Source organism: Bos taurus, chromosome 1 (assembly GCF_002263795.3).
Source record: "Bos taurus isolate L1 Dominette 01449 registration number 42190680 breed Hereford chromosome 1, ARS-UCD2.0, whole genome shotgun sequence".
Taxonomy (NCBI): domain Eukaryota; kingdom Metazoa; phylum Chordata; class Mammalia; order Artiodactyla; family Bovidae; genus Bos; species Bos taurus.
Window position 1 is genome coordinate 137,050,222 of NC_037328.1, and position 288,358 is coordinate 137,338,579.

A 288,358-nucleotide genomic window follows, 5' to 3' on the forward strand; every position below is an offset into this window, starting at 1 on the left:
GGCAAAGTTCTTCACCTGGCTGGGAGGTCAAAGGTGATTTGCCTTATAATAATTCATTAAACTAATTTTTTCAGTAAGACTTTCTGTACCTGTTTAAGTTTACAATAAAAATGTTTAAAAATGGGGACTTCCCTGGTGGTTTTCACACTCCCAATATAAGGGGCCTGGGTTTGATTCCGGGATGGGGAACTAAGATCCCACACACCTCACAGTACAGCCAAAAAAACCCAAAACAAAACAGTTTAAAAATGAAAAACAAGCAACTTACTCTTCCTAGTCACATATACCTATTTGATATTATGGTTACCTCCAGACAGTGGCTCAGAATAGTGTCAAGTAAAAGTAAGTTTTGATTTCCTACTCTGTTACTTACTAATAATGTGACTTTCAGTAAGTTTGCCTCTGAGCAGTGTTGCCTCTCTGAGCTTCTTGTTCTTCACCTGGAAAATGGGAATTATATCAGCAATATAGCTAATATCAAATGAGACTTGCTCTGAGGATTAAATGAAATTATGCATGTACAACACTTTATAAAATGTTTGGTATAATGCTTAATAAAGATGAGCTGTTATTGATATTCAAACATCAACAACTACATATTTATTTAAATTGACTTTTAAATATTATAATTATCCCACAATATCCATGTTCCTTTAGTATTTAAAGGAAATATATTGTGTTCAATTATGCTCTCTTAAAACACCTACTCAAAACCAGCTGTTAGAATATCTCTCAATGAACATATTTTTATGACAAACTATTGCCTTTTAGAAACAAATCCTAATTATACGTTAAAATATTTACATGGGTGCATTACTCCATAATCTTTAAATCAAGAAATAATAAATCTGATGTACAATTTTCAATCAGTAAGTTATGATAGGAATTAAGTGTCTACTCCAGCTCTTCTTGCACACCAACTCTGTAATAAACTTGGTTCTTATATGTATTTTACATGTTTATATTTTCTTTGTAGTTTGTGATCACCTAAGATGACCTGAATGCTGAAATCTTTATTTGAAACCTCCTCTCCCTCTTTAAATCTCTCCTCTTAAAAATATTGTAATTAATGTGTCACACACATTAAACTATTTATTAACAGCTTGACCCCTCCTTGAATACTGTGTGAAAAATAAATGAGATGCTGTGCCTGGAAATATAGATGTGCTGAAATATTAATGAAGGGATTTAGGAATGATCAGGTATGTCAATGTAGCTATCTGTATGATATATTGGAAATGTGAGGCAAAGTTTGTGTTTACTACCACTACTAAATCTATCTTAGAAATAAAAATGTAAGGTCTTTAAAGGGAAAAATTAAACTAGAATGGATATCATTAACAAAGCAGTCAATTCCCTTTATTTTTAAAATTTTATGTACACATATGAATGATCTGTATAATGTACATTCAATATAGAAAGCTTTATATATTTGATATTGTATAGAACATTTCACAATTACACTAATCTCTTACATAACATCTTGACATCTGTTTTTAAATTTTTTTGCACAAGCTCCTTTTTCATTCAATTTGGTAAAGCCAGTTATATATATCAACGAGTACTGTGAGCTCTGAGGAGGTTAAATGATTGAGGAGAGGGTACCAGTGAACAGGTGCAAGGACAGAACCTAAAAGTGTTCAACGATGGGCGAACAGCCAGGCAGACTTGAGGCAGGAGAGGGGGATGCCCTTCTGGGGGCTCAGTGACTTTGATTTCCCAACCTCTGTAGACTGCAGTTCAACCCACAGTCACACTAATTCGAAAAAACATTATAAAAACTAGGAAGAAAGCTTTGTCTTTTTGATTCACAGTCTTGTAAACAGATATAAAGGAACAAAATGTGCTTACATACATCAAGAAAAAAAATTCTTGTGTACCCACTTAGGTTGATCCACAGAGTGCTTTCTTACAACGTGATACAATTAGAATCACTGACTTTTTTCCTAAATAAAAATATATTTATAGAAAAAGGAATAACACTGTCATGAATCCAGGAGAAAGGCAGTTAAGAGTTTTCTTCAATGGATCAGCTGGAGGAATGTGGACAGGGCACTGGCCTTTCAGCGTTTATTGTCTCTCATGAAAGTTTCACGTCTGATAGCCAAGGTCACCTGCCTCATGGTCTACAGGAGGCGGCAAGTTGGACATGACTGATGAGGATGTCCCTGCAGTAAGGTAGCCAGCAACTCCAGGTCCTGCAAGAGAAAAAAAGGAAAACCTTCTAAAGAGCAGTCATGTGAGAACACCGACCTTTATGAAAATGTGAGAACCAGGTCAAGCATCCCATCACAAGGACCTGATGCAGTCTTTTAGGATTATCTAAGCATACAACAAAACCTTAACAAACACCTGCAACACCATTTTCATGGTTTGCCTTTACTATATGACAAAGGTAAAAATCATTTCAAAATTTATGCTAGACAGTAACACTGGTGAGGAAACATGGAAAAATTTTCCCTTCTCACATCTGGAAAGTTCATTTAAAAAAAAATCCTGGGCACTGAAAGATATAGCTAATGTCAAATGAGGAAAAAAAAAATGGGAAAGAAACTCTGTACTCGAGTTAGCCCATTCAAAAGTCAGACTTGATGAAATTCACAACAAAAACACTTCCATCTATACTTAAGTTAAACATATTTTCATTTGGTGCACAAAAATGCTACTGTAACAAATAACACCAAATGAACAAGGGTCTCTGAGAAAGATAAGGCAAACTCTGGACACCTAGTCATAGGTCAAAACATGAATGCTATGGAAAAGGTATTAGTATTTTCGTTTTATATGTCTTGACTCTTAAGTCTCTAGTGCACAAAAATGCCATTATCCCAGCATTTATTAAGATGTGTCCTATGAGCATATAGCCTTCTAGTTTAACTTAAAACACTGCAGGGACATTTAATTACACCTCAGAATCATTGCACAACTGTACAAAGTATTTGTAAAAGACTCTGTACTATAGCATAATACTACATATTGAGCAATATTTTTAGCTGAAATCATAGGAAACAAAGCAAACGGCTAGGGAACATTGAAGGGTTAGGACTAGAAAGGCAGAGGAAGTGGCATGCATTTAGCAAAATGGTTCTCTACCTGCTTCAGAGAGCTACACAGAAGTTAGCAAGCTGCCTGGTGGAGCGGATCTAAAGTCCGCTCCTGAGGTGAAGGGGGCTGCTGCCAGTGAGAAGGGAAGGAGAGACACCTGAGGGGAAAAAAGAAATATAAGCAGCAAGGGAAGTTGTAAGGAAGTGCAAACAGCAGAGCAGGCTGAAAGGCTAAGGTCTAATAGGGACTGAAGTAGGACAAAAGGGAACAATATAGATTTATCTTTTTTTTTTTTTAACCTCTTGAGCATTTGTACTGAGGATTTGAAGAAAGCAGACACTGTAGCATGTGGTTACACGCAGCCAGAGACAACTCAGCCTGCATGAACTGCCACATGCCACCTGGAATGCCCAGGCACCTGGAACTTTGAACTTAGAAAACTTAAGGATTTTCTGTTTTTTAAGGAATGGTGGGCTTACATCTATCAACCCCTGCTGTCAATTAATCAGGACACCAGGCCTTACATAGACTGCTCAGGAGAGACAGTAGGGAGGACAGGAGACACACCCCCTTGACAGGCAGAGACACATCCCACTGACAGGCAGTTCAGAGCTACAGTGCCACACCATTATATTACTTCCTGCCAACGTTCCACTCTGGACCCTAGGCAGCAGCAAGATTGCTAGGGAATAAACCCTTAAGAATAATCCCCTGAACACTCCAGATTGGTATAGTCCCTGAGCACTTCTGATTGTGGGCTCAACTTTGTTCACATCAAACGAATTGATTTTGAGACCAAATCATGAGTGCTAAATATAGAAAACGGACTAAGGATATAGTTCTCAGACTACATGCTGAGGCACTCTGGGGCAAATTCCGGGACACCACTGAATATTTTAAATCTGGAGACACAGTGACATCTGTTGGATACCATATGACTACTCTCAAGTTGTTTGAATGTAACTACTTAATAAAATTAATTACTATTTCTTTTGGTCTAGGGATAAAGAAAAAAAATCACTAAGCTATGAAGGCACTGTGAACTGAGAAAGTTTGGGAACCTCTGGGCTAAAATATAAACTGTGAACGATGGACCCTGAAGGATTATCCAGGGGAGATCAAATTCTAGTGCCACCATTTGCCTCTTTAGGAAAGACAGGTCAATTCCTGATATTTTTTTAAATGAAGTCTGAGATGCTCTCTCCCTCACATCTCTGGCCTCTTCCAGACATGTCTGGTTTCTAGGGGCAGGAAGCTACAGGCTGCTAGGATGGGGCAGTGTTTTCTCCAGAGACTTGTGGGAGCAAAGAGTAGGGTCTAGTAGGGTCTGCCAGAAATGGGGTGCATGGCACACGTGTAAGGCTGCTGGAGTTAAGAGGGAAGAGAAAAGATAAAAATCAACAAAGAATCCCACAGACGGAATTGGCTACCACAATGGAGTAGTGAAAGGAGTGTGGGCTTTGGTGAAAATGAACATGGGATTTTCAGTGGGGAAAATTAAAAAAAAAAGAAAAAGGAAGCCCTGCCTCAGCAGCAGTGCCCTACTATAAACTGACACTGACCTTAGGAAATCTTTCCTAACATGGCTCCCACTGTGTAGTCTTGGACACATATAAAGACAAAAACAAAAGGTAATAAAAAACCCAACTGTGCAAAGATCTAATGAACTAGTCTGATGAGAGGCCCAAGAAACACTCCCTCTCTCCCTTTGACGACCTTAGGAAGCCAAGTTAACTATTCTACCTGCCTCTAATTAAGTAGAATAATTAAGCGTACAGTACAAAGTTCTTCATCTCCAATCCCAGCTCCTAAATCATCTTCGCCTTGGCCTGTTTCTCTTCCTTTCCCTGTTTTTTCTTTCTCTATTGATTTTCTAGGTGAGGAAATTTGAGGATTTTCACTGCTGAAATGCTTGTCAGCACCAAGCTCTTCTAGAACCTAAGAAATGGTTAAGTAACACAGGGCCCTGGACAGTGAGCAGATACAGCTAATCCACACCACAGGAAAAGTTCCACTGAGGCACTTTTGATGAACATTTATCACAAGACATAACAATATGCCAAGCTAGGGAGTTAGTCTCATCTCAATTTATTAACACTGAGTAATCTGGCCTAGAATATTTTAATTTTCATTCCAAACTCTGAGCATGTGACTGAATGACATTTTCTCAGCAGCCACGAAGAAAATCATAAATGTATTTTTGGTCATTCCAATCTTATTTTGAAATAGTAATTAACTTTATCTCCATCTCCTAAATAAGTCCACATATCAGAAGAAAGGGCTGGCGATGACTTCTGTTCTCATGGTACCTTATTTTATTTGCAAACTGATTAGAGAGGGGCTTGGTACAATCTGAATCTTCTCAAGACTGAAGGCAGGATGGAATAAATTTAAAATTCCAATTCAATACAACATTGTGTACACTCCATGGAGTTTCACATAATGAGATCTGATCATTATTAGAAGTACTTGCCCCTTTTATCAAACAGTGACATGCAACACATCAACAGAAAAGTTCAAACACAAAAAAGAATCGGTAACCCGAGCAATAAATACACATCAGTTCAACCGGCAGTACTTTCACAACAAAAGAACATACCAACTTGATGATGCACTATGAAATGGACAGTTTGGGGGCCAACACAGCTCAGGACTAGTCCAGATTGTCCTATGTTGACTGATGTGACTGCAGGCTTCAGCAATGACCTTCACAATCGACACAGTAACCTGAGGCCCTTTCCAGGGTGGGATTTATACCACCCTCCACTTTGATGGCTTTATTAGAATTTCTGCCCCTTGAGCTGGACCAAGGATGTGAAAAAATTCACAAACCCAAGCCTTTCTCTTCTGCTAAACTTCACTCTCTACAGCTCATCAAAGGTGCTTCTCACAACTCAATCAGAAGCCACCACAAGGATCCCAGTAAAAAGAAAGACAAGACAGAAATCTATTTAATCCCTGAACTTTTTCTATAATATTAGGAAATGAGGGTGGGGCTGAGGACCCAAATCATTTTGAAAGAAACTCTAGGTCTCTAAAGATAAATCCCTCTCTCTTGTGTATTTTAACCACAGACCACTTGACCCACAGCTGTTAGTACATCAAGGACCACCTGCAGTCTTTTATTCCATCCAGTAAGGTCAATGGATGTGAAGGTCACTCAAGGACAAAAGAATTAGATGATGCCTTCCTAGGGACGCTTATAACCTACATATCTCCCTATTCTTCAAGGTCATATTTTAAGTAAGCTTACTCTGAGCTAGAAAAAAATAAGGCAGATTTCTTAATCATACAATTCTTACATACAAAAAAGGTGGTATTGTGTAAACTTTCTGGGCAGAATTTAAAGAGGTAAAGTTCTTGGGGTGTCTATGAGAACATACTCCTACTTAGAAGCTACAGCTTGAAAGATCTGGAAGAGACTAAGACTGTATTCTAGGTATCTCTCTCCATAGCCAACATAGGGCAGGTGATGGGAAAGTGAGAAGGGAGACCTATGGCCTCTACTCTTATGTACACACATGCACAGCACCACATGTTTGTAAACTCTACAGCTCTGATTATAAATTTTAGTGGATTAATATTGAAGAGGTCACAGTGAGAAAAAAGCAGTAATGTCACAATCAATCCTAAAATTAAAACCATGCAAACTTTCTCCAAAGTCCCTATTTTGGATTAGTCAAGATTTAGTCTTCAGGATTTATAAATTTCTATACTAGCGATAAGGATAATTAAAATAGTCACACTGGTATGAGAAATATTGGGTAGTAATTTTTTCTCTTAATTTACCTACATCATCTCTGGTTAGAGGAGGTTGTAGGGCTGACATTTTAAAAAATACACTATAATTTCAGGCAATGGCAAGAACCACTTAATATTCCTAAGGTTAATTTCAAACTAAAAACTTTAATACCAAAGACTATATTTCATTTTTCAGCATTTAGTAGTTTAATGCTATGACCTTCTTTTTAAACAGAAGCCAATATGAAAATGAGTATTTCAGAATTATTATGTTAAAATAAGTGTGCCAAATGGACAAATATCTGGAGTTTCTTTTGACGCCCAGGCAGCAAAATATCCTTTCCTTTATGGCACCCATATATTTCCTCCCATGAGAATACAAGCCTTAAATATTTAATAAAATTACAGATTAGTCACTGGTAACTTAGAAGAAAAAATATTTGACATGTGAGTGTGCATAGTTGGAACTTCAATCTATTAATCTGACAGAATGGAATAATGCTATCATGTTTCTGATACTGATAATTCTGAGTAAATACTTCTCCACTCTTTATGTACATGTTCAAGATAAACATTTTAATACAGCCATACCCAAAATATAAAGTATGACATCCTGGATTAACTGGGTTAAAAACTGATCAGAGTCCGCTTTGTACTCAGCATACATTCAACACCACAATAGTCCGTATGTTGTCTGGGCTAGAATCAGGGGTCCACTGCACGTCCATGACATCTCCAAGATGGGTAGTTATAATAGGAATCTAGGAAAACTCTCTAAATGCTGTTTTCAGTCTAGACAGGGCAAAAGGAAGGTCCATATGGCTACTGCCATATGTCTTAGGAAAGAGAATTGGGTGTGCTTTGGTTTACCTGTGAGGTATCCTGCTGTTTGTGACTCAGAAATAAACAAATCATGTTTCTGATCTTTGAAGGCACTCCAGACTGAAGAACGAGACAGGATTTCATTCACCTAGGGAAGTAAAACAAACTCTTTGAACATAAACCAACTGGATGTTGGTAGATTAGATTAAAAAGAAAAAGCAAACTTCCAAGACAAACCAAAGAGGCCAACTCAGGAAAGGTTCAAAGATGAACCGAGACATTCATCACACACTCTACACCAGGCACATCTCATTAAACCAGACCCAAAGAAATGCCTAAATCAGTCCTCCCTCTAGACTTGAACTCAACTATTCAGACTTATTGGTTTGCATGTAATTTGGGCAGTAAGATATTCATGTGATAGTAACAACTGGCTGACTGTGGTGTGGGCTCATGAAGTATTTCTGAGGAAGCGATTTGGGGACAAAATATTGCAAAATTCAAGCTAAAACTTAAAGCACTCTTTCAAACTATGGATGTGATCTGTTAGAAGGAATCAGTGAACTAAAATAGCCAGGACTGGGTGAATTTAATTCATATGACCATTATATCTACTACTGTGGGCAAGAATCCCCTAGAAGAAATCCTCAGAGTCAACAAAGAGTCTGAAATGCAGTACTTGGGTGAAATTTCAACAACAGAATCTGATCCTGGTTCGTTTCCAAGGCAAAAATATTTAACATCACAGTAATCTAAGTCTATGTTCCAACTGCTGATGCCACAGAAGCTGAAACTTAGTGGTTCTACGAAGACCCAGAATACTTCCTAGAACTACTAACAACACCCCCAAAAAACGTCGTTTTCATCATAAGGGATTGGAATGCAAAAGTAGGAAGTCAAGAGATACCTGGAATAACAGGCAAGTTTGGCCTTGGGGTACAAAATGAAGTAGGGCAAAGGCTAACAGTTTTGTCAAGAGAACATGCTGGCACACCAAACATGCCTTTCCAATAACCCAAGAGATGACTCTACACATGGACATCACTAGATGGTCAATACCAAAATCAGGATGATTATGTTCTTTGCAACCAAGGATGGAGATACTCTATACAGTCAGTCAAAACAAGACCTAGAAGCCACTGTGGTTCAAAGTATCAGTTACTTATTGCAAAATTCAGGCTGAAATTGAGGAAAACCACTAGGCATTCAGGATGCCTAAAGAACTATGAATGGAAGTTCATAACATTGTACAGGAGGCAGTGACCAAAACCATCCCAAAGAAAAAGAAATCCAAGAAGGCAAAATGGTTTTTGGATGAAGCTTCACAAGTCGCTGAAGAAAGGAGAGAAGTGAAAGGCAAAGGAGGAAGGGAAAGATATGCAAACTGAATGCAGAGTTCCAGAGAACAGCAACAAGAGATAAGAAGGCCTTCTTCAATGAACAGTGCAAAGAAATAGAGGGGAAAAAATAGAATGGGAAAGACTAGAGATCTCTTCAAGAAAACTGGAGATATCAAGGGAATATTTCATGCAAGGACGGGCACAATAAAGGACAAAAACAGTAAGGATTTAACAGAAGCAGAAGAGATTAAGAAGAGGTGGCAAGAATACATAGGAGAACTATACAAAAAAAGGTTTTGATGACCCGTATAACCACGATGGTGTGGTCACTCACCTAGAGCCAGACATCCAGGAGCATGAAGTCAAGTGGGCCTTAGGAAGCATTACTATGAACAAAGCTAATGGAGGTGACTGAACTCCAGCTGAGTTATTTAAAATCCTAAAGGTTGATGCTGTTTTAAAGTGTTTTAAAGTGCTGAACTCAGTATGTCTGCAAATTTGGAAAACTCAGCCATGGCCACAGGGATGGAAAAGATCAGTTTTCATTCTAATCCCAAAGAAGGGCAATGCCAAAGAATGTTCACACTACTGTACAACTGTGCTCATTTCACATGCTAGCAAGGTAATGCTCAAAATCCTTCACGCTAGAATTCAGCAGTATGTGAACCAAGAATTTCCAGATATACAAGCTGGGTTTAGAAAAGGCAGAGGTATCAGAGATCAATTTGCCAACATCCATTGGATCATAGAAAAAGCAAGAGAATTCCAAAAAATTCACTTCTGCTTCACTGACTACATGAAAGTCTTTTGACTATGTAGATCAAACTGTATAGATCAAACAAACTGGGAAATGCTTAGATGGGAGTACCAGATCACCATTCCTGCCTCCTGAGAAACCTGTACAGGGGTCAAGAAGCAAGAGTTAGAACCAGACATGGAACAACTGACTGGTTCCAAACTGGGAAAGGAGTATGTCAAGTCTGGATATTGTCACCCTGCTTATTTAACTTATATGGAAAGTACATCATGTGAAATGCCAGGCTGGATGAATCACAAGCTGGAATCAAGATTGTTGGGAGAAATATCAACAACCTCAGATATGCAGATGATACCACTCTAATGGCAGAAAACAAAGAGGAACTAAAGAGCCTCTCACTGCAGATGGTGATTACAGATATGAAATTAAAAGACACTTGCTCCTTGAAAGAAAAACTATGATAAACCTAGACAGCATATTAAAAAGTGGGGACATTACTTTGCTGATAAAGGTCCATCCAGTCAAAGGTATGGTTTTTCCAGTAGTCACATATGGATGTTAGAGTTGGATCATGAAGAAGGCAGAGCGCTAAAAAATTGATGCTTTTGAACTGTGGTGCCAGAGAAGATTCTGGAGAGTTGCTTGGACACAGGGAGATCAAACTAGTCAATCTTAAAGGAAATTAACCCTGAATATTCATTAGAAGGACTGATACTGAAGCTCCAATACTTTCGCCACCTGATGTAAAGAGCCAACTTACTGGAAAAGACTCTGATGCTGGGAAAGACTGAGGGCAGGAGAAGAAGGGGTGGGGGGGAACAAAGGATGAGACGGTTGGATAGCATCACTGACTCAATGGACATGAGTTTGAGCAAACGCCAGGAAATAGTGCAGGACAGAGAAACACGGTGTGCTGCAGCCCATGCGCCTGCAGAGTCGGACACGACTTAGTGACTGAACAAAAATGAACAATCTAGAAAGTAACAGTATATCACATATAAAATGCGCAGTATAAATGACTTGTGTGTAAATGCATACTAAGAGGCAAGACGTTTCTTTCTGGGCAAAAGATTTAAGAAAAAAAAAACAACTTAAGAAATTTCAATGTAGAAGGTATCTTTAAACACATATCAAGGTTCAGATCAAATATTTATGGAGCACTCAAATCATGGGTTCCACAGTGGACACAAAGATGAGAAAGACATTCTCTGTCCCTGAAGTGCCTACAGTCTAGGAAAGGAGATAGATGGTGCCAGATAATACAATGGGAAGCATTAAAGTAGAGATACACATGGGGACCATGAGAGTCCAAAAGACTCTTTCTCCCAACCATGGAGCGAAGCAGTGGTGAAAGTGATTTGTTGTGAATGTGCTGGAGTTTCTACTTTGGAAATTATTGTAATTCTTTCCTTCCCTTGTGAGTGGAAGGTGGTTATCAAGAGTTGCTCCGTTAACTCTCATCAACAGAAATCCAGTGGCAAGTTGAGGGGAGCATGATTGGGGGCACGTGGTACACAGGAATGCCTTTGCTTGGCATTCAGAACACCCACAGGCAAGTTTAATAAACATATAGTTAATGACTGCAATAGCACATGCCATCTCTCTTCTTTATTTTCACCCCAAACAGCTCAAATGATAAGTCTGCTAGAAGAGAAAATGGCATAAAAAATGCTTCTTTAGTTGGAACATACAAACACAGTGGATTCACTAAAGGAAAGCTTTAAGTCAGTTTAAATCTACAGAAGACCATTAGTAAATAGAAATAGTCCAAATACCTATGAACAGATAAATGGGTAAACATGGCATATACATACAATGGAACATTATTCAGCCTTAAAAAGGAAGCAAGTGTTGAAACACACTGTAACACAGTTGTACCCTGAAAACATGCTAAGAGACAGAAGCCAGACACAGGTCACATACTGCATGATTCCACTTATGTGAAATGTCCAGAATTCCTAGAAAATAAGAGTGGTGACTGCCAGAAGCTGAGGGAAAGAAGAAATGGGAAATAACTACTTAATAACTATTTTTGGGAACTAGGCAGGTGGTGGTTATAAAATTTTTTTTTATTTTTGGCTGTGCTCATATTCACTGCTGCACGTGGGCTTTCTCTAGTTGTAGAACAGTGGCTGCTCTCTAGTTGTGGTGTGCAGGCTTCTCACTGCAGTGGCTTCCCCGGTGTACAGGTTTCACCTTGTGCTCTAGGGTGCGGGGGTCTCAGTAGTTGTGGCACACGGGGTTAGTTGTCCCAAGCCATGTGGGATTCTCCACATGTGGCATCAGGGATCAAAGCTGCAACCCCCGCATTGGCAGGTGGATTTTTAACCATTGGACCACCAAGGAAGCCCCACAACATTGTTAATGTACTGAGTATCAGTGAATTTTTCAGTTTAAAAGGGTTAATTTTACGTTATATGAATTTCGCTTCATTTAAAAAAAAAAAAAAGAGCATTACTAAATGGACTATATAATAATATTGAATGAGGAACTCCTCAGAAACAATATTAAGAATAAAACCAATGAGGAAAATGAAATTACTGAACTGGTTTGAACTAGGCGTGCTCATGCAGCTGAAACAATTGTAGAGTGGAGTGTTACTCTCTCAGCTATGTCTGACTCTTTGCCACGCCATGGACTGTAGTCCCCCAGGCTCATAAGTTCATGGAATTCTCCAGGCAAGAATACTAGAGTGGGTAGCCATTCCCTTCTCCAGGGGATCTTCCTGACCCAGGAACTGAAACTGGGTCTCCTGAATTGCAGGTGGATTCTTCACTGTCTGAGCCACCAGGGAAGCCCAGCTGATACACCTTAATACACACCTAATTGATGCTTTTGAACTGTGGTGTTAGAGAAGACTCTTGAAAGTCCCTTGGACTGCAAGGAGATCCAACCAGTCCATTCTGAAGGAGATTAGCCCTGGGATTTCTTTGGAAGGAATGATGCTAAAGCTGAAACTCCAGTACTTTGGCCACCTCATGCAAAGAGTTGACTCATTGGAAAAGACTCTGATGCTGGGAGGGATTGGGGGCAGGAGGAGAAGGGGACGCCAGAGGATGAGATGGCTGGATGGCATCACTGACTCGATGGACGCGAGTCTGAGTGAACTCCGGGAGTTGGTGATGGACAGGGAGGCCTGGCGTGCTGTGATTCATGCGGTCGCAAAGAGTTGGACACGACTGAGCGACTGAACTGAACTGAAGTTACAACAAAAGAGACTTTGCTGGGCTAATAGCCAACACTTTGTAAGTGCTAATGAAGGAGATGAAACTAAAATGATATTCTGTATCTTTTTAAAGATATTAGGGTAGAGTCAGTGAAACTGGTTATCACTATTTCACAAGAACTTCTAGAATTGAAAGTTAATCTTAATCAGCACTAAATGCTCAACATTCTTCTATGCTTAAGAATGTGCAACACGCTATCACTATCCAGAGAAAGAATCCCCCTGGTGACTATCTGTTGTTGTTTAGTTGCTAAGTTGTGTCAGACTCTTTTGCAACCCCATGGACTGTAGCCTGCCAGGATCCTCTGTCCAAGGGATTTCCCAAATAGGAATATTGAAGTGGGGTGCCATTTCGTTCTCCAGGGGATCTTCCTGACCCAGGGAGCAAACCCACATCTCCTGCACCGGCAGAAGGATTCTTTACCACTGAGCTACCAGGGAAGCCCCATTTGAGTATATGGTTTGTGTTTATGAGGCAGGTATGCTAGTCCATTTGTGATCTTGGGATCTGCTCCAGTTATGGTCAACAAACACACCTTTAAGTAGAACCTGAGCTGAAGCGCATGGATCACCAATGGTCAAGACCCCTGGTTTTGAAAATGTCTTGTAGTAATTAACAGATCAAGTTACCTCTGTGCAGACTCACCTGTTCTCCATGCTGCAGGCTTCGAGTCATTGCCTTGAGAGCTTTAACAATCTGAGCCTTTGTGGCTGCTGGGCTGTCCAGATTTTCAAGGCCAATGCCTTCAAGTAATTTTAAAAGGTATGGGACCAAATCTACTTTCAGGGCCTAGAAGAAAATATTAAGTATATATGTGTGTGTATGTATGTGTGCATATACACACACATATGCTTTAGAAAAAAATGTAAGCCATCCACTGAGGAAATAATTTCACTCCCAGGACCCTACCTGGAAGAGGACACTCCACTTTATTTTAATTCCAGAGACAGAATTTGGGGGTAGACGTGGGCATCTAATGATAGGGACATTTTTATTTAATGAGATCTTATTCTCTTTCATCAACTATTCAAATGTTATATGCTGATTATTTTACTTAATCCTCCCCAAATCAAATGATGAAGGCACAATTATTATCGATGGAAAAATCAACACATGAAGGCCTTGGCAGTCAGAGCTAGGTGGCAATGGACTCTGTATCTAGACCTATGAAGCACAGAACCTGAGCTTATAGCCAGTATATTGGTCTGCCTCTTCTAATGACATATATTGATGTGAAACAAAAAAACAATATTAATTTTTTTCACATTCTCTTAAAACATCAACCTTTACAGTCCCCATACATTTTCTATCGGCCTAATAAAAGCTAAGTAATACTCTGGTACCACACAATTTTCAATGCCCACTCTGAAATTCAAAAAGAAGAGGTGACAAAGCAACTAACATTTAGTAAGTGTTCCTCTTTTTATAGATATTGTTCTCAGAACAACATTGTGAGAAGCCATAGCTTTATTTTACAGACAAGGAATCTGAGTACTGCTAAGGCTAAATAACATGCCTGAGCTCACAGAGCCATCAAGTGGCAGAACTAGCTCATGTTCTTTCTAATACAACAACCCACCTAGTCAGTTTTAAGTCTGAACCTCAGAGCATCTAATTATCTCCTTGAAATGTACCCAGTACTTCTAACTTGCGTGAATGAGGAACAGGGATGGAAGTAGGGGTGGGTGGAGAGAGATGCTCTGAGAGGAAAAAGGGCTGGAAAATAGGAGAGCCAGATAATAAAGATGTAGGGCCTTGTATTTGGGTTAAGGATGTCAGATGTAACTTTGTCATCTGGCAGATAATGGGAAACCACTGAAGAATTTTTAAGTGCAAAATAACTTATAAAGAGTTCTATTTTAGAAGGATCGCTTTTTCAATGATTTTTAAATTGACTGTATGGTTTTTGTTCCCTTGATGTCTGCTACTACTTTACATTGGAATCCACCAAGTCTTCTTTTCATTAGTTTTCTTTTATATTCTCCTCGAAAAGGACTATAAAAGTCTTGGCGTGCTTTTCAAATGTGACTTAAGAAACAAAGGAATATAAACAAAAATGAATCTTTCAAAAAGGATAAACCAAATTTTACAAAGCTAAGGATAAATGTTTAGTAAACAATCAAAATTTAAAATTCAAACATCACAAAAGTACTTTGACACTGTTAAGATTTTTGGTAGCTGGCCTACCTTTTCTGTGTGTATATATACATGTTTCATCCGGTATGTGTGTGTGTATATAAAATATAAAATTGTACATGCACCAGCTCACAAGTTACCTCTCTGCCAAGTCAGGGAAGCCAAAATCAGTGCTAAATAAGTGAAAATCTATTTGTTTGGTATGTTGCCGTCCCTAAAATAGGAATCTAGAAAGTTACTTACCTGTGCTACTAATTCACTCTGCTCCTTCTGAAACATTCTATTAATTGCCTCACAGGCTAGGCCAATGGTATCCGGTCGTTTTTTCATTCCATTGATCAGTGGGCCAATGGTCTCCAAAGATGCCATGGTTCGAACACAGAGCTAAGAAAAGAGAAGGTTACTTGTAGAAAGCAATAATTTAAGTAACACAGTAAATACCACAATAATATATGAAAAACCTACATTCAGTTCAAGTTTTGTTTGGCCATGCTGTGAGGCATGTGGGATCTTAGTTTCCCAACCAGGGATCAAACCCACACATCCTGCAGTGGAAGTGTGGAGCTTTAACCACTGGACTGCCAGGGAAGTCCCATCAGTTCAAGTTTAACAATGAACTGAGTCAAATTCAGTCTCCTATTAATCATATCATTTAAACCAGTTTAAGAACCGTTATAATAGCATGCAGTTCATATGGATGAAGGTACGTGGTAGGAAAGGGATTTATTCTGCAATGTTCATTAGTCAGGAAGAGGGAGCACAGATAAATTCTACAGCTTTAAGCTACCAAATGGATTTATCATCAATACCTCGTTTTCAGACAGGGCATGAATAACTCGAATGGCACTCTTAGGAATGGCGTTGTTCCTATGATTCATCGCCTGGATAATTTTGGGAAGATGGCCCAATGGTGGGACCTGATCAGCCAGCTGAGGCTGTGCACTGAAGAGACATACCGTTGCCATTGTCAAAGTTTCCAGAGTCTCTCCCTGGAGGGCATAAAACACATGAACAAGCAAACTGTAAAAAACTGATACAGTCTTAAATTGGTAATTATTTGGTGTTCAAAACAGATTCTAAGTGCTGGAGCTTGAAAACTGATCCACAAATCCTAAAAGAACAACAAACATCTCCATCTTGATAAAAGCATGAATTTAAAGGACTCTAAGAATGTGATATCTGAATCTACACAGATTTTCTCTGGGCATTTCTATTTTACATCTCATTTCTACTGCAGACAGATATTTCTATTTAGAGATCATCTCTCAAAAAATATTACTAGATATTTTTAGGTAATGTTACAGAATTGTCAGTATTGGAGAACATCAATAATTCAGGAAAATGCAACAACTAGTGGAATGTTTTCCCTGGTTCTGTAAAGATCAGAGTAAAGAGAAATCGTGACTATAGAAAGAGATATATATATATAAATATCTGACATACTATTTATATTTTTTTAAAAGTCTTGAAAAGCTAATGATACCAACTAATGATTTCTAAGTACTTTACATTATATTAAGTGCTTCACATTTATCAAAACTCATGAAAACTTCAGCCTTAGAGGCAGATGCTGTGATCTTTCTATGAGGCAACTGAGGCAGAATTGGGAGGTATTACTCCAGGCCACAGGCTTATCACAGAGCCTGTGTTGTTTGATGGATGCCAGGACCATCAAACAACACAGGCTCTTAGCCACCTCGAAAGCCAGCTTTTTTAATTAATTCAACAACAATCACATACCTCAGTTATTTTAATATATAGATTCAAATAACAAAACTTTCTATTTCAGGGTTTATGACTGGCCAAACCAAGACCAAATCTACTTTCTTACTTACTCTTGCTTTCCTGCTAGCTTTTGAACATAGGTACAGGGTTCATTCATTTATCAATAGTTAAGACTTTCCTATCAATTTCTTTAGCTGAGTGAAGATATATGCCCTAGCAGGACTCACTTCCATTTAGATTTCTACATTAAACCTTTAGGTTTCTCCTTAAAAACCACACAATCACTGGAAATGGGATGGCAGAAACCTTTCTGAACCTCTGCAATTGTTCTTCAGACTAAGAAGTTTCACTTTTGATCACGCATATACGAAGTTAAGTGTGGGGGCTACACTAAAAGAGGTATCCAATTCTTAATGTGTGGTCAATGAGAATGGTGTTTTAACAGAAACACTATCAACATATTTAGCAAAATATGTGAAATATCTCACTGATGACAAAAGCTTACATGAGGACTGTTCTTCTCCAGAAGCTCAGTTAACTTTTCTAGCAGTGCAGTAAGAAATTCTCTAGGCTTTCTTAGAACCCAAGCTGGTTGTGCAATAAAGATTCTCAAGAAAACTCCTCCAACAGCAAGTTCACCTTCTGCTTCTCCAAACACCACAGCAAAATCTTCAGGCAACTTTAAATAGATAAAGAATAGTCAAGTTATTTACTAATCATTAGTTGTATTGGATTGGGCAAAAAAGTCGGTTTGGGCACCAAACTTTTTTTGCCTAGCCCAATACATTAACAAGAAAGAAATAAAAAACCCTATTAAAGAAATCTTCATGCAATGAAAGTGAAAGTGAAGTCGCTCAGTCGTGCCCGACTCTTTGCGACCCCATGGATAGTAGGCTGCACCGAGCTCCTCTGTCCATGGGATTTTCAAGCAAGAGTACTGGAGTGGGTTGCCATTTCCTTCTCTAGGGAATCTTCCCAACCCAGGGATCAAACCCAAGTCTCTCACACTGTAGACAGATGCTTTACCATCTGAGCCAGCTTTAAAAGGTCATTAATACAATCAAGTCAAAATTATTTGTTTTATTTTCACTTAATATATTTCAATAAAAGTTCCTTTGATTAAGTTACTCTTTTCAGAAAAAGTCCTTTGATTAAGATACTCCAAAAGTGAAAATTCCTACTTTTTTTTTTAATGTTTAAAACCTTGTTTTCCAGGGGAAGATTTAAGTATCTTAGTAACAAAGCAAAGGATGGCTTTATACTCACTCAGCAGGAACTTAAAACAATAAATTTACAGTAAAATGTAAAATTCCTTCCTCTGAATAAAAGTATACTTTACCTTCCAGTTTACGTCAGGGTTGTCTTGCTGATTTTTAAAGTGCCTTGGGGAAAAAAAGAAGGACAGGACATCAAACTTTAGTCACAAGACACACGTTCATTAACCCTTATAGAGTAAGTCTTGGAGCGGTGACAGACGACGTGGAAAACGTCTGCCTCCCTGGTGCCTCCACCTGCAGGTCCCAAGTTGTTCAGGTGTGTCTTTACTTACTCGAGCATCATTTCTCTAACTGTCGTGGACACTTTATCTCTGGAACTATCGTTCCAAATTAACTCAGGATTTTCATGCGTTCCTTCAAAAATATGGACAGCAGCTTCAGGGTTGTCCCTCATGGCATCCATAAAAACGCTTGGGAGAAATTTCATCAATGTAATTCGAACCTGGATGAGGAAATTTGAGAAAGAAAAAAGACCTATTGAAAACATCTCAATATTTGGTTTGCTTTACATTTCTCTAAGAATGATGCTATAATGTGTGTTAAGGCTGATACGGGCCATAACTAACATCCAAAAGTCCTGGATAACAGATAAACCCTGGTTTATGGTGGCTCAGTCGTAAAGAATCCATCTGCCAATGCAGGAGATGTAGAAGACTCAGGTTCGATCTCTGGGTTGGGAAGATCCGATTTCCTGGAGAAGAGGATGGCAACCCACTCCAGTGTTCTTGCCTGGAAAATCCCGTGGACAGAGGAGCCTGACGGGCTATAGTTCATGGGACAGCAAAGAGTCAGACACAGCTGAGTACGCACACACATGCAAAGGTAACAAGACTCACTACGACCTCCTACTTACCTACCTGGGTTAATTTCCTCTCTCCACCTCAGATTTAAGTAACGTTAAGAAATTCAGCAGCACTGGTGTGTGAAGTTCCCAGAGCACACCAACCTACCAGACCCTGCCCTACAGATGCTGTCCCCTCTTCCCAGAAAGCCCTCAGCTGATCTGTCCCTCCACCTCTCCCCAACCCCACCCCACACCCTCACAAATTCTTCTCATGCTTTGTGTTACACAAGTAGTTTTTAGTACCATGTTTTACATTTTACTGTGCCTTTCCCCAAAAAGGATTTAAAAAGCACCTTAAAAAAATAACATCCGACACACACATAGAAACTGAAAATTAGTTTTATAGCTTGTGCTTTTATGTCACAAACTGAGACATAAGGGCAAAGGGAAAATGAAGGTTGGGAAGACAAGTTTTTCCCTCAGATCTCCACATAGTTTTATCTCCTTTGTGTGATTCAAGTCTGTGTTAAATCTCATTTTATAGAAACCTTTCCTGGCCCAGTCTGTCTTGTCAGTGTCTGTATTTTCTATTCCCTGGCACAAGCTGATATTCAAAAAACTTATTTGAACGAATGAGACTAACAGGAATTAGTACATAAAGAAAATATCAAAAGCTCTTTATAAATGCAAGCAATATATAATAAACTTAGCCCTGAACTTCCTGGCAGTCAATGAATCAATGTCAGTTACATGATAGAGAGCATCCACAAAATAGGATGTATGTCACTTCTCTTGGTCAAATTGATCTAAAATGTAAACACAAGAGTGAAAACTATAAAACACCTAGGAAAAAACATAGGCATAGATTTTTGTAACTCTGGATTAGATAATGGCTTTTTATATAATAAAAGCACAAGCTATAAATAGGACTTCATCAAAATTAAAAAAAACAAGAAAGTGGAAAAACATCCACACAATTGGGAGAAAATATTTATAAATCATATATCTGATAAGGGACTGGTATCCAAAATACATAAAGGACAATTATAACTCAACAGTAAAAAGACAACTGAATTAAAAAATGAGCAAAGGATGAGAATAGACATTTCTCTAAAAAAGATGTACAAATGGCCAATAAGCACATGAAAAGATATTCAACATCATTAGGCACGAGGGAAATGCAAAGCAAACCCTGATACAGCACACTTCACACCCACTGCTGCTGCTGCTGCTTCTAAGTCGCTTCAGTCGTGTCCGACTCTGTGCGACCCCATAGATGGCAGCCCACGAGGCTCCCCCATCCCTGGGATTCTGCAGGCAAGAACACCGGAGTGGGTTGCCATTTCCTTCTCTAATGCAAGAAAGTGAAAAATGAAAGGGAAGTCACTCAGTCGTGTCCAACCATCAGCGATCCCATGGACTGCAGCCTACCAGGCTCCTCCGTCCATGGGATTTGCCAGGCAAGAGTACTGGAATGGGGTGCCACTGCCTTCTCCCCTAGGATGACCATATTCAATAAAGTTCTATATAGTAAGTGTTAAAGAAGAGGTGGATATCACCATCAGTGGTGGTATGTAAAAAGGTGCCGCCACTGGGGAAAATAAAAATAGTCTGATAATTCCTTGAAAGGTTAAAAATAGTGTTACCATATTACCCAGATATTCTACTCTCAGAGAAATAAAATACATAGCCACACAAAAACTTGTACACATGTGTTCACAGCAGCATCATACAGAATAGCCAAAAACTAGAAATAATCTGTATGTCCATTTTCAATCAATACATGGAAAAACAAAATGTGGTGTAAGTATAGGGAAGTGACTGCTAAATTAGGATTTTTCCTGGTTTGATGAAAATGTTCTAAAACTGACTGTTGTTGCCCAAAACATTGAATGGTATACTTTATGTGTATGAATTGTATGGCATGTCAATTATATCTGAATAAAGTTATAAAAATGGAAAAGAAGTTTACTGACCCCAGTTCTAGAATCTCTTGTTGTAAATCATTCAATTAAGGAGCTGACACTTTATATTTTTTCCTATATAGAAAATTTAAGTAAAAATATATTCACCTTGGTAAAATTTGTCCCTCATGTATTTCAAAGGTTAAAAAATTACTAAAAAGCTCAAAAATTAATTCTAGTACATATTTTAAACATCTAAAACATTATTTAAATTATAACAGTAGACATTATAGTTATGTGCTACCCAACTCTAGCTTTAAGAAAACTCAGTATTAAATATCAATATTCATGATTTTACGGGCCCTTGCTACAGGCACCCAAATGTAATGTTCCTTATCCATTAACTCTACTGACGACAGATTATTAGCCATATTCCCCAAGTAAAACTATTCCAGGTCTTATGACATATTCTCAGTATCTAAATCAGGAGATCAGGTAAGAAAAAAACACAACTGAATCTAGCTTGTTTTCTGTAAGGGGGTGCTCAGGAGCCTTTATTTCATATTTGGGCTGGCACAGACAGTGCTTCAGTGAGCATTACTTCATGTGAAACTGATTCAGTAACAGAAGAAAGAAACTTTGATTACAACTGTGTCTGGATGCAATTCTACTTAGAAGTATTATTCTAATGGGTTTCTGCTCTACGAACTGAACCACAGTTCCAGAGATCATTTTGTCTTCTCCAGATTTTTAATGAGAGATCTCCCTGCAGAGAGGAGAAGCAAAGGCACTGTAATGCTCACCTTCACAAGCCAATTCTCAAAGTGTGAAATCTAACCTAACCTAATCTATCTTCTGTCACAACTTAAAACATACTTTTAAAATATGTTTTGGCTCCTTCAAGGGAGATGAACAGTTTCATCACCATAATTCAAACACACTCTTAAGACTTCTCAAATCTAGCGCAGGCTTCCCTGATTATAATTTTTCTCTAACTAGTAATGCTATGCTAAGTCACTTCAGTCGTGCCCAACTCTGTGCGACCCCATAGACGGCATCCCACCAGACTCCCCCGTCTCTGAGATTCTCCAGGCAAGAACACTGGAGTGGGTTGCCATTTCCTTCTCCACTAGTAATATATAGGAATAATTCAGGTATGTCAATCTTTCAACTTTCATATCAAGTCACTTTACTATTTCAGACTTTGGTAATCCTCATGAAATTAGTTACCAAAGTAATAGAGCTTTAAAAATTAATTTCTTTCTAAGAACCCATTTCGTGCTCACCTTTGGACCTATTAGTTTATCTGCTGTCATTTTAGCAAAAAGTTCTGCTGTCTGGGCTCGAACCTGTGGATGTGTTGAATTGCAGAACATATCTAGTAAATAAATCAAAGCTCCTGTGAAGGAAAAAAAGCATTAGCGTTTATATGCTAAATAAAAAAATAGGACTTTTCTAGTCAGTAGAATTTACTTTCAACCTTATTTCAACTCAATGCAGTTGCTTTTTTTAAAAAATTGTAAGCCTTCCAAAGCATTCTTCTAGTTTATCAGACTATACAAAGTAGCTCAAAATAAGCTCTACCATTACGAAGTATGACTAGATGAGAAAGCACTTTATACACTACCTCTTGCCATTGCTTCTTTGATAATTTTTGTACTTGATGTCAAAGCATAGAGAGTCTCCAGAACAAGCTGACGACCTGCAGAACAAAAGACATTAAAAGAATCGAATCATCACACTACCTTACATTTACTAGGCATCAGTGCCAGGCACTGAACAAGGTGCTTTACAAAGGGCATCATACTTTTAACTTCACAACAACCAGCTAGACAGGTATTGTGGTCTTGCTATGAGGAATCTGAGATCCAGTTTGAGTAGCCCATGAATTCACAATTAGTGAGTGGTATAACTCACTATACCACTGAGGTATATAGAGGTTTACAGAGGTCTGACTCCAAAATCCACTCATAAGCACTATGCCATACTGTCCTCCTACCTCACTGCTCATTCTGCAAACAAAATCTCACCTCCTGACAGCCTGAGGATACTATATTCAGGGATCTATTATTTTTATATGGTGCTAGTATCTTAGAGAAATGAGTAGGAAGTAGCAGTTGCAAGACACTGTTCCCGAGTAAAACAACAGCATCCTTCTGCACAAAGTCTGTGCGCTTCTCACCCCTTCCTTGTCATTGAAGTAGACTGGACAACTGGACTTTACTCTTCCAAAGTCAAGGGCCAACAAGAGACAGGTGACCAGAGGAGTGAAGAGCTGGCAAAGAGGGTGAAGGCTGCCAGGTATTAGGCCAAGACGAAAACCAAGGATGGTAGCCAGACTGAGCTAAGTTAATAGGCAGGAGAATAAACACTCAAAATGAGACTTTTGTTAAAATGAGACTTCTTTTAAGACAGGAAACAATATTTCACTGAAAACCAGTCACTGTTCTAACCATAAGTTCAAAGGAAAACAAGACTTTGGAGGGGACAGAAGAAGTCAATTATTTTATGTTTTTAATGTTCCTGAGCAAACAGTTAAAGATAATTTAGTCTAAAATGTAAATGAGAACAGAGTAGGCTAAGATATCTAAATATCAGCTGTTTTACCAGTAAGATTAAAACCATGACTGCACTATATAAATTCACTATGAATATACTTTTAAACCATGACTTCTGTAACATTCAGTCAGTTTAATTTTGCATTGTTTGTAGCTGTTAAAAACTAATAAAAAAGAAAAACCAACTAAGGCTGTAGGAATGACCCAAAAAAAATAATAACCTGCTAATAACTTTTAAATGCTGCCATTTAAAAGCTAACAAGAATATTCAATAATAACTGAAGTCCACTCAATTCACTGAACATAATACATAACATGTGCAAGGTACTGGGGCAGAAGTTGAGTGAGACTGGTTGCTGCTCTCAAGGAGGGGGACAGGTGTGAAGTCAAGATTAATGTGACTTCTGAAGGGCTGGCAAAGCTGACTGAGAAATGAATGTTGATGGGGAAGTGACAAAGTTGGAGTTATATCACAAGTGTCTTTGAAAAGCAATCTCAAGGTTGATCTAACACAACTACACACTTATGTGAGACATAACTAGTGTGTAAGGAGTCTATATTATTGCAGGCTGTACTCAAGAAATCAGGTTGCTATATTTTTAAAAACTGATCTCATCTGGTGCTAACAGTTACTATTAGCATCAAATCAATAAAGGACAAATAATGCAGGACTGAACTTTAAGTAAAACATAAGGTGATTTTTATATTAAGCATTTTTTCTACCACACAAGTTTAATTGAGTGTTTTTTTTTTACTAAAACATGGAGCATCCGTTAATTCTCAATCATTCATATGTAGCTTATACTTAGCAAATTGAAAATCCTAGATTATTTTCATTTGCTTTTGGATCTCTATCATCTCTTCCAAGTTTGGATATGGAAATACAAAATAGTTAACTTCTGTAAATATAAACTAGGAAGACAAATTAATACAAAGAATACCACTTAAAATATTTTAAAACACTATGTTGGAGGTTTTGCATCATCTATGTAACTGCTCCTCTCTATGCTGACTGTGCTGTGGTTCTGAAAATTCCAGTGAATATACATACTTGATGGTAAAGAATGCAGAAGAGCCAATAAATTGGACAAAACCATTGATTCAGCAATATTGTTGACACAATCTTGGTTAGATGTCACTATATTCACAACCTGAAAATCAATCAATAGGACATTAAGAGTTCTGGAAATAACTTCAAACCTAGACAAATTAAGGCAAATTAGTCAGACCTAAATAAACTTAAAGTTTATTACCAAAATGAGAAAAATGCTTGGAGGACAAAATATTTAACTTTTAGGCAAGAATTTAATTCTTAAAAATTGGCTTTATTACTTTGCTCTTTTGTGAATAAAAAATGTTAATGCTAGTATGTGTGTGTGTTTGTATATATCAGTTTTCTACTAACTTAAAGGTAACAATCAAATATAACAATCTAAACAAATATTTTAGCACCAATTCACAATCCTTAGGCTTATAAGAAGCCTTCAATCCTACACCAGTTCATGCTCCAGAATTATGGTGTTGTACACTATCGTATTTTCCAATTAGAGATTTGGGGTGGGAAGTGATTAGCAAGATAATCATCTTCACTACTTGGACTTTTTCTTTTAGAGGGAGAAGGTAAATGTCTCTGGTGCCCAGTACAATATATTAGGTCTATCTTTCTATTATAAAGAAATAGGCATGTTTTCTTCAAAAGAAGATGACCGCTCAAGTCTAACTTATACATCTAAAGATTAATGCCACAACTTGAACCATATGGTCAACATCTCCAAGAAAAATATCACAGATACAATAATGCTTATTTTAAAAATTACAAGGTACTTGAAGGAATTAAGTGGAGAAGAATGCTTTTCAAAGAAAAGACTATGCTTGTTAAGCTGTTAACCAATTTAACCTTTATTATTTTAGTAAACATTTTTTAAACCAAAATGCAATTTAAGAACACTTAATCATTCATAAAGTTCACTGTTACCGAAAGGTTGAATTTGGTGTTCTTTATAATAAATCGTGTGTGTTACAATAAGCAGGATCACATGAAAAAAGATCCTGGGTGTTTACTCTGGGTTGCCTAGATAAAGAGTACCCTGTGACCAAGGTCTTCCTGCTTCTTCCAGAGGAAAAGGCTCCACACAAACAGCTTCCTACAGGACCAATGATTTCATTCTCCTAAAGGAGGGCCCTCCAACCACTCTTGGACCTCTAAGACCCACAGGTTCTGGGTAGCTGGAAAGGATGCTTTTGTACCAGACCCATAAGAAGGGAGAGCAACTGAGGGAGATGGAACCAAACTCACAGTGTGTAGCTTGGTCTCAACATGTCTCTCTGTGGCAAAACAGAGATCCTGGAAATTTCTGCTCCCTTTTTTTTTTTGTCATCTGTGGCTTCCAAGCATCCCGAGTAAAGTCCATTCCTTAATTCATCTCATATGACACTATAGAAATGCATCCCAAGTTCTAATGCATGACAGATGATGACCACAGAGGGAAGCACTTTGAACACTGTACAATATTTGCTCTTCAAAATGGGCATATAATTCAAGTTTTAAAGACATTCATTTGCCTTAATAGGCAAATTGAAAAAAAAAAAAAAAAACTACACACAAATTTCCACTCAACTTTAGATGATGATTAATGAAGGTTCAAACCATGTACAGTATGTTGCAGGAAAGAGCATGCTTTAGAACAAAGTTCTTTTACCTCTAAAGCCAACTGCTGCACTTGACCAGCTCCATGGACTCGAAGAAGAGAAAATATTAACTTAAAATGACCAATGCATTCACTTTCAGAGCCTAGAAAGAAAAATAAAATGCTTGTCTTTTATTTCCAAGCAATGTTCTATCAATCTTCAGGAAACAGATATATTTTGTTTACTGTCGAGTCTGTGGTAAACTTTTCTCAGCAATTGTGACATTAAGTGAGTACAGTATCACTAAGGAGTAGTAAATCTTAAGAAGTTAAACAGTATTAAAGTTTATCTGGTTTGTTTTCTCTTCATTTCCATCCCAACGCCTAACTAACCAACAGGCTAAAAACAAGAAATTTATCAAATACAATTCAAAAATTAAAAGTGTTATGGTGGTACTTTTAAGCTTTACCTGTAGACCTCAAGAGCTAACCTTGTCAGCCTAATTACATCTGGAGACAGTGTGACATCATTTGGCTTTTAAGTAGGACTGAGTTAGAACTCTGTCACTTGAAAACTACATTACAGACAAGTTCCAAATCAATTCCCAGATTTGCAGCAATTTCTTTGTACCTAATATGCCAAAATCAAAAAATGAAGTTTTCTTCAGATTTTATAATACTGCCTTTAAAAACATGTATACCATGGGAATGAAATTTTCTTAGACAGCATTTAATTATTGTTGGTTATTTTATTTGAATAATTTGTTGGCAATACAACTGTAAATTATAATAGTACTGTAATACATACTGGCAAGAGCAAAGAAGTACAAGAAAGATAATATTAAGTGTTAATAAAAAGTTTTGAGGTCTTCAGGTAAGAAACTGAATATTGAATGTAATTTTATATTCCATATTTATATTTTATATTCTATATAATACTCTATTTTATATTCTATAGTTTATACATATGTGTCATATTTTATACTCAGGTTTTATGTTTGGTATTTTATCAATATATTCTATCAATTCAGTTCAGTTGCTCAGTTGTGTCCACCTCTTTGTGACATCATGGACTGCAGCACACCAGGCTTCCCTGTCCATCACCAACTCCTGGAGCTTGCTCAAACTCCTGTCCATTGAGTCAGTGATGCCATCAAACCGTCTCATCCTCTGTTGTCCCCTTTTCCTCCTAACTTCAATCTTTCCCAGCATCAGGGTCTTTTCTAATGAGTCAGTTCTTCATATCAAGTGGCCAAAATAGTGGAGCTTCAGTTTCAGCATCAGTGCTTTCAATGAATATACAATATTGATTTCCCTCAGGATTGACCGGTTTGATCTCCTTGCAGTTCAAGGGACTGTCAAGAATTTATCCAACACCACAGTTCAAAACATCAATTCTCTGGCGACCAGCTTTCTTTTGGTCTAACTCTCATATCCATACATGACTACTGGAAAAACCATAGCTTTGACTAGATGGACCTTAGTCAGCAAAGTAATGTCTCTGCTTTTTAATATGCTGTCTAGGTTGGTCATAGCTTTTCTTCCAAGAAGCAAGCATCTTTTAATTTCATGGCTGCAGACACCATCTGCAGTGATTGTGGAGCCCAAGAAAATAGTCTGTCACTGTTTCCATCGTTTCCCCACCTATTTGCCATGAAGTGATGGAACTGCAAGCCATGACCTTTGTTTTTTTAATGTTAAGCCAGTTTTTTTCACTCTCCTCTTCAAGCCTACTCTTTCATCAAGAGGCTCTTTAGTTCATTTTTGCTTTCTGCCATAATGGTGGTGTCATCTGCATATCTGATGTTATTCATATTTCTCCCTGCAATCTTGATTCCAGTTTCTGCTTTATCCAGCCTGGCATTTCATATGATGTACTCTGCATATAAATTTAAAAAAGCAGGGTGACAATATATATACAGCCTTGATGTACTTCTTTCCCAATTTGGAACCAATCTATTGTTTCATGTCCAGTTCTAACTGTTGCTTCTTGACTTGAATACAGGTTCCTCAGGAGGCAGGTAAGTTGGTATGGTATTCCCATCTCTTTCAGAATTTTCCACAGTTTGTTGTGATCCACACAGTCAAAGGCTTTGGCATAGTCAATAGCAGAAGTGGATGTTGTTTTGGAATTCCCTTGCTTTTTCTATGATCCAATGGATGTTGGCAATTTGATTTCTGGTTCCTCTGCTTTTTCTAAATCCAGCTTGAACATCTGGAAATTCTCAGTTCATGTACTGTCAAGCCTCACTTGGAGAATTTTGAGTGTAACTTTACTAGCGTGTGAGATGAGTGCAATTGTGTGGTAGTTTGAACGTTCTTTGGCATTGCCTTCTTTTATACTGGAATGAAATCTGACCTCTTCCACTTCTGTGGCCACTGCTGAGTTTTCCAAATTCGTTAACATATTGAGTGCATGCAGCACTTTAACAGCATCATCATTTAGGATTTGAAATAGCTGGAATTCCATCACCTCCACTAGCTGTGTAGTGATGCTTCCTAACACCCACTTGACCTTGCACTCCAGGATGTCTGGCTCTAAGTGAGTGATCACATCATTATGGTTATCTGGGCCATTAAGATCTTTTTTTTGTATAGTTCTTCTGTGTATTCTTGCCACCTCTTCTTAATATCTTCTGTTTCTGTCCTTACTGTGCCCATCTTTGCATGAAATGTTCCCTTGGTATCTCTAATTTTCTTGAAGAGAGCTCTAGTCTTTCCCATTCTATTGTTTTCCTCTATTTCTTTGCATTGATTGCTGAGGAAGGCTTTCTTATCTCTCCCTGATATTCTATGGAACTCTGCATTCAGATGCTTATATCTTTCCTTTTCTCCTTTGCCTTTAGTGTCTCTTCTTTTCTCAGCTATTTGTAAGGCCTCCTCAGACAACCATTTTGCCTTCTTGCTTTTCTTTTCCTTGAGGATGGTTTTCATCACCACCTCCTGTACAATGTCACAAACCTCCATCCATAGTTCTTCAAGCACTCTATCAGATCTAATCCCATGAATGGATTTGTGACCACTGTATATAATTGTAAGGGATTTGATTTAGGTCATACTGAATGGCCTAGCGGTTTTCCTTACTTTCTTCAATTTAAGTCTAAATTTGGCAATAAAGAGTTCAAGATCTGAGCAACAGTCAGCTCCTGGTCATGTTTTTGCTGACTGCATAGAGCTTCACCATCTTTGGCTGCAAAGAATATACTCAATCTGATTTTGGTATTGACCATCTGGTGACGTCCATGAGTAGAGTTATCTCTTGGGTTGTTGGAAGTGTGTTGGCTACAAACGGTGTGTACTCTTCACAAAACTCTGTTAGAATTTGCCCTGCTTCGTTTTCTCCTCCAAAGCCAAACAAACTTGCCTGTTACTCCAGGTAACCCTTGACTTCCAACTTTTGCATTCCATTGCCCTATGATGAAAAGGACATCTTTTTTGGGTGTTCTAGAAGGTCTTGGAGGTCTTCAGAGAAACGTTCAAGTTCAGCTTTTTCAGCATTAGTGATTGGGGCACAGACTTGAATTACTATGATACTGAACGGTTTGCCTTGGAAATGAACAGAGATCTTTCTGTTGTTTTTGAGACTGTACCCCCGTACTGCATTTTGGACTCTCTTGTTGACTATGAGGGCAACTCCATTTCTTCTAAGGGATTCTTGCCCACAGTAGTAGATATAATCATCATCTAAATTACATTCACCCATTCTGCTCCATTTTAGTTCACTGATTCTTAAAATGTTGATGTTCACTCTTGCCATTCCCTGTTTGACCACTTCCAATTTACCTTGATTCATGGACCTAACATTCCAGGTTTCTACGTAATATTGTTATTTACTGCATTGGACTTTACTTTCATCACCAGACATATCCAAAACTGGGTGCTGTTTTCACTTTGGCTCATCCTTTTCATTCTTTCTGGATCTATTTCTCTGCTCTTCTCCAGTAGCATACTGGGCACCTACTATCCTGGGGAGTTCATCTTTAAGTGTCACATCTTTTTACCTTTTCATAGCGTTCATGGAATTCTCCAGCCAGGAATACTGAAGTGGTTTGCCATTCCCTTCTCCAGTGGACCATGTTTTGTCAGAACTCAATTTTCAAGCACAAAAACTTTCATCGTAAGGACCAGTGGTGGAAAAATTAGATAACCTCATCAATAACTCTAACATAAGCACTTACACCTTGTATGTCAATTTATGTCATCAATGTGATGTTTTATACTATCAAGTTATTCTGCCTTTTCAACTTATTGAAACTCATTTGCTCTTAGAGATATGAATTCTAAGCATGATGACTGACCTCTCTTTCCAGCCTATTATTTAGAGGTAAAAATATTATGGGGTCAATAACCAAGCATAATTTTCCTAGAGTTTTCCTGGTAAAATTGAGAACTGGTATTTTTAGGGCTCTTCTATTTTAAGGATCTTATTTGTCAAGGGTACAATCACATACCTGGATTATATTTTATAACATTTCTCAGAGCCTCCAAAGCCATTTCAACTCTTGGCAAGCGGTCTCCATGTTGCTCTGACTCCACTTTTGCAGCATGAGTGATGGCCATAAAGGTGTGGAGGTACTGGGCCTGGGAGCCTATATAATCCAGGAGACTTGCAGCAAATGCTTTTGGAACCTAAATCAAATAGAAAAATATTTAAAAACATGCGTGTCCTTATAAATAACCTATAACAAAGACTTCACAGTAAAAGCAACAACAAAACATTTCAAGTCATGGAAGTGATTAAATTACACAGACACAAGAAAATACCTACGCATTAAATGAGAACTGAGGAGAAAAGGGATAAAACTTAACAGCATTAGAAAGTGTTTATCACTGTTGGCCCAAATCCATCAGAAATCTGATTTACTCCCATCGGTAATATAGTATAACAACTCTGAGATAAGAATATGCCCCTGCTTTACCGAGATAATTGATAGTATGATATGTAACTTCTATAAATTGGTTGCATTTTTACATTTAAAAATTATATATGTTAGATTATAAATTCAAAAAGAAGTTTTCAAAGAGACTTCACAAATCACTAAACTCATTCTTCTTAGCAGCTATTTTTATATATTATTCTGTGATAAATAACATACATCACAGGTTAGTAAATTCCTTTTTCCAAGAGCAAACTCTAAAACAGAGCCTCACTTCTTTCTTCCTTACAAACCAATCAACCACCAAATCTTTATCACCCCCTCCAAAAAAAACTATAACAAAACTTCCCTATGTGATCCCCAAGAACTAAGGAAAGAAAAGATTATTTGCTTCTGGAAGTGATTAGGGGTCATCACAAGAAATGACCTGATGTGACCCAGTCATCTTCTAAAAATTCTCTTTGCTCTCCCCTTCTATTTTCTTAATTTTAAAAACTGGCCAGAGATAGACTACTGTCTTGTGGTCTGATATTTAACATGATAGAGTGAGTATGTAAAAGGCCTTACAGTTCCACAAGAGACTGCAGAGCTGCAGGCATATATACAGGATACAGTGGAGAAGCATTATGCATGAAATATAAGAAATAGCTGGGAAAGGAATAAATTCTTATTCATGAATCCATTAAATTCCCCAACATTCAAAACAAAAAGTCTCGTAAGTTATCCATGGTCACCCTATCACATACCCAAGTTAGTATAAAATATTTGGCAAAAAACAGGTATTATTTCCATATATATAGTGTGAATAAACCAGTAGCTTTTAATAACAAATGATCAAAAGTTACAGACAAAATCAAAAGTAGAGAGCTTACCTCAAGTGGGAAAGTAGGGACTTCATTATAGACCCTAACAAAAATCTCCCCTACAATAAGTTCTTTGGCATGATCACTGTAGACAAATTCTGATCCATAAGTTTTGTCACAGTCACCCTTTAAAAAAAAGAAAACTAATTGTTAGATATAAATCAGAATCATTAGTGTGTAGTTTATAAATCTATCCATATTCAGTTTAATAACTTATCAGAAAAATAACTTCAAAGATCCATTCATTTTTCCATGGGAGAAAAATGTGGTGGGATACACATCACAGCACTTAATGCAATTTTAACATTTATAATTAGTAATATGGCCTCTGGAAAAGGCATGCGTGCGTGAACGTGTGTTAGTCACTTAGTCATGTCCGACTCTTTGTGACCCTTTGTAGTGTAACCCGCCAGGCTCTTCTGTCCATGGGATTTTTCAGGCAAAAATACTGGAATGGGCTGTCATTTCCTCCTCCAGGGGATTATTCTAACCCAGGGATCAAACCTGTATCTCCTGTATTGCAGGCAGATTCTTTACCTGCTAAGCCATCAGGGAAGCCTCTAAAAGAGTTATGTTATTTATAGGCAGAGAGTTATTTTATTTTTTAGACCAAAATTGAAACTCATTTTAAAATTTCAAAAGATGACTGAAGTCAGCCAATAAAGTATCTTAGACCTAGTGTTTATGCAAGTATGACACGTGGCTCTCCTCTCAGCAGACATTTGGCCTGGTCAGATATAGGGTGATAGAATTAAGAGATGAACATGTCTGAACTGGCTTTAAAAAGTAATACATTAAATGATAAAGTGCAGGAAAACAGGGTCTCTGAATTAAAAAAGCAAGGTAATATATCAGTTGATTTCTATTTAAGGACAAAGAAAAAGATAGGAAAACAGGTAAGGAACTGGGAAAAAAATAGCCCCAAGAAGATTGAAATTACATAAAATTTAGGTTGGACTGAAATAATATATAAAAGTGTATAATAAATTGCAAAGAAAAGTGAATGCTCCTCTGTCCATGGGATTCTCCAGGCAAGAATACTGGAGTGGATCACCATTTCCCTCTCCAGGGGATCTTCCCGACACAGGACTCAAACCTGGGTCTCCTATACTGCAGGCAGATTCTTTACCAACTGAGCTAGGAGGGAAGCAGGAATAAACTGTAAAGGGCTAAACGAAGAAAGAATGATATTCTCTCTCTTCTGGTAAAAAAACAGATGATATGTAGAAATCTGAGACTGGTTCTTCCTAGCTCTGCAATTCTCAAAACTTCTATCAATGAAGAGCTCTGAGTGACTATCATGAAATGAGTGGTAAGCCAAATTTTGCACAATCCAGGACTCTCAGTGATGGTTACTCCTTAATGAAGTCCAAACTCACAAACATAAATGTCTTCTAAACCATCAAGATTCAACCGTCTAGTTATGTATTATTCAGGCCAACTCCTTATCTCCCATTCTACTCTCTGTCTTGATTTTTTCATGACTTACTACCTTCTCCACCGGAAGGTGGGAGGATGCAAGAAATTATTAACTTACTTTTTTAATCATGCTTTCCTGTTGAGATTCAAGAAATTCAAGTAGTTCTGCTCTTGTAGAATTGTTCCATATCAAATAGGGGCTCTCTGTGTTACTGTTAAGCATCTTCAAAATCTAGAAGACAGAATATTACTGTTTTATAATATTTAGAAAAAATATTGAAGTTATCATTCATTTAAATTGTCTATGACTCACCAAGCTCTGTAACAGGAACCTTAAGTACAATGGGCTTGAATAATTTTAACAAGTTTGAAAATATAATGTTTACCATACTGCAGCTGAGAAAAATCAAGACTTCTCTGAGAAAGATCAAATTATTTGTTCCAGGTCTCACTTTTAAGTGGTGAAACTGCAATTCAAATTTGAGTCTGTTTTTATATCTCATTCTTAACATTTGCTTTGCTTTGGTGAAAATCACACACAATATTTTATTAAAGTAAATATAAACAGTAAATATAAGCTTAAAAAGAATACCACATGACTTTTTATTTGAAAACAAAATCTAAGTCTTTATGAAGCATACTCCTAAAAAGGGAAGTAGAATTTATGGGCAGAGATTCAGTTCCAGTTTTCTCAGCCAAACCCTGATTCAAGGCTGCATTAAGTAGTTCTGCAGACATAAGCTTATGCTTGCTTAGCCATCTAGAGTGTTTTCCCTTTGTGTCGCTCTACTCAATTTAAGTATACACATACACACTTAACTCTCCTTTAAATGTTTTTTTGTGGGGACAGAGAGTGGGGGTGCGTGTCTCACGGCTTGCAGGATTTTATTTCCTCAACCAGGGACTGAATCCAGGCCCTTGACTTGAATCCAAATCCTAACAACTGGACCATCAGGGAATTCCCAAAATGTTTTAATTAGAAGTTTTTACACTTTACATTTTCTGAGCTTTGTGCTTGAGGATAAAAGGGAGTTATTAACCCCAGATGTATAGAGCCGCTATCCTCAGCACCAAGACACAATAACCAAATTTCTCAGTTGAGAGAACAAGCGTGTGAGCATTTTCAATTTTTAGGTTTCTGAGAGCAATCAACATTGTTATATTCCTCTATTATGTAAAGGATCTTGCAATATTTATCAAAACCCAGGCTAGCTCTGAAGCACATACCTCAGTAGCACTAATCACAGCAAGTTTTCTAGCAACATAGGGGGTCAGCATGCCAGCTAAACTTTTCCTTATGGTTGGATTTTCTGGTGTTGTTTGTTCTTCAGGCAGATAACCTCCAAGGCGACTTAGAGCTCGGACACTCAGTTTGGCAAGGCTGTTGGCTACTTCCTGTTGCAAAAAAATTAACACATTTATTAAAATAGATCTCTTACCAGGCAATAGTACATTTATGGAATCAAAACAGCATGGAACATATTAAGGAAGAGAAAGCAAAGAAAGAGAAACAAAAAAGGTACTGAAGTCCCCAATACTAATGTCAAGAGTTTATGAAAAGTAAAAGTCAAGAGAATTGAGTACCACCAAACCAGCTTGAAAACAAATGTTAAAGGGACTTATATAGTTAGGAAATACAAAAGAAGAAAAAGATCTAAAACAAACAAACAAACAAACAAAAAACCCAAACAATTAAGAAAATGGCTGCTGCTTCTAAGTCGCTTCAGTCATGTCCGACTCTGTGCGACCCCATAGACGGCAGCCCACCAGGCTCTGCCGTCCCTGGGATTCTCCAGGCAAGAACACTGGAGTGGGTTGCCATTTCCTTCTCCAATGCATGAAGTGAAAAGTGAAAGGGAAGTCACTCAATTGTGTCCAACTCTTAGCGACCCCATGGACTGCAGCCTACCAGGCTCCTCTGTCTGTGGGATTTTCCAGGCAAGAGTACTGGAGTGGGATGCCATTGCCTTCTCCAAGAAAATGGCTATAGGATCATATATATCAATAATTACCTTAAAAATAAATGCATTAAATGCTGCAACCAAAAGACACAGACAGCTGAATGGATACAAAAACAAGACTCATATATATGCTGTCTAGAAGAAATCCACTTCAGATCTAAAGATACATATAATGACTGAAACTGAGAGGGTGGAAAAATATATTCCATGCCAATGTAAACCAAAAGAAAGCTGGAGTAGCAATCCTCATATTAGACTAAGTAGACCTTAAAATAAAGAATATTACAAGAGATAAGGAAGAACACTACCTAATGATCAAGCAATCAGTACAAGAGGAAGACATAACAACTGCAAACATCTATACAACCAACACAGGAGCACCTCAGCACATAAAACAAACACTAACAGACATAAAAGGAGAAATTGACAGTAACACAATAATAGGAGGCAACTTTAACACCCCACTTACACCAGTGGACAGATCATGAAAACAGAAAATGAGTAAGGAAATACAAGTCTTAAATGACACATTAGACAAGATGGATCTCATTGATATCTTCAGGACACTCCATCCAAATACAGAAGAATACACCTCCTTCTCAAGTGCACATGGAACATTCCATTCTCCAGGATACACCACATCTTGGGTCATAAATCTAACCTCAGTAAATTTAAGAAAATTGACATTGTGTCAAGCATCTTCTCTGACCACAATGCTATGAGACGAGACATCAATTATAAGAAAAAAAATGTAAAAAACACAAACATATGGAGATTAAACAGTACATTTCTAAGTAACAAACTGGTTACTGAAGAAATCAAAAGGCAAATCAAAAAATTCCTAAAAACAAATGACAAGGAAAACACAACTCAAAATCTATGGGATGCAGCAAAAGCAGCTCTAAGAGGGACGTTTATAGCAATAAAATCCTACCTCAAGGAACAAGAGAAAATCAGACAACCTAACTTTACACCTAAAACAACTGGAAAAAGAATTAAAAAAAACCCAAAATTAGCAGAAGGAAAGAAATCATAAAGATCAGAGCAGAAATAAATGAAAAAGAAATGAAAGAAACAATAGTAAAGATTAATAAAACTAAAAGATGGTTCTTTGAGAAGATAAACAAAATTGACAAACCTTTAGCCAGACTCAAGAAAAAAAGAGAAGAGTCAAATCAACAAAATTAGAAATGAAAAAGGAGAGGTTACAACAGACAGTGCAGACATATAAAGGATTATAAGACTATTATGAACAACTATATGGCAATAAAATGGATAAACTGCAAGAAATGGACAGATTCTTAGAAAAGTTCAATCTTCCAAGACTGAACCAGGAAGAAATAGAAATTATGAAAAACCCAATTACAAGCACTGAAATAAAAACTGTGATCAATAATCTCCCAAAAAACAAAAGCCCAGGATCAGATGGCTTCACAAATGAATTCTATCAAACATTTAGAGAAGAGCTAATGCCTATCCTTCTAAAAGTTCTTCAAAAAGTTGCAGAGAAAGAAACACTTCCAAACCCATTCTATGAGGCCACCAACACCCTGATAACAAAACCAGACAAAGACAACACACAAAAAAGAAAGCTACAGGCCAATATCACTGATAAACATAGATGTTAAAATCCTCAACAAAATTCTAGCAAACAGATTTCAACAAAACATTAAAAAGCTAACACACCATGATAAAGTTGAGTTTATTCCAGGGATGGAAGGAATCTTCAATATAGGCAAATCAATCAATGTGATACACCATATAAACCAATTGAAAGATAAACATATGATAATTTCAAGATGTGGGAAAAGCCTTTGACAAAATTCAGCACGCTTTTATGATTGAAACTCTTCAAAAAATGGGCACAAAAGGAACCTACCTCAACATAGTAAAGGCCATATATGATAAGCCCACAACGAATATTATTCGCAATGGTGAAAAACTGCAACCATTTCCCCTAAGATGAGGAATAAGACAGGGGTGTCCACTCTCACCCCTAGGATTCAACATAGCTTTGGAAGTCCTAGCTACAGAAATCAGAGAAGAAAAAGAAATAAAAGGAATCCAGATTGGAAAAGAAAAGCAAAGCTCTCACTGTTTGCAGATGACATGATACTGTACACAGAAAACCTTAAAGATACTATCAGAAAATTACTAGAGCTAATCAGTGAATTTAGCAAAGTCACAGGACAGAAAATCAATACACAGAAATCACTTGCATTCCTATATACTAACAATGAAAAATCAGAAAGAGAAATTAAGAAATCAACCCCATTCATGATTGCAACTGAAAGAACAAAATATTTAGGAATACAACTAGCTAAGGAGACAAAAAAAACTGCATACAGAAAACTATAAGACACTGATGAAAGAAATCAAAGATGACATAAACAGATGGAGAGATATTCTATGTTACTAGGGTGGAGGAATCAACATTGTGAAAATGACTATACTACCAAACACAATCTACAGATTCAATGTGATCCCTATCAAATTACCAATGGCATTTTTCATAGAACTAGAACAAAAAAGATCTCACAATTCATATGGAAATGCAAAAGACGCCGAACAGCCAAAGCAGTCTTGAGAAAGAAGAACGGAGCTGAAGGAATCAACCTTCCTGACTTCAGACTATTCTACAAAGCCAGAGTCATCAAAAAAGTATGATACTGGCACAAAAACAGAAATATAGACCAATGGAACAAGATAGAAAGCCCAGAAATAAACCCACATACATATGGGTACCTTATTTTTGACAAAGGAGTCAAGAATATACACAGGGGAAAGATAGCCTCTTCTATAATTGGTTCTGGGAAAACTGGACAGCTGCATGTAAAAAAATGAAATTAGAACACTTTCCTAATACCGTACACAAAGATAAACTCAAATGGATTAAAGACCTAAATGTAAGACCAGAAACTATAAAACTCTTAGAGGAAAACACAGCCACAACACTCGATGATACAAATCAAAGCAAAATCCTCTGTAAGCCCTGTCTTAGAGAAATAAAAACAAAAATAAACAAGTGGGACCTGATTAAACTTAAAAGCTTTTGCACAGCAAAGGAAACTATAAATAAGGTGAAAAGACAACCCTCAGAATGGGAGAAAACAACAGCAAATTAAACAATGGACAAAGGATTAATTTCCAAAATATAGAAGCAGCTCGTATAACTCAAGGCCTGAAAAAAAAACAACCCAATCAAAATGCAGGAGAAAAGACCTAAACAGAAATTTCTCCAAAGAAGACATACAGATGGCTAACAAATACATGAAAAGATGCTCAACACTGCTCATCATTAGAGAAGTGCAAATCAAAACTACAATGAGATATCACCTCACATTGGTGAGAAAGGCCATCATCAGCTAGAGAAGGTGTAGAGAAAAGGGAACACTCTTGTGCTGTTGAAGGAATGTAAATTGATACAGCCACTATGGAAGATGGTATGGAGATTCCTTAAAAAACCAGGAATAAAATCACCATATGACTCAGCAATCCCACTCCTAGGCATATACCCTGAGAAAACCAAAACTGCAAAAGACACATGTACCCCCATGTTCACCGCAGCACTATTTACAATAGCTAGAGCATGGAAGCAACCTAGATGTCCATTGACAGATAAATGGATAAAGAAGTTATGTACATATACACAATGGAATATTACTCAGCCATAAAAAGGAACACATTTGAGTCAGTTCTAATGTGGTGGATGAACCTATAGCCTATTATACAGAGTGAAGTAAGTCAGAAAGAGAAAGATAAATACCATATACTAATGCAAATATAAGGAATTTTAAAAGATTGTACCAAAGAATTTATTTGCAGGGCAGTAGTGAAGAAACAGACATAAAGAACAGACTTACAGACATAAAGAACAGACTTACAGACACAGAAAGAGGGCAGGAGAGGGTGAGATGTATGGAGAGAATAACATGGAAACTTACATTACCATATGTAATATAGATAGCTAATGGGAATTTGCTGTATGTCTCAGGCAACTCAAACAAGAGCTCTATACCAACCTAGGGGGTAGGGTGGGGAGGGACATGGGAGAGAGGTTCAAGAGGGAGGGGGCATATGTATACCTATGGCTGATTCATGCTGATGTTTGACAGAAAATAACAAAATTCTGTAAAGCAATTATCCTTCAATTAAAAAATAAAGAATTTAAAATAAAAAAATGATTAAAAAATGTTCATGCATTACAGCTTATTCTTCTATTTATATGAAAGACAATCAGGATCTATGTAGTCATTTGTATCCAATATAGTAACTTGCTGATAACTGGAAGCAGCACCCTGGGGGATAGGATGGGGAACAAGAGATGATTAAGTAGATCTGATCACTAGAGGCACATATTCACAATATGAATAATGAATAAGAAAGGAGTGATGGAGAAAATACCTGTAAGATAAAAAAAAAATCTGTAAAAAAAACCATCAGGTAAGTTCTCAAGTGTTTAGGCAAATAAGCTTCAACAGCACTGTTATCACTTCCCTGTGATATACAACCATAATTCTGCAATCATAAAGGTGATTGTGAGTAATCAAGAAAAAATTAAGTTATGCCCAGTATACCTATTGCAAATTCCATGGTCTTGAAAACTTCTGGGATAAGTGGTTACGATAAATAGATTTGGGGCTTAAAGAACAATAAGCTTAATAATCTTGAAAAATGGTTTATGCCTTGAGGGCTCTGGATAGCTAGGACTTTGCTTTTGCAGTAATCTACATTTTGGGCTCAAATTCAGTGTTAATGTTCACATTACCTGCTGGTTTGTTTCTTCACTTTTCTGAATACCACTCTCTTCCAGGGTGTAGTCATAATTAAAGAGATAACCAAGCAGATGCCACAAAATTCCAGCTTGTAATAGGTGTGTCTGTAGCCAGAAATCCACAGCAAAAGAGCTAACACATTCTACCCCAAGGGCAGCCACTCTCGGAATACCCTGAGAATAAAAATAATGGAATTAAAAAAAAAAATAATGGATTTTTTAAAAAAGCTCCCAAGAGAAACAGACTGTGAATGTAGGAGAAGTTACTTAACTATCTTATTGTATGTGTGTTTACCTCCTCTTACATTTTCTATTCTGATTTATATCTGAGTCCTGTATCATTTAAAGCCTAAAATTAAAGTAACCATGTGACAAGACACAGAATTACTATTTTAAAAAATTAATTTGAAAACTGAAGCATGGTTGTTTACAATATTGTGTTAGTTTCAGGTATACAACACAGAGATTCATTTTTTTTGGAGATCATATTCCATGATAGGTTAATACAAGATACAAGATATTGGGTATAAGTCTTTGTGTTATACAATTGGATAACAAATCCTTCCTATTTTATGAATGAAAGTGAAAGTCACTCAGTCATGTCTGACTCTTTGCGACCCATGGACTATACAGTCCATGGAATTCTCCAGGCCAGAACACTGGAGTAGGTAGCGTTTCCCTTCTCCAGGGGATCTTCCCAACCCAGGGATAGAACCCAAGTCTCTTACATTGTAGGTGAGTTCTTTACCAGCTGAGCCATAAGGGAGGCCCAAGAATAATGGAGTGGGTAGCCTAAGCCTTCTCCAGAGGATCTTCCCGACCTAGGAATCAAACCAGGGTCTCCTGCACTGTAGGCAGATTCTTTACCAACTGAGCTATCAGGGAAGCCCATTTTATATATAGCAGTTTGTATTTGTTAATCCCATTTTTCTTCCTTTCATTCACTCCCATTGTCCTTCCTCGCCTCCCTCTTCCTTTTCTTTTTGGTAACCATAAGTTTGTTTTCTATGTCTGTGAGACTGTTTCTATTTTGTATATATGTTCATTTGTATGGTTTTTTAGATTCCACATGTAAGTGATATCACACAGTGCTTGTCTTTGTCTGACTTGTTACATTAAGCATAATATTCTCTAGGTCATTCACACTGCTGCAAATGGCAATATTTCATTCTTTTTTTATGGCTCAATAACATCCCATTGTGTGTGTGTATTTGTGTGTGTATATACAGTGTGTGTGTATACACATCAACTTAAGCCAACCATTTGTTGATGAGCACCTGGGTTGTTTTCATGCCTTGGCTATTATGAATAGTGCTATGAACACTGGGTGCATGTATCTTTTCAAATAATGTGTTCAGTTTTCCAGATATGTACCTAGGAGTGGAATCGCTTCATCATATGGTAGCTCTCGGGCTTCCCAGGTGGTTCAGGCAGTCAAGAATCTGCCTGCAATGCAGGAAACCCAGATTTGATCCCTGGGTCAAGAAGATCCCATGGAGAAGGGAATGGTTACCCACTTCAGTATTCTTTCTCTATTTTTAGTTTTTTTAGGGAACCTAAGGCAATGGCACCCCACTCCAGTACTCTTGCCTGGAAAATCCCATGGATGGAGGATCCTGGTGGGCTGCAGTGCATGGGGTCGCGAAGAGTCGGACACGACTGAGCGACTTCACTTTCACTTTTCACTTTCATGCATTGGAGAAGGAAATGGCACCCCACTCCAGTGTTCTTGCCTGGAGAATCCCAGGGACGGGGGAGCCTGGTGGGCTGCCGTCTATGGGGTCGCACAGTCGGACATGACTGAAGCGACTTAGCAGCAGCAGCAGCAGCATGCTGTTTTCCATAGTGGCTGTACTACACCAACTTACATTCCCAACAACAGTATACAAGGGATCTCTTTCTCCACATCCTCTCTAGCATTTATTATTTGTAGACTTTTTGTTGATAGACATTCTGACCAAAGTGAGGTGATACCTCAATGTGGATTTGATTTGTACCAGAATTACTATCTTTGAAGCCAATTAGTGTTAAAGACTTGAGAATACTGTTTTGTTTCACTTCTTGTATTTTTAAAAACAGTGATAAGGCATTAGTAGCAATACATGTGCCAGTGATCATAAGTATATCAATGAAGCCTTTAGTGTAGGTGTACAGATTGACTTCTTTATACCAGCATTTCTTTCTTACTAGACACATCTAAGTATGTCAAGTAAATATAGTTGGGGACATGTTTTCATCAGATTCCTTATTTCTAGGTACCTTAGCCCAGGATCAGCAACCTAGTCCTATTCTATTCCAACACAACTGTCACTCTGCTCAGTCACCAGAGAATCTCTTTCCTTTCCAGTCACTTATCACATTACCCATAGTCAACTTCCCTCAGCAGTGTTGGACTGGGAAGAAACAGCAAGCTCTCAGATCCCTATGACCTTTTCACCATGCGGTGACTTGACTCTTGGCTCAGAGGTTGAAGTGTCTGCCTACAATGTGGGAGACTCGGGTTCGATCACTGGGTTGGGAAGATGCCTTGGAAAAGGAAATGGTAACCCACTCCACTATTCTTGCCTGGAGAATCCCATGGAGAGAGGAGCCTGGTAGGCTACAGTCCACGGGGTCGCAAAGAGTTGGACACGACTGAGCGACTTCACTTTCACTTTCTTTCACTTTACTTTCATTAGACTGATTTAGTTTAGTCTTCTCTCTTGCTTCCCTGCCTCTGTTCAACTGTTCAGAGGAAACCAACTTCCATCTAAATATGTCATTCTTGTCTTATTCTTTGTGGGCCAACCCAGGAACAAAGTCATCATTTATGGCAAGGATTCAGTGAAAAATGTTTTTAGAGATCCATGTCATTTACTTGAAAATAATTTTAGGAAAAGAACTTAATTTATAAATTGAGGACTGGCTATTCGATGAGAAAACTCATTGCTGATTGAATCCAGAAAGCAGTAAACGTAACGTCTACCTTGCCGAAGTAGAGCACCCGACAGAGATCCCTGATGATGCCAGGCATTTCTGTAATCTTCTCTCGGCATTCTTCAAACTGAGCAGCCACACTATAGCATCTGCTTATGTGTCCACACACCTGCAGATAACACAACAGAGTAAAAAAAGGTCACATGTGCATTCATGTTTAAGACAGTGGAAATCAAATCAGCAGAGATTCGTAATAATGTTTAATGATATATATGACGCTCCAAAATTAAACAGAATATTTCTACTGAATTATCAGTATTTCTGGTTAAGATACCCTATAGATGCAGGGTTGGCAAACCATGGCCACTATACAGCCATAGGCCAAGTCAACCATGATCTGTTTTTGTATGGCCAGGAAGCCTTAGCTTTTACATTTGGAAAGAGTTGTAAAAGTCACAAATAAAAACATGCAATAAGATTTCCCTGGTGGTAGCAGACAAGAATCCATCTGCCAATGCAGGGAACACAGGTTTGATCCCTGGTCCAGAAAGAGTCCACATGCCATGGGGCAATAAAGTCCATGTGCCACAACTACTAAGCCTGCGCTCTAGAGCCCTCCAGCAGCAACTACTAAAGCCCGTGCACCCTAGCACTGGTGCTCAGCAATGAGAGAAATCACTGCAATTAAAAACCTGTGCACCATGATAAAGAGAAGCCCCCACTCTCCGCAAGGAGAAAGCCCGTGCTCTGCAACAAAGACCCAGTCCAACCAAAAATAAATAAATAATTTAAAAAATATGCAACAGACTACACGTAACCTGAATGTCTCAAATAACCACCCTCTAGCCCTTTATTAAAAAAATTTGCCAACTTCTAGATTAAAGTATTTTTGCCCTGAATTCTAATAATGTACTATACTTATTAATAAAAATGAAACTCAAAAGCCTATACTGAATTGTTTAATATTCTAAATTTTGCTGGCATATACAAAAGGTCAAAAAGATGCATTTTACAGTGATCTTAATGTTCCTGATGGTTCTTCTACCAAAGAATTCAACAGAAAAGAAGAAAATGAAAACACTAGGTATGGGAGTGGGAAGTAAAGAAGGAATTAAGGAAGGGGATGGAAGATAAGTGAAACAAAAATGGAAAAATTACAGATGTTTGAAACTGGGTAAAGGGGACATGGGATTCATTATATCACTCTCTATTATAAGGAACAAAATTAAACCAACAGATTACATATGATTTAGCACAGTACTTATTAAAGTGTGATACACAGAATAACAGCATCAGTATCATCTGGGAATTCTGTTAGAAAAGCGTATTCTCAGGCCCCTACTCTAGACTTTATGAATCAGAAACTCTGGGCAGAGGACCTGGGAGGCAGACCTCAGCAACCCAGGTTTTAATGAGCCCTCAAAGTGATTCTAAAACAGACCTAACGTCTGAACTACTAGTCTAGCGTAATAGTGTGTTTCAGCCTTACCTGTACTGACATGTCACTTGGTTTACTAGAACGATTCAAGACAGCCACACAGCGACTAAATGCCTCTTGTAACACCTGCAGAGAAAGAAGTCTGCCGTTAACTCTCGAAGTTTGAAAAGCCTCTTCTGCTAGGAATAAAACATTAATTAACCTTCCAGTATTAGAAACTTGGCAAATAAGTGTTGGCTCAATTAACATTTGTTAAATAAATAAGTAAACAAAGAACCCTGCAGTTTTTTAAAAGCATCCTACTACACTATTTTGCAAGTAATATTAAGTTCACCAATTTTGAATCCAATATTCTCAAATTCATGTTATGCAATAAGGCTCCATTTATTTTAATTTTGGTATTAGAATATAAAGAACATGCTTATCTGTTGCAATAAATTAAAGAAACTGTATCAACTGTATTTGTACTTGGTGAATTTTTTATTGCTAAGAGACAGTTTGCCTAAACTAGCTTTAAGACAAGGACAAAGATCATTCCATATTACCTCAATTCCATTCTCCCGTCTAAGCTCTTCAGCATTGAGGGCTGAGCAGTTAACCGTATGGAAAGCCAGCTCTGCAGCAGCAGGCAACAATGGTGATTCTTTTGAGAAAAGGAGGTCATCTGAAGTTTCCATTGTTATAGTCCTAATTAGCATAGGGTATCCTGCATATTTATAAGGCTGTAAATCTGAAATAATCATGGTTTTAAGTTAATTTTTAATTACATTGTCAAAAAAAAGATTAAAACAGTCAACATCTTAAATGTTTCCTAATTCTAGTTTATATAAAGAAATTAAACTGAGTACAAATCCCTTGGATCTTTTCTACTAGCAAACTTGTTTGGTTGACCTCTCTAAAATGTTTCTACTAGAAAAAGAGTATTTCCTGGTAGATTAAAACTAAACTTTGTGTATAGTGGTTTTGATCCTTCGCAGAGTATCTACTTTCTGTACGGTCCATGTGATCTTTATAACTTTTACCTTTTGAGATGACCAATAATCTACTTTAAATTAATGCATTTTTAAGATAGCTTAAAAAAAAAAAAGCCCCTTGGAACTGGTCCTGGTAGTCCTAACACATACATACATAAGAAAGAGAGTGAATGAATTAATGTTAAGTTTTATCAGAGGACCCCCTACCCCAGAACTTACTGAGTATAAACTCCATTTGTGAAAAGTAGAAGACTGCGTAAAAAAAAATTCTCATATTGATAATACATAAAATGAGCTACAGCTGCACTATGGTGGCTAAAATAGTTATCAGCCAAAAAACAAACCAATGGTTTGAAAAAGACTTCTTTAGATTCATTCTCTTTAGTGATGTCATGTAACTAAATGTTTTACAAATGCTTTCTGTTGAGTTTATATGCAAAACTGAATCAATTTAATCACTGCTCTAATGTCCAAGCTGCTCAATCCCCATGATGTCCCCTCCAATAAACTGGAATCCTACTGCTGCTGCTGCTAGGTCGCTTCAGTCGTGTCCGACTCTGTGCGACCCCAGAGACGGCAGCCCACCAGGCTCCCCAATCCCTGGGATTCTCCAGGCAAGAACACTGGAATGGGTTGCCATTTCCTTCTCCAATGCATGCAAGTGAAAAGCAAAAGTGAAGTCACTCAGTTGTGTCCAACTCTCAGGGACCCCATGGACTGCAGCCTATCAGGCTCCTCCTTCCATGGATTGTCCAGGCAAGAGTACTGGAGTGGGTTGCCATTGCCGTCTCCAAAACTGGAATCCTACTTATCTTAAATTAAGCAACACTCCTATTTATTTCACATCTCTCATTATTCTCTCTTTTCTCCCATCATCCTACAGAGCAAATAGGTTTCCCATTTAGTGTGTAAGCCAAGTTTAGTTCCAAGCCAATGGACACCTGTTATACTGAACCTAAATCCAACTTCTCCAACAAAGTCTAAAAAATTTTCAATGTGCTCTGAGCTTTCTGGCTGCTATTGTTTAGCTACCACAAATCACCCTGAAAACAACACTGGAAATTCCCAATAACCTGTACCCTAAAATCACACCTATTTCATTTATAAAATTTTCAAAGTGTTTCATAAGATCAGAGGATTTTGACAGCTACCACAGAAAATGAAGTGTGAGGGGATATATATGATCATTTGAAAAGTCCCCCCTTGCCTTTATTTTTTTAAGATTTATTTATTTATTTTTTTGGCTGTGGTGGGTATTCTCTGTTGCACACGGGCTTTCTCCAGTTGCAAAAAGCAGTGTGCGGCTTCTCATTGTGGTGGCTTTTCCTGTTCGGAAGCATGGCTCTAGGTGCAAGGACTTCAGTAGCTGCAGCTTGCAGGCTCTAGAGCACGGGCTCAGCAGCTGTGGTGCACAGGCTCAGTCGCTCCAAGGCATGTGAAACATTCCCAGACAAAGGATCGGACCAGTGTCCCTTGCATTGGAAGGCGGATTCTTAACCACTGGACCACCAAGGAAGCTCTGTTGCTTTTTAAAAAACAGGGCACCCTAGATGTTTTCAGCCTTTAGAGGTTTACGGATAGGTGCAGTCTTACCAAAGACGTGATCCTTAACTTCCAGGTCCATTTTAGATCTCATTTAATATGTTTATTATTAAATGGCTAAAGACAAAACTAATCAAGTACCTCCACAGAACAGAAATGTCCTTTAAGAAGGAACAATGAAATCTTATTGAGAATGTAAACTACTAAAAACATAGGCAAGAATTGGAAGGTATGAAACAAACATTTTGGGTCTAACTACAGAAAACTACTCTTTTACTGTATTTAAAATGGAATTCCAAGAGTCTTCTGCATAATTAGAAATACGTAGGAGGAAGGTTCAAGAGGGAGGGGACATACGTATACTTATGGCTGATTCACAGTGTTGTACAGCAGAAACCAACACAACATTGTAAAGCAATTATGCTCCAATTAAAAATAAATTTAAAAATATAATAATAAAAAAAATATTAACCTCCCCCCTCAAAAGAAAGAAGAGGCAGAAACGAGGAACATGGTAGAATGAACTGGAGGAAAAATCGTAACATATGTCTTACCTTCTTTATGACGATTGAAGAGAATGCTCTGAGTTTTCAGAATTAAAATTATATTCTCTGGATCTGGTCCATCCATAATTTTTGCGGATTTGGTACATAAAAATTCATAGGCTTTATTTACCTTTTCAAACATATCCTGTATGTAACCAAAGACAATCAACCTTTAATTCAGAACATCTAAAATCACAACTTAGAACACAGCTAGTTTGTATTTTACTAGTAACTTTAGTTATTATTTTTTCTGTTTTTTATATTACGGAATTCATTCCAACTGGAATTTAGGTGGCATACTTTTCAGATGAAACAACTTTTTTTTTTCCCCAAAAAAGGTATTCAATGATCTCAATACCATTTATTGAAAATTATTTCTTCACTGGCTTATACCCTATGTTATATTAAATTCATACACACCAGATATAGTTTCTGAATTATTATAAAAATAGTTATAAGAGGTACTATTTTTTGAGCACTGTGGCAGGCACCCTGCTAAATGCTTTACATACATTATTTCACGTAATTCTCAAAACACTATATAAGGTAGGTACCCTTATTAACCTCATTTTTAAGAAGATGTTACATAACTTGCCTAAGGTCACAAAGCCCATTGCTGACAGAGCTAAGACTCACATTCATGTCTGACTCCTACATCCATGCTCTTAATTACTATTTTATAATGTTCCCTGATCTATATGTTGATCTTTGTGCCAGCAGAATACTGTTATTACTATCGTCGTTTTACAGAGTACTTAGTATCTGGTAGTTTAAGTCTAGAAATTTAATACTGATTTCAAAATTTCTTCCTATATTGATTGTTTTCTTTCCTAGAAATCTGAACTGCTTTAAATTTCTCAAAAAACGTCCCAGGTTTTTTGATTAAAACCACCTTAAGTACATAAAAGTGATGTTTTTTCCAATGCTATCTTCCTGCTCAGGAATACTGCCTATCTCTAATAAAAAACGCTAGGCTTGAATCAGGGGAAACTACCTGAAGTTTCTAGCAACAGACTATGAGCACTGGTTTTAGTGGTCCTTATGTGATTTTATGAGTGTCCACTGGCATTTTAGTAGGAAGCTGCAAAAGACAAGATCAGGGAATACTGGCAGCAGATGACTTTAACTCTGAACCAAATTTTCTGTTTTTTCATTAACAGTCATAAGAAGTTGGATGTTATTAGAAAGAAATAAATTATGCAAAGCAATCTGAGTGGCAATGGTTCACCAACAGATGAATTAAGTTCACCCATCTCTTGGCTGTCTTCAATTACTCATGTGACAGCTCATTAATTTTCAAACAAACATGGGTAAGGAAAGAGAAGAAAAACCTTAAGTTACTAGTCGTGCTTCCCCAGTGGCGCAGCTGATAAAGAACCCGCCTGCCAATGCAGGAGAAGCCAAGAAATGTGGGTTTGATCCCTAGGTCAGGAAGACCCACTGGAGAAGGAAATGGCAACCTGCTAGGGTATTACTTAGGAGAAGGCAATGGCACCCCATTCCAGTACTCTTGCCTGGAAAATCCCATGGACGGAGGAGCCTGGTAGGCTGCAGTCCATGAGGTCGCTAAGAGTCGGATACGACTGAGCGATTTCACTTTTACTTTTCACTTTCATGCACTGGAGAAGGAAATGGCAACCCACTCCAGTGTCTTTGCCTGGAGAATCCCAGGGACGGGGGAGCCTGGTGGGCTGCCGTCTATGGGGTCACACAGAGTCAGACACGACTGAAGTGATTTAGCAGTAGCAGTAGCAGCAGAGTATTACTTATTCTTGTCTGTAAAATTCCATGGACAGAGGACCCTGGTGGGCTATAGTCCATGGGATCACAAAGAGTGAGACATGAGTGAGCACAGACACACTAGTCAAAGAGCAATCCTTTTGATAAAATGAGAGATGACCATTTATGCAAAAAACCAGCACGTCGATCAGAAGTTAATTTAACATATACTAGACATATATTATGAGGCAGACACTGGTGCATAAGTATATCTTTTCTCTACCTGACATGGCAGTAGAACAAAAGCAAGTCAACCCCAAGGCCCTAACTCCAAAGGCAGTACATACCCTCCCTTCTGGATTCTTATCAGGATGATATTTCTGGGCAAGTCTGAAGTAAGCTTTTCTAATTTTGCTCTCATCATGCCTGCAAAATAGGAAAACTGTTTCATGAATTGAGTAACATGCAAGAAAAATGTTTACACAATCATCTAAAATGATTATTTTAAGAACCTTACTTTTATTGTGTATGATCATATATTAGGCACCTAATTAAACCAGTAAGACTAAGTAAGGTTATTCTTTTTTAAAAAATATCTTTTAAATTTATCTATTTTAATTGAAGGATAATTACAATATTGTGATAGTTTCTGTTATGAATCAGCTATTGGTATACATGTGTCCCCTCCATCCTGAAACTCCCTCACAATTCCTCCTCACCCTATCTCCCCAGGTCTACACAGAGCACCAGCTTTGGATGCCCTGCTTCACGCATCAAACTCTCACTGGTTATCTATTTTACATATGGTAATGTATATGTTTCAATGCTATTCTCTCAAATTATCCCACCCTCTTCTTCTGCTGAGTCCAAAAGTCTGTTCTTTACATCTGTGTAGTTTGTTGCCCTATATGTAGGGTCATCGATAAAGATTATTCTTATGTATTATCTTTACCATTAAAAAATAAAAAATTATTTATACAAGGTTACCATATTCACTTCAAATTACAAAACCATATTTGGGGTTCAAATAACTAAGAATTATTTTTAAACCAACTTTTCAAAATGTCACTTCAAACTATAATTCTAAGTTATTTTAACTTTCAGTTCAGTTCAGTCACTCAGTCGTGTCTGACTCTGCATTCCCATGGACTGCAGCACACCAGGCTTCCCTGTCCATCACCAACTCTCAGAGCTTGCTCAAACTCATGCCCATTGAGTCCATGATGCCACCCAACCATCTCATCCTCTGTCATCCCCTTTTCCTCCTGCCTTAATCTTTCCCAACATCGGGGTCTTTTCTAATCAATCAGTTCTTTGTATCAGGTGGCCAAAGTATTGGAGCTTTGGCATCAGTCCTTCAAAAGAATATTCAGGACTGATTTCCTCTAGGATGGACTGGTTGGATCTCCTTGCTGTCCAAGGGACTCTCAAGAGTCTTTTCCAACACCACAGTTCAAAAGCATCAATTTTTCGACACTCAGCTTTCTTTATGGTCCAACTCTCACATCTATACATGACTACTGGAAAAACCATAGCTTCAACTATCAGAACCTTTGTCGGTAAAATTTTAACTTTCAGCCTACACTTAAAATGTTTTTTTTTTCTATCATATGTATTCTACTATAAAACTTCACTGATTAATTAATAAATCTGCATTCTTTCCTATACGTCATTTACTATCCTAGACACACTGCTATCAAATGTCTTCCTCAGGTATAAGACAAATTGCAAGAAGAGGGGAAAGATGATAATGAAAATAACTCACGGTCCCTGTCCTTGAGGGAGATTAAGCAGTTCATAAGCATCATCTATTGACATTGTAGGTGGCTTCTTTTCTACTTCCTTCTTCCAGGCATCAAGGGTATCTTTTAGAAGCTTGACCTTAAAGACAGAATTAAAATTTATGTTTAGCAGCAGCAGCAAAGTAAAACTATTTTAGAATATAATTTGTAAGTTACGAAATTGCTGTGTTATATTTACTTAAATTGACATTTTAGGCTAAACAACGAACAGCCCTCTAAATACAAATAACCAAAATTCCCTTCTAGTATTGTTAAATGTTAAGTAGCAAAGTATTTGTTATGGGGCTATTATTTTTTTAAAGTGGTATCTTAATTCTCTGCCAATTTTTGCCTCTCCTTTTAATTGTTAAATAAAGTATGGAAAATGTAGGAATTAGTAATGAACGGGCAAAAATAAGAGTGTCCCAGGAATTAATGCTATGTTTTTTATGTGAACTCTCAGTTGAACTCTCAGTTAATCTTACCAACCACCACAGGAATAGCTGCTATTAGTAGTAACAGCACTATTATCATACCTGAGATTTAGAGAAGCCAAGCAATACGCTCAATAATATGTTGTTGTTGTTTAGTTGCTAAGTCATGTCCAACTTTCTACAACCCCATGGATTGTATAGCCCATCAGGTTCCTCTGTCCACGAGATTTCCCAGGCACGAATACTGGAGTGGATTGCCATTTCCTTCTTTAAAGGATTTTCCCAACCCAGGGATCAAACCCATGTCTCCTGTACAGCAGGCGGATTCTTTACCTCTGAGTCACCTAGTAAGTAAGTGAAGTCGCTCAGTCGTGTCTGACTCTTTGCGACCCCATGGACTGTAGCCTACCAGGCTCCTCTGTCCATGGGATTTTCCAGGCAATAGTACTGGGTGGATTGCCATTTCCTTCTCCAGCAGATCTTCCCAACCCAGGGATCGAACCAGAGTCTCCTGCATTGTAGACAGATGCTTTACCATCTGAGCCACCAGAGAAGCCCATAAATAGGTGACCCACAAAGAGCTTGTCCAGGATTAGAAACCGGAACCTTACACACCCAAACAGATAATCATACCCTAGACCGATGAGCTATTAATCACCAAACAAACTCAACCCCAGACTGCCTAACTTCAGCATCTGTGAGTTTAATCAATCTCTTATAAAGACAAGCTCCCACCAAGCTATTATAATATGTAATTATATTATATAATTACATAATCTCTTAGTATATTATATAATTATATAATCTCTTAATAGATTGAGAAGATTAAGAAGAGGTGGCAAGAACACACAGAACTATGCAACAAAAGGTCTTAATGACCGAGATAAGTATGATGGTGTGATCACTCACCTAGAGCCAGGCATCCTGGAGCATGAAGTCAAGTTGGCCTTAGGAAACACTACTATAAATGAAGCTAGTGGAAGAGATGGAATTCCAGCTGAGCTATTTTAAATCCTAAAAGATGATGCTGTTAAAGTGCTGAATTCAATATGTCAGCAAACTTAGAAAACTAAGCGTGGCCACAGGACTGGAAAAAGGTCAGTTTTCATTCCAATCCCAAAGAAGGGCAATGTCAAAGAATGTTCAAACTACCATACAACTGCACTCCTTTCACCTGCTAATAAGGTTATGCTCAAAATTCTTCAAGTGAGGCTTCAGGCAGTATGTGAACTGAGACTTTCCAAATATACAAACTGGGTTTAGGAAAGGCAGAGGAATTTGTTCGATCATGGAGAAACCAAGGGAGTTCCAGAAACACACCTACTTCTGCTTCATTGACTACACTAAAGCCTCTAACTATGTGGATCACAAGAAACTGTGGAAAATTCCTAAGAAATGGGACTACCAGACCACCTTGTCTCCTGAGAAAACTGTACGCAGGTAGAGAAGCAACAGTTAGAACTGGACATGAAACAATAGACTGGTTTAAAATTGGCAAAGGAGTACGTCAAGGCTGTATACTGTCATCCTGCTTACTTGACTTCTATGCAGTGTACATCATGCAAAATGCCAGGCTGGATGAAGCACAAGATAGAATCAAGACTGCTGGGAGAAGTACCAACAACCTCAAATATGCGGATAATACCACTCTAAAGGCAGAAAGCAAAGAGGGAACTAAAGAGCCTTCTGATGAGGGTGAAAGGGGAGAGTGAAAAAGCTAGCTTGAAACCCAACATTCAAAAAACAAAGACCATGGCATCCAGACCCATCCCTTCATGGCAAAAGAAGGGGAAAGAGCAAAAGCAGTGACAGATTTTATTTTCCTGGGCTCCAAAATCACTGTGGACAGTGACCACAGGCATGAGATTAAAAGATGCTTGCTCCTTGGAAGGAAAGCTATGACACATCTAAACAGCATATTTAAAAGCAGAGACATAACTTAGCTGACAAAGGTCCGGACAGTCAAAAATATGGTTTTCCCAACAGTTATGTACAATGTGAGAATTGGACCATGAAGAAGGCTGAGCACCAAAAAACTGATGCTTCTGAATTGTGGTGTTGGAGAAGACTCTTGAGAGCCCTTTGGAGAGCAAGGAGATCAAGCCAGTCAATCCTAAAGGAAATCAACCTTAAATATCCATTGGAAGGACTGATGCTGAAGCTGAAGCTCCAATATAACCTGATGGCAAACAGCTGATGCAATGAAAAAGGACCCGATGCTGGGAACAACTCAGGGCATGAGGAAGTGGGGGCAACAGAGGATGAGATGGTTGGATAGCATTACCAACTCAGTGGATGTGAGTTTTAGCAAACTCCAGGAGGGTGAAGGGAGGGAAGCCTGGTGTGCTGCAAGGCGCCATGGAGTTGAAAAGAGTCAGACACAACTTAGCGATGAAACTTCAACAAATTTTGTTATATGTATGAAATTGAGTTTGTTTTTGTCAGAAAAGATCAAGATTGTAAAGTCCTTTTATGCTCCCTGAAAAAACTGTCTTTCAGCTTAGGATTTACCCAAATACACTCAAATTACAGAGTGCTTAAGTAAAAAGAACTATTTAAGAAATCTATTATCCTTCTTAGAAAGAAGAAATACCCAGAAGCGATTAGAGGTTATTTTTATGATTTAAGAAGGCACAAATTAATCTGCTGACTTACCGGGTCTTTAATTGGCCAATCTGGAAACCGGAGTGTATCACAAAGTTGTTTGAGATAATAAATATTACAAAATAGTTCATTTTCTAGTTGTGGGTAGTTGATAACTGGGATGGGACAATATTGATAAAGTGCTCTTGTGTTACTCTGAAGACGAGGTGTGAAATCAGCAAGATGGGCAGCAATCTTCTCTATCATGAGCCGCCTACAATTAGAAAAGTCTCCAAGCATTATGATGGAATTATTTATTTTAAAAAATATTTACTTACTTGGTTGTACCAGATCTTAATAGAGACATGTGAGACCTAGTTCCCTGACCAGGGATTGAAACTGGGCCCTCTGGATTCGGAGCATGGAGCCTTAACCACAGGAACAACAGGGAAGTCCCTATTTTATTTTGTATTTTAAAGAAAAGTTTACGACAGGAAATCATGCAAGATAATTACATGGATCTTCTTCAGAGTAATTCAGTTATTGACCTAAAATGAGAGCTTAAGAATGTTACTCAGAGTGTTCTAAATTTATTGTGTACAAACACTCTATGGATATAAATTTGTTTGTAGTACTACCTATAGAGAAGACCAAAGAGAAAAAGACTGAGAATACCAACCCTTCTTACTGAAAATTCAGTCATTAGACGGTCAAAAGGTATGGAATCTGCATGCATGAGGGCACAGACATGGAATCAAGTCAGCTCTCTCCCCAAAGAAGCTCACTCTGTGGGCTTTATTTTAGTTAAATTAGCACAACCTAGGATCTGGCCCTCAGCTAAGCAGAAACCGGATTGGCTCAGGATACACAAAGCTATATCCTTTAGATGAGGGACTCATACCAACCAATCTCAGAAGAAAAATATTACACAGAATAATTATAATAAACTTATTCATATTGCTATACATTTGTTCCCAGTGAAAAATATGACAGTCATACAGAATATATTCAAATTGGTGACTAGTACATGTCAAGCCTATAGGTCAAACTATTAGAGAAGCCAAATGATGACCAGCAGGTAGCACTGTGAGTGTGGGCCAGCCAAAAAAAGAGTGGGTAACTGACTCAGAAAATCAACTGCCATCCAGCTAGGAAGACTGAGGGGTTGTCCAGAGAGGCAAACTTGACACTGGAATCATGAACTGCCAAGTCTTTACCAGACACAGCCTGTATGGATACTGATATCTGCTTCTGGGCCTCTCCTTTTTCTTGGTGGAAAATGGACTTTACTATGGCATTCCTCTGGCAACTTCCAGATTACGGTCAATGTGTGCTGGCTAGCACACATTGAAATTAAATTAAATTTCAATTTAATTAAAATGACTCTAGGTATCTCTAGTCCGATCTACTTTTGTGGGCATAGTTTTTAAATGGGACACAGTTCTATTTCCAAATACTCAGAAGAAGTGTCTTAATTTAAGCCCCATATGTCCCTTACATATACATTAATTCATTGCCTGAAAGTCCAGTGGCAATAGGCTCCATACCCTTATGTAAAACTCTACTAAGGTAACAGTAATTTTGTCACATCACGTTAGAACAAGAAAAAAGCTGAGGGCCTTGTGAACAAGTCACTTGATTTGGCACCAATGACTACTGTAGCTTGAGATTAAGCAACTACTAAAAGTAAATCTTTTCACAGAAGTCAAATCAGAAGGCAAAAGGTTGAGAGTCTGTATAAAATACAATCGACTGGCTATTTACCTCATTTCACTGCTCCAGATTGCTTCTGGAGTATCAAATTCTCCTAGAAAGATCTCAGAAAACTTTTCAGGCTCGTAATTTTCTAAGTAACAAACCATTGCTTCTGGTAGAATGTGCCCAAGTATACTTCTCTGAAAAATATCCTGTCCTTTTGTCTTTAAAACAAAACAAAACATAGTTAGAAACACTTTAAAACTTTAGTTATCTTCCAGTTTTCTACTAAATGAATTGGGATTAGAGAACATTTTAAGAAGCTAATTGGAACATACTGCTTTTATGCTTTGGAAATTTGATGGAAAAAAATGGCAAAATGAGAAGAGTAAGGTTCCTGGTATGAACTGCCTTGGAATGAGCTCCAAGATGGAACTTGTATCTAGCCCTGCAGCAGCCTTAATTCTCCTCAGGGGTCAGGTACTGCCAACATTATTTAGGGCATTTGGCCTCTGACCATGTGTAATGGTAGTGACCAACAAAAGGAAAACCCAGCAAAGATTTACATCAATTATTCTGTTACACTGTTGGCAGTAGTTCCCAACCTACACTTGCTTCTGTTTTCAAAAATAAGTCTAGAAAAATCAAGATCTTAAAGCCTATCCTCATGATGTGTGGATAAAACTTAGATGGAGAATTTCTATTAAAAGTAATTATAATTAATGGTATTAAGAACTTCATATTCTCTGGTTGGCCAAATGGAGTCAGGGTAATGTTCATACTTTTATCACGGTAAATTTTTAAACTCATTTCTTTACCTAACTTGGGGGGGAACCCCTAAGTACTATAAATACTTTTCTTATTTCCTTCTAGGCAAACTGAGGACATTTTATTCCTCTAGGATCTGACAAAGAAGTGAAAAAAGCCCACATATGATTTTACTACTTAGTGCACAGACAAATTAGATGATGAATATTTTCAGGCTTTTTACTAATAAAAGCCATAAATTCACTGTTAAACTTTTAGGCGAAGAACTGCTGTTCTGTCCTTTAGAATACTATTATTTGTTTCTACATCTAGAGTTCTGTTATAAACAAACAGTGTTTTGCTGTAATTATTCAAAATAGTTAGGTGAAATGATTTTATAATATAAAATTTGAAAAAGATTACATATACATAACTGCACAGAGAAAAGGGGAAAAAAAGAATGACAAAAGTGCTTTATGTTGCATTAATGTGGTAGCATTAGACCCAACTTTTTAAGAAACTTGTTATTCTCATTTTCTATTTGTATAGAGCTATGGAAACCATACTTCCATGGGCATCACTTTAATATTGTTAGATTGTAGATAGATTACTTTCTAGGGTTTTACTGGCTTCTCTATAAAACATGCAGTTTTGGTCTTGTGTCTGTTGTCAAAGTAATGTAACACTCCTTGGTTAGTCTCTTAAACAGAGGTCCAGTTTCGATTTATACCACTCTCAATAAAATCTGAAAATCAATGTTTCATGAAAAGTCTAACAAAATTTCAAACAAGATTCAGTTATTTATTTGCAGTAAACATTTCTGCAAAATGTAGGTCAAAGTTACATTTGTCAAAGCTACCGGGATAAAGTCTCATTTTTTATATTCCTATTATTCCTCCCCAAGTAAAATGGCAAGAATACTTGAGAGCACCTGAAAAAGTAAGTAGCCTCAAAATAAAAACTTAGCACTTCTCCCACACTGGGATCTGAACAAAAAGAATGTGAAAGTCTTACTGAATCTGAGCTGACTATATGAGACTCAGGCATATAATGAATTATTTACTACCACTACTAATTAAATTTTACACAAAGGGAACAAGTTATACTCATAGATAGCAAATGTCAGGTTATACTCATATCTGTAATTTATATATTAAGTCTAATAGGCAATATTTATTTGAAAACATTAGCTTAGACTTTCTTTGTGCAAGGTACCACAAGGAAAGCAAAATTTGAATAAAAGAATATCTGCCTTCAAGTGCTTATAAGCCAATAAACATATACAACTTAGGAAACGTTAGTACCAGGACAGGTTCCCCAGTATTAAGTCCCATATTCAGAGGATTAATCTGGCTTACCTCTTCTGACTTGAAGGCCTGTTTGGTATGTGTGTACTTCAAAAATCTAGGGGGAAAAAAAACTACTTATCAGGTACAGGAACTGATTTAGATTTAATAACCTTAATTTTCTAAGACTGGGTTTTTTTTTGAAGTATAGTTGATTTACTATGTTGTGCCAGTCTCTACTGTATGGTGAAATGACTCAGTTATACACATATATTCTTTTTTTATATTATTTTCTATTACAGTTTATCACAGGATATTGAATATAGTTCCCTGTGCTATACAGTAGGACCCTGCTGACTAAGACCAGATCTTTTTTATAAATAAAAGCCATAAAAAAAGGCTCTTAAACTTGTAAATCCATATTCTCAAACTGCTGAATTTTTATTTAAGGCAAGATTTATATGAATTAGAAAAAATTTTTAATGATGGTCATATAATAATTATATAATAAAAAAATTACTCAATTTTAAGAAAAAAGCAAAATGTAAAACAATATAAATACATTAAATCTGTATGATTAAAATACTAGATGATGATACAATTTTTATGTTAGATGTGGTAAAATGGTGTGATTCTGAAAAACTTTTCCCCAATCTTCTAATTTTCAAATTTTCAGATATATAAACACCTCTTAAAATGAAAAATATAATAAAGGCAATGGTATGCTCACAAAACATAAATTCAATAAATCTGTCCATGTACAATTCAAATAATTTCAAATAAATTTTACCGAGCAACAGGAAGCACATTGGAACCTGTATACATCATGATGAAGAAAAATACTCCACTTAGATAAAGTCGAGGTAACTGTGGGTTATCTTGCATAATATGGTATAACAAAATAGCAACCTTCTCAACAAGGATAGGGTCAAAGGTCAACAGTAGCTAAAAAAAAGAAATAAAATGTTTTTGTTACTGGGCTATTAAAACTTGCAACATCATCATTCATCTTAGGTTTTATGCATTTCATGTGCTTAAGTTACAGTTTCTCCTAAGTAGAAAGTGGTGGTGATGGTTTAGTCGCTAAACCAGATCTTGAGATCTGTGGACTGTAGCCTGCCAGACTCCTCTGTCCATGGGATTCTCCAGGCAAGAATACTGGAGTGGGTTGCCATTTCCTTCTCCAGGGGATCTTCCCAACACAGGACTTGAACCTGGGTCTCCTGCATTGCAGGCAGATGATTTACCAACTGAGCTAAGAGGGAAGCCAAGCAGTAAGTAGTAAAATAAAAATCAGATTGACTCAGTATGTTTGTCTACCAGCTTCTAAGCAGATTTGAAAAATATTTTATAGATTTAATGCAGAGACAGTAAAATATTAATAGAGAAGTAATCAAGACTTATTCATTAAAAGCCCAACCATGCCTGAAGCTGTTTTGTTTGATTAGAGGGAAAATTGTTTTCTGGGCAGGACTCTTCCTGAATGGACTTCTCTGTTAATGACAAAAGGAAAAAGAAGAGTAGCTACACTTTGGGTTAGTTTCAGGTCAGTTTATTTGAAATGAAGCATCCTGTGAAGACTATTTGGGAACTCAAAGAACTGAGCAGAGCACAGCTTTCAGGGGAACAGCACTAAAAACAATAGTGCAAGTGCAGGTACCAGGCAAGAGGGTAACCAAATACCAGTAGGGCTGCTACTATCAGACGGTACCAAGAGATGCCATCTCCAGAAATCTGAGCTAGCAATACTGAAGGAACTATCTGGAATCTCTGGAATGCATCTGGACTAATTAAAAAAAAAAAGTGTCAAGTACTGCTATGACTAAACATGTGATAAATTTAGTAAGTTTTATCTTAACAAAAGTAACATTTCAATTTGCTATGAACACTTACTTTCGAGGAATCCCCAATTTGGAGTCAAACGCTACCAGTAAAAAAATTACAATAATGAAAATAAGTATTAGCTCAGACTAGGGGTCAAAGTTCTAGATTCAGTATATGAGACTGCATAGCCATATGTCTTCAAGTAATTTACTTTTTTCTGTTTTTGGTGTCTTATCTATTCAACAAGGTATTTAGATTATACATAGTAAAATAGTACTAGGACGTATTTTACAAAAGAAAAACTGAGACATAATAACATAGGATTTTTCCTAGAGTTAATGGTGTTAAGATTAGACATCACTCTAACAAAAATATGGCAATTAACAAGCAACAACCTAGAATATCTGAAATAGTGACTATACCATAAAACTTAGGATATTCATTTGCTACATCCTAGACCATTCCAAAAATCCTGAAGCTGTATTAGATGGTTAAACTGGTTATTGCTCTTATAGTCAAATGATGTACAGAAACCTGTATCGAGCAATGTAGATAGATAATGTTCCTGAAAAACACTACAGCTTCCTAACTATGCTTTGCAAGAATAAGGCCTCCCAGAATATAGAAAATTAAGTGAAAACAAAAACAGCTTCTAAGAAACTTTTTTATTTTAAGGGTATAAAAAAATACAGGAGGCACAAACTGCTTAAAAGCAGCTAGGTTTATCAATAAATTTCTTCTATCATTCTATTGATACTTGTTCAGATATTACCAAGAACTTTTGGTTAATTAAAATATATCTTCCCCTCAAAACTTCATGGTACGCTGACCACATCTCTTAAAATTTGTTTTTCAGTCAATCCTTCCTGGCCCGAAATTCAACCTTGTTTACATCTACTTCTTTTCTCTCAGTTTGTAAGTATTGGAAAATGTTTGGCAGAGGCAGATGTTTTAGGCACAGTCCTTTATCTACATGAGGAGAGAGGCCAGGATGGAAAACAAACCCTTCTCCTGTACCATGTCACATGTGCAGCTACAGAGACATCTAGGCTAGGGTGGTAGTAGCTGCAAGAAGTAACTGCAGTGCTCTTCAGAAGAGTACACGAACACTGAAAAGCTGGCAAGCTTAAACAACAGAAGTTGGGGAAGATTTTTTTTAAAGTTGATAGGGCCCTGTCACTGTCATATTCCAAGTTTTTTTTCATTACCAGTGACTTTCACAGGCACCTATTATGTATCTGTGAACATAAAATGATACTGAGTAACTCTCCTCTCCCTTCTCACACCAAAGTACAACTGAAAGATACAAACTGCACAAGTTACTGACATATTTTAAAGTCACAAAATGTGTGGTTAATATAAAAAATTAGATCTGACAACAGAATAATCAATAGATAGGGAAAACAATGACCTGAAATCTCAAGGAACTGACTTAGTTGGGGCTCATCTTGAGTTTAGGCAGCTTACTTCCCACAGAGTAGAATAACAATAAGGAATAAATAAAAGATACTTTAGTACATCCAATATAATTTCAACTCAATACTCTGGATCAGCTGAGATCCATGGAAACATATAACTAAGAAGACTCAAAATGCTGACAAGACTGCTGCATCCATGTCTTGAGATATAATCCAGCACGTCTACATATGTGGCCTGCTGTATGCTTCCCTACAACAGTACCCCTAAAAACACCATCATGCACCATAAAATTGAGCATGTCACCTTTCTGTTATTATGTTGTTGTGATTTTTAAGAACAGATAATCAAAAAAACATCTTGAGAAAATTCTGGAGCCTGGAGGCTTCCCAATTCTAGGCTCTTGGATGTACACCCTTCCACAGTAATTCATGTTTTTTGAAAATGGAACAGACTACAATAAAACAAAGACCGGTGCTCACAATACAGTTAAATAAGGGAAAACGATTCTGAAAATATTATTCCTAGTTTATTACATAAAAGTAACTTACCTGAATAATATGGGGAAGGCAAGCATTGTCTGACAATAATCTTTTCACTCTGGGTAAAGGCCGAATGATGGCATTATCTTGATCCCTAGAAAAATATTTTCTACGGTTAATATTTAATTTAATACCTTTATTAAAATTTGTATGTTCAGAGAATGTGGCATTCTACTAGGCATGAAGCATGTTACCTTATGTTTTTGTTAATGAAGACTAAGCTCTCATACAGCTGGGAACATGATTAGGTATTTTAGTTTAAATCTATTTGACTGCTTAATAGGATTTCATTTCCTTCCATAAGATTTCCTCGAAAAACAGTACCCTAAAACAGCCAGAGGTTCTTATTTACTATTTAACTGATTAAACTTGATGTTGTCCAAAACACTGTCAGTGGATATTACCCCCAAAGGGCATATCAAACCTTTTCACATAAATTTAAACTTTAACTACTCAGTATTTTCCAGATAAGGCCTTAATTTTTATGCTACATTACTTCTGAATACTAACTATGTTTTTAAGCTTGACCTGAATTCATATTTTAGAGAACTGGAATTATCAAAGTCTCAAGTACTATAAGATCAACAACTAATCAGTAAATTCCATGACAAAATATCTTTATTATAGTAACAAAACAAGATGATATATATTCAAGTTTGATAAAAATTGAAAAGTTCTATGCAAGGGTTACAATTATGACTATCACTGGATACCTTCACTAGTCAAGTGCGGCAAGATATGGGCCTAGACTCAGGTTCTTAAACCAGGAGAGACTAACCTGACAGATCAGGAGCAGGCACTAGGCACTCACTATTATGAACTACAGTGTTTATTTCAAAATGTTCCTACCCCAATCACATGAATATGACAACTTGTACTGTTGATAGAGAACAGCTAGTAAACCTCAATTTTTAAAGATTATTTGAAGCTTCCCAGACGAAGTTGCTTTTTAGCTACCCTATCAATAAAATTTGCAGATTATTTCATTATATCATTTCAAGAAGCTCCAAAATTCAAAACAGCATTCCCTCAAAAAGTCACAAATGGAAAACCTTTGCTCTAAGTCACTAGAAAAATACAATGCCTTAGAAAACATCTATAAAAATGAGGAAAACAACATGTTTTAGAGTCCCTGTTAACCATGGAAATATTCAGTTACATTTTACCTGCTTGGAAAATAACCACACATTGTGATCAACATGTTCAATATAAGGGTGGCAAGGTCAGTTTCATTTAGTACAGCCTGTCCACTGGCTAAGAGACACCACTTAAGCTGGGGTATTGCCTGAAGTGGTCGCCATCCATCCATGCCTTGAGCCCAGCATCTGGTTTTTGCATTTAACATTCCTTTGGTCCACAATTCTTGCATCTAAATGAATCAAAGGCATCATTATTACAAGCGGACCAAACAAAATGAAGTTTGCTAATGTTTTCTATTTCACAGAAAATATAAAGCTATGAAATGTATGTGCAAATTCACTATTAGAAAACAACAGATTTTGTTGGCAGGCCTTCAGGCACTCAAATTTGTTTAATATTAGAAAATAACCATTTAGTTGGTTAAACTGCAGAGCATTAGAAACATACGAAATAATAAAAACCATAGGCAGAGTATAAACAACCAAATTACATATAAGCAGAAGGCCTGGTCTTCTATAAAACTATCTTTGACTAAATGCCAACTTAGCCTGGAAGTCAAGACTGGGAGGGCAGGACTTCCCTGCAGGGCAGGTGGCCCAGTGGTAAAGAATCCTCCTGCCAATCCAGGGAACATGGGTTCGATCCCTAGTCCAGGAAAGTTACAAGCCACAGGGTAACTAAGTCCATGTGCCAAAACTACTGAAGCCCACGTGCACTAAAAGCCTGCATATCACAACTATTGAGCCCACGTACTGCAATTACTGGAGCCCACGCACCCGAGAGCCCATGCTCCACAAGAGAAGCCACTACACTGAGAAGCCCATGCACCACAACTAGAGAGTGGCCTGCGCTTGCCGCAATGAGAGAAAGCCTGGCATAGAAACAAAGACGCGGTGCAGCAGCAAGAAACAAAAAAAGAGAGAGAGAGGGAAGGACCAAACATCACCAGATGTTCAGATGGAAGTTGCTATTGAACTGGATATGCAATTTTCAATGACTTTAAGACTGCATATTAAAACCTACCTGTTCATACCATAAAGAAGCATTACTGTTTAACATAATTATTAAGATAGCTATTGTTATATAAAACTCATGAAAAATCTGAGCACTACCTCAAAACTTTATAATTTTTATTTTAATAATTTTTTATTGAGGTATACTTGATTTAAAATGTTAATTTCTGCTATACAGCAAAGTACATTCTATTGCACACATATACTTTTCCATTATGGTTCGTCACAGGATCTTGAACATAGTTCCCTGTGCTATACAGTAAGACCTTGCTGTTTATTCATTCTATTATATATATACTAGCTTGCATCTGCTAACTCCAAACTCCCAATCCATCCCTCCCCGACTTTTTTCCCTCCTTGGCAACCACAAGTCTCTGAGTCTGTTTAGGTTTCATGTATAAGTTCATTCGTGTCGTATTTGAGATTCCACATATAAGTGATATACAGTATCTCTTTCTGACGTACTTCACTTAGTGTGATAATCTCTGGTTGCACCCATGTTCCTACAGATGGCACTATTTCATTCTCTGTTGTGGTTGAGTAGTATTCCACTGTATTTAGGTACCATGTGTTGCATGTGTTGTTCTTTATCCACCCATCTGTCAACAGACATTTAGGTTATTTGCACGTCTTGGTTACTGTCAATAGTGATGCTATGAACATACAGGTGCACGTACCTTCTGAATTACAGTTTTGTTTGGACATATGCCCAGGAGTGAGACTGCTAGATCATATGGCAACTCTATTTTTAGTTTTTTGAGGAACCTCCATACTGTTTTCTACAGTGGCTGGACCAGTTTACAGTCCCATCAACAGTGTAGGAGGGGTTCCCTTTTCTCCACACCCTCTCCAGCATCTGTTATTTGTAGAGTTTTTAATGATGGTCATTCTGACTGATGTGAGGTGGTATCTCATTGAGTTTTGTTTCTATTTCCCTAATAATTATTAGGGATGCCATGACAACGGCTTTTAAAGTGTTTAATTGCATTCTGAGGATGCATTCCTCTTGAAATAGTTTTATTTATTGATTCATTGATCATGCCATAGCACAGGGGAACTTAAGTTCCCACACCAAGGATCAAACCTGGGCCCCCTACAGTGGAAGCGTGGAATCCTAATCACTGAACCACTATGGAAGTCCCAACAGCTTTTAAAACTAAGAATTAAAGACATGGTTGTGTGTGTGTGTGTGTCTAGATATGTGAGTCTTTCAAATTGAAATGAAGTCCTTGGAACTGATGATAGCAAATTAAATCACAGATTTAAAATACTAAACATCTCTATATGTGCTAAACAGGAGGACATTAAAAAGGCTAAGACTTCCATGAAAAGTTTCTCTGAAACACATACCTCATGAAATCCATATGGCCCACTCCTTTCTTTGTCTGCATTGCCAAAGTACCATTCCTTTTCACTCTCTCTCTTCATATCTGGAGCAGCTTCAATCACATTGCTCTAAGTTTTAAAAGGATTTAGTTATTTTTCAAGGCAGAAGTCTAAGGGGACAGATATCATAAAAAGTTAAACAGCACTAATTTCTTGAGTTTATATGTCCTTAGAAATCCACCTAAAATTTAAATTACCTGATTTTAACAGTTGAGAATTAGACACCTAACAGTACTAAAATGCTACTTGTTATTATGCATATGAAGTAAACAGTTTCCTAAATTCACTTGGCTAGCTAAGCTAAGTCACTTCAGTCGTGTCCGACTCTGTGCGATCCCACAGATGGCAGCCCACCAGGCTCCCCCGTCCCTGGAATTCTCCAGGCAAGAACACTGGAGTGGGTTGCCATTTCCTTCTCCAGTGCATGAAAGTGAAAAGTGAAGTCGCTCAGTCATGTCCAACTCCTAGCAACCCCATGGACTGCAGCCTGCCAGGCTCCTCTGTCCACGGGATTTTCCAGGCAAGAGTACTGGAGTGGAGTGCCATTGCCTTCTCCGATTCACTTGGCAATCTAAGCTAAATTCAAAGACATCTATATGCCTGATTAGTAAGTGTTAGTCGCTCCGTAGTGTCTGACGGTTTGCGAACCCATGGACTGTAGCCCACTAGGCTTCTCTGTCCTTGGAATTCTCCAGACAAGAATACTGAAGTGGGTAGCAATTCCCTTCTCCAGAGGATCTTCCTGATCCAGGGATCAAACCTAGGTCTCCTGCTTTGCAGGAAGCTTCTCACCCATCTGAGCCACCAAGGAAGCCCAGTAATAAATTATCAGACACTAAAATTTTAGCAGCAAATACTGCAAATAGCTATATAATCAAACACAGGCCATTAACCAAAAATACAATGCTTAAAATATTAAAGTTTTTTTGAGGGAAAAATTTACAACAACTGAAAATTTCAATAAACACCTGAGGTCAAATAGTTACACAGGAAGATATTCAGCTTTTTTAAATAGTTACTTTCAACCTACTACCCTCATGACAGATAATTCTTTCAATTTCATATACCACTGTTTATGACAATCTAGGACAAAATTTTTATGTACTTAGTATAAAACATGATTTAAATACCCTGATTACTATCAGCTTTCAGTTAGATTTACATAGAGGTATAGGAAAGTAGTTAAGAACATAGATTCTGGCTTCTAACTCTGGCTCTGTCCATAATTAGGTGATCTTGGACAATATACTTAGCCTCTCTGTAGTTCCTTTATCTCATCTGTAAACTGGGAGGGCTGTTATGGGATTTAGAGATTTATTATATTGTGTATAGTAACAGTACCTTAGTTCAGTCCAGTCACTCAGTACTGTCCTACTCTTTGCGACCCCATGAATCGCAGCACGCCAGGCTTCCCTGTATATCACCAACTCATGGAGTTTACCCAAATTCATGTCCATCGAGTCAGTGATACCATCCAACCATCTCATCCTCTGTCATCCCCTTCTCCTCCTGCCCTCAATCTTGCCCAGCATCAGGGTCTTTTCCAATGAGTCAACTCTTCGCATGAGGTGGCCAAAGTATTGGAGTTTGAGCTTCAGCATCAGTCCTTCCAATGAACACCCAGGACTGATCTCCTTTAGGATGCACTAGTTGGATCTCCTTGCAGTCCAAGGGACTCTCAAGAGTCTTCTCCAACACCACAGTTCAAAAGCATCAATTCTTTGGTGCTCAGCCTTCTTCACAGTCCAACTCTCACATCCATACATGACCACTGGAAAAACCATAGCCTTGACTAGACAGACCTTTGTTGGCAAAGTAATGTCTCTGCTTTTGAATATGCTATCTAGGTTGGTCATAACTTTCCTTCCAAGGAGTTAGTGTCTTTTAATTTCATGGCTGCAGTCACCATCTGCAGTGATTTTGGAGCCCCCAAAATAAAGTCAGCCACTGTTTCCACTGTTTCCCCATCTGTTTGCCATGAAGTGATAGGACCGGGTGCCATGATCTTAGTTTTCTGAATGTTGAGCTTTAAGCCAACTTTTTCACTCTCCTCTTTCACTTTCATCAAGAGGATTTTGAGTTCCTGTTCACTTTCTGCCATAAGGGTGGTGTCATCTGCATATCTGAGGTTATTGATATTTCTCCGGGAAATCTTGATTCCAGCTTGTGCTTCTTCCAGCCCAGCGGTTCTCATGATGTATTCTGCGTAGAAGTTAAATAAGCAGGGTGACAATATACAGCCTTGACGTACTCCTTTTCCTATTTGGAACCAGTCTGTTGTTCCATGTCCAGCTCTAACTGTTGCTTCCTGACCTGCATATAGGTTTCTCAAGAGGCAGGTCAGGTGGTCTGGTATTTCCGTACATTTGTAATCCAAGTGTTATAATTACTATTACTTGTACCCAATAATAAAAAATGCTATTTCTGCTTTATTGACCATGCCCAAGCCTTTGACTGTGTAGATCACAATAAACTGGAAAATTCTGAAAGAGACAGGAATACTAGACCACCTGACCTGCCTCTTGAGAAACCTGAATGCAGGTCAGGAAGCAACAGTTAGAACTGGACATGGAACAACAGACTGGTTCCAAATTGGGAAAGGAGTACGTCAAGGCTGTATATTGTCACCCTCCTTATTTAACTTCTACGCAGAGTACATCATGAGAAACGCTGGGCTGAAAGAAGCACAAGCAGGAATCAAGATTTCCCGGAGAAATATCAATAACCTCAGATACGCAGATGACACCACCCTTATGGCAGAAAGTGAACAGGAACTCAAAATCCTCTTGATGAAAGTGAAAGAGGAGAGTGAAAAAGTTGGCTTAAAGCTCAACATTCAGAAAACTAAGATCATGGCACCCAGTCCTATCACTTCATGGCAAACAGATGGGGAAACAGTGGAAACAGTGGCTGACTTTATTTTGGGGGCTCCAAAATCACTGCAGATGGTGACTGCAGCCATGAAATTAAAAGACACTAACTCCTTGGAAGGAAAGTTATGACCAACCTAGATAGCATATTCAAAAGCAGAGACATTACTTTGCCAACAAAGGTCTGTCTAGTCAAGGCTATGGTTTTTCCAGTGGTCACGTATGGATGTGAGAGTTGGACTGTGAAGAAGGCTGAGCACCGAAGAATTGATGCTTTTGAACTGTGGTGTTGGAGAAGACTCTTGAGAGTCCCTTGGACTGCAAGGAGATCCAACTAGTGCATCCTAAAGGAGATCAGTCCTGGATGTTCTTTGGAAGGACTGATGTTGAAGCGAAACTCCAGTCCTTTGGCCACCTGATGCGAAGAGCTGACTCCCTGGAAAAGACCCTGATGCTGGGCAAGATTGAGGGCAGGAGGAGAAGGGGATGACAGAGGATGAGATGATTGGATGGCATCATCGACTCGATGGACATGGGTTTGGGTGGGTGGACTCTGGGAGTTGGTGATGGACAGGGAGGCCTGGCATGCTGCGGTTCATGGGGTCCCAAAGGGTCAGACACGACTGAGCAACTGAACTGAACTGAATACTGAAATAGCACTTTGTACACAATTCTACTCACCTCCTCAAAGATTAAACAAAAATTTAACATTAACACTAAAAATATCACCAATGAGATAAGTATAGATCCTTTCTCTTAAGTTAGGTATTAGAAGAAGTCTTTCAGTTAAATTGTAGTTTTGATGATACAGAGTTCTATTATTTTTCTGCTGACTAATCATCAGACAATGGTACTGAGTAATAGTTACATAATCATAGGTAATTACAACTGCAAGCCATAATGAAAACATGATTAACCTAACAATATAAAATAATTGCATACAATTTGGGGGGGATTCACGCAGAGTGATATGTAAGTGGCAGTGCATATATGCACATGTTTTCATCTGCTCAGCCAGTCTATGTCTTTTGCTTGGTGCATTTAATCCATTTACATTGAAGGTTAATCATCAATATGTATGATCCTGTTATTTTCTTAGTTGTTTTGGGTTTACTTTCTGTAAGTAGGTTTTTTCCTTCTCTCGTTCCTGCCTAGAGAAGTTTCTTTAGCATTTGTTGTAAAGCTGAATTCTCTTAACTTTTGGCTTGTCTAGAAATTTTCTGATTCATCAAATCTGAAGGAGAGTCTTGCTGGGTAAATATTCCACCCAGCAATGTTGCAGGTTCTTCCTTTTCATCACTTTAAATATATCATGCCATTCCCTTCTGGCCTGAAGAGTTTCTGCTGAGAAATGAGCTGATAGCCTGATGGGAGTTCTCTTGCATGTTCTCATTTTTCCCTTGTTGCTTTTAATATTTTACCTTTATCTTTAGTTTTTGTCAGTTTGGTTACTATGTGTTTTGTATGTTCCTCCTTGGGTTTATCCTGCCTGGGACTCTCTGTGCCTCCTGGACTTGGTTAACTACTTCCCTTCCCACGTTAGGGTAAGCATAAGTTGCTCAGTCATATTTGACTCTTCGTGACCCCATGGACTGTAGCCCAGCAGGCGACTCTGTCCACGGAATTCTCATGGCAAGAATACTTGAGTTGCTTGCCATTCCCTTCTCCATGGACTGAACCTAGGTCTCCCATATTGCAAGTGGATTCTTTACCCTCTGAGTCACCAGGGAAGCCCTCATGTTAGGGAAGCTCTCAGCTATTATCTTTTCAAATATTTTCTCGGGTCCTTTTACTCACTCTCTTCTTCTGGGACCCCTATAATGTGAATGCAGGTAGTGGTTTAATGTTGTCCCAGATTCTTTTGATCTGAGGTCATGATTCTTTTGATGCTAAATTCATATTCAAAGAAGGTTAAACTTATGAAATCTAGATAAGCATGCGTACCTGCAGTGGTACTGTAGCTCGGCTTACATGGAGGTGTGCAAGGGTAAGCAAATCCACAAGGATTCTAATTCCATTTGAATCCATCAGGTCCTTAACATTTTTCTGAAACACAGAAACATGTTTACACAATTCAAAATCTTTCTCTCCAACAGATATGACTACCTAAAAGGTTCTCAAAGAAGAGACCCTTTTATGTGGAATATATGGAATATATATGTGGAATATGTGGATTCACTTTGGAAAAACTAACATATAAATGGTATTACTCAGTATTTTCAGAATTTTGTGTTCAAGGAGTATCAATTTAGATAAAAGTTAAAAAGGCAAAACAATATTACAGAGAGTTCACATAAAGAATTTTTACTTAAATATGTTCTGAGCAAAACAAAAATAAATTAAAGACTGGATGGAATAAACTCTGGTTCTGTAGTTATCCTCCATCTTTCCAATATCTTTTTGTTAATAAATAGATTATTCTATAATTAGAAGTAGAATCTAGTATATTAAAAAAATTTAATTCCTGTTTGTTTTTGTAAGCAAGATAAAACTGATAATTTCTTAGAAGTTAGGAAGAGATTATAATTGAAATTAAATTTTCATAGAACTTATTTTATTTCATTGAAAAACATCTGCATTATTTACTAAAAATGAGAATGAAATTAAGCAAATCAGTGTCAACTAAAAAAAAAAAATGAACATCTGGCAAGAACTTTTCCCTTCAAGAGTTGAGTGCACACAGAGTTTCCTGATCTAAAAAGAGAAAATTAGACAAGAACCATGTCTTGATAATTAATCCACACGGTAATCATTTCTCTTCTTTACATATGTGTGACTTAACTTGGAAACAGCAGCATATTATGCAAAATACTGTACCTTATTAAGGATCAACTTGTTAAGGAAGAGGATCAACCTATCCCGTTCAAGTTTATCTGTACACTATTGAAATAAACAAGAATTTAGTCAGAAGTGAATAAATACAAACACAGATTAAGACATTATCATCACTGGACAAAGCCAACCAACAGCCAAAAAGAAATAACGTCATCCTGCAAACAAAGAATATCAGAGAAGACTGTCAATAACTGCAATTTCTCAATGTCTTACATTTTTTGTAACTTTATAAAACATGTCTAATTTCTCTAGAAAGGCAGATACTTTAAGTCATAAACAGATTAATATATAGCCTTTAAGAATGCACATTAAAAACTGAAATAAATGAAAAAATTGGCCCAATGATACTCTCAAGTAAAAATTATAAAGAACTGATTAATGATATTTCACATAATTCACATAATCATGAACACAATAAGAAAAAATTTATCTGCCTAAAACACAAATGCTATGTCACAAGTACTCAGGTTCACTCGAATAAGAGTGAATTAGAATTCAATTGTGAAATCTGGTGTAACAGTGAAATAAAGAATTTTCATCTGGTTATTTCCTGGGTCTGTTCTCTGAACTTACTCAGAACCAGTTTTCTATCCCACAAAGTATGGCTGAGAGTTAAGGCAATTATAGCAAGCACCAACGACCATTTTAAAAACTGGTGAAATGATTCTAAGGCTGAAACACTGAAATTTAAATTGTTAAAAGGAATGCAAACACAAAACGAAAGAATAAGATGTATAAACTGTAAGAGGTAAGTAATGCTCAAATTTGAGCTGTATAATGGATGAATACGTCAGTTTGTTCTTGTCTCACCTTGCTCAAATGTTAAACAAACTTTATTAAATTAAAAAAAAAAAAAAAAAACACTCCTAAACTATGCTAACTCAAGGTTCCCTTTCTAAAAGTTTTACTATTTTTACACTTTGAAGCTTAGTATGCTAGCATCATTTAAGATTCTTCCAAAATGTCCATTTCAAAAGAATATTCAACTCTGAAAGTCACTATTTCTTTTATACACCTGTCTAATTCATCCATACTTAAAGATTGGCAAATAGGTCACTAAAGTTCACAAGTAGCAACTAAAAAAATAAACTGACATGGACAAATGCTAACCCATTAGTTATTTCCCTGTTTTCCTAACTTATATTTAAATAAGTATAATATAAACAACAGAAAAACTCAGGTAGAAAGTTCTGGCAGCAATGTGATCAAATAGTACTTTAGTTCTGAAAATTTAACATATACTCCAGTGACATTATCAAATAGCAGTTTCTTTTACTGACATCCTTACCCTTTCTAACATTCCAATGATATATCTTGTATCTGTAAAAGGTCCTATTTCTTCATGACATCTGCCATAAACAATAGCAAGGGCTTGTAAACATAAACACTTCATGTTTACTTTTGGGGTGAGTAGGAAACGATGATAAAGTTCATTGAAAAATTCATACCTAGATTAAAAAAAAAAATTCATAATAGAATTAACCATGAGACTAACAGTGAAAACAAATATAACGATATGAAGAGTAGCTTACGATCGCTTAATTGATCCACTGTCTTCATTCTCATCTTCCTCCAATAGTAATCTCAGGTAATAATCTCCTATTTTGATCTCCTCTGCCAAGCACTCATATTTAACCTTTATTAATAAAAGCAAATTACATTATTATAGTTTACAATACAGTTTTGGAAATTTTCACACAATCATTTCTTAAAATTCTTCCTGTTCAGAGCTTTCTTCTTTTCTTGATGAGATAGTCTTTAACAACAAAAAATCATCATTTCTTAAAACGTCTGGTAATTATTATTAATATAACTTAGTTCAGTTAAATGCTGAGAGTCAGAATTCCACACTAGTTTTATGAATATAAAACTTTCAAAAGGCTTTCAAATAAAAACTGTCAGAGGACTATATATTGTCCATGAAGATTTAAGGGAAGAAAACACCAAAATACCATAAAGAGATAATCTGGCTACAACTAAGCAAAAAGTAAATGATTACACACCACACACAGTTTGCCAAACTCATACATGGTACTTGTATGAGTTAGGGCCTTCTTTGATCTCCCAACACATCAACTATATTTTATGACATTTTTTATAGTATTAATTTTTATATAGTATTCATTCTATTCTCCATATATCCAGGTTACACATTGGAATTAACATGTGAGGGAGTAGCCTATGATCTGGAACTGGGGTTTGTCTCAAGCGAAGATTTGCGAACAACTATAAAAAGGAATTTCTTGACCAGATAATCAAACTTCTTTTACCAAAGCCTACAACGACTGTTTTCTAAAATTATAAACTATACAGTATAAAATGTATATGTATATCTATTTCATTTTTTCCCATAAATTCCGATTTTCAATTTGTTCAACCCCATTTATTAAGAACATAAGGTATGCATTATGCACTGTTCTAGTTATTAGGGATGTAGCATTAAACTAACAAACAATTCTGTCCTTACAGGAGTAGCAGATAAAAAAGAAATATATATATGATAGTTGGGTGATAGTATGTACTATGGAATAAAATAAAGCAAGGAGGGAGTGGGAAGACAGAATATGTGTGCCTATGTGTGTGTGTGTTCACATGTTTATGAAGGCTGTAATTTTAAACACAGTGGCCAGAGAAGGCCCACTCAGATGATGACATCTAGCAAATGACTTGAAGGAAATGAAGCTCTCTGCAGAAAATAAAATTTTAAGCAAAGGGAACTGCAAGTAGAAAGACCTTGATTCAAGAATATGAATTTCATGTTTTTGGGGAAGCCAGAGTGGCCAGTCAACAGTGACAGCATACCAGGAGATGAGATCACAGAAACACTGCTTCGATTTAGGGGATACATATTTTGTTTTGTAAGTCATTTTAAAGACCCAGGCTTTTACTAAGTGAGTTGGGAAGCTATAGAAGTACCAGAGTGCTTTGAGCAGAGAAGTGACAAGATTGACTTACACTATAACAAGATCATACTGCTAACCAAGTAGATAACAGATTGCAGAGAGGCAATGGTGGAAGCGCAGAAATTGCTACAATCCCATAAAGAGAAGAGGGCTGGATTCTGGGTACATTTTGAAGGTGCACTGAATAGAATTTGCTGACAAATTCTATGAATTGGGGCATAAGAAAAAAGATGATTTCAAGGGTGTTGACTAGAAAATAAGGAGTAGTCATTATCTAAGATTAGAAAGACTATATGTGAACTAGATTTGAGGGAAGAAGCAGAGCACAGTTTTAGAGCTAAGTTCTGGAAGTTTATCAGATATCCAATTCATAAAGCAAAAGCATGAAATCTAGAAAAGAAAGTCTAAGCAGACGATAAATGTCTTAAAGCCATCATTGTGTGTATGTGCTAGTTGCTCAGTCATGTCTGACACTTTGCAACCCTATGGACTCTAGCCCACCATGCTCCTCTGTCCATGGGATTCTCCATCAGTTCAGTTCAGTTCAGTCACTCAGTCGTGTCTGACTCTTTGCGACCCATGGACTGCAGCACGCCAGGCTCCCTTGTCCATCACCATCTCCAGAAGTTTACTCAAACTCAAGTCCATTCAGTTGGTGATGGCATCCAACCACCTCATCCTCTGTCATCCCCTTCTTCTCCTGCCTTCAATCTTTCCCAGCATCAGGGTCTTTTCCAGTGAGTCAGTTCTTCACATCAGGTGCTCAAAATATTGGAGCGTCAACTTCAGCATCAGTCATTCCAAAGAATATTCAGGATTGATTTCCTTTAGGACTGACTGGTTTGATCTCCTTGCAGTCCAAGCGACTCTCAAGAGTCTTCTCCAACACCACAGTTCAAAAGCATCAATTCTTCACTGCTCAGCTTTCTTTATAGTCCAACTCTCACATCGACACATAAATACTGGAAAAACCACAGCTTTGACTAGACGGACCTACATCGGCAAAGTCTGCTTTTTTAATATGCTGTCTAGGTTTGTCATAGCTTTTCTTTCAAGGAGCAAGCATCTTTTAATTTCATGGCTGCTGTCACCATCTGCAGTGATTTTGGAGCCCCAAAAAATAAAGTCTCTGTTTCCATTGTTTCAGAATCTGTTTGCCATGAAGTGATGGGACCAGATGCCATGATCTTAGATTTCTGAATGTTGAGTTTTAAGCCAACTTTTTCACTCTCCTCTTTCACTTTCATCAAGAGGCTCTTCAGTTCTTCACTTTCTGCCATATGAGTGGTGTCATCTGCATATCTGAGGTTATTGATATTTCTCCCGGCAATCTTGATTCCAGCTTGTGCTTCATCCAGCCCAGCATATTTTGTACGATGTACTCTGCATGTACGTTAAATAAGCAGGGCGACAATATACAGCCTTGACGTACTCCTTTCCCGATTTGGAAACAGTCTGTTTTTCCATGTCCAGTTCTAACTGATGCTTCTTGACCTGCATACAGATTTCTCAGGAGGCAGGTAAAAAGTGTTAAGTCGCTCAATCATGTCCGACTCTTTGTGGCCCTACAGACTATATAGCCCACCAAGCTCCTCCGTCCGTGGGATTTTCCAAGCAAGAATACTGGAGTGGGTTGCCATTTCCTTCTCCAGGGGATCTTCCTGACCCAGAGATTGAACCCAGGTCTCCCACATTGCAGGCGGTCTCTTTACCATCTGAGCTACCAAGGAAGCCTCAGGCAGGTAAGGTGGTCTGCTATTCCCATATCTCTTAAGAATTTTCCACAGTTTTTTGTGATCCACAGAGTCAAAGGCTTTGGTGCAGTCAATAAAGCAAAAGTAGATGTTTTTCTGGTACTCTCTTGCTTTTTCGATGAGCCAACAGATGTTGGCAATTTGATCTCTGGTTCCTCTGCCTTTTCTTAGCCCAGCTTGAACATCTGGAATTTCACGGTTCACGTACTGTTGAAGACTGGCTTGGAGAATTTTGAGCATTACTTTGCTAAAGTAATTACTTTCTCCATCAGTAAATAACAACAACAACAAAAAAACCCCCATGAGAATGGATAAGAGCACCGAGTCAATATAAATGAAAAAGAAGACCAAGAGCTGATCCTTCAGGGCCAAGCAACATTTAGCAGTTGAACAGTAAGGAAAAATGAGCAAAGGAGGCAGAATGGACAGTGAAGGAGAAAATCCTCAAGAATACAGATTCCCAAAACCACAGTAAAGACAGGTTTTTCAAAGGGGAGGCGATGAGCAATAACAAATTATCAGTAAGTTTAAGAAATGCGGTTGGGTTAAAGAGCAAAGTCAGCAGAGTCATGAACATGATCAAATTTACAGCTAAAATAAAAATTTAGACACACAAGAGACAGCATTCCACCACCATGTTTCTTGTTCTTATTTTGTCATTATTCACATCACTATTTCAATAGAGCAGCAAAAAAAAGGCCACATTCAGAATTAAAATAACACAAAAAGTCTATTGAACAAGGTACAAGAAATAAGAGGAACAAGTATGTTTCAACAAAGAATCTAAAGGGAAAGAAAACAAGCACAGAACAGATCTAGAATGCATAGGATCAAATCTATTAAAACTCCTACATGATTTTCAGGTACAAAACTCAGGTACTTAACAAATTTAATTTTTCATTTGTCTCAGGCAAAGTAAAAGTTTTCCAATATTTCCTGTATAAAATTATAAGTGAAAGGGAGAGATATACATTAAGCAATTACAAATTAAAAAAAAGCATAACTCCAAACTAACACTTTTAAAAAATAAATACACTACAAAAATTAAAATTTACCTCAAATTCATGATGGTTCCAGGAGATAACATTAGCACTACCAAGCTCTCTATCAATATTAAATGCTCTCATTTCAGATTCAAGACTATCTCTCAATTCTTCTCGTGTTTTGAAATTCCAAATTAAGTTTGACCTGGCATGGTCCTGACCAAACCTAGATATACATGTAATCAGAAAATAGTGGGAAGCAATAAATAATTTTAAAAATCTACAAATCTGCCTAACAATAACTTATAATAAGCAACAGGAGAATAAATAAACTTTAGCAAACATAAATAAAGAAAATAAAATCTCTGTAAAGTTAGTATAGTAAAATATTAATAGTAAAATTTCAATCACAGGTATACAAGTGCTCATTGTAAAATTCTTTTACCTTTTCGGTACATTTGAAAGTTTTCATTATAAAATGGTGAGGGGGAAAAATGAAGCCAAACCATAAAACAAATCTGTATGGATTTCAAAACAAGGAACTGATACTTTAATTTTAATATTTATTGTTAATATAAATTAAGAAAAGAATTATAAATAGATGACATTACAGGTTGGGGATAAGAATTTCTGGATAATTGAGTGTGGAAGTGTGTGGGATGAGCAACATTCCAGATTAGAACCTTACTAACTATCCAAGAAAAAATACTACTAAACTGCCAACCTCTGATAGATATTTTCAAAATACCTTTCTTTTATTCCTGGAATTATTTAACTATCATAATAAATTTGAACTCAAGTCTGAACTAAGGGTGGGTGGGCTTCCTACCATTCACTTTTAACCTGCAATCCTCCTAAAAAGTCTGATACCAGAATTTCAAGGAAATTTTAGGGAGGGCAACACAACTGAGAAATTCCAGAAGAAGAAAACCAAGGAATATTCTTAAGGCCATATTATAAACACACTACACTCATAAGGTACTGTGGGAAGATTCTAAAGCACTTATTTTCCCCTATATAATCAATAGCAGCTTCCAGACTGAGTAGTGTGAATTATCTCAAAAAAGTTTTTGCAAACTCCACCAAATGTTTCAAAGTCCTTCAATGTGTGTATAACTGTGAGTGTGTGGGAAGGGTGTTAAGATGGAGGATGCTGAGATGAAACAGTAGATGGGGAAGAGAGGCTACCATGGAGAAGGCAATGGCACCCCACTCATGGATGGAGGAGCCTGGTAGGCTGCAGTCCATGGGGTCGCTAAGAGTTGGACATGACTGAGCGACTTCACTTTCACTTTTATGCATCGGAGAAGAAAATGGCAACCCACTCCAGTGTTCTTGCCTGGAGAAGCCCAGGGACGTGGGAGCCTGGTGGGCTGCTGTCTATGGGGTCGCACAGAGTCAGACACGACTGAAGTGACTTAGCAGCAGCAGCAGAGTCTACCATATTAGAAAGGCTGGAAAAGTATATGAGGTCAGCTCCCTGGATGTCCATTTCCCACAAGTCTCCTTATGTTTTCATCATCCAGCTCTTTTAAGACTGTATTTCCAACAAGGCTTAAAGAAGTTACAGTTATATCTAAGCCACAATAAAGTGTTTTAAAGTAACCATCTCTAAGCCTTAATAATTCTAAAAGTTCTTTTGGGTCATCAGACTACCAACACTCTACAGAAAGTCTTAATTTTATGAAAGCATCACTAATCATACCAATCTTTCTTTTTTAATCATACCAAACTTAACAGCTATAATTCTTCACCCTGATAGCATAAAAAATACCTATAGCATAAAGCACTGCATTCAGGCAAAAACAAAGAAACAAAGAAAAAATTGTCATGATTTTTCTAAGACCAATGCTAAATTTAATTAACTGGAAAAGAGGCCTAAAGTTTACCTATAATAGAAGAGATCCCAGTTTGCTTCTATTTTTATTCTTTGTCTTCTCTTTCGAAGAACTACTGGCTTTTGATTTATATTCTGGAAAAGAAAAAAATGTCATAGTGCTCAATCAGGAACTATTTAAATAAGCTCAGTGAGAATCTCATTATTTTGTAAGTGATGAGAAACATTTCCATTATCAAATTTTGGCAGAGACAAAATTAATGAGACAGAATCTATAAAATATAGAATATGAGATTATATCACAATGTATTTATAATACTTTGTCAGCATGTATTACTATAGTGTTGCTGAAATAGTTTCCATGTAGCCTGAAATTATTTTTTCAAATCCAAACTTTGTTAATAACAGTGAAAAACAGGTGACTTATTTTAAACATTTACATGCAGTTAATATACAAATCATATCATAGCAAAAAAATAAACACAAAAGATTAGAGGTTACTAAATTGCTACCAAAGACAAGAGGAACAAGTATAAATTGAAATAGCTGATGGACAAAAACTAAGTAGCTATATTCATATACATGTGAAATACAACTTGAATTCAATTTACTAAACAAAGAATATCAAAGACAACTTCACATACCAGGCAGTTTAGTGTATTTCATACATGTAGCAGGGACTTAAACTCATCATGTTGTTTCTGTCCTGAATTTAATTGTTAAAAGGGGGGAAAATTTTTTTAAATAAAAATGAGTGAGCCTATATATCTACACTATCTCTATTACACAAATTCTGCAAGGATGCCATCAGTAAAAATTATCTTTAAGACTAAAGGCCCACCTACTTCTCTAAAGACTATGAACCAAATTTTAGGCAGTCATAAACGTATCTGAGAATTCAAAGAAAGTTATGGTCATATTTCACAGAAAGGCACATACATAAGGTTTATAACTGGAGGGGAAGATTTCAAAGATTTCTTGGAAGTCTGAAGGTTAAGAACCTTTGTTCTAAGTAAAATATGTAGATATCAATCATGAAATACTAATCGTCAATATGACTTTCTAAAAGTAGAAAGCAGCATAGATTAAAACATGAAAGTCAGTAACTTCATTAAGGAAGTGGCAAACTATATAAAATAAACCAATAAAACAGAGTAGATATCACAGAAAGAATAAAGGCAAAGTAGTAAATTTTAAAAAGTAAATGCTGTTTGAAATATAAAACATATTGACTGAAGAAATACTCCCTACAAATTTTAATTCTATGCATTATCATGAAAACTAATGTTAGGTGACTTGAATACAGTATATAAATAGCTCAAAATTTTAGTTTTAAGGACAAACCTTTCCTTAAAACCTCTAATTAAGTAATACTATCTTCAATTTCCCCTGCCCTCAGGACAAAAAGCTGGGAGTCTAGAATTATAAAAATGTAAACACTATGCAGAAAAAGGACAACCAGCTTGTCATAAACTAAGCTAATTTAGAGATGTAGGTTAAAAGCTCTAAGTGGCTAAACAAACCCCTAAACTGTAAAAAAAATTTACATAACATAAATAAGAAAAAACCAATTCTATACATTAGCCAAAGGTTATTATTAACACAACACAGAACATCAGAAATGGAACTGACTTTCTAAACATTCTGATTACATAAGAAATGCAGGTCATTTTAAGACTAAATAGTTAATCTGGACAATGATTAATTTTCAGACTTTAGTTGAAGCTCATTAATTACATATTTTGATATTAATGTTTCCATGAATAAAGTAGTCACAAAGATTATTCACTGTTTTATAAAGAAATTAATGTTGAAAACAGTACTCTGGCAGAAATAATTAGTTTACTACCACAATAATTTACTGACTAGCATATTAATATTTGGTGTCATTATTTGCTTAGCACTTTAGGTAATATCTCATGTAAATGAAACCAACTAACTGATAAAACATTATTGAAAATAAAAATATTTCTTTTCCATCTTAATTCTTACCTTTAAATAATAGATGCCATTCACATTTCTAGCTAAAATAGCTTTGTGTTCAATTTTATACTGGATAAATGTTATATATGAAATCTGATGCAAAAACTTATTTTCTGTATAATTACACCCAACAGCTTGAAACAAGTATTACTTCAGCAATGGGTTTAACTACTTGAACCCAGAAGCTTGCTATTTTTAATAACTATGAAAATCGTTCATATCTAAAGCCTTTCAATTTTCAAATGCTATAGCAATATTATCATGACATGTATTGCCTTTTATTATACGTACTTTTAATACTAACTTCCTTGTGCATCAAAGCAACCTCAAAGGACAGAGATAAGAGGTACTGCTATTCTGATTTTATGAAAAAGGAAAATAAAATTCTGAAAACCCTTAACTTACCATATGGGTTAGTAAGTGACAGAACCAGGCTCAGATGTAGGTTAACCAATTCAAAGTTCAGTCTTTTTACTATCCTAGACATTTGAAAGCCTATCTATTGATTCTTTATAGTGATATGTCACTCATTCAAATTAACATTAACTCATTATGCTCAAGTTCTAAAGAACTGAATTTTGGTCTCAATTTCAGATAGACACATAAGATAATAATATTTCTGTTCTGGTGCACCTGATGCCTTAAGTTTAGACATTCTGGAAATTCGTTAAGAAACCTATTTATTTTTAGAGACATATTATTTTCCTTGAATAAGAAAACAGCTACCTTAAATAAAGAGATGGTTCAAGAGAAAGAATATAAACATGGTCAACAAAATCTGAGATCAAGTCAACTTTTACATGAAACCTTAAACCATTTTCAACCACGGTACATTCCATCTTAGATAGAAGGATGAACATTACTGGATGAGGTTCTCTAGCACATACTACATGCTGAAGAATGAAACAAACTGTTTCAGATCTGACCTTGATTTGAAGAAGTAATAATGAAATTTAAGTACATACAGTAAATTTAACAATGTTAATCTTATTTTCAAAATACTTGTCTCAAAAAAGCTAAACAAGAAGGGCAGTTTTATTTCAATAGATAACAAAACAAAGTTCAGACAAGGAAGGAAAAAGATACATATGAAATTAAAAGTGTGGACACTGTTCAGTTATGGAAGAAAAATTAAGAGTGAAAAGAGAAAGTGGCAGTTGCTCAGTTATGTTCGACTTTTCGTGACCCCGTGGACTAGAGCCTGCAAGGCTCCACTGTCAAGGACCGGCGCCCACCAGACTCCTCTGTCCATGAATTCTTCAAGAAAGAATACTGAAGTGGGTTCCCATGCTCTTCTCCAGGGGATCTTCCCAACCAGGGATTGAATCCAGGTCTCTCACACTGCAGGCAGATTCTTTACCATCTGAGCCACCAGGGAAACCCAAGAGTGGAATTTTATATTAAATGATTAAAATCCTAACCACTGATTCATGAAACTATGAATTAAGAAGAATTTATATAAAACATAATCAGAACTAGGTGACGTATCTTTTCAGGTGTTCCGTCAAAAGTATCTGACTACCATTTCTATGAACAGTGACAACTGAAGTAACCTAGGATACATGGAAGTCTTAGAAGTTCAGAAGAAGACTTTATTTTTACCTCTTTTTGTGCAATGCCCATTCTATCCCTCCAGTGCATTAAGACAAGATCCACTTTTTCTTTGGCAAATTTTTCAACTTCTTTAGCAGCTTTTCCAGCTAGTCTTTGCCACTCTGGAACTTTATTAAATTTTCCATACTGATCCTATTAAATAATGTTGAATTCGATTACAGTCCTATATTTGTGAATTTATTTTAAAAATATAATTAGAGTGAGTCACACTATTTTACATGATTAAACAAATACTCAGAAAAAAAAAAAAAAACAGTGGAAAAACAAAGTGAACATTTCCACAACATATTATATATTTTGTCCAAGAAATCTTAAATTTTCTATTTTACAAAATGAATATTTTAGAGGGATAGCAAGATATTAAGTGGGAGATGGGTGCAGACAGAGAAATGAGGTGAAGAAAGGAAACAAACACATTCTAATTGTTATTATATGACATCATTACAACAGCATATCTTGAAAGTCATTAAGTAATTTTCTCAAAGATAGCCACCAGTAATAATTAAGACTGCTTTGTAAAGGAAAAAAAGCCCTACTTAGATTAATTTTTTCAGTGTTAGCCTCTTTCACCATTTATCAATTATATATTATGTGTTAATATCACTTTATAAATTTGAAACAAATTTTTAAAAAATCCATTATTTAATGTGCCTATATGCTGTTAGAGAAAAAAATACAAGATAATTACTATTCATAAAATTAGATTCTGGTGATAACTTAATTCTAAAGAACTGTACACTAAAAATAGGTTAAATTTTGGGGATGTAAATTTTACTTCACTAAAGCTGTTAATAGTAATAACTTAAAGGAATACTACTAATTAAGTGTTTCACAAAAAAGTACTCTTTCATACTGAAAAAACACTTATGACAAGGATATTTACCATTGCTATTTTCACATTATCTCTAACGTGCATCCTATCAGTATCCTTCTCAGGAACTGGATCGGAGCTGTCCAAGTATGCCAGCAAGCCTGGGGGCTAAAAACAACAATAAAAAACAAGATATACAATCCATTTTCAAAACAACTGCACACACAAAATCTAGCCTTCAAACACCAAATAAATTAATATGATGACTTAGCTTGAATGGGCGAATTTAATTCAGACAATCACTGTACCTACTACTGTGGGCAAGAATCCCTTAGAAGCAATGGAGTAGCCCTAACAGTCAACAAAAGAGTCCGAAATGCAGTAAGTACTTCGGTGCAATCTCAAAAACAAAACAATGATCTCTGTTCGTTTCCAAGGCAAATCCATTCAATATCACAGTTACCCAAGTATATGCCCCAAACACTAATGCCGAAAAAGCTGAACGGTTCTATGAAGACCTACAAGACCTTCTAGACTTAAGACCAAAAAAGAGATGCTCTTTTCATCACAGAGGACTGGTATGCAAAAGTAGGAAGTCAAGAGATACCTGGAGTAACAGGCAAATTTGGCCTTGGAGTACACAAAGAAGCAGGGCAAAGGCTAACAAGAGTTTTGCCAAGAGAATCCATGGGTCACAGCAAACACCCTCTTCCAACAACACAGAGACGACTCTACACATGGACATCACCAGATGGTCAATACCAAAATCAGATTGATTATATTCTTTGCAGCCAAAGATGGAGAAGCTCTATACAGTCAGCAAAAACAAGACCAGGAGCTAACTGTGGCTCAGGTGAATTCCCTATTGCAAAATTCAGACTTAAATTGAAGAAAGTAGGGAAAACTACTAGACCACTCAGATTTGACCTAAATCAAATACCTTATGATTATACAGTGGAAGTGACAAATAGATTCAAGGGATTAGATCTGATAGACAGAGTGCCTGAAGAACTATGGATGGAGGTTCGTGACACTGTACAGAAGGCAAAGATCAAAACCATCCCCAAGAAGAAGAAACGCAAAAAGGCAAAATGGCTGTCTGAGGAGACCTCACAAATAGCTGAGAAAAGAAGAGAAGGTAAAGGCAAAGGAGAAAAGGAAAGATACACCCATCTGAATGCAGAGTTCCAAAGAATAGCAAGAAGAGATAAGAAAGCCTTCCTCAGTGATCACTGCAAAGAAATAGAGGAAAACAACAGAATGGGTAGGACTAGAGATCTCTTCAGGAAAATTATAGAGATACCAAGGGAACATTTCATGCAAAGATGGGCTCAATAAAGGACAGAAATGGTATGGACCTAATAGAAAAAGAAGATACTAAAAAGAGGTGGCAAGAATACACAAAAGAACTATATAAAAAATGTCTTCATGACCCAGATAACCACGATGGTGTGACACTCACCTAGAGCCAGACATCCTGGAGTGTGAAGTCAAGTGGGCCTCAGGAAGTATTACTACAAACAAAGCTAGTGGAGGTGATGGAATTCCAGTTGAGCTATTTCAGATCCTAAAAGATGATGCTGTGAAAATGCTGCACTCAATATGCCAGCAAATTTGGAAAACTCAGCAGTGGCCACAGGACTGGAAAAGGTCAGTTTTCATTCCAATCCCAAACGAAGGTAATGCCAAACAAAGTTAAAACTACCACACAATTACATTCATCTTATACGCTAGCAAAGTAATGCTCAAAATTCTCCAAGCCAGGCTTCAATAGTACATAAACTGTGAACTTCCAGATGTTCAAGCTGGATTTAGAAAAGGAAGAGGAACCAGAGATCAAATTGTTAACATCCGCTGGATCATCAGAAAAGTAAGGGAGTTCCAGAAAAACATCTACTTCTGCTTTACTGACTATGCCAAAGTCTTTGACTGTGTGGATCACAACAAACTGCGCAAAATTCCTCAAGAGATGGAAATACCGGACCACCTCATCTGCCTTCTGAGAAATCTGTATGCAGGTCAAGAAGCAATAGCTAGAACCGGACATGGAACAACAGACTGGTTCCAAATTGGGAAAGCAGTATGTCAAGGCTATATATTGTCACCCTGCTTATTAAACTTATATGCAGAGTACATCATATAAAATATGTTAGGCTGGATGAAGCAAAAGCTGGAATCAAGATTGCCAGGAGAAATATCAATAACCTCAGATATGCAGATGACACCACCCTTATGGCAGAAAGGGAAGAAGAACTAAAGAGTCCCTCAATGAAAGTGAAAAAGGAAAGTGAAAAAGTTGGCTTAAAACTCAACTTTCAGAAAACTAAGATCATGGCATCAGTCCCATCACTTCATGGCAAATAGATGGAGAAACAATGGAAACAGTGAGAGACTTTATTTTCTTGGGCTTCAAAATTACTGCAGATGATCTGCAGCCATGAAATTAAAAGACGCTTGCTCCTTGGAAGAAAAGTTATGACCAACCTAGACAGCATATTAATAAAGCAGAGACATTACTTTGCCAGCAAAGGTCCATCTAGTCAGAGCTATGGTTTTTCCAGTAGTCGTGTATGGATGTGAGAGTTGGACTATAAAGAAAGATGAGTACCAAAGAATTGATGCTTTTGAACTGTGGTGTTGGAGAAGACTCTTGAGAGTCCCTTGGACTGCAAGGAGATCTAACCAGTGAATCCTAAAGGAAATCAGTCCTGAATATTCATTGGAAGGACTGATGCTGAAGCTGAAATTCCAATACTTTGGCCACCTTATGCAAAGAACTGACTCACTGGAAAAGACCCTGATGCTGGGAAAGTTTGAAGGCAGGAGAAGGGGACGACAGAGGATGAGATGGTTGGAAGGCATCACCTTCTGGATGTACATGAGTTTAAGCAAGCTTTGGGAGTTGGTGATGGAGAGGGAAGCCTGGCATGTCTCAGTCTATGGGGTCGCAAAGAGTTGGACACAACTGATTGACTGAACTGAACTGATGATTTAGCTACTGAGGATAACATTTATTATATGATAACTCCTTTGATTAGTATCTTTTATATTAAAAACAAACAGGTAAACTAAAAAAAAAAACAACAACAACAACCCTTAACCATATAAATAACTTATCAATGAAATTTTATTGGGTAAGAATATATATTCAACCAACTTACCAAAATGCGTTTCAACAAGTTTGTTGCAGTTGCATTATCAGCTGTCCAGAGTCCGACTAAATGTCTACTTAGCTGTCTGAAAAAAGCAGACGTTGAGAAAGGTTTGCTGCTTTATCTCAGCTAGAACAAAAAGGAATTTTTAAGAACAACATATCATGTAAGAAATAAGACTACAGTTAAAAAAAAAAATTCTACCTACTCAATACTCTGTAATAACGTATATGTGAAAATAATCTAAAAAAGAGGTGATATATATATATAACTGAGTCATACTGCTGTACATGTGGATCTAACACAACACCCTAAATCAACTATACTCCAATAAAAATTAAGGAAAAAATCATTCCGATGTTAAATACTAAAAATTAATATTTTAACTTGAGATATATGAGTTAGTATTTCTTCAAATTAAAATGCTTCCTTCTTGAACTCATCAATTTTCAACAGATCTAAATATGAAGAGGTAGGTTCTTACCACATATTTTTAAAGACAGGGAAACAATTAGACTTGATAATATAATTAGTTTGTATTACAAGTCCTGCTATAGTGATCATATCATTCTGGAATTCTTTGGAATTCTGAACATGAGCAAATGTCAACTATGTTCTAATACATACTTCCTGGCAAGGTCAGAGATAGAAAATATTTTCAGTTTTGAAGTCCGAACAAAGACTTAAAAAGCACTTTTGAGCTAAAAGAATATTTTGATTCAAAGTGAGTATCTAAGATTCACATTGAATCTAGGACTCAGTCATTTATTAATCTTAATCCCCACGATGATATCTGTTACCCAGACTGGAAGCTTCTCGTAAACAGGGAATACATTTTATTCACCAGAGACCCTTCTATGCTTTGGTAGGGATTCAACCGCCATTTGCAATAAGAATGAGGATGAATCCTGTGAGGGGAATGACCAAATAACCACTTAAGGGCATATATGTTTCACTACCAGAAGAAAGCAGTTTAATAAGAAAACCCAAACTGTGATTTGTTCTGACACCAAAAAAACAAAAATCACTACTAAAACTGTTTACTCTATGTCTCTCTGGAAGCCTATTAACATACTGAAGTAATAACACATAATTTCCTTCACTGGCATTTGCTAAGTGTCGTATTAATGATTCCTAAAAAGATTTTAATTAGAGATAAGAGATAACATTTTATAGCAGCAATTTATAAAAGATAAAGCAATGTAAATGATAAATAGTATTTCTATTATAATTTGACAGTTTTTCAATATTGTTACTGATCACAGTAGGGAATGCAACTGATTGATTAAACTGATTAATAAAAAGTAAGACAAATAGCAAAGGGCTAGCATAGGGGTTTAATGGAATAAGATATTAAATAGTCTCTACTATGTAATATCTTAGCAAATATATAAGGCAGTACATCAAGGAAATAACCTTTTAATATCTTTTTGTTTTCACAAGCAACACTGAAGACTACTTTTATGCCTAGTATTTTCAAGTAAGGGATGCAGATAGCTTCTCATAATAGTAAAAACAGAAAACTGCTGGCAGAGCAGCATACTACAGTAGCTAATAACCAAACATAGGTGATAAATACATGAAATTTTATTTCTACAATAAAGTAAGCATAAGTCAGCTATTTACACTATTATTTTAAAAAGCCAAAAAGAACATGATTAAAGTATTACGTCAAGAATTATAAAGAAGAATTAAAAGAGCCGGAATTCATACAGCAGGGAGTAAACAGATTTGTGTGTTTCCTCATATTTGAAGGATTTTTTTAAAAGAGATGATTTACGTAAGGGAAACCCTTTAACTGCAAGAGACTTAGGATAGGCTTGATTAGGTAAGGCTGGCTAGATAATTAAGTTTTCTTTTTTCTTAGAGTACCTAACAGACCAAAGTTATTTAAAAATCACTAGGTGGGTCATCTACATACAAGATAACCAGGAGGAAATGTAAGGAGAAAAGCCTTGGGGACATGTGGTTCTAGTTCCGTCAGCTACAAAGCACTCTTTTCCATGTTCCAGTCCCATGACTATGCGGTGTAGAGCTGGATGAGCAGAGAGTGGGGGGAAAAAAGCAGTTTTATTTTTTTCCTCCCCAGTTATGCAGGGACATGGACAATGATCTTTTGGGTACAATCTTTCCATAAGGAAAGGACAAGAACTAGGTGAATCAAAAGAAAATGAAACATCTGTGTAATCCAAACACTCTGTTTTATGTAATATCTGAACCCCTCCTCTAAACAAGTTAACTGATAGCAAATTAAATTTAACCTACCTATTTGTAAGCATCCTTTGATCTGAGCTTATTGTAAACATCGCAGTATGCAAGTGTCGAGGTAAGGCACCTTCACTTAGGGCAAGCTCCTGCATTTTTGTGGCAATTTCTTTGTCACCTTCCTTTGGAAAAAGGGTAAGATGATCCCTAAAGCAACAATCTAAAGCAAGCTATTTTAATTTTGTTAATTTTACATCTCTAGATAAAATAATTATTCAGTATACAATGTAATAAAAAATTAAATATGCAACTCCAATTATCTGAAAATAACATAGGTGAATAAAATTATAAGTTATTTAAAAACATTATTTGCCTTTGGAATAAGGTTTTAATGTTCCAAGATATAGTTATCTCATGAATTATACATTGCTTAACTTTAAAATTAGGTTCATTCCTTGAGTATATATCAGCCAATGAAGGGGAGAGGTGACTTACAGAAATCAGTAACTCCTACCAAAGGCATCTGCAAACCTGCTTGCTCTTGTTGGCAAAGATATATTCACTTTTATGGTGAATACAATTCTTTATTTTTTTTTTAAAAGAATGATGTGATGTTGAGGTAGTTCTTTGTATTCTTATTTCACTCTGCTTATTTAGACTTACTTTCACAAAAGGGTAGGATAGATAGGACTACTAATCAAAGATAAACAGAGCTATGAATTAAGCAAGCACTGTGATATTTAAGATGTGTGAAAAAGTAAAAATACAATGTTACTGAAAAAAAGTACAAGTATATAGTATAACTGAAGATTCAGAAGTATACAAATGTACATGCAGTATGAATATGTACATATACCATTTGATACAAATGAATGTAGTATGTATATAAATATACATAGTATGTATATGTACATATATAATTTTGAACATGGTCTGAGAGGAAATTCACCAGAAAACTAACAGCTGTTGTCTCTGGATGGTAAAAATACAGGTGATTTATTTCTTCCTTGTGTTTTTTCTGAAAAACCCAATACTTCTTAAAAAGATCATACACTGCTTTTACAATCAGAAAATAGCAACTTAAGATATTTGCCAGGATTTCAGTGTAAATTAAAAAAGCCTCCCTATACAGACACTGCTCTAGTAACTGGCTAGGAATCTGACACCTGTGGCTTGTACTGAAGTCAAAATGGCCTTTTGGTCATATCTGCCACTCATTAAATATTTCTGAATGAATGGCAATATATTAATGGATCAAATCCAGGAAGACTCATTGGTATGGTCTCATGGTCCTAACTGTCCTTGGCGACTTCAAACTATGTAAGTGAGAGATGTGGCATTTACTTTGGAAGCTAATATTAAGCATAGAACCTATTAGCTGAAGGGGGACAATTCACTTTTATTTCATGAATACACTAAAAATGCAAATAAACTTTGATGTTCCAACCAATCTAAGTCTATATATAATTTTCAATAGCTGTTTAACAGTATACTAATACTGTGCTTATTATTTAGCTACTTGTTATATTTATGAACTATAATGGCAGAGTTTTTTGACAAAGAGAGCATTCTTACATTTTATCCAATTATGACAACAAAAGTATATAAAAGCCATTAAACTTATATTGTAAACATCCAGTATGTAAGTTCATATTAATAGCCATGATCTCATCTTCTAAAAAATATCTATCTATACAAAGTCGCTCAATTGTATTTTACTCTTTGTGACCCCAAGGACTGTAGCCTGCCAGGCTCCTCTGTCCATGGAATTCTCCAGGTCTGAATACTGGAGTGGGTAGTCATTCCCTTCTCCAGGGGATCTTCCCAATTGAGGGATCGAACCCAGATCACCCACAGGGCAGGCGGCTTCTTCACAATCTGAGCCACCAGGGAAGCCCAAGTAAACTGGAGTGGGTAGCCTGTCCCTTCTCCAGGGGATCTTCCCAACCCAGGAATTGAACTGGGGTCTCCTACATTGCAAGTGGATTCCTTCTTTCCCACCTGAGCTACCAGCTGAGCCCCAGAAAAAACACATAAGGCTAAAGCAACTATCCTGCAGAAGCAAGAGTTCATGTCCAACAATATCATGTCCTGATCTCTGGGGCTTAAATATATATGCAGGTTAGCATGAGAAACTTTGTGTTTCAATATTTATTTAATACTACTTGGCTATAACTAACTCCATTAATAGATTACCATATAGACTTAGTACCTGAATGAAGTTTCAATACCATCACCACTACCATCCATAAAAGAGAGGAAGAGAGAAACAATGCTAACTATTCTTTTAAAATAAAACAAATAATGGAGGACCACAAAAATTCATTTGCTCTAAATCTACTTACTTAAGAACTTTAAATTCTTAGTTTATTATTGAAGGATTGTTGTTGCAAGTAGTTTAAAAGTAATATAAACATTTAAAATTACTTTTCTTACCCAGAAATACTGCATATTTCCCATAAAAGACTGAAAGTAACTTTGTCAACCCAAGTTAAAAGAGCCAATCAACATTCAAGTAAGTTGAACTTTCAAAATTGTTTTCTCACCTCTATTATTGCCTTCATAACCAATCCAGCTCCCTTTATAATTGCCATGGAAGGATGCTTTAAAATAGGAAGAAAAAAGTATCACAGAATAAAAGAGTTTTATTCCAACATATTTAGGGGTTGCTCTTAAGAGGGATACACAGTTTTATGCAAGGTATTAAGTCATAAAATTGAAAGTGAAACCCTTTCACCCTTTCAAGCCATAAAATTAGTACAAAGCTACATCTCAAAGTCAGTTCACAGTATGGTTTAAAAATTTTAGGTATTCTTACAATATACCTTTACAGATACTACAGAGAGTTTACAGAAGTAGAAACAGCTAGTACTAATGTGAATAATTATATATATTCTACTTATTGGAATGATAAATATAAAATAATTATGATATTAACATAACAGAAATAGACATTTATAAATATAAATATCATATATACACATGTGCATAATAAACATGATGGCATTATATGAAATAAATGTTTTCAATTGCTCATGAAAGGCCCTGCTAAAGCTCACCTTAATATTTGGAAATTTATAAAGAAAAGAGAACTTTGAGTTGATCACAGGAAAAAAATCAGTTTTCCACTACTTTTAAGATGGAAAAGATGGGCAACAGAGTCAAATATTGATCAAAAGCCATCAATAGAGCTCTACATGAAACATTAAGAAATCAGTGAAATATTCTAATACTATAACATACTAGGCTGTATTTATTTAGATTACCACAGAAGCACACATACATTATTTTATAAACAAACTGACCAAAAAGTGGTTCTCTCGGATTAGTTGTTACCTGATAAAAGTGTAAGCTCTCACCTGAAAGAGTTTAAAGAGTGTTCTTCCATTGGATGCTACCATCTCCAAGAGCATATCGAACTGCTGCCCTTCTGTTGTCTCACTATATGGAGCACACAGGGCAAAAGTAAGGAAGTCCAAGAGTGAACTAATAACTAGGGCACCAGTCCCATGATCCTGAAACAAAGTAACATATTACCTTGGCTTAGTGCAGAGAGCTTCACAGCTAATAATGGGTTTTTTTCTGTTATCCTATTATGTGAGAAGTAAACATTTAATTTACCAAAATGAATTTTAGAGTGCTCTCAACATGAGTACTACTGGAAGCAGTACTTGTTTTACTAATGTAGTATATCCAGTGCTTACCTTATCTCAGGAAGAAAACAGTTAAAATTCAGTCAAATTTCAAGAGAATAACCAAGACTCCTCAAACATGTATAACTAATGTTAATGCATATTTGTATAAAAGGCAATCTTGGACAAAACCTGCAAAGCTCTAGCAATCTGTTCATATTCCTTCTAGATGTTACAGACTGCCCATCTCCAAAACTGTTAACCAATGATTGAGGAATAAAAAAATTTTTTTAAGCAAATTATTTCATAATGACATTTTTAAAGCGAGCAGAAAAGTAAAAATCTGGTATATAACTAAAAAGTTAAAGGCTTTGTAATTTATCCTTTCCTAAATAATTAAATAGCCTTAAGACACTATTTTATAGTAATAAAATAAGTAAGTGAGCAAGCTGAACTGTAACCAATACTGAAATGAGGGCCACAATTTAAAACAAAACAGAACAAAAACTGTCCATGTTGTATTTTCAGAACATCCTCAATCTCTATGGTATCACTCATTACAAATTTAATTTTAACTCACCACATGGGAATTAAATTTCTCCAGTAAGTTTTCCAGAAACTTCTTTGAAGAGAGAAGAGAAGCTTTGTTTAGCTGTTCTTGTCTTAAGTCATAGTCATCATGCATGGGCTATTGATTAAAAACAGTGATAAATTCATAAGCAGTTGTATCACATAAATGCTATTTATGAAGAGTACTCAGTGAACACTGAAAGAACTAAAAACTACATCCTTTAAATTTAAGGCAGAAAGGAAACTTGTGATAAGAAAAGCAAGCAGAAATGATGATTTCTACTGGGTCTGATGAGACTGTGGATAATTTGCCTAAGCGTAAATAGTACTGCAAGGGTACTTTTGAGAGAATAAGTCACAGATCTCCCTCTTAAAAAGCAAATAACACCCATTCTGCCTCCCACAATTTTATACTATAAATTTGAAACTATAAACTTAGCATTTTAAAGTAAGTACATTTTAAAGTAAGTACTAAAATTAACACCAAATACTTCCTTGTCTCAAGATGATCCACTTTTGACAGTTGGAATAAACTAAGAGCATAAAAAGGATTCCAGCATGATAGTTAGGAGTAAAGATCAAATTCTAATTCTGGTAATGACTTTAGCCAACCTTCAGTTCAGTTTAGTCGCTCAGTTGTGTCCGACTTTTTGCGACCCCATGAATAGCAGGATGCCAGGCCTCCCTGTCCATCACCAACTCCCAGAGTTCACTCAAATCCATGTCCATTGAGTAGGTGATGCCATCCACCCATCTCATCCTCTGCCGTCCCCTTCTCCTTCTGCCTCCAATCCCTCTCAGAATTAGAGTCTTTTCCAATAAGTCAATGCTTCACATGAGGTGGCCAAAGGATTGGAGTTTCAGCTTCAGCATCACTGCTTCCAATGAATACCCAGGACTGAACTCCTTTAGAATGGACTGGTTGGATCTCCTTGCAGTCCAAGAGATGCTCAAGAGTCTTCTCCAACACCACAGTTCAAAAGCATCAATTCTTCAGCGCTCAGCTTTCTTCACAGTCCAACTCTCATGTCCATACATGACTACTGGAAAAACCATAGCCTTGACTAGACGTACGTTTATTGACAAATACCTCTGCTTTTTAATATGCTATCTAGGTTGGGCATAACTTTCCTTCCAAGGAATAAGCATCTTTTAATTTCATATCTGAAATCACCATCTGCAGTGATTTTGGAGCCCCCAAAAATAAACTCTGGCACTGTTTCCCCTGTTTCCCCATCTATTTCCCATGAAGTGATGGGACCAGATGCCATGATCTTTGTTTTTGGAATGCTGAGCTTTAAGCCAACTTTTTCACTCTCCACTTTCATTTTCATCAAGAAGCTTTTGAGTTCCTCTTCACTTTCTGCCATAAGGGTGGTGTCATCTGCATATCTGAGGTTATTGATATTTCTCCCAGCAATCTTGATTCCAGCTTGTGCTTTCTCCAGCCCAGCGTTTCTCATGATGTACTCTGCATATAAGTTAAAAACCAGGATGATAATATACAGCCTTGACGTACTCCTTTTCCTATCTGGAACCAGTCTGTTGTTCCATGTCCAGTTCTAACTGTTGCTTCCTGACCTTCATACAGGTTTCTCAGGAGGCAGGTCAGGCGGTCTGGTATTCCCATCTCTTTCAGAATTTTCCACAGTTTATTGTGATCCACACAGTCAAAGGCTTTGGCATAATCAATAAAGCAGAAATAGATGTTTTTTTGGAACTCTCTTGCTTTTTGGATGATCCAGCGGATGTTGGCAATTTGATCTCTGGTTCCTCTGCCTTTTCTAAAACCAGCTGGAACACCTGGAAGTTCAGGGTTCACGTATTGCTGAAGCCTGGCTTGGAGAATTTTGAGTATGACTTTACTAGCATGTGAGATGAGTGCAACTGTGTGGTAGTTTGAGCATTCTTTGGCATTGCCTGTCTTTGGGATTGGAATGAAAACTGACCTTTTCCAGTCCTGTGGCCACTGCTGAGTTTTCCAAATTTGCTGGCATATTGAGTACAGCACTTTCATAGCATCATCTTCCAGGATTTGAAATAGCTCAACTGGAATTCCATCACTCCACTAGCTTTGTTTGTAGCCAACCTTAGACACAGTTAAATTACTTTAACTCTCTCAGTTTCATTTTCCTCAGTTATAAAGAGGGAATAAAAATACTTCCCTTATTGGATTATTATGAAGCTCAAATGAGATAATTCATCCAAAATTATTCAACACTACTATTACTTTTTGTTCTAGTGTTTCCACGAATTCTTTTTAAAATTAATTTATGCACTTTTGTCTGTTCTGGGTTTTCATTGTTCTGCACAGTCTTTCTCTAGTTGTAGCGAATTGGGGGGGCTACTCTCTAGTTGTACACAGGCTTCTCGTCAGGGCGGCTTCTCTTGTTGTGGAGCACTGGCTCTAGGGACCATGGACTTCAGTAGTTGCGGCTTGCGGAATCCAGAGAGTGTGGGGTTCAGTAACTGTTGAGCAGGGACTTAGCTGCCCTGTGGCAGCTAAGTGGAATCTTCCTTACCAAGAATCGAATCAGGTCCACTGCATTGGCAGGTGAATTCTTAACCACTAGATCACCAGGGAAGTCCTTCACCAATTCTTTAATGGAATTACTTTTAATAAAGATAATAAAATCCACTTTGGGAATAAATGCAAGGTTTTGTACAAGTGATATTATACAAGGTTTTATACAAGGGCTTCCCTGCTGGCTCAGACAGTAAAGAATCTGTCTGAGATGCAGGAGGCCTGGGTTCATTCTCTGGGTTGGGAAGATCCCCTGAAGAAGGAAATGGCTACCCACTCCAGTATTCTTGCCTGGAGAATCCCATGGACAGTGGAGCCTGACGGACTACAGTCCATGGGGTTGCAGAGAGTAAGACACAACAGAGCAACTAACACATTCAAGTGATTACTTATACTTAATGTATACCATTAAGTCTGCCTAAAATACTTACTATAAGGAACATATACTCTACACAAAATTGAAATAAACCAAAAATTTCAGTTTTACAGCTTTCTCCCCACAATAAGCTGTCTGCAAGTTAGAGTTTTACCTCGCAAACCGGTTTCAAATGTGCCTTCTTTAGTCCATCCTACTTCAGCATTTCGTTTCTTACATGATAATTTGCTCTCCATGCCTCTAACTTGACCTCTAATCTATACTTCCCATACCATCCATGAATTTCCTAAAATTCCACAACTGACATGTTACCATTCCTCTGTTGAAAAAATCAGTTGTTCTTTAGCATGCAAAACTAGCTTCCTTGATACAAAAGACTTTTAATGGTCTCTGCACACATCTCTAGCTCTAACTCCTAAACCTGTGTGCCTACATTCATGTTATGATCCACTCATATTCAATTATTTTTCGTTTCCCAAATAAACTTTTGCATATGCTAATTATTCTTCCTGCCTCTTGAGAAACCTGTATACAGGTCAGGAAGCAACAATTAGAACTAGACGTGGAACAACAGACTGGTTCCAAATAGGAAAAGGAGTAAGTCAAGGCTGTATATTGTCACCCTGCTTATTTAACTTATATGCAGAGTACATCATGCAAAATGCTGGGCTGGAGGAAACACAAGCTGGAATCAAGATTGCTAGGAGAAATATCAATAACCTCAGATATGCAGATGACACCACCCTTATGGCAGAAAGGGAAGAACTAAAGAGCCTCTTAATGAAAGTGAAAGAAGAAAGTGAAAAAGTTGGCCTAAAGCTCAACATTCAGAAAACTAAGATCATGGCATCCGGACCCATCACTTCATGGCAAACAGATGGGGAAACAGTGGAAACAGTGACTAACTTTATTTCTCTGGGCTCCAAAATCACTGTGGATAGTGACTGCAGCCATGAAATTAAAACACACTTACTCCTTGGAAGGAAAGTTATGACCAACCTAGACAGCATATTAAAAACCAGGGACATACTTTACCAAAAATGGTCCGTCTAGTCAAGGCTATGGTTTTTCCAGTAGTCATGTATGGATATGAGAGTTGGACTGTGAAGAAAGCTGAGTGCCGAAGAATTGATGCTTTTGAACTGAGGTGTTGGAGAAGACTCTTGAGAGTCCCTTGGACTGCAAGGAGATCCAACCAGTCCATTCTAAAGGAGTTTAGTCCTGGGTGAACTCAAGCTGAACTCCAGTACTTTGGCCACCTGATGCAGAGAGCTGACTCACTGGAAAAGACCCTGATGCTGGGAAAACTTGAGGGCAGGAGGAGAAGGGGACGACAGAGGATGAGATGGTTGGATGGCATCACCGACACAATGGACATGGGTTTGGGTGAACTCTGGGAGTTGGTGATGGACAGAGAGGCCTGGAGTGCTGTGGTTCATGAGGTCGCAAAGAGTCGGACACGACTGAGCAACTGAAAACACTGAATTATTCTTCCTTAGGAAAGTCTTCTCACAACTAGAAATATCTACCTGACCTTTAAGATTCAGATCAAGTGTAACATATTCCATAAAGACTAACCTAGAACCTTTTGTCTTCTCATCACAAAATCATAATCAAGTCCTGCTTTTTAGGGATCCCATGGCTCCTACTATGTATACAGTTACATACACATGTGTAGCTCAACATTCAGAAAACTAAGATCATGGCATCTGGACCCATCACTTCATAGCAAATAGATGGGGACAGTGTCAGACTTTATTTTTTTGGGCTCCAAAATCACTGCAGGTGGTGACTGCAGCCATGAAATTAAGACGCTTACTCCTTGGAATGAAAGTTAGGATAAACCTAAATAGCATATTCAAAAGCAGAGACATTACTTTGCCAACAAAGGTTCGTCTAGTCAAGGCTATGGTTTTTCCAGTGGTCATGTATGGATGTGAGAGTTGGACTGGGAAGAAAGCTGAGCACCGAAGAATTGATGCTTTTGAACTGTGGTGTTGGAGAAGACTCTTGAGAGTCCCTTGGACTGCAAGGAGATCCAACCAGTCCATTCTAAAGGAGATCAGTCCTGGGTGTTCTTTGGAAGGAATGATGCTAAAGCTGAAACTCCAGTACTGTGGCCACCTCATGCGAAAAGTTGACTCACTGGAAAAGACTCTGATGCTGGGAGGGATTGGGGGCAGGAGGAGAAGGGGACAACAGAGGATGAGATGGCTGGACGGCATCACTGACTCGATGCAGATGAGTTTGAGTAAACTCCGGGAGTTGGTGATGGACAGGGAGGCCTGGCATGCTGCGATTCGTGGGGTCGAAAACAGTCGGACACGACTGAGCAACTGAAGTGAAGTGAAGTGAACCTTACTAGACTGTTAGCAAATTCAGGGAGGAATTTTTTTTTTCTTTTTTGCTTGAGTCTTTCTCTTTATTTAGCAGGGTACCTCCTTCAAAAGAAACCAAAGAGTTTTTTAAAATTTCCATCAATATGAACTTATGGATTTCTTTTTTTTTTTTTTAATTTTTTTTTTAAACTTTACAATATTGTATTAGTTTTGCCAAATATCGAAATGAATCCGCCACAGGTATACCTGTGTTCCCCATCCTGAACCCTCCTCCCTCCTCCCTCCCCATACCCTCCCTCTGGGTTGTCCCAGTGCACCAGCCCCAAGCATCCAGTATCGTGCATCAAACCTGGACTGGCGACTCGTTTCATACATGATATTATACACATTTCAATGCCATTTTCCCAAATCTCCCCACCTTCTCCCTCTCCCACAGAGTCCATAAGACTGATCTATACATCACAGCAGGATCCTCTATGACCCACCTCCCAGAATATTGGAAGTAAAAGCAAAAGTAAACAAATGGGACCTAATTAAACTTAAAAGCTTCTGCACAACAAAGGAAACTATTAGCAAGGTGAAAAGGCAGCCTTCAGAATGGGAGAAAATAATAGCAAATGAAGCAACTGACAAACAACTAATCTCAAAAATATACAAGCAACTCAGGGAGGAATTTTGTCTTGACATCTTAGTATTTCTTTTTGAAAACAGCACAGTGCCTAGTTTATAGGCTATGCTTAGCTCAGTGGGTAAACAATCTGCCTGCAATGCAGGAGACCTGGGTTTGATCCCTGGATTGGGAAGATCCCCTGGAGAAGGAAATTGCAACCCACTCCAGTATTCTTGCCTGGAGAATCCCATGGACAGAGGAGCCCGGCAGGCTACAGTCCATGGGGTCCCAAGAGTCGGACATGACTTAGTGACTCAACTAACTACTACTACTAAACAAATGTTTACCTGAATAAGTAAATGGCTGTAAGAGCAAGTTAGGAATTATAAAAACACTGAATTTAATTGAAACAATAAAATCTAGGTTTGTGAAAATTGAAACCATCAGTCACATAGATTCAGCTTCCTTGAGAAAAACACCAGTACTTACACACATGAGGGCACAGAGCATATCAACAGCTGCATGGATGACTCCATTGTTGCTCCTCTTGAGTGCTTTTACTACCTTCACTCCAAGACGCTCCCGAAACCTCATGGGACAAAACAATAGCATATAGTAGCAACACCAGAGCATCATACTATTATTTTACTATAAAACTATTACACAGTAAGTTATTTTAAGTTTCTACTACATTACTACAGCAATTACATATTCTGAATCCCATATCTAGAACATAACAGTTTTCATAATTTTTTTCCTTTGGAGGGGCTGGGGTGGGCGGGGGAGCAGTTGAAGGTTGATTAAAGCTAAAAGGCTTGAACTTCCCATTCAAATTCACTAAAACAAGAGTCAGTAATATCATGGGTGAATGTATAAATAAGAGTCAGCAATATCATTTCCATTCATTCATCTTGCTTTTTTATATCTCATGAATAGAAACTACTATACCACCATATTAAAAAGTAACAAGTTTAATCAGATATAAGGAGGTAAATTTGTTGATTATTTGCTATTTTGAGTTTTTCAAATTCTTACTAAAAAAAAAAAAGTTAAGGCAACTTACTTTGGAAGCTGAGTAAAAGCTAGAAAACCAGCTTTGGAAGCCACAAGCCTCCTCACAGCCTGGAACTGACTCTCAAGTTCTGCATTTGAAGCAACAACATCCCCTTCCTGGGACAATAATGCCGTTATGGCATTATTGATCAGTTTTTCTTTGTTTTCTGAGAAGAGACCCTAGGTGAGGAAGAGTATTTCAAAAAAGTTTCTATACCAAAAATTAATGACAATGAACAAATTATGACACAATTTATCTTACATCCTGCGTCACTGCATGCAGAACTCCACTATATGAAATGTTAGCGTTGAACCTGAACACAGCATCTGCAAAGTTGCCATCTGTAAGGAAATGAATGATTCAAAACGATTTAGAGGTCTGCACTGTATTTATTTATTGTTAAGTAGATGGATAGAAATGAAATTATACTTAAATCAATACTTACTTGGAGGTGTAGCCAAGAATCTGAGATGAAGGCTCTCTACCTCCTCATCGACAGGCATGCTGAGTAACCCCCATCGCTGACCTTTATGAGTTGATGTCATTTTTACACAAACATCTCTGTTACCAGAGGCTCTTACTCCATCCAGCAAACTTGCTAATAAGGAATCTCTAAGCAAAGTTAAAAATAAAAAGGTTTTAGGATTGATAATCTAGGGAGATTTTCATTTAGAAAGCAACATAGGGCCTTTAGAAGGTAACCAGCTCAGGGGGGCACCCTGGGTACCAGGGAAGTACTAAGGAGAAGTGGCAGGAGAGAACCTGACCTCCAATACTAGTTCTTCACTTTCCTGTTTCACATCATGTACAAGTTACTAAAGAAATGGATTGTTAATATTTTCCTCTTGTTTTCTAATTTTAAGATTATCTTTTTAACAGTTTTACTGAGAGATAACTTACAAATCACAAAAGTCATTCAATTAAAATGTAGAGTCTGATACTTTTTCATAAATTTATACAGTTGTACAATCATTACCACAATCCAGTTTTTATACATTTCCAGCACCCAAAAAAGTTTCCTTGTGCCCATCTGCAAAAAACTCCCTAGCCTCAGGCAACCATTTATCTGCTTCTTTCTCTACAGTTTTACTTATTCAAGAAACTTCATCAAGAGAATAAAAAGACAAGCCACAAGTTGGGAGTAAATATTTACAAAAGACATATCTGATAAAGGATCATTACTCAAAATATACTAAAAACTCTTAAAATTCAACAATAAAAGGAATAACCCTATAAAAAAACGATCCTACATCCTGGGTGGGAGGAGGGTTTGGAGGAGAATGGATACATGTATATATATGGCTGAATCCCTTTGCTGTTCACCTGAAACAATCACAACTTTGTTAACTGGCTATACCCCAATACAAAATTAAAGTGGGAAAAAAAAGGAAAAAAAAAATGATCCAAAGTACTATATGATGCTTTACATCATATAACATCAGGAAGATGCTAATTAAAACAAGATACCACAACATTAGCGTTAGAATGGCCAAATCTGAAATACTGACACCACCAAATGCTGATAAGGATGTGGAGAAACAGGAACTCTCATTACTGCTGGGTGGAATGCACAATGGTAGAGCCACTTTAGGAATACAGTTTGGCAGTTTCTTATAAAACTCAACAAACTCTTACCATCTGCTCCAGTGACTACATTCCTTTGTATTCACTTAAAGGAGTTTAAAACATACCCACACAAAACCTGCACATAGGTTTAGTTGTTTTACCATGTGGTGTTAGTTGCACTGAGTGTATTTTTATCAAAGTAACTGGCTCAGTTCAGTTCAGTTCAGTCAGTCGTGTCCGACTCTTTGCGACCCCATGAATCGCAGCACGCCAGGCCTCCCTGTCCATCACCAACTCCCAGAGTTCACTCAGACTCACATCCATCGAGTCAGTGATGCCATCCAGCCATCTCACCCTCTGTCGTCCCCTTCTCCTCTTGCCCCCAACCCCTCCCAGCATCAGAGGCTACATCAGGTAGCCAGAGTAACTGGCTACCATTATCCAAACAATTTAAGAATGAAAGTGAAAGGTATTATTTTTAAATACTTAAAAAGTGTAAGTTTCAGAAACATACTTTATTTTCCATCCTTTGATTTAATATCAAGTAATCATTTTTATGGTTTTTCCAGAGGTCACGTATGGATGTGAGGACTATAAAGAAAGCTGAGCACCAAAGAATTGATGCTTTTGAACTGTGTTGGAGAAGACTCTTGGACTGCAGGGAGATCCAACCAGTCCATCCTAAAGGAGATCAGTCCTGGGTGTTCACTGAAAGGACCTATGTTGAAGCTAAAACTCCAATACTTTGGCCATCTGATGCAAAGAGCTGACTCATTGGAAAAGACCCTGATGCTGGGAAAGATTGAGGGCAAGAGGAGAAGGGGACGACAGAGGATAAGATGGTTGGATGGCATTACCGACTCAATGCACATGTGTTTGGGTAAACTCAGGGAATTGGTGATGGACAGGGAGGCCTGGCGTGCTGCGGTTCATGGGGTCACAAAGAGTCGGATACGACTGAGCGACTGAACTGAACTGAACCATTTTTATACTCTTTCAAAACTTGAAGACTAAATGAAAGATATTTTAAACATGCAACAAAATAAAGTTGTCTTTTCCTTCATTACATAATTTTAAAGTTCTAGATAAAATTTATCTTTTTTTTTCCTCTTTGATGAAGCACTTTGCCTTGCACATACTAAGATCTCAAAAACTAGATGAATTTAAAAAAAATACCTCTCTGTTGAAGAGTATTTCCGTATTTGGCCTTTTATAAATTCAATGGTAAAAAGCTGTGGATTTTCTGAGTCACAAACCAATGCAAACACCTAGGGAACACAAGAAATAAGTTCCATGAAAGATGTTAGTTTTATGGTATTCCATTAGAAAAACTACATATCATTTAGTTGACAAAAGTCAATATTTAAAAATGTAACTTGGTTATAATATCAGAATTTAAGAGCTGCTTAAAAGTCTCATTCAAATTTTCATATAATACTTAATAAAAAGTTTTCATTATGTACTTGAAAAACAAATTTTACAATATTCATTGTTCTAAGATCAATAAATACAATGAAAAATTAAATGCAGATCGTTTCCTGTTCTTTAGGCATAAAAAAATATTAAAACAGAAAGAAAATTATTCTAATATACAAACAGGAAGAAATCTCATTTAAACTATTACTGAAACTTACTTCTCCTAAGGGCTTCAATGTTGCAATATTATAGGTTGCTGGATCACGTTCTACTAAACATGTTTCTGTAAGCGCTAGAATTCTTTTTACAGGTTCCTTCAAACAAAATTGACATATATTAAAAAACTATTGAAGAAAAATGTCAAAATCAGATGAACTAATTTTCACTTTTAACATATGAGCTTACCGAATGTCTAGGTGATATTTTCTGGACTATAAACTCTGCTAAAGATGTGATGGATTCATCAGTGCTGTATTTGCCAAATCGGAGGTTCAAATATTGCTCAAATTCTAAAGGTTCTTTTCTGATCCGCAGTGAAATACCTATATAGTTGCCAGCATGATCTATTGCACTTTTGATAATTTCTTCTCTTTGCTCTGATGCAAATAAATGCTGCATAAATTTTGAAATTTAAAATGTTAGGGTTGAAATCATTAAAATGTGACCATAGTGAATCAACTTATAGGAAAGTGCCTGAAGGAGCAATTCTAGGAGGAAAAAAGGTAGATCTTATCAGAAGTAAATAAGCAGTATGTTGTGGCTGATTATAAATTAAAATCAAAGTCTGAAATATAAAACCTTGCAAATAATCACTGAAAGGAAATTATCTCATAAATTCTCAGAGTCTGGTTCTCATCCCTGTGTGGAAAACAGCACTCTAGGGCTCCAAAAAAGGCCCCAGCCAAGTCCAATGGAGGTGCTGGATACTACGGTGGACAGAATTCCAGTTTCAACTAAGGTAGCTCTGACTTCATCTGTTTTTATACAATGGGCTTTCTCACAAGATTACCTTGAAAAATGCTTAAATGCTCACCACGTCACTGGCCTATGAATATTACAAACCAACCTTCAGAGTGTATTAAGGATAAGGTATTGCTACTTGCATGTGGTACCTGGAGGCCAAAAATGCTGTGAAGGGCAGGATAGGAGAATCCCACAAGAAAGACCTGTCCTGCCCGGAATGCCATGAACTACCCTGCTGAGAAACACTGGATCAGATGTTTTAAAACCTGATTTCATTTCCAACAGCTTATTTCAGTCACTATGGATGCAGAAGATATCAGTTTCTTGAATGAATCCGTCATGGTCTCATATCTGTAGTGAACTGACTCATTTTAGCTAGTGTTTTTTAAAAGGCAGACAGTATGCTTAGCTTCCTGCAACTCAAATGGTCATCCAAGGACCAGGAAAGTCAGCATCACCTGTGAGCCTTAGATGTATAGCATCTCAGTTCCAACCTCAATCCTACGGAATCAAAATCTGAGAGTGAACAAGATGCCCCAGCTGATTTGTATGCACCTTCAAGTTTGAGGCACACTGCCACATACAATACTATGAATAAACGTGTTCCCAAACTTGCCTGAATGTTCAGCTCAATTCCAGAGTTTTAAAAATTGCAATTGCTAGGCCTCCCATTATATTAATTGAATCAGTATCTTCAGAAAATGAGCCGAGGGCATACTGGGCTTAAAAAAAAACTCTCCAGGTGATTACAATGTGAAGACAAGTTAAACCCATGGACCTACATATTAAGGCTACCAAGTTTGACGTCACCTATCATTTAATAAAAGTAACATATCTGAAAAAAATTAAAACTGCTTGATGCCAATAAGCAATAAAACATGTTGGCAATTGAGGAGTGTCACAATTCTTATCCTTAATGTTTACTTTATGCATTGGAAGGCTTGATGAATTGTCACTCTGTTAAGATCTGTGAAGCCATATTACTGTAATCAAGTATGTTTTCCACCAAGAGGTTAATCATTATAAACTTCTACCATCCAGGGAAGAGACAAACCTTTGGGCAGCACTATGACAGGAGGTTTTAGGCTGCTTTAGGGTGGGAAAGGGAACTGATTTTCTCATGGATCATTCATTTTTTGGGTCTAGACTCAGCAGTAACAAAATGTCTACATGCACATTCCTAGATGAGTAGCACTAGGCTGGTACCCATCATCTGGGTGGAGTGAGGACGGGACAAGGCCTGTAACTCTGAAGAAGCTAACATATTTTGTAAATCAGATCGCTCACCCCATCCATCATTCTCTTTTCTTTTTGCTATACTTAGCCTCTTGTATGGAGAAGGCAATGGCATCCCACTCCAGTACTCTTGCCTGGAAAATCGCATCGACGGAGGAGCCTGGTGGGCTGCAGTCCATGGGGTCGCTAAGAGGTGGACTCGACTGAGCGACTTCACTTTCACTTTTCCCTTTCATGCATTGGAGAAGGAAATGGCAACCCACTCCGGTGTTCTTGCCTGGAGAATCCCAGGGACGGTGGAGCCTGGTGGGCTGCCGTCTATGGGGTTGCACAGAGTCGGACATGACTGAAGACACTTAGCAGCAGCAGCAGCCTCTTGTATTTCCAAAAGACTTGCCCTGGTTCTGCTATCCAAGGATGGATAATTTATCTACAGAACACTAATCTTGGGAGTAGTGTTCCCAAGATATTAAGGTAGCTACAGGATTTAAAATCTCAAGAGAAAGGACTCTGAGAGTAAGTTCACCTGAGCCTCTCCATCTGGACACTCTAATGCTCATCTCTGAGGTATGGGGTTTAATAAAGAAAGGCAGGATGTTTCTTATAAAAAAAAAATGATCATAATCTATAGCTGTTTCTACTGCCAATTAACAAACAGGATCTCAGCACCTTAAGAGGTTTCTGTTGTGTCCCAAAATTTACATGTAACTCAGAATTTCAGAATAAAACATGCAATGAACTCCAAATTTGAATTTTCAAAGTATATTCAGATTTCAGATTACAAATATCTGGGCAAAGGAAAGAAGACTATAAAAAAAGATAGTTTAACATAACTTTTCAAAGAAAGTTTAGAAACTTTCAAGTAACACATTAATACTAATGAAAATAAAACTGTGATCACTGTTTATTAAATATTAAGTGACATACTGTGCTAAGAATTTTATATAAAGTATCTCATTTGATCAAAAAACCTAAGACATACACAAATTTTCCTCCACATTTTAGAGAGCTGCAAACTGGAATTCAAGCTGATGTCTACCTGATACCAAAGCCTGCACTCAAAATAACATACTTCCTTCCAGAGGACTCAAAGGAAATTTCAAAATTAACTGTAAAAACTCTGCTTTCCTTCAAATGGTCATGTCTCTTTTAAAATAACTTTTTAAAAACACTACTTACCAATCTACTAAATCCTCCATAAAGTATACAAAACCCTCCTTGATAATCAGAGAGATCTACAAAGCCTTCAATATTTCTGTAGTCATAGGAACAGAGGACTCTGTTTGTTGCAGGGTTAATTTGGTCAAAGCCTCCTGGTGTTACTTCCAAAACAACGGGTTTTCTTGTATCACTCCAGTGATGCTTATAGCAGTTATATCTCTGCAGAGAAAAATAATAATACTTTAAATTCATATTTAAGGTTACCATAAAACACCATTACATTTAGTGTATCACTCATTGCAGAAAAAAAAAAAAAAACAACCCTGAAAATCTAAATATTATAAAATTTTAGAGCTACTAATCAAATTCTTAAAGACATTTTTACTTTGGCCATTTGGAGGTTTATGTTTATTCAATTCAGAATGTTTAGGCTAACTAAAGACAGTACCAGTATCACTTGAGGCGCTCAGTTGTGTCCAATTCTACGACCCCATGAAGAGCAGCATGCCAGGCCTCCCTGTCCAACACCAACTGCCGGAGCCTACCCAAACCCATGCCCATTGAGTCAGTGATGTCATCCAACTATCTCATCCGCTGTCGTCCTGCTGGCCTCAATCCTTCCCAGCATCAGAGTCTTTATCAGGTGGCCAAAGTACTGGAGTTTCAGCTTTAACATTAGTCCTTCCAATGAACACCAAGGACTGATCTCCTTTAGGATGGACTGGTTGGCTCTCCTTGCAGTCCGAGTCTTCTCCAACACCACAGTTCAAAAGCATCAATTCTTGGGTGCTCAGCTTTCATTATAGTACAACTCTCACATCCATACATGACCACTGGAAAAACCATAGCCTTGACTAGACGGACCTTGGTTGACAAAGTAATGTCTCTGCCTTTTTTTTTTTTTTTTTTTGTCTCTGCTTTTTAATATGCTATCTAGGTTGGTCATAACTTTCCTTCCAAGGAGTAAGCGTCTTTTAATTTAATGGCTGCAATCACCATCTGCAGTGATTTTGCAGCCCCCAAAAATAAAGTCTGACACTGTTTCCCCATCTATTTCCCATGAAGTGATGGGACCAGATGCCATGATCTTAAGTTTTCTGAATGTTGAGCTTTAAGCCAACTTTTTCACGCTCTTTTTTCACTTTCATCAAGAGGCTCTTCAGTTCTTCACTTTCTGCCATAAGGGTGGTGTCATCTGCATATCTGAGGTTATTGATATTTCTCCCAGCAATCTTGATTCCAACTTGTGCTTCTTCCAGCCCAGCATTTCTCATGATGTACTCATGGTAAATAACCAGGGTGACAATACACAGCCTTGACATACTCCTTTTCCTATTTGGAACCAGTCTGTTGTTCCATGTCCAGTTCTAACTGTTGCTTCCTGACCTGCATACAGGTTTCTCAAGAGGCAGGTCAGGTGGCCTGGTATTCCCATCTCCTTCAGAATTTTCCACAGTTTATTATGATTCACACAGTCAAAGGCTTTGGCATAGTCAATAAAGCAGAAGTAGATGTTTTTCTGGAACTATCTTACATCTTCGATGATTCAGCGGATGTTGGCAATTTGGTCTCTGGTTCCTCTGCCTTTTCTAAAACCAGCTTGAACATCTGGAAGTTCACAGTTCACGTATTGCTGAAGCCTGGCTTGGAGAATTTTGAGCATTACTTTACTAGCATGTGAGATGAGTGCAATTGTGTGGTAGTTTGAGCATTCTTTGGCATTGCCTTTCTTTGGGATTGGCATGAAAACTGATCTTTCCCAGTCCTGTGGCCACTGCTGAGTTTTCCAAATTTGCTGGCATATTGAGTGCATCAGTTTCACAGCGTCATCTTTTAGGATCTGAAATAGCTCAACTGGAATTCCATCACCTCCACTAGCTTTGTTCATAGTGAGGCTTCCTAAGGCCCACTTGACTTCACATTCCAGGATGTCTGGTTCTAGGTGAGTGTGAGTGATCACACCACCGTGATTACCAAGGTCGTGAAGATCTTTTTTATACAGTTCTTCTGTGTATTCTTGCCACCTCTTCTTAATATCTTTTGCTTCTGTTAGGTCAATACCATTTCTGTCCTTTATTGAGCCCATCTTGGCATGAAATGTTCCCTTGGTATCTCTAATTTTCTTGAAGAGATCTCTAGTCTATCCCATTCTATTTTTTTCCTCTGTTTCTTTGCATTGATCACTGAGGAAGGATTTCTTATGTCTCCTTGCTATTCTTTGGAACTTTGCATTCAGATGGGTATATCTTTCCTTTTCTCCTTTGCTTTTCACTTCTCTTCTTTTCACAGCTATTTGTAAGGCCTCTTCAGACAGCCATTTTGCTTTTTTGCATTTCTTTTCCATGGGGATGGTCTTGATTCCTGTCTCCTGTACAATGTCACAAACCTCTGTCCATAGTTTATCAGGCACTCTGTTTGTCAGATATAATCCCTTAAATCTATTTCTCACTTCCACTGTATAGGCATAAGGGATTTGATTTAGGTCATACCTGAATGGTCTAGTGGTTTTCCCCACTTTCTTCAATTTAAGTCTGAATTTGGCTATAAGGAGTTCATGATCAGATCCAGTAAGCTCCTGGTCTTGTTTTTGCTGACTGTATAGAGCTTCTCCATCCTTGGCTGCAAAGAGTATAATCAATCTGATTTCAGTGTTGGCCATCTGGTGATATCCATGTATAGAGTCTTCTCTTGTGTTGTTGGAAGAGGGTGTTTGTTATGACCAGTGCATTCTCTTGGTAAAACTGTATTAGTCTTTGCCCTGCTTCATTCTGTACTCCAAGGCCAAATCTGCCTGTTACTCCAGATGTTTCTTGACTTCCTACTTTTGCATTCCAGTCCCCTATAATGAAAAGGACATCTTTTTTGGGTGTTAGTTCTAAAAGGTCTTCTAGGTCTTCATAAAACCATTCAGCTTCAGCTTCTTCAGCATTACTGGTCAGGGCATAGGACTTGGATTACCTTGATATTGAATGGTTTGCTGTGGAAACGAACAGAGATCATTCTGTCTTTTTTCAGATTGCATCCAAGTACTGCATTTCAGACTCTTTTGTTGACTATGATGGCTACTCCATTTCTTCTAAGAGATTTCTGCCCGCAGTAGTAGATATAATGGTCATCTGAGTTAAATTCACCCATTCTAGTCCATTTTAGTTTGCTGATTCCTAGAATGTCGATGTTCACTCTTGCCATCTCCTGTTTGACTACTTCCAATTTGCCTTGATTCATGGACCTGACATTCCAGGTTCCTATGCAATATTGCTCTTTACAGCATCAGACCTTGCTTCTATCACCAGTCACATCCACAACTGGGTGTTATTTTTGCTTTAACTCTATCCCTTCATTCTTTATGGAGTTATTTCTCCACTGATCTCTAGTAGCATATTGGGCAACTCCCTACCAACCTAGGGAGGTGAACTACCAACCTAGGGAGATGAACTCCCTACCAACCTAGGGAGATGAACTACCAACCTAGGGAGTTCATCTTTCAGTGTCCTATCTTTTCCTTTTCATACTGTTCATTCTGGCAGAATGTGGTCCACTGGAGAAGGGACTGGCAAACCACTTCACTATTCTTGCCTTGAGAACCCCATGAACAGTATGAACACTATGAAAAGACAGTATATCTTTTGAAAATTAACAAAGGTTTTAGTTGTGAAACAATTTTAAGTCACCCTCATGCAAATCTTAAGGGCAATCTTAAACAGAAGTTACTCTGAAGGAATCCACTGGAGAAAAGATTTCAACTTTTGTCGATGGATTCTTTTAATCAAGTTAGACATGGAAAAGAGCTAAGTCACATTTCAGGGCTTTTAGGGTATTTAAATTAAACAACCCAAGCTAATTCAATATATCAATGTAGATACTTTTCTTGTTGTTGTTCAGTCGCTCAGTCGTTTCTGACTCTGCGACCCCATGGACTGCAGCAAGTCAGGCTTCTCGGTCCTCCATTATCTCCTGGAATTTGCTCAAATTCATGTCCACTGAGTTGGTGATGCTATCTAACCATCTCAGGCTCTGCTGCTCCCTTCTCCTCTTGCCTTCAATCTTTCCCAGCATCAAGGTCTTTTCCAATATGTCCACTTTTCACATCAGGTGGCCGAGGTATTTCAGATTCAGCATCAGTCTTTCCAGTATTCCAATATTCAGGGTTGATTTCCTTTAGGATTGATTGATTTGATCTCCTTGCTGCCCGAGGGACTCTCAAGAGTTTTCTCCAGCATCACAATACAAAAGCATCAGTTCTTCAGTGCTCAGCATTTGCTATGGTCAAACTCTCACATCCCTACATGACTACTGGAAAAATCATAGCTTTGGCTATATGGACCTTTGTTGACAAAGTGATGTCTCTGGTTTACAGTACGTGGTCTAGGTTTGTTATAGATTTCCTTACAAGGAACAAGCATCTTTTAATTTCACTGCAGCAGGCATCGCCTACAGTGATTTTGGAGCCCAAGAAAATAAAATCTGTCACCACTTCCATTTTTTCACCTTCTATTTGTCATGAAGTGATGTAGATTTTTTTTCTATACACACAAAAAAGCTGAAGCCTCAGTTTGACTGTAGGCTTTTCTAAATACACACCACTGGGAAGTCATCTTTAGAAGTTTGATCACATTAGCAAGTAAAATTTGATTTAGATAACCGGTGCTAATTGTGTTTGATTGACTCTTTGCAACCTCATCAACTGGAGCCTGCCAGGCTCCTTTGTCAGTGGGATTCTCAAGGCTAGAATACTCGAGTAGGTTGCCATTTCCTTCTCCAGTGGTCTTCCCAATCCAGGGATCTAACCCACATCTCCTATGTCACCTACATTGGCAAGCAGTTTTTTACCACTAGTGCCATCTGGGAAGCTCTATTTAGATAACATTCCTTTATAAATTAAAGAACTTAGTATCAGAAATAATTACAAGGGTGAACATCCATTTACTCCCCAGTTTTATTCTTAGAAAAAACATTTAGTTGAGGCTGATAACCAAAATGATATGTACAGAATAAAGGCAAAATGAGACCAAGAGAAAATAGGATAACAAAATGTCAGATGTGAAATGAACATTCCCTTGTTGACCCAAAAACTCCATAAAGTTTTCTACCCACCAATATGAAGTGGAATGCATGGTCAGTTACATGATTCTTAAGGTAAAAATAAACTGGTTGCTGCTCAAAAATACAACTACTTCTAACACTAAAATGGCAGAGAAATTTTCTTGCAGGTGTTCGGAAAGGAGAGTAAGACATTAGATAATAAATATCTCCACCTCCCAACATTAAACCCAGCAATGAGGTTCACAGAATCATATCCATCAATTCCCTCAGCATTTCTGAGCTACGGCATCATGAACATGACAGTTTCATAAAAGGAATTCTGCAGAAAGACCAAAGGGCCTGCATTAACCCAAGAATATATTTAAAGCCTTGATTCTGCACTAAAGGATGGAGCAGTACCACACCTTTCCAGCAGAAGTGGGTCACAAAATTTGGTGGGAAGGGAGGTCACAAAAGTTGGTGCTTTTCCCACTATGCTGGTTTACATGCCTCAGCCCAGTCTGCAGGATATTCTCCATTCTTTCAGAAGGTAATCAACTGTAAAGCAGTGAGATTTGCCAAGGGAACAAATCATTGTCCTTCAGGATTATGGTGGCCAAGACAGTCTTAAGAGAATCTGATTTAGAGTATATCTAGGAGTGATGGGAAGCCGAAGACCAAATTCAACTTTTATAAAACTGCTGCTCTTCAGGCTATCTTCTAGGGATACTGTTTCCACCAAAAAGTTTGAAAAATATTAACTTGCTGAAATTAACATATATAAAGGGGAACTTATAACAAAATCTATAAATATGCTTTAGGAAGCAGTTGTTTTCCAAATAGATGAGCTATACAGAAAACTCACCTACTAACATAATTAAAATAAGTGTACTAAATTATGATTTATAGAAATGTGATAAGCAGCAAGGAGCTCACCAAAAACCATTAAGCTATTTTAAATGGCTCCTTGGCAACCAACCATTTGCTTGAGTTGAAATCAGGAGGCTTCTCAGATACTAAAACACAGAACAGAATACCCATAGAAAGGATGAGGGCTTTTAAAAAACAAGGGAACGGTACTGCCAGCATATTAGAATTCAGGTCCTGCCTTTTGCCAGAAGCTAGAGTTCTGGACAGTGCTCCGAATTTACACATCACTCTGGATCCCCCAGCCCTATTATATAAGCAATACCTTCTCATGGAAAGAAATTCCGTATTTGAAGGGAGTGAAAGAAAAGCATCAGTGCCCATTTCCTCTCCCCAGAAGACTCAGATTTACTTTAAATGCTGCTATAACATGTCTAGAGAAGGCCTGGAAAAGTTAAGATTCTAATAAGCAATAATTACTTCCTGAAAGCTGTCATTGCACCATGCAAATCCTCATTATCGGCAAGACCCAGTGAGTGTGAGCATGATCAGTCTCTCAGTCATGTAGGACTTTTTGTGATTCCATGGACTGTAGCCTAGTAGGCTCCTCTGTCCATGGGATTTTCCAGGCAACAGTACTGGAGTGGGTTGCCATTTTCTCCTCCCAGGGATCTTCCTGACTCAGGCATTGAACCCACGTCTCCTGCACTGGTAGGTGACTGAGCCACCTGGGAAACCCCCGGATTCAGGGCGAGGGCATACAATGAGACAGTTTCAATACATATATTTTCTTACAAGTTTAATACTTCCAAAATAAGAATCTTGTACAACAAACAACAATTGCATGTTCTAAGAAGTATTATGAGCAGTGTGAAGCTTCTGTTGCTGTTAAGAAACAGAATAAAGACTTGCTGAATGAAGCCTTGTTTTTAATATTTAGTTCTGCCTGAAAATTGTTATCTAACTATTCGCATTAACAATCATAAATCTAATTTCTCATATTTGAGTTTCCTGTTAAACTACATTTATCTATCACATGATATCAGGAGACATTAAAATTATGTTTCAGTTTCTTCAGCTTTGCCACAAAGGGAATACACAATTTATGCAAGGATTTCTAAAGTGCAACACTGATAAGCCAAAAAAGATATTAATAAATGTTAGAAATACTTGCCCTTCCTGTGATTTTTCCTTCTGAAAAATCAGTTCTAAATCTCTGAAAGAGAAGACATACAAAACATAGTTTATAACAACAGACTTATTAACAGAGACTCTCAGTTCAGTACTTTCTATCCAAAGTAAGTAAAATTCCAACTTGGTAATCCTGATATTAAAAAATGTTATTAAAGTTATAGTTGAAGGATATTTAATAAAAAGTGTGTGAAATTTTATTGAAAAACAGGGTAGATTAAACATACAACTGCTTTGTTCTATATAATGCATTTAAAAAGACCTAAAAGAACTATCAAACCTAAAGGATTATCCAGCCTCTTAGTAAGAAAAAAGTAAAAGTTTCACAGAGTCAATTAAGGGTCAATAAGTGGGAAAGGGGCTCAGAACACCAGTATCTGTACTTTAATGTAACTCATTAAAAAAGAGAAGAGAGAAATTTAGTGTATTAACATGAAACAGTTCTCACCAATGCTTCTGTAAGAAGTTCTGTTCTGTGCTCTGTAGAAAATTTTAATGTTTCTGACTTTTTTCCACTGCCTTTACGAAATGTGAGGTTGAACTCTGTTCCTTGTCCTTTTCCTACAGGGCTGATGCTGCAAATGTCTCCATAAGGCCACTAACAAAAAAAAGGAAATCATTCAACTGGTGCTACACTGTGGTGAAATGCAACACTTATTTTTACGATTTTAATTTCAAATCACTGATTAAATGAAAAAATTTTATAACACAGTACTGAGATCTAGAAAATGTTTTGTTTTACAGTAACTCTACAAAACAAACTAAAAAGTTTTCAGTTATCAGAGACAATAATAAAAAAGTTACGTTTTCCAATTTCAATCCCTGATTGATTATTAATGATTGATCAATCCAAAGCAACTAAAATACACAGATATGAAAAGAGCTGGGGAATAACATTTTATGATTATCTACAAAACATTTAAAAACAGCAACAAAAAGAGGAATCTGTAAAACATGCCTAATTTGGACTTAAATTAGAATATTTTAAGTGTTTATTTACCCATATTCAGTTTAGTCTTGCCTTTATAAATATCAACCTTATTTTTATGACATACATTTTCTAACCACTGCACTTATGTATGTCTGTATCAGAGTAACAATATTGCCCTTAAAGTTATAAAAAATTTACAAATTTTACATTAAAATGATGTTTATAATCAAAGTAACCGTAAAAAGCTATACTCCTTAGAGCCTAGAAATATGCACACATATGCTCCCTTTATTTATTTATGTTTGGTCCTGAGTATTGAGCATTATATAAGCATATTAATCTTTTTCAAATTTGACATTTCTATCCTTCCTGGCCTGATTTCAGGCTAGGAACCACTGGCTTTTAAAATTCAAGTGGAGTTCAAACACCTAATAGCTTCTAAAATTATTACCTGATTTGTTACTTCTAAGGTATTGGGATTATATGTAGTTATCGCATGGGTTCCAACTGAAAAGACACGCTTATACCTACAAAGGAAATCAAGTACTTAAATTCAGTCTTAAAGGAAACATTTTATAAGAAAATACATATAACACAAAAGAAACATCTCAATAAATAAATAGAAATGTATTAGTTGATTTAATGTGACTAAATATAGCTTTGTTTTATATTCTCACATTTTTAATGTTCTGAAATGCCACTGATATATAAATCTACCCATCACTCAATCTACTGTGAAACAACAAGATCCTTAAGTAGAAAAGTAAAACCTATGGAAGCAATCTTTGTTGTTAGTATACATGAAGTTAAGCAAAAAAACTGCCAGATGATGCCAAAATATTCTAAATGGGAAAATTAAAAAAAAAAAAAGACACTATACACTAGTAATTCTTTCAAAATATACTTTCAACAAGATCATGACACAAATAAAGGAAAAGCTACAGCCTACAACTGATGTATCACAGTCCTTTTTCTGGAATCTTAATGATTTCCATTTAACCAACTACCTTTATTACAATTAAGTGTTGCAATTTTATAGAAGTAGGAAGCCTATATCACAGACAAGCAATTTTCACTTGTTAAATCACTTCCTTCACTTAAAGCAACATATTTGAAGGAGAATAACCATTTGGGTATCAGTAATTTTTTAGAAGAGAGAGAAATTCATAATGATAAAAGTGGAAAGTGAATTACAAAAACTTATTTAAAACTGACATATTAGCTCTTTGAAAATAAAATGATAAACTAGGACTGTGCTGTGAGGTCAGTTGCTCAGTCATGTCTAACTCTTTGCAACCCCATGGACTGTAGCCTGCCAGGCTCCTCTGTTCATGGGATTCCCAAGGCAAGAATACTGGAGTGGGTTGCCATCTCCTTCTCCAGAAAATAAGCCTAAAAAAAATACAAAAACAAAATTAAGAATATGATAATTTATAACCATAGACACAGAAGAAAAAAATGACTAAGTCTATGTTGATAAATATGAAAATTAAGAATAAATCAACATCTATTACAAGAATTTAAAAAAGCTGCAAACAATTACATTCTACAAAAGTACCAGGATCAAATAAGGAGATGAAACCCTAACTGCTGCTGCTGCTAAGTCGCTTCCGTCGTGTCCAACTCTGTGGGACCCCATAGACGGTGGCCCACCAGGCTCCCCGGTCCCTGGGATTCTCCAGGCAAGAACACTGGAGTGGGTTGCCATTTCCTTCTCCAATGCATGAAAGGGAAAAGTGAAAGTGAAGTCGCTCAGTCGTGTCTGACTCTTCGCGACCCCATGGTCTGCAGCCTACCAGGCTCCTCCGTCCATGGGATTTTCCAGGCAAGAGTACTGGAGTGGGGTGCCATTGCCTTCTCCATGAAACCCTAAAGGAACAGGTAAATTCTATGCTTCTTCGATTGTTCCAGGAAACAAACTAAAGCTTCTCAGTTCTTCCAGGGATAATAAAATCAGGGGGAAAAAAACCAAATCTACTTTTAAATAAATACTATCAATAAGAATCAAATGACAGATTAAAATAGTAATACAGTTTTCATTCCAATCCCAAAGAAAGGCAATGCTAAAGAATGCTCAAACTACTGCACAATTGCACTCATCTCACATGCTAGTAAAGTAATGCTCAAAATTCTCCAAGCCAGGCTTCAGCAATATGTGAACCGTGAAGTTCCTAATGTTCAAGCTGGTTTTAGAAAAGGCAGAGGAACCAGAGATCAAATTGCCAACATCCGCTGGATCATCGAAAAAGCAAGAGAGTTCCAGAAAAACATCTATTTCTGCTTTATTGACTATGCCAAAGCCTTTGAATGTGTGAATCACAATAAACTGTGGAAAATTCTGAAAGAGATGGGAATACCAGATCACCTGATCTGCCTCTTGAGAAACCTGTATGCAGGTCAGGAAGCAACAGTTAGAACTGGACATGGAACAACAGACTGGTTCCAAATAGGAAAAGGAGTACGTCAAGGCTGTATATTGTCACCCTGCTTATTTAACTTATATGCAGAGTACATCATGAGAAACGCTGGACTGGAAGAAGTACAAGCTGGAATCAAGGTTGCCAGGAAAAATATCAATAACCTCAGATATGCAGATGATACCACCCTTATGGCAGAAAGTGAAGAGGAACTCAAAAGCCTCTTGATGAAGATGAAAGTGGAGAGTGAAAAAGTTGGCTTAAAGCTCAACATTCAGAAAATGAAGATCATGGCATCCGGTCCCATCACTTCATGGGAAATAGATGGGGAAACAGTGGAAACAGTGTCAGACTTTATTTTTGGGGCCTCCAAAATCACTGCAGATGGTGACTGCAGCCATGAAATTAAAAGATGCTTTCTCCTTGGAAGAAAAGTTATGACCAACCTAGATAGCATATTCAAAAGCAGAGAGATTACTTTGCCAACAAAGGTTCGTCTAGTCAAGGCTATGGTTTTTCCTGTGGTCATGTATGCATGTGAGAGTTGGACTGGGAAGAAGGCTAAGCGCCAAAGAACTGATGCTTTTGAACTGTGGTGTTGGAGAAGACTCTTAAGAGTCCCTTGGACTGCAAGGAGATCCAACCAGTCCATTCTGAAGGAGATCAGCCCTGGGATTTCTTTGGAAGGAATGATGCTAAAGCTGAAACTCCAGTACTGTGGCCACCTCATGGGAAGAGTTGACTCATTGGAAAAGACTCTGATGCTGGGAGGGATTGGGGGCAGGAGGAGAAGGGGACGACAGAGGATGAGATGGCTGGATGGCATCACTGACTCGATGGACATGAGTCTGGGTGAACTCCGGGAGTTGGTGATGGACAGGGAAGCCTGGCATGCTACGATTCATGGGGTTGCCAAGAGTTGGACACGACTGAGTGACTGAACTGAACTGAACATCATGACCAAAGGCAGTTCATTTTAGGAAAACAGTTGAATATTAGAAAAATGTATAATTAGCATATTTATTGAAATATCTTTCAGTATTTTAGTAAAAGATTTTTAAATTACCAAAATGGATGTTAAATATCACCAGGTGCCTTTTTTATATGTATGGAAAAGACTGTGCTTTTCTGCTTTAAACTACCAATACAGTAAAAAGGTATACATTACCATAAACCAAGTCACTATCTGACTCAAAGGTCACACACTAAGAGTATTCTCATTAAAATCAAGAGAGCTCTTTCAAATTTTAATTTCCTATTATATTTTCTAATCAGTACATTATATAATAAAAATGACAAAGTTTCCATTTTGGGGAAAAATGATAGATTTTATTAATTTCTACCATTTTGCTGTATTACAAATTTCCCCCCTAATTTCTTATGCTGAAGGTGGCATGGGAAACTAAACAACAAGCACACTTCCTTCTAATATAAAAACATTCATTTGCTGCTTTGTAAGTGGCATCACCAATGCAATGGACATGAGTTTGAGTAGGCTCCAGGAGTTGGTAATGGGACAGGGAAGCCCATGGCATGCTGCAGTCCATGGGGTCGCAAAGAGTTGGTCGCGACTGAACTGAACTGAACTGAAAGTGGGGAGAGGGTTGAGGGACAGATGAAGTAGATGAGGATTTATCTAAATAGCTCAAAAGTCTCAAAGTTTCAGAGGCTTAATCAATGGGAACAAAGAAAACCAAAGAAATAAAATCTTATTAAACCAGTATTTGCCTCAGAAGATAGCATAATGAAATCAAATGTATGGCAGAAATATGAATTCACAAATTCTAACTTTCAAAATCATCTTGACAAACATGCCAATATTTTTATCTTTAAGAATTTTTATTGCAGTATAGTTGACTTACAGTGTTGTGCTAGTTTCAGCCGTATAGCAAAGTGAATCAATTATACATATAAATATATCTACTTTTTAAAGATTCTTTTCCCATATAGGTCATTACAAAATACTGCGTAGAATCCCCTGTGCTATACAGTAGGTTTTGCTAGTTCAGTTCAGTTCAGTTCAGTCACTCAGTCGCGTCCAACTGTTTGCGACCCCATAAATCGCAGCACGCCAGGCCTCCCTGTCCATCACCAGCTCCCGGAGTTCACTCAAACTCACGTCCATCAAGTCGGTGATGCCATCCAGCCATCTCATCCTCTGCCATCCCCTTCTCCTCCTGCCCCCAATCCCTCCCAGCATCAGGGTCTTTTCCAAGGAGTCAACTCTTTGCATGAGGTGGCTAAAGTACTGGAGTTTCAGCTTTAGCATCATTCCTTCCAAAGAACACCCAGGACTGATCTCCTTTAGAATGGACTCATTAAATATCTATTATATGCAGTGGTATCTAGGTCAATCTCAATCTCCCAATTTATCCCTCCCTCCCTTCCCCATCCACCCCAACCATAAGTTTGTTTTTCACATCTTTTACTCTCTGTTCTATAAATGAATTCATTTCAAACATATCAATTTGTATAATCCTGAAATAAAACTATAGAATTTACTTTACTCTGGAAGCAAAAGTGTAAGAATTAAATCCCTGAAATGTTCCAAATATCAACTGATATGGTGATATTCATAATCTTAAGAGAATCTAAGTCAAGAAAACATCCTTTTCAATTCTATACTAATCTCTACCCAACATACTTCTTCCTAATATTTTTCTTGTGTAACTTTTTCATCTTGATTAGTGCTGTGCAAAAGAACTTTCCAAAATGATGAAAATATTCTGTAGCTACACTGTCCAATTAGGTAGCTCTTTTGAGCACCTGAAATGTGGCTAATGAGCAACTGTAAACAGCCACGCTTGGTTAGTAGCTACCATACTGAAGAGAGTGCATTCTAGATTATGCAGCACAAGTATGCTGGAGTGAGATGTCCATTAGCCCCAAAATACTGTCATAACTGGTAAACTCAGAGCTCTAAAGCTTCCTAAGAAGAAAGCTGTGAGAAAATTCTTAGGAGAATGTCCTTCCATTCCTCTCTCTTTCTCTTCTCTTTTTTTAAGAGTTCCACAGACCTCTCTCATCTAGGATGGCCGCTGCACTTGCCTTTAAGGTTAGGGTAAATACTGTACTCCTAGGTCATTTAAAACTTTTACAGAGGTTCTTTTGTGGTCCAGTGGTTAAGAATCTGCCTTCCAGCCAGTGCAGGGGATACAGGTTTGATCCTTGGTCCCGCAAGATTCACACACTACTGAGGCCACGTGCTGCAACTATCCAGGACCAGAGGCCATGCTCCGCAACAAAGAGAAGCCACCACCATGAGTAGCCCCTGCTCACCGCAACTAGAGAAAGCCCACACACCGCAATGAAGACCCAATGCAGCCCAAAATTAATTAATTAATTAAAAAAACTTTTTAAAGCACCCTTAAACCTTCCAAGTACCTAAAAAGCCCCTTTGGATACCAGATTTAGATTAAAATCAGAATGAGCTCACATGTATGGTATGTTAGTGAAACTTGCAATTTAAGATTATTTTTTAAGTGAAACAAAGATGAGTATTTTTAATGATAAAAGATACAATTCACAAAGATAGACATCATAAGCTATAATAAGACATTTAACAAAAAATCAAAGATACGTAAAACAAAAATGAAAAAATATAAGGGAAAAGAAAAAAATATATAATCATAGTGAGATATAGTAACATTTCTCTGAGAATATTTTATCAAGTGCAGAAAAAATAAGAATAGGAGCATCTTGAATGATGTCATTAATAATTTAAATATGCTAGATTTACATTAATGTTAACCTTATATCCTACACAAATATATTTAAAATTTTGTTATCTCATACGTTGTTATGTCCATAGGACATTTAGAAAAACTGGCAAAAAGGTAAACATTACTAAATTTCAAAAAGTAGACTTCTTTTTCTTGTGATCCAAATACATATATATTTACATACACATACATATTATTTTTGAAATTATGTTCCATTATAGTATATAACAAGATATTCACTATAGTTTCCTTTGCTGTGGAGTAAACCTTTGTTGCTTGCTGCATATATATTTTTTTAATTACAAGTCTAGTTTTCTATTTTCACTAAGTCAAACAAGTAGAATCAAAATGTCACCAATTTTTTAGTTAGGCAAAAATTCATAAGTTTTCTAAAATATATATTATTTATGTATATGTATACAAAAGTTTTTCTACTACACTTGATAAAGGCTTGAGAAAGAACATTAAAAAAAAAGAAACAGAGAAATTGGAAAACATTAAATAAATGAAATAGGAGCACTGAATATGAAATAGAAAAAGTGAAACAAACTCAATAAAAGTAAAAGATCTTCATACAGTCCAGTTGTTTTTAAACATGGCTGCTCATTAGAAATGTATCTGGAGTTCTGGCAAAAAAAAAAAGAAAAAGAAATACCTGGGCATCTGTGGTGGTGGTGGTTTAGTCGCTAAGTCGTGTCCAACTTAGTGCCCATGGACTGTAGCCTGCCTGCCTTCTCTGCCCATGGGATTCTCCTGGTAAGTATACTGGAGTGGGTTACCATTTCCTCTTCCAGAGGATCTTCCCAACCCAGAAATCGAACTCGGGTCTCCTACATTACAGGCAGATTCCAAGATAATTCTGATATGCATCTGGATTTGATCACAGGTTTTTTATTTAATGGTACTCTTCGTAATATAGAATTCCATTATTTTTCTATTAACCAATTGTGATACGATGGTACTGAGTAATAATAATTTTTCTTGTTGTTCAGTCACTAAGTTGTGTCCGACTCTTTGCGACCCCATGGACTGCAGCATGCCAGGCTTTCCTATCCTGCACCATCTCCTGGAGTTTGCTCAAGCTCACGTCCATTGAGTCAGTAATGCCATCTAACCATCTGATCCTCTGTCTCTCTCTTCTCCTTCTGCCCTCAATCTTTTCTTGCTTTCTTCTTTTTCAGAAATTTTATTTTTGGCAGCAGTGGGTCTTCGTTGCTTTGCACGGGCACATGGGCTCAGTACCTGAAGACCGCGGGCTCTAGAGCCATGGGCTCAGTGGTTGTTGTAATGGGATTAGATGCTCCACGGTATGTTGAATTTTCCTGCACCAGGGATTGAACCTATGTCCTCTGCAATGGCAGGCAGATTCTTATCCACTGCACCACAGGGAAATCCTGCTTTCACCTTCATGATTTTTTTTCATACAGAAACTTTTTTTAGGGAAGAAGAAACTAATAATGTTAGGTCAGCTATTCCATATTATCATGGACTGCCTCAATATTAAATGGGTACCTAATGGTGTGCTGGGTTCAATGATATGGCAGTGAGTAAGAGTTCCTTAAAGACCTAGTTTCCTCTGGGCAGATATTTTATTTATTATTTAGTTAACCAATTTAGATATCTTAAATAAAACTTCAAAGTAGAGCTAAGACAACTGTCAGTCGTTTTAAGAAAGTTTATTTCAGACCTGAATACTCTTAACTAGCTTCTATCAATTAGACATGTAAAATATTATCAAGACAAAAAATATTATAAAAATACTGGGCACCATCACAAGGTCATATACTTCTGTCCCGAAATTCGTACTATTCATTTATCTCAAGAGAAAACTCAACATCACTTTTTTTTGTTAAGTACAGAAAAAGCTTGTGTTTATTATAAAATAATGGTTCTCAGGTGGTGCAGTAATAAAGAATTGGCCTGCCAATGCAAGCAGAGAAGGCAATGGCACCGCACTCCACTACTCTTGCCTAGAAAATCCCTTGGACGGAGGAGCCTGGTAGGCTGTAGTCCATGGGGTCCATAAGAGTCGGACACGTCTGAGCAACTTCCCTTTCACTTTTCACTTTCATGCACTGGAGAAGGAAATGGCAACCCACTCCAGTGTTCTTGCCTGGAGAATCCCAGGGACGGGGGAGCCTGGTGGGCTGCCGTCTATGGGGTCGCACAGAGTGGGACACGACTGAAGCAACTTAGCAGCAGCAGGCAACACAAGACATGCAGGTTCGACCCCTGGGTCAAGAAGATGCTCTGGAGTAGGAAATGGTAAACCACTCCAGTATTCTTGCCTGGAGATTTCTACAGACAGAGGAGCCTGGTGGGCTACAGTCCATGAGGTTGCAAAGAGTCAAATATTAATGAGCTGCTGAACACACACAATGGTTCTCTATTTTCCTGTGAAAATAAAAACCTTTGTGTATTTATTTTAAAGTTAACATCTTCAATCCTTTCAATGGATAGTCTATGCAACAGGTTTCAAATAACCCAAAAAGATCTAAACAGAGCTTAAAGAGATGGCTTTTGCTACCTCATCTAGTCCTCATAATATACAGCTTGAACTCCTATAGTACCCTGGGTAAAGCTGGCTACTTTTAATTGTTCACTAGCTGTGGACACTGCTGAACACTCTGCTGTGTTCACAGCAGTGGTGCTGTGGAGAAGGCAATGGCACCCCACTCCAGTATTCTTGCCTGGAAAATCCCATGGATTGGAGGAGCCTGGTGGGCTGCAGTCCATGGAGTCGCTAATAGTCGGACACAACTGAGCAACTTCATTTTCACTTTTCACTTTCATGCATTGGAGAAGGAAATGGCAACCCACTCCAGTGTTCTTCCCTGGAGAATCCCAGGGACAGGGGAGCCTGGTGGGCTGCCATCTTATGGGGTCGCATAGAGTCGGACACAACTGAAGCAACTTAGCAGCAGCAGCAGCAGTGTGGTGCTGGAGTGACTGTGAGGAGATACTCCACAACCAAGGGCAGAGAAGCCCCAGCAAGACAGTAGGCACTGGAGCAGTGACTGCACAGCCCTAGAGCCACTTTGAGGAGATACCCCACTCCCAAGGGCAAAGGAGAAGCCCCAGCAAGATGGTAGGAGGGACGAAATCAAGTTTAGAAACAGACCTCATACCCGCCAGAGAGGCTCAGAGGACTCAAACAAACCTTTTGCACACCAGAACCCAAAGACCCCACAGAGACTGAAAGAGAACTGTCTCTGAGTGTCTCCTGTGGAGGGAAGGGTCAAAAGTGGTCAAAAGGGGCAGGGGTTCTGGGTGCAGCAGACTAGGGTATGGCATAAGTCTCTTGGAAGAGGTCGCCATTAACCACACCATAGAGCTGCCAGAACTTACATAGGACTGGGGAAACAGACTCCTGGAGGGCAGAAACAGAACTCTGTGCACACCATGACCCAGGAGAAAGGAGAAGTGACCGAGACACAAGAGACTGGCCTAGACTTACCCATGAACATCTAGGAGTCTCCGGCAGAGGCCTGGGTCAGTGTTGGGGGCCAGAGTGAGGTACTCTGCCCGTGACAAAGGTCATGAGGAAGGAGGCTCGACATACGCAAAGGCGGGATCGAGCCTCAGGAGTCCCCCTGGAACTCCTCGAGCATCTACCCCCATAACCAGAGCCTGCCTACTTTACTACTTTGTGCTCACCTACACCTCTGACTTTACGGGGGGCTGTCCCCCACCACCTCTTTTGGAGAAGGAGTTAACTTAGAGCTCCAGTTTATAATAATTCCTGGGCGTGATAAGAGTGTTTTAACCTACAAACTCCTCTGAAGGTTCTCTGGCCTGCCTGACAGGCTTGTCCGGCCACATGTGATCGCTCACAGCCTCCCAACCGTGAGAGGCACAAGATGCTTTAAACCTTCTAAAAACAGGTTCCTTAGAAAAGTTATACTATTAGTATAAGTATAATGGGCTAATGAGAAATTGTGTTGGTGAAGGGTTTTTCATTTGTTGAGCCAATGTTTGTTGCTAAGTCTCCATATCCCCTGCCCTTACACACATTAATGAATATATAGAATTAACCTTTGATATTAATCACGTTAGACCTTAGGCTAAGTAAATTCTTTCCTTAACTAAAACCCACTACACCCTCACCCTATAGGAATGTAACTTTATTTGGGTGGCGTCTGTTTTGAGAATAATCAGCCCTGGAGAAATAAGTGTCCTGATTGACTGACCGCTGTCACAAGGAGAGGGTCGTAAATTGTCAGCAGGCCCCCCTGGCCAGAAGATGATGTAACACCCCTAAGACCTCTGTATACATTTGTATGAAGCACCTGACTTTGATAAAAGTCAGGACTGCTGACCCCGCGTGACTTTTGCATAACATCTCAGTGTATAAAAGTAGACCATGGAAAATAAAGAATTGGGATCAGTTTCTCGAAATACTGGTCTCCCCATGTCGCTCTCTCTCTCACTCTGGTTGAGTCTCCATCTGGAGCGCGGAACCCACCATGCTTACTGATTATGCCTGGGCTTCTAAGATCCGACCGGGGAGGCCTCAGTGTCTCCTCTCCTTCGGGAGAACGGAAGGACGCCTGTGGCCTACGTAAGTGGTGCAAACTTCTTGTCTTGAAGTTTTATTGGTCTCCCGCGTAAACCAAGCTATTCAGCCTCTTTTCTCCACTGAATTTTCCTACTGAGCTATCCTCATCCTATTACTCTTTATATCTTTGATAAAATATTTAAATAAATAGGTCGCCGACGCCGTCCCCGCTTCGAATACCCTGGATCAGCCGGGGCACGACTCCGGCAGGTCAGCAGTGGCCTTCTGTAGGTTTGGAGGAACTGAGTATAGTAGTGCATGCATGGGAACTTTTGAAGGAGGTCACCATTATCTTCATTACCTCCACCATGGTTTCAGTTCAGTTCACTCTGTTGTGTCCGACTCTTTGTGATCCCATGCATTGCAGCACACCAGGCCTCCCTGTCCATCAGCAACTCCCAGAGTTCACTCAAACTCATGTCCAGTGAGTTGGTGATGCCATCCAACTATCTCAACCTCTGTGGTCCTCTTCTCCTCCCGCCTTCAATCTTTACCATCATCAGGGTCTTTTCCAATAAGTCAGTTCTTCACAGCAGGTGGCCAAAGGATTGGAGTCTCGGCTTCAGCCTCAGTCCTTCCAATGAATACTCAGGACTGATCTCCTTTAAGATGGACTAGTTGGATCTCCTTGCAGTCCAAGGGACTCTCAAGAGTGTTCTATAGCACCACAGTTCAAAAGCATCAATTCTTTGGTGCTCAGATTTCTTCATATTTCAACTCTCACATCCATACATCACTACTGGAAAAACCACAGCCTTGACTAGACAGACCTTTGTTGGCAAAGTAATGTCTATGCTTTTGAATATGCTATCTAGATTGGTCATAACTAAGTGTCTTTTAATTTCATGGCTGCAATCACCATCTGCAGTGATTTTGGAGCCCCAAAAAATAAAGTCTGACACTGTTTCCCCATCTATTTCCCATGAAGTGATGGGACCAGATGCCATGATCTTTGTTTTCTGAATGTTGAGCTTTAAGCCAACTTTTTCACTCTCCTCTTTCACTTTCATCAAGAGGCTCTTTAGTTCTTCTTCACTTTCTGCCATAAGGGTGGTGTCATCTGCATAACTGAGGTTACTGATATTTCTCCCAGCAATCTTGATTCCAGCCTGGCATTTCTCATGATGTACTCTGCATATAAGTTAAACAAGCAGAATGACAATATACAGCCATGATGTACCCCGTGCTCTATATGAAACTGGTCTGTTGTTCCATGTCCAGTTCTAATTGTTGCTTCCTGACCTGCATACAGATTTCTCAAGAGGGAGGTCAGATGGTCTGGTATTCCCATCTCTTTCAGAATTTTCCACAATTGTGGTTATCCACATAGTCAAAGGCTTTGGCATAGTCAATAAAGCAGAAATAGATGATTTTCTGGAACTCTTGTCAGTTTTTCGATAATCCAACGGATGTTGACAATTTGATCTCTGGTTCCTCTGCCTTTTCTAAAACCAACCTGAACAGCTAGAATTTCACGATTCACATACTGTTGAAGCCTGGCTTGGAGAATTTTGAGCATTAATTTACTAGCATGTGAGATGAATATGATTGTGCAGTAGTTTGAGCATTCTCTGGAATTGCCTTTCTTTGGGATTGGAATGAAAACTGACATTTTCCAGTCCTGTTGGAACTAGTCCTGTTGGAACCAGGAAAAACACTGCTGAGTTTTCCAAATGTGCAGGCTCATTGAGTGCACCACTTTCACAGCATCACCTTTTACGACTGAAATAGCTCAACTGGAATTCCATCACCTCCACTAGCTTTGTTCATAGTGATGCTTTCTAAGGGCCACTTGACTTCGCATTCCAGGATGTCTGGCTCTAGATGAGTGATCACAGCATTGTGATTATCTGGGTGGTGAAGATGTTTTTTGTAGAGTTCTTCTGGGTATTCTTGCCACCTCTTCTTAATATCTTCTGCTTCTGTTAGGTCCATACCATTTCTGTCCTTTATAGGGCCCATCTTTGCTTTTGAACTGTGGTGTAGAAGACTCTTGAGAGTCCCTTGGACTGCAAGGAGATCCAACCAGTCCATTCTAAAGGAGACCAGTCCTGGGTGTTCATTGGAAGGATTGAAGCTAAAGCTGAAATTCCAATACTTTGGCCACCTCATGCAAAGAGTTGACTCATTGGAAAAGACTCTGATGCTGGGAGGGACTGGGGGCAGGAGGAGAAGGGGACGACAGAGGATGAGACGGCTGGATGGCATCACCGACTCAATGGACATGAGTCTGAGTAAACTCTGGGAGTTGGTGATGGACAGGGAGGCCTGGCGTGCTGTGATTCATGGGGTCGCAAAGAGCTGAACACGACAACTGAACTGAACTGAACTGAACTTGCATGAACTGTTTTCTTGGTATATCTAATTTTCTTGAGGAGATCTCCAGTCTTTCCCATTCTATTGCTTTCCTCTATTTCTTTGCAGTGATCACTGAGGAAGGCTTTCTTATCTCTCCTTGCTATTCTTTGGAACTCTGCATTCAAATGGGTATATCTTTCCTTTTCTCCTTTGCTTTTTACTTCTCTTCTTTTCACAACTATTTGTAAGGCTTCCTCAGACAACCATTTTGCCTGTTTGCCTTTCTTTTTCTTTGGGATGGTCTTGATCACTGCCTCCTGTACAGTGTCACCAACCTCCATCCATAGTTCTTCAGGCACTCTGTCTATCTGATCTAATCCCTTTAATCTATTTCTCACTTCCATTGGGTATAATCATAAGGGATTAGATTTAGCTCATACCTGAATAGTCTGGCCTGACGAATTCCTGGACTGTACAACCCATGGGTTTGCAAAGAATCAGACACAACTGAGCAACTTTCACTTTCACTAACTGAGCTATGCTCAGTTAAGTGACTTTCACTTTCACTAACTTCGTCTATGTCACTGTAGAGTGACACTAGCAAATCTGTACTCGTCACATAACTGATCATTTTAACCAAACCTTTGCAAGCAGTAAAACGTCTCAGAATCTGCAAAAAAGGCAGTAGAACAGCATTTTAGCTGGCTTCTAAGATTGCATTCCAGGGTGTAACAGGGACACAGAAACCCTAAGAAAATTATCTGTTTTGGGCAGAAAGAAGGAAGAAGATATACTAGGTCCCTGGGGCACATTAGCTAATCAATTAAATTTAAAAGGGATCTGATAATCTGGCCACTGCCTGAGGGAGCAGCCCAAGTCCAAGCTCAGGGCTGCCAAGAGGAGCTACCCCAGGTCCAAGGGGTTGCCAGGAGGAGCTACCCCACGTCCAAGGTAAGAAGCAGAGGCTGCGCTTTGCTGGAGCAGCCATGAAGAGATACCCCACATCCAAGGTAAGAGAAACCCAAGTTAAGATGGTAGGCGCTGAGAGAGGGCATCAGAAGGCAGACAGACTAAAACCACAGTCACAGACAACTAGCCAACCTGATCACAAGGACCACAGCTTGTCTGACTCAATAAAACTAAGCCATGCAGTATGAGGACATCCAAGACGGAGGGGTCATGGTGGAGAGGTCTGACAGAATGTGGTCCACTGGAGAAGGGAATGGCAAACCACTTCAGTATTCTTGCCTTGAGAACCCCAAGAACAGTATGAAAAGGCAAAAAGTTAGGACACTGCATGATGAACTCCCCAGGTCGGTAGATGCCCAATATGCTACGGGAGATCAGTGGAGAAGTAACTCCAGAAAGAACGAAGAGAAGAAGCCAAAGAAAAAACAACACCCAGTTGTGGATGTGACGGGTGATAGAAATAAGGTCTGATGCTCTAAACAGCAATATGGCATAGAAACATGGAATGTCAGGTCCATGAATCAAGGCAAATTGGAAGTGGTCAAACAGGAGATGGCAAGAGTGAACGTCAACATTCTAGGAATCAGCGAACTAAGATGGACTAGAATGGGTGAATTTAATTCAAGATGACCATGATATCTACTACTGTGGGCAGGAATCCCTTAGAAGAAATGGAGAAGCCATCATAATCAACAAAAGAGTCTGAAATACAGTACTTGGATGCAATCTCAAAAACGACAGAATGATCTCTGTTCGTTTCCACAGCAAACCATTCAATATTACAGTCATATCCAAGCCTATGCCCCAAGCAGTAACACTGAAGAAACTGAAGTTGAACGGTTCTATGAATACCTACAAGACCTTTTAGAACTAACACCCAAAAAAGATGTCCTTTTCATTATAGGGAACTGGAATGCAAAAGTAGGACGTCAAGAAATACCTGCAGTAACGGGCAAATCTGGCTTTACAGTACAAAATGAAGCAGGGCAAAGGCTAAGAGAACGCACTGGTCATAGCAAACACCCTCTTCCAACAACACAAGAGAAGACTCTATACATGGACATCACCAGACAGTCAACACCAAAATCAGGTAGATTATAGATTATATTATTTGGAGCCAAAGATGGAGAAGCTCTATACAGTCAGGAAAAACAAGACCGGGAGCTGACTGTGGCTCAGGTCATGAACTCCTTATTGCCAAATTCAGACTTAAATTAAAGAAAGTGGGGAAAACCACTAGACCATTCACGTATGACCTAAACCACATCCCTTTTGATTATACAGAGCAAGTGAGAAATAGATTTAAGGGACTAGATCTGATACACAGAGTGCCTGATGAACTATGGACGGAGGTTGATGACACTGTACAGAAGACAGGAATCAAGACCATCCCTGAGAAAAAAGAAATGCAAAAGGCAAAATGGCTGTTTGAGGAGGCCTTAAAAATAGCTGTGAAAAAAAGAGAAACGAAAAGCAAAAGAGAAAAGGAAAGATACACCCATTTGCATGCAGAGTTCCAAAGAACAGCAAGGAGAGATAAGAAAGCCTTCCTCAGTGATCAATGCAAAGAAATAGAGGAAAAACAACAGAATAGGAAAGACTAGAGATCTCTTCAAGAAAATTAGGGGAACAATTCATGCAAAGATGGGCTTGATAAAGGACAGAAATGGTATGGACCTAACAGAAGCAGAAGATATTAAGAAGTGGTGGCAAGACTACACAGAAGAACTGTACAAAAAAGATCTTCATGACCCAGATAATCACAATGGTGTGTCACTCACCTAGATCCAGACATCCTGGAATGTGAAGTCAAGAGGGCCTTAAGAAGCATCTCTACGAAGAAAGCTAGTGGAGGTGATGGAATTCCAGTTGAGCTATTTCAAATCCTTAAAGATGATGCTGTGAAAGTGCTGCACTCAATATGTCAGCAAATTTGGAAAACTCAGCAGTGGCCACAGGACTGGAAAAGGTCAGTATTCATTCCAAACCCAAAGAAAGGCAATGCCAAAGAATGCTCAAACTACCACACAATCACATTTATCTCACACGCTCGTAAAGTAATGCTCAAAATTCTCCAAGCCAGGCTTCAGCAATACATGAACTGTGAACTTCAATATGTTCAAGCTGGTTTTGAAAAAGCAGAGGAACCAGAGATCAAATTGCCAACATCTGCTGGATCATCAAAAAAGCAAAAGAGTTCCAGAAAAACATCTATTTCTGCTTTATTGACTATTCCAAAGCCTTTGACTGTGTGGATCACAATAAACTGTAGAAAATTCTGAAAGAGATGGGAATACCAGACCACCTGACCTGCCTCTTGTGGAACCTATATGCAGGTTAGGAAGCAACATTTAGAACTGGACATGGAACAACAGCCTGGTTCCAAATAGGGAAAGGAGTACGTCAAGGCTGTATATTGTCACCCTGCTTATTTACCTTATATGCAGAGTACATCATGAGAAACACTGGGCTGAGGAAGCACAAGCTGGAAACAAGATTGCTGGGAGAAATATCAATAACCTCAGATATGCAGATGACACCACCCTTATGGCAGAAAGTGAAGAAGAGCTAAAGAGCCTCTTGATGAAAGTGAAAGCGGAGAGTGAAAAAGTTGGCTTAAAGCTCAACATTCAGAAAACGAAGATCATGGCATCTGGTCCCATCACTTCATGGCAAATAGATGGGGAAACAGTGGAAATAGTGACAGACTTTTCTATTTGGGGAGGCTCCAAAATCACTGCAGATGGTGATTGCAGCCATGAAATTAAAGATGCTTGCTCCGTGTAAGAAAAGCTATGACCAATCTAGACAGCATATTAAAAAGCAGAGACATTACTTTGCCAACAAAGTTATATCTAGTCAAAGCTATGGTTTTTCCATAGTCATGTATGGATGTGAGAGTTGGACCATAAAGAAAACCAATGCTTTTGAACTGTGGTTTTGGAGAAGACTCTTGAGGGTCCCTCGGACTGCAAGGAGATCCAGCCAGTCAATCCTCAAGGAAATCAGTCCGGAATATTCATTGGAAGAACTGATGCTGAAGCTGAAACTTCAATACTTTGGCCACCTGATGCAAAGACCTGACTCATTGGAAAAGACCTTGTTTCTAGTGAAGACTGAAGGCAGGAGAAGGGGATGACCGAGGTTGATATGGCTGGATGGCATCACCGACTTGATGGACAGGACTTTGAGTAAGCTCTGGGAGTTGATAATGGACAGGGAAACCTGGTGTGCTGCAGTGCATGGGGCTGCAAAGAGTGGGACATGACTGAGTGCCTGAACTGATCTGAACTGGGTCCCCAGTAATATTAAACAGGAGGTACAAAGACTTGCCCCATGCTCCCAGTCCTCCCCCTCCACATCCTTCCCCTTTACCAAGAACCCCCACCAGAGAGATTTGTTACATCTGTATCTGATCAGTGTACATTGATACATCAGTATCCAACAAAATCCCAGCTGATACTCGAGTTCACTCTTGGGTGTCTCACATTCTATGCTTTGGACAAGGGATCCAAGTGTATCTACCAATACAGTATCATGGAGTAGTTTCACATTCCTAAAAATCTTCTGAACTCTATTTATCCTTTCTTCCCTGCTACAAACCTTGGATGCCACTGATCTTTTTACTTTCTATAAAGTATCCCTTTTCTACAATGCTATATAGTTGGAATTATACAGCACATAGCCTTCACAGATTAGCTTCTTTCACTTAGTATTTAAGTTTTAAGTTAAATTTAAGTTTCTTCCATCTCTTTTCATGACTTGATGGTTCATTTCTTTTTAGCACTGATTAATATTCATTGTCTGCATATATTAATTTACTCATTCACCTACTGAAAGACCTTTTGGTTGCTTTCAAGTTTGGTAATTATGAATAAAGATGCTATAAACATCTGTGTGCAGGCTTCTGTGCAATGTAAGAATGTAAATTCTCAGCTTCCCTGGGTAAATTTAGTGTAACTGCTGGATCATATGGTAAGAGACCTGGAGGAGGGCATGGCAACCCACTCCAGTATTCTTGCTTAGAGAATCCCCCTGACAAAGCCTGATAAACTATGGTACACAGGATTGCAAATAGCTGGATAGGACTCAAGCAATTTAGCACCCACATGCATGGTAAGAGAACGTTGAGTGTTGTAAGAAACCACGAACTATCTTCCCAAGAAGCTGTACCATTTCACATTTCCACCAGCAATAAAGGAGAGTTCCTGTTGCTTCACATCCTCACCAGCATTTGGAGTTGTCAAGTGTTCTGGATTTTGGCCATTTATCTCTACATTCGCATTTTCCCGAATTACTTGTAAACTGCGTATTTTCTTGTTTTCTCTTTTATGGCCATGCCGCATGGCATGTGGGATTGTAGTTCCCAGGCCAGTGGAAGCACAGAACTCTAACCACCAGACCACCAAGAAATTCCCGGCATATTTTCTTTGGTGAGGTCTCTTGTAAGATTTTTGGCTCACTTTTTAATCAAGTTGTTTGTTTTTTCACTTGTTAAGTTTTAAGGGTTCTTTGCACAGTAGAACAGTTATCTTTTGCAGTTATTTTCTCCCAAATTGTCTTCACACTCTCTTGATAGTGTCTTTCAGGAAGCATAAGTTTTCAACTTTAATGTAGTCCACTCATCAATTCATTTTTTCACGACTATTACCTTTGGTGTTGTATCTAAAACATCATCACCAAACCTAAGGTAATCTGGATGTTCTCCCATGTTTTCTAGGAGTTTTATAATTTTGCATTTCACATTTTGGTCTGTGATCTGAAATTTGAGTTAATCTGAGTTAATCTTGTGAAGGATGTAGAATCCAGGCCTAGATTCATTTTTTTGCAAGTGGATATCCAGGTGTCAAGTATTATTTGCTGAAAAGATTCTGTACTTTTCAGTTGGTGGGATGGCAGGGGGAGGAGGGTGGAAGGTATGGAGAGAGTAGCAAGGAAACATTAAAAAAAAAAAAGAAGACTGTGCTTTTAATAGAACATTGTGCATAAAATATAAAATTCCTATAAGGAGATGTGGTCCTATTTGCACTTCTGAAAGATATTCAAATATCAAGATTGCCTGATAAGCACTAAGAGATGTACAAAGAAAACACAAAGACAATTCAGGATGGACTCATATCTCTGGTTTAGAGGCTGGCAGGGGCAAGGGCTAAAATCAACAAAGCAGGGGAAAAAAACCTCAGGATTCCTAGACTTATTAGAGTTGGTGAGGTGTGTTAGTAACAGGCAGCTAAAGAGAAGAGTCTCTCTTCCTTGTCTAACTCTATTCCTACTTATAAGAAAGGAATCAGAAATTCACCAGCTTCCCTTACCCTTAACTCTTATCTCAAATTTCCTGTATCAAGTCATTCCAGGGGGCTATAAATATAGTGGGTACCTGCCAATGACTTATCACAGACATATCCCAATGTAGTGAAGCTAAAATCCTGTTCAGATACTAAAATCCTACTTTTAAATTCAGAGCATTTGCTGCAATTAATGTATGCAAATATTAAAGTGATCCACAGGCAGATTTTCCATGTAATTTCCATTCAGGAAAAAATTAAGTACCTAATTTTCAACATTACTCTGAAGTTTTTCGTAGAGAATCTTCACTTCTGTTTAACTGAAATGTATGAATCTTCCTTTTATCAGAAATGACTTGCCAGGTCAAAAAGGAAACTTTGCTCTTTAATGAAAGAAAGCGTTTTTTATTAATGAAATCTCCTATTTCTCGCTGTTTCTAGAACAAAGATAAAATTTAATTGTGTACAAGTGGGAAAATGACAAGCACAGCAGAAAAGCTACTTTGCCAGCTGAAGGGTCTACAATGATGGTGAACAGACCCAAATCATTAAAAAATAAGTAGTGTCTGCAAAGTGAAACATGAAAACTATTATAAAGGTAACATGAAATAAGTGACATGAATATCCCCAAGGGAAATACCTGGAGAGGTTATCTTTAATTTAGGTATACTAAGAGAAAGAAAAATTAGGTATACTAAGAGAAAGAAAAATATTTGACCATCTTTACTGTCACTACCAATAACATTTTTCTGAAATGTTGGGGTTGAGATGGGATCTCTTAAAACCAAGGCCCTAAAGCCCCCATATCACACACAAAATTTGTTGTATGCAGATATATGTTCTAAAGAGAAGGTTCATATAACAACTCTAAAACAAAAGAAAAATTTCAATGTGGGGACATTTATTATTTCATAAGACCGATGAGAAATACTTTAAACTTAGATTAGAATTGACTACATAAAACTGTTGTTGTTAGTCACTCAGTTGTGTCCAATTCTTTGCAACCCCATGAACTATAGCCCACCAGGATCCTCTGTCCATGGAATTTTCCAGGCAAGAATATTGGAGTAGGTTGCCATTCTGTTTTCCAGGGGATCTTTCCGACCCACGGACTTAACCTGGGTCATCTGCATTGCAGACAGATTCTTTACCAGCTGAGCTACCAGGGAAGGGCTACATAAAATAGGTGATATAGTATAAGATTCAGTGCCACATAATAATATATATAACATAATGAAATAACTATCACTATCTGGGAAATGTAGGACTTTTGAAAGGAAAAGTAAAAGTGTAGTTGCTCAGTCATGTCCAACTCTTTGCAACCCCATGGACTGTAGCCCACTAGGCTCCACTGTCTGTGGAATTTTCCCAGCAAGAATATTGGAGTAAGTTGCCATTTCCTTCTCCAAGAGATCTTGCTGACCCAGGGATCAAACTCACATCTCCTGCATCTCCTGCATTGGCAGGACGATTGGATTGCTTAACACTGAGCTACTTGGGAAGCCCTAGATATCCACATACAAAAGAATAAAGATGGATCCCTACTACCCACTATACACAAAAGTTACCCAAAATCAAAACTATAAAACTCTTAGAAGAAAACAAAGGAATAAATCTTTGAGACCTTGAATTAGGTAATGGATAACAACACAAAAAGCTCAAGTGGCAATAGAAAGAAACAGATAAACTCGATTTCATCAAAATTAAAAACTTCATACTTCAAAGCACACCATCAAGAAAATGAAAAGACAAGCCACCAAACAGGAGAAAATATCTGCAAATCATATCTCTATGAGAGACTTGTGTTCACAATACATACGGAACTCATGTAACTCAACAAATAACCCAGTTAAAAAATGGGTAAATTATTTGAATAGACATTTCATGATATATATACACAAATGGCAAATACGCATGAAAAGATACTCAACAGCTTAGTCATCAGAGAAATGCAAATCAAAACCACAATGAGATACCACTTCATACCCACTAGGATGCCTAAAATAAAAAGACAGACAATAACAAGTGTCGGTTAAGATGTAGAGAAATTGGAATCCTCATACACTGATGGCAGGATTATAAAATGCTGCAGCCACTTGGAAAACAATTTGCCTGTTCCTCAAAAAGTTAAACACAGAGTTATCATATACTTCCATATAACTCCACAGACCATCAATTCCACTCCTAGGTACATACTCAAGAGAACTGGAAATATAGATTCACCAGTAAACGTGTATGTAAACATTTATAGTAGTGCTATTCTATTCATAACAGTAAAAAAAAGTAGGAACAATATAAACGTCCATCAACACAAAATGTGGCATACCCATACAATACATTTAACAATAAAAAAAAATGAAGTAATGACATGTACTTGGATATACATGGATAAACCTTGATAACATGTTAAGTGAAAGAAGACAGTCATGAAAGATTACATATTGGATGAATCCATTTATATGAGATGTCCTAACTAAGAAAATACAGAAACAGAAAATAGATTAGAGGCTGACAGATGCAGGGAATAAGAGAAGGGAGGGAAGGAACTGCTAATATTTTTAAAGGAGTACTCTTGAGAGGTGAGGAAAGTGTTCTAAAAAGAGTTGTGATGGTTCACAACTCTATGAAATATACTAAAAACCACTGAATTGTACACTTTTAAAAGTTTTATGTTATATAAATTTTATCAATAAAGGTGTCGTAAAAACAAAACAAATTTCAAGGTGTGAATTAGAGGGAAGGAATTGTGCTTACAGCACAGAGATAGTTCTGCTCCTAATAATTACAAAGAAGGAAAGGAAAAAAAAAAGGACTGTCTTAAGGCATAGTCACCACTAAGAACATTAAAAAAATTTTTTCCAGATGATCACAATTACAACAAGCTCGCAAAGCAAAAAGTATTATAGTTATTTTGTTCTTTAGAATTCAACATAATGCTATAATTGCATTTAAAAAACAAAAGTTATATTACGATGATTAGAGCAATCTAAAATTTGAGGAAAAGATAAAGATCATTTAAATATACAACACTTTTTAAGGTTTACTGAAAGAATTAAAGAGTCATACTACTCTGGATATGCCAATATTCTAACTTTGCTTAATGAAATTAACTGAAGAAAAAAATTTCAAGACAAGTATTCTACAAGGATAACAATTAAGTAGCTCATAGAGAGCTTCTAAAAGGAAACAAAATTAAACACTCAAATCTTTCAAAATTAGTCAGTTCATTAATGCAAACCAGAAACACTACAGAATTCAGATGTTGCACCATTCTAAGAAGTAACAACACTATTACCTAAAAAATGGAAAGTTAAGAATAAGAACTATGCCACTCTCTCTCCTCATCTTCCGGCTGGGGGGCGGGGATTAAGAACTAAAGTTATGGTTTTGTGCACATGTCACGTTTTTATCTTAGTCTGAGGCCTGATTTGGAATAATGTGGTCACCTATTTGTCAAACTGTGGCATACTCATTTTACTTATTACTACTCAAAATGACAACAAACTAAACTTCTTTGTAATGATCAGAAAGTGCCATTCACTGAATACTGAATGTATTTAAGGTATAATTTTAAAACCTTCACACACTCCATATCAATTCATTTAATCCTTATATCAATCAGACGGCTAGGAATTACTATCCATTTTACAGCAGGAAACAGGAACCATTTACACCTCAGTCTGGCCAGGCAAGCTACTGAGAAATGTCATCAACCCCTCCCAAGGAAAAGATCAAAACCAATTTTTAAATTTCATTACAGGTTAAAGGAAAAAATACAAAATGCACTAATTGGCATATTTTCTTTGACTGTCAAATGGATGTGAAAATGTATTGATAACATGTAGGCTCATCTCTAGGTGATAAAGTTGTGAAGTAACACTCCGCTACTACAAAAACTCATCCTTAAGTGACAGCATTCAAGACTATGGATAATCGGTTTATTTTCCTTTTAATTCTTATCCAAATTCCTTCCGAAAACAGAGAAAACCAGACATATCAAAAGAAAAAGTAGTTTTCAAAATACTCTATAGAAGAACAGAAAAGTAAAACCAACAAATACTTACTTCCCCCTCCATGAATGTTTTGTTGTGTAGAAACATGCTAAATCCTTATTTTCCTTAATAATGTTCATTTTGTGCTGAATCCTGAAAGATAAAAATATGGGTAAATTTTGTAATAGTGCTAACCTTAAGAATTTTTCCTGAATCTCCCACACCATATTTTCATAGACTGCCATATGGTACTGATTTTAAGACAGCCACTTTTTCTACAAGACCATAAGGATGGTCTGTTCACCTCTCTATCAGAGAGCCTTTAGCACACTATATTGTCACAGCTCTTTTCCACTATGCTCAGTTTGAGGACAACAATTGCCCTCGTATCAACATCCCAAGAATAGAGAATCTAGTAAAAAGTGTTAAAGTAAATGAATCTTTAAATCTCACACTGCCAAACAATATTTTAACACATGACTGTCAAGTGTCAAACCAATTCTAAAAGGTTTTTGTCTAGCTGCTAAGTGCTGGCCATCTTGCTGTTACTGTCACTTTAAAGGGAACTTACTATAAATAAGGTTTAACTTGAACAATATTCTCATTATAAAAGTAATTTAGTAAAAGTTAAAATGTTAGTCACTCAGTCATGTCCAGCTCTTTCAGAACCCATGGACTTGCAGCCCACCAGGCTCCTCTGCCCACGGAATTCTCCAGGCAAGAATACTGGAGTGGGTTGCCATTCCCTTCTCCAGGGGATCTTCCCAACCCAGGGAGTGAACCTAGATCTCCTGCATTGCAGGCAGATTCTTGACTGTCTGAGCCACAAGGAAGCCCAAAAGTAATTTAAGTACATAGTAAAAACATTTTTAATGTTCATAAAGTAACTCATCTTTCATCCTAGCATCCAAAGATACTAACTTTCCTTCTTCCAGCTAGGAAAAAAAATGTCTTTTTAAACAAAATTGAGGCTGTCATTTATACCACTTAGCTTGTTTTCACAGAATATTAACCTTTTTCCAAGGAATTAAACATTCTTTGAGAAAAAGATTTTTAAGTCACAAGAACAATGTTACTCAAAGTGTACCTGTAAACATCAAGTGCAGAAATTAAGTGTTCAGAAATGCTTGTTACAGTTTGGTTAGTGAACTCTCTGATTAAACAGGATATAGAACAGTTGAGGATTGCCGACTTGTATGATAAATCACACATGGTATGAGCTTCCTAACAGCCACAGGAAGAGGGACAATGCTATGTGCAATATTTCAAGATTAGTTTGTTGACTGTAACCCTGAAGTGTATAAAATCCAGAATCCATTTAGCTCACGAAAAAATTTCAGTTTATCTAACTTTACACAACTAATTGTACAAACTGGCTACTAATGAAAGACTAATGATAAATTCTGAAAATATTACATCATTTGCTTCATACTGAATATGATCATTTTACTTCTTTTGTTACTTGGGTACTACTTCCTATCCTTAATAATTAGAAATACACTCTAAAAAATATTGTAGAATACATAAAGTGTCAATAATGCAAACTGAATGGTTATAATTATGGCTTACTTAGCTTTCTAAACATCTTTATACATCTAAACTTTTTTAATCAACAAGTATTCTTTTCATAAATAGAATAAAACTATTTTTCATTCAAAAACATTTTTATCACAGCTTTTTGAGACAATTCACACACCTTAAAATTCACCTCTTTAGAAGTATACAATTCAGAGTTTTGGTATGTTCACAGAGTTCTACAACGAATACACTATTTTTATCATTCCAACAAGAAACCCTGCTGGCAGCCACTCCCCAGTCCCCCTCACACCCACTACCTGGCAACCATCTACTTTCTGTCACTATGGACCTATTATGGAATCCCATACAAACAGAATCATAAAATGTGTTGTCTTTGTGACTGGCTTCTTTCACTTAGCATAACAAGCGAAACATTTTCAGTTTATCCATATTGTGGCATGCATCCGTTTCCTATTGTATAGAAACACCACATTTTGTATAACCATTCATCAGCTGATGGACATGTGTGTTGTTTCCATGCATGCATGCTAAGTCGCTGCTAACAGGTACTTCCAAATAAGGTTTTGTCAAACCTTCCGGAAAAACATCAATTCATGCTCTGAGGAATAATAAGAGAACCACAAGGAACAGCAAATTTAGAGAAACCTTTATTGTCACCAGAGAGAAATTTCTCTTAACAGTCAATGACATCTTCCTACTAGTATGTATAGACAGCTAAATATAGGCCTGTCAGCTGGTGTGCTGTTCTGTTTTTTTCTAGATCGTGTATCTGAAATGACACAGGCAGCCAACCAAGAATTATTAAACCAGCAAACATTATTCCTGCCTTCTGAGTCATCTGTAGTAAATGATATTGCTGGAAAGAAACTTAGAGAAGATCTCTGAAAATGTGCCAAACAAGTTAAAAATTATAGGTCTACAGAGGTATATTCCCCTCATATACAGTAATTGAAGATTGGGGAAAAAAAGAAAAAACGGAGGACAGAAAAGGTAAATGGCTGACATTGAAGAGTGGAGTTTGGATTCAGAGTTCACAATTTAAGATGGGAATGACTGACTGAACTCTGGCCTATCTAGGAGAAACTGACAAGAAAGAAAATGCGTTTGAGTGAAGACTGGCTGATATCATCAAGGGACTGTAAAAGGAAAGTGAGAGAAAAATATAAAATTTTAAAATGACAATCACAAAGAACTTAGGACATGATCTAATAAATCTGTAGGGAGTCTGGGGGGAAATAATCTAGTAACAACAAAAACAACAAAGCATACTGAAGAATCAAAAAAATAAACCTAAAGAATGATCTCATCACTGATTTGGGGGAACAAGTAACTCAAACGAATCTTTTAGGAGGGGAATTAAGAAAGCTTATCTACAACTTTTTGGAGACTTATGAATTCAGGGGTGATAAAATCACTAGATGCCCCAAAGTTCCTAGGTTAGGATAGATAAAGGGACAAAGGAAGAGCAGATACAACACATTAATATAAAATTAATATAAAACTGAAGACACATAAATGGTACACAGGTATATGAAAAGATGTTCTATGTCATTATCAGGGAGATGCAACTCAAACTCAAAACTACAAGAAGATACTGCCTCACACCTGTTAGGATGGTTATTATCAAAAAAAAATAAATAAAGTTCTGGCAAGCATGTAAAGAAACTTGATCCTTTGTACATTGTTGATGAGAATGTAAAATGGTGTGTTATGGAAAACAGTACGAAGTTGCTCAAAAAATTAAAAAATAGAATTATTAGGGAATTCCATGGTTGCCTAGTGGTTAGGAAGTGAAGTGAAGTCGCTCAGTCGTGTCCAACCCTTAGCGACCCCATGGACTGCAGCCTACCAGGCTCCTCTGTCCATGGGATTTTCCAGGCAAGAGTACTGGAGTGGGGTGCCATTGCCTTCTCCATAGGGTATATAATGTTTTCACAAAAACTGGTCCAGGTCCTCGGCTAAGAGGAGACTCTGCCTTGGGCCCGCCGGTGCAATAAACTGCACTCCACCATCTGCATTGTCCTTCTGAGTGAGTTTGTTTCCCAGAAGGCAAGCTACAACACTAAGAGATGACACAACCATATTCACTGCAGTATTATTTATAAAACTGTAGATGTCTAAACACCCTAAAGGCCCACCAACAGATGAAGAAAATGGATTAAGAAAATGTGGTATACACAATATTATTCAGTCTTAAAAAAGGATATCCTACAGTCTTCAATAATATCAGTTGAACTTAAAAACATTATGCTAAGTGAAATAAGCCAGTCACAGAAGGACTAATGCCACTTACATGAATTATCTACAACAGTTCAACTCAGAGAAGAAGGTAGAATGGTAGTCGCCAGTGACTGGGCTGGAGGGAAAATGGGGAGTTGCTAATTAATGGGTACAAAGTTTCAGTTATGCAAGATGAGTAAGTTCTAGAGTCTGTTGTATAGCACTGTGCCTAAATAGTGAACAATAATGTATACTTAAAATCTGTTAAGAGGGGAGATCTTATGTTAAGTGTTTTTACCTCCCCAAAATTAAATTTTAAAAATTCAAAAAGTAAACCACTACCTTGGCTTGTCAGAAAAAATACTGTATTCCTGATACAGATTACAATGCTAACAAAAAAATATAACGTAGAGTTAAAGGCTTCTCTGGACATCAGGAGACGTGTCCGAGGCCAAAATCAGCACACCCAACAATTTATGTCTCATGTTTTAGGAAGCAACAAGTGATACTGCTATTCTGCATCCAATCCTGAACAACAGTCCAAAAAAGGCGAAGGCTAGTAAAACGGAAGTATGCTTTACAGGAGAAAACCACTCCTCAATCTGAAAAGCTCACCTTCAGTCATGTTATATTTAGATAAGGATACACTGGAGAGATGAGGAAGGGAAGAAATACTTACCTAAGTAGCTAAGTCAACCCCAGAAATGACAGGTTAATTCAAAGCTCTTATTAGTGCCTACACACCTGAATTAAGATAATGCTTTTCTATTTTAAACCCTGAAATTGGAGAGGGGAGGTGCCCCTGATCAAAAAATGTATGACATGCCTTGAAATTATGCAACAAGTAGGTTTTATTAGGGCTTCCCAGATGGCCTAGTGGTAAAGAACCCACTTGCCAATGCAGGAGACATTAGAGACGTGGGTTCAATCCCTGGGTCAGGAAGATCCCCTGGAGGAGGGCATGGCAACCCACTCCAGTAGTCTTGCCTGTAGAATCCCATGGACAGAGGAGCCTGGCAGACCACAGTCCACGGGGTCGCAAAGAGTCAGACAAGACTGAAACGACTAAGCACCCAGCACAGGTTTTACTAAGTACTTATCATGTGTTAACGATGACACATAGCATTTACAACTTCCTTACTATCTCACTGTCTCCATAACAACTAAGATACAGGTATGATGATCCTCATTTTATTGACAAGAAAACTGAGAATTAGAAAAATGAAATCACTTCTCTAATGTAACAACTATTAAATGGCTGGGCCAAGCTTTTGAACTCAAACTGTTTAACCCCACACTTAAACTAAACTATAATAGTATTACCTTCCCTCAGATTTAGAAAATCAATGGGGAACTCCCTGATGGTCCAGGGTTAGGACTTCCTGCTTGCACTGCAGGGGGCCATCCCACATGCGATGCAGCTAAAAACAAACAAAATTCTCTTTTAAATTTAGAAAATAAATTTATTCTGACCATATAATTACAGACTTATTGACAGCACATTCCTAAATTAATTTTGAACTAATTCCAATTATTATCTTCATTTGGAAATATGATTAAGCACCTGCTGCATGGACGGAGGAGCGTGGTGGGCTGCAGTCCACGGGTCGCTGAGTCAGACACGATTGAGCAACTTCACTTTCACTTTTCACTTTCATGCCTTGGAGAAGGAAATGGCAACCCACTCCAGTGTTCTTGCCTGGAGAATCCCAGGGACGGGGGAGCCTGGTGGGCTGCCATCTCTGGAGTCGCACAAAGTCAGACACGACTGAAGCGACTTAGCAGCAGCAGCAGCAAACAACTTTGAAACTCACAATTTTAAGCAGTGAAACAAATTACCATAATCAACACAAGGCAAAAGAAATACAACAAAGAGGATGTCTCCAGGGTTGAAATAATCTACCATGTAGAGATAAATATTTTAAATATTTCCATCCATAGATAAGCTTGGGCTTCCCAGGTGGCACAGCAGTGATGAATGCCTGCCAAGGCAGGAAATGTGGGATCCATCCTGGGTCAGTAAGATCCCCTGAGCAGGAAATGGCAACCCACTCTAGTATTCTTGCCTGAAAAATTCCACGGACAGAGAAGTCTGGTAGGCTACAGTCCATGGAGTCACAAAAAGTCAAACACAACTGAGCAGGCATCCATTATAGATAAGCTTAATTAAAAAAAAAAAAAAGTGTTCAAAACAAATACATGACTACAGAAATTTGCTACCAAATGGAGAAAAGAGTCTCTTCAATAAGTAGTGATGGGAAAACTGGACAGCTACGTGTAAAAGAATGAAACTCAAATACTTCCTAAACACCACACACAAAGATAAAGTCAAAATGGATTAGAGACTTGTATGTGAGACCAGAAACTATAAAATCCTTAAAGCAAAACATAGGCATTACACTCTTTGACATAAATCACAGCAAGATCCTCTATGATCCAATCTCTAGAGTAATGGAAATAAAACCAAAAATAAACAAGCAGGACCTAATAAAACTTAAAAGCTTTTGCACAGCAAAGGAAACTATAAACAAAGTCAAAAGACAACTCTCAGGATGGGAGAAAATAAAAGCAACTGAAACAACTGACAAAGGATTAATCTGCAAAATATACAAGCAGCTCATGCAGCTCAATACCAGAATAACAAACAATCCAATCAAAAAGTGAGCAAAGAAGTAAGAAAAAATGGGCAGAAGACTTAAACAGTCACTTCTCCAAAGAAGGCATACAGATGGCTAATAAACTCATGAAAAGATGCTCAACATCACTCAGTATTAAGAAAAATGCAAATCAAAACTACAATGAGCTATCACCTCACACCAGTCAGAATGGCCATCATCAAAAAGTCTACAAACAATAAACGCTGGAAAGGGTGTGGAGAAAAGGGAACCCTTTTGCACTGTTGATAGGAATATAAATAGATACAGCCACTATGGTAAACAGTATGAAGACTCCTCAAAAAACAGAGAATAAAACTACCATATGACCCAGCAATCCCACTACTGAGCATGCAAGCATGCTCAGTCACTAACTCATGTCTGACTCTCTGCAACCCCATGGATTGTAACCTGCCAGGCTCCTGTCTGTAGGATTCTGCAGGCAAGAATACTGAGTGAGCTGCCACTTCCTTCTCCCAACTATTGGGCATACACCTGAAAAAACTATAATTGAAAAAGACACATGTACCCCAATATACATTGCAGCACTATTTACAAAAGCTAGAACATGGAAGCAATCTAGAGGTCCATCGACAGATGAATGGGTAAAAGAGTTGTGGTACATACATATAAAGGAGTATTAGCCATAAAAAGGAACACATTTGAGTCAGTTCTAATGAGGTGGATGAACCCACAACCTATTACACAGAGTGAAGTAAGTCAGGAAGAGAAAGACAAATATCCTGTATTAATGCATATATATGGAATCTAGAAAGATAGTACTGATAAACCTATTTGCAGGGCAGCAAGAGACACAGACATAAAGAACAGACCTGCGGACATAGTGGGGGAAGGAGAGGGTGAGACAAATTCAAAGAGTATCATCTTGCCCAGAGAATCCCAGGGACGGAGGAGCCTGGTGGGCTGCCGTCTATGGGGTCGCACAGAGTTGGACACGACTAAAGCGACTTAGCAGCAGCATGGAAACATGTACATTACCATATGTAAAACAAATAACCAGTGGGAATTTGTTGTATGATGCAGGGAGCTCAAATTGATGCTCTGTGACAACCTAGAGGGGTGGAATGGTAAGGGAGGTGGGAGGGAGGTTCAAGAGGGAGGGGACATGTGTATACCTATAGCTGATTCATGTTAAATGTATGGCAGAAACCAACACAATATTGTAAAGCATTATTCTCTTTTAATCAGATCAGATCAGATCAGATGAGTCGCTCAGTCACGTCTGACTCTTTGTGACCCCATGAATCACAGCACACCAGGTCTCCCGGTCCATCGCCAACTCCAGGAGTTCACTCAGACTCATGTCCATCGAGTCAGTGATGCCATCCAGCCATCTCATCCTCTGTCGTCCCCTTCTCCTCCTGCCCCCAATCCCTCCCAGCATCAGAGTCTTTTCCAATGAGTCAGCTCTTCACATGAGGTGGCCAAAGTACTGGAGTTTCAGCTTTAGCATCATTCCTTCCAAAGAAATCCCAGGGCTGATCTCCTTCACAATGGACTGGTTGGATCTCCTTGCAGTCCAAGGGACTCTCAAGAGTCTTCTCCAACACCACAGTTCAAAAGCATCAATTCTTCGTCCCTCAGCCTTCTTCACAGTCCAACTCTCACATCCATACATGACCACAGGAAAAACCATAGCCTTGACTAGACGAACCTTTGTTGGCAAAATAATGTCTCTGCTTTTGAATATGCTATCTAGGTTGGTCATAACTTTCCTTCCAAGGAGTAAGCATCTTTTAATTAAAAAAAAAAAAAGGGAAATATGCTACCAATCAGTGATTTCAGGATCTTTATAAGTTCAACAGAAAAATACTAGTCTAACAATGAATTTTTAAAACAACCAGATTAATGAGATCTGAGTTGGGACCTAATTCCCAACAGTGTACTATTAACCTTTTTAATTTCAAGTAAATCTATTTTATATACTCAAAACCTCAATCATTTGTAATAAAGTCATTTCAACTAATAAAGACAACGAGTGTGGAAACCACATTAACACTTTCAGACCCTGAGAGTATTTCTAAAGGAGCAAGTATTAATATCTAACAAACCGTGCTCCACTAGAGAAAGGAATGGTAAAACACTTCAGTACTCTTGCTTTGAGAACCCCATGAACAGTACGAAAAGGCAAAGACATATGACACTGAAAGATGAACTCCCCAGGTCGGTAGGTGCCCAATATGCTACTGAATATAAGCAGAGAAAATAACTCCAGAAGGAAAGCTGCTAAGTCGCTTCAGTCGTGTCTGACTCTGTGCAGCCCCATAGACGGCAGCCCACCAGGCTCCCCCATCCCTGGGATTCTCCAGGCAAGAACACTGGAGTGGGTTGCCATTTCCTTCTCGAATGCAGGAAAGTGAAAAGTGAAAGTGAAGTCACTCAGTCGTGTCTGACTTTTAGCGACCCCATGGACTACAGCCTACCAGGCTACTCCGTCCATGGGATTTTCCAGGCAAGAGTACTGGAGTGGGGTGCCATTGCCTTCTCTGCTCCAGAAGGAAAGAGGCTAAGCCAAAGCCAGAACAACGCTCAGCTGTGGCTGTGCCTGGTGGTGAAAGTAAAGTCCCATGCTGTAAAGAACAAAACAGCAAGAAACTTGGAATGTCAGGTACATGAATAAAGGTAAATTGTGAAAGTGAAAGTCGCTCAGTCATGTCCAACTCTTTGCAACCCTGTGGACTATACAGTCCATGGAATTCTCCAGGCCAGATACTGGAATGGGTAGCCTTTCCCTTCTCCAGGGGATCTTCCCAACCCAGGGACTGAACCCAGGTCTCCCGCACTGCAGGCGGATTCTTTACCAGCTGAGCCACAAGGGAAGCTGGAAATGGTCAAACAGGAGATGGCAAGAGTGAACCTTGACATTTTAGGTATCAGTGAACTAAAATGTACCAGAATGGGTGAATTTAATTCTCATGACCATTATATCTACTACTGTAGCCAAGAATTCCTCAGAAGAAATGGGAGTAGCCCTCATAGTCAACAAGAGAGTCCAAAATGCAGTACTTGGGTGCAATCCCAAAAACAACAAAATGACCTCTGTTCAAGGATAACCATTCAATATGACCATAATCCAAGTTTATGCCCCAACCACTACTTCTAAAGAAGCTGATGCTGAATGGTTCTATGAAGACCTCCAAGACCTTCTAGAACCAACAAAAGATGTCCTTTCATCATAAGGGACTGGAATGCAAAAGTAGGAAGTCAAGAGATACCTGGAGTAAGAGGCAAGTTTGGCCTTGGAGTACAAAATGAAGCAGACAAAGGGTAACAGTTTTTCCAAGAGAACTCACTGGTCATAGAAAACACCCTTTTTCAAGAATACAACGAAAAGAATAATATCTACCCAAACAGGAAAAGGAGCACGTCAAGGCTGTATATTGTCACCCTGCTTATTTAACTTATATGCACAGTACATCATGAGAAATGCTGAGCTGGAAGAAGCACAAGCTGGAATCAAGATTGCTGGGAGAAATATCAATAATCTCAGATATGCAGATGACACCACCCTTATGGCAGAAAGTGAAGAGGAACTCAAAAGCCTCTTGATGGAAGTGAAAGAGGAGAGTGAAAAAGTTGGCTTATAGCTCAATATTCAGAAAACGAAGATCATGGCATCCGGTCCCATCACTTCAGGGGAAATAGATGGGGAAACAGTGGAAACAGTGGCAGACTTTATTGTTTTGGGCTCCAAAATCACTGCAGATGGTGACTGCAGCCATGAGATTAAAAGACGCTTACTCCTTGGAAGAAAAGTTACGACCAACCTAGATAGCATATTGAAAAGCAGAGACATTACTTTGCCAACAAAGGTCCATCTAGTCAAGGCCATGGTTTTTCCAGTGGTCGTATATGGAAGTGAGAGTTGGACTGCGAAGAAAGCTGAGTACCAAAAAATAGATGCTTTTAAACTGTGGTGTTGGAGAAGACTCTTGAGAGTCCCTTGACTGCAAGGAGATCCAACCAGTCCATTCTAAAGGAGATCAGCCCTGGGTGTTCTTTGGAAGGAATGATGCTAAAGCTGAAACTCCAGTACTCTGGCCACCTCATGAGAAGAGTTGACTCACTGGAAAAGACTCTTGATGCTGGGAGGGATTGGGGGCAGGAGGAAAAGGGGACGACAGAGAATGAGATGGCTGGATGGCATTACCAACTCGATGGACTGAGTCTGAGTGAACTCCGGGAGTTGGTGATGGACAAGGAGGCCTGGCGTGCTGCGATTCATGGGGTCGCAAAGAGTCAGACACAACTGAGCGCTGAACTGAACTGAACTGACTGAAAGAAATAGACCTATCTATAGAAAACTATAAAACACTGATGAAAGAAATTAAAGATGACACAAACAGATGGAGAAATATACCATGTTCATGGATCGGAGGAATCAGTATAGTGAAAATGAGTATACTACTACCCAAAGCAATCTATAGATTCAATACAATCCCTATCAAGCTACCAAAGGTATTTTTCAGAGAACTAGAACAAATAATTTCACAATTTGTATATGGAAATACAAAAAACCTCGAATAGCCAAAGCAATCTTGAGAAAGAAGAATGGAACTGGAGGAATCAGCCTGCCTGACTTCAGGCTATACTACAAAGCTACAGTCATCAAGACAGTATGGTCCTAGCACAAAGACAAAAATATAGATCAATGGAACAAAATAGAAAGCCAAGAGATAAATCCATGCACCTATGGATACCTTATCTTTGACAAAGGAGGCAAAAATATACAATGGAGAAAAGACAATCTCTTTAACAAGTGGTTCTGGGAAAACTGGTCAACAATTGTAATACAATGAAACTAGATCACTTTCTAACACCGTATACAAAAATAAACTCATAATGGATTAAAGATCTAAACATAAGACCAGAAACTATAAAACTCCTAGAGGAAAACATAGGCAAAACACTCTCCGACATAAATCACAGCAGGATCCTCTATGATCCACCTCCCAGAGTAACAGAAATAAAAGCAGAAATAAACACATGGGACCTAATTAAACTTAAAAGCTTTTGCACAACGAAGGAAACTTTAAGCAAGGTGAAAAAACAGCTGTCAGAATGGGAGAAAATAACAGCAAGCAAAGCAACTGACAAAGAATTAATCTCAAAAATATACAAGCAGCTTATGCAGCCCAATTCCAGAAAAATAAACAACCCAGTCAAAAAATGGGCAAAAGAACTAAACAGACATTTCTCCAAAGAAGACATGCAGATGGCTAACAAACACATGAAAAGATGCTCAACATCACTCATTATCCGAGAAATGTAAATCAAAACCACAATGAGGTACCATCTCATGCCAGTCAGAAAGGCTGCTATCAAAAAGTCTACAAACAATAAATGCTGGAGAGGGTGTGGAGAAAAGGGAACCCTCTTACACTATTGGTGGGAATGCAAACTAGTACAGCCACTATGGAGAACAGTGTGGAGATTCCTTAAAAAACTGGAAATAGAACTGCCATACAACACAGCAATCCCACTACTGGGCATACACACCAAGGAAACCACAATTGAAAGAGACACATGTACCCCAATGTTCATCGCAGCACTGTTTACAATAGCCAGGACATGGAAGCAACCTAGATGTCCATCGGCAGACGGATGGATAAGAAATCTGTGATACATATACACAATGGACTATTACTCAGCCATTAAAAAGAATGCATTCGAATCACTCCTACTGAGGTGGATGAAACTTGACCCTATTATACAGAGTGAAGTAAGTCAGAAAGAAAAACAGCAATACAGTATACTAATGCATATATATGGAATTTAGAAAGATGATGATGATGATGACCCTATGTGTGAGGCAGCAAAAGAGATACAGATGAAAAGAAGAGTCTTTTGGACGCTGTGGGAGAAGGCAAGGGTGGGATGATTTGAGAGAATAGCATTGAAACATGTATATTATCATATGTGAAACAGATTGCCAGTCCAGGTTCGATGCATGAGACAGGGTGCTCAGGGATGGTGCACCGAGATGACCCTGAGGGATGGGATGGAGAGGGCTCAGGATGGGGAACACATGTACACCCATGGCTGATTCACATCAATGTATGGCAAAAAACACTACAATACTGTAAAGTAATTAGCCTCCAACTAAAATAAATAAATTAATAAAAGAAAAAAAAAAGAAAACAAGAGACAACTCTACACATGGACATCACCAGATGGTCAATATCAAATTCAGACTGACTATATTCTCTGCAGATGTAGATGTTGAGAGATCTATACAGTCAGCAAAAACAACACCGGGAGCTGACTGTGGCTCAGATCATGAACTCCTTATTGCCAAATTCAAACTTATATTCAAGAAAGTTGGGAAAACCACTAGGCCATTCAGGTATGATCTAAATCAAATCCCTTATGATTATACAGTGGAAGTGAGAAATAGATTCAAGGGATTAGACCAAATAGACAGAATGCCTGAAGAACTATGGACAGAAATTCATAACACTGTATAGGAAGTGGTGATCAAAACCATCCCCAAGAAAAAGAAATCCAAAAAGGCAAAATGGTTGTCTGAGGAGGCCTTACAAATAGCTGAGAAGAGAAGAGAAGCAAAAGGCAAAGGAGAAAAGGAAAGATACGCCCATCTAAATGCAGAGTCCCAAAGAATAGCACGAAGAAGGCACTGGTACCCCATTCTAATACTCTTGCCTGGAAAATCCCATGGACGGAGGAGTCTAGTAGGCTGCAGTCCATGGGGTCCCTAAGAGTCGTGTCACTTTCCCTTTTCCCTTTCATGCATTGGAGAAGGAAATGGCAACCCACTCCAGTATTCTTGTCTGGAGAATCCCAGGGACGGAGGAACCTGGTGGGCTGCCGTCTGTGGGGTCGCACAGAGTCGGACATGACTGAAGCGACTTAGCAGCAGCAGCAGCAGCAGCAAAGAATAGCGAGGAGAGATAAGAAAGCCTTCCTCAGTGATCAACACAAAGAAATATAGGAAAACAATAGAAGGCAAAAGACTTAGAGATCTCCTCAAGAAAATCAGGGATGCCAAGGGAATATTTCATGCAAAGATAAGCACAATAAAGGACAGAAACGATATGGATCTAACAAAAGCAAAGATATTATGAAAAGGTGACAAGAATACACAGAAGAACTATATAAAAAAGATCTTAATGATTCAGATAACAACAATGGCGTGATCAATCACCTAGAGCCAGACCACTTGAAGGGTGAAGTCAAGTGGGCCTTAGGAAGCAACACTACAAGCAAAGCTAGTGGAGGTGATGGAATTCCAGATGATCTATTTCAAATCCTAAAAGATGATGCTGTTAAAGTGCTTCACTCAATATGCCAGCAAATTTGGAAAACTTAGCAGTGTCCACAGGACTGGAAAAGGTCAGTTTTCATTCCAATCCCTAAGAAAGGTAGTGCCAAAGAATGTTCAAACTACTGCACAACTACACCCATTTCACATGCTAGCAAAGTAATGCTCAAAATTTTCCAATCTAGGCTTCAACAGTATGTGAACTGAGAACTTCCAGATGTTCAAGCTCAATTTAGAAAAGGCTTTAAAGAGAGCAAATTGTCAACATCTGTTGGATCATAGAAAAAGCAAGAGAAATGCAGAAAAACATCTACCTCTGTTTCAATGACTATACTAAAGCTTTTGGGACCACAACAAACTGGAAAATTCTTAGAGATGGGAATACCAGACCACCTTACCTGACTCCTGAGAAACCTTTATGCAGGTCAAGAAGCAACAGTTAGAACCGGAAATGGAACAATGGACTGGTTCCAAATTGGAAAAGGAGTACATCAAGGCTGTATATTGTCACCCTGCTTATTTAACTTGTATGTAAAGTAGCTGATCATGTAAACCGGACTAAATGAAGCACAAGCTGGAATCAAGAGTGCCAGAAATATCAATAACCTCAGATATACAGATGACACCACCCTTACGGCAGAAAGCAAAGAGGAACTAAAGAACCTCTTGATTAAAGTGAAAGAGGAGAGTGAGTGAAAAAGCTGGCTTAAAGCTCAACATTCAAAAAACTAAGATCACGGCATTTGGTTCCATCACTTCATGGCAAATACACAGGCAAACAATGGAAACAGTGAGAGACTTTATTTTCTTGGGCTCCAAAATCACTGCAGATGGTGACTATAGCCATGAAATTAAAAGATGCTTACTCCTTGGCAGAAAAGCTATGAGAAACTTAGACTGCATCTTAGAAAGCAGAGATATTACTTTGTCAACAAAGGTCCATCTAGTCAGAGCTATAGTTTTTCCAACAGTCATGTATGGATGTGATAGTGAGTGCTGAAGAACTGATGCTTTTGAACTGTGGTGCTGGAGAAGACTCTTGAGAGTCCCTTGGACTGCAAGGAGATCCAACCAGTCCATTCTAAAGGAGATCAGTCCTGAATATTAATTGGAAGGACTGATGCTGAAGCTGAAGTTCCAATACTTTGGCCTCCTGATGCAAAGAACTGATTCCTTAGAAAAGACCCTGATGCTGGGAAAGATTGAAGGCAGGAGGAGAAGAGGATGAGATGGTTGGTTGGCATCACTGATTCAATGGACACTGGCAGACGGTGAAAGGCACATGCTGCAGTCCATGGGGTCGGCAAAGAGTCAGACACAACTGAGCTACTGAACAAAACAAAAAGTATTAATAACTGACTAGTGGATGATGGTAATGCACAAATACATGAAAAGGCAAAAAAAAAAAAAAAAGAATATTCTGTGCTTGACTACACATCACTTAAAGTGAGAGTTGGAATAATTGCAAGAGAACCATTGGAAAATGAGTAATAGCAAGTCTAGGGTTCCTCCAAGTGCAATGGTAGGTGATGATTCTATCTGAGAAGACTCACTTGGAATATCTCCCTGTAGCACAGATATTAGAGTGGCTATCCCACACACTAAACATTAACTAATGATTAGTCCAAGAAGCTAGTATTAGTAAGATATACAATAAAGTTGTTTTAATAATCTATCACCAAGATAAAAGTGGTGAATTTTTAAAATTTTACTATGGTCAAAGACACACTAGTGGTAACCATCATTTATTGGCTGTATGACTTTGAACAAAAGTTTCTTCACTTCTCAGAATCCCAGTTCATCTACAGAGATGACAGTACTTGTCTCAAAGGGCCATGGTGAGGACCAAGTGAGATAAACTGAATAAAGGTGTTAGTGTGATATCTGGCTCAGAACAAGCACTCAAAAATGTAGTTAGTATTTTTGTTAGCAATCATAATAATTACTGCTGTACTTTAAATATACTACCCCAGATACACAACAGTTCTTTTGAATGTTATTACTACAGCTTTCGTTTTCACGATTACTTGTAGGCCAAGCATTTTTTAAGATATTTAGCAGGGAAAGTTATTAAGTTACTTGATCCTTTCTAAGTCTTTTATCTACTAACTTTAGTCCTTGTGTATTATTCAATGTGTATCACAAATATGTGTCACTTAGAATTTCTACCTTCAAACATATATTATGTTAATTTAAACAGTATTCTAAAGCTTTTACCCGCTCATTTAAAAATAACTATACCAATATACCAACAAAGGTCCGTCTAGTCAAGGCTATGGTTTTTCCAGTGGTCATGTATGGATGTGAGAGTTGGACTGTGAAGAAGGTGGAGCACCGAAGAATTGATGCTTTTGAACTGTGGTGTTGGAGAAGACTCTTGAGAGTCCCTTGGACTGCAAGGAGATCCAACCAGTCCACTCTGAAGGAGATCAGCCCTGGGATTTCTTTAAAAGGAATGATGCTAAAGCTGAAACTCCAGTACTTTGGCCACCTCATGCGAAGAGTTGACTCACCGGAAAAGACCCTGATGCTGGGAGGGATTGGGGGCAGGAGGAGAAGAGGACAACAGAGGATGAGATGGCTGGATGGCATCACTGACTCGATGGACGTGAGTCTCAGTGAACTCTGGGAGTTGGTGATGGACAGGGAGACCTGGCGTGCTGCGATTCATGGGGCTGCAAAGAGTCGGATACGACTGAGCGACTGAACTGAACTGATACCAATATATCATATTTCTTAAAGTAGGTGGAATACATCAGGTTATTATTATTTAATTCCTTGCGGTTTTCCTAAAATGCTTTCAAAAAGAACATAAAAGATAAGCCAAGATAATCATGATAAGATTATTTTAAAAGACATTTAAATTTTAAAAATTAAGTCAACTATAAGCATCAATTTTATTTACATTTAAAATATCTCTCACTTAGGCATTTGAAATTTCAATTATTAGAAATGTACTTTTACCTGAAACCAACCTATTAGTTTTTAATTTATTTTTCATTGAAGAATAACTGCTTTACAGAATTTTGCTCTTTCTGTCAAACCTCAACATGAATCAACCATAGGTATACATATACCCTCTCCCTTCCATCTCCCTCCCCATCCCACCCCTCTAGGTTAATACAGAGTCCCTCTTTGAGTTTCCTGAGCCATACAGCAAATACCCATTGGCTACCTATTTTACATATGGTAATATAAGTTTCCATGTTACTCTTTCCATTCATCTCACCCTCTCCTCCCCTCTTCCATGTCCAGAAGTCTATTCTCTATGTCCCTTTCTCCATTGTTGACCTGTAAATAAATTCTTCAGTACCATTTTTTTCTAGTTTCCATGCATATGCATTAGAATACGATATTTATCTTTCCCTTCCTGACTTACTTCACTCTGTATAATAGGTTCTAGGTTCATCCACCTCATTAGAACTGACTTCGTTCCTTTTTATGGCTGAGTAATATTCCATTGTGTATATGTACATAACTTCTTTATCCATTCATCTGTCAATTGACATCTAGGTTGCTTCAATGTTCTAGCTATTGTAAACAGTGCTGCAGTGAACAATGGGATACACGTGTCTCTTTCAATTTTGGTTTCCTCAGGGTATATGCCTAGAAGTGGGATTGCTGGGTCATATGCTGGTCTTATTCCTAGTTTTTGAGGAAATATCCATACTGTCTTCCATAGTGGCTGTATCAATTTACATTCCCACCAACAGTGCAAGAGTGTTCCCTTTTCTCCACACCTTCTCCAGCATTTACTGTTTGTAGACTTTTTGATGATGGCCATTCTGACCAGTATGAGGTGATATCTCATTGTAGTTTCGATTTGCATTTGTCTAATAATGAGCGATATTGAGCATCTTTTCATGTGTTTGTTAGTCATCTGTATGTCTTCCTTGGAGAAATGTTTGTTTAGGTCTTTTCCCACTTTTTGATTGTTTGTTTTTCTGGTATTGAGTTGGATGAGTTGCTTGTATATTTTGGATATTAATCCTTTGCCAGCTGTTTCATTTGCTATTATTTTCTCCCATTCTGAGGGTTGTCTTTTCACCTTGCTTATAGTTTCCTTTGCTGTGCAAAAGCTTTTAAATTTATCAGGTCCCACTTGTTTATTTTTGTTTTTATTTCCAGTACTCTAGAGGTGGGTCATAGATGATCTTCCTTTGATTTATGTCATTGAGTGTTGTGGCTATGTTTTCCTCTAAGAGTTTTAGTCTGACATTTAGGTCTTTAATCCCTTTTGAGTTTATCTTTGTGTATGGTGTTAGGAAGTGTTCTAATTTTATTCTTTTACATGTAGCTGTCCAGTTTTCCCAGCACCATTTATCGAAGAGGTTGTCTTTCCCCCATTGTATATTCTTACCCTCTTTGTCAAAAATAAAGTACCTATAGGTGTATAGGTTTATTTCTGGGCTCTCTATCTTGTTCCATTGGTCTATATTTCTGTTTTTGTGCCAGTACTATACTGTCTTAATGACTGCAGATTTGTAGAATAATCTGAAGTCAGGAAGGTTGATTCCTCCAGCTCCATTTTCTTTCTCAAGAATCCTGTGGCTATTCAGGGTCTTTTGAGCTTCCATATAAAATGTGAAATATTTTGTTCCAGTTCTATGAAAAATGCCATTGGTAATTTGATAGGGATCGCATCAAATCTGTAGATGACATTTGGTAGTACAGTTATTTTCACAATATTGATTCTTCCTACCTAGGAATATGGAATATCTCTCCATCTATTTATGTCATCTTTGATTTCTTTTATTAGTCTTACAGTGTTCTGTGTACAGTTCTTTTGTCTCCTTCAATTCAGTCACTCAGTTGTGTCCAACTCTTTGCAACCCCATGAACCGCAGCATGCCAGGCCTCCCTGTCCATCACCAACTCCCAGAGTTCACCCAAACTCATGTCCATTGAGTCAGTGATGCCATCCAACCATCTCATCCTCTGTCATCCCCTTCTTCTCCTACCCTCAATCTTTCCCAGCATCAGGGTCTTTTCAAATGAGTCAGTTTGTCTCCTTAGGTATGTTTATTCCTATTTAATTCTTATTGTTGCAGTGGTGAATGGGATTGATTATTAACTTCTCTCTCTGATTTTTCATTGTTAGTATATAGAAATACAAATGATTTCTGTGTATTGATTTTGTACCCTGTGACTTTGCTAAATTCACTGGTTAGCTCTTAGTAATTTTCTGATACTATCTCTAGGGTTTTCTATGTACAGTATCATGTCATGTGCAAACAGTGAGAACTTTATTTCTTCTTTTCCAATCTAGATTCCTTTTATTTCTTTTTCTTCTCTGATTGCTATAGCTAGGACTTTCAGAACTATGGTTAATAATAGTGGCGAAAGTGGACACCCTTGTCTTGTTCCTGATCTTAGGGGGAATGCTTTCAGTTTTTCACCACTGAGAATAATATTTCCTGTAGGCTTATAGGCTTATCATATATGGCCTTTATTATATTGCATTAGGTTCCTTCTATGACCATTTTCTGAAAAGTTTTAACCATAAATGGGTGCCGAATTTTTTCAAAGACTTTTTGTACATCTACTGATATTATCATATGGTTTTTATCTTTCAATTTTTTAATATGGTGTATCATATTAAATGATTGATTTGCATATATTGAAGAATCCTTGCATCCCTGGAATAAACCCAACTCGATCATGGTATATGAGCTTTTTGATGTGTTGCTGAATTCTGTGAAACCAACCTAACAGTTTTAAATTTATGTTTGATGTCTTTAAGTTACAGCTTATGAAACCTTTGGAAAAAAGAATTTTACTCCATAAAAATAATCCCCATTCAATTATCTCCTCTGTATATTTCTTAAATAAGCTCTAAAAGTGGTCCTTGAACTGTTGTTTATCAACAAAAACTCATAAGCAACCATAATTCCCACTAATAGCGACGAAAACTCTGCAGAATTTCTAGTCTCAGGTGTAGGAGCATAACAGTTATTTATAGGCACATTCTATAAATAACAGCAAATTGTCCCGTTAAGAAAATATAAAAATTGTTAGATGAGATCTTGGTAGCAGCTGTATCATCAGCATTTGCTATCCTGCCAGTTGTTGAGGTGCTATTCAAAATTAGCAAGAGTTTATGTGTTCAAACTAATTACTGCTTAAATTTCATCTCCATTCCTGCAGGACAGTCCCACTTTTAAATTCTCAAAGATCTTTTTGATAAAAACTCAAGTATATAAGCCCTTTGTAACTAAATCACCTGGAAAAGATTTATAATTTTTGCAAGTTTGCTTCACTTGTTCTCATTCTATATCCTAATAATACACCGGTAACAGAGCTTTTCTGCAACTTTTCCCTTTGTCTTTTAAAGGACCTGCATGAAGGGTTAAAAAGTCAAATTCAAGGCAATAGGCATTCTGGCTAGATCCACCTTTTTCAATGAGTCCCTTGCTTCATCCTTTCAAGTAACACTTTAGGTTTTCACAGTCTTATTACTGGCAGTAAAACTGACAATCCATTTAAAATCATTTACAGATAAAATAAGAACAATCTTTTGGACAATATGGTTTTGACACAAAAGTGCAGGATTTAAGAGTCACTGAGAGACACCCACATCAAAATGACACTAAGAACAAAAAGCAGTATGAAGGGACCCAGCATCACAAACATTTAAGCAGACTGTTGCTATTTAGTCCCAAATCCTATCTGACTTTTTTGTGACCCCATGGACTATATAGCCTGCCAGGTTCCTCTGTCCATGGGATTTCCCAAGCAGGTATACTGGAATGGGTTGCCATCTCCTCCTCTAGGGGATCTTTCTGACCCAGGGACTGAACCTGTGTCTCCTGCACTGCAGGTGAATTCTTTACCATTGAGCTCTTCGAGCAGATTACAGTCAGGCAGTCAGGGTATAAGCAAAGAATTTGCACACACAGCAAAATTAAGTCTAAGTGCATGGCTTGTGTTAAGTAAAAACTCACACAGAGCCCTTACTTAGCCAGGATGAATGAGTATACTCAGAAAAATAATACACTAATGAATGAAGGAAGGAAATGGTTTTAATCAAGGCTATTTATCTTCAAAGCACACACTCTGCATAACCAACTGGAAAGGATTTTTACACAAATATGAAAACTTTCAAAGAGCAAACAAGATACTAACTTTCCACCTTGAATTTGTAAAATGAAAGAATAAACTTTTTCATCATTTTGCTCTCACTCTCAAGTAATGAGTTAAAAATATGAGTTTGTCTTGAAATGCCTCAAAAAAATATGGGTGTCTAATGTAAATTTCTTTCAACTTGGCTGTTGGTGAAAACTTTTATGTTGGGGGAAAACTACTTTTGCCTTTATTTTCTGACCAAACTCTCCTGCAACAGAACACTGTTTTTCTGCTACACTGTACACCTGAAAATATTGTAGATATTCACATGATAGAAACTAATTTGTGAACTTAGGATTTCCTCATACATCTACGTCCTACTGAAAATGCAGAAGGAAGGAAAACCATTGCTAAGGCAAAGGCTGACCCAAGTAATAACCAAAGAGAGAATCCCTTATTACTGGCTTCTTAAAAAGCCTAGTTTTATTTGTAACTGGATTCAAAACCTAAGTGAATTATATCTCTAGGTTAGGTCAGTTTCAAATAAAAGGTAAAAAAAATATATAAATGGTTAACAGAACATTAATTTTTACCCATATTAAAAAGCTACAACTAGACTTAGAATGTGCTGTGTCTGAGAGAAAATTGATATGAACTTTAACCCTGTTTTTAAATTTTTAATCTTTATGTTTTAATATATAACTCAAGGGTAGACAGAAGTATTTTTCAACAAATCAGTAATGTGAATGACATCTACCATACAGGGATCTTTAAACAGCTATAAAACAGATCACTAAGTAAGGTTTTAGTACACTCTATCCTAGTTTTCTTTACTTGCTGAAGAACTTCAGAGATAAATATTATAAGAAAGCCAGTTCAAAGCCAAAATGAACTTTCAAATACTTCTACCATCATAGGGTAGGGCAAACTAATCTAAGACCCCCTGATTCTCTTTATAAAATCCATTCCTCTCTAATTAGAAACTGAATATATATTCATGAAATAAAAGGGCAAGAGAAATTCAAAAGCAACCCATAAATCTGAAAAAACACTTAACGTGATCTCAATGGGGGGAGAAGCAAGCATATATACCATAGCAGTTAATTTTGCTGGCCTTTCCTAGTCAATGTAAATTAAATACTGAAAAGATATCTATCTCTTCATATTTTAGATTACATCTGAAGGGATAATTCTTATTTTTAACAAATAGATCTCTATTTACTATAAAATAATAATAATGTTTTTGCCAGGAAAGATACATGGTTATGACTCTTCCCTTTCCAAAATTTAAAAATGCCTTGAAATATTCACCTCAGGGGGAAAAAAAAAAAAAAACCTAAGAAATATGTTCACTTAAACAATTCTGTGAAATCAGCGGTAGGGATCATTTACATATTTCTAGTTTGCACACATTCTTAAAGTTTTCTAGAAGACACAAATTTCTATTTCATTTTATCTTTGAATCTAACTTGGCTTATGCAAGACCAAAATATACTAATTCAATAAACTGTTCTTCAGCTCACAAACAGGCCCTTAATAATCTTGCTCTCACAGACCCTAATGGTAAAAAAGATTTTCAACTGCCACATTTTAACTTCTTTTTCTTAACATTAAACACACAATGGGGGAATAAACTTCCTAGGCATATGGCAAATATAACTTGAAGACAGTAAGCATCAGATCAGATCAGATCAGTCGCTCAGTCGTGTCCGACTCTTTGCAACCCCATGGATCGCAGCACGCCAGGCCTCCTTGTCCATCACCAACTCCCAGAGTTCACCCAGACTCACGTCCATCGAGTCAGTGATGCCATCCAGCCATCTCATCGTCTGTCATCCGCTTCTCCTCCTGCCCCCAATCCCTCCCAGCATCAGAGTCTTTTCCAATGAGTCAACTCTTCCCATGAGGTGGCCAAAGTACTGGAGTTTCAGCTTTAGCATCATTCCTTCCAAAGAAATCCCAGGGCTGATCTCCTTCACAATGGACTGGTTGGATCTCCTTGCAGTCCAAGGGACTCTCAAGGGTCTTCTCCAACACCACAGTTCAAAAGCATCAATTCTTCGGTGCTCAGCCTTCTTCACAGTCCAACTCTCACATTCATACATGACCACTGGAAAAACCATAGCCTTGACTAGACGGACCTTTGTTGGCAAAGTAATGTCTCTGCTTTTGAATATGCTACCTAGGTTGGTCATAACTTTCCTTGCAAGGAGTAAGCGTCTTTTAATTTCATGGCTGCAGTCACCATCTGCAGTGATTTTGGAGCCCCCCAAAATAAAGTCTGACACTGTTTCCACTGTTTCCCCATGTATTTCCCATGAAGTGATGGGACCGGATGCCATGGTCTTCGTTTTCTGAATGTTGAGCTTTAAGCCAACTTTTTCACTCTCCACTTTCACTTTCATCAAGAGGCTTTTGAGTTCCTCTTCACAAACTTAAATTCTGAAACTTTAAAAACCCCACTGATTTTAGACTTATGTTAGAGGTCACTTTTCCTTTTAAGTAGTCCATAAAAATACAAGTAAAACTCAACTATGTAGGCTGCTAAATAAAGTTAAGAGCATGTGAAAAGTACTAGGAAATTATATGTTTAGCTTTATTGAATGAATCATACTTAAATACAACTTTGCACAGGTAACTGTCTCAAGTTTGCAACAGTGTCACAACTATATTGGCTTAAGTTACTTGCTACCAAGATATCCCCCAACTCACTGATTCTTAAAGGAGTTTCCAGAACTAAGAATCATACCATAAGGTAAGAGATGTTACTGACTGGCATGTGCTAAGCATCTGTGAACACAGCTGAAGCAGGAAAAGGTGTTGAAAAGAACATTTAATTCAATGTATTGAATTAAAGTAATGGTTTCAAGAGTGGAAGTTGGGGTGGGGCTGCTGCCCCTTGAGACACTATGATTAGAAACACTTCTAGGATTTAGGGGATGGAGCTACATACCCCTCAACAAGCAAGACAGTCCCACAGACTGAGAACTGTCCTCAAGTTACTTTCAAATATCCAAGTGGTCATTCACATAGATAAAAGCCTATTTACAGCTAATCCCAGAATTTAGTTTTACATTACAATGCTATGCTAAGTCACTTCAGTCGTGTCCGACTCTGTGCGACCCCATAGATGGCAGCCCACCAGGCTCCCCCGTCCCTGGGATTCTCCAGGCAAGAACACTGGAGTGGGCTGCCATTTCCTTCTGCAATGCATGAAAGTGAAAAGTGAAAGTGAAGTCGCTCAGTCGTGTCCGACTCTTAGCAACCCCATGGATTGCAGCGTAGTAGGCTCCTCTGTCCATAGGATTTTCCAAGCAAGAGTACTGGAGTGGGGTGCCATTGCCTTCCCCGTTATATTACAATACAAATCATGAAATATGTTTTGCCATTTAATATACACATAATTTTCCTGGAATGCATACATCATAAAAACTATGAGAAGTCTGAATTCTCATGGCTTTTCAGAGTATCTGTATTATGTCTGCGTTTTTGATGGATATTTTTTACTGTTTTTTTCAGTACTTTAAAGCTGTCACTTAGCTGTCCTCTGGCTTGCATGGCTTCTCTGCTGTAACTCTTATCTGTGTTTATTTGTATAGAATGTTTCTCTTTTCTTTGGTTACTTCAACAGTTTCTCTTAGGAGAAGGACATTTGAATTTGATGCCTTATGCAGGTTTTTTAAGTGGCAGGTGTTTATCCTGCTTGGTGTTCTTTAAGTTTCTTGCACCTCCAGGTTGATGTCTGGCATTAATTTCAAATAATTCTTGATTATTTCCTCAAATATTTCAACATTTCTTCTGTCCTCTTCCAGGATTCCAATTATGCATGTATTTAAATGTGTTAGATAGAATCGCCAAGCTCTTCTTTTTTTAAACTCTTTGTGTTTCACTTGGATAATTTCTGATATCTACAAATTCACTGATTCTTTCTTTGGTTGTGTCAGATCAACCAATGAGCCCAAAGGCATCCTGCAATTTGTTACTATGTAGTAAAACTTCTGACATTTCCTTTTGATTTTTTCTTATAGTTTCTATCTTTCAGCTGAAACTACCCACCTGCTTTTGTATGCTGTCCACTTTTTGTTCATACCTTTAACATCAATAATAGTGACTATAGTGAAGTCACTCAGTCGTGTCCGAATCTTTGCGACCACGTGGACTGTAGCCTACCAGGCTCCTCAGTATTCCTTGCCAGGAATTTTCCAGGCAAGAGTACTGGAGTGGGTCGCCATTTCCTTCTCCAGGGGATCTTCCCAACCCAGGGATCGAACCGGGGTCTCCCGCACTACAGGCAGATGCTTTACCGTCTAAGCCACCAAGGAAGCCTCTAACATCAATTATAGTCGTTTTAAATTCCCTTATCAGATAGAAGCACCTGTGTTAGCCAAAGAGTAATCCTGGTGATTGCTCTTTCTCTTGAGAATGTTTGTCTTTTGTATGTCTTGTAATTTTTTGCTGAAAGTGGGACATGTAATAGGACAGCAGAGATAGAGGTAAGTAATTTTTGTGAAGGGAAATGGGTACATCTTTTCTTTGCTGAGTCTTTAGTGCAGGATGTTAGGAGTTGGGCTGAGTTTATGATTTGCTGTTGCTATGGTTACCCCCGGAGAAGGGAATGGCAACCCACTCCAGTATTCTTGTCTTGGAGAATTCCATGGACAGAGGAGCCTGGTCCATACTCTTTGGTTCATGAGGCTGCAAAGAGTCAGACATGACTGAGCAACTAATACTTTCACTTTTGTGGTTTTATCCCCACTGTATTACAGGCTTCAAATATCTACAGAACAGCTTCTGTCTAGGTTGAGAATGGTTTATTAAAGCAATGTCTATTTGATTCTTTGCCCTGTGCCTCTTTGCATAATCTTATTCCTCATCTTGTACTATTTTGCAGTTGCTTGTTATTCACAGTTTCTTAACTTAGTGGCAGGGAGGTGGGGCTATAGTCTCTGTTGTCCTGATTAAGGTTTAGTCCTAGACATACATTGTGTCTCTGGATCTCAGAGGTGTAATTTTCCTGTTTCCCCAGCCTGGAATTTTGGGCTTGGTGCCCCTCCCTCAAAAATATGCTCTCCCCAGTTTCTATCTTCCCTCAGCTCACCAACAGGGCCTGCTGGCAGAGATGCCATTCTCTCTAAAGATTAAGGTTTTTATTCTATAGGAGAGAGAGAATCAAGAGTTTTTTGCACCTCCTGAAAACTCTGCTGCTCTTCTCTGGGTCAGCACCACAACAGACACTCCCCAGATCTCATTCCAATCTTTCCTAGGAGTACCCAGTGAACAATGTAGATAAAGAAGTGAGCTCAGCCTTCATCAACTTGTCAGCTATTCAAGCTGAATGCTCTTTATCAGTGTCCAGCTGTGTCTACTGAAGGTGAACGTGAGTTCATACGTACTCTTTCTCTCCTTAAATTTCCGGCCACTGGTTTGCTCTGTGGCCTCAGCAACTTAATAGGTTCAAAAAAAAAAAAAAATCATGAATTTGAAGTTAGTCCAATTCTTTTTTTGATCCTACAGAGGAACCAAAGGGCTCTTTTTGTCCCAGGGCCAAAGCCAGAGGTGGTTATACTAATTTATAAACTATTTCAGGGTAGTAAAGGAGCTGTTACAAATTATTTGAAATAAAAAGGAGGTCTTTACTGGGTTTGATAAAGTTGAGAAACACTGACTTAAAGGATCTTTTTGAAAACAACTCCCATCTAACCACTAATAAGCATTACGGTAAACATTTAGGCCTAAAACTATTAGTAGCAACAAAATTTTTGATAGTTTATCTGCTTAGATGTGCCTCTATTTTACTAATTTTAAGTAATCAGTCAGAGAAAAATGGGAAAGGTATGTGCAATGGAAACCTCAAATTCAAGTAGAAGTAGTTTAGGAATATAGCCAAATTAGTTAAAACAGAGTTTTAAATTTCAACTATAATTTAGTATCTATCTCCCTTCTACAAATTCGATAACAAAGCCAGTATTGTTTCCTTCCACCTAAGCAACCAGCTTCTATTTATTTGTGGAAAAAGTTAATTCTTAAAAATAACTCATCCTTTTCATAATTGCATAACTTTTTCCCTTATAACGTTCATATATTTTACTGTTTACTACTGCCAGTTTAGAAAAAAGAGGAATATCCATTACCTCCCGGTGGAATACAAATTGTGGTATTTTTCCATGAACTAGACTATAGAATGTAAAATTCCTATCTCTTAATAACCCTCTGACTCTACTTTTCCTCCATTAATATGTGCCACTTCCTGTTTTCAAACAAAGAATATAATGTAAGATTTCTAAACCAGGATGGGCTTATATTCATTCCATTGTGATATTAACCCCACAAGCCAAGTTTAAGATACAGCTGCTTAAACTGTTTCACATTACATTTAAAATGTTAACATGATCTTACATTATATGCTAGTCAAACAATAAAGCACTTCTAAAAAACAGTGAAATCAAGTCTTTTGGGGACACTCAATTATTGACGAGTTTTTTAAAACCTCTTTTTTTTTTAAAGGCAAGTCCTGTTTCATTTCCCCATAAACTCACAGAGTACTGGTAATATACCTAACACCTGTAATTTCCTTAGGCTCTCTAGACTACTTTCAAACCTAGAAATCTGTCAGATCCATCAACCAAGAAGAAAACACAGTAAGACAATCTTTGGGACAGGTCCTAAAAAAATATTCTGAAATTTAACTTTTCACCCAAGACTCTACACTCCAAGACGCTCAAAGTAACTCTACAGTATAACCTCCTTCACAATGGGCAACAGCCATCAGGTAGAAGCCCAAGGGGAATCAGGGTCGGATCAAAGGGAAAAGCAGAGAGAGGAACCGAGAAATCTCTAACTTCGGGAAACCACTGCCACATTTGGGGAAGACTTCTAATTTTCTCCCCTAAGCAATCTGTAAAGGAAAGTCTCACAAGAGAGGTTACCTTAACACCCTACACGATTTAGGGGAGGACACTTTTTAAGTGTAGAGTCAAATCCGCGTTTGACTCTAAGTCCCACTTCACCCATCTAAAGGCCGCATTCAGAGACAAAATCACAGCAGCGGAGGAAAGGCCCCTATGAATAAGCTCTCGTGGAAAAGGGAAACGCTGAGGGGAGAAAAGGAGAAAACTTCATTTTGGAAAAGGGAGGGGCTGGAGAAGAAACGACGCGGGTGCTCCCCATTTCCTAACAAAACGAAACAAAGCTACGCAAATAAAGTTAAAAATCTATGCAATACTTGGCAGGAAGGAGGGTCACTGACCCACGGAAACAAGAGTTCCAGGCATCTAGCAGGAAGAGCGCTCAGACTAGCAGGATGAAAGGGAATCCGGAGGGCGGAGCCCAGAGGGCTGCAAACCCAGAGGAATAAGGGCTGAGCGGGGTAAGGATGTGCAGAGTGCAGTGCGGGGACCGTGGTGGGAAGAAACCCAGAAAACGAGGCGAAAAGAGGGGTGGGACTGAACATGGCAGGGCTCTGGGTGACTGTCACTCAGAACCGCAGGGGGGCAGGCAGGGTGGGGGTGGCGGGGTCCGACTGCTCCTGACCAGCAGCCTGGGGGGAGGGTAATCTGATTTCCTGAACTGCTGGAGGTTGCGGCCCTCTACCACCCTTCCTTCTCCCTGCCCTTGGCGGCCCAAGTCCTCGCAGCGTGGCGAGGGGATAAAGCAAAGCTCGAGTCCGGTGCCCGTGGTGATTTACCTTCGCGGGAGGCTGGAGAGGCTCCAGCCCGAGCTCCTCCTGCCGCCGGCTCAGCGTCCAGAGTGGGATGAGGTGTCCTCCGGCCTCCTCCCCTACACCACTTCCCCTTTCCCCGCCGAAGCCCCGTAGCTCCACTGCCGCGGGTTCCTGGTGCCGCGGCGGCGCTGCCTCCCCGCCCCCTCCACCTCCTCCCTCTGCCTCTCAGAGGCTCACTCTGGAGGCCGCCATCTTCGCTCAGGCTGTGAGGACCGCGCTCCAGTACGCCTGCGTCGCCCTTACCCAGAGTGTCACGAGACCCAGTCAGCTGATTTCAGTTCTTCCGCCTCCTGTTCCACCCTCTTGTATGCATTTCTCCGCCCTCCCCGTCGTATTCGCCTGCTTGCCATGAGATTCCGCGTTCAGCCTGCTGGCTGGTAGACACGCCTTCCTCCCCAAACGTAGTTGAGACATGCGCAGAATCTCCAGGAAGATGGTGGGAGGAAGACTCCACGCCCCGCGCGAAAGGAATCTGCATCTCAGCCTGTGGCTTTGAGTTCTGCTCGTGGTCGTTGTGCAGAACAGGTTATGTACTCTTAATCTCATGAAGTGTTGTTTTAAAGCATTTACCCAGTCTTGTCTTGAAATGCCGTGGAGTATCCGCGGGAAGATCTATACCGCGTTTGCTGGATTGAGAGCCAGCAGTTTCACCAGCTACTGAGACTCGCAGAAAACAGCTGAAAAGAGTTTAAATATGTGTTGGTTTGGGAAGTCACCGAGACCAAAGCTTCCGAAGTACAGACGGCGTTTTCCTGCTGGGAGTGCCAGAAAAATAATACTGATAGCTCCCATTTATTGCTAATCACGTGTCAAGGGGTTTGCTTAGTTAATCCTCAACACTGTGGAGTAGGAATTATCCTTGTTTTGCAGGTAAACTGAGGCCCCTCTACACAGTAGGGGACTCAAGGAATCTGACTCCAAAGTTTGTGCCTTTTCTATTATCTCTCTAATGTATGTGGAAGCTGGAAGAGAGGAATAGGGTTAAAGAAAAGACAGTAGTGTGTGTTACCTGTGGGTAAGGGTTTGATTAAATTCACTCTCCACTCCCAGATCTGAGACCTAGAGACCGCAGTTCAAAAACAACTTTAAGTTAGTTTAGTTACTTTTCTTCCAACACTGCAAATTTTAAAACTCTCATGGAAACTACAAAAGATAGCTGATATACGTGGCTAGCATGAATGCATTATTTTATGACGGTTAAAGGTCTCTGATAAGAGGTTTGATAACTGCTCAGCAGAGCAGTGCTAAGATAGTATTGTTCTTTGAGTGGCTGACTCATTTTTAGAGATGGAAATTGCAGGATGGAAAACGCAGGCAATGGTTTTACAGATTTTTGTTTACTGATTCTTTTGCCCTTTTGCCCTACTTGAGGTCCAAAGAAACTGCTTTTATCTTTACAGTAGACTTTCCTGAATTGTGACAGTAAGATAAGGTACATCTCAGTCAGTTCAGTTCAGTTGCTCAGTCTGGTCCAACTCTTTGCAACCCCATGAATTGCAGCATGCCAGGCCTCCCTGTCCATCACCAACTCCAGGAGTTCACTCAAACTCACATTCATCGAGTCAGTGATGCCATCCAGCCATCTCATTCTCTGTCGTCCCCTTTTCCTCCTGCCCCCAATCCCTCCCAGCATCAGAGTCTTTTCCAATGAGTCAACTCTTCGCATGAGATGGCCAAAGTACTGGAGTTTCAGCTTGAGCATCATTCCTTCCAAAGAACACCCAGGACACCTCCTTTAGAATGGACTGGTTGGATCTCCTTGCAGTCCAAGGGACTCTCAAGATCTTCTCCAATACCACAGTTCAAAAGCATCTATTCTTTGGCGCTCAGCTTTCTTCACAGTCCAACTCTCACATCCATACATGACCACAGGAAAAACCATATCCTTGACTAGACAGACCTTTGTCAGCAAAGTAATGTCTCTGCTTTTGAATATGCTATCTAGGTTGGTCATAGCTTTCCTTCCAAGGAGTAAGCGTCTTTTAATTTCATGGCTGCAGTCACCATCTGCAGTGATTTTGGAGCCCCAAAAAATAAAGTCTGCCACTGTTTCCACTGTTTCCCCATCTATTTCCCATAAACTGATGGGACCAGATGCCATGATCTTCGTTTTCTGAATGTTGAGCTTTAAGCCAACTTTTTCACTCTCCACTTTCACTTTCATCAAGAGGCTTTTTAGTTCTTCACTTTCTGCCATAAGGGTGGTGTCATCTGCATATCTGAGGTTATTGATATTTCTCCCAGCAATCTTGATTCCAACTTGTGCTTCTTCCAGCCCAGCGTTTCTCATGATGTACTCTGCATATAACTTAAATAAGCAGGATGACAATATACAGCCTTGACGTACTCCTTTTCCTATTTGGAACCAGTCCGTCGTTCCATGTCCAGTTCTAACTGTTGCTTCCTGACCTGCATACAGATTTCTCAAGAGGCAGGTCAAGTGGTCTGGTATTCCCATCTCTTTCAGAATTTTCCAGTTTATTGTGATCCACATAGTCAAAAGCTTTGGCATAGTCGGTAAAGCAGGCGTAGATGTTTTTCTGGAACTCTCTTGCATTTTCGATGATCCAATGGATGTTGGCAATTTGATATCTGGTCCTCTGCCTTTTCTAAAACCAGCTTGAACATCTGGAAGTTCACGGTTCATGTATTGCTGAAGCCTGGCTTGGAGAATTTTGAGCATTACTTTACTAGCGTGTGAGATGAGTGCAATTGTGTGGTAGTTTGAGCATTCTTTGGCATTGCCTTTCTTTGGGATTGGAATGAAAACGGACCTTTTCCGGTCCTGTAGCCACTGCTGAGTTTTCCCAATTTGCTGGCATATTCAGTGCAGCACTTCCACAGCATCATCTTTCAGGATTTGAAATAGCTCCACTGGAATTCCATCACCTCCACTAGCTTTGTTCATAGTGATGCTTTCTAAGGCCCACTTGACTTCACATTCCAGGATGTCTGGCTCTAGGTAAGTGATCACACCATCGTGATTATCTGGGTCGTGAAGATCTTTTCTGTACAGTTCTCTGTATTCTTGCCACCTCTTCTTAATATCTTATGCTTCTGTTAGGTCCATACCTTTCTGTCCTTTATCGAACCCATCTTTGCATGAAATGTTCCATTGGTATCTCTAATTTTCTTGAGGAGATCTCTAGTCTTTCCCATTCTGTTGTTTTCCTCTATTTCTTTGCACTGAACGCTGAGGAGCTGAGGAAGGCTTTCTTATCTCTCCTTGCTATTCTTTGGAACTCTGCATTCAGATGCTTATGTCTTTCCTTTTCTCCTTTGCTCTTCACTTCTCTTGTTTTCACAGCTATCTGCAAGGCCTCCCCAGACAGCCATTTTGCTTTTTTGCATTTCTTTTCCATGGGGATGATCTTGATCCCTGTCTCCTGTACAATGTCAGGAACCTCAGTCCATAGTTCATCAGGCACTCTTATCAGATCTAGTTGCTTAAATCTATTTCTCACTTCCAGTGTATATATAATCATCAGGGATTTGATTTAGGTCATACCTGAATGGTCTAGTGGTTTTCCGTACATTCTTCAATTTAAGTCTAATTTTGGCAACATGGAGTTTATGATCTGAGCCACAGTCAGCTCCTGGTCTTGTTTTTGCTGACTGTATAGAGCTTCTCCATCTTTTGCTGCAAAGAATATAATCAATCTGATTTCTGTGTTGACCATCTGGTGATGTCCATGTGTAGAGTCTTCTCTTGTGTTGTTGGAAGAGGGTGTTTGCTATGACTAGTGTGTTCTCTTGGCAAAACTCTATTAGCCTTTGCCCTGCTTCATTCCATACCCGAAGGCCAAATTTACCTGTTACTCCAGGTGTTTCTTGACTTCCTACTTTTGCATTCCAATCCCCTATAATGAAAAGGACATCTTTTTGGGGTGTTAGTTCTAAAAGGTCTTGTAGGTATTCATAGAACCATTCAACTTCAGCTTCTTCAGTGTTACTGGTTGGGGCATAGACTTGGATTACTGTGATATTGAATGGTTTGCCTTGGAAATGAACAGAGATCATTCTATTGTTTTTGAGATTGCATCCAAGTACTGCATTTTGGACTCTTTTATTGACCATGATGGCTACTCCATTTCTTCTAAGGGATTCCTGCCCACAGTAGTAGATATCATGGTTATCTGAGTTAAATTCACCCATTCCAGTCCATTTGAGTTCACTGATTCCTTGAATGTTGATGTTCACTCTTGCCATCTCCTGTTTGACCACTTCCAACTTGCCTTGATTCATGACCTGACATTCGAGGTTCCTATGCAATATTGCTCTTTACAGCATTGGACTTTGCTTCTATCACCAGTCACATCCACAACTGGGTATTGTTTTTGCTTTGGCTCCATCCCTTCATTCTTTCTGGAGTTATTTCTCCACTGATCTCCAGTAGCATATTGGACACCTATGAACCTGGGGAGTTCCTCTTTCAGTATCCTATCATTTTGCCTTTTCATACTGTTCATGGGGTTCTCAAGACAAGAATACTGAAGTGGTTTGCCATTACATCTAAGAGGTAGTAATAGGAATAGGTGGTTGGTTGTGGGAAGACTGTTACAGGATGGAACTAGGATCTGCTGGCTGTGATGTGCAGTAAAGGGAATCTACTGGCTTCAGGTTTGGGGGAAAGAAAATGCAGTGCTTCTTGTAGGTGTCAACTAAGGTGTGCAGGTCTCTAATACTGAGAAGACCTGAACTGTCCTATGGCTTTCAGGGAAAGATTTTTAAAGACAGGGTGAGGGAGAGAATTGCTGGGTGTGTGATCAGCTCGGGGACATTTTTCTGATTGTTTGGTGATGAGGTAATCAGGAGTCAACATCATCAACCTTCTGATTCCAATCAGTCTGGGGTCCACATGCTTGTAAGCAGTGTACAGTTAACTTCTTCTACCTGGTGGAAGTTTCGGTAGCTGCAAAACAGCTCAAAAGGGTGTGGCTCAGAACACTATCTATAGCCTTTGGGGGGTTAGTCGCTAAGTCATGTCCGACTCTTGCAACCCCATGGACTGTAGCCTGCCAGGCTCCTCTGTCCATGGGATTCTCTAGGCAAGATTACTGGAGTTGGTTGCCATTTCCTTCTCCAGGGGATCTTCCCAACCCAGGAATCGAATCCTGGTCTCCTGCACTGCAGGCAAAGTCTTTACCAACTGAGCTACAAGGGAACAAAAGCTCCTTGACTTTGTTTAATGGCTAGACTATGTCTGATTGACCATTTTCTTTTTCTTCTGCATTTACTGACCTGATTAAGTTTATACTTGGAACTCTGGCAAAGCCTAGGAAGCTGAAGACAGAGTCCTACCTACTGAGTAGGACTCAGATTTAACTAGGGACCCAGATTTAGGACTTAGATTTAGTAGGACTCAGAAATAACTCCAGAAAGAATGAAGGGATGGAGCCAAAGCAAAAACAATACCCAGTTGTGGATGTGACTGTTAACTTCTTCTACCTGGTGGAAGTTTGTTTGTTTGTTGTACAAGTAAGACCCAGGAGAGAAAGAAATTCCCTGGTGGCTCAGTAGGTAGGATTCTGTGCTTCCACACTGCAGGGAGCATGAGTTTCATCCCTGGTTGAGGAACTAAGATCCCACATGCAATGCGACATGGTCAAAAAAGAAAAAAAGGAGGTTGTTAGAGGACATGAGGGACAGGGAATCTGTCCCAGGAAGGCCCATAGGCTCTGTTTGGTTACATCGGGCCTAAAATAGAGTAGGAAGGAAGAAGGTGGAAGGGAGAAGGTAAAAGCAATAGGACTGCTGAGTTAAGGGGCCTTCTTGGCTCATCCCAGGAAAACAGAAATTTGTGTTTTTGTAGCATCTTACAGATTACAAAGACTTCCTATAATCCCAGAAGTAGATTTTGGGTGTATTATTTTTATTTTATAGAGGAAAAACGCCAGGAGAATCTAAGAAACTTCCCCAAAGTGAACTAACTCCTAAAGATTGAGCCAAGATTTAGTTACAGGACTAGTTATATCAAAGCCAGTAAACTATTATACCTACACACTATCTCTCTGTTTCAACATTTGGGACAAATAAAATCCATACTTGGAGTTAGGAGGAGCCGTAGACAGTGACTTTCCCCTTCCCTTGCCCTGTCCAGCCCCTCAGCTGTAGAGCAAAATTCCCTGCCTCCCAAAAGATTTTTTTCTTTGTAGTTTAGAAACCACTGTCTTTGTATTCAGCCAACTTGCCCTCTGTTTCATGAATAGTTTTTTTTTTTTTTTTTTGCCTGTTCCTCTTCTGTGACATCCCTTTTAAGTATTTGCCAGTATAACATGTCAACTTAAAAAATAGTCACAACCTAAAAGTTGAGACTCATCTCACACACTAGCACAATAATGCTCAGAATTCTCCAAGGGAGGCTTCAACAGTACATGAACCAAGAACTTCCAGATGTTCAAGCTTGATTTAGAAAATGCAGAGGAACCAGAGATCAAATTGCCAACATTCGCTGAATCATAAAAAAAAAAAAAAAAAAAAGGCAAGAGAATTCCAGAAGAACATCTACTTCTGCTTCACTGACTATGCTAAAGCCTTTGGGATCACACCAAACTTTGGAAAATCCTTAAAGAGATGGGAAATACCTGACCACCTTACTTATCTCTTGAGAAATCGGTATGCCGGTCAATAAGCAACGGTTAGAACAGGGCATGGAACAACAGACCGGTTCCAAATTGGGAAAGGAGTATGTCAGGCTGTATATTGTCACCCTGCTTATTTAACTTATATGTAGAGTGCATCATGTGAAATGCTGGACTGAATGAAACAGAAGCTGGAGTCAAGAGTGCCAGGAGAAATATCAATAACCTCAGATACACGGATGACACCACCCTGTTTCACAAAGTGAAGAAGAACCAAAAAGCCTCTTGATGAAAGTGAAAGAGGAGAGTAAGTGAAAAAGCTGGCTTAAAGCTCAACATTCAGAAAACTAAGATCGTGGTATCCGGTCCCATCACTTCATGGCAAATAGATGGGGAAACAATGGAAACAGTTACAGACTTTATTTTCTTGGACTCCAAAATCACTGCAGATGGTGACTGTAGCCATGAAGGTAAAAGATGCTTACTCCCTGGAAGAAAAGGTATGAGAAACTTAGACTGCATCTTAGAAAGCAGGGACATTACTTTGCCAACAAAGGTCCGTCTAGTCAGAGCTATGGTTTTTCCAGTAGTCATGTATGGATGTGAGAGTTGGACCATAAAGAAAACTGATGCTTTTGAACTACGGTGCTGGAGAAGACTCTTAAGGGCCCCTTGGACTGCAAGGAGATCCAGCCAGTCAATCCTAAAGGAAATCAGTCCTGAATACTAATTGGAAGGACTGATGCTGAAGCTGAAATTCCAATACTTTGGTCTCCTAATGTGAAGAATTAATTCCTTAGAAAAAAACCTCGATGCTGGGAAAGATTGAAGTCAGGAGAAGAAGGGGACGACAGAGGATGAGATGTTGGATGGCATCACTGAATCAATGAACATGAGTTTGAGCAAGCTCCAGGAGTTGGTGATGGACAGGGAAATCTGGCATGCTGCATGGGGTTGCAAAGAGTTGGACGTGACTGAGCGACAGAACTGAACTAAACTGAAAGGTTGAGAGTTTTGTTTAATTTGGTGGGAATTTGGGGGACTTCAAACCCAGAAGATAGCATTTTAAGTGACACTAAGAGAACTGCTCCAAGGAGGAAAGGAAAGGACCCAGGTTATATAGAAGTTTTGCAACAAAGAGCAGATAGTCTGAACATCAAAAGATTGTTGTTAATTAAAGAAAACCAGATATCATATGTTAAGGAATTTAGCGCTTCTCTATGTATGAGAAGATGCAAGTCTGGACTCACTGAAATCACTCCTTTCATATGCATCTCAGCTATCCTCAGCCAGTATCCAGTGATTTTCACATCCTGAGCTCTCTTGGGGACGTGGCTGCAGCCTGATGGCTGTTGGATCACAGGTATTCTCCCCATGAGTGCCCTTAGGGCTTACCAGCTCACTTGGGCAGGGATTTCTGATGACTGTGACATCCTTGTTTACTGATATGGCAGGAAATATTTCATGACCCAAGAAAATCCTCCTATCTGCCCCCCTGTCCTTTGCTTACTGGGCTTCCCTGGTGGCTCAGATGGTAAAGAATACACCTGCAATGCAGGACACCTGGGTTCAATCCCTGGGTTGGGAAGATCCCCTGGAGGAGGGCATGGCAACCCACTCCAGTATTCTTGCCTGGAGAATACCCATGGACAGAGGAGCCAGCAGGCTACAGTCCATAGGGTCACAAAGAGTTGGACACAACTGAGTGACTTCACTTTCACTTTTCACTTTCATGCATTGGAGAAGGAAATAGCAACCCACCCCAGTATTCTTGCCTGGAGAATCCCAGGGATGGGGGAGCCTGGTGGGCTGCCGTCTATGGGGTTGCACAGAGTCGGACACGACTGAAGCGACTTAGCAGCAGCAGCAGCAGAGCGACTAAGCACACATATACCTCTGCTTCTATCACTCTGATTAACCGTCCTGGCCTCCAACTCTGATCTTTAGAAGCTGTATTCTCTGCTCCTTACAGGATGTGGTTTCAAGCCTGTCCCCTGGTTGTTCTTAATTGATTTGCACAAGTTAGTCAGTATCCTTCTCAAAACACTAGAACCAAGCAGCAGAGGCAGGAAAGGTATTTCCCTATACTTCTGTTAAATGAGGTCCCACTGCCAGCCATTTTTTAAAGGAGTGACTCATACAAGCATGACCTTCAAACTTCTCTTTCTGGATTAATCTTTTAAAATTTTTATTTATTTATTTTGCTGCACCAGGTCTTACTTGCAGTATGTGGGATCTTAGTTCCCTGACCAGGGATGAAACCCAGGCCCCCTACATTGGAACCTTGGAGTCTTGGACACTGGATTACCAGAAAATCCCTGGATTTGTCTTTTTATTCAGAATATAAGTTTACACAAGATTTTCTGATACTTTTATAGTGTACACATATCAAGTTTACAAATTATACAAAATATACTTAGAGCATTTCACAGCTTTTTTGATATCAATAGCTTTTATCAGTGGCATATGTTACTGTACAAGGCAGGGGAGGTTTAAGACTTTAGACGTGAGACAAACACCTGCTTATCAAGCTCTCTATTGCTGTTAAATGGACCTGCCTAATTATATCAAAGCCCAGATCCTAAATGAATCCCCAAGAACTCTATATAAATATATTCAACTGTTTCCAACATAGTAACCTATCCCCAAGATGCTGAATACTTGAAATAAAGTTAAAATACCAGATCTAATATGAAAAAATCTAAAATATTACATTTAAAAGTTTATATTGATTACATGTTGAAATAATATTTTAGTAAGTATTCAGTTAAAAGAAGACATTATTAAAATTAACTTCACTTTTTTTAAAAACTGTAGCTACTAGAAAATGTAAAATTATATATATGGTTCATGTAAAACATCTCTTAGAAGATGCTGCTTAGAAGGTCTTGTGCAGACACAGTTAGAAAATACTTTCCAGTTGAGCTGGCAAGCTTGAAAGTCCTAAGAATCATTTTCTATTGGACTTCATTTTTTTGTTGTTCTTTTTTGAAAGTTTATTGTGTTGAAGAGGCAGGTCAGGTGATCTGGTATTCCCATCTCTTGAGAAATTTGTATGCAGGTCAGGAAGCAACAGTTAGAACTGGACATGGAACAACAGACTGGTTCCAAATAGGAAAAGGAGTACATCAAGGCTGTATATTGTCACCCTGTTTATTTAACTTCTATGCAGAGAACATCATGAGAAACGCTGGACTGGAAGAAGCACAAGCTGGAATCAAGATTTCTGGGAGAAATATCAATAACCTCAGATATGCAGATGACACCACCCTTATGGCAGAAAGTGAAGAGGAACTAAAAAGCCTCTTGATGAAAGTGAAAGTGGAGAGGGAAAAGTGGGCTTAAAGCTCAACATTCAGAAAACGAAGATCATGGCATCCAGTCCCATCACTTCATGGGAAATAGATGGGGAAACAGTGGAAACAGTGTCAGACTTTATTTTTGGGGGCTCCAAAATCACTGCAGATGGTGACTGCAGCCAGGAAATTAAAAGATGCTTACTCCTTGGAAGAAAAGTTATTATCAACCTAGATAGCATATTGAAAAACAGAGACATTACTTTGCCGACAAAGGTCCGTCTAGTCAAGGCTATGGTTTTTCCAGTGGTCATGTATGGAAGTGAGAGTTGGACTGTGAAGAAAGCTGAGCGCCGAAGAATTGATGCTTTTGAACTGTGGTGTTGGAGAAGACTCTTGAGAGTCCCTTGGACTGCAAGGAGGTCCAACCAGTCCATTCTAAAGGAGATCAGCCCTGGGATTTCTTTGGAAGGAATGATGCTAAAGCTGAAACTCCAGTACTTTGGCCACCTCATGTGAAGAGTTGACTCATTGGAAAAGACTCTGATGCTGGGAGGGAATGGAGGCAGGAGGAGAAGGGGACAACAGAGGATGAGATGGCTGGATGGCATCATTGACTCGATAGACATGAGTTTGGGTGAACTCTGAGAGTTGGTGATGGACAGGGAGACCTGGCCTGCTGTGATTCATGGGGTGGCAAAGAGTCGGACACGACTGAATGACTGAACTGAAATGAACTGAATACCAAACTCTTCATCCTTCCCCCCACCCACCCTTGAGAACCACAAGTCTCTTCTCTATACCTGTGAGTCTGTTTCTGCTTTGTAAATAAGTTAATTTGTGTCATATTTTAGATTCCACATATATGTGATATCATATGGTATTTGTCTTCTCTTTCTGACTTACTTCACTTAGTATGATAATCTCTAGTGGACTTGACTTTAATTTCTTATGTAGTTGTTGTTTGTCTCCTGTAGTTTTTCTCAAGTTTTATCTCTCCACATATATTTAGTTTTTTTTGTGTGTGAAACTAAAACACATGTTTACATGAAACACGTTTCTTGCTTTCATGTAGACTTGAAATTATTGACAACATTGGCAAATTATGACATGAGAATTCATATGTGTAGTTTCCAGAGCAGAATTTGCCATCCTGAAATATGTCTCTTTGGCATATTGTTTTAAGCTGGCTATTTTCTGAGAAACAGAATACATCAGAAGTGCTCTGAAAACCAATAATACTTGCACTTTTGTGAGAAACATTACATTTGTAAGGGAAATCTCCATTTGTAAGAGCATCTTCCTCTCTGACGCTGGAAGAAGAGGTTTACCAAATCTCTTGAAACTTATCAACAGAGTAAACAATGACTTAAGTCTGTAACAAAATCACCCTCATTTTTTGTGCTTTTTCTTGCAACCTTTCTTAACTGACTTTCCCTACCTGGCTTTTTCTGACTTTAGCTGAAGATGGTATTTAAAATATAAGAGCTTTGGCCATTTTGAGAGATTACTCAGTTTTCCTAGGTCTCTCCCATGTATACCATGTTATTAAACTTTGATTTTCTCCTGTTAATTTGCCTTATGTTATTTAATTTTAAACCATCCAGAAGAATCTAGAAAGATGAAGGAAAACTTCTTCCTCCCCAATACCTCCAATCAATTACAGGAAATAATCTAGTTCTGACCATATTATGAAATAATGTTTCATAATATGAAAATTATGAAATACTTGTTGTATGGTTTAACAATTTGAAACCATTAATGAAATATTAACTGATTAAGGAAAAGTCCTTTCTGTGTCCTTTTCTCTTGTTAAAATTAACCCCAGGGCTTCCCTGGTGGCTCAGTGGTAAAGAGTCTGCCTACCAATGCAAGAGACATGGGTTTAACCCCTGATCTGGGAGGATCCCACCTGCTGTGGAGCAACAGAGCTGGTGCAACTACAGCTATTGAGCCTGTGCTCTAGAGCCTGGGAACTGCAACCACTGAGCCCACGTGCCACAACTACTGAAGCTGGGTGCCCTAGAGCTCATGCCTCACAACAAGAGAAGCCACAGCAATGAGAAGCCCACACGCTGCAACTCAGCCCCTGCTCCCCACAACTAGAGAAAAGCCCATGTAGCAACAAAGACCCAGCACAGCCAAAACAAATAAATAAGATTATTTAAAAAATTAACCCCAGCTGCTCTTTTTGCACTATTGGTTACCAAACTTAACCTGGGTCCACTCACCTGCTGTGCAGCAAAGCCAATCTACTGACTTAAGTTGTGGTAAAGGATAGTATGGCCTTTATTGCAGGATGCCAAAAAAGGAGGATGAGCAATTAATGCTCAAAACACCCAAATTTCTAATCGCTTTCAGGGTAATGTTTTTAAAGGCAACATTTGGTGCAGGGTGAATGACTTTCTTCCTGTTGGTTGGTGGTAAGGTGACAAGTGATGTTCAGAAATCTTAGTCATTGACCTGCTGATTCCACCTGTTAGGGAAAGCACACTGACTGAAACCGCCCACACCCTGGCCAGGCACTATAGTAACCATTTGCGTGAGTTGTTTTACGACAGGAGGTCCTGGTAAGGAACATGGAACTAATAAGCCACCACCAACCGGAAGAGTTCAGGAAAGGTCAAAATGAGACACCACATGTCCGACCACCTCCCAGAATCCTTCTTGTTGGCATCCATCTTGGCTGAACAAGGTGTGCACCACGAGGAAGGACTCTGAGTCAGAATGATTGGCCAGAGACAACCTGGAAACTAACCCCATCACCATAAAATCCAAAACTGCGAGGCACGTGGCAGAGCAGTGCTCCTGGGTTCCGTTTCCCTACTGCTCTCAACCCGGGCACCCTTTCCCAATAAAATCTCTTGCTTTGACAGAACATGTGTCTCCTCAGACAATTCGTTTCTGGCTGTTAGACAAGAGCCCAGTTTCAGGCCCTGGAAGGGGTCCCCCTTCCTGCCACACAACAAGTCTGAAGTCTGTGTATTTGTGATCAGCATGTAGTCACCATCCTTCAGCTGTGTGGTAGTCTTAGTTTCTACAGAAAAACTCAAACATATGCATCAAATTCTTATGTATATTACTTGAGGAGGAACTAGGACTCTGTTTTATTGCTGAACTATTGTTTAAGCTGTCATTACTTTTCTTGTTTGACTGCTTTTCTTTTATTTCTGTATTCCTTCATTTCTCTAATTAGTAACTGCTTTAGTCTGCTCTTTGGAACTCAGGGAAAGGCTAGGAGACAAAAGCCTTTTTCTACAAATAAGAAGGAGAAGACCCCTTAGGGTCCCACTCAGTTCCAATATGAGGACTTTCCAATTCAGTATTCTTGTTAGTTAATCCGAACTCTTCCCGTATTACCAGATATGAGAAAAATCTAAAGCCTTACATATTTTTTTCTGTAGAGGATTTTGAAATGAGCAAGTTTCCCAACACATTGTGGAATTACTAAATTTACACATTCTTAGCCGTCTGCACTTGAAGGAAATATAAGGTGGTTAAAAAAACAAAAAAACTGAGGCAAGTCCCTTATTCTCTGTAAAAGATTAATAATGCAAGCTTCAGTTTTAAATAGAGTTAGGAGACCAAAACGGGGAGCTCTCCCACACTGTGATGATAGCAGACCTCAAGAGGAAGAAAGACTCCTTTTATTTTCCTGGCAAGGACTCAACCAATGAATATGGCCATGGCTATGGACATATTGCTTACTATAGCCTTTCCAACTTCCTTTTTTCCTGTATAAAGCATTCTCCTTCCCTTGCCATGGCTCACCATGGTTGCAGACCCAGAATTGCAATTCTCAACAGATCCCAAACACATCTTTTCTGGAGAAATATCTGGCAGCTCATTTCTTTCAGGTTAACATCTCTTTGAGTCTCAGTTCTGTTATCTGTAAACTAGGGATATTGATACTTACCTTGGGAAACTGTAGTGAGAGTTAAGTAACATTGGAGCCTCTGCTTACGCACCACCCAATAACTTAGTTTCCTCACCAAATGTAAGGTAATCTCAGAGTATCCAACTGGTATGTATTATACTTGTTCTTGAGTTTCCTTGGACTCACCATAACAATATAAATAGACGTTTTAAAAATATTTATTTATTGGCTGCACTGGTTTAGGCAGGTGGAATCCTTTTTGTTGCAGCATGGGGAATCTAGTTGCAGCATGTGGCCTCCAGTTCTCTGCTCAGACCCAGGTCTGGGATCAAACCCAGGTCCCCTGCACTGGGAGGGTGGAATCTTAGCCACTGGACCACCAGGGAAGTCCCTATACACATTTAGAGTATTGTTCAAAAAAGGGGGGAGGTTTGTGTTCATTCTTGACAACCATATTAGTATAGTTACAGCATGAAAAATTGTAAAATAATTCATGCCAAAAAGATGTCATTATTCCTTTATTTCTTACAAAATAACATAAAGTCAACTTGCTAAAGTCATATACATGAATGTTAACAATGCAAAACGACCTAAATGTATGAGTATTTGTCTTTACAGTATAATATTTGAGAAACAAAATAGGAAAAGAAGTACGTCAAGGCTGTATATTGTCACCCTGCTTATTTAACTTATATGCAGAGTACATCATGAGAAATGCTGGGCTGGAAGAAACACAAGTTGGAATCAAGATTGCCAGGAGAAATAGCAATAATCTCAGATATGCAGATGATACCACCCTTATGGCAGAAAGTGAAGAGAAACTCAAAAGCCTCTTGATGAAAGTGAAAGAGGAGAGTGAAAAAGTTGGCTTAAAGCTCAACATTCAGAAAACGAAGATCATGGCATCTGGTCCCATCACTTCATTAGAAATAGATGGGGAAAGAGTGGAAACAGTGGCAGACTTTATTTTGGGGGGCTCCAAAATCACTGCAGATGGTGATTGCAGCCATGAAATTAAAAGACACTTACTCCTTGGAAGGAAAGTTATGACCAACCTAGAGAGCATATTCAAAAGCAGAGACATCACTTTGCCAAAAAAGGTCCATCTAGTCAAGGCTATGGTTTTTCCAGTGGTTATGTATGGGTGTGAGAGTTGGACAGTAAAGAAAGCTGAGCACCAAAGAATTGATGCTTTTGAACTGTGGTGTTGGAGAAGACTCTTGAGAGTCCCTTGGACTACAAGGAGATCCAGCCAGTCCATTCTAAAGGAGATCAGTCCTGGGTGTTCTTTGAAAGGACTGATGCTAAAGTTGAAGCTCCAGTACTTTGGCCACCTCATGAAAAGAGTTGACTCATTGGAAAAGACTCTGTTGCTGGGAGGGATTGGGAGCAGGAGAAGAAGGGGAGGACAGAGGATGAGATGGCTGGGTGGGTTCACCGATTCGATGGACATGAGTTTGAGTGAACTCCGGGAGTTGGTGATGGACAGGGAGGCCTGGCGTGCTGTGATTTATGGGGTCGCAAAGAGTTGGACACAACTGAGCGACTGAACTGAACTGAGCCCAGATTTGACTATAAAGAAGTTCTTAGAATGCCAATGACTCATTCACACCTAAATCAGGTGGGAAAACATCCTCTACAGTTAGCACCAGAAACTTTTACTTCCCATTAATTTTGTCAAAGTTCATTGAATTAAAATATACAAATAATGAATTCTGGAGAGAGTGTGAAGAAAAGGGAACCCTCCTAAACTGTTGCTGGGAATGTAAACTGGTACAACCACTATGGAGAACATACGGAGTTTCCTTGAACTAAAAATAGAACTACCATATGACCTAGCAATCCCAGTCTGGGCATATAATTGGAGAAAACCATAATTTGAAAAGATACATGTACTGCAATGTTCATTGCAGTACTGTTTACAATAGCCAGAACATGGAAGGAACCATATTGCTTCCTAAATGTCCATCAACAAAGGAGTTGGTAGGGAAGATTTGATACGTATATACAATGGAACATTCAGTTCAGTTCAATCGCTCAGTCGTGTCCGACTCTCTGCGACCCCATGAACCGCAGCACACCAGGCCTCCCTGTCCATCACCAGCTCCCAGAGTTCACCCAAACCCATGTCCATTGAGTCAGTGATGCCATTCGACCATCTCATCCTCTGTCATCCCATACTCCTCCTGCCCTCAATCTTTCCCAGCATCAGGGTCTTTTCAAATAAGTCAGCTCTTTGCATCAGGTAGCCAAAGGATTGGAGTTTCAGCTTCAACATTAGTCCTTCCAATGAACACACAGGACCGATCTCCTTTAGGATGGACTGGCTGGATCTCCTTGCAGTCCAAGGGAATCTCAATAGTCTTCTCCAACACCACAGTTCAAAAGCACCAATTCTTCGGTCCTCAGCTTTCTTTACAGTCCAACTCTCACATCCATACGTGACCACTGGAAAAACCATAGCCTTGACTAGATGGACCTTTGTTGACAAAGTAATGTCTCTGCGTTTGAATATGCTGTCTAGGTTGGTCATAACTTTCCTTCCAAGGAGTAAGCGTCTTTTTTTTTTTTTCTTATTTTATTTTTTTAGGTTTTCTTTTTTTTTTAATTTTATTTTATTTTTAAACTTTACAATATTGTATTAGTTTTGCCAAATATCAAAATGAATCCACCACAGGTATACATGTGTTCCCCATCCTGAACCCTCCTCCCTCCTCCCTCCCCATACCATCCCTCTGGGTCGTCCCAGTGCACCAGCCCCAAGCATCCAGCATCGTGCATCGAACCCGGACTGGCATCTCGTTTCATACATGATATTTTACATGTTTCAATGCCATTCTCCCAAATCTTCCCACCCTCTCCCTCTCCCCAGAGTCCATAAGACTGTTCTATACATCACTGTCTCTTTTGCTGTCTCATACACAGGGTTATTGTTACCATCTTTCTAAATTCCATATATATGCATTAGTATACTGTATTGGTGTTTTTCCTTCTGGCTTACTTCACTCTGTATAATAGGCTCCAGTTTCATCCACCTCATTAGAACTGATTCAAATGTATTCTTTTTAATGGCTGAGTAATACTCCATTGTGTATATGTACCATAGCTTTCTTATCCATTCATCTGCTGATGGACATCTAGGTTGCTTCCATGTCCTGGCTATTATAAACAGTGCTGCGATGAACATTGGGGTACATGTGTCTCTTTCCCTTCTGGTTTCCTCAGTGTGTATGCCCAGCAGTGGGATTGCTAGTAAGCATCTTTTAATTTCATGGCTGCAGTCACCATCTGCAGTGATTTTGGAGCCCCAAAAAATAAAGTCAGCCACTGTTTCCACTGTTTCCCCATCTATTTGCCATGAAGTAATGGGACCAGATGCCATGATCTTAGTTTTCTGAATGTTGAGCTTTAAGCCAACTTTTTCACTCTCCTCTTTCACTTTCATCAAGAGGCTCTTTAGTTCTTCATTTTATGCCATAAGGGTGGTGTCATCTGCATATCCGAGGTTATTGATATTTCTCCCAGCAATCTTGATTCCAGCTTGTGCTTCTTCCAACACAGCATTTCTCATGATGTACTCTGCATATAAATTAAATAAGCAGGATGACAATATACAGCCTTGACGTACTCCTTTTCCTATTTGGAACCAGTCTGTTGTTCCATGTCCGGTTCTAACTGTTGCTTCCTGACCTGCATACAGGTATCTCAAGAGGCAGGTCAGGTGGTCTGGTATTCCCATCTCTTTCAGAATTTTCCACAGTTTATTGTGATCCACGCAGTCAAAGGCTTTGGCATAGTCAAAGCAGAGATAGATGTTTTTCTGGAACTCTCTTGCTTTTTTGATGATCCAGCAGATGTTGGCAATTTGGTCTTTGGTTCCTCTGCCTTTTCTAAAACCAGCTTGAACATCTGGAAGTCACGGTTCACGTATTGCTGAAGCCTGGCTTGGAGAATTTTAAGCATCACTTTACTAGCGCGTGAGATGAGTGCAATTGTGCAGTAGTTACTCAACCAGGCATTGAAACATGTAAGATATCATATAAGAAACGAATCACCAGTCCAGGTTCGATGCAGGATACAGGATGCTTGGGGCTGGTGCACTGGGATGACCCAGAGGGATGGTATGGGGAGGGAGGTGGGAGGGGGGTTCAAGATTGGGAACACGTGTACACCTGTGGCGGACTCATGTTGATGTGTGGCAAAAGCAATACAATATTGTAAAGTAATTAGCCTCCAAGTAAAATTTTTTAAAAAAGAAAGTTAAAAAAAAAAGAGCAAAATAATGCCATTTGCAGCAATATGGATGACCTAGAGACTGTCATACTGAGTGAAGTAAGTCAGACCCAGAAAGACAAATATCACATGATACTGCTTATGTGGCATCTAAAAAAAAGAGGTGGTACAAATGAACTTATTTATGAAACAGAAGTAGACTCATGGATGTAGAAAACACACTTATGGTTACCAGGGATGGAGGGGATAGGTAAGTTGGAAGATTGAGATTGACATATACACACTTTTGTATATAAAATAGATAACTAATAAGAACCTGCTGTATAGCACAGGGAGCTCTATTTAATACTCTCTAATGGCCTATATGAGGAAAGAATCTTAAAAAAAAAAAACAAAACTGGGTATATGTATACATATAACTAATTCACTTTGTTGTACACTTGAAGCTAACAGCACTGTAAATCAACTATACTCCAATAAAAATTTTTAAAAAAGAAAAAAACATTTATTGAAACTAGAAGGAAAGGATGTCTATTTGTTGATATTGGGTAATAACATATTGTGTGAAAATGAAACAATTATGCAATTAAATTCTTGCTGACTTTGAGCATATTAAGATGATATGCTGCTATTTCATGTAAAACTTAATTTTACCAAGAAATATATGACTATCGTTTTTAGTTTTCTTGGAAGAAGTAGTAAATGAAGTGGCAGCCACTTACTTAGTATGAAGGTAAGGAAAATAAAAACCAATATTTGAAGTAGTATTTCAAACTCGGCTAGTTATCCTATTAAGTTCAGTTCAGTTCAGTTCAGTCGCTCAGTTGTGTCCAACTCTTTGCAACCCCATGGATCGCAGCACGCCAGGCCTCCCTGTCCATCACCAACTCCCAGAGTTCACCCAGACTCACGTCCATCGAGTCAGTGATGCCATCCAACCATCTCATCCTCTGTCGTCCCCTTCTCCTCCTGCCCCCAATCCCTCCCAGCATCAGAGTCTTTTCCAATGAGTCAACTCTTCCCATGAGGTGGCCAAAGTACTGGAGTTTCAGCTTGAGCATCATTCCTTCCAAAGAAATCCCAGGACTGATCTCCTTCAGAATGGACTGGTTGATCTCCTTGCAGTCCAAGGGACTCTCAAGAGTCTTCTCCAACACCACAGTTCAAAAGCATCAATTCTTCGGCGGTCAGCCTTCTTCACGGTCCAACTCTCACATTCATACATGACCACTGGAAAAACCATAGCCTTGACTAGATGGACCTTTGTTGGCAAAGTAATGTCTCTGCTTTTGAATATGCTACCTAGGTTGGTCATAACTTTCCTTCCAAGGAGTAAGCGTCTTTTAATTTCATGGCTGCAATCACCATCTGCAGTGATTTTGGAGCCCAGAAAAAATAAAGTCTGACAGTGTTTCCACTGTTTCCCCATCTATTTCTAATGAAGTGATGGGACCAGATGCCATGATCTTCGTTTTCTGAATGTTGAGTTTTAAGCCAACTTTTTCACTCTCCTCTTTCACTTACAAGAGGCTTTTTAGTTCCTCTTCACTTTCTGCCATAGGGTGGTTTTATCTCCATATCTGAGATCTGAGGTTATTGATATTTCTCCTGTCAATCTTGTTTCCATTCTGTGGATTTTGCAAAAAAAAAAAAAATGTAATAATCAGTGTAAAGCTAAATAAAAGGCAACTGTTAATACAATTTGAAAAATATCTTACTAATACAAAAGTAACTTACTTTTGTTAGTTGTTCTAGTCACTGCAGCCACCAAATTTCAAAAAAATTTTACAGTCACTTTGGGTCTATTGCAGGTCTGCCTGTCCAACAACCTTTGAGAATTGAAAGCAGCACACTGTACTAGGAAGAAACAGGCGTTTCCTTATGGCAAGTAAGGTACCAGTTTTTACCCTATACATTCTGACAATGTATTCAATCACTTAGGAACATATATTTTTTCTTTTATCATTGCTCTGTCTTGTAAATGTTCAATTCCCAATTCTACCACTTAGTAGCTACTTAACCTGTGAATCTTAATTCCTTATTAATGAGATAAAATTAATATACATATCAACTACAGTTGTTTTGAGAATTAAGAATCAAAATATTCTAATGATGAATCAATATTAGTTAATGTTATAAATGTATATAATAGAAGAGTCAAGCTCATAAACTCAAAAATCGGATAAAGGAGAGGGAGGTGGTTTAAATGAGCCAAATCTTCAAGTTTCAAAACAGGAGTAAATTAATACTATTTAAAAACCCTGAAAGAAGGGCAAAAGGAAACTAACCTTTAGTAAGCACCATTCATGTTCCAAAAGTGTTAACTTCCTCTCTTCCTTATATAGTTTTTACTCTCGTAATTCTAATTTGAATTCAAAAGCAAATTCAAAAATTCTAATTTACTCTCCTTAATTCTAAAAATAAATTATGTAACATTTGGGGGCAGTGTTGGATTACACATGTTTAAACAAATATTAGATTATCAGCAAAGGAAAGGCTCCCCCAACCCCCACCCCAAAAAAGAAAAAGAAAAAAAACTTGGAAAAGACTTTCTAGCCATTGTTTCATTTTTAAAAATTAGAATAATAAGCATGGGTAAAATCAGAATTTTGTTGAATGTTTTTTATTTCTTTCATGGGTGTAAAATTGAAGACCTCTAATCTCTAATGGGGTTCCTCCAGTGGCTCAGAGGTAAAAAAATCTGCCTGCAATGCAGGACATGTGCGTTTGATCCCTGGGTCAGGAAGATCTCCTGAAGTAGGCATGGCAACCCTCTCTAGTATTCTTGCCTGAAGAATCCCGTGGACAGAGGAGCCTGGAGGGCTGTAATACATGGGGTCGCAAGTAGTCAGACATTTGTTTAGGCTTCCCTGGTGACTCAGTTGTGAAGAATCCTCCTGCCAATGAAGGAGATGTGTGTTCCAGCCCTGGGTCGGGAAGATCCCCTGGAGAAGGAAATGGCAGCCCATTCTAGTATTCTTGCCTGGGAAATTCCATGAACAGAGGGGCCTGGCAGGTTACAGTCCATAGGGTTGCAATAGACTCAGACACAATTCAACGACTAAGCAACAACAGCAACATATTTTTTTTAATATAACTATTTGGAAAATAGGAGTTCAGATAGGCATGAGAGATCAAAAGAGAGTTACAGGGAGGTCATTCCTGTGTGTCAGGGATTTACCATAAGCTCTACTCTGTGCTACAACCTACTGTTACCTGTTTTGTACAGATGGGGAAAGTCTTCAAGTTTCAGAGAGCTTATAGGACCTGCCCAAAGTCTCCCAATTAAGTAAGTGCTAGTTAGAATTTGAACTGGAACACACATCTACCTGGAAACAAAGTCCAAGATTTTCTAAGAATAATCAATGCCTGTTTTTATTTGTAGGTGAAATGGTGTACTTTGAGCCAATGGAATAGACAAATTAGATTTTCTTCTGCTGCTTCCTCTGTATTCCTTGCGAAATCTAAGATTTTCTGCTGTGACCAGAATACAAATTATGTAGCAACGATCATTAGTATCAGCAGGTGGAGGAAAACAGGCCTATGGGGGTCACAGGTGGTTTTAGGAGACTTACAATATGTTAAATACTGATTTCCACCAGAGGGAAAATGTATACAGTAATAGCTATTTAGAAGTTGGAGAGTTACGTTTTTCCTGAGGATTATTAACATTTCCACACTGAGGAATTTCCAACAGGTAGTTCCCATCTATAAGCTTAGTTTATGATCTAACAGAATTTTTCAAAAATCGTATAGAGAGCTTGGATTAAAGAAGTCTTTGAAAATTTACCACATCATTAAATCATCCTTACCTTTTTAAAATATATAATTTTAGAAAACATATATTTTCTCTAATGTGTATTTCATTAACCTATGTGACTACATGTCAGTATCAATTATTGGAAAACTATGTAACTATTAGAAAACTTTGTTTCTATATGTGAAACAGTTTGAGATTTTTTTTTACAAATATTAAAATGAAATCATTTTCATTCCTGAATTTATATCTCTGTCAGCAACTAAACTGGCTCTAAATCAAGTTTTGCAAAAATGCCCCTGATGAATAATAATAGTGAGAAATCAAAAAAGATGGTTTCCTTTAGAACAAGTAAAATGTGCAAATCGTTATTTTTAGCATTTTATCCCCCAAATTATTAATTTGTTATTAAGATTTTCTATACTCTCTCAAATGACCAAGAAAAAGATACTCTAGTTAACTCAAAATTCTGGTTAATTTTGGGCCAGTTTTCAGAGAAGTTTTATATGTCATATATCATCCTATCATATCTATTGTTTATTGAGTAGTTACTTTGCATACTGTGCTAAGGACTTTAATGCATCATCTCATTTAATTTTCATCACAACCATGTAAAATAAGATGCTATATTTATCCTTATTTTATAGGCAAAGAGCCCAAGACTTTAGAGAAGTTATTTAGCTTTCCCAGTGTCTTTTCACCAGAAAGTCAGTCACAAAGCCTTTAAAGGTCTTTTGGATTTTAAAGTCCATGCTCTAAACTACTTACTTTAACAAAGTAAACTACTTCATTTAACATACAAGTTCTACTAGCCATGGTCACCTCTTTCCTTGCTCATTCAGAAGTTACTTCTGGTTAAAGTTCTACTAAAAATTTATATTAGGGATTTTTAAATGAAGGAAAGACAAATAATGTAACTCTTTCACACTTTTTTATACATTTTCTCAACATAGAAAAGGCCTTGACTAGTGTTTTATTCTTAGCAATGTCAATTTTATAAAACTATATTTTTAAATTAAAATTCGATAAAATATCTCCTCAAAAGGGTCAAGGGTCTGTAGTTTTAAACAATAGCAATTGTGATTTACCCCCATCTGCAGTTTCCCTCAGTTCCAGCCCATTTGTAGCCTAAATTACGAATAACAGAAGTGGAAAGTAAGTTGTCTTTTTCTAATGAAATCAAATAAATGACAAAAGGGAAGTGAAACTGTAAAATAACCCAAAATCAATGGAAATTAAGCTGTATAGGGTTGAAGTGGAGTAAAAAGAGCATTTTCATATTTTTTTTTAAAAGTAAAATGACTATACTTTTAGTGTTTGAGTAAATTTATCACATTATCATTGACTTGTACCCAGAGTCCAGGCCTACTTGATATCAGGTAGATTAACATATCAGGTCCTGAAAGCTGTTGGCTCTTTCATTGTCTTCCCTCCATTTCATTCCTTAACTCATTCACCTGTTTTTCCATTTGGTAAAAGATGTCTTGGGGAAGGGGGAAAACCTAGTTCAACTTTGGGAACAATCTCCTAGTATTTTAAGAAGTGAGCAGATGAATACACATGAGCAGCTAATGGTGGTAACAACCCATTAAAAGGATAGGTAGTTTTATCTCTAAACATGTTTAAATGATCTCTCTCTCTCTTTTTCTCTCTTCAGCTTTAATTTTTTTTCTTTTTGCTTAACTTTTTATCACTCCCCCAACTTGACTCAAGGGGACTTTTAAGTAAAAAATGACCAAAAGGCACTCAGTTATCAACGTACTGAAAGAGAACTACATAGCTCACTATCTAGTCAACGTTTATCACAAAAACACCCTCATTAAAGTTTGCTTTCGAACTGTGGTGCTGGGGAAGAATCTTGAGAGACAGCAAGGAGATCAAACAGATCAATCCTAAGAGAAATCAACCCTGAATATTCATCGGAAGGACTGATGCTGAAGCTGAAGCTCCAATACTTTGGCCACCTGATGTGAAGAGCCAGCTCATTGGAAAAGACCCTGATGCTGGGAAAGATTGAAGGCAGGAGGTGAAGGGGATGACAGCGGATGAAATGGTTGGATGACGTCACTGATTCAATGGACATGAGTTTGAGCAAACTCTGCGAGACAGTGAAGGGCAGAGAAGCCTGGCATGCTGCAGCCCATGGAGTCTCAAAGAGTCAGACATGACTGAGTGACTGAACAACAACAAAACGTTGCTTGTAAGAGTCCTCGTTGACTTGAGGCATTTCAGTTATGTAGTTTCAGATTTTTAGAATAGTTTTTGTAGAAAAGGGCACCCAACCATTCCTTGCTGTTGTCTTTTCATGACTGTGGCCTTGAACATCTTCTACTGCAAGTTTCCTGGAAGATGGGGAATTAAGTAACACAAACCAGATGGCAGGGAGTGGTGACTTAAATGTTCTCAAAGAAAGTCTGATTCCCTCTAGCTCAGAATGCAAATCCTTTTCAAAAGTCATCATTGTTAACTTGCCTCCCTGGGGATCACTCAAGCCTCTAGCAACTTGGACTGTGAGGGCTGAATTTCAGCTCTGCCACTGAGGGGCAGAGTGAACCATGCAGTACCCCTGGATCCTAACAAGCCTCAGGAGGCTACTTACCTGCCTGCAATTCAGGAGACCAGGGTTTGATCCCTGGATTGGGAAGATCCTCTAGAGAAAAGAATGGTTACCCACTCTAGTGATCTTGCCTGGAGAATTCCATGGACTGAGGAGCCTGGTGGGTCACAAAGAGTCAGACACAACTGAGCAACTAACACTTACTTGATTTTGCATCAAAACCTTGCTATGTTTGATAGGTAGAGTCACTTACAGTTTTAAGTATCAATAAATCAAAGTGTCCAAAGAAGTTATAAAGATCATAAAATGATCTATTGAGAATAGTTGAATGCACTCTGTTAAATAAAGATAGAGATTTTACAAACTATTAATTTTTGCAACACATGAAATAACTACAAAAGATATGAAGTAGGAAGCTTAGTAATTCCAGTCCTACCTCCTGGAGGAACTGATTTGATACCAACACAAACAACCTTCAAAGTGCAAATTTCATTTCTCTCCTAATGCTGCTTTCTATTCTCCCTCTTTCCTTTTTGTGACCCAGTACTGACGTGAACAGTAACTGTCTAGGATCATTAAACCAAGCTGTTGCAAAAGCTGGTCTGTTGATTCAGTATTTGGCTGAAGAATAGAAGGCTGGCTATTCAGTGAAAGTTTTGATTCCATTTCTGTCAAGCCAGCAAATAACAGCAACACTCTAGCTTTGCTAATAAAAGGAACAAAGAAAATAAACCAATACTTTTTGATGACATTTCTATTGCAAAAAGGGGAGGTATTTTCTCCCTTTTCCATCCTTTTCTGGTATTAGGAAGTATTAAGACCTGGAATATGGTTTGTGTCTGAGTAAATGCTTATATACAAACTCCTTAAAAATAAATAATTTTTCTTCTCCCAGCTCTTCAGTTCCAACTCTGTTCTGCTCCAGACTCTCTTCTCTTCCCACTGTGTTCCACGTTGTTATCTGCTCGATACAATTACTTTCTTTATAAGCTAGCCTATTCAGAGAAGAAAGATGTTTACGGCTTTGTGACCTTCCTGCTGTGTAAGCAGGGTTCTGATTTAGTTCAGAGCTGCCAGGGCTGAGAAAAGGCTTTCCGTAAGTCACAGTGCCCTCTCATAATATATTCTGCCGTTTTCTTGCTTATGTTTTGCAGAAGTATCAATGCTGCAAATTTTCACAAGCCCAGTTTTCTACAGGAAAAGGAGTTTGTGTCCTCTGATGGTTTTCTGGCTGGGGGACTTATGCCCGTGTTCTGGTTGGTGGAACTGGATCTCATCTCTCTGAAAGGCAGTACAGTGTCCAATAGTAGGTTTTGGGTTGTCTATGGATGTTTTTCCCTTTCACAAGCTGAGAATGTAGCCAGATCTTGCATTTCTTTGTCTTTGAGCCCTTTGCATTGCAGCAGGGAGCAGCAGATATGAGGCAAGAAATGACAACTCCTTCTAAGGCTTTTGTTTGTGATAGTCTTGGCTTAGAATTATGTAGAAAGTGGGAATGAGAGAGGTAAGTGCTTGAATTTTAGTAGGTGAAATTTGTGGGATCCAAGGAGAAAGAAATACTCCTTAGACTATGAGATGGGGTGGGTTATGAGTGGAGTTTCTGTCCCACTAGGTACACTCTGGGACTTTAAGTAGTACCTGAGGAAGTGAAGAACCCTACCATGAATGAGATTGAATTTCCCATGATAGGAGGCTCAGCACAAAATAAAGTTGCTTAGAATAAATTTCAGGCTTAGTACAATGGTACCATTTATAAAAGTGCTTGCTTGGGCAATGATCAATGCATAACATAAAATGATAAAAAAAATTATATATAGAACATGAGAACTAGAAGTGACTTCTATGTTCATTTAGTCTAGACTCTTCAGTTTTAGATTATGAAACCAATGTTTAAGTTATGTAAAAGAACGTGTTCCAAGTTGATGGCCTAAAGCCAGTGCAGAGCTGAGAAAGTGGGTTATCATCCTACTGTGCATTTTCCTTTCAATATCATCATTTGAGAAATTCAGATATATTTGTAGCAATTAAAATTAAAATACATTATTATTTCATCATAACCATGAGTAGCCCTTATCAAAATAAAATCTCTTACTTTTGAAATGAAATAAGGACATCAAAACTACAAATATCTAGCTCTAATAGTGGAGGTAAAAAAAAAAAAAGAACCATGGCTATGGGAATGTTCTAGTTTTTTCCCATTATACAAATTGTGAGGAAAATGATGAGCTACATTATCAACAGCTTAAGTAGTTGCTATTATAGTTTCTGAGAATGAAACACCTAAGGCATATTCCCTGTAGACATGAGTGTGTAAGTGTATGAATAGGCAGACACACACAGAGAAATCTGTCAGCTATCAAACACTGTGGGGTTTTCTTTCCAGAAGTGTGCAAACCTACTTAAGAGTTAAAGAAGAAATTTTTGTATACCTTCTGATTGAGTCTTATTTTTTAAGAATCCTCCTGAAAAAGTGAAAGTGAAAGTCACTCATTCGTGTCCAGTTCTTTGCAATCCCATGGACTATATAGTCCATAGAATTCTCCAGGCCAGAATACTGGAGTGGGTAGCCTTTCCCTTCTCCAGGGGATCTTCCCAACCCAGGGATCAAACCTAGGTCTCCCGCATTGCAGGCAGATTCTTTACCAGCTGAGCCACAATGGAAGCCCAAGAATACTGGAGTGGGTAGCCTGTCCCTTCTCCAGTGGATCTTCATGGCCCAGGAATCAAACCACAGTCTCCTGCATTACAGGTGGACTCTTAACCAACTGAGCTATCAGGGAAGCCCTATATAATACTATTTCTAGTCTAATTTTTCCCATTATCAAATCTTTAATCTGTGTCTTTGTCATCCCTTGTAATTTTTTGCTCTTGGGAGGCAAAATGCTGATTGGAGTTTCACTTCTTATTTTCCTCTGAACATTGGTGATAGAGAATAAAATTATCTGTTGCAGAAGAATTTCCTTCTAGCTGAATGAGAAGCCTGTACCAGGATGAGTACAACAATGAGAAGACCTAAGTAATTTGGGTGTTCATTCATCAATGCATCAGGTGGCTGTCCCTGGGTTGCTGTGAATTCAGACCCTTCTCTAGGCAAATTCAAAGGGCAGCACAATGCCCACAAGGTGGAAGCCTGTCCTTTGAATGCTGCATCACAGGGGGTTGGCCTGGCATGTCTGCCCTTATTCAGCCATCTGTTCATATGTTTCCATAGGAGTCTCTCTGCCAGCAGGGCCCATGGCGGATGAGGATAAACAGCAGCACCATTAGGATACCAGACACCAGGCAAAAGATGATGGCAAGGATGATCCTTAGAACTGTGAGAAAATAGGAAGAACATTAGTGTAAAATAAAGGATTGGGAAAACATGAAGATCATAAAATTAATGTATCAGGAAAATATGAAGATTACACATCAGTGTTGGTTTCTGCCTTCATTTAAAATGTCAGTGGCATTTCTAAAGCAGCCATGAAATAGTATTTTTCATATAGCATAGTAAGATGAAAAAAGCACCAGACTAAGAGTCAGGAAATGACCTATGTTCCAGTTCCAGCATGACCTTTGACATTTGGGCCTCAGTTCTGGTGGGCTACAGTCCATGGAGTCACAAAGACTCGGACACAACTGAGTGACTGAGCACACGCATATTCTTCCACTATAAAGTGATGGTAATCAACTGAAGTATTTCTAAGGTTCTCCTTCAGCAATAACTTCATGCATTTTTTGCACATTTTTCTACAGTTAAAGTTAGTTGTTCATGGTGTCAGAGTCAAAGGCATTCTGAATACTCAACTGCAATCATTAACTGGGTCTAAAAGAAATGGAATATCAACTTTTGCTCTCTGAATTCGATTTTCAGTAAGTATCTTTTAAAGAGGAAACCTTGAGCACATACTGAGTATGGTAAGCATTTTTAGGATAACTAAATCACTGCAGATGGTGATTGTAGCCATGAAGTTAAAAGATGCTTATTCCTTGGAAGGAAAGTTATGACCAACCTAGACAGCATATTAAACAGCAGAGACATTACTTTGTCAACAAAGGTCCATCTAGTCCAGGCTATGGTTTTTCCAGTGGTCATGTATGGATGTGAGAGTTGGACCATTAAGAAAGCTGAGCCCTAAAGAACTGATGCTTTTGAACTGTGGTGTTGGAGAAGACTCTTGAGAGTCCCTTGGACTGCAAGGAGATCCAACCAGTCCATTCTAAAGGAGATCAGTCCTGGGTGTTCATTGGAAGGACTGATGTTGAAGCTGAAATTCCAATCCTTTGGCCACTTGATGCGAAGAACTGACTCATTTGAAAAGACTCTGATACTGGGAAAGATTGAGGGCAGGAGAAGGGGGAGACAGAGGGTGAGATGGTTGGATGGCATCACCGACTCAATGGACATGAGTTTTGGTAGTCTCTGGGAGTTGGTGATGGACAGGGAGGCCTGGCGTGCTGCAGTTTATAGGGTTGCAAAGAGTTGGACATGACTGAGCGACTGAACTGAACTGAACTGATGCTATTGTTATTTTGTACACTTATTTACACATGTCCCTTTGATAGCTGACCAGTCATGAAGCAGATATATGTAGTTGTTTTTTCATGAGATGCTATTCATTATTTCATCTGGAAAGCTATCCTCTCACCCAACAATACCCTAGTCCATTATAGTATATATATATATTATAAAAATCAGCTTGCACCATCTCTAAATGTATATCTGATTTTCATTGTAAAAGTATGAGATTGCTTGTTGCCTTAGGTAATAGGAGAGCAAACATCTCTCACATCCTGGTAGTCCTGTCCACAGAACACTAGTGTTCCATGGAAAACAGCTGAAAATCTCTTATTTAACCTAAACTTATCATTGCAGAGATGAAGAAAATGAGAAGCAGAGAGATTAAGGTAAGCAGGTAATTGTATTTGGGTTGAAATACATGACATCTTATCAGTCTTAGGGGTTTAAAACCACCTGTGAAGAAGGCTGAGCGCTGAAGAATTGATGCTTTTGAACTGTGGTGTTGGAGAAGACTCTTGAGAGTCCCTTGGACTGCAAGGAGGTCCAACCAGTCCATTGTGAAGGAGATCAGCCCTGGGATTTCTTTGGAAGGAATGATGCTAAAGCTGAAACTCCAGTACTTTGGCCACCTCATGGGAAGAGTTGACTCATTGGAAAAGACTCTGATGCTGGGAGGGATTGGGGGCAAGAGGAGAAGGGGACGACAGAGGATGAGATGGCTGGATGGCATCACTGACTCGATGGATGGGAGTCTCGGTGAACTCTGAGAGTTGGTGATGGACAGGGAGGCCTGGCGTGCTGCAATTCATGGGGTTGCAAAGAGTCAGACATGACTGAGCGACTGATCTGATCTGATCTGATTCATTAATTCTCTAAAAAGCAGAGACATAACTTTGCCGACAACGGTTCATCTAGTCAAAGCTCTGATTTTTCCTGTAGTCATTTATGGATGTGAGAGTTGGACCACTGAAAATTGATGATTTTGAAGTGTGGTGTTGGAGAAGACTCTTGAAAGTCCCTTGGACTGCAAGGAGATCCAACCAGTCAATCCTAAAGGAAATCAGTACTGAATACTTGTTGGAAGGACTGATGCTGAAGCTGAAACTCCAATCCTTTGGCCACCTGATGCGAAGACCTGACCCATTTGAAAAGACCCTGATGCTGGGAAAGACTGAAGGTGGGAGGAGAAGGGGACGACAGAGAATGAGATGGTTGGATGGCATCACCAACTCTACAGACATGAGTTGGTGTTAGTTGGTGAGCTAGTTCTGGGAGTTGGTGATGGACAGGGAGGCCTGGCATGCTACAGTCATGGGGTTATGAAGAGTCAGACACAACTGAGAGAGTGAACTGACTGACTGATTCACTAACGACTTCCAAATTTTAATCTTCCCAAAATTCAAGATTTATATATCCAACTGTGTATTCAACACATTAGCTGGGACATCTAATAGTCATTTCAGTCTCAACAAGTCCAAAACTGAACTTCTAGTCCCCAAACTCCCCATGATCTCCCTCGCTAAGTGTGTTGTTCCCACAGTCCTCCCACTTCAGTTGATGAATATTTCCTACTTCTAGAGTCTCAGTCCCCAAATCTTGGAGTCTCCCTTGACTCCTCCCTTTCTTTCACATCCTATCCCGAATATGTCAGGAAATCCTGTGGTCCTACCAACAACTATATCCGCAAACCAGTGATTGCTCCCTTTTTCAGCCACCGGTCTGTTTTGAACCACCAGAATTTTTGTGGGATAAGTACCTCCAACTTCTTCCTAGCTTCTATCCTTTCTCACCCACAATCTGTTTTTAACACAGAAGCCAAATGGCTTCAAGTCAAATCATGCCACTCCTCTACTTACAGCCTGCAATGAATGCTTATCTCACTCAGAATGAAAGTCAAAATCCTGATGATAATAGTTTACAAGGCTCTATAATAGCCTCTTGGATTTCCTCTCCTACACTCTTCCTTTACTTACTCTCTTTTGGCCACACATGCCTTTTTGTTGCTTAAACATTCCTGGCATTCTCTACTTTACCTCCTTTGCTATAGTTTTAGCATTGCCTAGACAGTCTTCTCTGGAAAAGGTCAGTTTTCATTCCAATCCCAAAGAAAGGCAATGCCAAAGAATGCTCAAACTACTGCACAATTGCACTCATCTCACACACTAGTAAAGTAATGCTCAAAATTCTCCAAGCCAGGCTTCAGCAATACATGAACGGTGAACTTCCAGATGTTCAAGCTTGTTTTAGAAAAGGCAGAGGAACCAGAGATCAAATTGCCAACATTCACTGGATCATTGAAAATGCAAGAGAGTTCCAGAAAAACATCTATTTCTGCTTTATTGACTATGCCAAAGCCTTTGACTGTGTGGACCATAATAAACTGTGGAAAATACTGAAAGAGATGGGAATATCAGACCACCTGACCTGCCTCTTGAGAAACCTGTATGCAGGTCAGGAAGCAACAGTTAGAACTGGACATGGAACAACAGACTGGTTCTAAATAGGAAAAGGAGTACGTCAAGGCTGTATATTGTCACCCTGCTTATTTAACTTATATGCAGAGTACATCATGAGAAACACTGGACTGGAGGAAGCACAGCTGGAATCAAGATTTCTGGGAGAAATATCAATAACCTCAGATATGCAGATGACACCACCCTTATGGCAGAAAGTGAAGAAGAACTAAAGAGCTTCTTGATGAAAGTAAAAGAGGAAAGTGAAAAAGTTGGCTTAAAGCTCAACATTCAGAAAACTGAGATCATGGCATCCGGTCCCATCACTTCATGGCAAATACATGGGGAAACAGTGAAAACAGTGGCTGACTTTATTTTTCTGGGCTCCAAAATCATTGCAGATGGTGATTGCAGCCATGAAATTAAAAGATGCTTACTCCTTGGAAGGAAAGTTATGACCAACCTAGACAGCCTATTAAAAAGCAGAGACATTTTTTGCCAACAAAGGTCCATCTAGTCAAGGCTATGGTTTTTCCAGTGGTCATGTATGGATGTGAGAGTTGGACTGTGAAGAAAGCTGAGCGCTGAAGAATTGATGCTTTTGAACTGTGGTGTTGGAGAAGACTCTTGAGCGTCCCTTGGACTGCAAGGAGATCCAACCAGTCCATCCTAAAGGAGATCAATCCTGGGTGTTCATTGGAAGAACTGATGCTGAAGCTGAAACTCCAATACTTTGGCCACCTGATGCGAAGAGCTGTCTCATTCGAAAAGACCCTGATGTTGGGAAAGATTGAAGGCAGGAGGATAAGGGGATGACAGAGGATGAAATGGTTGGATGGCATCACCGACTCATTGGTCACAAGTTTGGGTAAACTTCGGGAGTTGATGATAGACAAGGAGGCCTGGCATGCTGGGGTTCATGGGGTCACAAGAAGTCGGACACGACTAAGTGACTGAACTGAACTGAAGACACTCCTCTCACAAATCCCTGTACCAGGTAACTCCATCACTTTCCTTGCTCAGATCTTATCTTCTCAATGAAGACTTTCTGTTTAAAAATGCAACCTATATGCCTTCTCCCCACACCCATCCCCACTTGTCACTTGTGATCCTCACCTTCCAAAGTACTTATTTACTACGTTTATTATTCATTATCCATCTCTCTTTCCTTCTAACAGAATGTATGCATCATAAGGTCAAGAACCTTTGTCTTTTTTGTTCATGAATGTATCCCAAACACTTAGAACAGTATCTGTCACATAGCAGGAGCTCAATAAACATTTTTTTTAATTAATTTTTTTTATACCTATGGCTGACTCATGTTGAAGTTTGACAGAAAACAACAAAATTCTATAAAACAATTATCCTTCAATAAAAAATAAATTAATATTTATGAAAGGAATTAATGATCTAGAACTCATATATCTTCTCAACTCTTATTTCAGTATTTTTTCTCACCGTGTCAGAATGCCTCTTAGTATCATAAGAAAGTGAATATTAATCAAATTAGATCTTGGTGGACCAGTGCCATTAGCACTGCAGATGGAGTTAAAGTTGGAGGAAACTAAACAGAATTGAAGAAGAAAGGAAAGGACTAAATGAAAATGAGGGAAGAAGGCAGAGGCTAATGATTCTTTAAAATTAATGTCTATGACTGACTTTCTGTATTTGGAAATTTATTTTCAATTTTTTTGGCCATGTTGTCATTTACTTTCCCAGTCTTTCCCCTTCCTTTGTTCCTTCCTACATAATGCAGTGAGTACACACCAAATGCCAGGCCAGCTGTGTGTTGGGTTCTGGGGTTCCAACATCCTTGCTCTTGAGGAGATCAATATCTAATGAGAGAACTAGATAATCATGAGATTGTGTAATAGTAAAATAGAGCTGTAAAAGATAATGCCATTTGAACAGAGAGAAAGTTGAGATTATCACGAAGTGTTCTACTTGGAAGAGATAGAATTTGGAAAGTCTTCTGAGAAAATGATAAGATTTGAGTTGGACTTTGAGGTAAATAGAATTTTGTCATGAGACATAATGAACTGCATGAGAGTGTCTTTGGGAAATAGTGAGTGGTTGCATGTGGCTGGAATATAGGTTGTGGTGAGTTGAGGCCAGATATGTAGGTTGAGGCTCAGGTTTTACTAGTTCTAGTTTGTCATGGGGCAAATGGAAATTATCAGCAATTATTACACATTGAAGTGACATTGCCTAATTTGTCCTTTAAAAAAAAAAAAGAAAAACTGGAAAAAGGGAAGATGGTGGAGACATTCTCAGCCTGATAGCTATTAAAATGCCTTTGATAAGATACTGAGCATTGGATACAGCACTAGAAGTGTGGCCCTGACAATGCAGATGAGGGAATTCAAGACATACTTCTAAAGAAGAATTGACAGACTTTATGATGGACTAAATATACTGGTAAAGTGGACATTGTGGTCTAGGCCATCCCATGAGTTCTAGGTTGGATAAATAAGAATTAGGCTGCAAAGTGAGATTGAAAGCACATTGGAAAGGATCCATTTGGAGTAGAGGAGATAATAAAATTTGTTTCAAATGTAGGATTGAGGTGGATTATTATCCTGGTAGAGATGATCAGTAGGCAACTGGAAAAAAACAGGTCTAAAAATCTATATATAGATATGAAAATAAGGACGGTAGAAGAAGATAGAGTCTTCAGTAACTCTGGTTCATGGTGACTGTGGAAAGAGGAAACCAGGGACAGAGCCCTGAACACCATCATCTCCGGGGTTGGTGGAAGTTAGCAATCCAGTAGAAACTCAACAAAAAGTCTGAGAACAAAGAGAAGACTAAGGAGAGGTTTTTTCCTCTCTCTGGCTTTCCTTCTCCCTCATGTTTATTTTTTAAAGTATACATTCCTTTGTACTGTAAATGATTTTGTGAGTTTGACAGAGTAATGTTCTGGAATCTGAGAAAAGACAGTGGTTACTTATATCTTACTGTAAAGAGGTCTAGTGCCGGTAATGACTAAAATATGTCCTACTACATGGGGACACATGAAAGCTGCTGAAGGCAGTGTGAATTGGTACTCAGTTCAGTTCAGTTCAGTTCAGTCGCTTAGTCGTGTCCAACTCTTTGCCACCCCATGAATCGCAGCACACCAGGCCTCGCTGTCCATCATCAACTCCTGGAGTTCACTCAAACTCATGTCCATTGAGTCGGTGATGCCATCCAGCCATCCTCTGTCGTCCCCTTGTCCTCCTGACCCCAATCCCTCCCAGCATCAGGGTCTTTTCCAATGAGTCAACTCTTCGCATGAGGTGGCCAAACTATTGGAGTTTCAGCTTCAGTGTCAGTCCTTCCAATGAACACCCAGGACTGATCTCCTTTTGAGAACTATTCTGGCAGTGTGTATCAAAAACTTCCTGGTGCCATAATTCCCCAAGTCCTGTCTACTCTACTTTTCTGCCTTTAAATACTTTTGCTTTTCTCGTTCACATGTACTAGTTTTTTTTTTTTTTTTTTGTGGGGGTGGGGGGAGTATTATTTCAACAACCTCCCAACTGTTCTCCTCCTCTCAGAACCACTTTTCTTAAATCTACTTTCCCCACTGGAACCAAAGAGATCTGTCTAAAGCAAGAGGCTAGTCACATCATCTGTCTTCTGGATAAAACCCTTTAATGACCAGAGTTAGTTAACTTGACCTACAAGACACTTAATGCCTGCTTCTCCAGCATGTGAAGATTGAAAAGATTGTACTCTCACCAGACACACTTTTTCAATTCCTAAAATGCTCCTAATCCTAACCCTCTTGGCCTTTATACATTTTCCCTATTCATCTATAACATTCTCTTTTCTCCTCCTCTCCACTCATCTGGTTAATTCCTTGTTTCCTTCAGGTTTTTGTTTAAACATCTCTCCCTTGGAAAAGATTTCTCTGATACTTTAGACTTCAGATAATTGCCTCTGCTATATGTTTTTATAGTTACCTGTGTGTTCTTCATTACAGTACTCACCATGCTTAATTGTTTGAGATTGTTGAATTCTCCTGTCTCTCTGTCCTCCTTGCCTGCCTCCCCACATCCATGTCAAAATTTACAAGACACATAGGGAAAATTTCTCTGGTCTTGATGTTGTTTCCTTAGCAAACTTACTGACTGCTATCTAGGCACATATCAAGTACATAATAGGTACTGAATAAATATCTATTGTTTACTTAATGTTTGTAAACTTTGACCCATCAATGCTATTTTGGGGTATTTGTCCAAAGAGAATAGTTCACTAGAGAGTGTGCAAGGAAAGGGAAGAAATATAGTAGACATATGATGTTGGAGAGTGCTTTAGGCTTGAACCCTACTACTCATGGCATATTCTTTTCTGAGGTTTGATTTTCTAGCCTGTAAAATGGAGATAGGTGATTCTGCTAGGAAAAGTTTCAAAAAGAGGCCACTGAATTAGGCATGAGTTCATTCAGTTCAGTCACTCAGTTGTGTCCAACTCTTTGCAACCCCATGGACTGCAGCACGCCAGGCTTCCTTGTCCATCACCAACTCCCGAAGCTTGCTCAAACTCATGTCCATCAAGTCAGTGATGCCATCCAACCATCTTATTCTCTGTCATCCCCTTCTCCTGCTGCCTTCAATCTTTCCCAGCATCAGGGTCTTTTCCAAGGAGTCAGTTCTTCACATCAGGTGGCCAAAGTATTGGAGTTTCAGCTTCAGCATCAGTCCTTCCAAGGAACACCCAGGACTGATCTCCTTTAGGATGGACTGGCTGGATCTCCTTGCAGTCCAAGGGACTCTAAAGAGTCTTCTCCAACACCACAGATTAAAAGCATCAGTTCTTTAGGGCTCAACTTTCTTAATGGTCTAATTCTCACATCCATACATGACTACTGGAAAAACCATAGCTTTGACTAGACGGACCTTTTTTGGCAAAGTAATGTCTCTGCTTTTTAATATGCTGTCAGGTTGGTCATAACTTTTCTTCCAAGGAGCAAGCATCTTTTAATTTCATGGCTGCACTCACCATCTGAAGTGATTTTGGAGCCCAAGAAAATAAAGTCTCCCACTGTTTCCATTGTTTCCCTGTCTCTTTGCCATGAAGTGATGGGACCAGATGCCATGATCTTAGTTTTGTGAATGCTGAGTTTTAAGCCTTCTTTTTCACTTTCCTCTTTCACTTTCATCAAGAAGATCTTTAGTTCTTTGCTTTCTGCCATAAGGGTGGTGTCATCTGTGTATCTGAGGTTATTGATATTTCTCCCAGAAATCTTGATTCCAGCTTCATCCAACCCAGCATCTTGCATGATGTACTCTGTATATAAGTTAAATAAGCAGGGTGACAATATACAGCCTTGACATACACCTTTTCCTATTTGGAACCAGTCTGTTGTTCCATGTCCAGTTCTAACTGTTGCTTTTTGACCTGCATACAGATTTCTCAGGAGACAGGTCAGGTGGTATGGTATTCCCATGTCTTGAAGAATTTTCCACAGCTTGTTGTGATCCACACAGTCAAAGGCTTTGGCATAGTCAATAAAGCAGAAGCAGATGTTTTTCTGGAACTCTCTTGCTTCTTCTATGATCCAACAGATGTTAGTAATTTGATCTCCAGTTCCTCTGCCTTTTCTTTTCTGCTTGAACATCTGGAAGTTCTTGATTCATGTACTGTTGAAGCCGGGCTTGGAGAATTTTGAGCATTACTTTGCTAGCGTGTGAGATGAGTGCAGTTGTGTGGTAGTTTGAACATTCTTTGGCATTGCCTTTGTTTGGGATTGGAATGAAAACTGACCTTTTGCAGTCCTATGGCCACTGCTGAGTTTTCCCAATTTGCTGGCATATTGAGTGTAGCACGTACAGCATCATCTTTTAGGACTTGAAATAACTCAGCCAGAATTCCATCACCTCCACTAGCTTTGTAGTGATTCTTCCTAAGGCCCACTTGACTTCCTATTCCAGAATGTCTGGCTCTAGGTGAGTGATAAAACTTTCATGTTATCTGGGTCGTGAAGCTCTTTTTTGTACTGTTCTTCTGTGTATTCTTGCCACCTCTTCTTAATATTTCTGCTTCTGCTAGGTCCATATAGTTTCTGTCCTTTATTGTGCCCATCTTTGCATGAAATTTTCCCTTGGTATCTCTAATTTTCTTGAAGAGATCTCTAGTCTTTCTCATTCTTTTGTTTCCCTCTAATTCTTTTCATTGACCACTAAGGAAGGCTTTCTTATCTCTCCTTGCTATTCTTTGGAACTCAGCATTCAGATGGGTATATCTTTCCTTTTCTCCTTTGCCTTTAGCTTCTCTTCTTTTCTCAGCTATTTGTAAGGCCTCCTCAGACAACCATTTTGCCTGTTTGCATTACTTTTTCTTGAGGATGGCCTTGATCACTGTCTCCTGTACAATGTCACAAATCTATGTTCATATTTCTTCAGGCAATGTATCAGATATAATTCCTTGAATCTATTTGTCATTTCCTCTGTATAATCATAAGGAATTTGATTTAGGTCATATCTGAATGTCTAGTGTTTCCCCTGCTTTCTTAAATATAACTCTGAATTTTGCAATAAGGAGTTTATGATCTGAACTACAGTCATGAATTAGGTATGAACGACTTTCAACAAAGAAATGAAGGAAGACTAATATAATTTTACAAAATAGTTCAGGAGTGAGAGGGAGTAAAGGAAATAGAGTAATAGGTGGAAATTATTAGTTTGAGAAAATTGGGATTGAAGAGAGTGATATGGAGCAGGCCCTTGATGGTGCTCTTAATAGAAAAGGGGACAGAGCCAGAGCAGAGGAAGAAAATGAAGCTAAGAGTTTCATGGAGGTCCAAGGGGACTGTAGGAGTGAGATCATGTATTTGAGGAGAGGAGTTAGGTTGCTCAAGGAGGAACATGTTTTCCTGAAGAACAGTAGGAAAGGCAGGTTAAAGCTACTGAGATATTTTGAGGCAGTGACCGGAGAACATAAGAGAGTTTTCAGTGGATTATTTTGTTATTCTTAGGACATCTCATGAAAATTAGAGAAGCAAAGATGGAATTAGAAGTTGGATAAAATCAATAAGACCTTCCTGTAGAAAATAGGAAAAGAGTCCAGTAAGGATGAATACATTTATCATGTAGCATTGAAAGATACAGCTGAGTTTGGACTAGAAATGTCAACGTTCATAGTTTGAAATGGTGACAGTTGGTTTCATTCAGCTCCATTCAGCAAATCAGAATGCAGAAACTGTGTGCTTGGTTTGACCTAGGGGTGTGTATTGGTGAGGTGGGAAGGGTGTGGGTAGGGCCATTTTTATGACTGTCAGAATTGCCTAGATTGAGGACAGGAGTGGAGTGATGAGTGAGCTGGGGTTTACCAAAGCACGTTCCCAATGTCATTAATGAATGATAAGACATGTTTTAAGAAACTGATGATGATGAAGAGGATGAGAAAAGGTATAGTAATCACACAGTCTCATCTCTGGGGGAGGAGGGGTGCTGGAAGGCATATCATTGAACAAGGACTCTAAATGGCAGTGGGGAAACAGGAGAATGCCAAGGTGACTATGCTGGAAACAGAGGCTAAAGACACAGACACAGTGGTATAAATATATGAATATATAGTCAATGAGTGTTTACAGTGCAGTTACATTCGAGGCTCATTCATAGCTTCTCTCCCCCTTTTATTGAACAACTAGGCCCAGACATATGGAAATCAGGCTAGGTATGGAAGATGGAACATTTATTCAATTAGCAAATGTTGATTAAAAGCACCAGGTTCTAGACGTTGCTTACTGACTGAAGGTTCAAGGAAGATTAAGGTATGGATCCTGCCTGAAAGAGACTCATGACTGAATCTTGGGGATGTGTCTATGTGCTACGGATTCTCAACTTGACAAAGCTTATGAGGGGAAACTAAAACTTCCTACCAGTAAATCTCTTTCTTATCAGATAACTGGAGTTGGAGGTTGAGGTGGGGTTGGGAGAGTGCTAGTAAGGAGAGTCCAAGTGTATTAGTAAGATTTTGGAATTAAGCATTTTCAAAAAAATTTTTATTATTTTTAAGTAACATAGTATGGAACTTAGACTTATAATGAGTTTCCCAGAAAAGGCTCTGATTAATATAGTTGATATGACAATGAAGTTAATTAGGTCTACTAGCACTAGTGAAAACATTACTCATAGGAATAAATAGAATTTCATAGATAGAAATACTCTAATGAGTAGGCTTGTCAGGCATTTTGTACACACAATGTATGTCCTATTGATGGTTTTGTACTGCTTCCTCTACTGGATTTATCAGGGTACTGTTAATGTCTTTGAATTTAGCTTTTTTTTTTTTTAATAAATGATAAGAATTTAGTAGTTAGGGCTATTTATCAAATTTATCTAGGTATCCTGTACTTTTATTTGCTAAATTTGAAGGTCCTTGTAAAGAGTCATTCAACCCCTACAACCTTCCAAGTGGGCACCCACCCCAATGGACACTTTCCGTCCCAGAGATTTCCCAACATTGAACACTATCTTCCTGAAATATTTACCTGCTGCCCCTCACATCACTCTTTGAGACCATATAGAACAAATTGAATCCTTTTTCCTTAAAGCAGTTCAAATATTGAATTCACTTTGTTGGAGACCACCTCATGTAACAAACTTTTTATGACTTAAAACCAGTGGTGTTCTGCTAAACTGGATTAAAAAAAAAAAAAAAAACAAACCCAAAACAAAACTCCAAATTGCGGTAAACATTGACTTCTGTGTCCCACATGACACCATGACCAATTTCAAATAGCCAGAGTGAAGTCACTGAACTCAAAGTGGGAAAGTGAGACATGTAACTTTCCACTCTTCAGATCTGTGTGAGCTAACTCCAGCACACCAATCCCTACATTTTCTTTTTATTAACATGTTTTGCTGCTTAACTGTGTTTCACTCTACTTGGGTATGGGTTTGCTGATGTTTTTGTTTTAAGGAAAAGAATTCTACAGACATACTGTAGGTAGATTTGATAAGAAGAGGTGACAGACAGTTGTGGAAAATGAAGAGAGAGAATCTGATAACTCCCAGGGTACTAGGTATTGCTGCCAGTCAAGATAGAAAGAGTAGGTTCAGGGAAGAAAGGTAACTAACTTATATATTCATGGGCAAATATTTATTGGGCACTAATCCATGTCATGGAGAAGGCAATGGCACCCCACTCCAGTACTCTTGCTTGGAAAATCCCATGGACGGAGGAGCCTGTTAGGCTGCAGTCCATGGGGTCACTAAGAGTCTGACACGACTGAGTGACTTCACTTTCACTTTTCACTTTCATGCATTGGAGAAGGAAATGGCAACCCACTCCAGTGTTCTTGCCTGGAGAATCCCAGGGACGGGGGAGCCTGGTGGGCTGCCATCTATGGGGTCGCACAGAGTCGGAAACGACTGAAGTGACTTAGCATAGCATAGCAATTCATGTCAAGCACAGTCACTTCTGGTTGCTGAGGACCAATACATGAGAAAATACCACAAATAAAAATCCTTGCTCTTGTGGGGATGACATTTTATCTCATTAAAATTGGCCACTTGAAGGAAACCTATGGCAATCTGTTTGGACCCTCAATAAAGTAACTCCACTGTCCTTTCCAACTTAAAGCAACTAGTACGTTTGATAAGGGCTTTTTAGCGCTTATACCACATCAGTAGAAGAAACCTCCATCCAAACTGATTCCATATGCTCTCAACTTTTGTAGGGAGCCCTCCCTGGCGCTCCTTTCAGCCTCCTTCCCTCCAAATCCAGGGTTGTTCCTATAGCAACTCTTGGAGTCTTTAGGCATAACCTTTGCTGTTCTGTATAATAAGCATTTCTCTACTTCTCTACTACATTGTAAATTTTCCCAGGTTGTTTCCTTAGCCAGTTCCATCGTAAATAGATGAAGCAGAGCCACCCATCAGTTTAGGATTTATCTGAAGTAGCAAAGTCCAAACTAAATACACTTTCAATTTAGAACATTAATTTAAACCAGCCAAGTCATTTTACTTTATATTAATATTTTCCTTCTTGTTACATTAAAATTAAACCATAAAACAAAAATAGAGCCTCTAAAATCTGTTCCTCAGGAATTTTATTCTAAGTAAACATACACACAATTTTTAAAGACACCATTTCAAAAGTAATGCTTTTGAATTTCCTAAAATGACTTTACTCATTATTTTACATTTGGCTTACATGCATGAAGGAGAAAGGATATTTGAATGATGGCCCCAAGGCCAAATATTTACTTGGAAAAGAAATAATACAAATAAACACACCAATTGATGTCTTGTGTCAGTCAGTCAACCCATGACCAACTAGGAGAGAGAATGGCTTTAACTCTAGACTCTGGCATCCAGTTGAAACCATCTCTAGAACCTGTTTCATCTTTATGTGTGCTGGTAAAGTAGCATAGTGTTTTCTAGATGTGTTGCATCTGCATGTTGCAAATCTACAGGACTCTAAAGAGTGTTACTTGAATATGATTTCTTCTTTTATAGTAAGTGGTTTCTGCAGGACCTGAGAGTTTGCTCAGGTTTTCTGAAGATACCAGAATTAAAGCCTCACATATTCCTCTTATCCTCAGAACAAATATTACACCTATACTTTCAACATTCCAGTAAGTTTCCCCCTTCTCCCCCCAGGAGGTATGCAGAACATTCTTACATTTCTAACTTTGTTCCAGTTTTGAGGTAGGAGATAGATGGGCCCCTGTGTCGGGAGCAGCGTTAGGCATTACTGACAAAATGGAGGCACGGCCCCAACTCCCCCTCTTTGTCCTGCAGGCACAGACCCGGGATGAAGGAGTTAGGCCTTGTGATTCTGACTTGTTTTTCCCTCTCCTCAGCTGAGTTGACTGAAAAGAATATTAAGGTGCTTATTGTTCTTGAGAGGAGCATGAGAAGGCACAAAGCCTTCTGCAGCTGTGCTCAGAGAATAATTCATAAAGTTAATCATTGACATTTGTTCAAGGACTTTTGCAAAAGAGTGTTCCAGGGTGAGCACATAGACCGCAGCTTGAGGCCATGGGAGGGATTGCTATCTGAAGCCTATTTGTGAGGAAAGTGTTTATGGCAAAGGAGTTTGCTGAATTTAGGGCTTAGGAATAATTAAAATACCTAGAAGCTAAAGATTTAAGGAATGTTGTAATGTTAGCATATTCTACTATAGCTTATAGAGATTGGGAACTTTAGAGATATTAATAGCTGGAAGCCATTTTTAAGAAATAGTAAGCTTAGGATACTAGGGGCAAACAGGACTTAGAAAGATAAGAAATGAGCTGAGGTTTGTGGTATGCAGCCCAGACTTCAGCACGAGTTACAGTGTAATCACGAGTTAAAGTAAATACTATTCTGAGAGAACTGCTGAAGCAGAAACTCTGCTTGAAGGACAGCAATGATTTATGGAGACAATAAATTTGGGTGAGGGGAAATTGAAATCATGTCAAACCTCTGACCTAATGCTTTTGTTAAAGTATAAAAAGAATCTTAAGCTTGAAATAGAGTTACACAGTCCAAGAAAATTGAGAGGCTGCGTCATTTCTCGCCGACACCACCCATCTCTTCAGGTTGATTCCCTGGCTGCTGGAGCTGGACTCTGGCACCCCTGGACTGGACAGCTGGTGTATGTCAAATGGAATAAAATTGAAGCTTTAGTCTCACCTAAACACTCCAAGGACAAAGCTAGTGGCAGAAGCTGAGCTCTGCTGACATAAAGATATAAGATGGCCACTCCTGAGGTCAAGGAAAATTTCCATGTCAGCACATGCTTATGAAGGCTCCTTGGGGGTCAAAAAAGGAAGGGTACCACACCATAAAAAGTTTGGACATATCCTCACAGGCTTCTGCAGTGGGATTCATCTTAGTAGAAAGTTGCACATGCATCTTGGGAAGAGTCCTAGGACTGGTCAGGTGTGAAAAAGAAACCCAACATAATTGGCCAAAGGTAAACAAAGACCCAGAAGACCTGTCTTATATAAGGGATTTAAATCACCTCTTTACTGTGCTCCTCCTCATTACAGAGGACTCCCACACCCTTTCCCTGTGGGTGTGTATTTCTGCCTGCTGCTGCTAAGTCACTTCAGTCGTGTCCGACTCTGTGGACCCCATAGATGGCAGCCCACCAGGCTCTGCCGTCCCTGGGATTCTCCAGGCAAGAACACTGGAGTGGGTTGCCATTTCCTTCTCCAATGCATGAAAGTGAAAAGTGAAAGGGAAGTCGCTCAGCCATGTCCAACTCTTAGCGACCCCATGGACTGCAGCCTACCAGGCTCCTCTGCCCATGGGATTTTCCAGGCAAGAGTACTGGAGTGGGGTGTCATTGCCTTCTCCGTATTTCTGCCTAGCTTCTCACTTATATAAACTACTTCTCTGTGTGCTCTCCCATTGGTTGTGCTAATAAACTTTGTACCTGTTTTTTAAATTTTTGCCTCCTTGAAACATTCTTGCTTTCAAAGGAGGGGAAGAGCCTGGGAATTTCACCCATTGCCTCTAGTCCCTGTTGGTCTAGTGGTTAGGATTCCTGGTTTTCATCCAGGCTACCGAGGTTCAATTCCTGGGCAGAGAACTAAAGTTGATTTCTCTTCAGGACTGTTCACTACTGTTTCTCCAAGATCAGTCTAATGCTTGTTTCCTGAATTCCAATTCTTTGATCCCAAGTAAATGTTTTCTGCTTGATTACTGCTTCCTCGGTTTATATAGGTTGACAAGGTTTATGGCAGGTAGAGGCAGAGCCCAGTGAAGAAATAGGAGTTTCCTGAAGTTGAGGTCTCTGAAACATAATTATCACCCAAACCCTATTTCCCTCAAAGATGGGGGTGAAGCCAGTTTATAGTCTCAAAGCACCATCCATCTGGAAAAAAGATGTTCTGCCTTCTCTGCAGAGCTCTGCATTCACCCTAATTGATAATGTCCTCAGTACCTTTATGGTTTCTTATGGCACACTCCATGGACCAGTCTTGGGAGATAACGGGGGCAACCAGCTCAACAAACTTCGCCAAAGGGCAGCTGGGGGTGCAGCCAGGTAGCGTGAGGGGATGTGGTTCATATCGCGTCTCATTCCGATAGTACATCTCTACGAAGTATTCTCTGGTGGAGAAAGGTGGAGGGAATAGAGGGAAGAACTCTGTTAGATCTGTGCTGTTGACCTGCCATTGAAATTCTTTCTACCTGGTCTGTACCATGTCAGTTGAAGGACTAGTGGAAGAATTTAGGGGAATGAGTAGATATTAGCCAGTTTAGCTGTGGGAAGAGGGAGATTGGGGTAGGTGGGCCTGATTGGGAGGGTGGAAATGGGAAAGCTGGTTTGTTAGATGACCAGGGGCATGTGAGGTGGGACCTGGGATGCTGAGTTAGAGAAGGAGCTGAGACACAATGGTTGAGGGACTTGGGGGTGATTTGGTGAACCTTCAGGTAAGAAGTAGGGCACAGGTGGGATGTTGGGGTTTCTTTCTCCTATTCTGTCCCTTTCATGCTTCTGATTTGCTCTGTCCTTTTCTCCTTTTTTCTCTCTCAGTATTTCTTTCAGTCTTCCCGCTGAATGAATGTATCTTCCCTGTCCTTAACCAGGCCAGAAACATGAAACTGAATAATATATATAAGAAAAACTAGCAGCATGACATCTGGTCCCATCACTTCATGGCAAATAGAAGGAGAAAAAGTGGGAGCAGTGAAAGATTTTCTCTTCTTGGGCTCTAAAATCACTGTGGATGGTGACTGCAGCCATGAAATTAGAAGACGACTACTTCTTGGAAGGAAAGCTATGACAAACCTAGACAGTATATTAAAAAGCAAAGACATCACTTTGCCATCAAAGGACCATACAGTCAAAGCTATAGCCTTTCCAGTAGTCATGTAAGGCAGAACGCCAAAGAATTAATGCTTTTGAACTGGTGGTGCTGGAGAAGACTGGTGCTGGAGAAGACTCTTGAGAGTCCCTTGGACTGAGTGGACATCAAACAGATCAATCCTAAAGGAAATCAACCCTGAATATTCATTGGAAGGACTGGTGCTGAAGCTGAAGCTCCAATACTTTGGCCACCTGATGTGAAGAACTGACTAATTGGAAAAGACCCTCATGCTGGGAAAGATTGAAGGCAGAAGGAAAAGAGGGTGACAGAGGATGAGACGGTTGGATGGCACCACCAATTCAATGGACATGAACTTGGGCAATCTCTGGGAGATAGTGAGGGACAGGGAGGCCTGGTGTGCTACAGTCCATGGGGTCACAAAGAGTTAGACATGACTTATCGAATGAACAACAACAACAAATGTACTTGAATATACAGCAAGACATAAAAATGATACCTCTGAAAGAGAGGGTGACTGTATACTTAAGTCCTTCCTTCTGCTGATGTTGGGGCGGGCTCTCCCACTACTTTATTTCATAAAACAATATATTGCTTAAGGAAGGACCACTGTCCCAAACCAACCTTGTAAAGCTAGTACAGGATCCCTGTAGAAGTCACCTGCCAAAGAGACAGGAGAGAAGATCCTTTTTGGGATAGTAATCACAGAACTGCAACTTTTGGATGTTGTTACGAGCAAGTCTTTTGAATAACATCACTTTAAGAAACCATATGTGTGCTAAGTCGCTTCAGTCATGTCCAACACTTTGAGACCCTATGGATTGTAGCCTGCCAGGCTTCTCTGTCCACAGGGATTCTCCAGGCAAGAATACTGGAGTGGGCTGCTGTGCCTTCCTCCAGGGGATATTCCCGAACCAGGGATCAAACCTTCGTCTCTTATGTCTCCTGCTCTGGCAGGTGGGCTCTTTACCACTAGTACCACCTGGGAAGCCCAAGAAGCCATATAAAAAGTAGTAATTACAAATATTCACTTATATGTTCCTAAAAACTCCTCTAATATTGTATGAATGAGTACATATATCTTGTATAAATTTTTCAGTGACAGTACCTTTTATCTCACGGTAATATGGCAAAGAGGACTAATAGTTCATCAAAATTCATGATTTTCTTTCCATCAAATAAGGTTGCAGCTGAGAAGTGAATACACTTCCCAGACTCCCCTGCACTTAAGAGGGACCAAGTGACTAATTTTAGCGAGTAGAACTGACATATTTTTCTTCTGGGCTAAGGTGCTTGATAAGCAGTTTGCCTTCTTCACCCTCTGATTCTTTTCTACATGCTCTCTGCAGATGAGGAGGGCACTTTTGAAAACCGTAGGTCCAAAAGATGGAAGCCCCCAGTTCACAAATCACCACGTGTGAATCACACCAAGGATGAGTCACTTCCTGTTGGCCAGGAACATCTACATTGGACTGTTAGATGAATGAGAAAGAAATCTTCATTGAGTTAAGCCTCTGAGATTTGAGGTTCATTTGTGCAGCAGCCAAAATTACCCTTATAATTAATATATTTGGAAAATATTTTTAGGAGACTTAAAATTGGCTTGAGTGGTAAGATACAAGTTAAGGTGCATACAGAGAGTTTGAATAAAAGTATTTCGTAAAATACGAAAGTGAGAAGAAGCACTATTTTTTAACTTAGTGAATTATTTTATATATGACTTTAAGTTTATGTACTTAACCAAAAAATAGAATATTTTTAGAATATATTTAGCTACCTTATCTACAGCCTTAAAAGTTTGTCTGTTTAATGTAAATAAAAATCTAAAAATTTTATTTTTCTCTTTATTTTCTAATATGGATAAAGTGGGATCACCTTACACTCAGGATCACCTAATTTGCAGGTATATACTTTATACCTGTATTTGCTAACTTGGATTCTCCTTGCTCTTAATTTAAAAGTAAGCATGTTTAACTTTTGATACTCCTCTAGAGTGTTAAAAAATCCCAATATAACAACAAATTTGACATCTCACCTGTGAGTGACCCTTGGTTACTTTTTTCTCTATAGGTAAGCGTCTCTCAGATAAAAAATGCCCCAAACTTGATTCATAACGTGAATTTATTCAAGCTATTCAGTGAGACAAAATGCTGCAGCACCCTAAATAAACACAAGCTCAGGACTACTGGGTGCAGAAACCAGGGAGGAGAGGCCAAGAAAAGTGGGTAGTTTCTTTTGTCATATCCCAACGTGACAGTGCCTATTCCTAGAGTTGATCCTGGAATGTGCACTGGATTTATTAACTCTGTGCCTGTAGCCAGTCTTCAGAGCGGAAGTCTTTTGCAGGGCTTTTTAATGACAGAGCACTTGATGTCCATGTCTTTGCATTCCCATTTTTGGCCCTGTTTGGATTTTCTCCATGTTATGGGCATCATCTCTCTATTCTGACTCTAGGTATTTGAGAGCAAAGCTTGCTAAGACCACATTTTAGTTCTCTCTTTATGCTTGCCACCCAGTTAGAAGTTCAACAAAGAATGAACATACTTTTTCCCTAGCTGCAGAACTCACTTTCTTTGTAAGCAGTGAAGATTTTGGTTGCGAATGGGCCTCTATGTTGCTACTTTCCTATTCTGCAAATTCAGGTAGCCAGAAACCTACAGCCAGGACTACCAAATTTGCCAAAAGAAATGCAGGATACCTTGTTATTAAGAATTTCAAAATGGCAACACTGAACTGTTAAACCAAGCATAGGCTCTTCCGAGCACAGGGCCTTATATAACTGCAGTCAGATGGTCCTGACTGCAGCTATTGTGAATGCCTTGAGGGGAGAGCAAAATGCACCTCCCCAGCTAACCCTGAAATAAAACTCATGAGCCCCTGCTCTAATTCAGTCCTTGCACTGTGATTATTCCATCAACAATATCCATGATGTCTCTTTTTCCCAACAAGAATGCCAGTGTCACAGCAGACACAAATTTTTGCTATGACCTTGGCTAGGTGGCCAACTCTTTCTGGTTTGCCCAGGGCTTTACCGGTTTTAACAATGAAACTTATATGTTCTGGGAACCCCTCCAGTTCTGGGTAAACTAGGACATTGGTCTCTCTGACCGTGGCCTTTCTAGTGGGCTTCAGCCAAGCCTTGGTCAGCTGGGGAGGGCCACACCAGATTGCAAAGTAGTGGACACTATGCAGAGGAATACTTTAAGAATCCTACCTGGTGGATATGAATAACCATAAGTTTCATGGATATGTTTGAAGTCTTTAACTGAAAGAACATTATTTGTAACCAGCAACAAACGATTTTTTCTTGATATCTTCTACCACCCTGTGTTTTACAAGGGAACAGTGTAATATCCACATCCTTCTTAGAATACCTTAATATTTTTTTAAAAAACATAATTTCTGTCGCTGATAGGGGGTGGTTCTATCAAATTTTTCATCTACTGTGTCTGTACGTGATTTCCCAATTAAAGTCTTTATGAAAATAAAGAAAAAAGGAGTCATGACTAAGCAAAGATACGGTTACCATTCTTCCCCCGAATAAAAAACCAAACCAACCAAATAGACAAGACAACCCTTAAGTCAATAATAACACTAATGATCATAATACCTGGTTTCCAGTGGTATTAATTTTGAGAAACACCGCTTAGACACTTACCCATCCTGGAAGTACAATTCCATCATGTGGCAGGACGCATAGGGAGGAAGGATTCCGTTGTAAACATCTAGCGCCATCTGCAGGCCACTTACAGTAGTGTCATGCTACAGAGATTTTGAAACAAACATTTTTTATTTCATCTGTTTCAAATTTACATTCACTAGAGAAGGCAATGGCAACCCACTCCCGTACTTTTGCCTGGAAAATCCCATGGGCAAAGGAGCCTGGTAGGCTACAGTCCATGGGGTCACTAAGAGTCGGACATGACTGAGCGACTTCACTTTGACTTTTCACTTTCATGCATTGGAGAAGGAAATGGCAACCCACTCCAGTGTTCTTGCCTGGAGAATCCCAGGGATGGGGGAGCATGGTGGGCTGCCATCTATGGGGTCGCACAGAGTCGGACACGACTGAAGCGACTTAGCAGCAGCAGCAACAGGTGTGTAACAAGCACTTACAGAGTACTATGGTGGTTTCTGATCCAACTAAATTTCCCATAACCCCAGTGATTTAAGAAGTAGAGAGGGAAAGGATGAATTTTGATTGTGCATCTCCTTGGTGCTAGGCAATGAGATTTACATACATACAAGTATTTCCTTTAAAAAGATGAAGAAACTGAGACCCAAAGAAATGAAGTAACTTGGGCAGAATTCCCTGGTGGTCCAGTGGTTAGGACTCTGCACTTTTGATGCCAAGGGCTTGAGTTCAGTCCCTGATTGGGGAACTAAGATCCCACAAGCCATGTGGTACAGCCAAAAAGAAAAAAAAGAGGGGGGGAGGGGACGGAATTAAGTAGCTTACTTTATGTCATACATCTTCAAAATGGCAGAAAGTAAATCTGAGTCAAGTCTTCTGATTTTGTCCTATGCCTACCCCGTAGAACATATCTCTGTTTTAGTGTGTTTCATTGATTTTCATTTAATTTTAAAATAACTTGGAATACATTAATGCTAAATTATATTTGTTTTCCATAGATTAATATCATCTGTGATTTTAAAGTTGGGGAAGAATATATAAGGTTACAAACATTTATACAGAATAAAATGTAAAGAAGTAGAGAGTGTAGCTTAAAATAATTGCTAAAGTTTTACTTTAGAATAGCCAGAAGGCATGGGAGACTGGTTTTCAATTCCAGTTTTGCCATTGATTAGCTATCTAATCTTAAGAAATTCTTAATTTTCATATCTATAAAATGGGCCCAACATTTGGTTACCTAAACTATATGGCAGTGTTTACATACTCCAAAGGGGTTAGAACCAATTCACTAGAGGAAAAAAAGGAGTTACAGATTTATGACTTGCCAGAAGTCATACAACAAGTTACAATTAGAAACCAGAAAACCTGAAACTATCAACAAATTTCAGGCCTGTCTTTCTCTAAGAGGCACTACACTTTGTTTCCTCCATGAAACTTTTCTCTACTCTATACCATTTAGAACCCCAGATAATAAACTCTGCTTTATCTTTAATTGCTTCTTTCATCTTCTTGCAGAATGACACCAGCCAGACCACATCTGAGAAATCCTCTGTCCTGCAGAAATGGGTGGGAGCCTGACCCAGCCCTCCATGTCCTGTTTACCGGCTCATCCCAGACTCCATGGACACCCATTTCAGTGCACGGTACATCCCTGGAATTCTCCTCTTTTCCTGGCTGCTGCTTCAACATGGATGTCTTTTCTGAGATCTTACTCTCTTTCCTTTCTGCACCCAAATATAACTCTGACTTCAAGTTGGAGCTTTCCTTCCCCCTTTTTTTTCTATCACCTCTGCCATCTGAAGATTCCTACTTGGATGTTGCTGGCACTTCAAACCCAATTGTCTAATCAGTATATTCACCTGGACCATGACCACATCTGTTAATAGTTCTACCCTCCTTCCAGTCATCAACGTTTGAAACACCACCTTCATCCATGGCTTAACTTCCATACCACTGTCCTCTACCCACATTCCAGTCCATCACCAAGTCCTGTACACTCAGCTTTTCTTATAACCTTTCTACTTCTTTTCCTTTGTTATTTTGCCTCTAATTTTAGTTTGGAACAGAAATGATGTTTCCTTTCTCTGAGGCACTAATTCATTGTCTCGTGTGACATTGCTATTCTGCTATGCTGGGTGTTTATATGCTTACTTTTTTTGTCAGTGAAAAAAAGTCAAAGTTGCTCAGTTGTGTCCGACTCTTTGCGACCCCATGGACTATACAGTCCATGGAATTCTCTAGGCCAGAATACTGGAGTGGGTAGCCTTTCCCTTCTCCAGGGGATCTTCCCAACCCAGGGATCAAACCCAGCTCTCCAGCACTGCAGGTGGATTCTTTACCAGCTGAGCCACAAGAGAAACCCAAGAATACTGGAGTGGGTAGCCTATCCCTTCTCCAGTGGATCTTCCCAACCCAGGAATCAAACCTGGGTCTTCTGCATTGTATGTGGATTCTTTACCAACGGAGCTATCAAGGATTAGACTGTAAATCCCTTGAGACCCAGAATTATATATTTCACTAAAAAATTTTGAACATCTGATAAGGAAATGATGATGAAGAAGTTGAGGCCCCTCCTGAGAGAGCTCACACACTTGAACAGATGTTGAATGGAGACAGAATACTTACTGCAGAATACATAATGAGTTTTCTGCGGTTTGATGGCTGAGTTGCACTCTTCATGTGATTGAGGATTTCATTGATCAGGACACCTTTATGAAGATAGATCAACAATGGAGCTGAACCAAATGTGGGCTTATATTTCAGTTCATAAGCTTTTTGCTCATTTGTATAGAGAGTCTCTCTGCCAGGATTCTCAAGACTTAAGAAGGGAGGGCAAGAACTCATTTTGCTGGAGCATCTGCTATGTGCTGCTGCTGCTGCTGCTGCTAAGTCGCTTCAGTTGTGTCCAACTCTTCGACCCCAGAGATGGCAGCCCACCAGGCTCCCCCGTCCCTGGGATTCTCCAGGCAAGAACACTAGAGTGGGCTGCCATTTCCTTCTCCAATGCATGAAAGTGAAAAGTTAAAGTGAAGTCGCTCAGTTGTGTCCAACTCCTAGCGACCCCATGGACTGCAGCCTTCCAGGCTCCTCTGTCCATGGGATTTGCCAGACAAGAGTCCTGGAGTGGGTTGCCATTGCCTACTCCGCTGCTATGTGCTAGTAGCATGATTTACATACATTACTTACTGAATCCTGACTTCTATTCCCCATTCAGAGGTTAGGAAGTTGAGGCTCAGAGCCATTAAGTGACTCACTCACTGGGGAAGGAGAGCTGGATTGGCACATTCAGATTTGATTCTACCAGATTTTGTTAAAACTCAAGTTAGGAGGTTGATGAACTTGGAAGGAATTTCAGATGGCTTTTTCCAGATAGTTGTTAGCCAGTGCTCTGCTCAGGGCAGGTCTGAAATGACAGTGCAGCATACACCTCTCTGTCTTCATCCCTCTAGTAGCCACACCTGGGTGAAGCCAGGGGAGAAAGCAGCTCTGTGGATCTCTGCACAGGGCACGGACTGTGTTCTGTGGACCATTGCTCCAGGTTACACTAGGTTTCACTATTGGGAGGCAGCCAGAACCTTCAGATTTCATCTAGGTCTCCAACTGTTGACAGTAGAGGAAGTTTGCCCTTTGCCCCTATTGCTCCTAAGGTGGTAAAAGGCAAACAGACACACAGCAGAGTCTCCATCTTCTCAGCAGACACTGATGCTGAAGGCACCTGTGATGCAGGTGTTGTTCTGAGGAGGTGCTGCCTCAGGGGCTTCCACACCATCTCCTGAGGACTCCTTGTGTCTTGTTGGTCGTCTCTCTACACTGCCTGTGGTCTCCTCCCTTGAGGATGACCAGTTTTCTTTTGTAATGAGCAGGGCATTGATGTTAACAGATTGATTATAATCCTAGACTGTATGGTCCACTTTGTGAAACACACACTGAACAGCTACCACAAGTCAATTAGACTGGACTTCCCTGGTGGCTCAGATGGTAAAGCATCTGCCTACAGTGCGGGAGACCTGGGTTCGATCCCTGGGTCAGGAAGATCCTCTGGAGAAGGAAATGGCAACCCGCTCCAGTACTTTTGCCTGGAAAATCCCATGGACGGAGGAGCGTAGTAGGCTACAGTCCATGGGGTCGCAAAGAGTCGGACACGACTGAGCGACTTCACTTCACTTCACTTCCTGTCCTCAAAAATCTCGTAAAACAGTGAGAAGAGACTGTGGCATTGGTCTGTGTACCACCATAAGGACAAAGAGGAATGAACTAAGGAGGGAGATGATTGGCATCTGTGGCTGCTGGGACATCTTTAACTAGGAATGGAGGGAGCTAGAGGCTACATGTCCCATAGGTCTGTATTCCTCTGCCTCAGGGCAGGTTGGCCTCTGGGAGCCCTTTAGAACTGTGTCTTGAACTGCAGGCCACAATAGAAGTAAACTCTGGCTGAGTTTCTGGGAGTGATGATAGGCAGTCACCTTCAATCAGCAATTTGTTCCTTGTCAGTGCTTTTCTGGTGGCTCAGATGGTAAAGAATCCTCCTGCAATGTTGGAGACCTGGGTTCAATCTTTGGGTTGGGAAGATACCCTGGAGGAGGGCATGGCAACCCACTGCAGTATTCTTGCCTGGAAAATCCCCATGGACAGAGGAGTCTGGTGGGCTACAGTCCACAGGATTGCAAAGAGTCAGACACGACTGAGTGACTAAGCATAGCACAGCACAGCATATCTGAAAGGAGATATTCTACACTGACCAACATGCATTCTCTATAACACTTAGCTAATTAACATCAATTAATTAGTTAATGGCTAGACATGGATTTAGTTCAATTAGCAACTTGTTCTTTGTCAGTAGGTGTCTTTGCAGCAGCCTTCAGTGTTGATGATGGAATAGATCAGCTCTTGGTTCTGTAGTGGTTTCCCAGCTTGTCCCAGGAGAAAATAGGGGTAATTGTCATAAGCATCTACAGGCTCTGGCAGGCCAATAGTCAAGTTATATATGAAGGGAAATTGAAGTTCAGAGAGGTTCAGCAACTTGCCCAAGATCATACAACTTGTACACAGAGGGGCTAAGTTTCTCTGAACTCAGCAGGTCTAGCTTCAAAACCTTTCCTCTTAATTATTAGGCCATACTGTAGCATAAGCTAGCACCCAAGCTCCCTGGTGCATAATTTATTAAACCTGCACACACTGGACAAAATATCATTATTTGAGGATACAAACTTCACTTCTCTCTCTTGGGCTACAGCAGGAGTTGGCAAATTTGTTCTGTGAAAGTTATATGATTTATGCTATTCTCTCAAATCATCCTAGCCTCACCTTCATTGAAACATGTGTATTACCATATGTGAAATAGATCACCAGTCCAGGTTCGATGCGTAAGACAGGGATGCATCGGTGCACTGGGATGACCCTGAGGGATGGGATGAGGAGGGAGGTGGGAGGGGGGATCAGGATGGTGGACACATGTACACCCATGGCTGATTCATGTCAATGTATGACAAAAACCACTACAATATTGTAAAGTAATTAGCCTCCAATTAAACTAAATTAATTAAAAAAAAGAAAGAGCAAAAATGTTATGTGATTTAGGCTCTGTGGGCCATGTGTTCCATCACAACCATCCATTCTCAAGTGGAAGCACAAAAGCAGTTAAATATACTGCATAAATGCATGAGTGTGACTGAGCTTCAGTAGCATTTTACTAATAAAAAATAGGTGGCAGCAGACCAGATTTGGCCTGCAGGCTGTAGCTTGCCAACCTCTGGTCTTCAGCAAGAAGCAGTTTCCATTAAAACAAACAGGTACATGCACATGCTCAGTCACTCAGTCGTGTTTGACTCTGCATCCCTGTGGACTGTAGCCTGTCAGGCTGCTCTGTCCATGGGGTTTCCCAGGCAAAAATACTGGACTTGGTTGCCATTTCCTCCTCCAGGGGATCCTCTCAACCCCGGGATTGACTGAGTCCATATCTCCAACCTCTCCTGCATTGGCAGGCAGATTCTTTACCACTGAGCCACATGGGAAACTCTAATACAAACAGGACCAGGCATATATTCCTATATTAGTCTTAGGAATTAGTCTAGAGATTTCTTTGTGTGTGTGTGTGCTGGGGGTGGGGTGGGGTGTTGTAGTGGTGAAGGCAGTGAGGAGGATATTACTGAACAGTGTCACCCTTGAAACCAACTGATGGAACAGAAGTTCTGGCAAAGGTAAGAAGATGCTGGTCAAAGTCCTGATGTTCCCTTGGGACTCTGTCACCAAACTGTTCATGCTTTCTCTGCAGCATTCAGGTGCTTTATAACTCAACAAGTGTATAGTTGACAAATCTCTCTTGCTTTGCCAGATATGAACAATAGGCTGAAATTGTGACTTGGCAGGAATTATGAAGGTAACAACTTCCTGGCTCATTAATAGTACTGAGCTTCCCCTAGAACATAGGACAGGTGTGTGCATATGAGTGCTAGCTTTTGGAGTCTAAGACCCAGAGAATACCTTAGGGAAGGACTCTGATGGAATCTAGTTTAATGCACTCACCAGATGGGGAAACTGAGACCCAGAGAGAGAAGGTGACTTCCCCAAAATGCAATTTCTAGTAGTCAAAGGGAAAAAGTAAAGGAAATATAAGCAAGCTGTTGGGAAAAAAAAAATCTCACATCTTATATTCAGATACAGACCCCTGCATCTATTAATAGATTCTTGTAGATTCCTTCCTGGCTTTCCCTGGCCTTTTCTTCACTGTCTCCTACATCTAGAGAAGTGCTTCTGAAACTTTAATGGGATTTCATTAAAATGTAGATTTAGATTCAGCTGCTCTGGGGTGGGACATGGAATTCTGCATTTCTTGTCAGAGGCTTGGTGATGCTGACTTTGCTGGCCCATGGATTTCATCTTGAGTAGTGAGGGGATGATTGCCTGAGCCCATCATGACTAGGTTGGGGGAAACAGAGTCCTGTCTTCACCATCTGAAGCATTTGGCCACCATACTGTTGGCCCCTGCTGGGTCAGGAATGAGACCTGGTACTTGTGTGGTCAAGGAAGCGCAGCTTCCACCTTCTGTGTCCTTGGTTGTTTGGTATGTAGGACTGAGTTGCATCCTGGGCTCTGTTCCTACACACAGTCCATGTCCTGCCTGCTAATTATTCCTAAGACACCAAGTTCCAACTATGACTCATCTCTGGGTGCTCTCCCAACCCCAAGGAAGGGCTGAGTCCTGCTGTCATGCCCTAAGCTTGGAGTGAGGACTTGTACATTCCATCAAGTCTCCCTCTGTGTCTTGCAACCAGGTCTCTGTAACAGCAGGCCTGCAGACTGACCATTTGTTTATGATGCTCCCCTAAATTCTTGCCCCAAGCACTATGTTCACCTCATATGAAATTACTCCCAACTATCTTGACTTCAGACCTCATTAGCTGTTCTTATTACAGGTTCCTTCACTCTTTATATGAGCTTTTCTAGCTCTTCCCCTGGTTAGTGACTTAAACTCTTTCTCTTGCTCTGCAGCCCTGAGTGAACATCCTTCCAGTCTGGTCCAACCCCTAGGATACTTTGTCTCTGTTTTCTCCTGGAGGTCTGTTGAACTTGTCCAACCTCAAGGTGAATAGGCTCCAACAATGGTGTGGAGTATGTGACTAAGAACATCTCCTGTGGCTTAAAATTTCTTCATTGTTATGACAGCCTGGCACAGTGGACTTCTTCTTGCTCTCCATCTTTAGTTTTAATGTCTATATGAACGACATTTGAACCTGTCATATCCTCTTGGGTCTTGGCCTGCCACTCGGCTGCCCTCAGAGCCTCAGCACCTATCCCTGTCCTGCCTGGTCCTGGCTTCTTTCTTCTACCCACCTGTCCTGATTACAAGGGTTAGGCTATTGTATTAGGATCAGATGTCCTGTTCTACAACAGGTCAAATCCAGCTGAGAAGAGGCATCACTGAAAAGTCAACACCTTTTAACACCAATGAAAAAATTTGAGCAGTGTCATAAACTTGTCAATTGCAATACATATTAATCAACAGGGCATAATCAGCCTGCAAATTACATTGTATTAACTTTAATAGTGGTTACAACCAAGGGTTTCAAGAAAACAGGCCACTTTTGCCTTTCCTCCCACTTGAAAAATTCATCCAGTAAGCCACCAGGTATAATTGACTTTCATGGAACTCAGATACAAAATCCATGATTTTTTGATCTGGAAAGAATGAAAAGTATCATTTAGCATTATCCCAAAGTTTCTGTTTTCCAGCTGGGAAAATTAAGGCCCAGGGTGAATAATTTTGATAATCATATAACACATAATGTTTAACTGTATTAGGTACTATTTGTGCTAAGCCTTTGGAATACATACATTCATTTTCACCCTTAATACTTAAGAAGTGAGTAGTATTATTATCCCTAATTTGCAGAATAGAAGCTGGTGGAATGATTATGTGTCTAATTCAAGGTCACATAGCTGATTAACAGTTGGACCTGTTAATCAGACCAGATCACTCAGCAACAATTCTAATGCACTTCTCTCATTTTTAAAAATACTTACCCCCCTGCAATCTAGATTTTTCTTTCTGCTTATGAATTCCATAGAGGGACAGAAGGGACAATTCTGATATTTCTTTCAACTTAGTCATGGTGTCCTCTGTTGCCCAGGAAGGTAAAGTGAAATTATGAACACCCTGTATCAAAGAAAAAGGAAGAAAATGTGTATTTTATTTCTGACTATCCTCTTTGTTGACTTTTTATCCTCCTTCTCCCATGAGAAGTACTGTGTCCAGCCTTTCTTGGGAGAGAGGGAGAGTTCATGAAAGAGGAAAGTGAAGTAGCCTACAGAACAATTAAGTGAGAGAGATGTAAAATACCTTAGCCATATTGCAGAATAGCTCAGACTGAACTGTAGTAAGAAAAAAAAAAAAATCCCAAGACTTGAACCAGAAAATGGGCTCTTGTTTTTACTGAAGACTTTTATAAGACTAAAAAGTCTTCCTTGAAACAGATGCTGATGATACACTGAAAATATTGGGAACGTTGAATGTGCTTTTGGGTCAATGACCTCTAACATGGAAGAGGGCAACAGGTACCATTTATTATCGAGTTGGAATTCTGAAAGTAACTTGCTCCTTAGACACTCATAATGCCCTCAAAGTCAGAAGTGGCTAGGAGTCAGGCGGCTGGTCAGAATTTTGCCCCAAGATTCAGTGAACTGGTTGGGAAAACAGAATTATGGTGGAGCATGATGACTGAGAAAAACACCATGAAACCCTGAAAAAAAATAGTAATTTATCTAGCTACAAAGATTATTTCACATGCATTGTACAGCAAGCGAGAGATTCTTTCCTGATAGATCAATTTTAATAGCCTGGTTCAAATTTTGCTTGTTTATTTCTATATCCAGAAATCAGGTAACTTTTTTCTTTTTATAAAACATTATAAAATCTTTATATAAAATATTATAAAATCTTTAAATAAAGTATAACAATTGCTTTTTCCATTAAAGTCCATGACAGGAACCCAGCATTTCTAAGCGACTGAAAAATAACTGGCGTGGCACAGAAAAGCAATTTTGCTTACAATTTTCTAAAGGGTGAATACGTAACTAACAGAGAGAAGCCAAAATTCTGAAGTTAATATAAATAAGTCTTGACTTATATTTCAATGTCAAACGCTATGTAATATATCTTATACAAGCAAAGGAAAATGTATTCATCTGTTTCAAAATAGGCATAAGTCATCAAATCAGATTTCATGTTAATCTTTGATATTTTTATGTTTACCTCACAAAATAAAGGGTCGTAGACTTTACTCCAAATTCCAAGAAGATCCTGGTCATGGTATCCTGTAAGTTTTGGCAAGACTTCTATAAAATCCTGAGACACACACAGAGGTAAAAAATTTTTATATTAGGGTTTCTCAACTTGAGCATTATTGATGTTTGGGCTACACAGTTCTTTTTTGTGGGGCTGCCCTGTGCACTGTAGGATGTTCAGCATCCTACCCTCTAGAGGCCATATCACCCCTAGTCTCTCAGTGGTGACAACCCAAAATGTCTCCAGACACTGACAAAGGGTCCCTGTGAGGCAAACTTGCCCTCAGTGGGAGCTACTGTTCTTCACATACAAGTACACCAGTAATACTGGCTATACTAATGCCAACCCAAAGATTTTTACAAACACTAATTATTTCTCATTTTTACATTAAACATTGTGGGTATGTGCTGGCAGTAGCCACATGCTCCTGGTGTGTCCTGGGATCAGACTGAGGTGTACTGCCTCAAATTCATTTTGGAAATAGGTGAAGTATAACTCATATGTAAATGAGTGGAAGGTGAGAAAGGAAACCATGGTCAAAGAACCCCAGGAAAACACAACAGAAACGGGACCTAGTTCTGGCTATAAGTGTGAGATTTGGATGGGATGCAAACATTTCTCCAGGTTCTGTATTGTTCTTAGATTGTCATGGCAATGAGACCCATTGGTCAGCTATCTATTCAATGGATTGACAGAAATTTCTGGGAAGCCTTTGGAAGATACTGTTTGTCTAGTGCATATATTTTCTAGGAAAATAAAATTTGTCAATATTAACCGAAATGAATTTCCATAAAAAAACAGAAATAATTATTAAAGAGCCCCCAACTTCCCCCAACAAAACAAAGTGAAACAAATCTTCAGGGCCAGATTATTTTATGGGGAAATTCTATCAAGCTTTTCAAGCGTAAGTTATTCTAGTCTTATTTTAACTAGTCTGAAGCATATGAAGAAAAAAAAACTTCCAAAAAATTTTTGTAGGCATTGATACTGACAAAGCCTGGTTAGAAAAGAAAACTATAGTCTGAAGTTACTTTGAATATCAATGCAAAGGTCTAAGTAAACTCTTAACAAATAATTCAGTATCATACTAAAAAGAAAGAGTCTTGAATCTAGACATGTAAAGATGGTTCAGTAGTAGTAATCTATGAATATAATTAATCTTAGTAATTGACCCGAGAAAAGTAACTTAATTGTACTAAAAATGTTGAAAAAACCTTTCAAAAAATTAAATATCAGTACTGAAAAACACTCAAGAAAATAGGAAAGATAACTAACTCCTTAACTTGATAAAAATATCTCTATCTGGTCAAAAGGCCAATATGTTTAATAGGGAAATACTGCTAAAATCAGGATTAATACAAGAAAGCCCACTACCAATTCTATTATGTAGTACTGGACTGTAAGTACCAGCCAATACAAATAGGCAAAATAAGTCAGAAATACAAATATTGGAAAAGTAGAGGTAAGCCATTATTATTTGTAAATATTATAAACCTGAGACAAACTTAACAGAAAAATCTGTATGAAGAAAACCTTTAAAACGATCTTGAAGATAAGAACGATCTTGAAGATAAGAACAGATAGGAAAATATTCTGTGTTCTTGGAAAGGAAGACTACAAATTTGCAACAAAGTTTCAAATTCTCCCTAATTTATGCATTTAATATGATCTCAATAAAAACTTTCCTGGGCTTTCCTTGGGCTTCCATGGTAGCTCAGCTCCTGCAATGCAGGAGACCCGGATTCAATTCCTGGGTTGAGAAGATTCCCATGGTGAAGGGAATTGGCTACCCACTCCAGTATTCTGGCCTGGAAAATTCCATGGACTGTTTAGGCCATGGGGGTCACAAAGAGTTGCACATGACTGAGTGACTTTCACTTTCACTAAAAACACTGAAAAGGTAAGTGAAAACATAGAAATGAAAACTCAGAAAAAATAGAAAATGTGGAATGTCCAGCCCTTTAGATATTAAAGCATATATAACTTTTAATAATTATAACAGTGTGATTTTGGTTAAAAAAAATGTCAATAAACAGTGACAAAGCCATTAGGTAATCTTCTGGGAAAAAACTTCAGCAGGATAGATACCTCACACCCAATACCAGAACAAACTGTAAATGGATTCAATATGTAAATATAGAAATGAAGCTATAATAGAATTAGAAGCATTGCAGACTTCCTTGCAACCTAGGAGTGGTGAAGGCCTTTCTCAATGTGACTATAAATATACAAATACAGCCGTGTGACAAAACTGTAAACAAGCAGTGTTGTTTTAGTCGCTAGGTCACGTCTGACTCTTTTGTTACCCCATGGTCTGTAGCTCGCCAGTCTCCTCTGTCCTTGGGATTTCCCAGGCAAGAATACTGGAATGGGTTGCTATTTCCTCCTCCAGGGGATCTTCCCAGCCCAGTGACTGAACCCGCTTCTTCTGCATTGGCAAGCGAATTTTTTAACGCTGAACCATGAGGGAAGCCCAAAATGGGCAAACAAAAAGAGGGCCAGAAAAAAATGTTAAAATAGAGAAAGAAAGCTCCTATACCTGTATGAAAAGAAGAAAACCAATACCCAAAATAAAAATGGTCAGCTGATGTGAGCAGAGTAAAAAATACAGAGGGCATTTAACTAGATGAAGATATCCAAAGCTCACTCATCATAAGAGAAGAATACTGCAGCACAACATTCTATAATAGTGATGATACTGGGCTTTCTTGTCTCAGTCCTGATTTTGGAAGGGATGCTTCTAGTGATATCATCTTTTGTCTATGCACTGTTGGGAATACTGTGGAGAAACAGGTACTATTGTACTTTTCTAAATTGGTGACTTTTGGAAGGATATTTTGATAATATTCAAACTGGCCCAGAATTTCTATTTCTGTATGCCAGTAAATGACACTTTTTTTTTTAACCTTATAAGGTTGTAGCCTCTTCTGGAATTCTTCTGATATCAAAGTCTCACTCTGAAGTTCTTGAAAACGAGGGCAGTTCCTGAAAGGTAGGTATAGCAACTGAGGAAAAAGAGAAATCATAAGTCTTTTATTAGTTGGAAGAACTAAAGAAGCTGCAGCCATTAGATATAAAGTGACTTGAATAAAATATTCAAATGTGTTTTAAGCTGAATGGAATTCTAAAATTGAGGAAAAAGATAAATGATCTGCAGGTCTTAAATAATAGTTACCCAAAACTCAAAAGCTTTTTTGTCCCTTTCATAAACTTGCCTAAATAAGACTGTGATATTGCTAAATAGTTTCACTTCTGGTTTCTCTGTGAAATGGTAACTGTTATCTTGCTTCCTTCCAAATCTCCTTCATTTCTAGCACTAGAGACACATCTGTGTCCATGCACTCTCTCTCTCTCTCTTTCACACACACTACACACACACACGAGTATAGAGAAATGAAGTAGAGATGCCAGAAAGAATCTTAAGAGATTGATTAATCATTCACTGAAGTAAGTTCTTGCAAATTTGCAGACTGTTAAAATAAGGGCACATACTAAAAACATAGAAAATATATTTGAAAATCTATTATGAGGACAAAGTGATCATCCCTTTAAAGTGAGTTTAAATCTGACAATCCTTTCTATTTTTAACTATAATCTATAGGCTGGTAACTTCCAAGTTCATTTCATTGCTCTTCACTTTCTATCTGAGCTAGTCCTGTATCAGCCCTTGGTGGATATCATTAGTTGAATGTTTATCTTCATCTTCAAATTTGACATTTACAAACTTGAACTCAACCTCTTCATTTTGTATTCTCTCTTCCTTTGTCAGTAGTAAAATTTATCATCCTCTTCATAGACTGACTAATCACTTTTGCCTGTTTACTTCCAAAACATAGTTATTTCTTGAACAATGCAGAGATTATGGCTGCCAACCCTTACACAGTTGAAAATCCGTGTAGCTTCAGAGTCCGTATCCACAGTTTCACATCTGACAGTCTACCTACTGTGGGTTTTGTAGTGCTGTAGTATACATTTATTGAACAAAATGTGTATGTAAGTGGACCCGTGTAGTTCAAACCCACATTGTTCAGGAGTCTATCCAAAATAGACCCCTCTTCTTTTATCTTCATTGTCCCCTCCCAGTCCAGACCACCATAATCCATGTTTCAACTATTGTAAGGGCTTTCTGTGGGATCACTTTGCATCACAATTCATCCTTCATGCAGCAATTACACTAATACTTTTTATTTTATTTTTTTAAAGGCTAATATGTTGAAGCCATCAATCAAATCATGCCATTCTGTAGCTTATAACTTTCACCATCTTTGCATTTTACTTGGAATAAAATCCAAACTCAGCCCTTAGTGATCTTTCTGTCCTGCTTTCCTACCGCTGCCCCCTCACTCACGTGTTTCCAGCAACACTGGGAGCCTCCTTGCTGTACCCTGAACACACAGGCTGGCAGTCTCTGCAGACTGTTACCTGTCTGAGACATTCCCCCTCTACACCTCTTCTAGACATTTTGCTCAGCCACCATCACATTACCTTATTTTATTTCCTTCAAGGAACTCATTGCCATTTGAAATGACTGTATTTATTTACTTCTTTATCATCTGTTTCCTATAAAACAGAAACTTGAAGACAGCCAGGGTCTTGTCTATCTCGTTCTTTGCTGTCATTTGTTCACTATTGTAAAAGCCTAGAACAGGGCCTGACATATTAAATGCTACTCAAAAATCATTTTTTGAAGTTGCTTCCTGTCTGTCATTTCTGATTCTGTGTCACCTGGTCATACCTTGCTTTCCTTTCTCTAGTGTCCTTACCATCTACTTTCAGGCCTTCATTTCCTCACTCATGCATGGTTTCAAGTTATTTTCAGAGGTCCCAGTATCTTTTTCCTCCAAGTCAATGTCAGACAAGTGCCCCAAAGCACTGCTCATCAGGTGTGTACACAGTACTGAGATAAGTACAACAGTTTCTTCTACATCCACTGCTTTACATCTAAATTTCCCTGCCTGCACAGGACTGTTCTTTTAAAGGCCTAGGTTTTAATGAATTACTTAACTTTTCTAGACTTTAGTTTTCTCACCCCACATATTCAAAGAGTCTGGATGAAAACAGAAGAATCACCTAAACATCTGTCCAGCATTTTGTAGTTTATAAAGTCATTTCCTTTTCTTAACCAACTTGGTTTTCACAAATCCCTGTGAAGAATTTAGGTGGGTACGAGTATTTCCATTTTATAGAAAAGGAGACTGAAGAACAGGGAAGTAAGCTCAAGTATCTGAAGTGGTGGGTGGCTCTCAGACTCGGGTTTTCCCAACTTTAAATTCAACCCTCCTTCTATATCATGCTGCCTTTATCTCAAGATTCCTTCTGGTTATTAAATTTGGATTCTCTAACATGTGCCCAACACAATTATTCTGTCTTGCTTTCATTCTTTCTAGACAAGACCTCTGGACACAGAAGGGCAAGTACTTTACATTGACTCAAAGCTCAGCTTTGGGGCTGCCTTCTTGTCCTTTCATACCCTCCTCCAAGGTCTGGTTCAAGTTCTCACTCTGTCCATGAAGACTTGAATGACTGCCCTTTATAGTTCTAAGAATGACTTGGTCTCTGAATTCCTCCAGCATGTGCAGCTTGTTCTTGAAATCACTGCCCACATTGTATTGTCTTCTACATACTTCATATGTGTGAATCTTTTTTCATCAAATGGACTGTAAATTAAGGAAGAAAACTGGTCTCATATTTCCCTTCTATTTCTGTATAGCACTTAGTAGAGTTCTGGGAATAACTTTAGTTGATTGATTTCGTTAAATTTCTTAGTTCATGTTAGAATTGTTTCATCTTGGTGAGTAGGTTTCAGAGGGCCACAGGTAAGAGGGCCATTTTGCTCATTTCTCTCTCCCTCTCCTCTCTCCTTCACTCTCAGTGCTTTTTCCTTCCTCTTCTAATAGCACCTGCATCCCTTTACTATGTAAGTTAACCATTATCTTTCAGGACTAAGGATTAAATAGCTACCCTGGTTTATACTGGCTAAAGCTGGTGCTTCTGTCCAGTCTTTGTGTAGAAAAGGCTGTGGGAAAAGTGAATATTTTTCTTTTTCAAAGAAAACATTCACAAGCACCACCTTGTGAATTCACAAGCACCACCTTGTGAATTCACAAGCACCCTCAAACACTGATAATCATGATTCACTTCTGATTCTGTGAAGGAAAGGGCATAAATAAATCATCTTGTCTTTTCAGGAGACACTAGAAAATTTGATTGGAGTAGATTTACCTAGAGAGGTTGACAGGGTTAAGCTATTTCTACAAAGCACTTGGGAAAAATTCTTAAGTCACCAGGCTCAGCAATTAGGTCAAATTTCTTGGAGTACTGACAATGCAAATGGGATAGTAACCTAACCCAGAGATCACCAGGCAACATTCTAGGCCCAGTAGTCATGCTAAGCTTCAGTCATAAAGAGAGGAGATAGCCATGTTATAATGTGACTCCAGGGGAATTAGGAAGGTTTCCTTGTCTCAGACTATTCCTTCATACAGTCTTAAATTCAAGACCTGGAAGATTAGTTAGATTTATTATTACTATTTTAAGAATAGGAATTCCTCTGAAAAGATAAAAGAGTTCTTGGTCAGTCCCAGCAGTGTAAATAAATTTGGGAGTTTCTCTTGAGCAACTTCATTTAGGCAACTTGGTTTATGGTACTGGTTCTCAGCTTGGCTGTCCACTAGAATCATCCAGGGAAATTTTTACAAACATATTGGTGCCTGGGTCCCACCCTCAGAGATGCTGATGTACTAGGGGGTGTGCCCTCTGCGTCAATATTTTTTAAATTTTCCAGGTGATTCTAATATGCAACTAATTTTGAGAATGACTAGTTTGCACAAAAGGAAACTACTCTGGAATGAGATCTGTCTGGTTCTAGTCCCAGTAGTGATGTTTTTCAGCTGTGTGACTTTGGATCTATTTTGTTCATTGGACTTCTCTGAGCACTTTTTTCTCTGGCTATAAAAGGAGCACAATAATATTGTCCATTCATGGCTGTTATGAAAGGTAAATATTATGACACATATAAAGTTTTGGCCACCAATTATGCACCTAAATCTTTCTTTTTTACCTTAGCTAGGAAAGGGGATTTTCATCAGGGGAGGGATATTTTCTAGGTAGAGAGGTCTTAGGATATTTTGGAGGGAGGAGAACCCTTTGTTGGGCACCAACTGTGTGTGTGCATGTAAAGATGAAGAGGGACAAATAGCCAGAAGTTAAAAGAATAGCAAAGCAAATAATAAATCTCTAAAGAGAAATTCTGTTCCTACTCCCTCTTACCAGGGCTTTCTAAGTCCTGTGCACCATTATTTAGGAAAGAATTAAGGCTGCACAGCCCACAAAGTATCCAGACTCCCAAATCTGCAAGTCCTGAGTAGCTTGCCTTCTTTCTTCCAGAACAAATGAAATCTGTGTTTTCCCAGAAAACTGACCTGATCTTCAGAAACAGGGACTGTGTGCACTGGGATGGGCTGCCAGGGTAGGCTGGGATTCCAGATGCTGATACCCTCTGGGGGAAATAGGGCTGCAAGGTTTGTCATAGCACTCATCAAAGTCCGGTCAATATCCGTGCTTCGAACATGAACCTAGGGTAGGAAAATCAAAGCAGATCCAATTGAGAGGAACTGTGGTTTTCCCTCCACTATGGAGCTAATAGTATATTTGAGAAATGGCGGGACACCCACACCAAAATATTAGCAGACATGGTAGCATCATAATCGTAATACCTATTATGGAAAAGACACTATTATGGGCATGCCATGACTTAAAGGAACCCGGTGTGTCAACAGTTGAATTGATGAAAGAGACGAATTAAGTACTGGCTACTTGCCAAGCCAAAATATTTACCATAGGTGTCCATTTTGACCTTATTTATATCCATACTTTTTTTTTAAGAACAAAATATTTATATAAAGAGGAGTACATTTGTAAACAAGATACCTGACTTTTATAAGTTCCTTAAGAAATAGGAAACTTTTACAAATACATTATGTTACATTATTTCAAGGGGGAAGGTTCCCACTATTAGCTTCCCAACTTACCTGTTCACGCTTATAAGATTCATTCAAAAAGTTTTCATAACGTTTCCTTATATATTGTCCAAGTTCATAATGCTGTGCCATGCCCAACTATGGGAACAAATAAAAGAAAAAAATATGAAAGTAGGTTCTATGAAACTGTGAGTCTTATCACTCTTCATTGAATAAGTAGAGTGAACAGTGGTATATTTTAATAGTTTCATAGTAACGACACATTTTAAAATGCAAACAGGAAAAAAGAACTGTAATCTTTAGTCATGATTAAGTTAGCTCCCTGAGAAAACTCAATTCATTGTCATTAGCACTTAACATAGAATCTTGCACAGTTAATAGCTGGTGGTTGACTGAATTTAAGTAAATGGTTCATCTCTTCTGGCAGAGCATTCTGTGGGTCATCTTTGTTGGTAGAGACTTTCAAGGGCTGGTTAGCTTGTGGAGGAAATTCAATCATCCTATAAGAGGTTAGACTTGATGAATCTAAAGATCACCTTCAACCTCTGAGTGAAATAATTTATTGTCTATACAGTTCACTTATGTCTGGTTCGTGAAAAGTTAAAGCCTGTTATTCGAAGTGTGGACTCTGGATCAGCAGTATTGGCATCACTTGGGAGTATGTTAGAAACCAAATTCTTGGGCCCCACCCTTGACCTATTGAACCAGAATCATTGTGGGGAGAGCTCTGAAATCTGTTTTTTAACAAACTCATTAAGATTCCAATGGCAGTTAGTCATCAAGAAGTGTTGCCTTAGCTTGATGATCCTCAAGCATTACTGTGCATCAGAAGCAAAATTATCTAGGGTGCTTCTTGAAACGCAGATTCCTCAGTGTTTCTGCCAGGGATTCTAGCTCATTGGATCCTGAGGGTAGCCCTGGAATCTGTATTATGACAAGTTCCCTAAGTGACTCAGATCTGTGTAGTAGAACACTATGCTTTGGGCAATATTGCATTCAAGTCTGTCTTTAATTCAGAGCCTCATCAGAAGAGGAGTCAGAAAAGATGTGGTCACTGTGGCTTTGGATTGGTTCCACTCACTCATTTACTTGCCACTCCTGGCTACCTTTCTAGATGGGAAAAGAAGTAGGAAAAGAATAATGTGTACTTTGAGGTTTGTGAGTTTCCTGAATGATCCGGATAGCTGAAGAAGCAAGTACTTTTGGTATAATTGTTGTTCTAACCTAAAGCTAACTTCTAAGGAAATAGTCATCTTCTATAGAACAGTAAATCACCTGGAGAACTCAGTAAGAACAAAGATTCCCAGGCTTCAACCCTAGAGTTTCTAGTTCAGTCAGGGTGTCAGAGAATTTACATTTCTGACAAATTTCCAGGTAATGGTGATGTTGCTCATCCAGGGACCATACTTTGAAAACCATTGAACTCAAAAAGAACCATTGCTTTGTCACTACGCAGATTGGAAGTACCTAGTCAAGGGCAATGGCAAACCTAGACAGCATATTAAAAAGCAAAGACACTACTTTGCCTACAAAGGTTTGTCTAGTCAAAGCTATGGTTTTTCCAGTAATCATGTATGGATGTGAGAGTTGGACTATAAAGAAAGGCTAAGTGCTAAAGAATTGATACTTTTGAACTGTGGTGTTGGAGAAGACTCTCGAGAATCCCTTGGATTGCAAGGAGATCAAACCAGTCAATCCTAAAGGAAGTCAACCCTGAATATTCACTTGAAGGGCTGATGCTGAAGTTCCAACACTTTGGCCACCTGATGAAAAGAGCTGACTCATTGGAAAAGACCCTCATGCTGGGAAAGATTGCAGGCAGGAGGAGAAGGGGACAAGAGAGGACAAGATGGTTGGATGGCATCACTGAATCAATGGACATGAGTTGGAACAAACTCCAAGAGACAGTGAAGGACAAGGAAGCCTGGTATGCTGCAGTTCATGGGTTTGTGAAGAGTTGGCCATGGCAGAGTGACTGAACAACAAGCCAAGGGCAGGAATTTGAGCTCCAGAACCTTGTTACTTCAAGAGTGGCCATGTACCAGCATGATGAGCATCACTTAGGAGTTTGTTAGAAATGGAGAATCTCAGGCCATGTCAGGCCCAATTAATTAGAATCTGCATTTTAACAAGATCCTCCAATAATTCACTTGCACTGGAAAGGTTGAGAACACCAGGAGAAACTGGTGGCTAGTCAAGAGAATGCCAGAATAAGCCAGACAGATCCCACAGTCTGGAAGAATCTTTTGATTTTAGTGGAACATTACAGCAAGGGAACCAGAGTCTTGACAGAACCATAGATACCATGAAGCAGCCTTGTAGTTTTATAACCCTTCTCTTTTTCAGGAAGCCAAAAGTTATGTAGGCTATGGTGAGAAGAGCTCTGATGGGAGCCAGAAGATGCTGGCCTCAAATAGCCTCTTTGCATTTTCTCCTCATTGAGATGCAGCTACGACAGTAATTCTCAGCCTTTGCTACATGCTAGATCAAGGAGTTTCTAAAAATCCCACTGTTCAGGCTGCACCCTAGATGGATTAAATAAGGAACTTCCAGGCAGACAATAGTATTTTGTAAAGCTCTCCAAGTAGTTCCAATATTTAGCCAAGATCAAGACCCATTAATTTAGGGTAGATATTCAACTCTAAACATTCTATGATATTTTCTTAATATATTTAAACAATATTTTGGTCAGGACAGAAGCAATACACGTGGCCTTGTGTCTCCAAACAGAAGGTTAATTCACTTACACAGGTGAAGTGTGCAGGGCACTGGAGCATTACCACAGATCTCTTTGTTTCCCAGTTCACCTTCTTGGGTGCTCTTTAGGAAGTAGGGCTCCCTGTGTTTAACTGACTACTTTTAACGAAGGTTCAATCCCAATACATCCATCTAATAAAAATCAATTTTAGCAATGCTAGTACCAAAGGAATCGAGTTTTCCTAACTCTGCTGATTCAGGATTATTTTCTACTTTCTCAGGTAGAGCCTGAGAAACTCACGGGCTGGCTTGTAAGCAATTCTTGGCTCTCTTCAACATCTTTTAAGTTCATGTATTCTTCTGTTATACACAGAGTACATCATGCAAAATGCCGGGCTGGATGAAGCACAAGCTGGAACCAAGATTGCCAGGAGAAATATCAATAACCTCAGATATGCAGATGACACCACCCTTATGGCAGAAAGTAAAGAGGAACTAAAGAGCCTCTTGATGAAACTGAAAGAGAAGAGTGAAAAAGCTGCCTTAAAACTCAACATTAAAAAAACAAAGATCGTGGCATCCAGTCCTATCACTTCATGGCAAATAGTTGGGGGAACAATGGAAACAGTGACAGACTTTATTTTATTGGGCTCCAAAATCACTGCAAATGGTGACTGTAGCCATGAAATTAAAAGAGGCTTTCTCCTTGGAAGAAAAGTTATGATCAACGTAGACAGAATATTAGAAAACAGAGACATTACTTTGCCAACAAAGGTCTGTCTAGTCAAGGCTATGGTTTTTCCAATGGTCATGTATGGATGTGAGAGTTGGACTATAAAGAAAGCTGAGCACTGAAGAATATTCATTGGAAGGACTGATGCTGAAGCTGAAACTCCAATACCTGTCACCTGATGCGAAGACCTGACTCATTGGAAAAGACCCTGATGCAGGGAAAGATTGAAGTCAGGAGGAGAAGGGGATGACAGAGAATGAAATGGTTGTATGGCATCACCAATTTGATGGACATGAATTTGAGAAAACTCTGGGAGTTGGTGAGGGACAGGAAGCCTGATGTGCTACAGTCCATGGGGTTGCAAAGAGTTGTACACAACTGAGTGATTGAACTGAACTGATTCTTCTGTTGCCCATTTACAACTCATGATTTAATAAACCCAACAGGAAATCCTATATATATCAAAATTCTATATATGTCTATAATTCTATATAAAATTCTATAGAATTTTCCTACAGTTACTAGTCACCAGGGGTGACTTGATCATGATCAGAGATTGTTGAGCACAAACAAAACACATTTTACACTTTTTAGATTCCAGGTACCTGTGCAAAAACACTTCCCCATATTTGAGTAACTAAAATAGTTATACAGTTTCAATATATTGTTAACAATTCCACAGTTTCCCTTAAGACTCATAAGAAACCCTTAGATGAAAATTCAACCAACCTGAGTGAGTTGGCCAAATCCCTGTGGCCATGAGGATTCCTTAATGGGATCATTAGGAAAGGTTTCAATAGGACTTCGGTCTCCATGCCTAAAAACCTGAAAATAGATTGAGATAGTAATGTTACCAGCTTAGGTGTTTTACCTCTGTTCATCGTGATAGAGGGCTTCCCTTGCAGCTCAGCTGGTAAAGAATCCGCCTGCATTGTGGGAGACCTGGATTTGATCCCTGGTTTGGGAAGATCCCCTGGAGAAGGGAAAGGTTACCCACTCCAGTATTCTGGCCTAGAGAATTCCATGGACCATATAATCCATGGGGTTGCAAGGAGTTGGACACAACTGAGCGACTTTCTTTTACTTTTTTTTTTTTTTATTGTGATGGAGGTTTCTTTTAAACCTCTGGTTCTCAACACTGGATGCTTGCTGAAATCAACTGGGAAGTTAAAAGTTTTCTAAGGACTGGATTCCTCCCTTGTGATTTTGGTTTAATTAGTTTCAGATGCAGCCAGGGCATTAGGATTTTAAAAACCTCCTCAAGTAAATTTTAGCCTAAGAACTGCTATTCTAAGTTTACTAACACTGTCCTAATAGCTCATCATCTTGTTATTCACATTACCAGAAACACAGGAAAACTGTTAGTGAACTGTTATTGTTTCAAGTAATGTGAATGAGAATGATAAGCCATTAGAAGTCAGGTGACCCACAGGTCTCCACAGGTGGAGAATGATTTGTACATCAGATAGGGCAAGAGGGAAAACAAAGCTTAGCAAGATCACTTTATTACAGACAAGCTCTGATGAGAAATGCTGCTGCTGCTGCTGCTGCTAAGTCGCTTCAGTCGTGTCTGGCTCTGTGTGACCCCATAGATGGCAGCCCACCAGGCTCCTCCATCCCTGGGATTCTCCAAGCAAGAACACTGGGGTGGGTTGCCATTTCCTTCTCCAATGCATGAAAGTAAAAAGTGAAAGTGAAGTCATTCAGTCGTGTCTGACTCTTAGCGACCCCGTGGACTGCAGCCTACCAGGCTCCTCTGTCCATGGGATTCTCCAGGCAAGAGTACTGGAGTGGGGTGCCATTGCCTTCTCCACTAATGAGAAATATCCCCTCTCTAATTATGATTATAGTAGTAATAGTGTTAACATTTTGACATATAATAATAGTCGCTTTTAAATGCTACATACAGTTTGTGACCATCTTTGGCCAATGATTTATTAGTTTTTAGGAAGTTAAGGATAAAGAACTTGCCAGTGAGATTAGAAAAGCTAATTATCAACACTTTAAGAACATACTTCTGGATTTGTGTGCATGTCATCATGCTTCTTTGCACATTTTACTCTTTGGGGAGGGTAGTCTGGACTTTTGAAACCTTGGTGAGTGAAAGTTGCTCAGTCATGTCTGACTCTTTGTGACCACGTGGACTATATAGTCCATGGAATTTTCCAGGCCATAATGTTGGAGTGGGTAGCCTTTCCCTTCTCCATAGGATCTTCCCAACCCAGGGATTGAACCCAGGTCTCCCACATTGCAGGCAGATTCTTTACCAGCTGAGCCACAGGGAAGCCCAAAAATACAGGAGTGAGTAACCTATCCCTTCTCTAGCAGATCTTCCTGTCCCAGGAAACGAACCAGGGTTGAAACCTTGGTACTTTGATTTTAATATGCTTTCTGAATAGCATATCAAACCAAACACAAATATATTTTATAAGCCAAAGATAAGAAAAGAAAAACTCAAGAAATACAAGATGAAGTCTGCACTGGTGTCAGCAAACATTTTTAATACAGAGGAGGGCTTGCCTAACACCTTGCATTCTCTGAGACTTCCTGCACTGGTCACGCATACTTCCTGGCTAACGTGCTCCACTGAAAAGAAAGCCAAGAGGCTGTTCTTTTGAAATCTTGTAAAACAGTTCAGCAGACACAGAGTAAGAAACAGTCTCAGACTTAAGTCATCTTTGAGATGGGATTCCAGGAAAAGGAAAAGGAGGGAGGCTTCTAAGACCTGGGTTGTGTCTCTGGTGTTTGAAGAAAACTTATCTTTTGGCCATCTGAACTGGTAAGAAATTGAAATCTCGGTAGAACAGGCTATGGCAAACAGAGGGACAATGGTGTGGTGGATCTTAAGAAACTATTTTGGTCAGGTAAGGAATTATTGTCATGAATGGTCACTTAGCTGTGTACTCTCTGGTGGGCACATACAGATACTAGTCACTAGGGGTGACTTGATCGTGATCAGAAATTGTTGAGGCTAATCATTAGTGCTTCTCTTTCCACAATCAAAACACATTTTACACTTTTTAGATCCCAGGTAATTGTGCAAAGTACTTGAGAGCTTCCTTGGTGGTTCAGACTGTAAAGAATCTGCAATGCAGGAGACCTGGGAAGGAAGACCTCCAGGAAGATCCCCTGGAGAAGGAAAAGGCATGCCACTCAAGTAGGTATGGAGAAGTCTATGGACAGAGGATCCTGGCAGGCTATAGTCCATGGGGTTGCAAAGAGTAGGACATGACTAAGCGACTAAAACTTTCCCAGATCTGAATAACAAAATTACTATATGGTTTAAGTGGATTATAAACTCCACATTGTTTAGTTTCTAGAGTTTCTCATCCTTAGCACAGTTGGCATTTTGGCTGTGGAGGACTGTCCTGTGCATAGTAGGGATGTTTAGCAATGTCCCTGGCCTTCGCCCACTAGACGCCAATGGCATTCCCCAGTTGTGACATTTCCAAATGTCCCCCAGGAGCCAAAACTACCCCTAGCTGAGAGCCACTGAACCAAAGAGAAGTTGGATGAGAGACACTATAGCAAAATAACTTACACTTCCTACCAGCCTGTAATCACAATAACTCAACATTTTTAGAATGCTTGCTTTGTCCTAGAAGCTGTGCTTCTCATATATCTAATCCTTTCATCAATTCTACAGAGCAATTACTATCATTATCCTCATTTCACGCACCAGAAAACTGACCTTAGTTAAATGACCTGCCCAAGGTCACACGGTGCATAAGTGGTTGAGCAGAAATACAAACAGGTTTTGTGAGTCCAACACCAGTTTCTGAACCCACGTAAGAGGCTCATTTCTCTCTGCTCTAACATGCCTCTTAGCCTTCCACCAGTGGAAAATCTTGGACCTGCTGCTTTTTTATGAACTAAAATTGGAAATTATGTGTGTGTGTGTGTGGGGGGGGAGTTGTGTTGCATCAGAGGAAACCAAAACCTTGATATAAGAAACATCCTCAAATATTATTTAACAGATAAATCTGAGGATATGCAACTAAATGACAGAATGGCCTGGGGAGAAAAACAAGTGTGGTATCCTTAGATGAGTATCTTAAAGAGCAAAGCTGAAACAAGACCATAAGATGTGGGCAAGCTTTCCTGCTCTGTTTTACAGGTCAGTAATAATTGTACTCCCCTGCATTTCAGTGGCTTTCCAGGTGGTCTGGTGGTAAAGAATATGCCAGCTAATGCAAGAGAAGTGAGAGACGTGGGTTCAGTCCTTGGATGGGGAAGATCTCCTGAAATGGCAACCCATTTCAGTATTCTTGCCTGGGAAATTTCATGGACAGAGGAGCCTGGCAGGCTCCACGCGTTTGCAAAGAGTCGGACATGACTGAGCACACATGGACATTTCAGTAGGTTTTCAGGGCTTCTGAAGTAGTGGCTCACACATGCTATGAACTCTTTGGAAGGGGTGTTCCACAGAAACACTTAATGAACCATCTCCCACCTCCAGTGCTAGAAATCAAAATGTATATGTGTGTGTGTGTGTGTGTGTGTGTGTGCACACATGCACACCTGTCCCTCAAGCACATGAAGGTGGCATTCTCAAGCTTCTGGAGTTTCTTCACTTTACCTGGAGGCTTTGGACTATGCTCAGGCATTTTTTTAAAAGTCTGTGGCAGGGCAATCTTCTTAGCTGCTGCCCTGCCAAAATTTATATCTTCTGTTCTCAGTCCAGCAATCACAGTCTATCAAATCCTTTAGAAGCCTAAGACTAGTGGTACTACTCTACTACTGGTACTGAACCTACTGGTTCTGCACTAGGACTATTTGCAAATTATAAATTTGCAATACAAAAGGACTAATTACAATAGGAAGACATCCAGGATAATAACAACCCCTTAGTTTTGTGTTTCGGTAGTTTTGTACAATTCTTTCCCCTGCCATCTCTTTTAATTCTTACAACTTTGTAAGGACAGATTGGCAGTATTGCTGCACTGAAAAAATAAGAAAAGCAAGGCTTAAAGAGATGAAATAAGCCATCCAGATCTCTTGCCTCCCTCCCATGATTGCTAGCCCATTGTTTTCTCTGCCATATCACATTTACCTTACCCTTTTAAATCAAAGGGGGATTCCCTAGTAGCTCAAATGGTGCAGAATCTGCCTGCATTGCAGGAGACTTTGATCCCTGGAGAAGGAAGATCCCTGGAGAAGGGCATGGCATCCCATTCCAGTATTCTTGCCTGGAGAATTCCATGGACAGAGGAGCCTGGTGGTCTGTAGTCCATGGGGTCACAAAAAGCTGGACACAACCGAGCAACTTTCACTATTACTACTAAATCAAAGGTAACTTTTTAAAAAGAATGAAGATTTGGTACCCATGTGACTGATTCTGCTCCACTAAGTCTGTTGACCAGATTTGGTGCGCTGTGTATGATGAGGAGACCCTGATGACTGGAGGACATCTTGTCTAGTCCCCCTTCCCTGACATCAGTCAGGAGCTCTAAAGTGTAAGTCAGAATAGTGTCTTGATTGCTTTAGAACCCTCGAATGTCCTCTCATTCTATCACACTTTTTTTTTTTTTCAGAAAATTAGAAAAATATACAAAAATAGAGATTTTTATAATGAGCCACTGTGAATCCATCACTTGCTCCAACAATGATCAGCTCATGTGTGGCCAGTCTTGTTTCATGTACTCCCACTGACTCTCAGACATTATATCATTTCCCACTGTTCTTTGCATAAAAGTCAAAGTCCTTACAATAGCTCACTAGACACTACCTGATGTGGTCCTGCCCACGGCCATGTTCTTCCCTTACATTTTTGCTAAGCATGCTTAGCCAGAGGAGACTCTGCTGTTCTATCCAGTACATTAAGTGTGTTCCAGCTTCAGGGCCTTCATGTTCTGTCTTCCTGGAATGTCCAGCTTCTGCATCTCCTGGTACATTCACTTGGTTGCTAAGAGAACTTGGCTTGTGGAATTAAACTCCACTTCCTATTTTGTTAGGTATGTTCCAAGTGATGAACATTTCTTGATGCACAAACCTTGCCATGAAGAATAAGTTTATTTAATTTTCTTCCTTTTAGGAAATGAGAAACAACTCCTTTGGTAAAGAGAATTAAAAAGTGAAAGACTTTGGGTAGAAAGGAATGAGTTGAGTAAATAAATGACACTTCAGAGGTTAGAAGGGAAGCCAACTGCTTCTTAAGGGACTCAGTGTGGGAATGCACCCTGTACTCCCCATGAGGAAGGCTGAAAGGCCTGGCATACTAATGGGATGTATTTACGGCCCAGGAGGATACTGAGTCTACAGTAGAGAGGAGAGAAGCCCTCCTCAAGTGTACTTACACACAGATGTGTGTCTCCCACAAGACAAAATACATTAGAATTCACAGGCGGTAGAAATTGAGTGCAAACCTGTTAGCCTAACGTTCCAGCGGACATGATAATTATCTAATATCTTCAATTCTCCTTGCTGAAAAATGATGAAAGGTCAAGTAGAAACTTTAAGTACATTATATTAGAATATTCAAAACTCTGCAAAGTCCCACATTTAAGAGACTTTTAAACACAGTTTAATTCACATTTTTTTCCCAAAACTGATTTGACTATAGAAACCTATTTTTTAAAATCAAGCAAAACCTGTTAACAACTTGTCAAACTAGCATTCCACTAGATATGCACTGGTGAACCTGTTTCAAAAGGCACATGGTGACTCTGTTCATGAGAGAACAAGAAATGGACAGATTCCTGCTATTTCTGCCAAGAACAGTTTTTCAGAATTGAGGAAGATTTATTTTTCTTGGATTGCAGTGGAAAACCACTGCTGAATATGTGTGAAGCCAACACACAGACCTTGCTGGGGAGGCCTCAGCTCCATGTTCTGGGTTGGACACACATGGCAGGAACAGAATATGTCTAGTGATTAAGGGCAGTTTTCTGAAATCATACAGCCTGGGTTCAACTCTTAGCTGTGTGATCATGAGCAATTTGCTTAGTCTCTTTGTGCCTCAATTCCTTCAACTATAAAACAGGGTTAATAAGGTTTTTACAAAAACCTCATAGAACAGTTCCCAGATTTAGCAAACAAAAATGTAAGATGCCCCAATATTGCATGTAAATATATGTATATTAACAAACTATTTGATGTTCATCTGAAATGCAAATTTAACTGGGCATCCTGTGTTTTCTGGTGACCCTATTTTGTAGGGTTGTTGGGAGGACAATGTAACATAATTCATATTGAAAATCTCATTGAGATTTTTGTTTGCTAAATCTGAGAACTGTTGCCCAGTGGCTCAGTGGTAAAGAATCTGCCTGCAATGCAGGAGATGTGGGTTTGATCCCTGGGTTAGGATGATCCCCTGGGGAGAGAAATGGCAACCCACTCCAGTATTCCTGCCGTGGACAGAGGAGCCTGGTGGGCTACATGGGGTCACAAAAGAGTTGGACTTAGTGACTACACAGCGACAACAATCTTTCTTTCACTCTGGTTCTCCTAATCATTTTTAGGGAATTCCCTGGGTATATAATCAAACCATTTATAGTCAGATATTTTCTATAATCAATAAGAAGAATATAGTGATATCTTCTGGCTTAAGTCCTTAGATATAGTTTTATGGTAAAGAGACATGTATTGTTGCCTCAATCTACCATTAATGGAAGAAAGCTGTGGTAGGAAAAATTGTTAACATTAGTCTTGTATAGTAACTGTTAAATCTTTTAGTTCCAAGAGAGCTAACTTTGTAAGCTTTTTCTTAGGGAAGAATTAACTTGTAGTTCCTGAACACATGTTAACCAAGAATGGAGAGAGAGAAGGGAAACCTATAACAGTTTGGTAGCCAGGGAAGCAAGCCTGGGCTGTTGTAAAACAGGGAGGAGAGAATGGACCAGATGCAGTTAGGTGCGAGTTCACTGTAATATCTAGAAGAGGATTACCCCTCCGCCAGCTTGTTGACAGTGCAATTTCTGCAGATATAAGTAAAAGTCTAACTCAAATGGATTTCCCTATATAAAGTACACAACGTTATAAAGACTTTCTTTTTCAACACAGAAGCCTGAATTCTGTGAACACTGGTGAATCGTTCGTAAATAAATTGACGATACGTTCCTCTGGTTCTCTCTCTCTCATTGTTGACTCATGACCTAGTAAAGATTTATTGGATGAAGAATCATGATTTGCAAAAACATATGGTTATGAAATTTTTCTATAGAAGGGAAAGAAAGAAGTTCTGAGTATAGCAAGCTGAGAAAAATGAGAATTTCATGTTTAATTTTTAAGTAAAAGGTGACCTCCCTGGAAAGTATAAAAATAAATTTTGGATATCCTTTCAGGAAGAAAATGTACTTAACAGCATACTTCTACTCTATCAAATGAAAAGATGTGATAAAGAAAAAAAGATGGAGAGAGCCTATAAAATACGTGGAGAGGGTCAGAGGCAGAGAGACAGTGAGTGAAACAGGAAAAAGAGAAATAAAAAAACAGAGACAATCAAAGATCAAGACAGAAACCAAGAGCTATAAAAGAATCAATTTCAGGACGGTTAGTAAAGTGGTTAATCCCCTTAATCCCCTTTACTTCACAAACTTTCTCCCTATCTATTTTTTAAAACAATGCCAACAGTATATCTTCTTTCCTTGACAACATCCATTAGCCTCCCATCCCCCTTTCCTAATTTGTCACGCTTCCTAGCATGTCACATGGGTGGGGAAAAACATGATTTTAATGATCAACCATATCTGTTTCAGGAAGTCATCCTAGAATTCTTGGGTTTTAGTTTTATGCTTCAAAGTCTGCTTATAAATGTGTTTTCTAGTTTCCTGATAAACAAAAAGGGAAGGGGTTATTAAATTGAGAAAATGACAGTTTTTTGGCTTGCCAACAAATAATCATTAAATGAAACCAGTCTATCTACTGGTGCTAAACAGACCTAAAGGAGGCGCCTCCTGGTCTCGTGTGGCTATCAAGAGGAAAACATTTAAGGCAGTTGCACAGTAAGTGACTAGGTAAATAACATTGGCAAAGTAAAAAATTATCCAAACCAAACAGGATTTTGTTAGGACATGTTTGTTCTTTTTTACAAGGAACTTGCAAAACTTGCTTATTCACTTTCTGATTTGGGTCTCTGGGAGACTATACTAGGGTAAAATGAAATGGACACTTGGTTTTCAGACCCTGTTGGTAGCAAACGGATTTAAAGGAAAAGCAATGAGAGAAGTCTACTCACCAATGTCACAAACCTCAGTTCCTTGGCTCTCACACCTCCGTCCAGGTCCGGCAGGAAGGAAAGCAGAAGCAACAGGCTGAGGCGAAGGCTTGTTGCCCTGGTCATGAGGAGGGCAGCATTTCTCATCCTGGGGAGAGCTGCTTCAGGCTAGAGTTGGGATGTGCTGCTTTCAGGGCAAAGCCATTAGAGGGGAAGCTATTTAACCAAGAGTTTGAAACGGAAGGAGGAACTGGGAGGAGCCAGTCTCCAGGTAGCTTGGGGAGGGATTTAGCCTGTGTCTGGTCAGATCATTTTTGGCTGAGTGTCAGAGTTCATGGTCTTCTGGATTTAAGTTACAATACTGAGGCCCAGACGAGGGAGAGCTGTTGCTCAGGGTCATAGAGCACATGGCTAGATATTTCTTTTCTGCCTTATCTTTATCCTTTCTTTAGGTGGGGTGTGATACAACATTTGCTTTGTGGCTGTCACTTGGGAAAGGATTAGACCTCAACTTTGGAAACCTTAAGTTAGTGACTTCTAATCTTTTTGGTAATGTAGAATTATAGGGAGAGAAATATGGAAGGAACTGCATATACCAGCATATTTTGGGTATATTCCCCAGGCCAAATATGGCTTTTTCCCTAAAACTCTCGTGTAGCCTATTTTTAAGTTGAAGAAAAGTAAGAACAACTTTGTTTTGAGAATTTTTAGTCACACTTTAAGATATTTGGGGCTTATTTGGGGCTCATCTGAGGTATCCCCAAGTTAGGATTAGAAGTACCTTTTCTAACCTGACAGTTTAAAAACACAACAACAAACTGACCTAGAGTTCTGTTATTAGTCACCGACTCTGACTGGGAGTCATATAGTCTGGGTGAGTCACAGCCTTGCTTCTACAGCAGTGATCTAATCAGGGATGCTATGAAAGAGGATAATCCAGACTGAGAGAATTTAGATTTCCTTTTTTCCCAACCTGTCAGCCCCATACAGGCTAAAATAGGATATTGGTGCAGAGCTGCCTGTCAGGATGCTCCCACCCCATCAATGGAGAGAACCCCTCATTCTCTGGTACATTGCACTGGGGAGACCTCTGTTGTTATATGATCATAGGCTGCTGTAGAAAATAGCGGGTGGGAGAGCTGTTGCCTCTTCTGGTGTGGGAGAATATGTGTGGAGAATGAATGCATGTATGGTTAGGGTTTGGCATTTAAGAGAACTTGTGACCCTCTCTTTACCATTGAATTCTCCACCTGCCAGTTCCCACTGTCATTTTTAATGCATGAGATATTGAGGAGATACATCAGAGAAAAGGAGATGAAAATTGAAAGGTTGCCCAGGTGGGCAGAGACAAAGTTGCCACATGGATTCCTGCTGTATGTTCTGGGCAACCTGAGAAAGAAAGTTCCAGCAGCTGCTGACCACCTGCTTAGTTCTGAACAATGTGCCTTCAATTGTGCCAGATACTTGATTCTTCACAGTGCCTTATTTTCTCAAGAATCAGCCAGTTCTTTGTTCTCCTATCTTATTCCTTGTCTCACCCTTTGAATGTTACCTGGCACTATTCTGACTACAGCCTTCATGCTTTCTGATAATGGCTCTGGTTCTTTAACCTACCTGTGCCGTCTTGTGCTAGGTTGGATAAACTACCTCTCATCCAGACCCTACTTTCACTGTGTCACCTCCTCTGGGCTCCTTTTAGCCTTCCAAGTAAGAATGAGAACAATAGCTTTTTATTAAAAGAGCCAGAAAAAGGCTGCTTGAATTGAATACATCTCAACTCAAACTTAAGTCAGGTTGGAATAAGTGAATGGCTTTTATTTCTACTCTATTTCAGTCATCACCCTAACTTCTAGTTTGTTCATCAAATTATAAATGGAGGAGAAGATCAAAAATGTAATTCTGAACACCATGCAGTTGAGTCTGAAAGATACTCTAAATTCAAATGGATCCCATTTTAGAATTTTCTTTGGTCTCCTGAACCTTAAATTAATATGGCCTTATAAAGACCTAAAAATTCATTTGGAATAAACATATGGATATGGTATTATTGAAAGTGAGACTTGAAAAAATACTGGGGTGTCTTGGACACCCCAATGACATGTCAATCATGTTAGTGCAAATGATTAGCAGAACTTACTGGCTAAATCACATTTTTCCCCTTGTGGTACTTCCTTTATCATATGTAAAGTGTTCAAGCTCTAATTGATTCAATGTGAGGAAGTTCCAGGTTGGGCTCATTGGAAAGTAAACTTCCTGGTAGAGATTTGCATATAGGAAATTTATTAGGGAGTGCTCTCAGGATCAAAACAGGAAGGGGAGGAGAAATAAACAGACTTGGGGAGAGAGAGAAGGCCTCAGCTGACCATGCTATGAATTCTGAAATTGAATGGCCTTTTGGAGTTGTCCTGAATTGGTGTGAGGAAGCCAGGCTTTTTTTAGCCAGTTGTTGGAGGCAGGGGTTCCCAGCAGGGAGAATGATTGTGGGTTGAAATGACTCTTTTCTATAATGGCAGTTCTCAAAGCAATTGACAGTTGAGTGATGTCAGACAACAAATTCCTAAGAGCTTGGGGAAATTAACTCTTCAGCTCATGAAAGGAGCTCTGGGTGGTGTAACATAGAATCCATGACAATGAACAAGTTCTTATAGGAAAAAAAATTAATGATCCTTTGTAGATAAAAGGCTATAAAAGCACTAAGTTGACCTTGATAGTAAGAGTCTAGTTGGAGTTGAGATCCATCAATAGGTGTATTGGTTGGTCCCAGGTAGGACTGCTGTGTTTGAACTCTCTGACATTGTTGTTTAGTCACTCAGTTGTGTCTGACTCTTTGTGACCCCATGGACTGCAGCATGCCAGGCTTTCCTGTGCTTCACTGTCTCCCGGTGAAAAGATGTTATGTTCATTGAGTCGGTGATGCCATCCAACCATCTCATCCTCTGTCATCCCCTTTTCCTCCTGCCTTCAACTTTCCCAGCATCAGGGTCTTCTAATGAGTTGGCTCTTCACATCAGGTGGCCAAATAATTGGAGCTTCAGCATCAGTCCTTCCAATGAATATTCAGGATTGATTTCCTTTAGGACTGACTGGTTTGATCTCCTTGCAGTCCAAGGGACTCTTGAGAGTCTTGCCTAGTATCACAGTTCAAAAGCATCAATTCTTCAGCACTCAGCCTTCTTTATGGTCCAACTCTCACATCCACGCATGACTACTGGAAAAACCATAACTTTGACTGTATGGACTTTTGCTGACAAAGTAATGTCTCTGCTTTTTAATATGCTGTCTAAGTTTGTCATAGCTTTTCTTCCAAGGAGTAAGTGCCTTTTAATTTCATGGCTGCAGTCACCATCTGCAGTGATTTTGGATTCCTGGAAAATGGCTTGCTACATCTTCACAATTCTATTATTTGGCCCTCAGTGCCTTATGGACTGTTGGTCATACATACTGATGAACAGTCAATATAAAGGCAATTTTTTTTTTTTTTTAAAGAGAGAAATGCTCTTTCTTACTGGACATGCCTTCTCTATTTGCAAAACAAAGGAGAAAGAGAGAGTGAGATTGAGATGCCTTTGAAGCCACCATTGACTTCAGGGTCCTCTCTCTTCCCAGTCCTCCAGGCACACATTTTAGTGGCAGGGGCTCTTTTAGGAATCTGTGCTGGAAGATGCTGCTGTACAGAGGCCACCAAAGGCAAATTTTTGTATCAGAACCTCGTTAAAATATTAGCTTCTTTGAGGCAAAATTTAATGTAAAATGTGTTTTTAGTAAAAGTTCTTTACTCCTGAACTGATCATTTTGTGGTTTTTGGGTGTGTTTGTCTGTTGACCCTTGGTTTAAAATAACTATTTTATTGTATAATATTTAGAGAAATCTCCTTTCATATAACCAATGACTATGTCATTGGAATGTTACCAAAATGTAACTTCAGCGATCACCAGAACATCTTTCCTGTACTCCACAAATTAGCGTGCATACGAATCATGTTGGAAGCTTAATAAAATACAAACCCCTGGGGCTCACTCCCAGAAACTCTGGTTTGGTAGGTTCAGATAATATTAGAAACAGTGCCCTGCAAGATGTTATTAGAGCCTTAGGCAAGAGGAAAATTATCAGTCATACTGTCCTTATTTAAATCTTTGATATTTAAAAAAAAATCTAAATTGTTTTACATTAATTTTTATTTTTTTAAATATTGTGTCAAAATATTTATCTTGATTACTGAGGTTTTTGGCACCCCCTTAAATTATGTGCCCAAACTGAGTACCTCACTGTCCTCTCCCTGGTTCCCTGATGTGATGCTAAGAATTGGAAGATGAGAGAACTTTTTTGTTTTAAAATTAAATGATCTAACTTTCCCTTGTTCTCTCTGCAAGGAAACACATGTTTGGGTGGGATGAAGCCACGTTTGGAGGAGTATACTGACGTGTGGAGAATGGAAAGGAACCAGGTACTTTTAGATGAAACAAAGCTGACTGCATCTATTTGGATAATACAACCTAGCCTTCCTCATAAACCTTGCCCCTTGGAATAAAACTGCTTTTCTCACATTTAGGACTAACCACACCTTCATGGGAAATAGATGGGGAAACAGTGGAAACAGTGTCAGACTTTATTTTTTTGAGCTCCAAAATCACTGCAGATGGTGATTGCAGCCATGAAATTAAAAGTCAGTTACTCCTTGGAAGAAAAGTTATGACCAACCTAGATAGCATATTGAAAAGCAGAGACATTACTTTGCCAACAAAGGTCCGTCTAGTCAAGGATATGGTTTTTCCTGTGGTCATGTATGGATGTGAGAGTTGGACTCTGAAGAAGGCTGAGCGCCGAAGAATTGATGCTTTTGAACTGTGGTGTTGGAGAGGACTCTTGAGAGTCCCTTGGACTTCAAGGAGATCCAACCAGTCCATTCTGAAGGAGATCAGCCCTGGGATTTCTTTAAAAGGAATGATGCTAAAGCTGAAACTCCAGTACTTTGTCCACCTCATGTGAAGAGTTGACTCATTGGAAAAGACTCTGATGCTGGGAGGGATTGGGGGCAGGAGGAGAAGGGGACGACAGAGGATGAGATGGCTGGATGGCATCACTGACTCGATGGACGTGAATCTGAGTGAACTCCGGAGTTGGTGATGGACAGGGAGGCCTGGCGTGCTGCGATTCATGGGGTTGCAAAGAGTTGGACACAACCGAGTGACTGAACTGAGCTGAACTGAACTGACTAGACAGACCTTTGTTGGCAAAGTAATGTCTCTGCTTTTCAATATGCTATCTAGGTTGGTTATAACTTTTCTTCCAAGGAGTAACCGTCTTTTAATTTAATGGCTGCAATCACCATCTGCAGTGATTTTGGAGCCCAAAACAATAAAGTCTGACACTGTTTCCACTGTTCTCCCCACCTATTTGCCATGAAGTGATGGGACCAGATGCCATAATCTTTGTTTTCTGAATGTTGAGCTTTAAGCCAACTTTTTCACTCTCCTCTTTCACTTTCATCAAGAGGCTTTTGAGTTCCTCTTTACTTTCTGTCATAAGGGTAGTGTAATCTGCATATCTGAGGTTATTGATATTTCTCCCAGCAATCTTGATTCCAGTTTGTGCTTCTTCTAGCCCAGCGTTTCTCATGATGTACTCTGCATATAAGTTAAATAAGCAGGGTGACAATATACAGCAATTAGCCTCCAATTAAAATAAAAAAAAAAAAGAGAGATTTGGTGTATATATACCACATCTTCTTTATCCATTCATCTATTGATGGACATTTAGATCACTTCCATATTTTGACTATTGTAAATAATGCTGCTGTGAAATAAAGGTCCATTTCTTTAATATATGCTTATAATAAATGGGCAATCTAGTGAGTAAACTAGTTTTCCTGAATTCTGTGAGCTATTCTAGCAAAGTATTCAAACCTGAGTAGGGAATCCTCGAAACTTCTAGTTTGAAGCTGGTTGGTTAGAATTACAGGTATCAGCCTAGGCTTGGGACTTGCATCTGAAGTAGAGAGTGCTCTGCTGGGATTGAGCCCCTTACCAAAAGAGTCTGATTCTATCTTTGGGTAGATAGTATCAGAATTGAGTTGAACTGTAGGACTTCCTGCTGGCATCCAAGAATTGCTTGTTGGTGTGGGGAAATTTCCACATTTATCGAGTTTGGAATTGGGTTCAGAACCTTAGTTAATATGTCCCCTCAGAGACAGGCAAATGTCGTTTTATCACTGTCTTACCTTTACTATAGCCTTACAGACTGAATACTATATTTGTTCTACTATATTTCAAAGGTAAAGAACTTACAACTTACAAAAATATTATCCTATCTCATTTTGTATGCATGTATATTGAAGAAAAACTGAATGGACATCCATGATATTTTGATAATAAGTTTTTTCCTGGGTGATATAATTATAAGTGATTTTATTTTCTTCTTTATCTTTTCCCAACTTCCCAAATTTATTACAATAGAAAAACATCTCTTTAAAGTCAGACAATTTTAAATGTCTAATATTTGCTATGTGTACTTTCTCACTTGATTATGCCTATTCTTATTCTATGGCCAATTCCTAAACTACTGATGATAGAAAGTTTCCTTTCTCCTGCCTCAATTTTTAGCCCTGTTTCCCACCCCTGCCCCCCCATCCCCGCCTTTTCATATGTCTTGTATTAAAGACATTACGTAACTTGTAGTATTGTGAAAACTCCAGAATAATACAATACCCATTTAGAAAGTCTTCAATTTGTTCTTAGAATTTTTTGAATCAAATTAAGTCACTGTTTTATGAAAAATATTTAATTGGCTTCCTGCTATACTTAGAATAAAACCCCGAATTCCTCCATGGGCTACAAGGTTCCTCTTGGTCTGGCTCCTCCTTCCTCTTCAACTCGTTCCTATCATTTGCTCAGACAAGCTGCACAGGCTTCTGCTTCACGCAGTTTGCATTTTACAGCTCCCTCTCTCTGCTGTGTCTTCCCTCCAATGGGCTGATTCTCTCATTGCACTTCTTTAGATGAGCCTTCCTTGACCGTCCCAGTTAAACTAATAGCTTCCAGCAGTCTCTATCATACTACCCTCTTTTATTTCTGCCATAGCACTTTTTATTCCTGACATTATGTTGTGTGTATATGTTTGTTGTTTATCTCCTCCATTAGAAATTTTAACCTTCATGAGAGCAAAGGCTATGCCCCGTTGGATAGAATAATACCTGGCACCTAGTGGGGGTTCATTAAATATTTGTTGAATGAATGAATGAATCTTTACAAGTCAACTACTTTATCTTAAAAAAAAAAAATCCCAACACATTTTGAAGCTTTCTTATAGTGTCTCTAAACTGGTTTTCCATTTATTCATTTCAAGAAGGATGGACATTTTTACAGCTTGGATGACTTTCTTTGGACAAGTAGAGTCATGTCAGTCTTTACCTCTTGATTCTGAGTCTTTCAAAGCTTTGTGATTTTCTAAGCTCCCTTCTCCTAATTTTGGCTGCTGACATGCTAATTTCTGTAAATTGGGATGTGTTTGGGGGGAGTCAGCTGAAGGAGGGACATTTTTAATCCCATGGTTGATCTGAACATTAATATAGCTTATTCATTTTATGTGATAGTCTGTTTTATTTTACTTAATAATTTTAGATAAACATCTTAAACTTTGTAACATATTCACAAATATAGACCCCAATTTCTTGTTAACAAGTACAAAAAATAAAGAACCTCAAGGAATCAAAGTAATGTGTCATCAGGTACATTCAGTAGAGTTCATACTGTTGGCTCTGCCTGCATTTATTTTAACAAAAATAATATTTTAGACTACTTATGGGGCACACACTCCATGATGCTGTTACTACCATCCTTCCATCCTGTTACAACACTCACACATGTGCACACACATACACACATGAATGCATACCCCAGAAGAAATATACCCTCCCTCAGGAAGTGTGGTGTTAATCACCTTACAGGGAATTATTGCAAGACAACATGGGGACACTTTTTGGGAAAAGTTTTGTCATAGGCAGTAGGGTGGGCGTTAAGAGTAGGCTTCCTAAAACATTCTAAATATATCTAGTTTACCCCCATTCATCCTTCATCATTCTCAATAGATTTGTTAAATTTACTCAAATAAATCTGAGTAACCTGAAGTTCATACTCTACCTAACATTGCCCACAAGAAATAATGTTGAACACAGAAATATTATTCTTAGCATAAAAAATTCAAGGACTTTGGTTACATGACATAATTTTGGCTATCATATAGATATAGGAAATGAAAAGTTATTTATCTTCCCAAGTTTGGACAACAAAGTAAATTCTTCAGAGAAATTACTATAGTAATATACAGATAGTAGTGGATTGGACCAGATTATAAAGCCATATGGTTGTTTCAATCACGAAAGTCTTATGATTCAAAGGAAAACTATAGAAATCTTTATTCATTGACCTTGTATTTTCATTGTCAGAAAGGCTAACAGAAGACAAGGGTCTTTGTAGCTGAAGGATTTTAAATTTAGTGCTGCTACTGACATTATGGAAAAGTAATGTAGAGGATCATAAAATAATGCCAAAATGTCACTTGCTCAAAAATACTATTTATCTGTATTTAAAATACCTTAGTACAAACTATTCTGTATAAAATAAGCTTAAGGATATGTTGTACAACATATGGAATATAGCCAATATTTTAAAATAACTATATAAACAGAGTATATACTTTAAAAGTTGTGAATCACTATACATGTGTAAATTATATAATATTGTACATCAACTATTCTTCAATTAACATTTTGAAAAAGGATGTATTCTAAAAACAAAAATAAAAATACCTTAGCTTAGTTCTATCAAAATTATGTATGTGATTAATGTGTTTGGTACCATGTTACAAAACAATGATTCACAAGAATGGTAGCCAAGTCTACTTCTTCTTAAAGATCTCATAGTTACAAGGGCCATAGTTACTATGTTTAATCCTAAATCATAATCCTTTCCTACAAATCTACTGAACTCAACCCCAAACAGGGTACTTTTATCTGATCACTTTGTTCAGATGAAGAATTACTATAAAACGGTGGTTCTTAAAGTGTGGGGTGAGGGCTCTGAGCTCTTTCTATGAGTCCCCAAGATCCTTTAAGAAGATTCCTGAGATCTATTTTGTGGGTCCATGAGGTTAAAAATATTTTTATGACAATACTAAGATATTACTTTCCTTTTCACTCTCATTCTCTCCTGAGTATTCCTTGGAGTTTTCTAAATGCGATGACATCGTTGTCTTGATGGCAAGTTGAATGTGTGCCTGTGTACCTTGTGTTTTAAAATACCCTCAGTATTAATTTTGGAAGCAGTAAATATCAATAGATATAACCCAGATAAACAAAAGCTATTAACTGTTTTTATGAGTCTTAAAGGGGTCCTGAGAACAAATATTTGAGAAACGTTGCTACAGGCAAGCTAGTGATTAAAAATGTGTTGAAGATCTTGATAGCATGAACAAGCCCTAGAATATCAAGTATGACTTTCCTAAGGCACATCTTATATTATAAGCAAAGGCAAACGCTCAAAATGTATTGAACCCAGAGAAACAAGCACAGAATATTATGGTTGCTAAGAAGAGGAACATTGACTTAATCATCTGTTAGTCTATTATTTAGGTCAATAGAAAAGACATGGAGGAAGGAGAGATTATGCTACATTCTGGGGAACTGCAAGGAGTTGGATCAGGTTATTTTGAAGGTGAATAATCTTGCTAAAGCTTAACTTGTTTTAGGTACTTTCATAACTTTAGTGATTACTATTGGACCACATTTAAAATAATCCACTGAATGGTGTGTTGTAAAGGTTTAACAGCCACTCTGAAAAAAGTTCTGATTTGTAGCGTTTGCCAATTTCCAGGGTGTAAATATTCTTACTACAGGTACTTTCAAGCTATTAACATGGTGTCACTAACCATAGAGCGGGGAAGAGATGAGCACATCATTATTAACCATTATATAGAGTATCTCCATCATACATATCAATCACCTCAAGGGAACAGATAATACAGTGTGGTAAAATAATTTGGAAGTGATGAATTTTGAGTGTTTATTATCTTTGTTTTTATTATAATTTATTTAATTTTACATTTCCTTTTAGGGAGCAAGGGAGGGAAAGATAGAGATACACAGAGAGAGGCAGAACCAGAAAGAGAGAGAGAAGAGAGAGGAGGGAATAGAGAAGAGAGGAGAAAGAAGGAGGGAGAGAGGGAAGGAAAGAAAGGCATAGAGAGAAAAGAGAAGGGAAGAGGGAGGGAGAGAGAGGCAGAGAGAGTATATAGCTTAATTTTGAATAATGACTATGTTTAGCAAACAGCTTGTGAAAGTCCTGAAAATTTAACAACTGGCTCTTGCAAAAAGTATCAGTTGGTTCGAGCACACCACTGAGCCCACCATCTCATGAGCACTGCATTGTTGATTATAGTGTCATTACAATTTCCTCATTCTGGAGGGGGAGGAATATGGAACATCCTGACTGAGAGGATTTGTGATGGTGAAACTCAGTGACAGGTGTAGTTACAGGAAAGTGTGGGTGGCAGACAGGTGGGTGGGAGCAGCTGTGCAGAATTCACACAGAAGGGTAAAGAATGGGAATTCTGAAGTCAACATGAAAGGATGAACACTAGGTGTTAGACACAGGAGTTTTTTAGAGGGATGGAGAAGAAGAGAGGGGTATTCATATTTATGGAGTGCCTACTGTATGCTCTGAACTTTTCCTGGTACATCTTATTTCATGTAATCCCCACAACATGACAGAAAGGCAGATAGCTAAAAAGTACAGTGTAAGAATTTGAACTCACATCTATCTAACTTCAAAATCTTCATTTCATCAAACAAAGATAGAAAATTCACATGGCAGTGAACAGGGATATATGGAAGCAGAAACTAAGGAGACAAATCTGAGGCTGCAGTGTGAAAGCTATATCATAATGTGCTGGATTGGAAAGGCTAGCTCTGGACAAGGCAGTCTTCCAGCTGCCTGAGGCATCCTCCTAAGAGGAGTATCTGTGATCTTTGAAAGACAGAACATACTCTTGTGATGAAAGAGAATTCTCTCCTTTTCAGGAAATGCCCAGAGCCTTGTGCAGTTATAGCCAGCAATAAGAGAATTGGTGTGGTAGTTAAAGGAATGTTTTACAAGCAAAATGCAGGAATCCAGAGTTAAAAACATCTAATATGTTCATATGAAGCCCCAAAAAGAGAGGAGGAGAAAAAGACCCAGGGAAATGGTACCCACCTCTGTTTTATTCCACCACTGCTGCTATTGATGGCCTCCTGCAGATTCTCCCTCTGTCGTTCCTTCAACAGAGGGTCTCAGTTGCCCACCAAGCACAAACAGGTTGTTGCCCTGAAACCACAAGCATGGCCATCCCAGAAACCTCCTTTCTTCCATTCTGCTTGCGTCTCATGCTCTCTTCCCTACTGGCACTCAGGTAGCAGAAAGGCTGTTGGCCTGGCCCTGCTCCTGGTCAGTGTGTTGGTTAGGTCCTCCAGGAAGCAGATGCCAAGACAGAGTTGGAAGCGCTAGCTCTTTAGCGCAGGTAATGATGCTCAGTTGCTTAGTTATGTCCGACTCTTTGAGACTGCCAGGTTCTTCTGTCCATGGGATTTTTCCCACGAGAATACTGGAGTGGGTCACCATTTCCCCCTCCAGGAGATCTTCCTGACTCAAGGATCAAATGGCATCTCCTGTTCTCCTGTGTCTCCTACATGGTAGGTGGATTCCTTATCATTAGTGCTTGTCAAAGAAGAAAGGGAGAAGGAGTAGGCAAGAAGATCCTTCAGACCATGATCCAGGTCTGATACTTGGGAAAAGGAGATATAGATGGAAGGAGGATTAGGTAGAAAAAGCCTCAGACTGTGGGGAAATCCTGAGGCAGTCTCAGTGTGCAAAGTGGGGATTTCAATGCAATATAGGAATCCTGAAATTCAGTATACCACTTTAGTGGCAGTCTGGAGGCTGCCAGAGAAGAATGTGGCCTCAGTTCAAAGACTACTGCTGCTGCTGCTGCTGCTAAGTCGCTTCAATCATGTTTGACTCTGTGCGACCCCATAGACGGCAGCCCACCAGGCTCCCCCGTCCCTGGGATTCTCCAGGCAAGAACACTAGAGTGGGTTGCCATTTCTTTCTCCAATGCGTGAAACTGGAAAGTGAAAGGGAAGTCGCTCAGTCGTGTCCAACTCTTCACGACCCCATGGACTGCAGCCCACCAGGGTCCTCCTTCCATGGGGTTTTCCAGGCAAGAGTACTGGAGTGGGGTGCCATTGCCTTCTCCATCAAACACTAGTGGATCCCCAAAGGCACTGTGACTGGAGACTGTTAGCTAACGGTACTCCTTGGAACTCACTGGCAAATTTGTTCCTGAAGCCAGGTCTGAGCATCACATCTCCATGCATGCTCAGAAGATTTGCTACCTCTATTTTTCTAGACAGTGAAGGGCAGTTCTCATTTGCTGGGTGTCGATGGGAAGAAGAGCAGGGCTTCGGTCTAGGTCTCTGTCTTCTGCTCAGGTTTTCCCCTGAAGGCCTGATGCTGCACTTCCCCTGAGAGGGCACCGAAGCCTCTTGTCCACTTTATTACTTAGGATTCTTCTGGTGGAAAGTGATCTAATTTAGTTCATCTTAATCAGGAAAATAATTTTTGTCTCATGTAACTGAACAAAGGAAAGGGTAAAGATCAATGAGTGCTTAGGACTTGAGCCACTGGGGTCCATCCAATTCATTCTTCTTTCTCCTTCTTGCTCCATTGTGGCTTCAGTTTCTCAAACTACACATTCACTCCCACCTCGATTGAAACTTGAACCAAAGTTGCATCCAAGAAGAAATAACTCTTCTTCTCCATTTCAAAAATCCTGGGGAAGAATCTAGCTGGTCTGGTTTTGGGTATAAGCCTATCACTTCATATTCATTCAAACAAATGTTAATTGGTTATTTGCAGGTGTTAGGCACTGTTCTAATTTCTTAGAATGCTGGAGCTAACAGATCTAATTAGTTTCTTCTTTCGTAAAACTTTGTTTGCAAGGAGAAACAAGTAAATGAATAAAGAAACAGGATAATTTTAAGTAGTAATAAATACCATAAGCACAATAAAATAAAATAATAAAAGAGTGAGAGACTCTGTGGGTGGGGTTACACTAGATGGGTGGTCAGAGAGGGTTATCTCTGAGGTGACATTCCAGGTGAGACTGACTGAAGTGAAGTCTCTTCATTTGAGCCCTGAAAATATCTGGAGCAGAAATGACTGGGCAGAGTAAACCTAAATTGGGAACAAGGCTGTTCTATCAAAGGCCAATGTGGCTGGAAATTAGGTAACATGGGCAAGAGCGGAGGAGATGAGGTCAGAGAGGGGAGAAAGGGCCAAATCCCACAGGGCCTTGCGTGCAGTGGTGGAGTTTGGGTTTACTTTAAATGCAATAAGAAGACAAATGAGGAATTTTCATCAAGTGTTTTAAAAATCACTGTGGCTACTTGTCAAGAAAGACCCTGATTCTGGGAAAGACTGAAGGCAAAAGAAGAAGGGGGCAGCAGAGGATGTGATGGTTAGATAGCATCACTGACTCAATGGACATGAATTTGAGCAAACTCTGGGAGATAGTGGAGGACAGATGAGCTGCTGCAGTCAGTGGGGTCAGAAAAAGTCAGACACAACTTAGTGACTGAACAACAACAACAACTTGTGAAGAAATAGACGAGCAAAGAGATGAGTCAGGAGGTATGGCACTGACCCAGGACAGCGATGACGTGGATCAAGGTAGACGTAAGGAGGTGGAAAGATGGCAAATAAGTACATAATAGGAAAAGAAACTTTGTATCCTATTACAAGTTAATCACTAAAGGGACGTTGCCTATAAACTAATACATAGGCCCATCTCTGGGAACCCTGCCACCGGAGTACTGAGTGTTAAGCTAAAATATCTTTGTTCAGCTACAGGAAACATCCTGACCAGCCCAACTGTGAATGGCTGTAGGACAAGAGAAGTGAACACAGCCCCTTCAGAATCTGGCTGGGACCACGACTTTACCTGTTCTCCTTTTAGTATAAAAGAAGCCTGAGTCCTAACTTGGGTAAGACAGTTCTTTGGAACCCTAGTCCATCATCTTCTCTGTTTGCTGGTTTTCCAAATAAAGTCACTATTCCTTGTCCCAGCAACTCATCCCTCAATTTATTGGGGGATGTAGCCAGCAGCATGAGCTTGGACTTCATAACAATATGATGGGGATATCAAGAAATACTCCTAGGTTAGGCTTGAGAAATTGGATGAATATTTTTGCTATTATTGAGGCCACATATGAGAATGCTTTGGGCCATGAGTTGCTGAAGAACCATTTCAATTTTTGTAACGAGTAGTACAGAGGTAGAACATTTTGTTGTTGGTTAATTTAGGGCTCAAGGATGTCATCAAGAGTCTAAGTTATTTCTTTCCCTTTTTATCTCCTCTAGATTAGCTCTATTCATGGTCTCAATATGGTTGCTATTATTGTAGGTATAGCTGCTTTGTCTATACATATTGCTATAATGTAATGCAGTTGGAAACAGCCAGATGCAGAAAAAGAATGGGTATTTCATTTGCATGACTCAATCTGTAAAGAAAACGTTCACCTCACATTCTACTGACTTAAGTAACATCACAACACCACACTTAAATGAGTCACTGGTACTGTGTAGGACCACTGTGGTGACACAGACTGGCGCTCAGCCTACTTAACGGTCCAACTCTCACATCTGTACATGAGTACTGGAAAAACCATAGCTTTGACTATTATATAAAATATATACATTTAATACACATTATTTTTTGTCTTCCAACCTTTCTAACCTTGGAAAGTAGTCACTTACTTACCAGAGCTCCAACAAGGCCCATTGGAAGGTGGTTAAACTCACACAATTAGGTGAAAGCACTTTCTAAGGGAAATATATGACATTTTCTGAATGCTTTCTAATGTCAGACTCTGTGACAAGGCATCACATCACACAACAATAACCCTAAAAGTGTTTATTCATAATCTTGGGAGTTCCCTTGGTGAAATCTGATACTGGCCCCCTACACAGAGGGCAAGGAGAGAAGAGGAAAGAGGCTCCCAGTTAAGACTGGTAAATGGCAGGTTTAATCACCAAAGGAACTCACGTGAGAGGCTTGTCTTTTTTGGCTGCAAGAGTAGCAGATCTCTGTGACAACTCACTAGACTCTTAAAAGTTTACATGTTGACCTTAGTAGGATTCACTTCTGTATTCAGTATAGATGATCTCAGTAACACATTACTTTCTCAAGGCTACATCCTTGAAGATGACTCCCACTATGGAAATAATGGGCACAACCTATATTCCAAGGACAGGGGAGCAGGGGAGGAGACTCTGACTGTTCAGGTCCAGCTTGCGGATCAACCAGAGGTCGTGTCCACTTGATGACCTCCTTCAACAGAAAGGTAGCTGTTATCTCCAATGTACAGAGGAAGAAAGCAGAGTTTGGATGTTAAAAGGTATTCTCAGGATACAGGATAAGGGTCAGGTTAAATCCAGGATTTCCTGAATATTAAATTTATATTTTTAACCATTTGCCATATCTTTGCTAAAAGGTATGTGTGATGGACTTCCCTGGTGGTACAGTGGAAGAGAATCTGCTTATGAAATCAGGGGATAAGGGTTCAAACAGTGGTCCAGGAAGACTTCACAGCATAGAGCAACTAAGCTCTGCATCACAATTACTGAAGCCCATGTGCCTAGAGCCTGTGCTCCATGAGAGATACCACCTCAATGAGAAGTCTGGGCACCATAGCTAGAGAGTATTCCCCACCACTCTCTGCAACTGCAGAAAGCCCACATGCACCAACCAAGATCCAGTGCAACCAAAAATAAAAAAATAATTAATTAATAATAAAATCAACACTGCCACAGATGTTCATACAAGGAGATAGCATATGGCCAGAGATGCTGGTGGTGATTAACGATGCTGACTGGGAACTGCTGGGTGAACTGGACTACCAGCTTCAGGACCAGAACAGCATCCTCTTCATCTCCATGCTGCAGTGTAGCTAAGGGCTCCTCTCTATGCCTGGGCCTCCTTGGAGTGGGCAGAACAGAACAGTCAGATATCCCCTGGGGCCCTACTTCCAGATCTCCCTGTCCCCCTTGGCGACTTTCTTCCCTACTCTGTCCCCTGGGCTCCCTCCAGGCAGGGAAAGAGGCCAGGTGCTAAAAATGATCCTTTCTCAGGCACCTGAGCAGGGGAAAGGGGGCAGGAGGGCAGGCACTTGAGCCTCAGCTGCTGGGAGAAGGAGTGGGGGAGAGTGCCCCTCAACGTGGTAGGAGTGGAGGGGTCTGAGCAGCCAGGTGACCCAGCTACTGTCCCTCTTTGTGTCCCACTGAGTGACTGACGAGACACTGCAATTCCTGGGTGGAGGTGCCTTCCTGGGAAAGATGAATGAACCTCAATAGCTGATGGCAGGCCCCTCCCCTCTCAAACACTGGAGGAGTCTCCACCTCAGTTTCTCCATCTGGACAGCAGAGGGCTCTGCTTGTCCCCCACTGATATCATTATGGAACCCAAGCTGGGGTCCCCTATTCAGTGCTGACCACCCCCTATGCACACACACAGCAACTGCTCCTCCAACCACACCCCTCCTTCTGCTCCCCCATTCACAGCCCTTGACCCTGGCCACCCTCTCCTGTGGTGACACAGGCCACCAGATGGGCTCCTGAGACCATACAGCTCATTCCACTGAGGGTGGAGAGCAGGAGGATGTGCTCTAGACCTTGGACTGGCAAATAGAGGCCTTGGGTAGGGGGTCAGTGTGCCTCAGGTTCCTCCCCAACAATTGAATTTTTATAATATCTGAAAATTGAGGGGGCTTCCCTGATGGCTCAGACAGTAAAGAATCCACCTGCAATGCAAGAGATGTGGGTTTGATCCCTGGGTTGGGAAGATCCTGTGGAGAAGGAAATGGCAACCCACTCCAGTAATCTTGACTGGATAATCCTTGGACAGAGGAGCCTGGTGGGCTACAGTCCATGGGACTGCAGAGTCAGACACAACTGAGCAACTGACACATAATAATAAAAACAGTATGCATGAGCCAGAAATTTAAAGTAGTGACAAATTTTTAAAATAATTTTACTTACATAGGCTTTTCACATGTGTTGTTAGACTTTATTTTATAGTTTTAAAATTACAACTTCCCTTTTAATATACTTGTAACTGCTTGGAATGTGTCTATATGAACTGTCTACTCTATACTTATGCCATAAAAATAACATAAGACACATAAAGTACCTAGAACAAGAAAGGCACTGAATCAACATATCCTTTAACTTTTTAAATCAGAAAGACCTATAGCAAAAATTGAAGGAAAAAAGCGTCTGTCTGTGGTACATCATTACCTGTTGTGAGAAATCATTTTTACAATTTCAATTAGCAAAAAATAATTTTGTTTTCTATCATGCATTTATTTAACCAATATTTATTGGACTATCAACCCTACTGAACACTTTGGTCGATGCTGGTGATATAAACTAAGCACATTCACTTTTGGGAAGCAGTTCAGAGTGAGGCAAGTGAGATCACATAAACTAATGACTATATTGTCTCTCTGTGTGCCTGTGTGTGTACACATCCACACACTCATCAGTCTTCACTTATTCTCTAAAAACTCATGGTCACTCTTCAGCAAATCTACCCTAGAACTTGGAGTTACCTTCTTCACAACACTGCAAGCCTTTCCCTGGGCTCAGCCACTTGCTTCTTATCTTCACATAGACCATTGTTCCCTCTGCTCTCAACATGAACTCACTTTTCTGAGCAATAAATAGGCTGTGTGGGAGTTGGACAGGAATAGAACAGGTGGTTTGGAGAAAGGATGCTTCTTGTGTTCTCAAATGGACCTTTATAAGATCAATCTGTTCTGGCTTTGGTGGTAGTGTTAAAGAACACTGCCCTTTGTAGAGCATGTTTGCTCCTTGTCCTGCTACTTGTCTTATTTGAGTTACCCATTTCCTACTGAGAGGCTGCAGTGAGGGGTTGCCAAACTTACTTCTTAATAGTTAAAATGTTTTACTTTTTGACAACATTGTATAATCTTCTCAATGTTTTCCCATTGCCACAGAGTTGAGAATGAATTTAAAGGCCCAGTATTCTAAATCGCTTGTCCATTCTCCAGCTCTCCAGAGAGCAATGTGGTATAGGGACTCAGGACATAGGTGTAGATTTGACTCCTATGCCACTGAAAGCACGCTGTGTGCCTGTAGGCAAGTTCATTGAGCTTGTGAAACCTTAGTTTCTTTACCTACAAAATGATGATGATGATGATGATAGTCCAGAATTTTGGAGGATCTGACTCAATAAATAACATAAATAATATGTATTATCATCTTAGACAGGGTTTACCAGGTGGCGGTAGTGGTAACGAATCCACCTGCCAATGCAGGAGATGCAAGAGATGGGGTTTAATCCCTGCATGGGGAATATCCCCTGGAGTAGGAAGTGGCAACCTCTCCAGTATTCTTGCCTGGAAAATTCCACAGACAGAGGAGCCTGGTGGCCTATAAGTTGATGGAGCTGCAAAGAGCTGGACATGACTGAGTGACTGAGCACATTGTCTTAGGCAATTAATCTTTCGACATTCGTAAATATTTGTTCAAATATTTGTTGAGCATCTTCTGTGTTTCTCACGAGTTTTAAGTACTGGGGATACAGCAGTGAGTTATAATAATAACAATGTAACAGAGAAAGCCTTGGTCTTCCTAGAGAGCTTTCCTACGAGTGGAAGAATCAGACAATACTCAGATAAATATAAATCTATGATATGACTTCAGATAGTAATAAAGATGAAGACATTAGGGAGGTCTCTTTGAACACTCAGCAGAGACTGAATAAAGTAAGGGCAGGAAACATGTGGCTTTCTGATAGCAGTGTGGAGCTTATGAGTAGCTGTAGAGGGGAGATGATCTAGAGAACAGAGGGAAATGTTTGATTCTCCCATTTTATGTTTTCTGCTTGTCGGGAGAGTGTGTAATTTCCTCAGTTCTGTCTTGCCACAGCAAAGATTTGAAATGGTGGACCAGTATTACAGCTTGGTTACAGCTCGAGGCATGAGGGTGGGCTGACCCCAAAGAAGAGGCCTCAATCCGTCCTAGCTTCCTCTTCTTATACATTTTGTCTCTGAGCCTGCCCTATGCAAATTGGGCTAACCAAGAAGAGGGTGTGTTTGTTTCACCTGAAGTTCTGAGAGGCTAACAGGTAGGAAGGCTAGAGGCCCCCAAATGGAGGAAATATGCTGCAAGTGTCAGACGTTTTTCTCTCTTTTAAGCAGCCGGAGGAAACAAACGACATGTCAGATTTTTTCCCTTCTGTATACAAAATTAAGAGGAAGTTTCTTTTAAAATTCTATGTTGCCATGATGACACCTGGTTCCACGTAAGCTTAACTTTTCTCAAACCTTGAGCTTACCAATGTGTTTTTCTTATGGAAATGTTTTTCTTAAGCTATGTTAATGAGCTATGTGTTTACCCTAGACTCTTTCTTCAAGTCACCTAAGACTCAGAACAGACTTGACAAACCAGTGTGTTTTACTCAACAAACCAGTATGTTTTACTCATGCAAATGTTCTAAGCTATGTTAATGAGACTATGTCTTTGCTTGGACACCTCTCTTCCTTCAATATTCATGTCATTTGTTTTACAGCCTGGAATGACTTACCTTGTGCCAATGTTATCTCAAAATGCATGTTGTGGATGAGGGACCTGGTGCCACTCTCTGAGTTTTGAGACATTTCCTTTCTCTAATTAGCAGCCTGCTAATAGGTTTATAACTTCCTGCTAAAGACTAGCATGGGGGCACTCTTTCTGCTCCCTTCTGATGTCTATGTCAGAAGCTTTCTCTATCTCTTTTATAGTTTAATCAAACTTTATTACACAAATGCTCTGAGCAATCAAGCCTTGTTACTGGCCCCAGATCGAATTCCTGTCCTCCGGAGGCCAGGAATCCCAGTGTTGTTCATGGCTCAGCAACAGCCTTTCAGTTCTCACTCCAGTCTGCAGATTTTCTTTTGTTCCACTTTCGTGGGCTTTTCCCTTTCTTTGTCTTTTAGACACCAACATTTTGGACTCCTTTTTCCTATTCTAACTACCTAACATGCTGCACTTTATTTCTTTGAGCACAACTGTGGTTTTAGATTGGAGATCACATGGGCTTGTTTTATATGGGTTGGAGAAGGGGGCGGTAGAGGATGAGATGGTTGGGTAGCATCACAGACCCAATAACATGAGTTTGAACAAACTCCAGGAGATAGTGAAGGCCAGGGAAGCCTGGCGTGCTGCAGCCCACGGGGTCACAAAGAGTCAAATACAATTTAGCAACTGAAAAACAACACTTATTGATGAGCTGATTTGGTTGAGTGACCATAGAAGAACAGGGGAAATTTGACATTGGCTCTCTGGGTGTTCCCTCATAGCTCAGTTGGTAAAGAATCTGCCTGCAATGCAGGAGGTCCCAGTTCGATTCCTGGGTCGGGAAGATTCCCTGGAGAAGGGATAGGCTACCTGTTCCAGTATCTTGGGCTTCCCTGGTGGCTCAGCTGGTAAAGAATCCACCTGCAATACAGGAGACCTGGGTTCAATCCCTGGGTTGGGAAGATCCCCTGGAGAAAGGAAAGGCTACCCACTCTAGTATTCTGGCCTGGAGAATTCCATTGCCTGTATAGTCTAAGGGATCGCAAAGAGTCGGACACAGTTGAGTGACTTTCACTTTCACTCTGGGTGTCAGTATAACTCTCACTCATTCAAGTGGGCTCCATAGTAGTTGGGAGTCCAGGATAAGAACTCATATAATAAGTCAGCTGAGCTATATGGTGGATGACAAATATCTCCATTTTTCTTGGTAATAGTTGACAAGACTAAATCATGTCTTAGAGGTGATAAAATGTACTGTGTAAAAATGACTTCCCACAATAGGTAGTGATGTATCACATGGTAGACACATCTTTCTTCCTTTTTTTTCTTACCACAGGTCTTTCTCATTTAAAAAGTTAAAGGAAATGTTAAGTGCCTTTCATGTTCTAGGTACTTTTTTATGTGCCTGATTGAATTATCACAATAATCTCTAGAGGTAGGATTTATATCCGTATTTTACAAATGATGAAAGAAGGCTCAGAGAGGTTAAATAATTTGTTCAAAATCACAGAGGTTCTTAGCAGCAGAACCAGCACTTGAAACCCAGATCACTATGATTCCAAAGTCTATGAATTTTTGCTCATAGACAATTGGCTTTCTTAGGCAGGGAGTTTCAGTCATATTAACCAGGAAGGCATTTTCCTACGAACTTTAAATAAACATCTCCCAAAGGAGGTTCCTCACATCTTCATATTGTGTTGTGGATTGAAGGAGAATTAAGTATGTGTGATAGGCAACTTTAAAAAAAAAATTAAGTTGATTTTGAGCAAAGTTCATGACACTGAAGAGAAGCGCTAATGCAATATGATTCTCCCATGACAAAGAAGCCTTCTTTTGAAAGACAGAGACTGGCTTTGACAAATCTTTCACAAATGTTTTCCCATCTTATCTACTTTGCATCCCTTGCTATTGAATGAGCAGCCACATAGAAGATCCTATTGAGGATATATTCCTTAAGAGGAACTATCATATTTTAGTTCAACCATTCAGTTCAGTTCAGTTGAGTCGCTCAGTCGTGTCCGACTCTTTGTGACCCCATGAACTGCAGCATGCTAGGCCTCCCTGTCAATCACCAACTCCCGGAGTTCACTCAAACTCACGTCCATCGAGTTGGTGATGCCATCCAGCCATCTCATCCTCTGTCATCCCCTTCTCCTCCTGCCCCCAATCCCTCCCAGCATCAGAGTCTTTTCCAATGAGTCAACACTTCACATGAGGTGGCCAAAGTACTGGAGTTTCAGCTTTAGCATCATTCCTTCCAAAGAAATCCCAGGGCTGATCTCCTTTAGAATGGACTGGTTGGATCTCCTTGCAGACCAAGGGACTCACAAGAGTCTTCTCCAACACCACAGTTCAAAAGCATCAATTCTTCAGTGCTCAGCTTTCTTCACAGTCCAACTCTCACATCCATACATGACTACTGGAAAAACCATAGCCTTGAATAGATGGACCTTTGTTGGCAAAGTAATGTCTCTGCTTTTCAATATGCTATCTAGTTTGGTCATAACTTTCTTTCCAAGGATTAAGCGTCTTTTAATTTCATGGCTGCAAGCACCATCTGCAGTGATTTTGGAGCCCCCCAAAATAAAGTCTGCCACTGTTTCCACTGTTTTCCCATCTATTTCCCATGAAGCGATGGGACTGGATGCCATGATTTTAGTTTTCTGAATGTTGAGCCTTAAGCCAACTTTTTCACTCTCCTCTTTCACTTTCATCAAGAGGCTTTTTAGTTCCTCTTCACTTTCTGCCATAAGGCTGGTGTCATCTGCACATCTGAGGTTATTGATATTTCTCCCGGCAATCTTGATTCCAGCTTGTGCTTCTTCCAGCCCAGTGTTTCTCATGATGTACTCTGCATAGAAGTTAAAGAAGCAGGGTGACAATCTACAGCCTTGATGTACTCCTTTTCCTATTTGGAACCAGTCTGTTGTTCCATGTCCAGTTCTAACTGTTGCTTCCTGACCTGCATACAGGTTTCTCAAGAGGCAGGTCAGGTGGTCTGGTATTCCCATCTCTTTCAGAGTTTTCCACAGTTTCTTGTGATCCACACAATCAAAGGCTTTGACATAGTCAATAAAGCAGAAATAGATGTTTTTCTGGAACTCTCTTGCTTTTTTCCATGATCCAGTGGATGTTGGCAATTTGATCTCTTGTTCCTCTGCCTTTTCTAAAACCAGCTTGAACATCTGGAAGTTCACAGTTCACGTATTGCTGAAGCCTGGCTTGGAGAATTTTGAGCATTACTTTACTAGTGTGTGAGATGAGTGCAATTGTGCAGTAGTTTGAGCATTCTTTGGCATTGCCTTTCTTTGGGATTGGCATGAAAACTGACCTTTTCCAGTCCTGTAGCCACTGCTGAGTTTTCCAAATTTGCTGGCATATTGAGTGCAGCACTTTCACAGCATCATCTTTCAGGATTTGAAATAGCTCCACTGGAACTCCATCACCTCCACTAGCTTTGTTCATAGTGATGCTTTCTAAGGCCCACTTGACTTCACATTTCAGGATGTCTGGCTCTAGGTGAGTGATCACACCATTGTGATTATCTGGGTCATAAAGCCCTTTTTTGTTCAGTTCTTCTGTGTATTCTTGCCACCTTTTCTTAATATCTTCTGCTTCTGTTAGGTCCATACCATATCTGTCCTTTATTGAGCCCATCTTTGCATGAAATGTTCCATTGGTATCTCTAATTTTCTTGAAGAGGTCTCTAGTCTTTCCCATTCTGTGTTTTCCTCTATTTCTTTGCATTGATCACTCAGGAAGGCTTTCTTATCTCTTCTTGCTATTCTTTGGAACTCTGCATTCAGATGCTTATATCTTTCCTTTTCTCCTTTGCTTTTCACCTCTCTTCTTTTCACAGCTATTTGTAAGGCCTCCCCAGACAACCATTTTGCTTTTTTGCATTTCTTTTCCATGGGGATGGTCTTGATCCCTGTCTCCTGTACAGTGTCACGAACCTCCATCCATAGTTCATCAGGCACTCTATCTATCAGACCTAGTCCCTTAAGTCTATTACACGCTTCCACTGTATAATCATAAGGGACTTGATTTAGGTCATACCTGAATGGTCTAGTGGTTTTCCCTACTTTCTTCAATTTCAGTCTGAATTTGGCAATAAGGAGTTCATGGTCTGAGCCACAGTCAGCTCCCAGTCTTATTTTTGCTGACTGTATAGAGTTTCTCCATGTTTGGCTGCAAATAATATAATCAATCTGATTTCAGTGTTGGCCATCTGGTGATGTCCATGTGTAGAGTCTTCTCTTGTGTTGTTGGAAGAAGGTGTTGGAACACTACATGACCAGTGTGTTCTCTTGGCAAAACTCTATTAGCCTTTGCCCTGCTTCATTCCCTACTCCAAGGCCAAATTTGCCTGTTACTCCAGGTACTTCTTGACTTCCTACTTTTGCATTCCAGTCCTCTATAATGAATAGGACATCTTTTTTTGTGTGTTAGTTGTAAAAGGTCTTGTAGGTCTTCATAGAACCGTTCAACTTCAGCTTCTTCAGCATTACTGGTTGGGGCATAGACTTGGATTACTGTGATATTGAATGGTTTGCCTTGGAAATGAACAGAGATCATTCTGTCGTTTTTGAGATTGCATCCAAGTACTGCATTTTGGACTCTTTTGTTGACCATGATGGCTATTCCATTTCTTCTAAGGGATTCCTGCCTGCAGTAGTAGATAATGGTCATCTGAGTTAAATTCACCAATTCCAGTCCATTTTAGTTCGCTAATTCCTAGAATGTCGATGTTCACTCTTGCCATCTCCTGTTTGACCACTTCCAATTTGCCTTGATTCATAGACCTGACATTCCAGGTTCCTATGCAATATTGTTCTTTATAGCATTGGACCTTGGTTCTATCACCAGTCACATCCACAACTGGTTATTGTTTTTGCTTTGGCTCCATCCCTTCATTCGTTCTAGAGTTATTTCTCCACTGATCTCCAGTAGCATATTGGGCCCCTATTGACCTGGGGAGTTCCTCTTTCAGTATCCTATCATTTTGCCTTTTCATACTGTTCATGGGGTTCTCAAGGCAAGAATACTGAAGTGGTTTGCTATTCCCTTTTCCAGTGGACCACATTCTGTCAGACCTCTCCTCCATGACCCACCCATCTTGGGTGGCTCCACAGGGCATGGCTTAGTTTCATTGAGTTAGACCAGGCTGTGGTCTGTGTGATTAGATTGACTAGTTTTCTGTGAGTATGGTTTCAGTGTGTCTGCCCCCTGATGCCCTCTCGCAACACCTACCATCTTACTTGTGTTTCTACTACCTTGGGCATGGGTATCTCTTCACGGCTGCTCCAGCAAAGCACAGACACTGCTCCTTACCTTGGACGAGGGATATCTCCTCATGGCCGCCCCTCCTGACCTTGAACGTGGAGTAGTTCCTCTCAGCCCTCTTGCACCCGTGCAGCCACTGCTCCTTGGACGTGGGGTTGCTCCTCTTCAACCATTAGCAGAATCTGAATTTGAGTATGCCAATTAAATACAAATATGTTTTAACCTCTCTTGTAATCCTATTAGGAATCTGAATTTGGAGGCCAGTGGGAAACTGAGCCAGACTTGCCTGTGAGTGTTGAGGAGTCTCCAGTGGAGCCTTGGGTCCACAGTTTGGCCTCAGGCCAAACAATAGGGAGGGGACACAGCCCTGCCCATCAACAGAAAACTGGATTTGAGATTTACTAAGTATGGCCCTGCCCATCAGAACAAGACCCAGTTTCCCCCAGAGTCAGCCTCTCCCATAAGGGAGCTTCTGCAAGCCTCTTATCCTCATTCATCACAAGGAAGACAGAATGAGAACAACAATTACAGAAAATTAACCAAACTGATCACATGGATCAGAGCCTTGTTTAACTCAATGAAGCTATGAGCCATGCTGCGTAGGGTCATCCAAGAAGGATGAGTCATGGTGGAGAGTTCTGACAAAACATGGTCCACTGGAGAAAGGAGTGGCAAACCACTTCAGCATTCCTGCCTTGAGAACCCCATGAACAGTATGAAAAAGAAGAAGATACGACACTGAAAGATGAACTCCCCAGATTGGTCAGTAAGTTCAGTCACTCAGTCATGTCCGACTCTTTGTGACCCCAGGAATCACAGCACGCCAGGCCTCCCTGTCCATCACCAACTCCTGGAGTTCACCCAGACTCATGTCCATCGAGTCAGTGATGCCATCCAGCCATCTCATTCTCTGTCGTCCCCTTCTCCTCCTGCCCCTAATCCCTCCCAGCATCAGAGTCTTTTCCAATGAATCAACTCTTCACATGAGGTGGCCAAAGTACTGGAGTTTCAGCTTTAGCATCATTCCTTCCAAAGAAATCCCAGAACTGATCTCCTTCAGAATGGACTGGTTGGATCTCCATGCAGTCCAAGGGACTCTCAAGAGTCTTCTCCAACACCATAGTTCAAAAGCATCAATTCTTCGGCGCTCAGCTTTCTTCACAGTCCAACTCTCACATCCATACATGACTACTGGAAAAAACCATAGCCATGACTAGATGGACCTTTGTTGGCAAAGTAATGTCTCTGCTTTTCAATATGCTATCTAGGTTGGTCATAACTTTTCTTCCAAGGAGTAAGCATCTTTTAATTTCATGGCTGCAAGCACCATCTGCAGTGATTTTGGAGCCCCGAAAAATAATGTCTGACACTGTTTCCACTGTTTCCCCATATATTTCCAGTGAAGTGATGGGACCAGATGCCATGATCTTAGTTTTCTGAATGTTGAGCCTTAAGCCAACTTTTTCACTCTCCTCTTTCACTTTCACCAAGAGGCTTTTTAGTTCCTCTTCACTTTCTGCCATAAAGGTGGTGTCATCTGCATATCTGAGGTTATTGATATTTCTTCTGGAAATCTTGATTCCAGCTTGTGCTTCTTCCAGCCCAGCATTTCTCATGATGCACTCTGCATATAAGTTAAATAAGCAGGGTGACAATATACAGCCTTGATGTACTCCTTTTCCTATTTGGAACCAGTCTGTTTTTCCATGTCCAGTTCTAACTGTTGCTTCCTGACCTGCATACAAATTTCTCAAGAGGCAGGTCAGGTGGTCTGGTATTTTCATCTCTTTCAGAATTTTCCACAGTTTCCCAAAATGCTACTAGAGAAGAGTGGAGAAATAACTACAGAAATAATGAAGAGATGGAGTTAAAGCAAAAACAATGCCCAGTTGTGGATGTCACTGCTGATGGAAGTAAAGTCTGATGCTATAAAAAACAATGTTGCATAAGAACCTGGAATGTTAGTTCCATGAATCAAGGTAAATTGGAGGTGGTCAAACAGGAGATGGCAAGAGTGAACATTGACATTTTAGGAATCAGTGAACTAAAATGGACTGGAACAGGCAAATTTAATTCAGATAACCATTATATCTAGTACTGTAGGCAAGAATCCCTTATAATCTTGGAGTAGCCCTTATAGTCAACAAAGGAGTCTGAAATGCAGTACTTGAGTGCAATCTCAAAAATGACAGAATGATCTCTGTTCGTTTCCAAGGCAAACCATTCTTATCATGGTAATCCAAGTCTGTGTCCCAACAATTAATGCTGAGATGCTGAAGTTGAATGGTTCTATGATGACTTACAAAACCTTCTAGAACTAATGCCAAAAAAGATTTCCCTTTCATCTCAGGGGACTGGAATGCAAAAGTAGGAAGCAGATACCTGGAGTAATAGGCAAGTTTGGCCTTGGAGTACAAAAAGAAGCAGGGAACAAGCTAACAGAATTTTGCCAAGAGAAAGTACTGTTCATAATAAACACTTTCTTCCAGAAACATAAGAGACAACACTACACATGGACATCACCAGATGATCAACACTGAAATCAGGTTGATTATATTCTTTTCAGCCAAAGATGGAGAAGCTGTATATAGTCAACAAAAACAAGACCAGGAGCTGACTGTGGCTCAGATCATGAACTCCTTCTTGCCAAATTCAGACTTAAATTGAAGAAAGTAGCAAAAACCACCAGACATTTAGGTATGACCTAAATCAAATCCCTTACCATTATACAGTGGAAGTGACAAATAGATTCAAGGGATTAGATCTGATAGAGTGCTTGGAAAACTATGGATGGACGTTTGTGACATTGTACAGGAGGCAGTGATCAAGACCATCCCCAAGAAAAAGAAATGCAAAAAGCAAAATGGTTGTCTGAGAAGGCCTTACAAATAGCTGAGAAAAGAAGAAGTTATAGGCAAAAGAGAAAAGGGAAGATATACCCATCTGAATGCAAAGTTCCAAAGAACAGCAAGGAGAGATAAGAAAGCCTTTCTCAGTGGTCAATGCAAAGAATTAGAGGAAAACAATAGAATGGGAAAGACTAGAGATCTCTTCAAGAAAATTAGAGATACCAGGGGAACATTTCATGCAAAGATGGGCACAATAAAGGACAGAAACTATATGGACCCAGAAGAAGAAATATTAAGAAGAGGTGGCAAGAATACACAGAAGAACTATACAAAAAAGATCTTAATGACCCAGATAACCATGAAAGTTTTATCACTCACCTAGAGCCAGATATCCTGGAATGCAAAGTCAAGTGGGCTTTAGGAATCATCACTAAGAACAAAGCTAGTGGAGCTGATGGAATTCCAGCTGAGTTATTTCAAGTCCTAAAAGATGATGCTGTGAAAGTGCTGGACTCAATATGCCATCAAATTTGGAAAACTCAGCAGTGGCCACAGGACTGGAAAAGGTCAGTTTTCATTCCAATATCAAACTTGCCAAAGAATGTTCAAACAGTCTCACACTTGTGCTCATCTCACATGCTAGCAGAGTAATGCTCAAAATTCTCCAAGCTAGAGAAGGCAACGGCAACCCACTCCAGTACTCTTGCCTGGAAAATCTCATGGGCAGAGGAGCCTGGTTGGCTGCCTTCCATGGGGTCTCGAAGAGTCGGACACGACTGAGTAACTTCACTTTCACTTTTCACTTTTCACTTTCATGCATTGGAGAAGGAAATGGCAACCTACTCCAGTGTTTTTGCCTGGAGAATCCCAGGGACGGGGGAGCCTTTTGGGCTGCCATCTATGGGGTCACACAGAGTCAGACACGACTGAAGCAAATTAGCAGCACCAGCAGCAGTAGATTTCAACAATATGTGAACTGAGAACTTCCAGATGTTCAAGCTGGACTTAGAAAAGGCAGAGGAATCAGAGATCAAATTTCCAACATCTGTTGGATGGTCAAAAAAAGCAATGAATTCCAGAAAAACACCTGCTTCTGGTTTACTGACTATGCCAAAACCTTGGACTGTGTGGATCACAATAAACTGTAGAAAATTCTCCAAGAGAGGGAATACTAGACAATGTAACCTGCCTACTAAGAAATCTGTATTCAGGTCAAGAAGCAACAATTAGAACCAGACATGGAACAATGGACTGGTTCCAAATTGGGAAAGGAATACATCAATACTGTATATTGTCACTCTGCTTATTTAACTTACATGCAGAGTACTTCATGCAAAATGCTGTGCTGGATGAAGCACAAGCTGGAATCAAGATTGCCGGGAGAAATATCAATAACCTCAGATATGCAGATGACACCACCCTTATGGCAGAAAGTGAAGAAGTACTAAAGAGCCTCTTGATGAAAGTGAAAGAGGAGAGTGAAAAAGTTGGCTTAAATCTCCACATTCAGAAAACTAAGATCATGGCATCCAGTCCCATCACTTCATGGGAAATAGATGGGGAAACAGTGTCAGACATTATTTTTCTGGGCTCCAAAATCACTGCAGATGGTGCTTGCAGCCATGAAATTAAAAGATGCTTACTCCTTGGAAGGAAAGTTATGACCAACCTAGATAGCATATTAAAAAGCAGAGGCATTACTTTGCCAACAAAGGTCCTTCTAGTCAAAGCTATGGTTTTTCCTGTAGTCATGTATGGATATGAGAATTGGATTATAAAGAAAGCTGAGCACCAAAGAATTGATGTTTTGAACTGTTATGTTGGAGAAGACTCTTGAGAGTCCCTTGGACTGCATGGAGATCCAACCAGTCCATTCTAAAGGAAATCAGTCTTTCAGGACTGATTTATTTATTTATTGAAAGGACTGATGCTGAAGCTGAAACTCCAATACTTTGGCCACCTGATACAAAGAAATGACTCATTGGAAAAGACCCTGATGCTGGGAAAGATTGGATATGGGAAGAGAAGGGGACAAGAGGATGAAATGATTGGATGGCATCACTGACTTGATGGACATGAGTTTGAGTAAACTCCAGGAAGGTGTGCTGTAGTCCATGGGGTCTCAAAGAATCAGACATGACTGAGAGACTGAACTGAACTGAGGTACATTCAAACCTCACTATTTGCACATTCTACATTTGTGAATATGCTTACTTGGTAACATTTATTTGTAAACCCATATCAATACTCATGTGGCTTTTGTGACTTCCCAGGCAATCCAGTGGTTAAGACTCCACACTTCCACTGCAGGAGCTGTGGATTCAATTCCTGGTCATGGAATTAAGATCCCACATGCCACCGATTGTGACAAAAAAAAAAAAAAAAAAGCATGGGGCTTTTGCCATCATTGGTGGACATGTGCAGAGTGATGGAAAATATGAATTTTTGGACATGCATATTCCCTGCTGATGTTGCACAAAGTCATGCTCTGCTTTTTTGTTTCAATTCTCATATTATAAACTGTCCTTTTCATAGTTTATTTTGTGCCATGTTTTCTTCATTTTATGCTTTTCTGTTGATGACTTCACTGTTTAAAATGACCCCCAAGTGCTGATGTGCTTGCTATCTAGGGTTCTGAAGCACAGAAGCCTTAAAGAGAAAATCTTTAAAAGATGTGCCTTAAAGAGAAAATACTGTATTAGAAAATTTCCCTTCATGCCGGGGTCCTGCCCTGGCTGATCCAGGGTATTCGAAGCGGGGACGGCGTCGGCGACCTATTTATTTAAATATTTTATCAAAGATAAAAAGAGTAATAGGATGAGGATAGCTCAGTAGGAAAATTCAGTGGAGAAAAGAGGCTGAGTAGCTTGGTTTACGCGAGAGACCAATAAAACTTCAAGACAAGAAGTTTGCACCACTTACGTAGGCCGCAGGCGTCCTTCCGTTCTCCCAAAGGAGAGGAGACACTGAGGCCTCCCCGGTCGGATCTTAGAAGCCCAGGCATAATTAGTAAGCATGGTGGGTTCCGCGCTCCAGATGGAGACTCAACTAGAGTGAGAGAGAGAGCGACATGGGGAGACCAGTATTTCGAGAAACTGATCCCAATTCTTTATTTTCCATGGTCTACTTTTATACACTGAGATGTTATGCAAAAGTCACGCGGGGTCAGCAGTCCTGACTTTTATCAAAGTCAGGTGCTTCATACAAATGTATACAGAGGTCTTAGGGGTGTTACATCATCTTCTGGCCAGGGGGGCCTGCTGACAATTTATGACCCTCTCCTTGTGACAACAGTCAGTCAATCAGGACACTTATTTCTCCAGGGCTGATTATTCTCAAAACAGACGCCACCCAAATAAAGTTACATTCCTATAGGGTGAGGGTGTAGTGGGTTTTAGTTAAGGAAAGAATTTACTTAGCCTAAGGTCTAACGTGATTAATATCAAAGGTTAATTCTATATATTCATTAATGTGTGTAAGGGCAGGGGATATGGAGACTTAGCAACAAACATTGGCTCAACAAATGAAAAACCCTTCACCAACACAATTTCTAATCAGCCCATTATACTAATAGTTTTCTAACTTCTCTAAAGAACCTGTTTTTAGAGGGTTTAAAGCATCTTGTGCCTCTCACGGTTGGGAGGCTGTGAGCAATCACATGTGGCCGGATGAGCCTGTCAGGCAGGCTAGAGAACCTTCAGAGGAGTTTGTAGGTTAAAACACTCTTATCACGCCCAGGAATTATTATTAACTGGAGCTCTAGATTAACTCCTTCTCCGAAAGAGGTGGTGGGGGACAGCCCCCCGTAAAGTCAGAGATGTAGGTAAGAGCACAAAGTAGTAAAGTAGGCAGGCTCTGGTTATGGGGGTAGACGCTCGAGGATTTCCAGGGGGACTCCTGAGGCTCGATCCCACCTTTGCGTATGTCGAGCCTCCTTCCTCATGAACTTTGCCATGGGCGGAGTACCTCACTCTGGCCCCCAACACCTTCAGGCATGAATTATAGTGTTGTTGGCCAAAAATTCAATGTTGATCAACAATTTTTACTAAATAAAGTGCCTTTACAGTATGGTACTGGTACAGAAAGAGAAGTATACACCAACGGAACAAGATAGAAAGCCTAGAAATAAACTCATACACCTATGGGCACCTTATCTTTGACAAAGGAGGCAAGAATATACAATGGAGAAAAGACTGCTTCTTCAGTAAGTGGTGTTGGGAAAACTGGACAGCAGTTTTTAAAAAATGAAATTGTAGCACTTCTTACATGTACACAAAAATGAACTCCAAATGGATTAAAGATCTAAATGTAAGGCAGAAACTATAAAAATCTTAGAGAAAAGCATAAGCAAAACACTCTTTGACATAAATTGTAGCAGTATCCTCTTTGACCCACCTCCTAGAGTACTGGAAATAGAAACAAAAACAAACAAATGGTACCTGATTAAACTTAAAAGCACAGCAAAGAAAACTACAAACAAGATGAAAGGGAGAAAATTATTGCAAATGAAGCAACTGACAAAGGATTAATCTCCAGGCAGCTCACGCAGCTCAGTATCAAAAAAACAACCCAATCAAATATCAATATATATATATATATTTATATATATATTTATATTTATATATATATATATATATATATATATAAACACAGCCCAGTAAAAAAAAAGCAGAAGACTTAAACAGACATTTCTCCAAAGAAGACATATAGATGGCCAACAAACACTTGAAAAAATGCTCAACATCACTAATTATTAGAGAAATACAAATGAAAACTACAATGAGGTATTACCTCATACTCATCAGAATGGCCATCATCAAAAAATTTACAGACAATAAATACTGGAGAGGATTTGGAGAAAAGGAAACTGCTTGAGCTGTTGAATGTAAATTGATACAGCCACTATGGAGAACTTAGTACGGAGACTCCTTAAAAAACTAGGACAAAGCTACCATATGACCCAGCAATCCCACTCCTGGGCACATAACCTGAGAAAACCATAATTCAAAAAGACACATGCATCCCAATGTTTATTGCAGCACTATTTACAGTAGCCAGGACATGGGAGCAACATAGTTGTCCACTGACAAATGAATGGATAAAGATGTTGTGATACACATATACAATGGAGTATTACACAGTCATAAAAGGAATGCATTTGAATCAGTTGTAGTGAGGTAGATGAACCTAGAGTCTATTATTTAAGTCAGAAAGAGAAAACCAAATATCATATACTAACACATGTATATATATGGAATATAGAAAAATCATACTGATGAGCTTATTTGCAGGGCAAGAATAGAGACACAAACATATAGAGAACAGACTTATGAACACAGTGGGAGAAGGAGAGAGTGGGACAAATTGAGAGAGTAGCATTGACATATATACATTACCATGTGTGAAATAGCTAGTGGGAAGCTGCTATTTAACACAGGGAGCTCAGTTCAGTGCTCTGTGATGACCTAGAGGGGTGGGATGAAGGGGTAGGAAGGAGGCTCAAAAGGGAGGGAGATATGTATACTTACAGCCGATTCACTTTGCTGTACAGCAGAAACCAACACAACATTGTAAAGCGATTATCCTCCAATTAAAAATGAATTTAAGAAAATAATTTAAAAATATAAAAAAGTTAAAAATTAGGTGTCTTTAGTCAGAAACACATATGAAACAAGGCTCTGTGTTGCTCGGGTAACAAAGACGTTGTGATCATAGGCTCCTGGGAAACTAAGCCTAAGATTGTCTTAGAAGTAGTGGTTCAGGATTCACTAATGCAGTGTTTGTGCTGAGTGTATACAACATAGTTGCTGTGAAAAATGAAAATCAGCTGTTTTTAGAATATCACCCTAGTGGTGTGGCTTATAAATGTTTGAATCTAATTCTTTACTCTTCCTAGCTTTGCTGAACATTTAGAGAGACATCACTTTACCTTCTTGCTGGAGTGTGAGTTTCAAAGTACTTGCTGGATGGAATAGTCAAGTGTTGCACAAGCGAATTGTGCAATTGTGCATTCTGAAAAGGTAGTGTGTATGACTTCATCTTTTACAGTAAGTCCCATACATATCAAAAACATTCCATTCTGATAGCATGTTCATATGTTAAACAAAGGTTCACCTAGATACCCAAATAACACAATTGGCTATATAGTACTGTACTTTAATAGATTTATACTATTTTTCACACAAATAATACATAAAAAACAACCACAAAAATAAACATTTTAGTCTTATAGTAAAAGTGATAGTGTTAGTCGTTTGGTCCTGTCCTACTCTTTGCGACCCCTTGGATTGTAGCCTGCTAGACTCCTCTGTCTACAGGGTTTTCTAGGCAAGAATACTGGAGTGGGTTGCCATTTCCTTCTCCAGGGGATCTTCCCATAACTCAGGGATTTAAACCAGGTCTCCTGCATTGCAGGTGGACTATTTATCACCTGAACCAGTCTTAGAGTACACACCTTGAAAAGTACAATAGTGCAGTACAGCGGCTGGCATACAGGGGCTGGCATTGAGTGAATAGATAAGAAGAGTTACTGACTGGAGAAGCAAAAAGAGGTGAGAGATGGTAGAGCTCAAGGGTCCTTAGCAACAGGAGACAGAGGACAAGCTGCAATTTCACTCATGCCTGACATTGATGGCACAGGTTCTGGTTCCTTGCTGAGTTCAATTCTACCCACTTGAAAAATAATCCAGTGCTCTCTGGCTAGTAGCTCTTGTTTTCTCATCATACATGACACAGTAGCACTGGATTGCCTTCTGAACGGCTGGTGCACCCTTCGTGTACCATTCTATATTCAGGTCCTGTCCTCAAAAGCTAACAGTGCCTCCTCAAATACAGAAAATCCCCTTGCCACTTCCTGTGCCATGAATCTCTTTGATTTACTTGAACAGTTGCACCAAAGAACAGAGTTAGCCTATTAGTTAGCTAGCCTAAAAACTAGCTGGCATTAATTTTTCCTTCTTCTGATGTAACTTGAGTCTGGCATCCTTTTCCAGTACAGTCCTGTCTCATCAACATTAAAAACCTGATTGGGTAGATACATGTCTTCATCAATATTCTGGAAACATTTCAGGAAATTCCCAGGCAGCTACTGTAACTGCACTTGCTGCCTCACCATTTACTTTTCTCTAGCCTTGAACTGATGAAACCATCATCTGATTCTTCACCATGTTTCTTCTTTAAGTCTTCATAATGGCTTTTGGCTTTCTCTTGAAACAGACTTAAGCTGAAAGGGACACTGATGCTGATCCTGCATCCACACACTGAGAAGTTTCTTCATCTCCTCCATCACTTCTCCACACTTTTTCAATATTATTGTGTACATCACTGGCACAGCAAACTTCACACGTTCCATGATCTTGTCCTTATTCTTTAGAATCATGCTGATGGTTGGACAATTCATGTTATAAGAATGAGCAATGGCTACCATCTTTTTGCCTCACTCCACTCTTTCAATTTTTACTTTTTTTTCCATTGTTATCGCTTGGTGATTCTTAGCAGTACCAGCTACATCATTGCTGTTTTTTATGCTTGCTTCCTGATAGCTTGGGCTTGAAGTAAATATACTGTACTACTGTACTCTATACAATACTGTACCAGAAAGTACACAAAAGCACAAGCACTTGTAGAGGTAGAGGATCCATGCATATGACAAGGTAAGGCAGCCACGTGAACTAACTCATGTGATTGGACATGTGAACACACGTTTACATCTTTAAAGTTTGCAATTTGAATGTTTCTATGTAGCAGACTTACTGTATTCCCAAGGTAGCTAAATGTTTCCAGCTTATAGTTAACTGTATGCTATATACATATATGCATATAGTTATATACATATATATGTATACACACATATATATACATATAGTTAACTAAAGTCAGCTAAATGTTTCCAGCATATAGTTAATTGACTGGAGTCTTAACGGGAAACCCCCATGAACTGGTGATGGAACTGTGAAGAGAGGTAGAGACTCAGGTCCCTGGACAATGTTCCTTGCAAAATTTATAATTCCTTTAGCTGCAGAGTGGATGCCCTTAGTGGGACAAAGCCATGAGCAAGACAGACTGTAAATAATTCCCATTCCATAATCATAGCTATATAGTCAGATCCCTCTGTATCTGAGAATTCTGCATCCTTGGATTCAACCAACCATGAATTGAAAATACTCAGAAAAAAACTGAGAAAGTTTCAAAAAGCAAAACCTGAATTTACAACATCACAGCAACAATTTACATTATATTTACAATTTTTGCATAGTATTTGTATTGAATTCACAACTGTCTATGTAACATTTACATTGAATTAGGTATTGTTCACTCTTGCCTTGTTCTGTTTGTCCATTTCCAATTTACCTCTATTCATGGTTCTTATGCAATATTGTTCTTTACATCTGGCTTTACTTCCATCACCAGTCACACCCACAACTGGGCATTGTTTTTGCTTTGGTTCCATCTCTTCATTCTTTGTGGGGTTATTACAGTGTCATATTTTTTTCCTTTTCATACTGTCCATGGGGTTCTCAAGGCAAGAATACCTAAGTGGTTTGCCATCCCCTTCTCAAGTAGACCACATTTTGTCAGAACTTTCCACCATGACCCGTCTGTCTTGCGTTGCCCTACACTGTATGGCTCGTAGTTTCATTGAGTTAGACAAGGCTCTGATCCATGTCATCAGTTTGGTCAATTTTCTGTAATTGTGGTTTTCATTCTGTCTTCCCTCTGATGAATGAGGATAAGAGGCTTGTGGAAGCTCCCTGATGGGAGGGACTGGCTGTGGGGGAATCTGGGTCTCATTCTGTTGGGCAGGGCCATGCTCTGCTGCTGCTACTGCTAAGTCGCTTCAGTTGTGTCCGACTCTGTGTGACTCCATAGACGGCAGCCCACCAGGCTCCCCCGTCCCTGGGATTCTCCAGGCAAGAACACTGGAGTGGGTTGCCATTTCCTTCTCCAATGCATGAAAGTGAAAAGTCAAAGTGAAGTCGCTCAGTTGTGTCTGACTCCTAGCGACCCCATGGACTGCAGCCTACCGGGTTCCTCTGTCCATGGGATTTTCCAGGCAAGAGTACTGGAGTGGGGTGCCATTGCCTTCTCCCAGGGCCATGCTCAGTAAATCTTTAATCCAATTTTCTCTTGAAGGGTGGGGCTGTGTTTCCTCCCTGTTGTTTGGCCTGAGGCCAAACTATGGTAGGGGTAATGGTGGTAACAGTTGTATTCATCGCCCTGACCCTGCAGCAGGGTCGACCCTGTCGACCCATGCCTCTGCCAGAGATTACTGGACACTCAGGCAAGTCTGGATCAGTCTCTTGTGGGGTTGCTGCTCCTTTCTCCTGGGTCTTGGTGTGCACAAGGTTTTGCTTGTGCCCTCCAAGAGTTTGTTTCCCCAGACCTGTGGAAATTCTGTAATCAAATCCCACTGGCCTCCAAAGTCAAATTCCTGGGGGGTTCTCAGTCCCTTTGCTGGATCCCCAGGTTGAGAAATCTGTTGCGGATCCTAGTACTGTAATAACAGTGTGAGAACTTCTTTGGTATAATTGTTCTCAAGTTTGTGGGTCATCTTCTCAGTGGCTCGATGGTGGGGCTAATGGGGACCTCCTTCAAGAGGGCTTATGCCACAAGCTGCACCTCCCAGGTCTGCTGCAATCAGAGCCCCCATCCCCACGGCAGGCCACTGCTGACTTGTGCCTCCACATTAGACACTCAAACACTCAAAGGCAGGTCTGGCTCAGTCTCTTGTGGGATCTCTGGGTCCTGGTGTGCATAAGGTTTTGTTTGGGCCCTCCAAGCATCTCTGGTGGGTTGGGGTTTGACTCTAAATGTGATTTCACCTCTCCTACCATCTTGTTGGAGCTTCTCCTTTGCCCTCATTGTCAACGAAAGAGTATGAAATGCAGTACTTGGGCTCAATCTCAAAAATGACAAATGATCTCTGTTCGTTTCCAAGTCAGACCATACAATACCACAAGCCTATGCCCCAATCACTAATGTCGAAGAAGCTGAAGTCGAATGGTTCTATGATGACCTGTAAGACCTTCCAGAACTAACACCAATCATAGGGGACTGGAATGCAAAAGTAGGAAGGAAAGAGATACCTGGAGTAACAGGCAAGTTTGGCCCTGGAGTACAAAATAAAGCAGGGCAAAGGCTAACAGAGTTTTCCAAGAGAACACACTGGTCATAGAATGCAGCCTCTTTCAACAACACAAGAGATGACTCTACACATGGACATCATCAGATGATCAATATTGATCTCAGATTGATTATTTTCTTTGCAGCTAAAGATGGATAAGCTCTATACAGTCAGCAAAAACAAGACCAGGAGCTGACTGTGGCTCAGATCATGAACTGTTTATTGCCAAATTCAGACTTAAATAGAAGAAAGTAGGGAAAATCACTCAGGTATGACTTAAATCAAATCCCTTATGATTATACAGTGGGAGTGACAAATAGATTCAAGGGATTAGATCTGATAGAGTGCTTGGAGAACTATGGATGGAGATTTGTGACATTGTACAGGAGGGAGTGATCAAGACCATCCCCAAGAAAAAGAAATTCAAAAAAGCAAAATGGTTGTCTGAGGAGGCTTTACAAATAGCTGAGAAAAGAAGAGAAGCTAAAGGCAAAGGAGAAAAGGAAAGATATACCCATCTGAATGCAGAGTTCCAAAGAACAGCAAGGAGAGATAAGAAAGCCTTCCTCAGTGGTCAATGCAAGAATTAGAGGAAAACAATAGAATGGGAAAGACTAGAGATCTCTTCAAGAAAATTAGAGATACCAGGGGAACATTTCATGCAAAGATGGGCACAATAAAGGACAGAAACAGTATGGATCTAACAGAAGCAGAAGATGAAGAGGTGGCAAGAATACACAGAAGAACTATACAAAAAAAGATCTTAATGACCCAGATAACCATGAAGTTTTTATCACTCACCTAGAGCCAGATATCCTGGAGTACAAAGTCAAGAGGGCTTTAGGAAGCATCACTAAGAACAAAACTAGTGGAGCTGATAGGAATGCCAGCTGAGCTGTTTCAAGTACTAAAAGATGATGCTGTGAAAGTGCTGCACTCAATAGGCCAACAAATTTGGAAAACTCAGCAGTGGCCACAGGACTGGAAAAGGTCAGTTTTCATTCCAATCTCAAAGAAAGGCAGTGCCAAAGAATGTTCAAACTACTGCACAATTGCAGTCATCTCACACGCTAGAAAAGTAATACTCAAAATTCTCCAAGCTAGGCTTCAACAGTATGTGAACTGAGAACTTCCAGATGTTCAAGCTGGACTTCGAAAAGGCAGAGGAACAAGAGCTCAAATTGCCAATATCTGTTAGATTATAGAAAGGGCAAGAAAGTTCCAGAAAAACATCTGCCTTTGCTTTATTGACTATGCCAAAGTCTTTGTGTGGATCACAACAAACTGGAAAATACTTAATAAGATGGGACTATCAGACCACTTTACCTGCCTCCTGAGAAATCTGTATGGAGGTTAAGCAACAGTTAGAACCAGACATGAACTAGTTTCAAATTAGGAAAGGAATATGTCAAGGCTGTATATCGTCAACATGCTTACTTATTGCAGAGAGAAATATCAATAACTTAAGATATATAGATGACACCACCCTGATGGCAGAAAGTGAAGAGGGACTGAAGAGCCCCTTGATGAAAGTAAAAGGGGAAAGTGAAAAAGTAGGCTTAAAACTCATGTTCAAAAACTGAAGATCATGGTATCCAGTCCCACCACTTCATGGCAAATAGATGGGGAAACAATGGAAACAGTGACAGACTTTATTTTCTTGGGCTCCAAAATCATTGCAGATGGTGAGTGCAGCCATGAAATTAAAAGACACTTGCTCCTTGAAAGAAAAGGTATGACCAACCTAGACAGCATATGAAAAAGCAGAGGAATTACTTTGCTGGCGAAGGTCCATTGAGTCAAAGCTATGGTTTTTCCAGTAGTCAAGTATGGACATGAGAGTTGGACTATAAAGAAAGCTGAGCGCTGAAGAATCGATGCTTTTGAACTGTGGTGTTGGATAAGACTCTTGAGAGTCCCTTGGACTGCAAGGAGATCAACCAGTCCATTCTAAAGGAGACCAGTCCTGGGTGTTCTTTGGAAGGACTGATGCTGAAGCTGAAACTCCAGTACTTTGGCCACCTCATGTGAAGAACTGACTCACCTGAAAAGACCCTGATTCTGGGAAAGATTGAAAGCAGGAGGAGAAGGGGATGACAGGGTTGGATGACATCACCAACTTGATAGACATGAGTTTGAGCAAGCTCCAGGAGTTGGTGATGGACAGGGAAACCTGGCGTCCATGAGGTCACAAAGAGTGGGACGTGACTATGCTACTGAAAATAGCTGAGAGTTGAAAAAGTATTTGGAAGGATGCAGGTAGGTTATAGGCAAATAGTAGGGCTTTTTTTGTCTGTAGTGTTGATGGAGGGTGTCCTGGGACTAATCTCCTTCAAGTACTATGTGAACTGTTGAACAAGATGACTATTCGAACTGTTGTACAAGATGACTATTTGAACTGTTGTGGGAGAATTTGTGGGAAAACAGAGGAGGAAATGTCTGATTCCTTCCAGGAGATTACAATAGAGGAGAAACTTGAGCTAATTTTTATGTAGGGAGAGAAGTTCTTTAGTCTAGCAAGAGGGTGAGGTTAACTGGGGGCCTGGGATTAGAGAAAATTCCAGCCAGAAGAGCAGAATTAGCAGAGGCAGGAGTGTGTCAAAAATGTGTGTATAGAGGGAGTAGGTGTGTAGGAGTTTTGGCAGATAAGGAGGGAACAGTAAATTGGGGATGAGGAGGGGTAGTGATTAGACCCCATGATCAGGGTTTTGGACTTTCCACTGTAGGTATAGAAAAGCAGATCTGAGTTTAGAAAAGATCATTCTGGCATCAGTGGGCAAGGTAGATGGGAGGAGGGAGACTTTGTGCTGCCATTAGTGCTGGTGATTAATATCCAGCTCCCCCTCCCTCTCCTGAGAGATCTCAGTGCTCTGGGGACTCCACAAGGATTCCTACCTGTGGTCCGTTTCTCTAAATTTTTACCTTTTCAGACTTGAATGGGCATACAAATCTCATTGAATTGCAAATTCTGATTCAGTAGTTCTGAATCAGAATCTGAGTAGTTCTGAATCTGAGTGGGATCCAAGCTTCTGCCACTGCCAGTCCATAGACACACTTTGAGGAGAAAAACTCCAACTTGCTTGCACATGGGAACAACCTGGATTTATAAAAGCAAAAACTGATGTCTGGTGCCACCTATGAGATTCTGACTAAATATATGTAATCTCTTCCCTGGTGGCTCAGAGGTTAAAGCCTCTGTCTGCAATGCAGGAGACCCGGGTTCGATCCCTGGATCGGGAAGATCCCCTGGAGAAGGAAATGGCAACCCACTCCAATACTCTTGGCCTGGAGAATCCCATGGAGGGAGGAGCCTGGTAGGCTGCAGTCCATGGGGTCGCAAAGACTCAGATACAACTGAGCGACTTCACTTCACTTCATGTAAGGTGTGGCATGGGCAATGAGAATTTTAAATGTGTCCCAGTTGAAGGTTCAGGTGTTTTTGTTTGTTTGGTTGTTTTACTTTTAATATTTTACCAGAGGATACTGGAATCTGGAACCACCAGCCACGCAGGCAGGATGGATAGTGAATGGGGATTCAGTGTCCTGGGAGAGAAGGAGTAATTACTTCACCCTGGATTTGTGCTAGCTGCTGGAAGCTGGAGTGGGCAGAAATGGAATGGGACTTCCCTGATCATTGTGTTCCTGAAACTGTGGCCCCTGGGAGGGTGGGGAAATCCTAGGGATCCCTAATAATTGCCTGGTAGTGGTGGTTTAACCTGTCAGCTAAATCATTACATAAGAGCAAGGGGGGAAACTATTTTCCTAGCTTCTTGGGTTTTCCTTTTAGCTCTTCTCTCCCTGTCTCCATAGTGAGTGATAGATATTGACTTTAAACTTCTTGCTTAAGAGCTGTACCAGCTGTCTACTCCCATGCTTTTCTGTATTGCAACAAGCTTTGTTACTTCATACGTGTTATTTCTTTCCCATGCCTTAACATGGACCCCCAGTACAGTATTGCACAGAACTAATGAAAGTGATTGATCACCCTTGAGTTGTTCCTAACTTTATAAGAAATGATTTTAATGTGTTACACATTCGTTCTTATTTCTGGAGGGAAGGCAGTTACTCTTTAATAGTTAAAAAAATCTCCTTCTATTTTTGATAGAGTTAGAAATTTTTCTTCTTTTCTAGAAAACAGGAATATTACTGATGTTCATCAAAATTTCTTTTTATTTTTTGAGATGCTGGTACACTTTTCTCATTATGTTTATTAAGGTGAAGAATTACATTAAAGGATTATCTAATGTTAAACTATCCTTGCATTCCTGGGAAAAATCCATTTTGTTTGTGTTATCTTTTATTTACTAGTTTTACAAAAATAGCATTTGTAAATAGCAATGGATGAGGTTGTCCTGTAGTTTTTCTTATTCATACTCTGTAAATTTGGACATCAAGGTTTTGCTAATCTCATTAAATGACTTTATCTTTACCTACTCCTTGAAAGAATTTATGTAAGACTGGAAATATTTCTTACTTGAATATTTGATAAGCTTGATGGTTAAGCTATTGGAGCCTGGGTTTTTTGTTTTGCTTTTGTTTATGGTAGATTTAAAAATTTTTAATTATAGGATAGTTGCTTTACAATATTGTGTTGGTTTCTGCCATACAACAACATGAATCACTCATATGTATACATGTGTCTGGGCTTCCTAGGTACTCAGCTGGTAAAGAATCCACCTGTAATGAAGGAGACCCTGGTTCAATTTCTGGGTTGGGAAGATCCCCTGGAGAAGGGATAGGCCACCCACTCCAGTATTCTTGGGCTTCCCTGGTGCTCAGGCAGTAAAGAATCTGCCTGCAATGTGGGAGACCTGGGTTCAATCCCTGGGTTTGGAAGATCTTCTGGAGGAGGACAGGACAATCCACTCCAGTATTCTTGCCTGGAGAATCCGCATGGACAAAGGACCCTGGTGGGCCCCAGCCCATGGGTTCCAAAGAGTCGGATACAACTGAGAGACCAAGCACAACACATACATGTGTCCTCTGCTTCTTGAGCCTGCCCTTCCCAACCTGATCCTATCCCTCTAGGTTGTCAATAGCACCAGACTGGGTTCCCTAATGCCCTAAATTCTATACTGTTGTGGTTGTTCACTGGTTTCAGCAGTGTACATTCTCCAACTATAGCTGATATCAAGCTGTCAATAGTGTCAACTTAAAAAAAAAATGCACAACATGAGAATTTCAAGTTAAGTTTTATTTGGGGCAAAATGAGGACTGCAGCTCAGGAGACAGCACCTCTGATAGTTCTGAGAAACTGCTCCAAAGAGGTAGGGGGAAAGTCAGTATATTATACGTGATTTTAGTGAAGGGGGAAATACATGCAGTCAAGCACATGTTTTTCCAAAAGGCTTTTATGAGTCTCATGAAGATTTTGCTAGTCACAAGGAATAGTTATCACTTTGAAGGATTTTAGTCCTTTTCTAGAGAATTGGGCTCATAAAATTGGCTCTTGAAAATGTTTAACTATCTGAAGACTTGTTTTGCCAGGTGCCCCTTCCTCCCACCAAGCACAGAGTGCCTCATTTCTGCTCTCTACACTGAGCTCCTTTCAGGGGTTGTTGGAAGTCAGTAGCTACATCTACTCATGATTTAATCCTTGTAGAGATAGATAGCAGGTGCCAATGGCAAGTGCCAATTTGTAATTGACAACAGTTAACAATCACCTTACAAAACTCCTTAATACTTAATACTTAATACTTAATACTTAATAATTGGTGAGTTGACTCCAGGCCACTCATATAGGGTTACATCTTCTGGGAGTTTTCATTGGAATTGCATTTTTTTTTTCTATAAATTTGTCCATTTAATCTATTTTAAAATTTATTGACATAAAAGTGTTCATAATATTCTCATGGTGTCTTTTAAATCTCTACATCACATTTAACTCTGTTTTTTTTTTTTTTTCATTCTTATTATTATGTTGGGAGGGTTTTTTTCCTTGATCAATTGTGTTAATAGTTTGTCAGCTTTTGTCTTTAGTATATACTTTTTGTATTGGAATGTTTTGTATTGGATTATTTCTACTTTATTTTTTCTTTCATATACTTAAAAAGATCTTTTTTGCAAAATTATTAAATTATTTCTTCCTTTTTCATTTATTGGCTGTGCTGGGTCTTCAGTGCTGTGTAGGCTTTTCTCTAGTTGCCATGAGTAGGAGCTACTCTCTAGTTGCAGTGCTTGGGTTTCTCATTTTGGTGGCTTCTCTTGTAGCTGAGAAAGGACTCTAGGGCATGTGGGCTTCAATAGTTGCAGTGTGAGAGCTCAGTAGCTGCAACTTGCAGGCTCTAGAGCCTGGCTCTATACTCGTGGCACATGGGCTTAGTTGCCCCACGGGGATCTACCCAGCCCAGGGATTGAACTTATGTCTTCTGCATTGGCAGGAGGATTCTTTGCCATTGAGCCACCAGGGAAGCCCTGACCTCCCATCTACTTTCTTTGGGCTTATTGGGTTATTTGGGTTTTGTTGGATGCTCTAT

General features: G+C 39.1%; 2 protein-coding genes and 1 long non-coding RNA gene across 7 annotated transcripts; 1 reads left to right on the top strand and 2 right to left on the bottom strand.

The window, feature by feature from the left end:
• Positions 1 to 1,332: 1,332 nt before the first annotated feature.
• On the bottom strand, positions 1,333 to 165,179 carry DNAJC13 (DnaJ heat shock protein family (Hsp40) member C13). Of its 3 annotated transcripts, XM_005201940.5 has the most exons (57): positions 164,930 to 165,179; positions 141,547 to 141,644; positions 136,537 to 136,617; positions 113,675 to 113,750; positions 112,741 to 112,890; positions 112,276 to 112,317; positions 105,231 to 105,431; positions 102,258 to 102,464; positions 102,071 to 102,166; positions 101,613 to 101,704; positions 99,316 to 99,482; positions 99,132 to 99,211; positions 98,880 to 99,049; positions 98,306 to 98,405; positions 91,978 to 92,085; positions 91,125 to 91,280; positions 90,312 to 90,368; positions 87,826 to 87,947; positions 85,570 to 85,645; positions 82,481 to 82,576; positions 81,586 to 81,729; positions 78,053 to 78,135; positions 76,236 to 76,389; positions 72,056 to 72,159; positions 71,812 to 71,971; positions 70,506 to 70,568; positions 69,633 to 69,734; positions 64,783 to 64,887; positions 62,446 to 62,648; positions 61,289 to 61,373; positions 58,288 to 58,442; positions 57,570 to 57,615; positions 55,534 to 55,688; positions 53,842 to 54,043; positions 50,737 to 50,852; positions 49,319 to 49,397; positions 47,262 to 47,397; positions 44,737 to 44,921; positions 44,243 to 44,317; positions 42,803 to 42,922; positions 39,832 to 40,011; positions 34,330 to 34,497; positions 33,221 to 33,334; positions 31,693 to 31,809; positions 30,395 to 30,572; positions 26,016 to 26,107; positions 24,368 to 24,467; positions 22,386 to 22,460; positions 22,045 to 22,157; positions 18,343 to 18,512; positions 18,133 to 18,175; positions 17,299 to 17,472; positions 15,878 to 16,057; positions 15,312 to 15,452; positions 13,578 to 13,721; positions 7,657 to 7,756; positions 1,333 to 2,198 (listed from the first exon to the last, which is right to left on the bottom strand). In XM_005201940.5, exons 3-57 carry the CDS (start codon positions 136,602 to 136,604, stop codon positions 2,092 to 2,094), a joined length of 6,732 nt encoding a protein of 2,243 aa, XP_005201997.2. In that variant the 5' UTR covers positions 136,605 to 136,617; positions 141,547 to 141,644; positions 164,930 to 165,179; the 3' UTR covers positions 1,333 to 2,091. The 3 variants fall into 3 exon arrangements, with proteins under 3 accessions (XP_005201997.2, NP_001107217.2, XP_059746056.1); NM_001113745.3 differs by lacking the exon at positions 141,547 to 141,644 and having other exon boundaries at positions 164,930 to 165,030; XM_059890073.1 differs by lacking the exons at positions 1,333 to 2,198; positions 141,547 to 141,644 and adding an exon at positions 3,095 to 3,202.
• A 17-nt stretch (positions 165,180 to 165,196) lies between these two features.
• Positions 165,197 to 176,415, top strand: LOC132345904 (uncharacterized). Its single transcript, XR_009495481.1, has 2 exons — positions 165,197 to 165,835; positions 174,719 to 176,415. It is a non-coding gene; the product is annotated as an uncharacterized lncRNA (long non-coding RNA).
• A 9,599-nt stretch (positions 176,416 to 186,014) lies between these two features.
• ACP3 (acid phosphatase 3) lies at positions 186,015 to 244,202 on the bottom strand. 3 transcript variants are annotated; one of them, XM_005201942.5, is made up of 11 exons: positions 243,979 to 244,202; positions 235,533 to 235,628; positions 231,425 to 231,511; positions 230,816 to 230,968; positions 226,301 to 226,399; positions 223,362 to 223,454; positions 222,134 to 222,266; positions 216,239 to 216,321; positions 213,638 to 213,741; positions 209,094 to 209,260; positions 186,015 to 192,580 (listed from the first exon to the last, which is right to left on the bottom strand). In XM_005201942.5, the coding sequence occupies exons 1-11, from the start codon at positions 244,102 to 244,104 to the stop codon at positions 192,462 to 192,464; spliced, it is 1,260 nt and encodes a 419-aa protein (XP_005201999.1). In that variant the 5' UTR covers positions 244,105 to 244,202; the 3' UTR covers positions 186,015 to 192,461.
• Positions 244,203 to 288,358: the final 44,156 nt, after the last annotated feature.

Bases quoted from the DNA above. Each gene is read 5' to 3' on its own strand.
- DNAJC13 (XM_005201940.5), bottom strand. From the start codon at position 136,604: ATGAACATTATTAAGGAAAATAAGGATTTAGCATGTTTCTACACAACA. The intron at 101,705-102,070 runs GTAAGTTTCAGT...TGTGTTCCCTAG, and splicing joins CATTGAAGCCCTTAGGAGAA to GTGTTTGCATTGGTTTGTGA. The intron at 98,406-98,879 runs GTAAGTTGCCTT...TTGTCCCATGAG, and splicing joins GCTTTTACTCAGCTTCCAAA to GTTTCGGGAGCGTCTTGGAG.
- ACP3 (XM_005201942.5), bottom strand. From the start codon at position 244,104: ATGAGAAATGCTGCCCTCCTCATGACCAGGGCAACAAGCCTTCGCCTC. The intron at 222,267-223,361 runs GTAAACATAAAA...TCTTTGATACAG, and splicing joins ACGACCCTTTATTTTGTGAG to GGTGTTCATAATTTCACTTT. The intron at 216,322-222,133 runs GTAAGTATTTTT...ATCTTCATAAAG, and splicing joins AAAATCTAGATTGCAGGGGG to GTGTCCTGATCAATGAAATC.